A 234,918-nucleotide genomic window follows, 5' to 3' on the forward strand; every position below is an offset into this window, starting at 1 on the left:
CGATTGTGAAACGTTAACTTTGCATTGTTTAAAACGTGTGGCTTCAGCTGACCTCTGAAGTGCTTACCACTTCTCCAAGGTTTAAACAATATCATCCAATTAACTTCGCATCAGTCAGTAATTAAAACCTAGAAGTATTTGGATGAAAGTTATGGTTTGGCAATTGCGAATATTTTTCATTTGGAAAAATGACATTAGAAATAATCAAAACTCTCAATTTTTCCACATGTATCACTTAATAGTAAAAACGCATACCAAACTTTTCCAGACTGTGTAAGAGCCCCACAAAATGTGTGGCAACCAGCTCCACTAAGTAAATAAGTCTTAACTGTTGGGGCAGGACACTTAATACATAAACAAATAGGGAACGTCAGTTATACTTAAATCAGATGCCAGTAATAAGACCTCATTAAAGTCAGAAATAAAATGCATGTAGAAAAATCCACAAAAACACATCCAATCCCCTGAGTGAATCCAGATGTATGATTCTGCAACTGAAACATGATGCAAATTTGCAGACACCAAACAATGTGCAAACATGGTGACATCGCTGCCAACATCCTGTTACCTCTACCCATACAAGAATGACTCTGGGTAAACAGAGGCTACGAGCAGCATCACACTTCTAACAGCATACTATGTGACTTCTTTTATCTCAATAGTGTATTGATGTACCCACCTTACATTCAAGTCACAGTTGTGTCTTTACCATCTGTATGGCTCTGGACACAAATATTTTCCTATTTTTGATTGCAAAACAGCTCAAACTTAATGAGAGGATGGAAGGAATCTGCAAATGTCAATTTTTAAGAGCAGGCTTAGTTTTCCAGCAAACACTGCAGTTTGCATGGAGGTCATAAAAGAGAACTGTTGGGTCTTCTTAATGACTCTTCTTTTCGCTCTCCCTTAAAGGTCAGACTTGTTTACCATTGAAACTGTTCCTGTCAACAGAATGTCTATCTGTACTTCTCTGCAGCTCCTCCAGTGTTACTGCTGATTTACTGGCTGCTTCTGAATGCTCAGCCTGTAACTTGTGAATCATTTTGCTTGTAATACATCCAGTAAAGATGTATTGCACTACTACAAGCAAAACAATAAACAAGATTACATTTTGTAGTTTCAAAGTCAGAATTATGATAGTTTGATAATGAAACATTTTGGAAAAGTACTTAAGTGTCGCTTTAAATTTATAATAAAACAAAACAAAGGCGTGGACAAAGCTTGTAAATGATTTATTTTGTTCGAGTAAGTTGCTTTTTACAAAAGGTGGTTGAGAATGTTTTGTCATGAAACAAAAGGGTCCACATCTTCAGTCCGTTTATCCCCTCATTATTCTGTAATGTGTGCAATTTCCACAAGAATGATTGATGATCAAAGCATTATGTAATCACAAAAACTTTCAAAACCAACTTTAATGTGGATGAGCAGACATGTACAGAATACACAAAGCATACAAAGAGAAGAGTCTCTAAAATTAGAAAAGAACTGTAGACAGAAACAAGTATGTCGGGACAAAAGGGAGTTTCATCCAGACTACTTATTCCCAATAGTTAATCCTTTTTTCTTTTTTACTTTTTACAACACTCCTGTGCAAACTGTGGTTGTGTTTTTCTGAATGGCAATGACGCTCAAACAAATATCTTAAGATTAAATAAAATAGGTCAGAAGATGCAGCATAGCTGATGTCTTTCTGATGAAGACGACCCATGGCTCCATGGATTAAAAGGTTTGAGCAATAAAACATCCACTGAGGAAAAGCAGCAGAAACAGCTGTGGACCAATGCAGACAGGAAGTGACTGCTTCCCTTAGAGTTGCCGTTTTAGATCCTGTGGGTGTTTGCCTGAAATAAACTTTTTTTTTCATACAAATCATAATTTATGGCATTTCTTACTGGGTCTTTATAAAAACTGATAATCTGTTCCCGTGTATGAATCAAATATACTTCCTGGATTTTCCATCGTTGACTTCATTCACGTCCTCTAATAGAAAAAAAAAACTTATCGGACTGTTTGATGCCATATAAGGGTAGAAAATGGTCCACAGCAGGTTGTTTTTCCATCAGATTTATTTAACAGTCCTCTTCTTTAAGATGCATGAAGGGAACAAGCTGCAGAGATTCCTAGATGATACGAATCACTTGAGCCTTCATGGCTTCAGGTCGGAATGTGGCGAGAGGACGCGGCTTTTACAAAGAAGAAAATCCTAGATGTCGTTTAGACGAGGAGGCTCCAATTTTTCTGTAGCAACTGTGTAATTAGCCAATAATTACACTAATTACATTGATGCTAATTAGACTGAAAATACAGAAAGTGGGGAGCAGTTATTTTAAACTGTTGTGCAAAGATTTTTTTTTTTTAGAAGACAGAGATGAGTGCAAAGACCCCGTATAGCAAAGCACATGGATAAGCAACCAACGACTGCTGCCCATCCATAGCCAATGCTGATATGAAGATCTTTGAGGCAGAGAAACTGCACCAGCCGATAATTGTTGCTGTTATTATAATCCCCATCATGCCCCTAGAGAGAGCAGGACAGCAGTAAGTTAGAGTCACCAATGCTTGAATAAACTTTCACAAACCTGAACAACAACATGCAGTAGTTTTATTTTGAACTAAAATCCATGACTGCTAATAATTCTGGCATTTTGGATAAATACTGTCCATATTAAGACAGTCTGATCGTGTACTTACTGTAATGAGAACACAACTCCAAAGCTGGAGAGGATGATCATAGGAAGGAGGCAGTATCCCAACACACTGGCCACGCAGCCGAAGGACACGCCCGTCATACTCATGAGGTTGAGGAGGCAGTACATGGCGAGGCAACCGATCGCACTGATGCCGTACACGTAACCAAACTGAATCTTACCCGACTGTAATAGGGAAGTGGGTGGGGGAGTGCCAAACAGACAGAGAATATGGATTTATCGACTGAAGGCTACTCTGACTGTGAAGACTGAAGAACATAATTAAGTCCATTATTTACCAGGAGAAGAGTTGCCCCAAAGGCCAAACAAAAGACCATCGGACCAGCCAGGTCTGTCTCATTCATGATGCTCCCATCTGCTACTTTCAGTGGATGGAGAACTGTGAGAGTCTTCTGCCAGATATGGTCAAAATTGATCCCTAATTCTGTAAACAAAAAGGGACAAAAACTCCTACATTAAGGATGTCTTGGTCAAGTATGATCAAACATATCTAATGTCAAAAATTACTGCATATGAATTCTCCATGGAATAACACCATGAAAGGATCAATATAACCAGTATGTGTGGAACATTATTTAGTTTCTGCACATTTTTTTCTGACTTTTTATTTAGAACTTTATTATGAAACACTTATATAGTTGTTTTTTTAGAGAATTTGTAAGGTGCATTTCCTCTCGACATCTCAATTTAAAGATGTCATTGATCAATATTTGCCTGAACTTGATTTACAGCAACCCAGTAATCAATTTAAGTTGTGACTGTAAAACTAAAACCTTAGTTTTAGTGATACAGTCACTAAAAAAAGTAGAGACAGATCCTTTAGGAAGCTAAAACCTTTGTTTTAATCAATTCTAATAAAAAAAATAAAAAAAGCTAATATCCACTTGAAAATAATTACTAATTAAGAAATGTCAGTGATCATGGTGAAGGTGTATGTAAGCTGTCATAATTTTAAAGTTTCAGAATAAAACTAATCAATATGTTTGGGAAACTCAATTTAGTTTAACTTTTTGGAGAACAAATGTGTGGTCAAGATGAAATGGGGAATTTAGTCACATAATCGCAAAAGATAATCTAAGGATATGTTAGATTATTATTATATTAAAAATAATCTCAACATTTTTATGATGAGATTAATGTCCTTCCCACTTTAATACATGGGTAATGTAGAAGCTAGAGGTGTGCCGATCGATCGGTCACCGATCATAATCGGCCGATTTTCGTGAAAAAGTGCATGATCGGTGATCGTCGATCACGGTCTCTTGTTGCCGATCACACAAACCGATCACCTGCTTCTCATTTCGCAGCCTGCGAAATGCTTCGCAGCCTGTGCAGCTGGTCTCCTCTTTCCTTCACTCTGCAAACGCGTAGCAACAAATCCTAAGCGATGTGGAACTATAACACACTGAGTGAATGGGGAAGTTTGCGTGTTGCGGCGGAAAATTGAAGCACCTCAAAATGCATCAACACAACGAAGCTAATACGGCATAAAAACAATGCCATACTTGACGGAGTTTGGCTACATCGAGGCTCACTGCAATAAAAAAGACATATGGAGGATCAGATAGCAGGTAAAGCAGCGCACAGCTACAAACACACGGATTAGCATGACGGTCAGAAAGCTAAACAAATAACTCGCAAAATTATTCAAGTCTTCGAGCTGCGATGTAAGACGCTGGTTCTGCTCTCGCTGTTGAACCGCTGCTACGCTACAGGTAGTAATATTTCACAGACGGAGCATCGCTTCTGCTCCACCTGGTAATGAACTCTCACACCGAACCTCTGCTTAAAGCTGCAGCATCTAACTTAAAAAAAAATACATTTTACATACATGTTAAAACTTTCGCTGTCCTAACATGAGACAGATAATCTCTAAAAAAAATAATCGATCTGTCCCTGTTCTGCATAATTACTCCACTCAGTCAGAAACAGCCAATCAGAACTAGCAGTAATCAGCTAGCCGCCATGCTATCAGGAAGTTTTCATTCAGTAACTCTGGATTGTTTGTTGTAATGGAACCTGTATTTGCCTTTGAATGCTAAGTTTTATACTTGAATTTTTTTGGCAATGTTGAGGTTTTTGACTTTTTACATTATTTAGCCGCTGCAGAGCCTTCATATGTTTTCAGTCTGTTAAAGATGGTATTACCGATAGCAGTACAATTTGCACAATGCCTGTTTTGTTTAGTTTTCTTCTTGGAAAAAGTTATTAAAAACAAGTTTTTGTCTAAATTAAGGTGAATTCATGGTTCCTTTTTCCACATAATGTAACCGGTAGTGTTTATGATAAAAAAAATTTAAAAAAATTATTATGTGATCGGTATTGGTGATCGGCCCTCATGGGTGATCGGTATCGATGTCGGTATGAAAAAACCTGATCGGCACATCTCTAGTAGAAACAGTACCAAGAAACAACACATCGGTGTGAGAACATCTTTACGTATCAGCAAAATGTCACACTAAGCACAAAAGAAATATGAAAACAAGACTTTAGAAAATTCTTGTTGGTTCAACTTTAGTAGAATTTTAATTGTATCAAATGCCTGTAAAACGGTTATTCTGACTTTTTAATGCAACGTATTTGGAAACAGCTCCTCAGTTGTAGCTTTTAGTCCTGAATAACAAAGCACACCAATCAATACCGTTTTGGGCTTAGAATTCAATTGATGCTTCTGTTCCAAATTTTTAAAAATGAATCAAAAGGGAATTCCAAAAAAATACATTTTATTTTTTACTTTCTGCTATGGTCAGATTGTGGCTCACTTACCTTCTAACAGTGGCGGCTCGTCATCAAAGCTGTTACTGTACATGGACTGTGATGCATTTGGGGTGTAGGTCTGTGTGGGCTGGAAGATCTGTCCTGTATACGGCTGCTGGGGTTGCATCATTCCTGGGGATGGGTAGCCCATCGGCTGCGAGTAATCATACTGACCGTACGGCCTGCGGACAATTTATTAACAATAAACAAAAGTTTGTGAAAGAAATTATCAAAAAAGGAGGTAGTTTGTGATCTTTAACTGAAGCTTAAAAACAAATAAAGGACTAAATGAATGCTGTAGACATGAGCTAGACTGTTCAGGGAAGTTTCAACTTTCATGAGACTTCAGAAGCCAGAAAAATCACAACTGAAGAAAAAAAATAAATTTGTTTCTCTTACTTGTTGTAAGGGTTTTCAGAGTTGCCGTAGCCATATCCGCCCTGGTTTTGGTCGTCTACGCTGTAGCTCGACTGGTAGAAGTCAGTGTTGAAGTTATCAAACCCCGACATTCTTACTCTGCTAAAACCAAAGAGATAAAAATGGTTTTATTTACACACCTGTAATTGTTTGCTTCATGAAATTGTGTCAATATATTATCCTGGGATTATTTGAGAGTGAGGTTTATTAAACCTGTCATTTTAAACACATTTCACGCAACAAACAAAACTATTATACATTCAACACAATCAAGCTGCTAGTGGGTGAGCCAGCAAAAGTAGAAGGGCAGCCAATGGCGCCTCTCCTTGGTGGACACCTGCACCTCACACCTTCACATTTTTGTGAATTTAAAATGAAGCTGTATCCTCCATGAGGTTAATTTGTACTCCGTTTCAAAATGTTGTTATAAGCTACTTGTAGTCTACTACTGAGAAAAGGTGGTTATATGTCTCCAATAAATTATATTCACGCAGCAGGGAAGGTCAGAGTTATGTTGTTATTTTATCGGGTCTGCAACCTGTCAAATTATGTAAAAATCAAAAGGATAAAAATATAAATATATACGGACAAAATAAATAAAAATTTGGTTTAACATAGAGATATAAATAATGAGTGACAATCAAACATCTATACATCTATAATCAGTTCTCCCTAATTCATGAAAATAATCAACTACAACAGAGAAATGAAATACACTGATATGGAATTGGTTGAGTATGTAGGACTGAAATGATTTGTTTATGTGTGTTAAACTGCATAACAAATTAGGGAAGGGATTAATTGATCCAGGGATAAAAGAGATATAAGACAATATCACTAATAAAGTAAAAATAAAGTATGCCATTCATCAGTAAACACCATACCTACAATTACGTTGGCTGTCTCTTCATTTTACAGGTCGGCTTGTTTTTTTCTGAGCTCCCTAATGTTTTACATAATCTAATTTTGCCATTAGTAACATAGTCACTTGTCAATATATTAGTCCCTATTGAAATTATTTCATTTCTAAGATTTCCAGTACCATTTTGGTCATGCAAGCTTAATGGTTTAAACTAATTTATTTTACTCCACAATCAAAGTTAAGCGTTAAAAACGCCTGTAAATTTTAACAGACTGAAAGGCTGAGATTAACTTTAAGAAGGAAAGCTATTGCGTTTAAAAAATGGGAACTTCTACAAATGACAGAAATATTTAGCAACCTTTTAATTTTATATCAATAAAGACACAAGGCAAAATACACACATAAGTCTATAGAGGATTTGATTTCAAAGTAAAAAATAATGACTGCTTCCTTTTACAAAGAATGGACAAATGCATGTTTACGTGTATTCTGGTAACAACTACGTTGATTAGCTTAATTTAACAAACCGTTAGCATTCCCAAAATGCTAACCACGCTTCTTTAAACAGAATAAAAAATACACTTAAAACACGTTCTTTCACAACACAATACACAACAATATGCAATTAAGTACATAGAACATCAGACGACTTCAAAATGAAAGGAAAACATTAGAAAAACTGCAAATATAGCCTTTCTTCTTTATCAGGCTAACCTTCCCGTTTACTCTGTGGCTAGTTTGTTAGCTTCTGCTAACTCTAACAGATGCTGAAATATTTGTTAGAATCCGTACAAGTAAAGCCAAAATCAACTTACGTTCCCTATTTAATTAAACAGACATAATTATGATATTAACAGCAATAAAAATGATTCTTACCTGTGGTGTCAGCTGGACAACACTTAGTTGAACCCTGCCAACTCCACTGTGGTTGCTACGTGTCAGGAGAAAGACGGAAAGCCGTTAGGGACATAGCATATTACTCGCTAAAGAAAAAAAGTTGCCTCCTGCTGGCATATTTTGGTATTTCAACTGTGTTTAAAGTCAGGATGAGACGTGTACAGCCTTAGGTTTTGTTAGTATGAGATGAATGCACACTAACAGACACAATAAGGATTGCGGAAGACGGCGATCCAACTGGGTTTATCATGAAACTATAGATTTGTGAGAAAGCACTCCTTGCCCACTATTAAGGATGATGGAAGATCTATGATGGTTTGAGATTTGTTGTTCTTCTAAGGCAGTGAGAGAATAGTAAGAGTGAATTCTGTAATTTTTGAAATAGCAGGAGTTTTTGTAGGGAATTATATTAAAAAAATAAAACGGATTACCTTTAGCAGCATAATGATCCAACACATATTCATAAATTATTCCAGTCGCAAAATTTTTGAAAACAGTGGTCACTCTGGAACCTTGTGAAATGTCATAGAAGTCATAACCTATTGTCAAAATTAGATTTTACACAAAGCATTGAAAGCAATGCTGGTAATATTAGGGAAAAATTATTTTTTAAATGTGATGTTCCCTCATGCATATTAAAAGTTAGACTTTAAGTCTTTTTTTACAGCTGGATTATGCTGCTTTGAACAAACATTAATTCATTAGGTGTCCTTTAATACATCTTTACCAGGGTCCAAACATTGTGGCCATCATTCTGCAAGCTTTTGACTGAAGATGAAAGTTTGCTGCAACTGACCAAAAATATATTTCATTAAATTTTAAAACGTAAGCACCAACAATCACTAAAAGATCAGAGAAAAACCTTTCCTTTGAAAAAGGGTACTATTTTTTTTATAGCATAATGAAGTGTACTAAAAAGAGACTATAGAAATACATCCCATACAATTTATCTGTGCTTTAATAAATAATAACAATAATAAAAAAAAACACTTTCTGCTTTGCCCCCTATGACACCACATCAGCTGATTGATATATAGCTAGAGAAACCACAGGTCTAACAACTGTAAATAAATACACAGGGTAGATGATAACAACGATAATGCAGGAGGACATGTACTGGGCTCCTGGAAAGAACAAAGGTACTCTCTTTCAACAGGAAGCAGGGGAGGAGATCAATCACCCGGCATGAGCAGGAGAACTGCACCACTTCCATAATGCAGGCGGATACTGGCTCTTTGATGATGTGCATTATGCAAAATAATGGGGCTCATGACCTATGCTGAGAGGAAGGTGGGACAGCAGGAAATGAGAATAACAGATGTCATTTTGAACTGTGAGATAGGAAATAGGCAAACGTGAGTGAAAGACACAAATATAAGGACTCATTTCATTGCTTTTGAAGGGCAAGAGAATAAAGAGAGAAGTAAACAAGAAAAACAGATTAATTTAGGTGACAGTTCACATTAGCAGCAGACCTTCAAAATATCTGTAACACCCACTGACTGGATCTCTTACCCAGAACTTATTAAATTTAAATATTTCCTGTCTCAGAGGTGAAACAGCCATCATGACAGAAAAATACATTAGACATAAATAAATTTCAACGGTGTGGAAGGGAAATAAATTATACAGTGATTGCTCTGTCCTGGCCTCAAGACACAGAGAATTTATTTCAAAATGACGGGTGAGAAAATAACACATTCAGAAAGAGTACCCACTTTTCACCTGAGACATACTGAGTTTGTTCAAAATGCGTATTCATTTTCTGTTTAGGGGAAATAATACACAGCACTCAGCTTTTTTAAAAGTTGGATGATCAAAAACTATTTGGCTGATTTCTGAAGCGTCTTGGAAAAAACAAATGATTAACTACTGTATTGCTTTAAAGATAAAAGTATTTTTTGCACATTTCAACTGTTATAAAAGGAGTTGTAAGCTGCTTTGGAAAAACAATCAAATTAAAAGACCCATCATGCACTGTCTTATGCCAAGGTAAAACTGTAAATCTGGCACTTTTTGAATGATTTAATAATAGTTCCCATTTCAGACTGTTTGGTTTTAACCTTGATGAATCTATTTTTAGAGATTTTTCTACATAAGAGCTGATTTAATTATATTAATTAGTTTTTTAACAATGCTTCTGAAAATTCAATTTCTAAATTTATTTGAACTAATTCAATGTTTTATCTACAGCAACATTAATTATGATTTTAGTTACTGATTCTTCTCACTTCTACAGAGCACAACCAGTTTATCTATGCACCTTCTGCTCCATTTCGCTATCACCTGAACTATCCGATTCAACTAGACAGTGAAAAACTCCAGTAACTCCTGAAAAATAAAGATGTGGTCCATTTTTCCACAGCCAGGAAGAAAGCCAAACTCTTCTTGTCTCCAAGGTTTGATCATTGATCAGAACCATCATTTAAATACCCTGCAGAAGGTACATCTGTACCAAAAAACCAAAGACATCTGTAAGACTCTCAGCTGGATCAACAAATTGATTCTTTAACAAAATTGCTTTGACACATGAAACAAAAATACTTAAATGAAAGAGTCTGTGACTAATCAGGAGTTGAAATGGGTCATTTTCCATTCATTGCTTTCCATCACTGCGACACACTGGCGACCTGTCCAGGATGACCCCACCTCTCGCCCGGAACGTTAGCTGGAGATTAGCACCAGCAACCCTCCCAACCCCACTAAGGGACAAGGGTGTTAGAAAATGGATGGATGGATGGATGGATGGATGCTTTCCATCATATTTAGACTCTTAATCACTCTGGTTTATGAAGAACATGTCTTTCTACCTAATCCACTTAATTAAAGAAAATTAAAACATGCCAGGAAGGGTAATTGAATTTAGGGCAGTGTATTGCCACATACTGTCATAATTGCCTTCTTTAATATAGCCTCTGCTGTAATCCTGCTATCGCTGTCTGGGTGAATGAGAGGATTAAAAGCAGTGAATTTTGTCTGTTAAAGCAAACCCTCGTTGACAGCAACCTACCGTCTCCTCCATCAGGATTTCTCACCCTGCCCCCACAAGCATTAAGGAGACAGGAACATCAAAATTCCTGCTTTGTTGCAAAAATACAGAAAGTAACAGGCAACTTAATAAAATAGATATGAGTGAACATTATGTAAGCGATACTTGTAGATTTATTTATAGCTTAATTAATTGGGAACAGATTTTTAAAACCTTTACCAGATTAACCTTTCTGATAAATCGTCATCAAATTCAATTTTCACCCTCCATAATGAGCACAAATTAGAAGATGTCTGGTATGGATAAGAGGACAGGCTTTTTAAATGATTTACTAATACATTTACATTGCTACATTGCAAGTATGGGAAGAATCTCTTTATATTTTCTGGCATCTCTTTGTTGTCTTTTTTATAATGTCTGAATGGTGACTTGGTAAGAATACTTTTGCTGTGCCTCCTGATATGAGTCTATTCTATTCTGTGGAAGTCTCCTTTATCGAAAACAGATATGAATGGCTTACACAAAGCTCTGAAAATAACGCTAAGATTTTATGGCAACATGAGATACCCATCAATGGAAGTAGTCAACAAGGTAATATGACTCCGATATCTATAAACTGATAGCATGCAGTTTATATCTGACCAATACATAATCTTCTTCTTTCCACACACAGTGATCAATATGATGAGCAGCTTTTTAAAAGCCTTTTTCTTTTGTGTAAATGTTCCACATAAGCTATTTCAGTGAACCACAATTGCAAATATATTGCAATGTTGCCTACTATGTATTGCTTCTGTAGTGAGTTTTATTTGTTGTCACTCAGCAGAGTGAACTCAGAGAAGTGTTTTATTCTATTAATTATCCAACCGTCTTCTCATTTGGACGAGAACACCGTTTATTTTATCTTAAAATTATCTTAAGTTGAACTGATTGCTTTTGCACAAATGCTGATATTATGTGAGACATCTAAAAGATAATCAAAGGTAAAAACCCATCCAGTTGCCAAAACCCGTCCACTTGCCAAAAATGAAATACAATCTATGAAAAAGAATCATAACACAAAGAAATGGCTACTACAGTTTTGAAGCTGTATTAAGTAGGTTTTTATGTTTCAAGGATCATGCAGTTAGTCTCTGACATCAGTAATCATTTCAGAGCTGTTGGACAGTGGTGATAGAAATGAAGGAGAATAGGGAGTTGACATCTTGAGAATTTCTATAAGTGAAAAACTCTTAATACAAAAAAGTATATCACAAACACAACATAGCACAGTAATACATGAGACTAAATATTTTCTGGTGAGATGTTGATACACATTTCCTCAGTTTGTGACTGAGCTACACAAACAACACAGTTCAATTGGAGTATTTGTCAGTTGATCCTTAACTGTCACTAAAAAAAACAAACTCTCTCAACTTTTTGCAGATGGACTGTCCTGGATTTTGTAATGCTTTGGTTCTGACTTGTTTCTGTTTGGCATCAGGGACAGCTGTAGCCAACCCACCAGTGTCCCACATGTCAAAACAGATTTAGAAACTCCTAAAATAAGTCTCTTATCACAAAAAGTTACACTGCTCTCCTGCTTCCCATTCTTCCTGGGCTACTGGAAGGTTTCATTGTTTCTTTATTTTTTTTTCACCAAGTGACAAAAGAGATCCCATTTTTTGTGACATGTGTCACACGGATTAAAACTTCAGCAAAAGTTTGTCAAGCTTTGTCAAGTCCAACATTACTTAATTTAGGCAAAAATAGGCCTCAGTGATGAGACTCACAACATCAATTTGTTTGACTGCTAGCAGGGCACAGTGCCTTGAAAAGGTATTTGTCTTTTTGGGATTTGTTCTTTACTTCTATTTGAATGTTTCAGATCGTCAATCAAACTTTACGATCAGAAAAAGACAAGGGAAGTAAATAAAAAAGAAGTTTTCAAATTATTATTTCAGTTATTAAAGATAAAAAGCTCTCCAAGCAAACTTGAACAATGACCAAAAGTAATTGCCCCCTTTAAATTATCTTTGACTAACCACATCTTTTCAATTCATTTTTATTATCCTCACCCAGGTGTGATTACTGTGTAAATGTAAAATAAAGAAATCACATAAACAGATCCTGACTGTCTAACTAAGGAGAAATACTTCAAAAGCAACACATCATGCTCTGATCTGAAATAAATAAGGAACTAATTAGACATAAATGTATTCATCTGCCAAGGTTACAAAATTATTTCTCATGCTTTGAGAGTTAATTCTCAGCAAAAGAAATTATTCACAAATGGAAAATAAGTGGAGCAGTGGTGAACCTTTCCTGGAGTAGCCAGGAGTGGGAGGTTGATGTGATGTGCTACAGGCAGACTAAAGAGTAAAAGCTTCTTAAAGAGACAGAGGCCAGTTTCAAGGCCTGTAATTGTGAAGTCATATTTCATTTAAGTTATGTTTGATAATATATACTGTATAGCAACTCAAGTAGCTCCTTGATTGTGCTACAAAACGCCACATTGTGTCTAGAAAATGCATAGCACCACCCATTAAAAATTTGAAGACTCTTTTCAAATATTTTTACAGTGCATACTAATAAATGTGAAGGGTGATGCATATTTATAGAACATCTATGGAGGGTTCTACTTCTGAGTTTACACACCCACGCACACGCACGCACGCACGCACGCACGCACGCACCTGAAATCTAAACAGTGTCATGTTTGTTTTTTCATTCAGTTGCATCTGCCAACATCTGCAAAATGTGTACTTCCTGTCAACTGAGCTTCTTGGTGTGCAGTAATTTCCCAATGGATGCTCAGCTTTCCTGAGGAAATCAGTGATGGCAGGAGCGAACAGAGACCTGCTGCATGTTCAGTTTTTCATCGTCTCCTCACCAACTGTCACATTCTCTTTCTCACTCTACTAGATGCTGCATACTCAGAGGGAGGCAACTACAGTGAAAATGAAAAGTCATACCCTTTTTAAAAGGTCAGGCTTCTGGGTTGTAAATCATCAAGCCAAGAAAAATACTTTCCACAATTAAGATGCAATTTGTTCTATTCAAATCAATTGTCTTTGTGGGATTTTCTTAACATATGTATCTTTTAGCTATAGGATACAAATATAGGCAAATATCAGCTGCTATTAGCTACAGAAAAAAGCTATTGTGTAATAAACAATTCATGTGTTGAGGTGGAGTTGGACCTAAAAACAGATTGGTATGGCACTCTGATAAGAACAGCGATTAATTGAAGAACAACTCTAGAAAAAAAGATGGAACAACATGAGCGATGCAGCAAAGGGAAGACGTGGCAGCAGGTGGATCTGACAAGGCGTAACTAAAATTGGTAAGCTCAGAAATGCAGGGGAGGTGATTAGTGAAACCAGTGCTAAGGTCACTAATCAGCAGAATGCAATGAAGCTAAAGGGGAGCAAACTCTGAATGAAACTGACTGATGACAGAAGTTTAGAGGCAATACAATGAAACATGAGGGAATAGCTGATAAATGTGGAATAACAACTCCAACTTAACACCAATGAACAGACCTAAAACAGAGGTAAATATCAAAAGCACATGCATAACTCAAAATAAATACCTGGCATATGGAACAGACAAATCCAAACTCAAAGTCAATTGAATCACAGTATACGTACACAATAACATATTGTTACTGTCATAAGAGTCTGACAGTAATGTCTTAGGAGCTGCAGGTTCTGTTCTGAATGTGAAAACAATACTCTGAATTCTGTCATAATTGATGGGCAAATGGCAAAGACAGAAGCCATCTATTTGAAAGAATGGATTCGGGGCTGGGTAAACTCTCCCATGACCTTGTGGAAAAATGTGTTATGGTCTAAAGCAGCCAGACAGAGCTTTTGGCTTCAATTCCAAAGGGTGAATTTGGCACAAAAAGTACACTTCACATTACCAAAAGAATGTCATACCCACAGGGAAACATGGCTTCAGTTGATCACAATCCAATGGATCTGGAGAGCTTTGGCAAGAGAGAGCAGGCAAATATTACCAAGTCAGAATGTTGCACACCGATAGACTCCTACTCCTATAAATGCTGAGATTGAATCAAAAGGTAGTTTAACAACATATTAGTTTGAGGTTGTGCAACCTCAAACTAATATGTTAATATCAATCAATCAATCAATCAATCAATCAATCAATCAATCAATCAATCAATCAATCAATCAATCAATCAATCAATCAATCAATCAATCAATCAATCAATCAATCAATCAATCAATCAATCAAATTTTATTTGTATAGCACATTTCAGCAGGAAGGCATTTCAAAGTGCTTTACACAATTAAAATAAAAATAAAAACAGAATAAACACTGAGAAAGAGATTTTGAAAAAGATTTAAAAAGATAAAAACATTCTTAAAAGTAAAAATAAAAACATTAATAAAAACATCGATCCACGTGAGGACTTGCCCTTATGGAGTCTCCTAACAGAGTTTTAGCAGAGCGACATCATACAAGGATTCTCAAACCTCAGACATTAAAACCCGCAATTTAGCCATAAGCAACTCTAAACAGGTGGGTTTTAAGTTGAGATTTAAAGGCACTCAGTGTTTCAGCTGTTTTACAGTTTTCTGGAAGTTTGTTCCAAATTTGTGGTGCTAGAAGCTGAATGCTGCTTCTCCTCGTTTGGTTCTGGTTCTGGGGATGCAGAGCAGAACCAGAACCAGACGATCTGAGGGGTCTAGACGGTTGGTACAGTAATAATAGATCTTTAATGTATTGTGGTGCCAAACCGTTCAGTGATTTATAAACTAACATCAGTATTTTAAAGTCTATTCTCTGAGCTACAGGGAGCCAGTGTAGGGACTTTAAAATTGGTGTTATGTCTCTATCTTCCTGGTTTTAGTGAGAACACGAGCAGCAGCATCTGGATCAGCTGCAGCTGTTTGATTGATTTATCATGCAACCAGCTTCATTCTGTTTTTATTTTTCACATATTTCTCTCAAACAAATTTGTGTGTGTTGAGTTGAGGCAGAAAAAAGTTTGGAAACTATTTGTAATGGTTTCATTTCTTACATCACAAAAACTTAACTTTTTAACAGGAATGTCTAAACCTTTAAGACACTAGTATTTCACCACTCATTTTTTTCTTACTCTGCATTGTAAATATGTCTGAAAATCTTAAAGCAGGTGGATTAATGCACTATATTTAGTTACACACAACACTCAAAAATATAGTTTACTGAACATCTTTTCAGAATTTGCCAAATAGATTTTACTGGTATTAGATGAAAAGTAAAATTGGATGCTATGCCTTTAAAATGGCTTTACAGTTTAAAATACTTCTAGAGATTTGGTTCCATCAAGTGATTTGTCACACTGAGGACCTGCGGAAACTATTCTTAAATCCCAAGAGTCTGTGGGAACTCCACAGGAAAACCTGGCAAGAAAGAGATATGTTGTACTGTGACAAGGACACACTCCTACACATGGACAGAAACTACACACTGCAGGGAAGCTGACTGTGAAAGTAAACGAGCACGGCTATCTGCTCCTTTGCAGAGTTCCCTTGTGAACCGTAAGCCGAGGCCGAGGGGCCGAGGGAGAGTGGATGCTTAGCAACATCTAGTCTACATAGTTCTCCATGTCAACAGGGTGAGCATCCCTTTAGGCTCCATGATCTCTGCTTGGGCCTGGACCACAGATGCAAATACTTTGAGAAATAGAAGTCCACCGACAACAAAGACAGTTTATCTATCAAGCTCTTGGAACAATAATGTTTGGATATGGGGGATGAGGAGGAATTTTAAAAACTTTAATAAATCAAACATATCTCCATTTAAATGAATAACATTTTAAAATGTAATTTTATCATCATAAATAAACATTGGTTTAACGTATGTTTCTACCAGTTTTGCACCTTAGAGGCAAAATATTTGGTTTTACATGATATCTCAAATTAGGTCCAATTAGATGTTTTGAATCTGAATATCAACCATCAAGTCTTGCCACATTGCTGTCTAGATGAGTTCTTGTCTTTGACTGGACCAGAACCTCTAGTCTGCTTCTCTGATAAGTCCTCTCTTTGCCTGGCTAGTCAGTTTGAGTTAATGGCCAGATTTAGGTTAAATTACATAAAGTTGGACTATATTTGCTCATCGGGCATGCTTTTCTTGTTGTAAAACATTTTTATTATCTTTCCACTTCACTTTTACTCAGTATATTCTCCTGATTTGTCACATTAAATACCAGTAGGTTACATGGAACTGTTGCTGTCGTGACAAAAAGGCGCTGGATATATCATTTGCAAGAGTTCATCATTCAGAATCTGAGTATGTTGAACTTGGCTTGAATCCGATTCCATCCTGGGTGTTATGTACATCTCATCGCAGCTCATCTGCGTCTCTGCATAAAACAATGAATCAGGACTGGCACTCAGTCTGAATCATTGGATGCTTCCTTTTTTTTTACACGAAGAAATGAATAATAATTTCTTCCTTCTCTCCGGAGCTATCACATCCTGCCATCCTTTCACAACACCCACAACTTCATTGTGGCCAACTGCTCTCCGAGTGCCACATGGTGCAGACTGAATCAATCTCCCACTATTGTAAGGCTGAAGCAAGATGTTGCCTTTAAGTTTGACATCCACAATCATGATTTTGTTCTTGTTTGTATATAGCAGACATAGATAATGCCTTCCATTAGAAACATTAGTAATTGGTCCAAACCTGTTGTGCAAAAATTCTAAAGATCAACACATTACTTCTCAGAACATTTTTATGCAACAGGTATCTTGTCTATTGGTTAAATAGACTAATATTAATCAGTCAATCATCAATTGGTTAAATTGTCCTTAAGATCAATGTAAAGTATAATTTTGTGCATTTGTGGATCAGGCACATTTGGCATTTTCTGTGTAAGTGAAAGTCAGTTTATAAATCAATTTGCTGGAAATAAAAATGCATCCAGTAGATGAACCAACAGTCAGTATAAATCCTTCACAGTAAAACAGTACTTAAAGTTGGAATTGTCTAGATGTAAATGTAATTAGAATTTTTTGGGAATTCACACAAATTCATGTCTTCATTCTTCATCCAGTCTGACTGAACCTGACCTATTAAAGCCAGGTGTAATAGCAACAAGGCATGTCTTTTCAAGGTATTAAGTAATAAGGCTATACATACTTGCTAGACTTTTAAGAATTTTATTTGTGTCAATCTTTCATTTAAAAAAGGCCTGATAAAATACATTGACTGCATTGGTTGTCTGACCACATGTTATTGGCTGGATTAACAAATTATGTCCAATCTCCATAATCAAGTATGCAAACAACCTTGCATTGCATCCATATGAACTACAACTCAGGTAGTTGAATCTAAAGTAGATTTGAAATCACTGTTTAGTCCCATGTTTAACTGCAGAGTGGGTCAGTTAGTGAGGTAACAGCTGCTGCAGCCAAGAGAAGAGATTTTCAACTTTTCTGCTCCAAGAGCTGTGTTTGAGCAGAAAAGCTTTCCACTTATCGTGCCTCTGGTCAACCTGCTCTGCTCCGGCTGCCAAAACTCCTGTAATGTTCAGTGGACTTACGGTTAAAAAAACTGGTCTCCTGGGAGAACAGTGTAGAGAAAACTGCAGAGGCTTGTGCACGAACTGGATAAAGAGAGGTCTAAAGAGCAATGTCTTAGTGTCACAAGAAACCGAAATTTCTTCTTGAACAAATAAAAATACTGAGACAAGTTCACTTAATTGCTTTGTTGTAAACGTTACACAGCTAAGAAAACGGAGAAATGTGTCTTAATTTCACAGCATCTTGGGCCAGTTTAGGCTCTGCTCTCTGGTAAAACATGTTTGTCCTTTTAACTTTTAAATCTTCAAGTGCATATTTGTTGATTATTTTGTGCTTCTAAAACTATCAGTTCTCTTAGATGTGATCAGCTAAAAATAGTTTATTTGATGAAGAAAAAGAAATCTGGGGCACTTGGGTTTGTTGCTGATTCCCACGACGACTTCATGGAGTTTACGTTTGAAGATCAATGCTGCACGGAGCAAACATGCCATAATGAGGTTTGTTCACGTATCGCTACCAAAAGCTGTAAAGCCTGGTGAATTTCAACAGCAGTAACTTCCCCTCACTGCTGCTTTATGATCCATAGAGATGTTTTTTTGGCAGTAATAAATAAGTAAATATAGAATTGTGGTTGAAAACAGTTTTCCTTTTTTCAAAGGGATGGCAATGTTTCATTTCTTAGCAGCACTCTGATCATGGTTGCAGGTGCAGCAGGGAGTGAAGACATTTTTCCTCAGAGGTTGGTTCCTCTTTTTCTTTTAGACAGTTCAAATTATTTATTCAGCTGCATTTTTTTCAACATAGTGTGTTTGTATCAGTATGTGCCAAGCTACACACATACAGAATCAGTCAAAGGAAAGCATGACCTCTTAATGAGCAATTAAAAAAAATATTTATTTAATTTGAGTGTATTTATTCAGTCAAATCATATGTAAAAAAGATAAAATAATGCTTTTTTCAATCTTTTTCTTTTTTAAGGATTTTTGGCTCTAGTGATCTTTATTTGACAGTGAATTGACTGGAAGGTGGGTCTTTTGAATGGGGGAAGACATTTGGCAAAGGTTAACAGGCTGGGAAGTAGCATTAAGTCAAGAAAGAGCAACAAGAAAACAGCTACTCACCCAGACATCTTTGACGAGAGCAAAACACCTGAGATGACAATGGACCAAGTTTATCTGGCCTTATTTCACATTCAGATGGCTGAAGAGAGAAAGAATAATGTTTTTTATAGCAATAGTTGCATTGCTATAAAAAAAAAACCTCATATTTGAACTTTAGCAAGGCTGTTCCAAAACTTTTGTATTATGCATATAGCAGCTTTTTATGTTTGTAAAAGTTTGCAGAATTGAACAACTCCAACTATAAATAGTTCTTTCTATAATCAACATGTACTGCTCCATGTTTCTTTAATAATGGTGTTCTTAGTGTTCCCCAATTACACAACCTAAAACATTTGCATAATGTCTTTCTAATGGTTAATGAGGTGCCTCTTAGGTTAAAAAGGAGAGCTGCTTTCGTTTGTTTCGCACGTCCAGCTTTTCCTGAATGAGAGCAAGACTTCCAGGAGCGGTATGGACAAACAACTTATCTACCATCAAGCTTTTAACTCATAGACTGTTTACAACTAACATCATTTCCATTCTCAGGCAATGCAAATGTTCATTATCTGGACCTGAGAAATGAATGAATAAATAAATAATCATCCCTTTCTGAGAGCACAGGGAGTCACTTTAGTAAATTCCCGCCCTCTCCCATAGAAGGGGATTTATGCATTGAATGTCCGCTTGCTGTACTTGTAGATTTCTCATCGCCTGGCATCATTCAGTGAGCAGCGGTAATGAGAGATGGAAGTGGGAGAAGTATGCTGTTTATTTCAACCATCTGTGACTGGACTGAAACTTCCCTTTAATAGATTTTTTCGTGCAACGCGCAGGAAGAAAGTGACTGTGCTCGCAAGCAGATCTGTGTCAAGGAAGAGAAGCACCCATGAATTAGTTGTAAGAGCAATAAGTCGATTTCTTTTTCATGTGAAAAATTAAAAATATCTCTATGATGGTGGCCCTCATGGAAAAATAATAAATTATGAATGTCACTGCTGTGCTTGGGGACTGAATATTTTATCATACATTTTGTAGGAGCGAATGCAAAACTGATTAAACGAATTTTGAGATGTAAAAAAAAATGTCAGAGGGAAACTGTAGTGGGTGTGAAAACCTGTGAATGAGGTTTTACCAAGACGTTTGGAGATACAGTGCATTGAATAAGATTTTCATGTGCTTTGTACTTTTTCACATTTCTTCACATCACAATCACAAACGTCCATTATTTGTTTGGGACTTCATGAGATAGACCAACTCAAAGTAGAATGTAACTGTTAAGTAGAAGAAAACCCATATGTGGTTCTGAAAATGTCTTTATACAGAATCTGGCTCAGAAAAAGTCCTGACATAAATCCAGTTGAGAATCTGAAGTCAGATCTGGAAACTGATGTTCACTCCTGCTGCCTGTCTAATCTGACTTCATTTGAGTTAAGTGGGTGCACAAAGTAATCACTCAAGGAGGCTAGCTTCAAATATCCAATACTATATTATTATAAAAAAGATAAACAATATATAATTTCCTTTCATTTCTCAATGATGTGCTGCTTTGTGTTGGTCCAACGCATACAAAGAATTTTTTGTTATTGAAAAATGAGAAAAAAGTTAAAGGGGTAGAAATTCTTTTGCAAGGCAGTATTTTTATTATTTCACTGTATGTTTGTATAAGTTATCATGCATCAAACGGTAAAGCTCTGTTGTCTTTGTGGTTGTCGTTTTAAATGATCAGATATTTTGGAAGAGAGAAGAGGAAACAGGTTTAACTCCTAACAGATGGTCAATCATCTGCTCTTTAAATAGTAGCGCAGCAGGGAGCCTGTAATGTGCATATGTATTTAAGATGAAGCTGCTAACGTGGCCTAATTCTGGTTGACTGCTCAGGTCCCAGCTTAGCGCACCTCTCCAGCTTCTCTCTGCCTCTGTGTCATTTTTATTTTAATGTGTTAGATCTTCATCACTGGTTGTATTGTCTTCTCTCTTTTCCATTTTTTCCCCATCTTATTAATTGATTTGGGGAGATAAATAGTAAATTATATGATATTTAATGATGAATGAGTATACATTCTTCTGGGTTTTAGTTACTTGACAGCTATGCTAAAAATAGATTTAAAATATAATTAATTTACCATGCTGTCTTGATGGATGTAAGCTGACATTTTCTTTTTCTAGGTATATAATTGTACTTCCTGAACAAATGATTACAGATTGAACTTATGTTAATGCTACTTTAACAATGCAGAAAAATAAATCACTTTAATGTTGCAGATAGCAACATTAAAGTTGCAATATGCAAGAATATTAATAGGACTTATCTTGGAGTCCAATAAAATCTAATCTGATTATTTTATTGCACATCATTTAAATTCAGCATTTATTACCATAGTATTTAATCTATTTTTGTTGAATCTACATGAGCTTGTTTTCATTAAATGACGAGTTAATATTGTTCAGAACAATCAGTTAAAAGCCATTTTGAAAACTATGTATACTTTTCATTCCAATTCATAATTATGCACCACTGGTCTTTGATCCATCAACTGTCTCACAAGATATCTTTAAAATATTTTGAAGTTTGTGGTTGTTACCTGAGAAAATGTGAAATGATTCAAGGGTTGTTTTTAATTTTTTCTACACATTAATAAATACATTCAAAAGATATTTGGATTTTTTTTTTATCTCTACAGTACTTATACTTACATCTTGCTTTGAATAGTATCTGTAATTTCTGCAATAAAGTGTTTTGTTTTCACTTCAATGCCTTGTTTGTTTATATGTCTTTTGGTGTGAGGGTTGTATGTGCAGATACAGAAAAAACACTTGTGTAGAAAGTTTTTTGAAAATTAATAGTTTGAATGTCTGAACAATTTAAGTGTTTAGTTTATTTGAATTTTATCCAACCAGAAAAGGAACCTAGAATCTCAATTACAAGAGCACTAAAATAGAGCAAAGCATTAGATTCACACATAGTAAACATTGAAGGTCACCAAAAACATATTCACAAATACATACAAAACTGAAATTAGTCCAATTACATATGACAACAGTTTAATCAAGCAAAATTATCAATCAAAGTATTGTTTAAAATTTTGATGAGGTTTATCTTTCACGTTAACTTAACAGCTGTAACGGTGTGGGGTCCCTCCACAGTCTGGGAAGGAGTAAACAGAAGAGGGCGCTGTTGGGCGTATTTTGAACCGAGGAGAGAAACCCCACACGTTGTTCCCACTCAGTTACACTGAGAATCGCTCATCTGGGCTGTAAATATTTTATCTCTAGGAAAGTAAATATCCAAATACATTTCCGGAAAAGGCAAATCTGGTAATATTTAAATTGGAAAATCCATATTTGATTTATTGAAAGAAGCGTATAGCAAATCGAATCAAGCTGCAGACCATATTTATGTGGAAATAATGGCACAAAGATGGATGCAGTACTGGCTGTGAAATCCCGAAAACTTTACATTTGACACATAAACAAGTTTGCTCATTTTATTGCAACGGCACGGCCTTCATGCATTATACATATAGGAATACAAGTGTGACAAATATCGGAGAAAATGCAAAATTGTTTTTTTTTTTTTGTTTTTTTACAGAACGTGCATGTGTGTTAGCATGAGTGTGTGAACCAGAGGAAGAGGAGGGGGGACAGCACAGCAGAGGAGAGAAAAGAAGACACCACCCAACTCTGTCGGGAAAGGGAGGTGGTGCGCGCAGAGGAGGCTGAGGAGGAGAGCAGCACCACGGACAGCTCCCTGTAGCAGCAGCAGCAGAGGCGGCGCGGACTTTTCTGCTCTGAAAGAAAAAAAAAAAAAAAACACATGGATTTCGATTTTTATACAATTTAAGAAGAGCAAAGAATATTTTATTTTTATGACTGTAAAGACAGAACACAGAATCAGCAGTGAAGTTTCTCATCACTCCAAGGCGTTTTCTCTTCCCCCTGTTTGGACTATATCCTAAAAATAAGTTGATCCACTTTCTTCGTATGGAAAGCTCTTATTTTTTTCTTTGTTGGAAAATACTACCAGGAAGAAAAAATACGCATGCAAGGCAAGTTTTCTTCACTCAATGCATGAAGGTTTCTTTCAGCCTACATATAATGCTGTTTTCCCCAGAGGCAGTAGAGTCCTACAGCCACTAATGTGAGCCTCTAATTCAGTTTTCCACTCTCGCGCAGCACTGATTCTTTTCTTCCTCCACCAAAGTCACCCACGAGGCGCGCTGCATGCCCAGCAACGGATGAATAAACCTACACTAGTGGGTTTTAATGTCACTGAATTAACGTCGATGGAGGGAAAACGTAAAAGGGGATGGTTTTGAGATGAAGTTGGAGACTCTGTCACCAAATACAGGAGGACGCACCTTTTGACAGCCTTTATTTCTATTTTTCCTTATTTTGAGAGCTCCTGCAGGGAGAGGAAAAGAATGGCGCTGAGTGGAAACTGCAGAACTATTCCCAAAGACCTGCAGGCTTCAGTTCAGAACAGTTTCCCAGATGTTGTTGAGTTAAACGTAGGGGGGCAGGTTTATTACACCCGCCACTCAACTTTGGTGGGGACCCCGAATTCGTTGCTCGGTAAGCTGTTCTCCTCCAAAAAAGACGCATCTAACGATTTGGCGAGAGACCCCAAGGGCCGGTACTTCATCGACAGGGACGGGTTTTTATTCCGATATGTTCTGGACTACCTCCGGGACAAGCAAGTCGTCCTCCCGGACCACTTCCCCGAGAAAGGGAGGCTCCGGAAAGAGGCAGAGTACTTCCAGCTGCCCGACCTGGTGAAGCTTTTGACCCCAGAGGACATCAAGCACAGTCCGGACGACTTCTTTCACAGCGACCACGAAGATGGCTCTCAGGGTAGCGACCACCGACAGTGCCCACCGCCCTCTCTGGTCCCCGCGGACAGGAAGAGCGGTTTCATCACGGTGGGATACCGGGGGTCGTGCACCATGGGCCGGGAGAGCCAGAGCGACGCCAAGTTCAGGAGAGTACCTCGGATACTGATCTGCGGCAGGGTGGCTCTGGCTAAAGAGGTGTTCGGGGAGACTCTGAACGAGAGCCGGGATCCGGACAGGACCCCGGAGCGATACACCTCCCGGTTTTATCTCAAGTTCAAGCATCTGGAGAGAGCGTTTGATATGTTGTCGGAGTGCGGCTTCCAGATGGTGGCCTGCAACTCCTCAGTCACAGCCTCGTTTGTCAACCAGCACACAGAGGACAAGATTTGGTCCAGCTACACTGAATACGTCTTCTACCGTAAGTGTGAATGTCTTTGTTATCGTGTTCTGCAGAGGGCAGTGGCGGTGCACGGTTGGATGGTATCCTGGGACTTTGGTTGTGGGGTTGGTACTCCCAGTTAAGTCCAGAACCAGACCGCTCAAGTCTTAACTAAACTCCTTCTTAATCAACCGGTCACACAGAAACTTGTGAAATTCACTTTTTAATGAATGGCAAATACACAAATAGTTATTTTATAGTTTATAGTGTACCTTTATAGCATTTTATGAAACTTTTTTTATGGTTTAAAATGAATAATGGATTCATCATTCAGGAAACATGCACAGTTTGACAGTTATGTTAAATGTATCTGATCAATCATTTCTTCTCCATGTACTGGGATCCCACTTCCTGTACACCGTGATTGGGAATTATTCACTCCCTAAATGACAAAGTTCTATGTGTGCTCATTTCTTAAACCAATTAAATTGGATGCCTCTTCCCTCCATACTTACCATACTGCCTTTATGACACGACTGCTATAACCAAAAGAGTCAGAAAAATAAACATCAGTTTGTTTTCTATACCCAGTTAATCCTTACAGTTTCACTACAGTTTGGTGCTGATACACACACACAGTCATGGCGAAGTAACATTTGAACTTACCAGTTAACCAACATGCACGTCTTTGTGCTGAGGGAGGATGCCAAAGAACTCAAAGAGGAACCATGACTCGACAGGAAGACCATGAAAACCCACACAGGAAGGTCCTGAGAAGGGTATGAACCAAGACCCAAACTGTACCACAGTTCATCCAGTAGCAGTATTTGCTTACTGTAATAAAACACATTTAATGTTTGCTGGTGGGACTCAATTGGAATTATGGACTTCATGCATCCTTTGGCCAGCTCAACAAATGACCACTAGGAGGCGCACCTGATTTGCCTGGCGACTATATAAAAACATCTAAAAAATCTGGTAAAAAGCAATTTTTTTGTATCAAAGTGCTAAAACTCATAGATTTGGTCTAATTTCCTTTGACACAATGCAACACATTTTTAATCAAGAGCTTGCTGATTTTATGAGAGACTTGGGTAAATGAATGTCTCACGTTTATCTCTCTGGAACCTCAGGGTACGTCTTCTAGGCTGCAGGGATGCACAAAATATTTCCACGCTTGGTTGGAGTCTGAAGGCTTTTTCTGAACCGTGTGGAACAAAACCAATTAGAGATCACCTCTCATAATTGGGGTTAAGTCAAGGCGATGTTATCACTCAGTGGAAGCAACAAACACTTAACTGACAAGCTAATTTGTGTTTTAATCTCACTGTGCTCAAACCTATTACAGCATGTTGCAGCATTTGGCTGGATCTCCTGCAAGAGTTTATATTTCAGAAGATTTAACCAGATTTTAATCATTTCCCCTCAGCGCTGTGGAAGCTGTCAGAGCAACGATCTGTCAGGGGGTCTGCCATTTCTCATCACGGTGCAATTTGCTTCTCCACCTCCTCTCTCTTTCATCCAGCCAGCACTTTCTTTCAACTTCTTGCACTTCCTTCTGGCTTTGCTATTGCTATCCTTCCAATTCTCCATCTGTGTGGCTCGCTAGCTGCTATTTAGGATTCCTGAGGGGGAGGGTGTAGGAAAAAGCTCATCATGTGTTTTATAGTGGCTGTTGTAAGATTTTATGAAGCCACAAAATTATCCATATTCTTTCACATAACAGTGCATGATTTGTCTCAAACCTGTGTCTGGATTCTTTGCACAATTACCAAAAACAAAGAAAGTTTTCTCTTTAATACAAAGAACTTTTAGCACTGAGCAGGCTTGAGAGGATACAAAAGAGAAAGAGAAAAAAATAAATAAAATAATGCTGCGGTGCTGAAAACGACATCAAAAAGAATTGGTGTCATAAAATGGGCAAGTGGGTGATTATTTTATCCTGAAGATAATTAAATGCTGAAAATATTCATTTTTTTTCCAAATCACTTAAAAAACACCCTGCACTGAACACATACACACACACAAGTGCAGCTTTCATGGTGCCATTTGTGAACTCATATTCTCAAATAAATCTTTGAGGCCTTCACAGGAGCATTGTATTTAAACAGAGTTAACATTACATGCCATGTGTCATTTTCATTCTATTTCTTAATTATGCACAATTTTGTGTTGGTTGGTGGCATAAAATTCAAATAAAATATGTTAAAGTTTATTTTCTTAATGTGACAAATGCAATCTTTCACATCTCAGTCCTCAGTGTGTGGTGAATTTGTCCACACACAAATATAATAAGTATATTTTTCACATGTATTGTTATGTAGAATTTATTGCAGACAGTATTAATCCTTGAATTTGTTCTGAATTGAAGAAAAAAAGCTTTTCTTCATGTTTACATGATAGCATTAGGAATAGCAAGTAACACATCTCCTCAAGCATATTGTTACCCCACATCTTCTTGTAACAGATTTCGGTCGTTTTCCTCTATAAAATTGATCCATGCATTCTGTATCAAGGACAAGTTGGAACAACAGTCCTACACTAAGCGAGTGCTGAGAAGCCTTTCTGTTGTGCCGTGTATTTCTACTGTTAGGTGGTATATCAGTGATTCTCCTGAGCTTAAAGTCCCTCCTTCCTGTGGGAGAAACCTCCCTTGATGATCTTATCTCACCCACTAATATGTAAATGTTGGTTACAATCTGGTAATAAATTAGTTCCTGCAATGGTTAAATAATTCAAAGAAAATTTATGAACCTCAGACTTAACTGAACTGAGGATCTGAGTGTCTCAATTATATTGAGGGAGACAATTTTGCTTTTTCTGTCTCAGTCCATTTGCTTCCTTTGGGAAAGAGTCAGAGTAAACAGTTTTCTCCTGATTTGAGTGTGTACTCAGGGAAGAAAATGTTTCCTTTTTCGAGTCACAGGAGGTCACTGGCAGTTTCAGTTAAACAGTATCAGACAGCTTGCTAAGCTGCCATCATCAATACACAGAGTGAGAATTTGTTGGAAGTGGGACACATAAATCCTGGAGTTTTTCAAGATCGATATTAAAAGTGCACAGAAGCTATTTTAGTTGTGGTTTTCTAATGGCTTACACTGAAAATATCAAAATATTTTAAAGTATTTTGGGGGTTTGACTTTAGCCTGGTAAAAACCAACCCCTTGTTCCAAGTTTTGCTTCATGAAGAGGATCTAGACACTCAACTAATGAGAAACAATTGCTTCCTGAAATGGCAGACTCTGTTGAAGTTTTAAGTTTTACCCAATCACTAATGTTTGGTTGCAACATATGTAATGCGGCAGCTTAATGAACCGGAAATTGCGTGGACTGTAAACGACTCCAGGGGGAGTAGCGCCATCTTTGCCAGCAGTAAAATGTCTCCTTGTCCTCCAAATTTAATTGCTCAATACTTGGAAGTGTGGCCAACACATACTGAATGGCTTTGTTTACTTCCTCAGCTGCCATTGCTAAGCTTCATTTTAAAAATGGGTGAATGCCTGAATGTAGTGTAAAGTGCTTTGTGGTCGTTTGGACTTGATAAAGTGCTAAACAAGTAAAGGCCATTTAACTGGTTACTAATGGGTTGGACCACTTTCTTGTCTTCAAAACTGACATAATGAAGACAGTGATGTGATGTTTACGCAATGCTCAAATCATATTGACAGACTCGAAGTGTTCAATCAAAATGTCCCTCACACCATTGCCCCTTCACCATCACCTGCCCAAACAGGTGATGCAAGACAGTATTAATTTATGCTTTTATAATAGTCACTCCAAATTTGGACCCTATCATCTAGATTTCAAAGCTGAATTGACCCTCCAATGCTTATCCAGTATATATTTAGCAAGTTTTGGTGAGCCTAAGAATACATAATATACTCAATTTGCAGTTTTTAGTTAACAGAGCTGCACCATCTTCTACTGCTATAACCCATCTGTTAAAGGTTTGACATGTGATGTCATGGCTGCACGGTGGAGCAGTTACTAGTACTGTTGTCTTGCAGCATGAGCCTCCTGGTTATAAATGCCAGCCTGGTGTCTCTCTGCATGTACTTTTAATGTTCTTCCAGTGCATGCGTAGGTTCTCACTGGGTACTCCAGCTTCCTCCTAAACTCAAACTAATCTACCCATTTTCCTCTGATCTCTAATAACAACAAGGCATTTTCATCCACACAGCTGCTGCTCTGTGGGTGTTCTCTCTTTTTGGAAACATTCTATGAAATCCTGAAAGACGGTTGATGTTGAAAATCCCAAAAGATTAGCAGTTTCTATAATACATGTCTATAAGTTAATAAGCAATTTAATTGGTGTGCCAAACACATTAGGCAGTAAGTTTATTTAGTAGTTACCACTGGTTTGTAAATTCTCCTCATGCATCCATAGGTTCTCTGTGGGTACTCAGGCTTTCTCCCACAGTAAAAAAAGACATGCATTATTCTGGCAGGGTAAATTGCCTTTAGGTGCCCTTAGGTGTTAGGTGTATACCAGCCTTCTCTCACAACCCTGCAAGTATTCAGAAAGTATGGACAATGATTGGATGGATGATGCTTTGTAAAAACTTTAGACTTACAATATTAAAAAAAAAGAAGAGAAAAAACATACAAACCCTTCAGGCGGCTGACAATAAAAACAAGCGAGAAGGCAATTTTCTTGCATGTGGCAAAACTAAGAAAATGTGGTAGTTTATTAAACATTTTAAAACATGTTGCAAAGTACCTCATAAAAATACAATTAGCTCATTTTTCATTTTCCTAGCCGTAGGTTTAATGTCTGCCTACTTTTGATTCGATTTTCTTTCAGTTAATTGATTGTAATGTGTATTTATTTATGTATTTATTAATCTAGTAAAGAGAATGCTGACTTCCATACTTCCAAGTCACAGTTTTGATATGATCACATGTCCACACAGCTACCAGTTGCTAAGGAAGCACAGCAGAATAATCTAGTGGGGTGGATTCAGGGTAACTGAGCTCTGCATTGAAAGACAGTGACAATGACTCCTGGCTCTCATAACTCCCAAAAGTAGCTCTAACAAGGTAAATCAAGTAGTGGTGAGAGCTGCTAACAGGAGAAGCAAACACAGCTTGTTAATGCAATACCTGGCAGCATATCTGTGGGCTGCTGCTGCATCTTCTTGCTTACTGACAAAAGTAACAGCTTCTGGATTTTGCCAACAGTTGCTCATTAGGAGCAACTCACTTGGAGGTGAGGGTCTTTACTTCAATGCAAACTGTACACACAATAAGAGGCACACTCATCAATAATGCAGGACACACAAAAGCAACCAAGTAGTTATGTGAAAGCATACATGCTCCCTGAGAAGCATGCAGGGAGCTTGTTTAATGCTGTAGTCACACGGTGAATTAAATGCATCATCTGACAGACTCTTGTTTATTTGACTAGCTCTTCTCTTCTCTACCCCACCCCATCCTCCGTTTTTGTCCTCTTCCTTCTCTTTTCCCCTTGTCTTCTCCTTTCATGTATTGTCATTTTGCTCCAGTCAATCACAGCTGTCTTTTCTCTCCCGTCTTGGTTCCCACCTTCCCCTCTCCCCACTCTTCATTTTGCTGCGCTGCAGGGGCAGGGAGCACAGTGGCGGCACCAGTTGCCTTTACATGCCTGACTGCACCGTCACGCCTCCTGTCTCACTTCTTATTCATATCTCTGTCTGTCTGCCCACCGCCACCAATTTTGCATCAAGCATCAACTTCATTTCAGATTTGTGTGACATCGGGTCTGATTTTTACATTTTGACCAGGCTTTACTCAACTGTGTGCTTTTAAAATTAAAATACAATTGTTGAGGGGTCTTCCATTTGACTTCTACACAATGAAGCACATTTCTCAGCTCAGAGTAGAAGAATCTGACTACCCGGCACAGTTCTGCCCTTAACCTTATCGATCAGCTACGGGATAAATTGCAGCATCAGCTCCGATCTAGATCTTCCTAATTTCACCTCAGACATGCTGATGCTGCTGAATGGCTGCAAACCCTCACAGCTGGACTCTTGTCAGGACAGAGGAGTCGTTTATATTATAATTTATTATATCTGTAATAAAAACATGGTTTGTATGATCCATGTTCACATACAGTAGATGTGCTTATATTGTTAAATATGATGCCTTAACACTGGAAGTGATAGTTGAATGCCATCTACTGTTATTTTAAACTGTAACTGATTAGTACTGATACCCACTTGACAGCTGAGTAGCTTCTAGCAATTAAGATTAGACAATTAAGTCAGAAGTTTACATACATGTATAATGTACATTTTCATTTAATTCTGGGCTTTTAGTTATATTTTTTAACTGTATTGTGGACTCATTGCATGATACACAATTTTGATTTGACTAATTGGTGAAATGTGCCTCAGTATTTTGGACATGAACCTCAGCTATCAACCAGCTTCCTGGGTAATTCTGACCGGACCACTCTTCTGATCAGAAATAGAAATAGAGGAGTTCATTTTAATTAGATGGCTTCCTGGCACTGACTCGGCTTTTAAGCCACGTCCATACATTTTCATTAGGGCTGAGGTCAGAGTCATTCCCGAAGCCTAATGTCAGCCTCCAATATCCGTTCTAGTTCTGACTAGACTAGTTTTGATGTAGGTCTCACTGGAACACACAATTGTGTCCAGGTTTCCCTCATCTTACTCAGAACACCAGATGAAAAGAAATTGGTCACAGTGATCATAATAACACTTCAACACCACTGGAATTACACACGCCCACTTCGCTGCAAGAAACCAATTTAAGTGAGCTTCCCCAGTTCTGAAATCATTGGACAAATACTCATACAGCGCAGTGTTGATGACTATGAAAAATGTTTGACTACTTTCCAGCTTAGCAAGGGACAAACATCCGAATGTTATTGTTTAACTAGTATGAATAATTCGGATCCCATTAAGTAGACAGATAAACCACAATTCATTCAAAATTTTGCAGTTTTTGTGTTTGAAATGTGTTTAGCTTGTTTGTTGCAATGTCAGTCCACTGCTAAAAGCAAATGGTTTGAATACAACAATAAAAGCTCCAAATTTGCATTTGTATTTCTAGAACGGATGAAACGGCTCTTAGAGAGAAGCAGGACCTCTGTGTTTGAAATAGTTTTGTTTGAGGACAATGTGATCGGAAGATAAACAATACATTATTTAGCATGAAACACAAACTCATTTGTCTTTTGCTGACTAAATAGTGGAGATGCTAGTTCATCAAAGCAATAACATTTTATGTTTTGATGCTGAAATTATTGTTGAATGAATAGGAGGAAGCTGCCCAAGTAAAAACATGGACGCTGATCTCAGTCAATATGCTCATCGGCAGTTTATGATGTAGTTCTGCCCTTATAATAATTATGCAGCACAAAGACACATTTTGTCATTTCTACAGCATGGATATTAAAAACAAACTTTTCTTCTCTAAACGTTATTATAAAAACTTTTTAAATTATATCAGATCAAATCTTAAATCAAATCTCTTCCTGAGGCACTCTGGACTAATTACTTAAAAACTATGCAGCTTATCATTTCTCGCCAATGATGATTAATTTGAAATATAGGAGATATTTTTGAATTACTCTCTAAAAGCATCCACAACACTTTGATGAGATTACTTACTTAATGACAGATCTGTGAGGAAGATAAATGCAGAGTACGCTCTCTTTACGCTGTGAAAATGGGGTGTTTTTTCTAATTTTGTCTGCAAAACCCATCAAATGAAATCTGTGTCCTTGAATTTAGTGTTCAGTCTACTGCTGCTCAAAGCTAATCAAGCTGTAGTAAAAATACATTTTTGGAGTTTTATTTGTAAAAAATGTTTAAAACTGCTTATCATCTGCCTTCCATTTCACAATTATGTTTATAAAATCTCAACAAAAGACCTAAAAGTTTGTGGACATTCGGACAGATTCAACAGGTGCAAACACCTTTATATGACTCTGTATCTCGTATTTTTTATCCTGGTTGTTTGTGTTCAGTAGCTGACATTTAATTTCCAGGTTCACCGAAAGAACTCTGAAATTGCCCACTTGAAAGATCCAATTTTTTCATGCCAAAAGCCTCAGCCTCTTAGGTCAGTTTCAACTTGTTATTCAATACCCAGATTCACTCCACTGACTGCAGATATCAGCCTCTTTCTTTCTTTCTATGTATTTTTGTTTGTTTTGTTTTTGCTTTTGACTACTCAAATTCTGGATCATGTCTGGGGGCGTAAAAGGCTAAATGTATTTACCAATTTGCTGCATGTCTGCAGTGAATGATAATTAATCATCTCTGCTGACAGCACTTTATTGAATCCACTTGAGGGTCTAACAGCGAAGCTCTCAACAGGATCATTTAAAGATAAACATGAAATAGTGGACATGGCATCATGGAAACATTCTTAAAATTTGGTATGTAGATAGAAAAATCTATTTTTCTGGCTTAGGATGTATTTTTCCCCAGCTTTTGCTTTAACACAACAAAATGCCATCAGGTGAAATGAGTGTCATCACAAAGGGGGCTTTTATGTACGCCACTGTGTGCCACTCTGCACCATTAGCTTGTTACACACAGATGAGTAACTCGTCGTGGGGCAAATGCGCTTTGGCAGGTGGAAGCGGTTATGGGCGAGTGCTTGCTTTAATGCATGACCCGTGCTGCGCTACTTGAGGCATTCGCACACCCGTTGAGCCATCAGCAAAACACACCTGGACTCCACCAGCTGCAGACATGCGGTTATACTCGCACACAGCCGACAAACCTCACTCATCAGCAACTTAAGCTGCATGGTGTTCATCCCTGTGAGATTTTCCTAGACCTGTCAGTGATGACATTAGGTGCAAGAGCTCCATTCTGCAAGCGTGTGGAAAGCGATTAGTCGAGGCCAAGGCAGGCCTTCACAGCGCAATGGAGAGTCTTGATGGGAACAGCTGCTGAAACAGCCTCAGCAAGAGAGAGCATCAGAGAGAGAGCATCAGCCTATATGCCTCAAATCTGCAATGGTTGGACTGGGAAAGAATGAAGATGGGAGGAAAACACGGTTTGATCTTTAGCAAAGACAGCTGTTATTATGTGGTTTGACTGCTCTGGAGCTTTGTCTAATGCACTGAGCTGGCTCAAGATCACGTCAGGCCCAAAGCAGAATTTAATTTGGGGGCCCTCTTCCAGTTAAGCTCATCCCCCTCCTGGCACCAACACGCCAAAGTCAGCAATTAAACTGACCATGTTCCACAGTCTTTCATGGCTTCAAGATAAGCAATATTATGTCCTTCATGAAATTAATAGCCGTAAATAAAATGTGGAAATATGCTCATTTCTCTAACTCGCTCATTTGGTGTGGCAGTCATGTTTGGTGTGAAGCTTTTCAATCCAAACTCAGCAGAGATTGGAAGGAGGAGCAACGTTTATTTGCATTTGCTTATAAAGAGATTGCATATAAGTTGGACAAGATGTAAGTCAAGCAGCAGAAATGAGTAACATAGCAGAATTAAATTACATAGCTCAACTAGATTTTCAATTAAAGTTTTTTTTAATTGCATATTTAGAAATCTTCAGAATAGGTAGTCATATTTGTTATAAATCAAATCTGAATCTGTTGTAGTCTGTGTTGACATTAAGGGCCCTAAGCAGTGATTTAGTTTGGTTTATGACTTGGGCTGGCTCTGCCAGCACCATCGGTGTTACACCTGTGTGATGACTTATAGTGTAGTAAGACTGCATGGTGAAGCAGTTGGTCGCAGCCTGGTTGTTAATGTCAGACTGTTAAATTTTACTTTATAAAACGGCTTGAGATCCTTTCAAGTTTCCCATTAGACTCTTAGGCTTAGAAATGTAAGGGTTGAAAAACAGCCTTTCATACTCCACACAGTCAAATCTGTTATTATACGTTTGTCATTAGTTTACAGAAACATAAAATGTCAGCATTTTATTATAATAACTGTGCTGCAGCAATAATGGGTAAGAGAAGAAGGTGAAAAGACAAATGATCTGTAAAGAAATAGCAAAGGAAGCAAAGAAATATTGAGGATTAAAAGAAAAGTGAATTCAATATTTACTTTCCAAATCGAGTTTACTTGAACCTTAATGTTATAAAGAGTACCCAAGAGTTTAGAATGACGAATGTCACCTGATTGGAACAATGTTTTCTACTTATTTTTTTGTGAGACACCACAGAGAGACGTGGGACCCGGGTTGCAATAAAGAGACAACAGCTGAGACAAAAGAACAGAAAAAGTGGGTCAGACATGGAGAAATTACAGACTTTCTTGTTTGTCTCGCCTCCCCTTGACCTTCTCCTATGCAGGCTTAGCGTAGCTGCGTAGCGTAGACTCCTATAATCCCAACCCCTGGAGACTCTGCAGGACTACAGCGCTCTGACAGAAAGAGACCGAGCCAGGAAGAAATGAAAAGGAAAACAAAGTGAGCAAAACACAAAAAAACAAGTTTCCCACAGTCCTGTAGGACAGCCTCCCCTCGCTGCCATCTATCAGTCCATTTTCTCCTCCTCTGTGACTCTTGACTTTCTGTTCTCTCCCAGTTGGTGCTCACAGCTGACACAATGCCGATGCTCTTCCCCTGTTGTGTTGGAATAAGTGTTCCATGGTGCGATGAGGTGTGGAGCATTGCTATAATGACAGAAGCTGCAGCTGGAGAGACTCTTCACAGGCCCAGCTCAGCGGCTGGCTGCTGCAATGCATCAATGCTTTAATGGCCCTGTATTTTCGCACGTCCTGATTGGCTGGAAATGCCACAGACACAATGTGAATGGCTCACAGAAGTTCCGCTGGATTTGAAGTTGCCCTGCTTAATTACAGCAGCATCTGTTTTCTCTCTGGGATTGCTTGTTGCAGTTCTCCTGCCGTTTGGATCTGCGTCCACGGTGAGCAGATATAGATAACAAACAAGGTTCAATAAATTCTCTTTAATTTGTTATGTAACATGGCTCTGTGAGAGTGGGTTTAAGTTTAAAATGTGAGTCGCTGAGAAGGTCACTTGAAGTCTGTTATTGTTTAAAACTGGGAAATGTGAGACAAATTGAATGTTTTCTTACAATGAATAGAAATTATCCTGGTTGGAGTTGATCTACTGTAGATCAAAAACTGTGAAAATTATTAGATTTGACACATTTATTGAGTAAGAAAAATAAAACATCTATTTGAAATGGAAATCAGTAAAACTTGTCTGGTTCTAGTCTGTCTGATTGACCATTGCATCTCTAGCAACAGTGTTACTTTAAGGCTTTCTGGGCTTCCAGCTTGTAAATGAATATATAATATAAATCAAATATTTTATTGCATATTTGAGCTCTTTTCTTTTTCTTCTAAACTGTCTCTGTAAACCTAACTCATAGCAACCATGGCTCCTTATAATTACATGGCTCTCCTCATGCATATCTAACTCCCAAGCCTAAATCCCCAGTGTGCCTTAGACAGAGGAGTTTCACTGTCCTGCATGGAAAATTTCAACCAGGCTTTTTCCCCAAGCATGCTGAGTTCACTGGTTTATAACAGCAAAGAGATGCAGGATAAGAAGAAGAGGGACTTCTGACTCAGTGGGTAACTGACCTGGCCAATTTAAAAACTCTCCAGATTTAGGAAAAATAAAGCAGGAATGAAGACAGTGGGGTGAAAAAAAGAGAGAATAAATGATATGGCCTGGAAGGAACATATCACATCTGTGAATAGTTTTAAGCACTTTCTGAATGAAATGTAAAGGGGACAGGAGGAGACGGTTGGGTGTTACTAGGAAGAACCAGAGAAAAACAAATTCACAGTGACCAGGTTACAGTTCATGCAACATACACATTTTCAAACAAAACACTTTAGGTGCATTCGTCTCTTTTACAGAAACAAAACCTGTTATACTTCAAGTTTAATCTATTCTGTCATGAAATCAACTTTAATAAAAGTGGTTGTCGTGGCAAAGACGTTTAAGGATATTTTTCTTATAAATTATCCATTGACTAAACTTGATTATGTACTCACTACAACTTAGGAAGAGTCTCACTAAGTATCGTGTAAAAAAAGTCCATGTTTTCAAAATAATTTGTACACAAAAATTAGAAAATAAATATTGAGGAAAAAGAGTAAGAAGGCATTTATTCTACATTTGTCCACCTTTATTCAAGCCTGGGTAAAAAAATAAATAAATATAAATGTAAAAAAAATACTTCAGTTTGAGTTGTTTTTTAAATCAAATCTTTTGTTTCACAAAGGCCTTTTCAAACTAAAAAAACTATCGTTCAATCAAAAAACAAAGAAAAAAAAAGAAAGCTGATTAAGCGTTTTAGTTTCCATGATGAATTGCCACTTAACCCACCATGCCACATCACATAAAATGTGATGTCAAATGAACATTTAAAGCCCAAATTAAGTGTGGCAGTCAGTGGCAGGCTGATTTTTTTAGTTACTGACCTTTAGTAAATTAAGTGTAATAATACGTAGTAAAGGGGAGTAACAAAGATCATAACTGGACCCAAGAGTTCTTTCAAATTAACACCCAAACCTGCTGATCTGATCACCTGCTGGATGGAAAATCTGGGGCAGTTCAGCCTTTTTATTATTATTTCTGATACACTCTGCCCCTGGCATATTAATATATAGAGCTATTCCCTGTACAGTGGTACCTTTTTATTGGCCGGGTATACTGTATCTTGAGATATTTCTACCATGATTCTGCTTATCTTTGCTTTTCGATGTTGGGGAAATGCCAACAGTAAGTCAAAATGTCTCTGCATCAAACTTTGTCTGCAAAATTAACATTTAATGATACAATTTTAATGTGGACTACAGTGATTTTTGTTAACATTATATTTAATGATTTGTCTGAAGGAGCCATCATCAACTTCTTGTTTTACCCTTTTCATGCAGGTCCCATGCTGTTTCACAATCTGCTGACAAACTTCTCTCCCCTCGAGCAAATTATTTCAGGGCATCGTGTTAAACAGCTTGGGGTGAGCAAAAGCCGTTTTCTGCTGCTAAGCTGGTTTTAGTTTTTGAATAAATTACGTTTTTGATCTTGTCCCCCTCACATTGGGATCAAAGACTAATTTCACATGATGCCCTGTTTTTATCAGTGTGACAGTTTTTAACGAACATTTTCCTCACCATGACTTTGTGGGTGCTGTTGTGAAACTATCTCATCAATGACTTCTTATTTAAAGTCACTTTTCAGGTTGAGCCAATTGAATTTGAAAATGAATGCTAATGGCAGGCTGCACAGTGGCACAGTTGGTAGAGCTGTTGCCTTGCAGCAAGAAGGTTCTGGGTTCGATTCCCGGCCCTGGTCTTTCTGCATGGAGTTTGCATGTTCTCCCTGTGCGTGCATGGGTTTTCTCCGGGTACTCCGGTTTCCTCCCACAGTCCAAAAACATGACTGTCAGGTTAATTGGCCTCTCCAAATTGCCCCTAGGTGTGAGTGTGTGTGTGCATGATTGTGTGTCTCTGTGCTGCCCTGTGACAGACTGGCGACCTGTCCTGGGTGTACCCCACCTCTCGCCCGAAACGTTGGCTGGAGATGGGCACCAGCACCCCTCCCGACCCCACTGAGGGAAAAAGGGTGCAAGAAAATGGATGGATGCTAATGGCAGACTTTGGATTTTTTTTTTTTTTTTTTGGAAAACCCTATGAAACCATATCCTTTTCCTTCTACCCAAGTATCTGCTCTGCATTCTAATGTGACAAAGGTTCAACAGATTTTTCTGATGCTCGCAAAGCCCTGCAGGTTCAACTTATCTCCTCATGTACTTGCATTTGTGATCTTATTTTCCAAAGATAAGTGTCTGATTAAACAGATACTAATTCCTCAGAGACAGGTCCTTAAAACTTCAGAGCAAAACTTCACAGTTTGATTGTTTTCGGATCATTTCTTGCTTCTTTGTGCCTCATTAGAGTCACACGTTGTCACTTTCCCAGCAGAGGTCCACAGCTTGATGGAGCATATGGTCATACTGCTTTAATTCCATTCCACGGTGTCTTGTAGCTTCCTAGGGCAGAATGTCAGTGGCATTTCATTTGGAAGCGGCAGTGAAGTCTTAATGTCCATTAAGAAAGCCAGTGGCACTAATGCAGAAACTCCAGGGAAATTAACTCAGACAGAAATTACAATACTAGCTTGTGATACATGCCCACTGTGTCCTTTCTGGTTCTGAAAGCAGAATATTGAGCCTGATGACGTAAATAACATTTGTTTCAAATCTGTTTTTATCATTACTGTGAGAAAACCTGTGATATGTTCAAACAAAGAGAGGAAAATGCTAAGGCATCTGCTTCTTAAATAGATTTTTAAAAACTAATAAACAGTGGCAGTTTCCGACATGAGTTCTATAGCTCTTTGTCCAGGTGCCTTTGGGTGAGCTGTGCTAACAAAAAGCTAAAATGTAATTTGAAGAAACTTTCTACTGCTTGTTAGCATGTCTAAGCTAAAAAAGGGGCATGAAAGGTGGGGGTATGGGTACTCTCTGGTGTTGCACATAGCAGAACTGATTATGGGCGCAAAACATGAGTGACAAAAAATAGAAGGTGAAGGTCTGTGCCACCCAGAATGAAACCCAACACACAGGATGCAAGAGCAATGGCTGCAATGATGGCAAATTTTAAACATTTTTCAACTTTATTGTGAAACATCGCAATAAAGTTGCGGTTTCACAACTTTATTGCGAAACATCGCAATAAAGTTGTGCACAGTTTATTGCGTTGTTCTGCACATGTGTGGGCCTGCACACACACACCTGTGTGGGCTCATTCACCCACACATGTGCGGGTGTGAGTGAATGAGCTCAAAAATGTTCCATGCACAAAGTCTGGAGGTTGCTTGACTGAAGGAAGGCAAACGATTGACACCTTAATGCACATGAGAAATTAATTAAGAGAGCGATGGCACCTCCAGTGTGTCTATTGCTTACATCCAAAGTGGAACTGAAAGTTGGTATCTGAGTCAAGTTTCTACATCAGTGCTTAATTGTTTTTTAAAAGCCTCTGGGCTGAATTTGAAAATGAACTTACAATTAGAACCGTATCACTGCAAAGTAACTATTCATAACACCATTTTAGATTTATTTATATTTCTGTTTTTCTTTTTGCTAAAAACAAAAGGAGAAATATTTTTGCTGCTGTTCAGGGTTCAGGATAACTTCAGACTGAGAGAAGCAGGAAAACCACATTATAAACATTCACTGAATTATTATGCATTGATCACAGATTGTTCAAAAACATTGCAAAAATTTGCAGTTTTCACAAAAAAAAGTTAAACTGTGTTTTAAATTAACACTTAAAAGTTTACTGCCTGTAAATTGCATAAATTAAGGATTAATCTTAAGAGCTCTGCAGTATTAAAACAGCAATTAACTTATGAGGGGACAATACTTTAAAGTTATGAGACAGCAGAAGTCATAACTCTAAATTTTAATTCTGTGTCTCATTAGTAATCCCTCCGAGTCATCTTAGTCTACTCAGCTGCTTGCAATAGCACTCTGTTATTGCTTCTTCAACCCTAAGTAACTGTGAAGCACACTGTTCATTAAAAATACTCTCATATGTATATGATGGGCTTATGTTCACACCATGCATGCATAACCCCTCTCTTACCCAAATGTACACATAGAGGTTGCCTTACACAAACAGCTCACAGATGAAAAATGGTTCTCATTAGAGGGATGATTATAATTCACACTGCTCACTTGAACACACTTCACTGTTCGGTTGTGTCCCCTCTGTTGATTTATGCGAAGCAGGGTTGATTTTGATTAATGCCCCAGGATTCATTACAAAAGACACAAAATGTTACCCACACAATGACCCATATTGAGCAGGGCCACAAGCGCCCCTGATGGCCTAAAATTTCGGCTTCAGTATGTTTCCTTGGCTTTCATCTCAAGCGGCTTAAAAGACAAAGCTGGATTTACAAATCAAAGCCCCCACCTGAACCAGTGAGTTCAGTTCTCTGGTCTCTAGAAAGCTTTGAATGCACCTGGCTGAAGTATATATGTTCCGTAGTCTAATGCCCAACTCAAGAGTGCAGAGTGGAGTTTTAGTGGAATTTGATTATTAAATGAGTCGAGAGCAACCACACCCTATATAATTGCAAAAATTTCACAAAAATCCAAAGATAAATGAGACAGAACACTTTCAAATAGATTTGAACATTTTCCATGTAGTTTGCAGTTTTACATATTAACTCACTTTAGACATGACATTAAACAAAATGTGACAAATATTGTGTTATCTACAGTCACTCAGATAATCAGTCAGTCAGTCAACCAATCAATGACTCACAGGCAAAGTTAAACAAAATGCTTTCATGTGAAGACGTAGCCAATCTTTGTAAAATATACAGCCATAAATGACAGGGTCAATCATTTCCAGGTACACAGAATTGATTGACCCCAAGTGGCAAAATCATTTGTCGTTGAATTTATCAGAAACTAAAGCCATTTCCTCCGTTCCTGTAAGGCATTTTAAACATGTAACTTGGAAAACATCAAGTAGATCTCTGTCCGAAATCCTGCCTATGAGAAGGATGAGATGAAATCATTTTGGAAGAATCATTGCAATGTTGTCATGAATAGTGCTACATTACACCACTGGTTCGACCAAAGAAAGCTACTATTAAACGGTTTTTATTAAACACAGTTTGGTTTCTTTTAACAAAGGGCCACTCCAAAGACAACTCGTAAAGGACTCATTCACTTTAGTTGTGGCTTTGCTTGGTTAACATTTGGTGGATTTTAAGAGTTTAAGATTTTCTATATTTTCTGTCTCAACAGCAAAAACGAACAATACCAAAACAATCAAACAAAAGATTTCAGTATCACACCAAGCCTGCGCCGCTGTTTATTATTCACACTGAAATAAATTATTGAGTGATGCTCACAGAGGACTGCATCATCTGTGGCAGCCCAAAAGATGCCATGGCTGTTGGCGAAAATAATGGGTTGCAAAGTTTGACCCTATGCATCCATACCACTTCTACAATGATCCCCAAAGCATCCACAATATTATTTGCAGAGTGTGGATAATGATTCGCCAGCTGTGACCATGTGTGATTATGGTCTCCTGTTTGTAAATTTGTTTTGCAGGACAACAGCGAGTTTATCAGGGTGTAAACATCTGATAACACAAATGCACACAGGTACACACTCGCACACATTATACAGATAAGATCAGACTGCAGTCCAGCTTAGAGACACATTGTTTACTGCAAGATTAACCTGGCTGGAGCTTTAGAGGGATTAGTAAACAGCACGTGTCCTCCTAAATCAACACACCAGCGCAGACCAACAGTCGATTCTGTAAACTCCAGCCATACCATAGATTGAAAGTCTAGATCTGATCTCTGGAGCGTGGTAATGCTCATTTGGCCGTGAACATACTCGGGTGTGCTGGGGTGGGAAACAGGAAAATAGAGCAAAGCAATTACGCACATCCATCGGATCAGAAACTTGTTTAGCGAATTAAAATCATTACTGGCTGACATTTAGATACAGTGATCCCCTGTAATCACTAAAAATCTCCCATCACTGGTAAAATGGTGGGATTAGAACTGTAATGTAACTGTGACAGAGAATAATGACACCTACTCAATGAAGAGCAAATCTCATTCAACCCGGTTCACTCTTTGTGCTTTCTGTGTGCTCCTGTGAGCGCTGGATCGGTGGCCTTTTCAGATTTAATTCTGATGTTTTCATGCAACACGGAAGAAAAAACAGCCCTCTCGGAGATCGCTCTTCCCCCAGTTCCTCCTCGTAACTTCGCCCAGCCTCGCCTCTCAGTCACGCTTGGTTACACTAATGGCTCAGCTTTGTTTTTCTTTTTTTTTTTCAGCAGACAATTTTACAATTGGAGAGATGTGTCAGATTGCACAAACAATGTGAAAAAATAGGTTTAAAATAAACAAAGCAAAAGCAAATGGGGGTTAGTCAACCAATGACTCAATAAATATTCAAGATGTTTCTCAGATGCAGATTACTTCAAAAATAAAATCAATTTAGAATACAAATCTTTTGGTCCTCTAGATGACTAGAGGTTATTTTATTTTTATTTTGTGTTTGTACTACTAATATATTGTTATTATTATTGGTAGCTACCTTAACGAATCTTAATAATGTAGAGTCCAATATTAAGTAAGTTTAACATTATCTTACATATTTATGTACCACAAGAGGTCAAAGAACATTAGAGCAGAAATAAAGGAATAACAGTAAGAGTGAGCAAGATGAACAATTTGCTTCCCTAAAATGTAATGCGTGAATATTCCTGTACAAAATTATTTTTTTGCTGTCAAATATTCTGACATTACTGTAAATTAAGTTTTCATTTGTACCTTTGCTGCTTATTACATTTTTTTCCATTTGATACCTGACCATATTCAGAGAATAGTTTCTGAGTCCAACACTGAATGAACCCTGTGCGGTTTGCTTTTACCATCCTTAAAACCGACAAACAGCTCTACAAAAATATCACCATACACCCAGATTGAGTCATAGCACACTGAGTTTTTTTGGGGCTGAAATATATAAGTGGGCGTTGAATAAAAAAATTGCCAAAAGCAATTTTTTGTTTCCATTTGTTTGTTTTTTCTTTCTTTCAGGGTCACGCCTTTCTGTTCGGTATCTGCTGCTTTAAGCATTTGATTCTCAGCCAGATGAGCAGATCAGATAGTTTCCTCTGGAGCGTTTGAAGCACAAAAGCATTATAATAAGAGCCCAAGCCTTTGTTTTCCATGAAAAATACCTGGCTGGTGGTTTACTGAGTCAGACATTACATTTCAAGGAGCAAAGCTTATAGCGTGCTACATTTTTTATTGCTGTTTCTCTTACTGGGCTTACAGTGCTGAGATTTTCTGGTAACATAGTTAAGTCTCTTAACAATCCTTTTCTACCTTCCCGTTTCCTGTTACTGTGTCCTTGACTGTCAGCTGGAATTAGTTTGTGTCTTTATTGCTCACTCTTTTATCTCTTCCTGACTTTCCTTCTCCCTCAGTTTTTGCCTCATTTGACCATTCTTTGTCCTGCAAGAGTCTGGTTTAGCTGTTATTTGGCTATAGTTTTTTGTGAGGGCGTTTGATTTTGAAGCTTTGTATTTGTCCAAGTTTCTCTTTTCTTTTCTATCCAAAGGCCCCAGGACTAAATCAGTCACAGCCAAAGTATTTTCATTCTTTTCTTTTGTTTTCCAATCACCTCCTCGCTCACTGTCAAGGTACACTCATGCACAAAAGAGGCATTTTTTGGCCATCTGCCGCTTCTAAATTAAAGCTACTGGATCTAATCAACAAAACGTGGTCATCTAAGAACATTCTGGATAAAACATGTCAAATAATACAAACTAATAATAATGTTAAAGTCTAAAAATACTGTATTACAGCATAAATAACTAATACCCAAGTAATTTTGGTTGTCAGCATTTTAAATTAGAAATCAAAAAGTTATTTCAGATTTTATAATGCTAAGTAAGTCTCCTTATAACAAGGTAAAAAAGAGAAAAGATCCAAATTAATATCGCTCCCTTAATGGTAATTTCTTTAGAGCCTGCCTGACCTTCGGTTAATTCTGCCTGCTGCTTCTCGTGCAGCACCTCCAACAACTTCCTGATCAGTACCAAGTTTCAAATAGTTTAGATTTTCTTGCAGGATTGAACAAGATAATCCAAGAAATTACATTTTAAAAAGTCTGATTTATCCATGTTGTCCAGCTAAAACAAAGCTCTAGGCTTGATGCCCTTTTGTCAAACTCAAATCCTTTAGCGATCTTCTGGCAGATTCTGGGGTATTTCCAGGCCAGATGAAATATTTAATCCTTCCATCATGTTTTGAGTCCGCCTCAGGGTCTTCTATTAGGTTTACGTGCTCAGAATACCTTGATAGCTATGGCATCCTTGTAATGCAAAAGACCAGTAAATCTTCTTATCTTGGTCAGAAATCTACTCAGTCCGTCTTAGAAAGGCAAAACCAGTCACCCTGTAAAATATGCAGGCTTGTTACTGCAATCATCTATCGAGTTCCTTCACAAAATCATGCAACACAGAAGGATGAATTACATCAATAACTTTGAGTTATATAAGCAGGTTATTTTCAATATTCTACAGACAGATTGAAGAGCTTGAAATTCATAATGTTCAAACCTGCCTAATATAAAACCTACAATAATAAACAAACTATCAAATTACAGTACAACACTCTCACAAGATGGAATTTAGAATTAATTTTATATGGTCTTCATCAAAACCACGATGTTAGCACCAACAAGAAAGTTTGACAAATTTACAGACCGATGTCTATTAAGGGGATATTTTCACTTGAGTTTCTGTTGTGAATCTAATTTAAAAATAAACTGAAATCGACAGTAGATGGGCTTTTGACTCCAGGGTGAAGCTTGGATATGGTGTCCAACTCTGTTGCATTGGCATATAGTCTACTAACTGACTATATGCTTTTTGACAGTCTGGTTGAATTTGTTTCATACATGAAAAGTTTGTCTGAAAGAACAAACTTTCAGACAAAGTCAGTACCAAGTTTCAAATAGTTCAGAAACTTATTTTAAATGTTTAAAATAGTATTTCTTGTCTTATGTTTATTATTGGCTGAATTGACCTTTAAACTTACTATTGTGTATTGACAATAATGACTTTCTGATTTCAGAAATATGTGAACAAAACACGCATATAAAAAGGTAACCTTGCTTCGTCCTCCTCTGGATATGCTTGTATTGGCATAACAAGAGCAAGGACATGAGTTATACAAGAATATCTAACTCTCTATATTTCATTTTTATTCTTCTTTCTTTTAGTTTAAAATGTCAGTTGCTTTCAAGTATTCATATTTCTATGCATCCTTGTATGTAGATTGATAAAATAATAAATATGTGACGTACTGAAATACTTTTAAAAGCTGAAAACAGAAAACAGTTTCGGTAAAAATGATTATAAACCAAAGATACATTTTGTGCATAAGAAGCAACGTAGACACAACTTATCAATTCTCTCCTTTTAAATTTGCATTTCCGGTTCATTCTTCCCATCTTCCTACTCTGATAAGCTTCCCACTAGTTGCCTAAAAAAAACCCATGTTGCACAGCAGAGACAGCATGTTCAGTGATGTGCAAGGTTATCTTTCCACAACACGAATTTGCACTCCCTTTAGGCAAAAAAGGTTCAGTTTTGCTCTCATCCGACAAGAACAGCTTCTTTCCTGGTTTAAGTTTCTCCACAACTTTATCCTTAATCTGTCAGGTGTATCTGGTGTGTTTCTTGACTTTCATGATGCTATTTGTTCATTAATATTCTCCAACAAACTTGTGAGGCTTTCACACATAGATGGTCTCTATATGATAATCAGGTGGCCTTTAAAGGGAGCTCAGATTTATTTAGAATCAGTACAATAACTTGGGCTGAATACAAATGCATGCCAAATGTTTCATACTTATATTTGTAAAGATATTAAAACCATATATCTATCTGTGCATCTTTTCCTTCTATTTCACAGTTATGCAAAACTTGGTGTTGGTCTATCCATTAAAATTCTTATATAATACATCCCGGCTTGTTTTATTTTTATTTTATTTTTTTGTGAGTTATTATGAAATGCATTTTTTGCTCATTTGGATTTTGAGCATCTGAATTGCTCCTCTTGCGTGTCTGTCCCATTCGCGTTTTTCCAAATGCTATTTAAATGCCTTTATTGTATCTCTTCATTTTATGTCACATTAAGTGAAAGCAGACTGCTTCGGTTATGTTTCACTTTTTTATATTTTTTCCTTATGTAGTATTCTGATCGCATCTGTTGATCATTGCAATCATGTGGGAGTTCATTTGTATTTGATGAAAATGTCATAAGTATCAATTAAAGGATGACTAATTCTAAATTTTAAAGCAATAACTTTAAATACACTCCCTTATTATACATGCATTCACAGATGCACTCTGAGGAAAGTCAGGAATCCACTGGAGTAGTAGAAAAAGCGAGGGATGTCATATCAGTGGGTGGGATGCTAATATGAATGGATGCCTCTCATATATTTCATGCAGCTACCAGTCAGCTGAAGTGATGACTTTGTGCATTCACATTGAACGGAGGACTTCTTGTGATCAACTTTGTTAGGGTGTGATGAATGTGAGCCACAACGACTTCATTTTGGGGAGACTAGGTGCGCATAGATGTGATGAGTTGGTTTCTGAATTTAGTTGAGAGCAGCTCTCAGACTGATGGAGTGGCTGCAGGTTCTCATGTAGGTAAAGGATTGGTTTCAGCTCTCTGTATTTCAGACAGTTCCTTAACGTTGGTGAACATTCCTTCTCAAATGTCTTGGAGATTTTATGACCTTGATGATCCAAATATTAAAGTAAATCTGAGTGAAATCAAGAAAACCTATCATGTCGGAATTGAATTATGCCGCTGTACCTGTCTGTAAATATGATAATTCACACTGAACAAAATTTTAGGAAAGGAAAGGTTTTTATGATTAGACTGACTTTGCACATGGGAAATAGTGGAAGAATCTCCTCAATGTAAACATTTAAATATTAAAAATCAAAAGTTTCACATACAGTATACTGCATATGTGTTCAGTTTGTTATTTAGATTGCAGGATGGTGTTAGCCATTGGTACTAAAATTGTAGAAATGTACAACTATTCAATGCTAGTCTCTCTAAGGTGCTAGGATTATCTTTGCTCTTCAACTCGTGTTGTCTCATGTGACAAACTTTCATCAGAATTAATTTTTCTCCACTTTACGTTGTTTCAGTTATCTTCTGCTTTCATAGACCTGCAGTTTTTAGCTTGGATTAATTAGAAAACCATCACCTGGATGCTGCTTGTACGGATGTGTGACACCTGACCTCTCCCACATTTTGCTTCCTCAGACAGAAAAGTCCAAACATCCTCCACAATAAGAGTGCAATGCAGGCAGCACACAGTTTTCTGTGCTGGTAAAGCAGAACGGTCTGACTGAAAGATCAGGCTGAGACGAGGCGACCTGCGTTTCCAAATCAGACTGTGGCACAGGAAGCGAGGTGGAGGGTGGAACCAAAATTTTGCAATCATTTCTCTCTTTTTAATTTAATTTAAAAAGTACAGCACATAATTCCTTAATTCAGACTTCATATTTGTCTGGAAGTAGTTCACTTCATTTTTGTACAATAACGTTTATTCACATATACTGTGACACCTGCATTTAATCAGAGCTTTTCCCACATTTTGGTTTCAGTCATCTAATGTATTATTTTAAGTATGTTAGTATCATTTAGATACCCCTTTACATTGCCTGCCAAGCTGTTGAAACTACATGATAGAATAGATGATGTGACTAACATTTTTACCTAGAGTTGCTCAGAATGGCATTTGTTTAAGATAATATAAATTCATGTGGTGGCTCCATGGTATCTTATCCTGTTTCTGCTGAGATAATATTTTTTTCTGGATTGCTTCACATATGGCCTCTTGGGAGTAAACAATCTTCTGCCGTTTGCATCTAAACAACTCCATTAGGACAATTACTATTTAGTTTCAGTATTTCTCAAAGGCACCTCAACTGTGGCAGGAAGAATTACACATTCACTCCTACCCCTTCATTTGCTTTTATAGCTGGCAGCAAAGCAAGGCTATAATCTTTGTCTGACTAGGACGTTTCTCAGGTGCATCCCATGCATTTTCTGCACCATAAATTGTAAGGTCACGTCTGATAGAATAGGGGGTCTGATCCGTTATTATCAAGTGATATTTCTACTCAGTGGGCTGACTTTCAGCGCTGCTTCACTTGCTCCTGGATCATCAGATAAAGCAGCGGTCTGACAGGGAAGATATTGGTTGGCAGAGCCTTCAGAGCCTCCCCTCAGTTCGGGATGGCAGCAGTAATGGTGTGCATGTTTTTAAAAATCCATCAAACAGTGCAACGCCACACTTAAAGATGCTAAAACACAAATTCACATGAAACAGACACAACATGCACAGTTTTTGACACACAGCACAACCTTTAAATCAATGTAGTACACCATTGGGAAGGTTCTTCATATGCTCCACTCTGTATTTTTATCCAAAACTGGTCACCTTCTTCTCCAGTCCGAGTCATATTAGCTGCTCTGTTCCAACCATCCTCACATCTGTTGTCAGGATGTTTATCTGACAACAGATGTAATTGGATTTGCTCAGGTAAACCTAAGGATTATTTCCCTGTAAGCATAAAAAATGTGGATAGTCATCGTTTAATGAGATTTCAGATGAGTTAAACATTGGTAAAGTTGATGTTTGAATCTTTTTGATAAGGCAAATTCAAAGAGCAATTTTGTTCCTGATTGACTTTAACTTCAGTTAATATAAAGTAGTTAAATTATTAATTAATCTGGATGATTTTATTTTAAAATGCATTCACAACTTAATGATTTTGACATTTCGAAATATGTAGACAGTAAACTGACACATTGGATGAATTGTGAATTATTGTGAAAAATTGTCTAGTTTGCAGCAGTGAAGGGAAACATGGGCAAGTTTTGGTAGATGGTAAGAAGACTGGCATAACCTTTCTGAACTTTTTCTCCAATCTTTTTTGAAAGCATCAGGTTTATGTAAGGAAGGGAAGCTCTTTAATGTTTAAACCGACTGCTTTATCTAACACACCATCTACTGCCCATGAAGGCATCTTTGAAATCTAAAGTTTATTTTGTGACTCTTAAGATGATGCACCACATGATTCAAAATCTGGCGGGACATCATGGAAAGACAAGATGAAAGAGAAATTGTTTAATCTCACTGCAACAAGTCTTCAATTTATGGCTGTGCAAGAAAAATACAAAGAAAACGGTTTGGTGCTGAACCTTTCAGAGAGACGCTGCTTTGAGGTCTGCCTGAAAATGATTTTTCACAGTAATTTCCAGGGTTGAGGTCTTTGAGGTTTTGATTGTTTGGACTGAAACGTACTTGGTGCCTTTTTGTATATTACAATTCTGGTGCTGATGGCTTCAGGAAATGTCTGATCCCAAATTGAATTCACTATTGAATTCAATTTCTATGTGTCTGAGTGTGCTCTGGGGACTTCTAGCTTCATAGCATGCAGTGAAAAATAAAATATTCACTGAGGTGCCATCCTTATTTCACAAATGTTAATCGTGGAGCTCAGGAAATGAGGTACATGGTGGTAGTTAGTTATCACACTGTAAGAAAAGGAGTTGAGAGATTAGTTTTTCTAAATACCATGTATTTATCTTTGATGATGAACAGTGGCAGTTTCAGCATCATTAGTGTTTTGTCTTTGCGCCATGACAGCTTAATGCAATACTTCTGTCTTTGCTGAGAGGGTATTTTATTCACATTATCAGAAATACTGCCTTGTTTAAAATAAATCAACATAAAACCAACTACTCTACTTTAAACTCTCAAACTTACAAATTATCCAATAAAAACTGACTGTGAAACTGTAATAAAATGTTTTAGACATACGCTGTAAATAAACTGCAGGTGTATACACCTTAAACTTTTGGTCATTTTGTCTCATTTCAGCCACAAACCTAATGCATTTAAACTTCATTTTATGTGTCACCCCACTTCACTCTGTTGCACCTAATTTAAAAAATGTCCAGTTCATAAATAATATTACTAAATCATAAAATTCCTGCACAAATGAAACTTTAACTTTAACTTGCTGGTTGGTCTGCTGAACACAGTGCAGCTGCTTGCCTGTGGTCCACCACTTCCCCAGCTGTTCTGTAAATCTTTTTTGTCGGTACATTTCACAGAAGAGACTTTTGAAGCCGACAAACACCAATAAAAACGGCTTCTTGACAGATGAGATAAGAATAGGCAACATCTGCTACAGACATCAAAGTGTTGCAAAATCAAAGTGGGTGCAGGTTCGTAGCTGTCCAATTCCTAGGCTTAGACTGATGTTAATGTGTTAAGAAAAAATCTGCTGCAGGAGTTTAACAGCTGGGTTTCCAGCTGGGAGTTGATAAATCATGTGTGTGTCTGTTTTTTAAGACGATGACTTTAAACCATTTAAACAACAGCAGAGATAATGAGTGGTTCTCTCACAAACTGCACTTATTGTTGGCTAAATAATAATTTTTTTTTTTTTAAACGGAAAATATCAGTGTTAAAATTTGCATAAGGGTTGGTATTTTTCAGTTCCGCAAAACATTTCAGCAACCAGTCTAAATGCACCGTTTATGTCATTCCAGGATGCTCATCATTTATTAGTTCAGGAAAGACTGCACTGTTTCCATTAATAAATTAAAGTGTTTTGACCTGCAGTTTTGTTTGATCAAATCTCTGCAGGGAAGGTTGCTCTGTAAGGGAAGTTAGAAGAAAAGGAAGATATTGAACAAGGAGAGGATAATGAATTGAAGCTTCCAATAGAAGAAATGCAACTTTATCCAGGAAGGCTAAAGCAGTAAGTCTAAATAGATACATTTTATGACTCAGTATTTTCTATATTTCTTTAAAACAGAATAAGTAGACAATTATTGTAGAAGATTTTCACAAATTTAAAAACTGTTCTTAACTGTATTAAACAATGTATACCCCCATCTGTTGTAAGCAATAATAAAAATAAACAATCAAATAATAAAACCATGTAGCATAAAAAAGATTTTGTTTCACTTTGGGACATCTATGCAAATGGGTTTGTATACATAGATCCAAAGACTACTGCCATTCAAATGCAAATTAACTTAAACATAAGTCAACAAATCACAACTGCAACTGCAGAAAAATGCAGCTCCACATTTTTTATATTTATTATTAATAAAACCTTGACAATTCATGATTACTTTACAGTTGGTTCATCACAAAAAAAAAAATCTATGATGCCGACAAACACAGCAGGGAAGGTTGCAGGTGCAGGTTTTTCCTCCCATGCAGGTTTTTCAACCATGTATACCAAAATTATAAAGAATGACCAAAGTTTTCAGGGAAACTATAAAGCCATCTTTATTGAGGTGAATCAAGATGTTTTAGCAACACCCAGAAAAGGAGGATTTAAGCTGAGGGCATCTCTCAAATTGCTGCCTGTCTAAGTGTCACTGTGATTCTGGAAAAAGAGTGACAGCAACCTCTCAAACTCTGACAAACATACACTCTGTCAGTTGGATTTTGAGTTTGTGTTTTATGCTATTTTGTCCACTTTTGTCTTCCTTTCCTTTCATTTATTTTCCTTTTCTTAACAATTAACATAAATCAGTTATTTTAACTGTCTTTAAGAAAAAACTAAAATACTACCACAACCCAAGGAACCATTTCAGGCACAAATCTTCCTTTCTAAAGTACTAAATATTTGTTTCCTAAAAATCTGCAGCTGGATCAGTGAATGAGCCGATTTCAAAGCTGAGCTCCTCTGGGAACAGATGCCCCACTAATAGAAAGAGGGCAGAGATGGGAAAAAACAACACCTGAACATAGCAGTGCAGTCAGTATTTGAACAACTACACATTCTTTTTATGTCATATTCTCATAAAATGATATATATATTTTTCATCCTTCCCATGAAAAAGAATAATCAAGACCTAATAAATAAAAAAAAGCCTACCCTGTCATAGTTAATTTTTTTATGCTACTTGTGGTAAAATGATAAGTCGACCCCATTATGACTTTAGGATTTAATTTCTTTTGTACTTGTGCCATGAAGATGCTGCCACAAACTTGAAGAAACAAATAGTTATATAATGGGATCTGCTTTGTGTGTTTTTCTCACATAAAGGCAGAATAAATTAATTGTAGAGTTTAGTAATATATTTGTGGAGTAAAGAGAAGACAGCACAAAATTGCATTAATAAAAATGATAACTTCTGGTATAGATCTTAGATTGCTATGGCCACTTTTTGTTTACCCTCAATGTTGACAGATGTGCAAAATCCTTCGATTAAGCAATTTGTTTTGGAAATATCTGGTGGCTAAGAGCCAAAGGTCACCTAGTTATCATAAGATTACAACCATCAGTCATAATTTATGGGCAATTCCTTGTAACAATGTCCTGAAATCATCTATAAGACGTTTAATCAATAGGTGTCTCCTTATTTAGAGACCAACCATCCATCCATCATTGTCTATTCCAGCTTATCCTTGCAGAGGGGCTGGTGTCTCTCTTCAGAGGCCATGGAGACAGAGGCAGGTTACACAGTGGGCAGGTCGCCAGTCCATCCAAGGGCAACAGAGGCACACAGGACAAACAATCTTACACACACACACTCACACCCAGGAGCTTATGTATGTAGATACCTAATACACAAAAGTACTGCGTAAGAGAAGAGAGGATCCAGCCATCTATTATCTATACCTGCTTATCTGTGCAGGGCCATGGGGGCGGGGCGGATGGAGTTTTGCCACGGTGATCAAACGGACGTTTTGATACAGAGAGAAGATCTTCATTTTCCAGACCGTCTTGCATTTTAGATGATAATAAAGAGATTTCACTTCAAAAATAGTTTCTGTACAGTGACATAAACCAGCGTTTCCCAACCCTGGTCCTCAAGGCACACTGACCTGCATGTTTTAGATGTTGCCCTGTTTCAGCACACATGATTTCAATTAATGGCTGATTAACAGGGTTTTGATGAATTGCAATCATCTGAATGGGGTGTTGAAGCAGGGGAATATCTAAAACATGCAGGTCAGTGTGTCTTGAGGACCAGGGTTTTGAAACACTGACACAAACAAAGACATGTTAATACAGCCACTGTGTTTAGAATAAATGTGCTAACATGCAAGTCTGCCAATCAGAGAATCCTGTCTCTTGTGCTCCACAACAGCGAACTCATACTGTACGAAGCTTTGCAGGAAAAAGTTTGAGATTTTTTTTTGTTGTCCAACAGCAAACTGAACAATCTGCTATTTTAGTTGATTAAGAATGTTTATTGAAGGCTTCAGTACTACTTTATACTTCAGCTCCACACAACTATGAGATGTTCAGAGCACAATGTTAATAAAAGCAAAAAAAACGTGTGTTTGAGTAAGACCTTTTTCCAAGAATAAAGTCAATAGTGCATTCATTTACCTTCAAAAGATTTTAAATTGATATTTTAATCAGCAGTGTCATTACTTTGTAACCTACCAACCTGTGAACAGACTGGCAACTATTCTGTCTTTGTTAGTTTAAAATAATATGGTGTAACATGTTTTATGTTTGGGTTTTTTTTTACCTAAAGTTTATCTTTACTAAAATTTAAGTCCTGCTAAGAATTAAGTGATTTATTATCTCTGATTGGTAAAACAGAATAATCGAAAAAGGATGTACTCCTTGGTCCTGTGACTATATCTGTCAGCTTGACATAACGCTTTCCTGCTCACAGACAAACTATTTTGGTGCAGCTTTCTGCATCAATAAGTGATCTTAGGACTCCCATTCATTTCTAAGACCTGAGCATGTGGCAAGGTGAGACTGCAATAGCTGATCAATCAATTTAGGCATTTTTTTAATCAAGATGAAATCTTGATATGAAGCTTAAATACAGGCAGATTGATTTCAGACATCAACAACAGTCTCCATGTTGTAAACACTTTTTAAAAAAATGGTTGGAATTTGTATTATACAAAGTGATAACTAAAAGAAATTTCTACAGTGCTTGGAACAAATAACTTGTTCCAAGTTAATATTTTAAAACAAGATTTCTTGACTTACTACTCCCGGTATAAACCCGATGACTTTTTCTATCTTAAGAACTACAGTTGCTGGTGGGACATTCCAATACTTTATTTTTCCTGACCATTGTGTTATAAACTGAGGCCTGAGGTTGGTGTTCTTCATGTAAGGGCGTCAATCTTTTGCTCAACTTCTCTCATCTGTTGTACATATTTTCTAACTTCGGACAACAAGGCATCTAAAAAGAGCCTTTTTTTTTTACTTGCCTACTGTAAAGAGAATGCAAACATCTGAAAGAGACTTACTTACGTCTATGAAAACACCAGAATATTCCCTTAACTTTGTAGGTATTATGGTTCTCTAAATTCAGGCAATTTTACAGCTGCATACTGTTAATTAATTAGACAGAGCAGAAGACAAACACATAGTGACAAAGAGTCTGTGAATCTTGTTTTTTAAAGAAATATTTTACTAACAGATTTGGTGACTGGGGATAAAATCTCTCCACAAGTGAGGTTGGCAGCCATCTATAATCAGTAACCGGCATTTGTCCAGTAAATTTATCTTAATTTTTCTCCTCAAGCATGCTCTTTAAAGAAACCCGATTTATATTCATGTCACCACCTGGGGGAGGTTTTCCACACAACAAATCACTCCTGAGCAGCTTCAGCCGGAACAATCACAAGCTCTGGGTTGCACTCAAGAGCACAGCACTTATAGCCATCCATCTAACCTTTGGGATAAACCTGCAGGTCAAGGAAATTGTTTTATAAATGCCACTTGGATGAGTGTCAGTGTGGTCATGGAGAAGGTTAAACAAAATTACAATATGTTAAGAAGCTAAGGACGAATTTCACGGAATAGATGTTTTAATCAACGAGTTTGCATCCTGCAGACTATGAGCAAGAACTTATATATTTTACAAGGATGGCACAAAATATTTTTAGTTCAGCTTTACAACATCACAAACTCTGAGTTATGAATCTTCAGAGGCACAGACATAAAAGACAGTCTGATGCTTTGAACTTTAATTTGATACTAAAAATTTTTAATGTTTGCTCTGCACTTAGTCTGATTTTTATATTAGACTGAATGAATGAAGTTGTACAACATTTCTTTGCTGTTTTTTCTGAGAATTTCTTGTGTCAACAACAGACAGGGAATGATGCTTTGAGAAGCTGCACCTACAAAATGTGCTTCAATAAGTGGCGAGAGACGTACTTGTGAAAAAATCATTTCCACATCGTTCCAGTGTACTACACAACAGTTCATCATAAAAGGATTCCTTCTCATTCATTGACAAAAACTTGAACTGACAGCTTGTACTACAGTGGTGTTTGCTACATTAATTACCCCATGTTTTTCAGGGTAATTGATTATGTCACTTTTTCACATCGACAAAAGGAGTCAGTTGAGGTGTTTTGGGCATTTGGTCAGGTTGCCAACTATTCGCATCTGTTTGGAGGACAAGCCAAGCATGTCCTGCCGATGGGACAAGGAGACCCAAGGGAAGATCCAGAACTCGCTGGAGGAAATATATATCTCATCTGACTTTGGAATGCCTTGAGATTCCCAAAATTGAGCTGGAGGATTGTCTGGGATTCCCTTCTGGACCTGTTTCCCCTTTGACTCAAGCTCATATAAGCAGAATAAAAGCAAATAATGGATGGGTAGTTTTTGGTTGAGGCTCTCTACATATTCACATGACAGAGAGGAACGTGCCTGGAACACCTCACCACGAGGACGTCCAGTAGATATTCTAATAATTAACAGTTCTAATTTTAAGTTGGAAACAAAATGACTACTTCCTGTATATGAAAACCTGGAAACCTGGAAAACTGAGATGCTTTGTTTGAAACAGTAAAATATGCCTTAAGCTTTTTCTGAAACTGTGCATTTTTGTATTTTAAGCTTACAAAGTTAAGCACATCAATTAATCCTAAACTCTAGAGTGTAATTAATCTGATTTAACATTTTAATCGATTGACAGCACTAATAACAACCAACTTCATGTAATTTGATGTTTTAATTTGCTCCACATCATCAACTTTCCTTCACTCTATGCAACATCTTTGCAGTCCCTTTTTGAGTGGTTTTCTTCACTGAACAACTAAACATTCCTTTGAAGGTTCTCTGTAATGCTCAGTGTGTTACGCCTATGGATCTTATGTCACTCTGATGTTGATAGATTTCAGTCTGTCTTGGGCCCAATTTAGTTTCCGGAGTAAGTTGCCATGGAGAGTTGCTGGGAGGGATTTTAGTGGCTACGAGTTTCAGAGGTTTAGAGCCTCATGTTGATCGACATGGATGCAAATTATGCAAAGCATTCCACTGTGATAGCTCAGTGCATTCTTGGATGCTGCCTCTAAGCAGAAGTCTGTAAATGAATAGAGGACTAGACGATGACACAAAGTACAGAGCTGACCCAAACAAGAAGACAGTCCATCCATTCCCCAAAGGGACAAAATAAACACATGCATAGAGTGAAGGATAATTAAAGACATGTATCATCCTAAGTAAATAAAGAAGACTGCTCAGCACTGATAAATTGGAAAGTGGATGTGGTCACTCCTTTGAAAAGAATGTACTCAGAGTGAGTGGCTTTACCATGACACATTCTGTATATTTATTTCTCTTTTTAGTACCAAATAAGCACAGCAGTGCAAAAACTACATAGAGCTTCAGTAACTCATTGAATGACTAATAATGTTATGATTAATTTTGCTGAAGTAGAACAAAAGTCTGTGTTTTAACAGTTCTAAGAACATCAATTATACGCCCATGTTTTGTTGACTTTCAGTTTACTTGGCTTATAATATTCAGTCATTGTTACTATGAATTATAATCATAAGTTATGATTATAATCATCTATAAAAGCTCATGTCATGCTCTGTTTTAGTGGAGTATACATTGATGTGTATGTAAAATATCTGCAAGTTTCATAACATTTATTTTTGTACCTGCATTTGTATTTTAATTTAGTGGCATCACCATTTACCAGATTAAAGAGTCAAAACTGGCATGACAAAGAAAAGCTATACTAATATGGTTACAAAAATAAGGATTCCATTCACAGATGTGCCTTTTTTATAACATAGAAATATGTTGGCTCCATCCCTCCATCCCTCGAGACCTCTACCCATCCATTCATCCATTATTTTGATGATCTGAATCAATGGTCTTTAAATCTGGTCATTGGGGCCTACTGAACATCTTAGGCAATTCCCTGCTGTCACATACCTCAGTAAAATGATTAGGTGATTAATACGTTTTTGCAGCACTTCATAGAATGTTGCAGAGGTGCTGCAATCTTTTTAACCTGGTGTACTTGGAGCAGGGACACAACCAAAACATCTAGGACATTTAGCCCTGAGGTCTAGCATTGGGGAACACTTATCCAAATCATACGAGTGTGATTTTCCGATAAACTAAAGTGAGCTTTTTATTTTCTAACAGAAACCTTATTACTGTGACTTAAAGATTAATACATTTCACCTTTCATCTCACTGTTCTGATCATATCCTCACATGGTGTGGATGTTGTTGCTTGAAAGCTCATTAAATACATGAGCGGATAGATTTTCCTTGATGTTATGATATTAGCCCTCATTATCCATTAACTAAGCAGGTAGTTCTCAGCCCTATTATCACTCTAACCGGAGCTAAATTTGTAAAACTTCAATGAATTGATTTAGCTAAATCCATTCTCTATTTTCCCTTGTTCAGTTTCTGTGATTCTAAAATTGTTTCTCTGTGACTCTGCTAGAAAGTGGGTTACGATCCGATGACGTAACATCCATGACTACATTGTTTTCCTGAGTGAACACAGATCCTAAAACTTCTTTTGAAATTACTCTGGAATTGGGACACAGCTCCTTCATCTCTGCTTATGCGTTTCTCTGCGGTGCTGAAATATTTAAGCACCTCGTCTCAGAGCCACTGAAACATTTAAATGCTGCCTCTTTTTCACACATGCAGATTTCAAACTGGTGAGTTATTCTATGTTTTGGAGACTCAAAATATGCATGTGATTTGTACATACACAGATGTACTATATGTTGTTGTGAAAACTTTTGTTTTCACGATAAAAACTTTTTGAAATGAGCTGTATGATATCATCACAGATTTTGTTGTGTTTATTTTATAGAATAAAACTGTGCTTTCTGCCCACCCACACACAATTAGACTGGATTGCATTATATCTTCAAACATTTCTTCCTCTGTTTGAGGCCTTGGGAGGGAACATAAGTCTTTCTTCCTCAAAGTCTTATCCACATCAAAGTAGTCTGGTTACACAGAGATAGAACCAGACTAAGAGAAAGGGATCGCAGTGATGGAAAGAAAGTGAGGGCTCGCAAGTTTGCAGGCACATCGATTTCTGCTTTGACTTTCTTTCATATTGTGAGGCACGACACACCGCCTCGTCATTCCACACCATTCACTCCTCCGTGCACATGTCCATGCAGAATAGTACAATTGCATAGAAGAATGCCAGTTAAACAGCAGGACTGTGTACAGATTGCAGAGTCTCTGAGTGGAGATGACTTCAATGGCTTAAAGGATATTGGGCTAACAAGTCGATCCTGCAGACAAGACTCAGTGGAGCTATATGATCACTTGTGGATATGTTTATTTTCACTGTGTTCTCTCTCTTTTTGCCCTCTATCCTCCTATATCTGATCCAACTCAGTTTTCTTATTTTTTGTCTACCTTCCAATGTGTTTCATCCATCCATCTACTTCTGTCCGTCCCTCTGCATCCCCTTTCTCATTAAACTTTCCCATGCTCCATCACCTATGATACTTGAGTTCTTCCCACTGCACCAATTTACCCGGACAGAAAATCGTGTTGAAAAGTTTTCCCTTTGCCAAGCAACCTATTCTGGACATTCAGGCTGATAGGACATGATGAGAAAGGTTTTAAGCCCAGAAATTGTGCAGTCATTGGAAATCATCGAGGAGGTAGAAGAAGGTCCAGCAAAACAATTACAAATAGGAAGCTGACAGTGTTGTGTTGGAAGGCAAAAACACCTTGGTTATTTTAGTTAAGAATGAAGTAAAGTAAGAGAGTGGGAAAATGTTTTATCTGTTGATTTTTTAAAAGAAAACTCTGAGTCCTGACCTAATTTATTTGATTATTCTTCAAAACTTTAAGAATAACGTCTGACTGTAGGGTAACTCCAGTCTGACATGCTCCATGTCAGAATTACATGAATGTACATCATAATGAGTGGACTTTCCTAGAAATACGTGCATAATATTGTAAAACGTATTTTGTGATGCTATATTAGGATTTCTTCCTTTTGGTCTCAGTCACAGAATTTGAAGGACAAACAACCTCAGGTGTGCACACATTTAGCACCTGTAAACAGTTTAATGCATTTTCTTGAAACTGGGATTTGCATTTTGAAGGTAAGAACACTCAACAGGTGGGTAATTAAGTTTAGTTGCAAGCCAAATGCTTTTTTTTGTTTGTTTTGCAAAACAAAAATGCTCCACAGCTCTCAGTGTTTGTTAATGACGTGAATCAGCGGGAGGAATTGTGAGGCTCACATTCATCATAAAAAACAGCAGAGCTAATTAGAATACAGTAAAATGGACAATGACTCAGAACACATAACAAAAGGAGCTCAAGATTTTGCTCAGGAAACAGGAATGAGATTAGTCTGTAACAAGTTAATCAGCTTATTTCGAACCGATGAAGGGGCTTTTGAAAGGGAAAGAAGATGGACCAGCAAAGAGAGATAAAAGACAGCTTCAAAGGCGGACACTCATCATTTGATGTTTGTCGTGTCTTTCAGGTATCAGTCATTTTTAATAAAAAATCTGGAAAATGTAAGTATGCCTAACAAATTTACCCTAAAATAAATGTCATCAAATATGCAAATCAAAATTTGACACTTTTTGCAAAGGTTTGTTAAACCTTCAAGGAGTTTCCAGTGAGCCAGACTTTCTTCTAAATATTTTGCATAATTTTCATCTCTAGTACTCTGGACTTTATAATTGTCTTTTCTTCAGGCTTTTTCTGGCTGCCTTTTCACGTTTGGTTGCATCCCTGTACCTGACCATGACAACACATGGGATATTGTGAGCTTCAGAAAATAAGATGAAGAAAATTAAAGCGAAAAGGAAGACGTGTCGACGTGAATTTAATTCCATCTGAAAATTAGTCTTTAAAAAGTGATGAAAAGATCTAAGAAAGATCTTCCAGAACCTTAGAGTTGTATCATAATCTTTTTAAACTCTGCACCAAGTACTAAAAGATTGTGGCCATCTATCTTGTTAAGGCTAAACGGCGTTTTATTTTTAAATAACACAGTTATTCTAGGCAGATTTACTGAAGTTCACTTACTAAAGTGAATAAAAAGTGTATCTTTGTGAAAAAGCTAGATGCAACAAAGAGTCAAAGCATCCATTGTTAAACTGTTGCTTTATGATGCCTTACATAAGTATTTATCGTCCTTGAATTTTTCACCTTTTGTAACAGTGAGACCACAAACTTCAACATATTTTATTCTCTTATGATAAACTTAGAGAACATACTGCTTAATTGTGAGCTTAACAGAAAAAAAGCATTGTTTCTTTTAAAAGAAAATTTAAATTAAGTAATCTTCAAAGTGAAACTCTATAGATCTACCTTTTGCAGGAATTCAGCTGCTTTCCCTGAACGCTGTTTTCAGAAGGAATGCGATATTTATAGCATGAATTAAAACTAATAAATTTGGTCCCATGATATTATAGTTTTTCACTGTATATCCATGAATTGTATAACCAACACACAGCATCTTGTATTTTTCCCAAACTCAGCTGTATATTCTAGTTCACTAGTCTCCATAACAACTCCGTAATCTCGTAACACAGAGCACAAAACATTAAGGGGACGCACAGAAAAAAAGATTAAAAATACTCTTCTGTTCTTTGTCAGTGGCTTGTATAACTGACAAAGGCCCAACTGCCCTGGATGCTGAGTGTCTTGTTGTTGCCCAGCCTGCTTTAGGGCCATAGTATAATTCCTTCACATTCAATAGCAATCTGATTAGAGCACTAAATTGCCTTTCCGCTGAACCTCTTAGTGCTTTAGCAGTTTCTCTCTCCCAGCACCATATTTTGTTCCTTTCACCATCTTTCTTTTTCCCCTGTCTGTCTCATTCGTTTTCTATCTTTATAATTACTGCATGCCTTTCTATCTTCTTCACTTCCTCCGCTTATCCATCTTACTCCTAACTACAGCCGTAATTTCTTTAAAACTGCTCTACGTCTCTCTTTATTTTGTGCTTTCAATTTAGTGTCACTTCATCTGATTCTCACTGTCTCTTTCTTTCACATTTTCCCCCATCCATTTTCTTTACTTTTTGTCATCGCCACTTGTGTCTAGTTATTTTCTTTATCCACAACAGCCAGAGTGAAAGCTGTTCTCCTGTTCTTTTCCACGCTCACCCCATTAGCCCATTAGAAGCTGCAGCTAGATGTACATTATTCTGCTCCCAGGGGACATCCTATCACTTTCACACAGTCGGAGAGCCACAGAAGAAGGCGCGTATGAAGGCGAGTGCTCCAGCACGCTTTGTTAGGTGTGTCTCAGGCTTGAACGATTAGCAATTACCCTGTCTGGCTAAACTTTAGGAGGACTTGATGGAGTCAGCACTCTCTTCCAATCAGACAGGAGAATGAAGATGTTTTCCTCTCAGAATAAATAAATATTTGATGTCATTGTGTTGTACAATTTAAATGGTATGCACACGATTAGATTTTGCAGTTTGCCGTTTATGAAAATTTTGAGTTTCTGAATAAGGATTAAAAGTAGGGAAGAGCAATCTGCTCGTAACAAGAAGTACAATGAAAATCATATTTAGACAACAGCCTATTAAACTTTTTTAATAATTAGGTCCAGCCAGTGGTACAAGAATATGCATTGTATATAGTAAAATTTTGGAAAAATTTAAATATAAAACATGACGCATTATCATTATTCATTAAGGTAAAGTTGTCTGACTGCGGCCTATGGAAGACAATGCATTTTTACAAAAAGATCAGTGTAAGATGTGATCTTGAAGTGTTTGGCAGATTGGGGATCAGATGGAATTATGATCATATGGACTAGAGGCTGAATCTCCCTCTTTTTTGACCCCCAGCTTTAATCATCATGAGTCCACTCCCATCTGTGACCAGCTAACCATTGCTAAGAATAATCCCTCCACAAGAGAAGCATAACTCCTGATGATTCCCATCCATCTTTCCATCTACCTCTATGGCTCTGCTGTTACCCTGTCTCCTCCTCAGCTCCCCTGGTCTGTTACCTGAGCAGCAAAATGATGGATTTGTTTTCATCAGACCTTGTGACCTCCCCTCTAGCCGTGAACTGCGTTGGCCAGACTGAAAATGACATTTAGCCCACAGCTCCCCACCCTGTCTCTGTGAGGTCCATGCTGGACCTTTAAACTCTGAGTCCAACTGGCATATTTACTCTGCTGATACAACATATAGAGAGACAAAGACAGAGGAGAGAGCAGAAATGAACAGAACATGAACTGGCAGTGGTTTGTAACTGAGTGGAATAAAACACTGTGTGAACCTATTACTGATACTAGATTGCAATATGACAGAGGAATTGTCTTCTATGCATGAAGAAGAATAAACCCAAGCTGCATAAAAATACTTCTAGATAACTTTATTCACTGATGTCATAGTAAAATGTGTGCATGTAATCTGAATCTCATTTCTTAGGGTTATCCATATTCCCAACTCTCCACCCTATGATAGTGGTTAAAATATTCATCTTTGAAGTGAAGCGCTCCTTCAGGAAGCAGATGCACCTCCCACTGACTCATTCTACATAAATATAGATGACTTAATATGCTTGTATGCTTCATGTAAATAGTTATCAGTCATGCAGCAGACATCAGTATACATTACTGTTATGTGTTTCAAACAGGAATATGACATACTACCAAAATAAAGTCATTTATATACCTGAACTACACTTTTTCATATTTATGTTCTGGTAACAATATATCTACAACAAATGATTATATTTAAGTTATACATTAAAAAGCTTATTTGTGATATTAAAATATGTTTATTTAGAAATGATTTCCATTTACAGACTGTGACAGACTGGCGACCTGTCCAGGGTGAACCCGCCTCTCACCCGGAACGTTAGCTGGAGATTAGCACCAGCAACCCTCCTGACCCCACTAAGGGACAAGGGTGTAAAGAAAATGGATGGATGGATGGATTTCCATTTATGAGTGTATTTGGAAGCTCAGCCTCTATTCTCTTTTCAACTGAAAAGTAGAAGCTTTTATGGGCTAGCCGGCATTGTCCAACAGTCCAGCCACTAAACTACTGAAGCAGCTGGAAAAGTCATGCCGCTTAAGAAATGAAAGCTTATGTGGAGAGAACACACAGCAAGGAGCAAAACGGGGTTCAGAACAGTATTGATGGCATTTCAATTAGGCATTTGCAGCGGTGTCATATTTCAACAAATCCTACACCGCGTACTTATAAATCAATAACTCACCCAGAAGAAAACATTTCAATTTACAATTTGATTTAGATTTTATCATTTACAAGCAATGTGTCTAAATCTGTGAACAATTTAATAAAACAGCTGTTACGTACCTATGTGAATTTACAAGATTTTATTATTTTTGTATCTCATATGTAGACAACTTTTACATCTTTAATGTTATTACTAGTTGAAAAAAACCCACTGTGAATAAAAAAAACTATCATATATTTTTTTGAGATATTGATATTGATATGATTGATATTGATACATCTCAATATCTCAAAAATTTTATTGAGAGGTTCAAAACATCTTCCAATGAAAATGTCCACAAATCAACATACAAAATGCACAAACCATAGTTCATTTTGATGAAGAGGGATCCAGTGACATTACTTTGAGCTTTTACAAAGAGGTATATTAAAAACTCCAAGTGCTTCACCCCTCCCTCTCACAGATAAAGCTCATCTCAGCTACTTGCATTCAAAATCTGATTCTTTCATCATTTCCTATAGCTAGAGGCAAGAGCTGGAGTTTGAATCAACTGGCAAAATTTTACCTTCATCCTGGCTGAGCTTCATGATCACCACAGCAGCATCTGCAGCACTGCAGGAGTTCCAGTATCACAAAGACTTGTTTGCTAGTAATTATGATTCACACTGCAAATAATACAAAATAAAGCGCAAATCAAGCATTTTAAGAGGTGTTCCATTCGCTTGTCAAAAAATCATTAACTTTAAAAAAATATATTTTTCTGTATTAAGTGGGTTATTAAAGAGGGATTGGTGCTTTTGCAAAGCACTATTTAACCCAGTGCCAAACCACAAGACGACAAAAAGCAAGTGTACCATCAGATTAAGCATGCTGTTTGTTTTCCAGTTGCGGTATGATCACATATTTGGTATGTTTGGGTGTAAAACTTGCAGTAAAACTACAAAGTTCGCAAACAAACAGGCAATCTGCATTCTAAAAGCATAGAGGCACATCTCTGGCTCTTGTGTAAAAGCTCTAGGGGCTTGTAGTAGCACAATGTACTGTGATACTATCTACCAATGTTAGATGCATTTAACAGCTTCACAATGACACAAAAATGTCATTTTTTCTATCAAGTCCTTGAACCTTTGAACATATTCTCCCATCACTTTTTCTGTATTTTGCATTGTCTGTGGTTTTCCGAGTAACTTTATGACAAATTTTCAACCCCTACAAGCTATATTGGTGCAGACAGTCAGTGCAAACATAACCCAAACAAATGTTGAAGAACGATGGTAGGCTTCTTCAATTCCACTCCCTCTAGGTCTCACGCAGCAAAATACCAGCACTGGAAATGTCAGACACACTCGCTGCTCTCCTCTTCTATGTTTATCTCGTTCTCTGAAGAAGCAAATATCCAATTCTCCTTTTTTATGCATCTCCCACTGGCTGTGAATTTGATGTTTGCCCAGCTTGCTTATGCCTTTGACAGGAAAGATTGTCACTCATGTGTGATCTCAACGTGTACAAAATGGAGACATACCATGGTGACTGAGCTTTTTCTTATTGTTTTATTCTAGGTTGACTTTTAAAGACTGGGAGAAAATAAGTTAGGGGATTTTGTGCTGATGGCACTTTTTGCAGCTTAGGTCAATAGTGTAAACTGTAACAACTACAGGTCCACAGTTTATCAAACTATACAGGCGCTTCTCAAAAAATTTGCATATTGTGATGAAGTTCATTATTTTCCATAATGTAAAGATAAAAATTAAACTGTCGTATATTTTAGATTCATTGGACACCAACTGAAATATTTCAGGTCTTTTATTGTTTTAATACTGATGATTTTGGCATACAGCTCATGAAAACCCAAAATCCCTGTCTCAAAAAATTTGCATATTTCATCCGACCAATAAAGGAAATATGTTTTAATATCAAAAAAAGTCAACCTTCAAATAATTATGTTCAGTTATTCACTCAATACTTGGTCAGGAACCCTTTTGCAGCCTTCAATGCGGCATGGAGGCAATCAGCCTGTGGCTTTGCTGAGGTGTTATAGAGGCCCAGGATGCTTCGATAGCGGCCTTAAGCTAATTCAGAGTTTTCTTGCGTCTCTCAACTTTCTCTTCACAATATCCCACAGATTCTCTATGGGCTTCAGGTCAGGAGAGTTGGCAGGCCAGTTGAGCACAGCAATACCATGGTCAGTGGTTTTGGCACTGTGAGCAGGTGCCAGGTTGTGCTGAAAAATGAAATCTTCATAAAGCTTTTGAGCAGATGGAAGCATGAAGTGCTTCAAAACCTCCTGATAGCTGCTGCATTGACCCTGCCCTTGATAAAACACAGTGGACCAACACCAGCAGCTGACATGGCTCCCCAGACCATCACTGACTGTGGGTACTTGACACTGGACTTCTGGCCTTTTGGCATTTCCTTCTCTCCGGTCTTCCTCCAGACTCTGGAACCTTGATTTCCGAATGACATGCAAAATTTGCTTTCATCCGAAAAAAGTACTTTGGACCACTGAGCAACAGTCCAGTGCTGCTTCTCTGTAGCCCATCAGGTCAGGCGTTTCTGCCGCTGTTTCTAGTTCAAAAGTGGCTTGACCTTTGACCTGGGGAATGCGGCACCTGTAGCCCCTTTCCTGCACACGCCTGTGCACGGTGGCTCTGGATGTTTCTACTCCAGACTCAGTCCACTGCTTCCCCGAAGGTCTGGAAACAGCCCTTCTCCACCATCTTCCTCAGGGTCCGGTCACCTCTTCTCGTTGTGCAGCGTTTTCTGCCACATTTGTCCTTCCCACTGAGGTGCCTTGATGCAGCACTCTGGGAACAGCCTATTTGTTCAGAAATGTCTTTCTGTGTCTCACCCTCTTGCTTGAGGGTGTCAGTGATGCCTTCTGGACAGCAGTCAGGTCAGCAGTCTTAACTGTGATTGCAGTTTTGAGTAATGAACCAGGCTGGGAGTTTTTAAAAGCCTCAGGAATCTTTTGCAGGTGTTTAGAGTTACTTTGTTGATTCAGATGATGAGGTTAACGGCTCGTTCAGAGAATCTTTTCATGATATGCTAATTTTTTGAGACAGGAATTTTGGGTTTTCATGAGCTGTGTGCCAAAATCATCAGCATTAAAACAATAAAAGACCTGAAACATTTCAGTTGGTGTGCAATGAATCTAAAATATATGACAGTTTAATTTGTATCATTACATTATGGAAAATAATGAACTTTATCACAATATGCTAATTTTTTGAGAAGGACCTGTACATGCCACCGCAGTGTCAGTTTGTCCCATATTACAGTTACACAAAATTTTTAATTGCTCGTCAATTATATATTTCACTACTTGGAATGCACTTCCTGGTGTTGGCAAAGGAATATGAAGATTATCATCGCCTTAATTCTTGGCTGATAAGGCAAAAATGCATCACCAAATGTGTCAGGTAAGGTTTTAGGTTTCAGTGTTACTGTTTGTCAGAGGTTAGCTTTTCTAACGTTTTCAGTTGTTCGAACCTTTGCTTAAATCTGAATCATTTTGACTTTGTTTGCATTGTTTTGTTTTGTGTTGTATGAAAAATCTCCACTAACAACAGGTTTTTCATTGTGAATTCTTAGGCATAGTTGCATAGTGAAAAATACAGTGAAAACACTCCAGAATGTGGGGGACAGTTTACTCTGTAAAGGTCAAAAAGTCAGAAGTGGACTGGCAGCAGGAATAGGATGTCAATAGTGCCTCAGAAAAACGTTGTCACTCAAGAGTGTCACTTCATATGGAAATGCAACCTTACGCTGTGTTACACAACAAGGACCAATATCTGAGCCAAGTTTTCATAATCTCATCCTAACCAGACAAGAAAACAGTTGGATTTGTTTGATGGATGAATGAGTATGTATTTTTGTAAGACTTTAAAAAAAGCAGGAATACAATTCTACCTAGAAAAGACAACGATAAAGCGTTGGTTAATATTTATGAAGGCTGTAAAAGTACAGCATCCGTAGTAAGGGGGTGCATCAGTATTCATGAAATGGGTAACTTCAATGTGCTTGAAGGAGTCATCTATGAAGAAGTGCATATTGCTTCCAGAATTTTTTTTTTTACTTCCCATAGGGCAAAGTCTTTTTCTGTGAGATGTGAGGGAATGACCATAGCAGGACACATTGTGGAGAACTTGCCTCTATATATATATATATATATATATATATATATATATATATATATATATATATATATATATATATATATATATATATAAGAATCACAACTGACTGCATGAAGTCACAGACTTTGCAGCAATCCCTCCTCCTGAACAACATGTTGCCAGAGCGAACATTCAGTTGCACTGAGTCATTAAATTTGTAACAGTCTTGTAAACTCAGATTTGCTCCCCAGTAGATATGGAAAACCTCATATCCAAGTTTATACTATTAACACTCACACCTATAAAGGAAAACAGTTTTTCACTGCAGTGACCACTAATGTGTGAAAGTGGTACATAACAGAATTACTGTCATGAAGACAATGAACTAACTGAATATGTGCAGATACCAAACCACAATGAAACAATTGGTAGATCTCTCTTTTCAATCCCTAAACTGTAAATTATCCATATTTTCCATTAATATGACACATAGAGAAAAATCAATTTGTTTCCTAGAGCATAAAAATGGAAAAAAATATATAAATAATCTGATCACTTTCTAATTATTTTATGTCACATTTTTCCCATTACATGAAAAATTTAGAAAAAAGTAAGCCAATTACAAAGAAGTGCAACTCCAATTACATAAACCCTGGTATCTAGCTTGGCAGTGTCAACTAGCTGAATTGGACCCTTGCTGTGCTTAGACATGGCCTAATTTGTTTTCCCACTAATTGCATCTAAAGAAAGCTTAAAATTAAGGGGGTCAAGTGCCTCCTAAAATTAATCTTACGGTTCAGTCTTCCACACTGGTAATTTATTAGCAGGGAACTATGTTCATTCAAGACTAAGAGGAAAAGAAACATAAAAAAAAGTCAATGATACCAATTGAAGAAATAATTGAGGTAAACATAAGGAATGAAGAAAACAACAGTAAAGCCATGGAATGAAAAAATGGAGAACAATAAAGAAAAAACAGAGGGAATCACAATGAGGCTATTCAATGAGGCGCACAGCCTCATTGAATAGCCAGAAGCACACCTGCAGGTGAGACATCTAAAGACTCGCTATTATCGCTGCAACTTGCTTCCCTAAGCCCCGCTGATATCTTCTTGCGGCTAGCATATTGAGGTCAAGGCGAGCGTTGTGCTGGCAGTGGAGGCTGCATTTCTGGCCACACTCCAGATCCTCCGAGTTACAGATGAGCTCAGGGCCCAACGCCTGGCATGGAGAGAGGAGAGGTAAGGAAGAAAGACAAACTCACAGTGGCAGTCTTAAACAGTGGCCTTGCTCTATCTCACACACACATACACCTAAATGCAGACAAACAAAGAGAGAGGTGCCGAGTTTCTTTGGGTAAAGCACTTTAACCAGCAGAGCTGCCTCAAGAAAATGCATTTCTATAATGAGGAGTAAGAATAAATATTTCTCAGTGTTCTAAACATTTAAATAATGTATTCTTTACTTTTGATAAATGGTCCATGTCTGAATTATTTTGCAGGACAATATATTAAGAAGAAATATAATCATAAAATAGCAATGCCATAAAATCATACTTTTATCCTGAATCCTAACGAGCAAAGTTCATCCTCAACCAACTTTCAGCAAATTGGATCTGAACTATCCTGCTGATACTAGCAGCTAAATAGAAAAGGTTTGATGACTTGCTAAGTTCACCAACCAAATACTCAAACATCATCATAGGTAAACTTAAGACCGGAGGTGTCTGTATCTAGACACAGACACCGCAGGTGTCTGAGCATAAAGAGGACTGAATGAGCTTAATGACTATCTAGACACTGTGTCTAGATACAGTTGAGGTGAATACTCCATGTAGTACTGCTTGGAGTTTCCAGGAAGAGAATGCATGAAACATTGGAACCACTGTAAACTGCATTCAATGTCCAGACAGTGTTTCCTAACTAAGCAGAGCGGTGTGATTACAGAGACACGGGTCAGGCCTGGCACAAAGCAAAGGCCTGAAGCAAATCCATGGCAGTTGCACTGCATTTTTTAAAATGCATTTGGAGCTTAGATCTGAGAATTATGTCATATTCAAGTTATTCTAGTTCTAAACTGAAGAAAAAACAGTAGACCTTTCTAACTGATGTCAAACTATAATTTGCCAAATAACTAAATGATAATGGAATTTGTTCATTAATATAGAATAAACAGCACTACGACTAGATTAATAGGAAACAAGCCATTAGTGCTGATAAATAAAAATGTCTATTGTAATGCATGTGACAGCTATGTTAGATTCATTTGTATTTTTGCTTGGGAACTAAGAAAATTAGATTTTCTTACTTCGAAAAAATTTAGCTTTATTACCGATTCTGTTGTGTGAGAAACCAATTTTCATATAATATGGTTTTTATTTTTAAGTATACAACTTGCTTGTCAGTAAATATTTAATTTGTAGTTTGGCCCCAAAAGCTAATGAACACAACATAAAACATCAGATTAATTCTTTTAAACAGCAGCATTTTGGCATATTCTGATTTATTAAGTGCAACTCGATAAAAAAAAAAAAAACTAATTAGAGACAATTCCAGCAGCTTTTTCTGGTGTTACTGGAGATACTTGGAAGCAGGTATTGTTCTTACTCATTTTCTGTGAATAGCAGCTGTTGCCATGGGCCCTTTGCCCATCCTGGCTGGAACCAGATCAATTCCCCCTCATTCCTTCTCCAAATAAATGGCGCAAACACAAAGCCACCACTTACTGATCCTCCCATGGTCAGGGTGGGAAATATAGAAATGTTTTTGTCTTAATCCTTTACTTCATATTCTGATTGTTGATGTAGCTAAATTAAAAACAAAAATGTAGATTATACATAAACATTGTAAAGAATGGTTTACTTTAACTTTACAAAGGTTTAAAAATCAAACCAAGAGCTGGCTGTAGGTATGTTTTATGGTATTTGTTTTTCCAAGTGCAATAGATACGTTGTTTTCCATCCATCCATCATTTTAAGCACTAATGATTTTACTATTTCAAATAACAGTCAGAACAAAGTAAAGACTATTCAACGTGGGGCTACTTGTGCATTTCTAAAATCATCTCAAGTTGTTCATGGAAACTTTTCCAAATTTCTCTGAACAGATTATTCAAACTGTAATCTACTACTGATCTGAAAGGGATTTCTAATAACTGTAGAACTCCACTCAAAAATAATAATAAAAAAAAACTAAAAAGATGAATGCTACTTATGCAAGAGACAAAAATGCCTCACGTACACTAAATCAGAGTTCCTTAAAGACATGCACTTAAATACAAAAGAAGTATGACATTTTTAAAAAGTAAACACAAAGCAAATCCATGGACCTTTTAAGAATCCTATACTTTCCTCTCTACTTGCCATGTGCCATCAAAGATCTTTAATATTTCCCTTGTCACGTCAGTCGGCCCCTGAGCATAAAGAGGACTGAATGAGAGCTTAATGACTATCGCCCAGCACTACATCTCTCTCTGTTGTCATAAAGTGCTTTCAGCATAAAATCTTGGCCTACAATGCATCTCCATTAACCACCACACTATTCCATTATAGCTAGGCTGCAGACCAGTCTCACTCATTTTGCTTTGGAAATAAATTACAAGGACTGAGAAATGTGAAGTGCACAACCATATAAGAAAATACTGTAGGGCACAAAGAGCACAGCAGTGTGTTCAGCGTTGAATCGGAACTTAAAGCAGCTGAAATTATTAATTTGAATTTAGATCTTTACCTCCACCCGCAACAAAGATTAAAATACAATTCCCTCATTGGTCAATTTTTAATTAAAATCTTACTTATAATATTTAAAATTTGTATGCCACTTTGTTGAATGAAACTATCATGTACAGTTAAACATCACGAGCAGCCAATTCAGATGATTTACTAAACAGCAGATGAACTGCAAGGTCAGCAAAAATGCCATACCTACTTATCCAAGAATCTGTTTGAAAAATAGCTTTCATCTTTTCTTTCCACTCTTGAGTCAGCAGTTCAAATATATCTACATGTAAATCCATCAAAATGGATCTCAGAGATTGATAGACCTTATTTAAAGCAAAGAAAGCAACAATATAACTGTGAAGTTGAATGCAGCACTCAGTTAAAAGTCCAGACAAGACAAAAAAGAAAGCAATAATAATTCCTTATTGTCAATAAAATGACAATGTCTTTTAGAATGCATGTGGTAAATCTGGTAATCATGTTCTCAGACTCATGTGTACACACTATGAATTAAAGCAGATGCAACAGTTTATACTAGCCAGTTGCTGTCAACATGACTTCATCTGATGATGCCCAGATAATTACTCTTAAATCGTTTGAACTACTCTTTAATCATCTGTTTGTCGGCATTTAGGTTCCTAGTAGTGATAAATGAGTGAAAGATGATACTTGAACAACATGTAAGAATGGAAGAGGTAAAAAGCTTTGCAGATGGCTAAATATTTAGAGATGTGTTGAACTACATCATAGTCGCAGCACACACTTTCAATAGAAACAGGTAAATGTTGTACTTTGAACAATAAATAGTTGAAGTGAAGAGATAAAAAGGAATCACAAAAAGAGATATTAGCTTGCTGAAAAGCCAATAAAAATGCAGAACGAGGGCATTTTGTAGCACAAATTTGAAATTTAAAGTTTTCTTGAAGCTAATATTTTAATATTAATGAGGTAAGCAGCATCATGTTCAGAGTGTGTTTCACTGCCTTTGGAAATGGTGCATTCAACACATATTTGATTTTTTTAACAAATACCACCCTAAAAAAGTCCCATTGAAATTCATCCTAAAAACCCAAAATGAAAATATCAATGAGTGAATGTATTCTTCTGACTGACCCTGCATGAACTACTGAAATTATTCTGCTGTCTTTGTGAATTTGAGCCATGCAACTGTTTATTCATCGCATTATAAGACAGAATGACTAGTATTAGATAATCATTTGAAGAGAATAAATTAGCAATATAAGTAAAAGAAATGAATCTTGCATAAAAATTTCAGAGTGGACAACTGCTTTACAAAATAATGAAAATACAATCTATATAGAGTTAGTATGAATTCAAATATTGAAAAGTTGACTTATTTTAGTAACTAGTAAAAGTATTGTGTAGATTAACTACAGTAGCTTATGTTTTCAAGACTTTATTTTTTAATTATGAATTTCCACACAAAAACATTGCATCTAAGATAACAAGATGAGAGTAACCATTAAAAAACATTTTCATGCAGAAATGTGGGCTAAAAATACATTTAATACCTGCTTATGGATTGACGTTCTAAAAAGTAATTTAATCTGAACAACAAGCATCAGCAGAACCACTATTCTAAATTATTGAAAATTACTGTAGAAATTATGACAGCAGTGCAATAAAACAACTGAACTTTTACCTTCAGGCTAATTGTCTTTTAAGTAAACAGTAAAGTCCATTTGCAATATCCAACTCTGAACATTTTCACTTCAACTCTGTGGTTCAGTCTCTTGAAGCACCATATGTTCTGTCTGACGTCAATAACAGAACTTCTCCTTCCTCACTCTGTTTTTAGGACTTGAATTCTGCTAAAATGAGTCTAACAGCATTTGCATTCCTTATAAGTGCTCCTTAAAAGGCACTCTGTAGCTAGTGCAGTTTCAGTTCATAAAAATATAATCTAAACAAAAACATTCTTGGTCTGTTATTTTTAAAGAATCCATCTGGAATGGCTTAGTGAGTTGTTGGATAGAAGAGCGCCTTTAAGTTGTTTATTTTCAATTAATAATTCAAATCCTTTTTGAAAATTTGCATTTAATTTAAGAAATTTTTTTTTCTTTTTGCATAACCTGTCAGAATTGCAGCAAATGTCTCACATAAAAACAAAATCTTTCTTTTGGAGCTATGAAAAAAGAAGTTATAAGATACAATTTGAAAAATATTCACTGTCCTGAGGAAAACCCCCCGCAAAGACAACCGTATGAGTCATATGCAACCACTGAGTGGTAAACAACACTCTGAAAGGTCAGTTTAGCTCATCTTAAAAATATCAATGAATATGAATAAAGTCTTTAATGTACATTTTTATGCTCATCATATATAGAAATGTTAGAAAACAAAATGGTCATAACATCATTATATTCATTTAATGCTCAACTATAATGGATCTGCTGAAGCTAATGGATCCAAAATAAACAAACACCCCTTTGGCATCTCCTATAAGCCCAGGTCAATGTATTTAGTGCCAGTTTTTAATGCATCAGCATATATAGATATAGTTTATGGATGTATTATCATGCTTTATCTGATCACTTCAGTAGTTGCATGTAAAATGGAAGTTTAGCAGCTGCACTTGTGATGTGATTTATATTAAAATAGACCATTGATCCAGTCTGTTACAGCTCTCCAGTTTGCTGAAGCCAACTACATACGGAATGAAATAATACTTTATGTACAGCAGCAAAATGCACGAGCAGAAACACTTCCCAGGTCATTTCATGCTAATTCAATCTGATATAAATGAAAATTTGAGTATCTACTTGTACTATCGGAAAAAGGCAGCTTAAATAGTCACCTATTCTTGAACTTGCCAAGAGCAAGGTTGATGAACAGAGCCTATATGAGATCTTAATGTGAATAATAGAGGTTTCGTGCAGGATAATGTTCAGAATGGACATTTTTGATTAGAAAAAACTAATAAAGGCTTTTGAGGTCCAGTTTTTTGCCACTGACCATATGCCTCACAGCCCAGGGCGGCACACACAGAAGTCGCACATCAAAGGCAGTTTTCCAGTTGAAAGGACAAGATCCAACTGAGTTTATTTGTTTGCTTTTCCAGTCAATGGTGATTAGGTGCCCCACTGTGTTTTGGAATTTATAAGCAAATGTGGGAAGAAAATGTTAGTGTAATAAATGAAAATGGTATTTGATTAGCTACTTCTAATTAAAAGCTGCATCCCGTTTTTCACCCCATTCTGGCCCTTTGAGGTGCAAAAGGAGGGGATCACCCAAGGCCTCTCTGGTGTCTGAGAATCCACTGCATAAACCATAGTAATAACTCAAAAAGCTGCCTTGTTTGCTGATATAAAGCAACTATTAAGAAGGAGCACATATTTCACAACACAAGCAGTCACTTAGCTTTGGGAAATTACTTTTGGTCATTTGGTTTCTGTGGTTAAAAGTTTTTTTAATGAGATGCCATGGAAAGTTTGGGCTGAGAGAGCGATGCTTTGCACAGTAATAATGCAGCTCTGACCCTCCCCCACCTGTTGCCACACACCAATTAAATAATTAGCTAATATCAAGTTTTTATACTGTCAAGGTTTTTACATAAAGAACTAAAAGACAAAAGGGATTATATTTGTAAGCATTTGTTGAAAGCTACTAAGAAATGTATTGTGTGTTTACAATTACATATAAAAAAAATCCAAGATAACTGTAAAATGTCATAGTTGTCATTATTTTAACTGTTGTAATAAATCCTCCCACATATTTTAATCAAAATTACACATCTTTCACAAAATAATATAAAAAAGAGCATGTTGATGTTGTCTTATTATCTCCACATGAACTCCCTTTTTCCATTTTTTTTCTTTTCCTATATTCCTCTGATAAGTCTGCTTAGCCTTTAGCACATCTGTCATTACAGGTTCTTTGTCATATCATCTCTGCTAAATGATGTATATCCACTTTGGACTCTGTCATCTCAGTTATGATCATCTCGTGACAGCTGGAGTTACTTTGACACAGCTCACCTCCTCACTGACTGATAGATTTTATCTACCAGTCCTAAACATAAAAGATGTATTGTGCAAATGCTCCAGATGTTCATGTTTTGAAATAAGAACTCTAGAAAAGTCTAATCATTTTAAAGACTACAGTATACAATATGTTAAAAATAGACTGTAAAAACAACCTGAAATCTTGTGTGTTCACTGAATAAATTGATTAGATTTTTTTTATTTAGATGAGTGTTAGAGAACATCCAATTCATACTAAAACATTTCTTCCTAACTCAACCGGAGTAAAAATGTAAATTTTTCTCATCTTCTCGTTCTCCCTTTTTAATTGTTCCATTTATTACAGCAGAGATATCACATCTTTACACATATATTAACCTTATACACTCTTTACTGTTCATAAGAGTATAAATGTGCCACATTTCAGACTAATTTCATTCGCATGTACTCTGCAGACAGTAGATCTTTAATGTTGGTCTTCTTGTTTTATTCAGCATTTCAACACCATAAAACTAAGCTAATATCAGATGTGTCTGTTCTAGGGAGGTGGATTTTCACATAGCTTGTACCACCATATTATGCTTGTTATTTGGAGGCACAGAGTTGCTTGATTGAAGTTATTTACAATTTTTCAACTGAGTAACTAATAAGTTGATTTATAGGACGATGGGCAAGATAGAAATAATTTAGAAACAGAAAATGGTCATCATGAAAAGACAACTTTTTTTTTAACAATTATCAGGTTTCACAATCTTTCACGGTCTTAATCTTCTGGTGTTTATCAAGTTCTTCAACCAACACACCAGCAAAACAACACCCCAAGAAAAAAGCTATGTACCAAAAACATTATAATGCAATTTAAAATTTATTTTTGAAACTTTGTCAGTAATGTCCAGACTATAAAATAAGGTTCTAGAGAAAAGCATTGGTATTTAAACTGGCCTGGCAGCAGCAATCTTAAAAAAAAGGTACTATCGTGCTTCTCTATGGATTTCTTTTTCATCCACATGCAAGACATACTGTCCTACACAGTTAAAATTAGTAGAACTAATTCTCTTAATCCTTAAGCTCAGATGGTTTAGGGTTATGCCTGAAACGTCTTCAGGAGGCCTCCAGAGTGATCCGTTTTTAACTCAGAAGAGAGATCAAGAGTGTCTGTTACTACCCAATAGTAAGTCCCGCCCACTCCTCACAACTCTTTGGACTCACTACTGCCCAGTTCTCTGTCTAACAGGTCCGGAAAATCCCCAGAAACTCGGGTCTTACCCTAGCAATAGTTTATGGTGAATTATCTGTTTAAACTGGGGTCGGAAAGGACTCGTCTAGCTCTGACTACCTTCGATCCAGAAGTTATGACCTTTTACAGTTGGGGGGCAATCCGCTGAGTAGCCCTCACAGCGACATAACCCCTACAACCACTCCTGTTAACGGTAGCTCCTTTCCTAAAATAACGGCACTTGTTAACGGCTAGATTAAATTTAGTGACTTAGAGTTAAGTCCCAAGGTCATTATTTTAGTTTTGGCTAAAAGCAACCTATAAAACATTTCTACTTTTTCCTCCCAGAATCAAACTTCATAGCTATTTCACAACCATCAAAGAACTTTAAGGTGACTCATTAATTGAATGTCCACAACATCTTTTAGATTTTCTTAAATGCTAATTATTTTATTAGTAAGGCAATTTTGCAAGGGTCAGTACAGCTTAATTCAGTAGCAGAAATAATCAAATAAGTAAAATCAATAATCTAGCCTATCTTTCCCTAATGCTGACACTGAGAACTAAAAAAGGGAAACTTTGAGAGAGACGGACAGAGTTTGGCATTTTGAACCCCAGAACTGGCCTGATGATGAAGAAGGTGTTGCAGCAGCAGGAGGTTCCCAGTACAGGAAGAGTACTGACTTAGAGCGGCAGGTCTCGGGCATCAGGGTGACTTCCTCATGCGCGTAGCGGTCCTCAGCTTCTTGTCTTGCAGCTCTGTAGCTCCCTTCTCCTCGTCTCACGATCTTTCTGGTCCCACGGAAGGAACACACCAGTTCTTCCTCTTTGCCTTTGTTCTTTGCCTTTGTCTTTATCTTCATCTTTGCCTTGGTCTTTGTCTTTGGGGGTCTAAACCCAGCTGTTGAGAGAAGTGCGATTTGAAGCCACATGTTGCGGGGCTAACGGGTTGGTCCCCATGTGCAGAACAGTCTTCGGTTCTGTGGCCCCGGCTCTTCTTCAGCTGCAGAGTTCTTTGTCCATCTCCGTCTTGGCTCGAAGCTGCCTGAAGGATCCAACCAAAGATTCCTCTGTTGCACCCACCTTATAAAGGGTTTATCCACCTTTTGGTGCGTTTGCATTGGCTAGCTTTGTTGCTGTGCCTGTCTCATTGGCTGACTGCTTGGACAGATGATCTCATATCCATCACCCTGGAGACCTTATGACCGGATCTCTGTTCTAATGTCCCCAAGTTGCTCAACAGTTCCTCCTACCTCTGTTTCCTGCCCAACCTTTTCTTAGGCAAGTTGAAGTTTAGCAATAAGGCTTTATCTTCTCCACTCTCCTATCAGTTCCCCTTTTTGCCCTGTCCTTCCACCTACCATCTACCTCCTACACAACATCAGTGACCTTTAATTACAGTTACAACATTTTACACCTTTTCAAGTTCAATGTCAAAATCACATTTATAACCTTTTAGTTTATCTGATTCAACATTCATTTATAATGTTATAATAACCATAACTTATTAGTTACTCTTATTATAATCATAAGGTGAGTTATTACAGACATTTCTGAAAAGAACCCAATAATAATCCATTATTGTAATTATCTGATACCAAATTACAGTTACTTGTTTCACCTTTAAGTACTTCCACAAGTGTAAGAGTAAGTGTAAATATTCTTATAATCAAATCAACATCAACCACTGGTTAAACCAATATTAATTATTGGCATAATGATAAGTCATTATTTTAAGTATTTTACTGTGGGTTTTATCCAATCTCTCAAAATGTTTAGATTTTATTCTTTAAAAACCTTTAATGCTTTAAAATAAGGAACGGTCTGAACTATTTTTAGCCTGATGCAAGACAGAAACTTCCTCTTTATTAAGGAAATCAGCTTTTCCTGTTTCATGACTTTCTTTCTGCCTGACTATGATTTTTTATGATTAAATAGAAAAAAGTAGAATTAAAGCAAAGTTTGCAGGACACAATAACAACACACACAACCAGATTCATTTTATTACAGTCTGACTCTATTGTTGGGTCTTGATGTCACCTATGTCATTAATTTTACGGTAATTTTATTTATTATTACTATTAAACTAAAATCTCCAGCATGGGGAAGTGGGATGAGCTCGACTTTTCTCGACACCCCCTCCGCGAGGTCAGACCTTTCACATGCTGGGAACCCAACACCCTCTTGCAGGTCTGCGTCCTCATCCCCTGGAAAGAGAAGATGGCAGTCTGGGATGTGAAGATCCTCCATCGTCACCAAGGCCTCAGCAGTCTGGGATGTGAAGATGCAGATCCTCAGTCGTCACCAAGGCCTCAGCAGTCTGGGATGTGAAGATGCAGATCCTCAGTCGTCACCAAGGCCTCAGCAGCCTGGGATGTGAAGATGCAGATTCTCAGTTGTCACCAAGGCCTCAGCAGTCTTCAAACTCCACTGCTCTTTGACACCCCCTCCTTGGAGTTTTGATGTCTCTCAGGAAGTGACGAATGTTGAAGAGAACCCAGGTCGCTCTGATCCTTTAATAGTGACAAAAAATCCTCAGCTGAATGAAGCGTTGGTTCTTCAGGATGTGGAAGATTCCTTAGGGACAGGTTGATGGGCAAAAAGCCTCAATAAAAAAAAAAACAAAACTCTGGGTGTTCAGTAGAGTAAAACAAAAAGCATAAGCAGCATGACGCTTTATCCATAATCATAATCCTTTTCCATCGCTGGGGTCGTTAAAGGGTTACTGGAGTTGTCGGAGGCAACAGGACTCTGTCAGGCAGGACTCTGTGAAGTCCACAGGTTGCTTCCAGGTGTTGGGTGTGATTTCAACACTTTGTTGCAGGATTGATCTTGGTGGTTGTCTATGACGCCACTCCTTCCTCACGACTTCAGTCCCTTTTCCTGTTTAATCCATCCTTTTGTGACAGGAGTTCTTCTTTAGCATAATCCAATTTCTTCAGGGCCCTCCTAGTCCTAAGCCTTGAAGTTGTTCTTTGAATGGCAATCATCCTGTAATAGTAGCCAGTCTAACACAGGACGGCATGATGCTTGATTCTTGCAATGTTCTGGTTCGCTTTAGCTAAGAACTGGCTTGAACACTGACCTCGTGGACCCCTTTCTTCATAAGTAATACTTTTTTACAGTGCAGTACTTGCTTCACAAAATCCATTCCATTGAATTTCAACTTGATCACCGTGACTACAGGCCGATCTTGATCTTTAATCCAAACTTTCTGTCCTGTTTTCAATGACACTGTAAACTGCAACTTCCCCTTTCCCTCTCTGGGCAAAAAGGAGAAGTGCCTTCGCCTTCCGGCTTTCTGTGACGTGAACGGAGTTCCTCTGCAGGGGAAGACCTGCTCTTTTTCAGCTGTCACTGTTACACCATGTCCATCAGCACCAAGAGGTACTCCTCACCTCTCTTTTCTGTAATCCATGGGGCCTCCCGTCCTCTGGGAGTACTGTCCCACTTCTCGGCTCCGACAAGGACAATTTTCCTCTGCTGGACATAGCAGTCCACTTCATCATTTCCACGCCAATGAGCTCCCTCATGCGTGCTCTCAGATGCTCGACCTTGAGCTCCAGATGCATTTCACCACTTCCTTGTGAAATTGCTTACATCTTCTGGACGTACGACCTCGCGTCGTCCTCCTTGTCTCCGAGTTGCCTATCCCCCAAAGCCTCTCTTAAGCCATCGAGCAGGAATGGGTCTAGGCTATCTTGGCTACTAGCGTCACTGATGGACATGGTCAACTGTCCTCAGTGAAACTCCCCTCACCCACACGCCGTGTAGTTACTGCGAGATCCAGAACTATCCTCCTGTTTTACACGCTTAGACTTCTATGACGTTGGGCTCCACCTTGTTGTGGTTACGCAACGCCCCACGTTGGGCGCCACTTTGTTGTTGCGCAACACCTCCCCCCCCTTCTCTCTCACTCTACTTCCTCTTCTCAGAGGAGGGAGATGTGCAGCCAGCTCTCCATCTAACGGGTAATTTGAGTTTTCTAAATCTGATGGGATTTTACCCTGTTCAGAACTGAGTAAACTCTGTTTAAGCTGGCATCGAGAAAGACTAGCCTGGTTTCTAACGACCTCCATCCAGATGTCCCACCCTTTTTCACCCTGTGAATTAGCCAGATTGAGTAGCTTGCAACCAACTAGCTTCACAGAGCACACCTGTTAACGGTCGCTCTTTCTCTTTTTTACAACGTGCACTTGTTACTGAACCAGGTTGGTTTTAGTGACTCGGGCGAGTCCCAAGGGTGTTGTTTTAGTTTTGGCTAAAAGCAACCTATAAAACATTTCTACTTTTTCCTCCCAGAATCAAACTTCATAGCTATTTCACAACCATCAAAGAACTTTAAGGTGACTCATTAATTGAATGTCCACAACATCTTTTAGATTTTCTTAAATGCTAATTATTTTATTAGTAAGGCAATTTTGCAAGGGTCAGTACAGCTTAATTCAGTAGCAGAAATAATCAAATAAGTAAAATCAATAATCTAGCCTATCTTTCCCTAATGCTGACACTGAGAACTAAAAAAGGGAAACTTTGAGAGAGACGGACAGAGTTTGGCATTTTGAACCCCAGAACTGGCCTGATGATGAAGAAGGTGTTGCAGCAGCAGGAGGTTCCCAGTACAGGAAGAGTACTGACTTAGAGCGGCAGGTCTCGGGCATCAGGGTGACTTCCTCATGCGCGTAGCGGTCCTCAGCTTCTTGTCTTGCAGCTCTGTAGCTCCCTTCTCCTCGTCTCACGATCTTTCTGGTCCCACGGAAGGAACACACCAGTTCTTCCTCTTTGCCTTTGTTCTTTGCCTTTGTCTTTATCTTCATCTTTGCCTTGGTCTTTGTCTTTGGGGGTCTAAACCCAGCTGTTGAGAGAAGTGCGATTTGAAGCCACATGTTGCGGGGCTAACGGGTTGGTCCCCATGTGCAGAACAGTCTTCGGTTCTGTGGCCCCGGCTCTTCTTCAGCTGCAGAGTTCTTTGTCCATCTCCGTCTTGGCTCGAAGCTGCCTGAAGGATCCAACCAAAGATTCCTCTGTTGCACCCACCTTATAAAGGGTTTATCCACCTTTTGGTGCGTTTGCATTGGCTAGCTTTGTTGCTGTGCCTGTCTCATTGGCTGACTGCTTGGACAGATGATCTCATATCCATCACCCTGGAGACCTTATGACCGGATCTCTGTTCTAATGTCCCCAAGTTGCTCAACAGTTCCTCCTACCTCTGTTTCCTGCCCAACCTTTTCTTAGGCAAGTTGAAGTTTAGCAATAAGGCTTTATCTTCTCCACTCTCCTATCAGTTCCCCTTTTTGCCCTGTCCTTCCACCTACCATCTACCTCCTACACAACATCAGTGACCTTTAATTACAGTTACAACATTTTACACCTTTTCAAGTTCAATGTCAAAATCACATTTATAACCTTTTAGTTTATCTGATTCAACATTCATTTATAATGTTATAATAACCATAACTTATTAGTTACTCTTATTATAATCATAAGGTGAGTTATTACAGACATTTCTGAAAAGAACCCAATAATAATCCATTATTGTAATTATCTGATACCAAATTACAGTTACTTGTTTCACCTTTAAGTACTTCCACAAGTGTAAGAGTAAGTGTAAATATTCTTATAATCAAATCAACATCAACCACTGGTTAAACCAATATTAATTATTGGCATAATGATAAGTCATTATTTTAAGTATTTTACTGTGGGTTTTATCCAATCTCTCAAAATGTTTAGATTTTATTCTTTAAAAACCTTTAATGCTTTAAAATAAGGAACGGTCTGAACTATTTTTAGCCTGATGCAAGACAGAAACTTCCTCTTTATTAAGGAAATCAGCTTTTCCTGTTTCATGACTTTCTTTCTGCCTGACTATGATTTTTTATGATTAAATAGAAAAAAGTAGAATTAAAGCAAAGTTTGCAGGACACAATAACAACACACACAACCAGATTCATTTTATTACAGTCTGACTCTATTGTTGGGTCTTGATGTCACCTATGTCATTAATTTTACGGTAATTTTATTTATTATTACTATTAAACTAAAATCTCCAGCATGGGGAAGTGGGATGAGCTCGACTTTTCTCGACAAGAGGAAAGAAGGGAAGATTCAGCATTTCAAGCAGAGATCGGTGAACAAAATCATTAGATGGATAGAGTAATGAATTAAACAAGAATTGTGAAAGAGCTTTAAAGTGTCTCTTTAAATATGCACACAATTAGTTCATGTTTTTATGCTCAAATTAAATTCTGAGCAATGAGGGCATATTTAGGGCACTAACCATAGCTACAATTGGAAGTCTGTGAACAACTACAGAGCATGCAGAAAAAAAATCCAAGTTTCAGATTATTAAGCTTTAACTTTGTGTTTATAATTGCTGAACAGATGAGGCACTATTAATTAGAAAACTCAAAGCACAGAAACTTATCTGAATCATAACATTTTGATTTGGTATTTTTTTCTAATTTTTCAAAGCTAATGACCGACTAAACACAGGGACAAATAAAAATAGTGGTTTAATAATAGTGGTACAAATCATTATGTGCCTGTTCTGGGCCAAACATTGAAAAAAAAAAATCACAATACAATAAAACATGTATTAAAATAATCTTTCACATGAATTGGAGAATGCTGATTATTTTTACTGTGCCATGCTGGTTAGTGCTTGGATTATCATTAAAATTGATGCAAAACCTAACCCAGATAGCCTTCCATATTTTTTGGCCAGACTAAAACAAAGGCAATAATATGTGATGGAACAATAGTGAATATAAGCTACAAGAAAATAAGGATATTTGTTATTCCTGATGCTAACCGTTTAGTTAATAGATATTACAGAGTGGTGTATTGCTCATTCATCTTGCTCTTGCCTTTGATGTCAGATTTAGCTCTTGAACTTTGAAGTAATCTGCATTGCAAATAAATTAAACATTATGAAAAAAGAAGAAAGCATTTTATATTGTAATGAGTCCAAGATTGAACAGAATATTGCAGTGTGGTGTTAAATGCTTGTGCAAATTAAACAATAATAATGACTTTGTTCAAAATGTAACACATATATATATATATATATATATATATAACAATTCTAAAAAAAAACATGTTAAAATAAGGCTAAAAACAATGTTTTGAAATACAACATAATTATGAAATACTACAAATAAATATTGACATGCCCATCTCCCATCTTTAATTTTGACTTAGCTTATTATCTGACCATTTTCTTGTCTTGTATAGAATTAATTCCAAAAGTATTCATACCCCTTATAATGTTAGATGTAAAATTATTCAATAAGAAGCTTATTTCAGATCGGGAGTAAGAGTCCTTCAAAAGCTAATTCAGCATTGAAAATGAGTATTAATTTTTAAAAATGAATAACTTATCTGTGCATCAACATTTTATTTAAAACAAATGTCTTGGTTCTCTTCACAAGTTTTCTCTTAAGTTCAAGTCAGGACTCAATAGTTGGGACACTTCAAATTGTTAATATTAGCTCCAGTCAAAAAAAAACACGTTCGAAATATTTAAATATTACTTTAGATTTAAACATCTGATGAGGTTATTAAACATTTTCAGCTGAACTGTTCTGTATAGTGGTGGTAGATTGAGGGTCAATGGAAAAGAAAGAAAGAATGAAACCTTGCCTACAGTTCTTTTGACAAAGTAAATTCCCTGGGCATCACCAGCTTGGAAAAATACAGTGGCGGGTTTAATATTTTTTTTAAAGTTAATGATCACTTAAACAAGGGTTGTTCACCTCCAGTCCTTGAAGGTCACTTTGTCATGTTGATTAGGCAATTCATCCATTTGATTCAGGTGTCCCTCCCCATTTAAAGAACAAAAAGCCTTAAATCTGACCTGAGTAGCTAAACTATTCAGAGGTCTATCCAGTCTGGTCTTCGGTGTCAAAAACTTTGCTCAGAATCAGCAGCAATAAAACAGTAACTGACGCAGAGTCTACTACCAAGAATACATCATTCAACATCTTTCTGAACATCTTTCTGTAGAATGATTTACTCAAAAAAAGACTAATTTGACTGCTGAGTTATAAACTTCTGGCCTTGGTGCTTGAAACTTCTTTATGGTAGAAAATGTTTTGTTACAAGCCAACTTTTGACTCTATTGCAATTTTATTAAAAGCACTAGACATCAGCGAGGAAACTGAGCTTCTTTTTTAAATTATCTGCTTCTTATCATTTTAGTATTTGCATTAAGTCTGAACTTATAGTATTATGAGTTGTTGTCTTTTAAAGGTCACCTTAGTGATTTATTACAGACTGAATATGTTGTTTTCAGTCCAAGTGTTTGACTTTAAAACCTAATCTCTTCCCTTGCCAGCAACTATATCGCTCTCAGAAGTCGCACAGAATTCATGCCAGCGTTTGACTGTCAAGTCACAAAACGCACCAGAGCTTCAAAACTCTGAATGTTTCTGTGTTGCCTCCCAGTGCTTTAGGGAGACCAGTCAGAAAATTGAGTCTGTCTGATAAACTCAAGCTACAGTAATGAAAGTGTGGAGGCATCTGTCTGTCTCTGGGTCTTTGGGTTTCTATGGCTTTTTTCAAATTGACTTGCAACGCGTCTCTCTTTAAAAACTCGGATTGCATCATTACATCCCCAAAGTCATTCTGTTGAATGAGAGCATTTAAAACGGGATCAGTAGACTTACTTCCATATGACTCAACAGACATCAGAGGATGAGGTTCTAAATAGATTTTTGTAATATTCGAGATGAAATGTGACCCATTAGCTGGACTTTGCAACTCCTAGTGTTATATAATATTATAATGTTGTCTGATATTATATTCTGAGACCATACAAAGCATGACTGTTAAACAAAACAACTAACATTTCACTGCTCCATCCCTCAAATAAAGTGCCATACTGGTCTTCAGCTCTGACCCGTGCACCACACATCTTATTGGAGTAGAACAGTAATGCATTACAGGTAATCACAGGTATGTCAACAGAGATTTGACATTCATAGAGCTATGAATGTCAAATCAAATCTTCCTTTTGACTGACCTGTGAAAAGCATACACTGCAAAAAGTCTGGGGAACAGATTGGGGCTTTTGCTGGAATCTGATGCAATGTTGTCTTCTTTACTTCATACAAGTACAAGAGAAAGGTGGAGTGTGTTGAAGAGTCTTCTGAGGTTGTCTATTTTGCTTAGTCACAATAGCCTCCTGTCAACACGTGGACGCACGCACTCCCTCCTCCTCTCTTTATCTCTCGATTGATTGCTCTAATCAGTGGGATGCAGTCAAGCTCTGTGAGAGTGCCACGCTATTTTCCACTTTACTAACCCATGAAGGGTAGGAATACTCCCAATTTCAGCTCAACCAGGTCAGATGGAAAACAAGTCACAGGTAAAAAAAAAAAAAGAAAGAAAGAAAGGAAAAAGGAAGCATCTTCATGGAAAAAAAGACTGGTCTATAAAGAAACAGTGAGATGCATAATTTGAGTTTATGTGGGTGGCAGACAAAATTGACAATTATTTCATCTCAGTAGATTCAATTGAGTGTTACATATTTTCAGAAAGAACGAAAATCTTTTTATTTTCTTGCATAAGAGGAGTTCTGCTGAAGAGCAAACAGGTTAATCTGCTGGCAGAGAGAAAAGCTGGCAGGTAAGAAGTCAGGGTGAACAAGCTGCTTTACAGCTGGCATAGACAAATGCTCCAAGTACACCAGAACCCTTTAAGATCAGTTCAAATTTAGGTTTACGCCTGATGAAGTTGTAACATAATCAAGACTCAAAATGTGACCCTACTGGTGTTCCAGCAAAGGAATAAAAAAAAAAAAAAACTAGAAAATGTGCATACAATGCAAAAATTGCGTCCAACAGTTCTTTGCAGAGGTGTACAATAACTAAGTATGAAAATCATGGGGCAGACAATTTTATTAATGTATTTTTTTTTCCTATCGAAAACATTTCACCCTCACTGTTTTTGTTGCTGTCACCAAACATATCTGATCATTCTGTTTAGCAAATGTGGCAGAGCTTATTTAACATTGTTTTGTGTCCTGGCATGAACCCTGCTTCTAAACAATATCCATACATTTTTAATGGAGTTCAGATAGATTAATATTAAGTTCCCAATTCTTCACAAAAGCAGCTACAATGTGTTTTTGGGATGATTTATCACTGGGACACGCAACTGTAAATAAATAGCAAACCTAAGTGTTGAGGTAAAGACAAAAATTTGGAAGTACTCATTCTTAATCATTCAGTTCATATTGTGCAATCGACATACAAATCTTACCGCATGATGGTCAAGTTCTCCTTTACTTTGTGCAGTTTCTCCACTTGAAAAGGCACAGATTCAACACAGATTATTTTATCAACTGGATTTCACTCAAAGGACCAAGTATTTGTCTTCGTTTATCCTCCACGTATTCATCAGTGTCAGGACACTGCTCTTACAGATGGTGCAGAAGCAGGTAAAAACCTTTAAGCAATTCCAAAAGAAGAAAACATAAACATTACTAACCTGTATTTTTTGGCTGTACATAAATTAATTTTGCACAGCCTGCAAAATTAATTTATGTAATTTATGTAATTTGTAGTTACTAAGCAAACTACAAAAATAAACCACTGTGCATCAACCCACAAAGTGCTAAGTGAAGTGAACAAATTAACTAACTGAAGTTATTTAACTTTGGACATTTCAAATCAATATTTACATTTCAAATGTTTACTTTTTGATATTAATCATGAATGTTTATGTATAAATATTGTCAAGTTATTACCCATATGTTTAATAAAGTAGTGGTCAAATCAAAATCCAGCAGTTTAAAAAACAAAACCCAACAATCTTTCCAACCATCTACATCAACCACTAATAATATGCTAGATTTCACAACTACAAAATAATTAAGATCTGATTTGACATAGGTGTGTTAACGAGCCGGTGGCTAGGCTAATGCTAATCCAGAATGTAAACAATCAAGCTTAGTGATCTCACAATAATAATAATACAGTTTCTGCCTTACCGACTGTCTCTCTGCTTGTTTGTAGATGTATCACAAGAGCAAATCAATCTTCAAAGGTGACACCAAACTCCCGTTTTTTTTTTTGTGTTTTTTTTCTGCTTTGCCGCTTCTAATTTTTCCGTCGTTGTCCGTCCCTTTTTATGGTCCGTGTACTACAACCACTGTTCCGCCATGTTTCCTTCTGACTGTCAATTCTTCAGCTAGGGCAAGTCTTTTCTTTACTTTTTGTTCCTTTTTTCTTTTCACTTTATTTCGTTTCTCTTTTCTTCTCTTTTTCCTTCTCACCTCTTCTGATTTGACTTCACAATGATGCAGTTTGATACTTGGTTGTTTTTAAAGTGTTCTCAGGTTTTGTATTTTGATGCCTTCAAACATTTTTTTGCTCAGTCTTTGGTATATTTAGTAAATATGTATCCAAATTGCATCCGGCTTATGTATGAGCCATAGACAAGCATCTATGAGCTTATAGATGCTCATAGATTACAGGTTTTTCTTTCTAGGTTGGCACAATCACAGTTCAAATTGATGTTGACCTTGCTTGACAGAAATAGTGGTGTTTCAACAATTCCCAGGTTATGATCAACTTGATCCCTTGATTTGGTGGCTACCAGGACAATGATTCCCAAATCACACCTATTTTTTTATTTTTTTTAAATGGATAAAGCAGGCTAACACTGAAATTATCCAGACATGGAAAATATGAGGACTACGCTTAAAACCAGACAGTTTAAATTAACTCTACTAATTATGCCAAGAAGACAGGTGAAATGTTCTGCCAGAATTATTAAGCAGAATATGATGGGCTGTCATCATAGCTTTAGGGAAGCTCTTAAATTTCCTTAAATATTCCAGTGGCAAAATGTACTTGACAAAGAAAAGGCTTAAATGAAATACAGTGAAATGAGACATAAAATTCTGCAGAAAATGAAAACACCTGTCTTCAGATTGTGTGTTCCTGGAGTCACTGAAGGAGATTTAGACAACTATGTTTTATTCATGTTCATCTGACTGTTGCTGAATGCCTGTTTTTACCTTGTGCTCTCCACACAAAGTAGTAGTTGTTGCAGTTTTTGTGCATTCGTGTCGACAGAAAGGACAGGGAGTGGAACAACAGTGTGACAGGGACAGAAAGAACAGGAGAGGGTGATGGAGATGCAGTCAGAAAAAAACTCCAGTGAGATGACAGAAAAGGCCAAAGGGACAGGAGAAAATAAGAGAGAAACAATTGAGAGAAAGAGTACCAAGGGAAGAAAAGAGAAATGAAGAAAAGAAGCTCAGACAAAAAGTGTGAGTCACATAGTGAGAGTAAAAAACTGTAAGGAAAGAGTGAAGAATGAAAGTGAAAGAGAAATCAGTGTGCGTGTGAGACAGAGAGACAGAAAGAGAGAGGCTGAGTGGGGGCAAGATTAGGGAGGCGATATCAGACTGCCCATCAGTGTCACAGAGCTTGTGTCCTCTGTAAGTCATTTCATTCATCAGCCTGGAAGCTCAGATTGTGTCTGGATGGCCTGTTTACTTATTCTACATCATAGCAGCAAAACGCGTGTGTGTTTTATCTGCTTTCAGAATAGACCTCTGTTGAATCAAACCTGAATATTGATGTAAAAATGCAGGTACACAATTTTACAACCTGGACCACATGGTAAAACATCAGCAACAAATGGATGTAATATCACTTCAAAACACGCTGGCTTACAGAAAACTATAGTACATTTAATGTGTAATATTCAAATTTGAGTTATTTACTAGCTTCCTCACGTCATTATTAGCTTACTCCCTACTGTTTTAAAGTTTAGTTTCTGTAAAAGTTCATTACTGAAAACATACATCAAGTCATTTCTTTGTAAAAACAATTGTATTCCTAATGTATTACATGGTCCTAAAGACCTTTGGGCACTAACGTTATCATTTTTGTATGCAGCAGAGGAAAACGCTTCACTGAATTGTTTAATCAGCGCATTCTTTTCTCTTTCACTGCTGAGCATATACTTGAGACCAAAAAGAACCACTTAGCAAAAACTCATCCGTGTTCAAATGAGGGTTGTCATCAATCAAGCAACCCTCTGCTCTTATAGTGTCAGTGTGGACAATGTGCAGTGGCTGAGTGACAGGAAACAGTGCATTATGTTTAAAAGTGACACTAATGTACTGGTGTTGGTTAACTGACTGACTAATACTATAAATATAAAATAAATCTACAGCAAATCAAGAAAATAATAGGATAAGCGATAAATGGCAATGTGCAGGAAATAAATTAAATATGCAAAATGTTAAAAATGTGGTAAAAATGCTTTATTATTACACATGATCACCAATATACTACTTTATTGAGCTTTATTGATTTCTGTTATATGTACTCAGAGGTTTGTCCACCGTTATTTTAATGCTACTCCTGACATATTATTGGCTTGTTTTCCAGACTAAATGTGAAGCATCGCCCATCAAATCAAAGGATTTTATGTATTACGCATCAGAAGCTTTAGATCCCAGTGTTTTCTTGTGGACAGATGGCATCGACTGATATAGCTCATGTGATAAAAGTTTCTCAAGACGTCAAATTCCTATTCTGTATTTTTCTTCTTTTCTTGAACTTCTTTTACTGTTTACTCTTTGTGTCATGGGAAAGAACATCCATCACCTCCTCTCCCCACTCTCCTGTTTCCTGTTTTTTTTTTTACTGGCATTTGGTCAGTTGTGACAGAGCGTTATAAAACTCTGCTCTGTGCTAGAAATCAGTGATTGCTACAATTTTCTAGCCCTGTTTTTGGGGATAATCTGGTGCAACCACAGGCTGCAAGCTTCAAATTAGGTTTCAACTCTACATAATTCTCCCAGGGGAATGTACTCATTTGCTGTTTTGCATGAGTGTATGCATATATTCTTGGAGCTCAGAAGTAAAAGGTGCATTTCATTTAAACATTTCGAACGAACATGCATTTATCAAAACGCTGTGTGGGGTTGTCAGAGAACTGCTCACCAACAGTGAAGGTCTACTGTGAGAGGGTTTTTCATATGCTTCCAAATGCATGCCACTAAAGCGTGTGATTATGACAACTGGTGCTCATGACAATGCTCATTTGTTTATACTAAAACAAGAGCAAAGGGGAGGAAGTAGAAGTAAGCACTACTGGAGACATTTAGATTATCTTCCATTTCTTTATTTCTAGTGAGGAAAACAATTAATCCAACTGGCCTCATTTTGCCAAATAGGCAAGATGTGTCTGATGCGCCTCTCATACATTTTCTCATCTATTCCATTCTCAAGCATAATGTTCCCCCCATTTCCATCAGTCATCAAGGTCCATTAAAGAGCCGTTCATCTGAGAGGCCACTCTATGACATTAGGCGAATAATGCATCATTTCGGCCTGATGGGAGCTGGTGGGGGTAAATTAGTGGCACTGATTGAGAACCCCAGTTTACATTGATTACCTCTAAGCCGTTGGAGCGTGGAAAGACATTTTGTAAACCTTGCCTGCTATTTCATATTGAGCTTGTGCAAAATATTGTGAAGGAGAGGGAGAAAAAAAAGACCAACGAAGCAGTAATAAAGACAAATTAAAGCGGCGTTCATTTCACTACTGCTTGAGATTGAATAACTGTTGCCTAGGATACTGTGAATTTAAACACAGAGGAGGGAGGGGGAGAAGCAAAATGGGCTGAGAATGAGAAGGAGTCAAAGAGAGATAGAAACAGCAGGACGTATCGTTTAGCTTTGTGCCTCTTATCGATTCCACCCTGTCATCATTGAGGAGACCACTTAGCTATTAGAAGATTAGGCTTGTAGTAGGTCTATATCTCACAAGGACAGCCAAGTTGATGATGATGAAGTAGTTCATGGAGAGCCTTCAAAATGTAGCGATATATTACAAATTCATACAACAAAAAGAGCAGCAAAACAGAGAAATGTTTTCTTGCTACAGGGATGTAAATCTCACACAACATAATTCTTTAAGGACATGCGAATAAGTTCGCTAATAACTTCAACATTAATGCTATATTTTCTTTTTCTCAAAAAATGTTTGTAAAAACTGTGGAAGAAGTGTTTTTTATTGCAGTGAGAATCCTGTTTCCTTATTTACGATCCTCCTTTCCATACATTTGCCGAGCCTTGCAAAAGTCTTCATACATTCTTTATTTCTTGAGTTAACACACAATTTTCTTAAAAAAAAATCTATGGCATGTTAGTAATTTTATATAATATAATTTTTATTATTATTATTATTTATTTATTTTTTTTTATTTTTGTCATAGTACCCCCAAGAATTTAAATTTACTACTTTCACCCCTGGTCATAAGCTTAACAATGCTTATGACCAGGGGTCATAAGACAGACTCATCAGGTCTGTCTTTAAGACTGTCTTTAAGACATCAGGTCTGTTGACAGACCGGATGTGTGCTAAAGACTGCTAAAGAAAACCAGGAAATCAAGGGAAGAGCAGGCGGCTCAAGGACACATAAAACTTATTTGAGTTGAACAAAGTCTTACATTTTTGTTGAACAGGCTTAATGTGAAGCCTGAAGTCATAAGGAAATGGGACAATGAGTAGCCGGTGTGTGAGATGACTGGAGGAGCAGCAACACTGAGATAAAGTGGTAGATTTACTAGAAATGCTACAGAAACATAACCAAGAAAAAAATAGAGGATGAATATTTGTGCATTTCCAATCTAAATTTAGATCTGTATATTTTAGTTTTAAGTTTATTTAAGTTTTATTTAAGTTTTGTTTATTTTTTTACTTTTCCATACACTCATTTGACCAGGGCACCTTCCCCTACATGACTGTCCCTACATGGGTTGTGGCAAACTTTAAACAGGAAGTCTTATGACTGTCTTTCAACAATGGCTTTTCTCTTACCACTCTTCTATGAAAGTCAGATTCTATGAATGAAAGTTGTCCTACTGACAGATCCTCCCATCGGAGCTGTTCATCTTTACAGTTCCTCCAGAGTTGCAGTGGGCGTTTTGGCTGAATCCCAGGTTAATGTTCTCCTTGTAATTTTTTATTATTATTCCCAAATCGCGGAGGCCTTCACAGTTATTAGTGTGCCAGTAAATTTCCAGGTTGTAAAAGTAAAGGGCTTAATACAGATAGAGGGCACCCTTCTTAGACCTTTGATGAATGAATCCAGAAAATCATGTGTGATTTACCATTAATACATCTATTACATTCATTGGATTGCTTTATCAGAACGTATGACAACTTTCAGTGAGTCATTTCTAAATCTTTTTAAAACAGTTTCAAATTGTTCCCAGGAAGACATTTATTTTCATTTTACAACAGGATGCAGGTTTCCTGTCTGTGGGTTCATGTGTCTGCAAGTCCAAAAGCATAAACCTCACATTGTCATGGTTGTTTATGTGGAAAATAAAAAAGCATTTGGTTATGAATATGCACTTGAGGCTACGTCAGAAGGCTGTGGAAGAGTTAAATGTAGGGTGTCAGAAGACAGCCTGCCTCCAGTATATTCAAGTAGATACATAAGTGCGTTCATGCATGAATAACGAAAAGCACACTCAAATAGAGACCTACATGCACTCCAGAACTCTGAAAAAAAGACAAGTGTCTTAATGACACTTAGCCTTACACCGACTCTTCAGACCAAGTGAAAGTCTGACTATGCCAAAAGCTGTTAAAAGTTAATGACCCAGCAAACCTTGAAATTCATTCACATGATGTAAGCCCATGAATCAACTAACTTCAAAAACAGCAGTAAAACTCTCTGAACACTTTGGCTGAGGTTCACTCCTCCAGCTTTTAGAAATTTAAAGTGACATTCTCTTATTTTTTATTACTTATAATCTGCCCATGGATTTTTTTTTTTTTTGCCAAACGGATGGTCCTTAGTAGACACATTAGCAATGACACATCACTTTACTGCCACTTAGACATTTGTACTCTGTGATAAGGTTCTCTTGCTACTCCTGTCTTTATGTATGAATGTGCATGGAGAGAGATAAACATGCGATATTCCTGTCTCTCTGTGTTTGGTTGCTGTGTCCTACTTCCTCCACCTACCCGTCATACAGAGTCCCTAATGAGGCCCCTGGGAAGCTGTCAAGAGCTTGTGCTTCTCCCAAACAGCTCTGCTTCCAAGTCGATTTCAAAGCTTTTGCCTTTAAGGCTGCACAGCCTATGAACTGCCAGGTTTGGTAACCAGCAGTCCGATTTTGTCACCATTCTTACAAATGCTAACAACCGCAGATTTGGCATGGATGCCAGGATATTTGAAATAACGCTCTACATCCATTTGTTCACACGTGTTTGCACAAACTGACAAACTTCCCAGACAAACAAGCTGACACACACCCATCTGGTTACAAGCCATTGCTGTATGTGAGCTGATTTAATTGAGTCTCTCTTCTCACCAGTTTCTCTGTCTCATCATGAGTGCTCTCGGGGAGATTTAGTGATTACTTAAAACAAAGAGGTCCCATAAAGAGTGAAGCTATTGCTTCACATTCAACAAATACATGCAATTCAGCAATACAATGAGCGCCTTGATGGAGAGAGCACAAACATGCAGAGTTACAGCAATGAAGAATGCCACCTTCCCTGAAGGAAAAGTCGGATTCCTTCCAGTTCACCGACCATGCTTTTCTTCCATATCCCACTTTGAGCTGCTTTCCTGAAATCCTCCCTACTGAGAATACTTCAGGTGAAATGGGACAACAGCAATAAAACATTCTTCACCGGTAATATTCAGACTCATGTTCTTAACATAGAGGAGATACTTGGAGTGAACTGTAAAGAGGAAAAACAACTATCAGCTTCTTTTGTTTCCAGAAAAAGCTCATGGACATGAGATGGTAAATTGTGATTTTAGTTGCAGAATAATGCCAATGAAATTTGTTACCTTCGTCATTCCGGGTTTTTTTTTTTTTGTCGTCTTTATAGTACCATGAGAATGCTTCTTGTTCTAAATTATAGCCTTAAAGCCCATTTTTCATTGTCCAGTCTTAGTCTAACCAATGATATCTGGTTTAGTACCATCCAAGTAGGGAACGTCAACTTGCAGTCTGTTCTTTACTGTTATGGGGGTGAATATGGGCAGGAATGTGGGCAGGAATGTGGGCAGGAATGTGGGCAGGAATGTGGGCAGCCATGAGCCTTGGTCAACAATCCAATGATGCTGTTTGCAGCAACACTCAGTAATGGAGAACCTTGAGGTTGTGGTTTTGATGGACTCATATAAACTCAGAAATGTGTTTCTGCCTTAATGACAAGCAGCCAGAAATGTCACATAGTTCAGATTAAAGGCTAAAATGATGCTACATCTCATCCTCCATTTGTGTGTTATTATGGCAAATAAACCCAATTATTTAATTTTGTCTTATGAAAAGTCGTTGCTGGCCCATAATGAAAACAATTTAAATTAGCTGATTTGTTTGTAAAATTTATACGTAAAAATCAATTTATATTGTGACGATTTATGTTTTAAAACTTGGGTAAATCAGTGAAATAATGTAAACCATTAGCCACACATGAATTAATATATAAAAATAAAAAAAACAAAGAATAAAAGGCACATCACGTCAAACTGATGTTATGTAACTCTGGTGTTTCCTTCTGGCTGGACAAAAATCTGAAACTCCAACAGAACATTGACCAAAGCAACATCTTTTCTCACTTCTTCATTCCTCAGAGAGACGTGTTGCTTGTAGGACTGCAAAATCAGTCATTCCAAAACTTGAAGCATGTGCTGCTGCTCACAATTCTTCTTGACCGAGTAGTTCGCTCATATTAGACATATCAAACCTTAAGTCCTCTAAAATCTGCCAACTGAATAGATTATGTATTGTATCTGGAATATGTCAGTAGTGATTGTTTTTGATAGTTCAACTCTGCAAACAGTCACTTCATCCACATACATACCAACCACAAGACGGACAACACAACTGGTGCACAAGCACTTGAGAACTTTTCACACTCCTCAGGAAATCACTGCATGGACAGTGAATTATTTAAATACAATTGTTCTTGCATGAAAGAGATTGACCATTTTCTTACTCCAAAAAATACATTTTGAAAATATTTTAGGGAAATAAGCTGAAAAGGAACTTGTACAAGTTTAAATCTTTCATTTTAGATATTTCCACAAGGTTCATTAAGATTTTCTGTAGCATCTTGGCACACAACTTGTGCGATTTAATTGACTCAACACTGTGGTGTCATTGCTGATAAAAACAGCCAGTGTTCTGGGATGTTCCTCTAGCAGAGAGCCTAACCTCCTGGGATTCATAGTAAACAGAGACAGCTGCAATCAGTGGCACGCTTGCAGTCTGGTACCATCAGCATGTTTCATTATGTTTGCAAGCATGCTCAGTCCTGGCAGCCACATTTTTAAACTTCTCATTTTACATTTTATTGGGTCAGGCCCCAGTGAAATATGCAAAAAATATTTCAACTTAAAATCCATTAAACTTTTACAATACTGGTTTTCAATCTGAGGGTTAGGTAGTAATGCTTTACAAATTTCCACAATTTTTGCAATAGGTCTTCAAAACCTAGTTTATCATTGTATTGAATGTAAACATTTAGTCCTATATTCTGTGAGAAACCAAATTGCTTTATTTGTACTTCAGGATTGACTAGACTCTCTAAAGACAATTTGTCAAGTCAGTTTTAAATATAGACCTTCATGTTGGACACAAAATAGCACCATAAAACCATTTGACCTCATCACTTCTGACCAGATGCAATTGCAGCCAACTACACTCAAATGCAAATTCAATTAGTGACCACATTTTGATTTCCAAGGTCACTTAGCCCACTTTTTGAAACACTAAATCAAAACTGGTCATGCGACACTGATGTAGAAACAGATCGAGTGTTAAATTGAAGCAATGTAGGTGGCATGGTTGCTTTTACATGGTGTAAAGGAAAAAAATGAAAAGAAAATTGATACCAATCCTAAATCTCATGCAGTATGGAATATAGAGAGGGAATTAAGTCAAACTGTATAGAAGTGAACTATTCTGCAGGTTAACATTGAAAATAAGCCATAGAAAATAAGTTTTGGAATTTTTATTTTGACACGTTGCTGTGGGAGGCGTCGCTTGACACGTTGCTGTGGGAGGCGTCGCTTGACACGTTGCTGTGGGAGGCGTCGCTTGACACGTTGCTGTGGGAGGCGTCGCTTGACACGTTGCTGTGGGAGGCGTCGCTTGACACGTTGCTGTGGGAGGCGTCGCTTGACACGTTGCTGTGGGAGGCGTCGCTTGACACGTTGCTGTGGGAGGCGTCGCTTGACACGTTGCTGTGGGAGGCGTCGCTTGACACGTTGCTGTGGGAGGCGTCGCTTGACACGTTGCTGTGGGAGGCGTCGCTTGACACGTTGCTGTGGGAGGCGTCGCTTGACACGTTGCTGTGGGAGGCGTCGCTTGACACGTTGCTGTGGGAGGCGTCGCTTGACACGTTGCTGTGGGAGGCGTCGCTTGACACGTTGCTGTGGGAGGCGTCGCTTGACACGTTGCTGTGGGAGGCGTCGCTTGACACGTTGCTGTGGGAGGCGTCGCTTGACACGTTGCTGTGGGAGGCGTCGCTTGACACGTTGCTGTGGGAGGCGTCGCTTGACACGTTGCTGTGGGAGGCGTCGCTTGACACGTTGCTGTGGGAGGCGTCGCTTGACACGTTGCTGTGGGAGGCGTCGCTTGACACGTTGCTGTGGGAGGCGTCGCTTGACACGTTGCTGTGGGAGGCGTCGCTTGACACGTGCTGTGGCGTGCCACGTTGCTGTGGGAGGCGTCGCTTGACACGTTGCTGTGGGAGGCGTCGCTTGACACGTTGCTGTGGGAGGCGTCGCTTGACACGTTGCTGTGGGAGGCGTCGCTTGACACGTTGCTGTGGGAGGCGTCGCTTGACACGTTGCTGTGGGAGGCGTCGCTTGACACGTTGCTGTGGGAGGCGTCGCTTGACACGTTGCTGTGGGAGGCGTCGCTTGACACGTTGCTGTGGGAGGCGTCGCTTGACACGTTGCTGTGGGAGGCGTCGCTTGACACGTTGCTGTGGGAGGCGTCGCTTGACACGTTGCTGTGGGAGGCGTCGCTTGACACGTTGCTGTGGGAGGCGTCGCTTGACACGTTGCTGTGGGAGGCGTCGCTTGACACGTTGCTGTGGGAGGCGTCGCTTGACACGTTGCTGTGGGAGGCGTCGCTTGACACGTTGCTGTGGGAGGCGTCGCTTGACACGTTGCTGTGGGAGGCGTCGCTTGACACGTTGCTGTGGGAGGCGTCGCTTGACACGTTGCTGTGGGAGGCGTCGCTTGACACGTGTGGGGGCGGTGCGTGTGGGAGGCGTCGCTTGACACGTTGCTGTGGGAGGCGTCGCTTGACACGTGCTTGCGTGGTGGGAGGCGTCGCTTGACACGTTGCTGTGGGAGGCGTCGCTTGACACGTTGCTGTGGGAGGCGTCGCTTGACACGTTGCTGTGGGAGGCGTCGCTTGACACGTTGCTGTGGGAGGCGTCGCTTGACACGTTGCTGTGGGAGGCGTCGCTTGACACGTTGCTGTGGGAGGCGTCGCTTGACACGTTGCTGTGGGAGGCGTCGCTTGACACGTTGCTGTGGGAGGCGTCGCTTGACACGTTGCTGTGGGAGGCGTCGCTTGACACGTTGCTGTGGGAGGCGTCGCTTGACACGTTGCTGTGGGAGGCGTCGCTTGACACGTTGCTGTGGGAGGCGTCGCTTGACACGTTGCTGTGGGAGGCGTCGCTTGACACGTTGCTGTGGGAGGCGTCGCTTGACACGTTGCTGTGGGAGGCGTCGCTTGACACGTTGCTGTGGGAGGCGTCGCTTGACACGTTGCTGTGGGAGGCGTCGCTTGACACGTTGCTGTGGGAGGCGTCGCTTGACACGTTGCTGTGGGAGGCGTCGCTTGACACGTTGCTGTGGGAGGCGTCGCTTGACACGTTGCTGTGGGAGGCGTCGCTTGACACGTTGCTGTGGGAGGCGTCGCTTGACACGTTGCTGTGGGAGGCGTCGCTTGACACGTTGCTGTGGGAGGCGTCGCTTGACACGTTGCTGTGGGAGGCGTCGCTTGACACGTTGCTGTGGGAGGCGTCGCTTGACACGTTGCTGTGGGAGGCGTCGCTTGACACGTTGCTGTGGGAGGCGTCGCTTGACACGTTGCTGTGGGAGGCGTCGCTTGACACGTTGCTGTGGGAGGCGTCGCTTGACACGTTGCTGTGGGAGGCGTCGCTTGACACGTTGCTGTGGGAGGCGTCGCTTGACACGTTGCTGTGGGAGGCGTCGCTTGACACGTTGCTGTGGGAGGCGTCGCTTGACACGTTGCTGTGGGAGGCGTCGCTTGACACGTTGCTGTGGGAGGCGTCGCTTGACACGTTGCTGTGGGAGGCGTCGCTTGACACGTTGCTGTGGGAGGCGTCGCTTGACACGTTGCTGTGGGAGGCGTCGCTTGACACGTTGCTGTGGGAGGCGTCGCTTGACACGTTGCTGTGGGAGGCGTCGCTTGACACGTTGCTGTGGGAGGCGTCGCTTGACACGTTGCTGTGGGAGGCGTCGCTTGACACGTTGCTGTGGGAGGCGTCGCTTGACACGTTGCTGTGGGAGGCGTCGCTTGACACGTTGCTGTGGGAGGCGTCGCTTGACACGTTGCTGTGGGAGGCGTCGCTTGACACGTTGCTGTGGGAGGCGTCGCTTGACACGTTGCTGTGGGAGGCGTCGCTTGACACGTTGCTGTGGGAGGCGTCGCTTGACACGTTGCTGTGGGAGGCGTCGCTTGACACGTTGCTGTGGGAGGCGTCGCTTGACACGTTGCTGTGGGAGGCGTCGCTTGACACGTTGCTGTGGGAGGCGTCGCTTGACACGTTGCTGTGGGAGGCGTCGCTTGACACGTTGCTGTGGGAGGCGTCGCTTGACACGTTGCTGTGGGAGGCGTCGCTTGACACGTTGCTGTGGGAGGCGTCGCTTGACACGTTGCTGTGGGAGGCGTCGCTTGACACGTTGCTGTGGGAGGCGTCGCTTGACACGTTGCTGTGGGAGGCGTCGCTTGACACGTTGCTGTGGGAGGCGTCGCTTGACACGTTGCTGTGGGAGGCGTCGCTTGACACGTTGCTGTGGGAGGCGTCGCTTGACACGTTGCTGTGGGAGGCGTCGCTTGACACGTTGCTGTGGGAGGCGTCGCTTGACACGTTGCTGTGGGAGGCGTCGCTTGACACGTTGCTGTGGGAGGCGTCGCTTGACACGTTGCTGTGGGAGGCGTCGCTTGACACGTTGCTGTGGGAGGCGTCGCTTGACACGTTGCTGTGGGAGGCGTCGCTTGACACGTTGCTGTGGGAGGCGTCGCTTGACACGTTGCTGTGGGAGGCGTCGCTTGACACGTTGCTGTGGGAGGCGTCGCTTGACACGTTGCTGTGGGAGGCGTCGCTTGACACGTTGCTGTGGGAGGCGTCGCTTGACACGTTGCTGTGGGAGGCGTCGCTTGACACGTTGCTGTGGGAGGCGTCGCTTGACACGTTGCTGTGGGAGGCGTCGCTTGACACGTTGCTGTGGGAGGCGTCGCTTGACACGTTGCTGTGGGAGGCGTCGCTTGACACGTTGCTGTGGGAGGCGTCGCTTGACACGTTGCTGTGGGAGGCGTCGCTTGACACGTTGCTGTGGGAGGCGTCGCTTGACACGTTGCTGTGGGAGGCGTCGCTTGACACGTTGCTGTGGGAGGCGTCGCTTGACACGTTGCTGTGGGAGGCGTCGCTTGACACGTTGCTGTGGGAGGCGTCGCTTGACACGTTGCTGTGGGAGGCGTCGCTTGACACGTTGCTGTGGGAGGCGTCGCTTGACACGTTGCTGTGGGAGGCGTCGCTTGACACGTTGCTGTGGGAGGCGTCGCTTGACACGTTGCTGTGGGAGGCGTCGCTTGACACGTTGCTGTGGGAGGCGTCGCTTGACACGTTGCTGTGGGAGGCGTCGCTTGACACGTTGCTGTGGGAGGCGTCGCTTGACACGTTGCTGTGGGAGGCGTCGCTTGACACGTTGCTGTGGGAGGCGTCGCTTGACACGTTGCTGTGGGAGGCGTCGCTTGACACGTTGCTGTGGGAGGCGTCGCTTGACACGTTGCTGTGGGAGGCGTCGCTTGACACGTTGCTGTGGGAGGCGTCGCTTGACACGTTGCTGTGGGAGGCGTCGCTTGACACGTTGCTGTGGGAGGCGTCGCTTGACACGTTGCTGTGGGAGGCGTCGCTTGACACGTTGCTGTGGGAGGCGTCGCTTGACACGTTGCTGTGGGAGGCGTCGCTTGACACGTTGCTGTGGGAGGCGTCGCTTGACACGTTGCTGTGGGAGGCGTCGCTTGACACGTTGCTGTGGGAGGCGTCGCTTGACACGTTGCTGTGGGAGGCGTCGCTTGACACGTTGCTGTGGGAGGCGTCGCTTGACACGTTGCTGTGGGAGGCGTCGCTTGACACGTTGCTGTGGGAGGCGTCGCTTGACACGTTGCTGTGGGAGGCGTCGCTTGACACGTTGCTGTGGGAGGCGTCGCTTGACACGTTGCTGTGGGAGGCGTCGCTTGACACGTTGCTGTGGGAGGCGTCGCTTGACACGTTGCTGTGGGAGGCGTCGCTTGACACGTTGCTGTGGGAGGCGTCGCTTGACACGTTGCTGTGGGAGGCGTCGCTTGACACGTTGCTGTGGGAGGCGTCGCTTGACACGTTGCTGTGGGAGGCGTCGCTTGACACGTTGCTGTGGGAGGCGTCGCTTGACACGTTGCTGTGGGAGGCGTCGCTTGACACGTTGCTGTGGGAGGCGTCGCTTGACACGTTGCTGTGGGAGGCGTCGCTTGACACGTTGCTGTGGGAGGGGGGGGGGGCGTCGCTTGACACGTTGCTGTGGGAGGCGTCGCTTGACACGTTGCTGTGGGAGGCGTCGCTTGACACGTTGCTGTGGGAGGCGTCGCTTGACACGTTGCTGTGGGAGGCGTCGCTTGACACGTTGCTGTGGGAGGCGTCGCTTGACACGTTGCTGTGGGAGGCGTCGCTTGACACGTTGCTGTGGGAGGCGTCGCTTGACACGTTGCTGTGGGAGGCGTCGCTTGACACGTTGCTGTGGGAGGCGTCGCTTGACACGTTGCTGTGGGAGGCGTCGCTTGACACGTTGCTGTGGGAGGCGTCCATCAAATCCACCGCATCGATTTCCATTTGCACTGATTGAGTCAATTTACATACAATTGTCAAAAATATGCATGCTGTACATCCTTTAAATGGCGTAGGTTGCCACACCACCACCATATTCTTTGAGATCGTTTAAAAATATTTAGCAGTCCTTACCTTCTTTAACTTGTTGCTTCAACATAAAATCCTTCATTTGTAGAATGGCAATGCTCCTCCTCAGAGAAAAGTTTTCTGACAATTCTGCAAATCAGACCACATTGTCATCTTTTCTGTCCCTTCAAATATGGCTTCACTTGTCAACTTACCATCTTGAATCTTTAGCACAGCATTTTGAGCGAGCGGCCAACTTGATCCTATGGACAAGACTTACAATTACATTGTACATTTGAAATGGTTGTTCCAATCTTTTTAAGAGATTAAAGAACCACCATTTCTTTGGTTCTTTAATCAACCACAATTGCTTTGGTCTCAATTCCTCGGTTTTTCTTAACTCCTCATTTACCTGTTCTGAGCAGAAACCAAAGGCCATGTGTACATCATGTCTCTACTCAGCTTTGCCGTCAGTTTAGCTTCATTTAGAGCCAACGGCTTTGCTGCCTTCCCCCATCTCAGAAGTAAAAAGGAACCGACCTCATAGAAAGTTTTTTTTAAATCCCTCGATACAGAAAGTGAAGCAGTGGGCCGCAAGTGTACCAAAAAACAAACTCAACCCATGTGGCCTCACTCTCCTAGAATAGATGGAGATTCACCAGATCTGAACCTTTTGACTCGTCTACATGCAACTTCATCACAACTGAAGTTGAATTTTTTTAGCCATTTACCGTTAAACTTTTTAGCAGCTGCACAGCAAATGCAGTGGCATCATAGACAAGTCAGAGAACAAAGAGATAAACTGAAAAATCTAAACCAAAAGAGCTACACAATGCCAGGTAAAAAAGTTAAAAAACAAAAAGTGGCTTCATCCTATGTGATTTTAAAAAATGGTTTTGATTTTTTTTAAAGCACCAGTAAGCCACATTGCATTAACAATTACATACAAAACTTGAAAAGAGAAACAGGGCAGACAAACCTTTGTGAAGGCACACAGCCACCAGACAAGTGAACAGGATTCCAACAGACCTCATGGCTCCTGCTGCTACCTGAGAATGCAATCACCATGTGATGCTTAAAAACGTTTTCATGCGTAGGCAGCACAGCTGAAGTTGATCAACTGTAATTGGGTTTCTCTCCTGAAATGTCTTTGTTCTCAATGAGAGCAAGGATTTCCTGTGACAGTCATGTTATGTAACTTGAGCTCACATGAGAACATTTTCATAAACAAGCACAAATTCAGCTACATTTAAAAAAAATGGGTTTAGGGTCTGAAGCTAGTCATGTTTTATATCATTGTCTACATATAATAAACAAAGATGAAGATTAATGATAAAACTAAATCTAGAACAATATTTATTATTTCTTTAAAAAAAACATTTTTCCTGTTCAGGCCTTATTGAAAGCCTTGATGTTAGATCGCTCTGAATGTTTTTTACACCATGGACAGAAACTTTTTCTTAAAATTATTTTTGCAAGTTTCTTATTTCATCCTGTATTTTTTAAATTTTCACTTCAACGAGACAAACTGAGAGTCGTCATTTTGAATAATTTGTCAAACAGCAAATTTATGTAATATTGTTTTTCAAATCTTAAGTATAAGTAATCACTTTTCTGTTTCTGTTGTCATTCACCAGATTTTGCAAACTATTCACAATATCAAGCTTGATGCACCAAAGTGAAAAAGGTTGCAGTTTGTGAAAACCTTGCTGACCAATAAGATATTTTCTCCTGAGGTTCTGCGGTGGCGCACAAGGAGCCTAAGGAACCTGCGTGTCTGTCGCAGGTTCGATTCCCAGCCTGGTGACCTTTGCTGCATGTCTTCCCCCTACTTTACTGTCTAACTATTCTCAAGTAAAAAAAAAACTTACAAAAAGATATTTTCTCTTCCTAACTGTGTTTTTGGGGTTTAAATTTTAGTAATTCTGTTAACTTTACATTCTTTTGTTAAAAAGATCCTCGACCCTGGATTGGATGTTTAACAGAGCTTGTGTTGATAAATTCTGGAATTTGTTTATAAATCTAATTTAGATTATGACAACATTTAAAACATAGATTTTTGAATCCTGCAACAAATATGTACATACTGATTTCTGCTGTTTTTAACTATAAACAGATTGAGCAGCGTGGCTTGACAATCTGAGTGGCGTGTTGCCAGAATGGATTGTTTGATCTTACAGAAAAATCGTTACCAAGTGTTCATGTTTCTGTGACAGTTGGTGAATTTGCAAAGTAAAGGTGCAATCAGTGATTGTACAAATGCAGAAACATAAAGCTTTAATTGATGAAGGAGTTTGCTGATGTTCTAAAGCACAGATTGACAGGAGGAAGTGATATTCAGAGGGAAGGATAGAAACGAAAAAAGGAAAAAAATTATCTATGTAAGGTATTTTTCTAATGTAGTGTTGATCTGAAACAATGTGATACAACCATGAAAAACACTACAAAAACATGCAGAAGAGAGAAAATGCTGGCAGATAAGAACAGATTGTTTTATGAAGCTCAACACACAAATGCATCATTTCACAGCGCTGTGCAAGAGACTAATAATTTAGCAATGCAAGAAAGACAGGCGAGAAGAAAAATGAGTGTGAAGGAGGTGGAGTAATTCTTCGTTCTTGTTATCTATTATGCCAAGCTTGCAAATATTGTTCCAACCAAAAAGATGCCTATAAGAAGAAACATTTTGAAAAAGGAGCATTTTTATGTGGAAACCGACATCTTTGTCCAGAACTCCATTTCAGGAACAGACAGTTTAATCAATAGCTGACCAACCAAGCTAATCTTCTCAAAGCTAAATAGTAGACAGGAGAGATGTAAAGCAGACACATGATTTGACCAGCATCTGTCATGGAGAAGTGTCCTTGGACAAGACACTGAATCACTGCCAGATTTAATTAATGCTCTCTTGACCTCTTCTGGAAGCAAATAAATGTAGACAGAAATCTCTTCATTGATGTGATTCAACCAGATTTCAAGCATAGACACGTCATTTGAGAGTAAAAATTTGTCAAAAACTTTGTGCAAATTATGTGACTTAGTAGCAGGGAAATGTGAGAGGAAATCAAACGTAGATGAGATTCCTCTTTTTGTTTCTCCGTGAAAAACTAGAGCTGACACGTACCTTAGATCTTCCCTGTGCCCTCGGTCTGTTTTTGAGTTTCTGAGCTAAAATAGAATCCATTTTGTTATGCTCTTACAGATCCTGACCCAGAAAGTTGATTTTTTTCTATTAGGAAATCAGAGTACAGGAAAAGTGTCATTTTCCTATTTTACCAAGAATTTTGTGACAGAACGACGTGACACTGGGAGGACCATACTGTCACTGTCATCTTAAAGATTACAACATATACATTTCAAATAAAAAAATTGTTAATTTAACACTGTACAGCTGTGCAAAGTAACTACAGATTGAGCATGCTGATCACCTCACTGTAAGAAACTGACAGGAAAACCCAAAATGTTTAGCCCGTCTCACATTTTAGCTACCATAAACCAAGTTTTATAGATCCATTTTTTCTTAAATATCATAGATTTTAATTCAGCAACCTCACAGGCGTAGGTGTGCTTTAAAAATGTGCAGCCGTTGTTGCAATAGCAACGGTGGATGGCATACAGTGGAGCTGAATTGACATGAGCACTTTCATAAAATCTGTTAAAAAAATTCCCCAATATTATTTTGCTGAAACTTATTCAACACAAGAACGTTTGTTGTGAATCGTTAGACATTGATGCATAATACAGAAAGGCTGTTTATAAATGATCCGTATGTGACTGTTACGACCCGGCTCGGCCAGGGGAAAGGGAAGTAACATTAAAGAAACCTAGGTGGTAAGGTTCAACAATTTACAGGTTTATTGTTTGGGTTTTGACAAAAAATAAAAAGGAAAAAATTAACAATAATCAAAAAGTAGGGACTTACAACAGAAGTGTACTAAATAAAACAAAATCCACAAAACAGAGTTGCAAACCAAAAATCTTTAACCAAACAAAAATGGAGGTTCAGTACAGGTTAAACGAAAATCTCTAACAGAGATTCAAAGATCCCTCACAGGAACAAGACAAGCTAGCAAGAGCTGGCAAAAACTAACAAAAGCTATCAGGACTATCAGAGCTTACAAAGCCCATTTACAGCAGTCAACCAAACACCCAGCAAAGTGGCAAGCTGTCTGAACAAAGGATCAACCACACCTTCTCCCAGGAAGTCCTTGGTTTTTAAAGGGGAGGCCTCTTCAGGGATTGGTGGAGCTGGCAATTGGTGAGCCAATCGCTGTAGGCCTCAGGGAGTGGCACAGGAAGACAGGGCTGCATCCACTTCCAAGTGGAGTTAACTTGATTAGAAGCTGCAGATACACAAAAAAAGGAAAAGAAAACATACACAAGGCCACTGGCCGTAACAGTGGCTATTCTGTTCAGGCAGCACTAGTTTAATTTCTGGTGTTTATATAAAACTGGAAAATTATTTTATTTATTTATGTGTAGTTGTAGTCCAATTAGATTTATTTTTAATTCAATCCACTTTGTCACATAATTGTTAATAGTCAAATTAAAAATCCACACAGTCTGATTAAGTGTTGTAAAATACATATAGGGTCAAACATATTTTGCATCAGAACAGAACAGATTGATAAGACTGATTAGCAGTTAGCTGAATCCTACATCTGATGTCAAAAGTGTAGATGAATTTGAATTGTGGAGCGATTTGTAAACACTTTGGTGGAATAACTCCAGGTGATTTAGATAATTAACATTCAAAAATAATTCAACAGCAGTGGCTTGGGGCTGTCTTAGAATCTGAAATACACATTTAATTAAACACATTTTCTTTGAATTTTTTTATATGAAAGAATGAAAAAACATCAAGTTCCAGCTTATGCTGTTCTCACAAACAAAAGCTTTTCAAAAAGAACTCATTGAAACGTGTATGTGCATCTTTATGGGATTCTTATACATTTATACTTTTTATGAGTCTGTATGGGGTGTTGGTGTGGGAAGCATTCCTAGACATCTGACAGTCATGATATTTACCCATTCATAGGTAAATATGAGGTTTTATTTTTAATAACCAACCTGGTTTTAAAATCCTCAGTAGACATTACATTATGACTTTGGACAACCATTGGTCCTCTGAGGCTACAGAAACATTTAAAATAGAAATCTCTTGGAAGAAAAAAAATACAGAAAAAAAGATGTAGGAAACAGAGAAGGGACACAGACTCAGACGGCGGAGTTGAGATTTTGTTGTGCCAAGATCATTTATCTCCACTGAACAGCCTCCGAGTGCAGAAAGGCTGTATGACAGAAATCAATCAGAGGGCAATCGTCCATACAGAGGCACTAATGTTCCAACCTATCAATACAGGCAGAGCAGAGAGGAGAAGCACTGCAGGAGGAAGAGAAAGGTGAAAAAAAGCAGACGAGGTTTTCTGAGCTTTTCCTTAAGTAAGAAAACATTTCCAGTGGATCCCTTATTTCCCCTGCAGCTCAATGTAAGAAGGAAACAAAAACATTTTCCCAGAACAAACCAACATAATAAAGTTAACATCTGAGTCTGTTTTGATTTACCATTCAGTATTCTGGGTCAAGCAAAGTTGAATGATCCCACTTGAGTTAGCGAAGGCATTTTAAAGTAGCCTTTATCCATCAGCTCATACATTGTTGATATCTAACATTTAAATGTTCATGTTTCCCACAGCTTCAATGAGTAACTTCATAGTTCCCAGTCTGGTCAACTGCGCTTGAGGGTCCTTCAGAACCTTTTGAAGAATATAAGCAGCCTAGATTTATTATTTGATTTTGCCTTGGTGTCTATAGGCCGATCAATGCAGGGCTGATAATAAAAGCCGTGCCAAGCACAAATCAGATAAACAGGTTTGTGAGTCAAGCCACAAGTTGTGGAAGAAAAGTAGCTGGCTCAAAAATAGCATAAATTCTTGTAGTTGTTGTTGCTGACATCTAAACAGAGGCTGCGCTCAGACAGGGAGAAGCCTGTCAAACCCTTTAGTTCCTGTCAGCTGCTGCATCTGTTGCATTAATTTGTCAAACTTTCTGGCTTTTACGAATGGAAATGAGAAAATCTTCTCCAGATGTTTACCGTGTCTTACAAAATGATGAAACAATGTGGAATGATGTTGCTCAATACTTTTCAAATATTTATCATGGCTTCATTTTTACAGCTAACAATTTAACAGGTTTAGGAAATCCAGCTAATGCACAATGGAGTGTAGAATAAACAAACAGACATTCTGACATAAACTATTCTGTCTCACACAAAGGAAGAAGAGAAAAGGACACAGACGGGATTGTTTTTGGTAAATTATGTATCAGAGGTTTTTCTGTGAACCTTATTGAAGAAGCAGCCTGACAGACCAAAGGATACATTGGTCAGGTCAGAGACAAAGTGGTACAACCTGTTTGATGTTTGTCCCAAGTCATATAGGAGGAGAAAGTGACAAAATGCAAGAAAGATATGGATACTTTTTTATTGTACTGCAAACTTTATTTTTGATTATGCAGTGTTTGTATAATTGCTGCACTGCTTTCATTCATTCAAAATAAATACGCTGTTCAAAGGACATGTTTTATGCTGTGCAGCTGCTCCTTTTAGAAAACAAGCAGACCAACTAATTCCTAATGAGAGAGCATGATAAATTCATTACAGTACATATGATTAGCTTTGACTTTGTGTGTTGTTGAGTTTATTTATTTCATTATCTTGAGAGTGTGGTGTGGATTAGCTTTGCTGTCCAGAGCTGACAAGAGTAGTAGAGGTTCCTGCTGAGATCAATACATCAGTGCCTGTAGCTGCTGTCGGGAGCTGTGGTGGGTTTATGTGTGTGTCTAATAGCATGTGACACTCATTAGACTTCAATCAGACCTTCTGCCCACCTGCCTGAAAAAGACAAGTCAGAGACCACACAACTCCACTTCTGCACATGTCACGCGTCTCGGATAGAAACGGTCAGAGGAAGAACGGTCAGAGGAAGAACGTGCACGCTGAATGATGCATACCAGAGGCATGGCCGACAGTCTGGCACCTCTGATGACACGAATGGAGACGCCACCTGACACCAGAATTCCTCTTTCTGCACAACATAACAGATAATAGTTCCAAACCTCGGTGTCACTTGCTCTGGGATGCAGAACAAAAGGCGTGCAGAATCTGCTTTCAAACGCATCTGCACACAGACACACTGATAATGCACAAAATATGTGGAAAGAGGCAGACTTACAGAAAAGCACAAACCGACTCATACCACTCTACCACTTGGCATGTGTCTGCATGCACATACAAATATTATCATCCATGATTAAACAAACACTCACACATGCATGTATTCAACCCTGAAGTCAAGCTTGATCATGTTCTCACATTAGAGCATGCCAACAACACATTGACATGACCTGTGGCAGATCTATAAGTAGAAATCCACAAACCCAAAGGCTCTAATGATGTAGGCTGCATAATTCACCTTCTTGTTTTAGAAAAATATTCTGTTACCAAATGTGTAGCAACAGTTGCTTAGAAATGACCCGTTTTTATCCAAGCCACCATTCAGTTTGAGGGGCAAAAGGGACATTTTCTCCACTTTCAGTATTGTTCAAACAATCCCAAAGCAAGCCCCTTTTGTACAATAAACGGTTTACTTTCCTATTCTTTTTATTGGTCCCTTCTGCACATTGGATGATTAAGCACTCTGTTAAAGGCTCATAACAAATGTCTTTGCTTCACTTCCATTCTAACTTTTATCCAGAGGGTTCTACTTTAACTGAATAACAACTAAAGATTCTCCTGTCAGATCTTGTTTTTCCCTTATTCACAGAAAAAAAATAGAAACATCTAGTTTAACGCTGCACATAGGTGCAGTTGTTAGAACAGTTGCTTTACAACAAAAAGGTCCACAACCCAGGGCCTTTTTATATATGGTTTGCATGTTTTCCCAGAGCATTTGTGGGTTATTTACAGGGACTCTGGGTTCCTTCACAGTCCAGAAACATCACTGTTAGATTGATTGATCTCTCTGAATTGCCCATGTAGGAGTAATTTTGTTCAGATGCCTCTGTGTTTGATAATTTAACTAAAACACAAGAATTCTATACATCTATTAGCTTTACACAGTTACTAATAATTCATTTTGACGTGGTTTACCTGTAAAATTACTGTTAACTATGAACATACATTTTGTCTTTTAGCATAGCTTAATGCTGAGAACAGATGAATGTAATTTGTAATGGGAAATCTCACTACAAATTACTGCCCCGGTTTTCAAGGAGCCATTGAAACCTGAGCAAAAGTAAAGCCAGTAAAACTTGGACTGTGGAAATGTAAAGTACTCTGTTCTGATGCAGCAGGACAAAGTAGGTTTTCCACTCCGGAACCAGACGCTCACTATTCAAAACAGGAGCACATCAAAATTCATATGCTCACTTCAAAGACTTCCTGTTCTATAAAGTACATTATATTTCCTCAGGTTTCTGACCTGCATAACCTATTTTTTCTCAGTTCTTCAGTATGACAACATAAACAATAGGGAGGCACTGCATACGGTCGTTGCAAACTGTATAAATAGTGTGAATAACGAGGTACGGACTTGCTGCAATTTAAATGACTAAGTTTAGCAAAACAAGTGACAATTCATACAAATACCTCCAACTTGGATGTGAAATGCACTAGTTTTCTCTGGGATAATTAAATTTGAACCGTTTATGTTGTGTTATAAAATATGAAGCGTTGACCTTTGAAGAAGGAACCTCTAACAAGGTAAATGTTGACACTTTCTAAAGGTGTCTGTGTTTCACAATTCTAGACTGGGGATGTGTGAGCTTTCAAATCTTAAGGTGATGGTGAAAATAATACCTACTGAAAATGTTTACTTTAAAAATGTTATATTTTTACTTCATATATGATTCCAGTATCATTTCACATGAGTCAGTTTCTTTTGTACATAATTTACATAGATAGTCATTTAACTTATAGTTATGCAAGATAATGATAATGTATTTTAAGTAATATGAACATTAAAGAAAGCAACTTTATAGTTTCATCCTCCCTTTCCATTAGCAAGACCACAAAACCATTCAGTGTTAATCCCAATGAGAAAATGCTCATCTGCACATTTACAGTTTCATTCTTCACTTCATTTAGCAAAGAAAAAAAAACACCACTGCCATTACTCGGTGTGCTTTGACTGACTCATCAACACCGCATACTTAACTCTCCTTTTTTGTGAACGTAATTAGGGTATTACTGTGAAATTACGGAGACACCACTCACTTATTTCACAGATCTCAATTATCAGTGCTTAGCTTCTCCATTTGCTTTAAAATGTTTTTTTTCCCCTCCTTTTTTTTTTTTATATATAAGTTAGTCATGGAGTTTAGGATTTTATGGGAATAAAAAGTGGTCAAAATTACAAATTTAACTCCTTCCTAGCAGTCTTTAACACTGGAAACCTGTGAATTAAAATGGAATTGCAAATCAAGAACTAGAAGGAGGTATTTATAATTACCAAATGCCAGAGTGTAATCACAAAATCATATATCAACTGTACAGACACAAGGCTCCGCACACTCATGCTCAGAACAAGGCTCTTTGAGACATTTGTTATAACAGTGTTTGCCACAAGGTCCATTTTATGTGGACAAGCTGATTGTCTTGAAGCTGACTCTCCGGAGACTGGGCCCATTTTTCAAACCACTGGTTATGTGCCTGCATCTCATCGATCAGCGGACTCACTGTCCCCTCAGAGCAACATGAATTAACTCGTGTTCCTAAACACGGCCTTGAAGGAGATTCTCATTGCCATAATTCTGTTTCTTGGACCTGGATGATTGCGTTGTTTCATACAGGTCATGCATTTTTAGAAGAGAGCGGGCTGCAAATTTTACACTAACCGATTGCATTATTGATCTCAGTGGCTTCCAGCGCTCTAAATCCCCTTGTATCCACTTGTTGGTCTCATGATAGAGGGTGAGTGTTTGCTGGGGAGGCAGATTTTGTTCCTGCATTGTATTTATCTGTTCTATGTTGTGCTACTTTGATTATTTACTTGAAATTCCATGAAATACATGTGATAGTTTTTCTTTGACCAATATTAAGGTATTGAAAGTGTTGTGCACAAAAATAGCATTATTGCAGTTTTGTAAAAATGTCTTGAAAATGTCTTGAAAGGGGCTGCACAGTGGTGCAGTTGGTAGAGCTGTTGCCTTGCAGCAAGAAGGTTCTGGGTTCGATTCCTGGCCCCAGTCTTTCTGCATGGAGTTTGCATGTTCTCCCTGTGCATGGTGGGTTTTCTCTGGGTACTCCGGTTTCCTCCCACAGTCCAAAAACATGACTGTCATGTTTGTCACTCACACTCACAGTGAGAGTGTGTGTGTGCATGGTTGTTTGTCCGGTGTGTCTCTGTGTTGCCTTGCGACAGACTGGCGACCTGTCCAGGGTGACCCTGCCTCTCGTTCGGTATGCTAGCTGGAGATAGGCACCAGCACCCCTCCCGACCCCAGTGAGGGACAAGGGTGTAAGAAAATGGATGGATGGATGGATGGGTCTTGAAAATATTCCAAAAATATGATTGGGAGATTAAATTATTTCACCAAGGTGAGGACCCAGGAGAATTGCGCAGACACAGGAAATTAGTGGTATCAGTAGCCGTCGTCATAGTTGTAGTGTTAGTGTTCATATTTACATTCATTTCAGCCACTCACATAATACTTCTAACATATTCACACCAAATATCTTTTGCATCAAACTCTATATGATGTTGAGAAATGTTTGGTCTTGATAAATGAACTATTGCCAAAGTGAGATTGTATCTTTTACAGTGGTAAAAGTAATACATAATTAAACATACATTAAAATAATATTTAACAAACATGTGGAAAAGTAATCCCAGGGAAGTGAGAGTGGGACCATTGCAAAACTAGTTTGTGCAAAGATTTTTACAGGTTAAAGTATTGTTAATTTGACAACTGCTGTACATATAATTTTATGAAACTGTGTAATTGCTGTTTGTCAAAAATCCCTCATGTCATTACAAAGATTTACGTTGTTTTTAGAGTTTCTAACAGTCATTATAACTCTCCTTACATGCTGTAGTTCTAACACATAGTTGCAGGCAACTGTTCACACTGTTGTATTTTACCAGCAGAACCCCAGGTTTTTATATGCTTTATAGTTTGCTGTTTGAAGTACAGAAGACAGAAAATGTTCCTTCAGGCTTTAAATAAATACAGTTTTTTCTCAGTTCTGCATTGACTCATTTAGAAAGACTCAAACAGTAAAAAATAACCAAACTGGTTACTGGTGAAGCCACACAAAAGATAAGTTAACGAATGATAAGAGATTCACATTGATCAAAATATGTACAAAATCATTATTTTCTGAGATTAAGTAGCTGCTCAAAATTGACAAGTAGTTCATGAGCAGCTCAACGTCTTTATTTGTTATGTTTTGCACAGTTTACTTGTGAAGTTGGTTTTATATATCAGCTTCTGTTCAGACTGTGTAAAGAGTGTAATCAGAAGGTGATGGCTGGTTCTGTTGTCTTTAAAGTTTTTAGGTATTTTATGAATAATTACAGAAATACTTAATTATATTAAAATTTAAATGAGTCAAACTTAAGCTAAACATCTCTGGAAAAGATTTTCTTATTTGGAGCAAGATTTATCTTAGCAAATTGAGGTGGTGAGAAAAAAGCTTGTAAATCACACAAGAAGAGTGAACGTTGTTAACGTTACACAGATTTCTACAGTCTTTCCAAACTACATTTAACACTGTGTGTTTTTTTGCTAACTTCATTTTCTCTCATTCCCATTTGTATTTGCAGGGAAGAGTCTGTGACAGCGTTTGAAACTTGTGTTGTTATTGGTGTGGTTTCAAAATATGTTTAGAATTTTAGCTATAAATTGTAATACTTGTAAGTTTATTTGGGAGTCATTATCAGTCTCTACTTTGCTAAAATTAGCTTTTTATCCTTATAAAAACTAATATTAAATCACCAAATATTTTATAAGAGGTTTTAATTATAATATTGAAATTTCACTGTGACGTTTTAACCTCAGGACTATCAAAGCTTCATGCGCCCCCTGTGATCAGCGATGCCCCCCTAAGGGGAGGGCACGGACCCCAGACTGGGAAGCACCACTCTCTCTGTGTGAATGGATGCACACTAATGTGTGTTTGTGTCTGCAGGAGCTGAGATGTGTAAATGCCAATGGTAATTAAGGAGATCCAGAGCTGGTATGGTTGGAAAAGGGGGTTGAGTTCTATTTCTGTCAGTAGCTTTGATGGGTGAGGTTTACTTTGAACACAGAAGGCACAGTGTGTAAGAATGTGTGTGTGCATATGGGATCTGGACCCAGTGTCAAGCTGTCCACAAAATCCACCTATTTATACTCATAAATGTAGCTATAGTGGCTGTTGATGAGTAAGACTCTGAGGAGCAAATATTTGTCTATTATGCAGGCGCCACAGCTATTAACAATCCAAATATGCTTCAGAGAATAAAGAAAATTAAAAGCAGGCAGAGTTTTATTTTGCATGCTTAGCATAGAGGGAAAACAAAAATGAGCCAATATTGTACCCAATGAGTAGAAGATGCATGGCAGCCAGAATCTGTCAGACCATAAATGTGTGGAAATAAAGATGAAGTGAAGCAGCTCCTACAATCATCGGTTAGGGTGGGGCATGGAGGGTGTTTGCCTCCAGGGTTTTGATCTACCCTCACTAAACAGCAAAGAGTCCATCAGCAACAGATACATTCTCAATTATTCAGGAGGTTAGCATGAAAAATGAATGGCTGCTTCCTGTAGTGAGAGGTGTGGTGCTGCACTGGTGCCTGAATGTTTCAGGCAGACCAGAGCGTTTACAGCAGGTCTTAGTAAAGGCGACGGTTTCCTCTTGGTGATATGTGGATGGATGCTTTTGTTTCATTACTGACAGACCACAGCTGCTGGACGGATGCCTCGATCTCATCAACACAGAGGAACTCAAATGTTTTCTTGCTTGGCACTCTGACTTGCTGTTAGGATGTTTTCTGGGGTCATTGGGTGCTTTAGGTCTCTAAAAAGATAAGAAATGTTTGGATGACCCAGCCAGGGCTGTGAAGACCCCGGCTTATTTCTGATTAACACTATTCCAGTGTAAAATTCCCCTAACTACAGCCAATGTGGGCTTGGCTGTTGCCTCCCTCACATGAACTTATACCTTTACTAGAGACTTGTGCTGGTCACAAGATCCTAATCTGTGTACAAATCCCATGAAATCAGATGTGTAAATGAACATCAGTGAATTCCTTACATACCACAAGTAAAATCAGGCTGCATTTGTTCAAAAGGTAAAATCTTTGCTAGGAAAGCAACGAGGACAAATAAACTGTTCCCATGTTGAAGACTGTGACTGAAATCACAAATGTATCAACTGAATTGGTTCACCAGCCACAAAGATCAACACAAGGACTATTTACAGTAGCTTCTGTCTGTCTGTCTGTTTCTGAACTGCTGAGTTGTGTTTTTGGAAGATGTGATGGGATGTACAACATTAATCCACCAAATATGTTTTAAAAAGTCTTGAGTCTGATAAAGATGTTTAGTTTTTTCTTGCTGATAATTCATGAAGCGGTCTTTAACTGAGGCAGGTGAGGCCTGGTTTGCTTCAGAGGAGTCCTGGACTCTGTTGGGACCTCACAGATGGAAGGCGGTAATCTAAACCGCTTCTGAAACGGTTCATCACTTTTCCATGTTTCCGTGTTTGTGGAAATGACTTTGTAACCCTTTTTAGGCTTATTGATACAAATTAAATATTCACATTGAGCCAACCTGGTTTTGTCTGGGTTGTAAACCAGGGGCTCCATCACTAATAAATGATTATTGATATCATGTTGTGTTTAGTTTATTTACAGATTAAATGTTTCCTGTTTCAGTTCTTTGTTTCAGTTGCTTTGTGACATTTGGTTGAACGTTCTTTCAGGTAGGGAGACTGGCCATCTTTCCTGTTCAGGGAGATCGTGGGGAAAATGTCAGTTTGTTTCTGACTTCTTTGGGTTTAATTTGAGTTTGCTAATTGAGTGTTTAGCTTTCCTGGTGTGTCTCCTCAGCAGGGAGGAGCGGCAAAGGGAGACAAATGCTTCAGGTGCTGCTGAAAAGCTCCTGGAGCATGACCATGTCAATTAAGAGGAGTAATGCTCTGAAGAGTTATATTAAGTTACATTTATTCTTTGATTGACCTTAGATTAGTTTAGTTCTAATGATTTGCATGCATGTAAATATTTGCGGTACCGTTTATTGTTTTGTGTTAGGTTCGTGTGAATTATGTTTTCTTGTTTTGTTTTTGAAAACCCTTTTACTTGGTAAGCGTGGTGAAATTGCCCAAGCTATAAAAGCCAGCTTCTTTGTCTCGCTGTGTAATGGGTGCCGGTGCAGCATGCAGCTCTGAATAAATCCACCTTGACTGCATTTTGCTGAGCCACTGCCGGTCAAAGTAACATTTTCTATTTGAAAACCAATTTTTGCATTTATTCTGGTTATATGTGTCTCATATTAAAGTGATGAAATTATCTTAAACATCCATGTGAAACAAGCAAGCAAAAACAGAAGAAATATTTCAGGGAGCAGATTCTTTTCCACAGTACTCTACAAGTACATATATCAGTTTTGAACTTCTGTTTTCAATTTTAAAAAGGTTTTTAGCTCTTTGTGGATGTAAATGGGTTGTGCAATGCAGGATTAACAATGCAGAAATGTCACAGGTTTGGCCTCTTCACTTTTAGAATTGGAGCGGTGGAAAGCCAGTTGTTCCTGATGCCATGTCACTTTGTTCTAGGTGATAACTATTTGGCACCGGCTGACTGCTCATCTTTGTCTTCCCTATGGCTTCTTACTTTGTCTTTCTTTTCCTTTCTGAATAATTTGTGTCTTCCTTTGTCCTATTGTCAAGTTTTTCCTCTTCAAGCAGATTGATCTACAAAGAAAGGAAAAAGTGGGGGAAAAAAGAAGCTCTCCATGGAATCTAATATTAGCTCCTGCTCTGCTTGTCTTGTCTCCACAGGTGGTCCATCACGCTGGTCTTCTCCTCCATGTGACTGCTGCTGCAAGAACCACAAGGGTGATGGCGAAGGCGAGAGTGGCACTTCTTTCAACGAGCTTTCAACCTCCAGCTCGGAGAGCCAGTCGGAGACCAGCTCTCCCCAGGGAACAGTCATCCGAGGTCCAGTCAGCCGTCAGTCGCACCCTCATGCCAAGGTCCAGACCCTCGACAGGCCACCTAAGAAAGGCCCAGTTAGCATGATTCAGCAGTCTGACCAGCGACGAAAGAGTGACTTGCTGCGCACTCTTACAGCCAGCTCGCGAGACACCAGTGGCTGCAAGAAACGGCCTGTAAAAGAAAAGCCAACGGTTCAGGAGGAGCTGCAAAAATGCATTCAAGACTTCCACAAGATCAAGATCCCAGAGAGGTTTCCTGGAAGGCAGTACGTGTGGCAGACCGACCTGCTGAGAAAGTACCGCCTTTGAGCCTAAATTTTGGAGGGAAGCATGGAGGGAGCAAGCAAGCACACGGCCAAGGATCAGTTTACGTGTTTTTCCATCATGGATTTTTTTTCAAGCAAAATCAACTTTGAGGAGGACACTTCCTGACAGGATGTTGAAAGTCAAAAGAAAGAAAAAAATAATCTAAAAAGGCAGTTGCAAAAAGGCTCTTGGTAAATGTAGTATGTACAGTATGTGTTTATATGTAGTTTAGACCAAGTATATACTGTATGTATGTGCAGTAACTTGCAGACTGCATCAGCATTGGACCAAAACAGCAGAGCTAACTGATCAAACAGCTGAAATCATTACTGGTTGCACCTGGTGTTACTGATGGCTCATGAATTGCATGGACTGTAATCAGCCATCCTTTTGACTGAAAAAATTACAAAGCAACATTTCTGATCCAACAAAGACAAACACTGATTTACTGCGTGATCGTATGAGTGCGGTGGTGTGTACGTGTGTGTTTGTACCCAGGTGGCCTGGAGGTCAAAGATAAATCTGCATCGGGACTCATCAATAATTCATGCAGTTCCAACAGAGCTCTCACCATAAATACTCCCTGAGATCTCTGCTGCCACAGTGGCACAAACAGCTGGGCTGATTGCTTTACTTTTAGGTAACATTTGGAGACTCTTGAGCCAGAAGGAGGCACAATTTCATCAGCATATAAATTAATTCCCCTTCTTAGAGGCAGGTTATGTTGCAAATGTGCCCCAAGAGCACCAAGCAGCAGCACATTGCTCTAATTTTTACAAAGCTGCCTGGATGTAGATCAACAGTCAGTTGTGAGGGAAAGAGAAAAAGCAAAGGTTTGGTAGAATTGAGTAAAACTGCAACATTTAGATCACAGTCATCACAGTATATTCACATAAACAAAAATAAATAAAAAAATCAAATTTTTTTCCGCCTTACTCATACTGAACAATAAATCATGGTATAATTAAAGCCTCACTTGGTTTGACAGTACCGTACAGACAGAAAAGGCTGTACTAGTGGTGTTTTCTAACTCTGCCAACATGGTTCGAGGCTTTTCACATTTACTGTTGACAAGCTAATCAATAGTTATTGATGATCGGTCTGATGAAAGAGCTGATATATGTAGTTCTTGTTTACAGTTACTAATGAAGTCTTTGGGTTTCTAACAAAAAGATACAACTAAAGGTTAGCCGTTACTCTTGTATTTAAGTTAGTAGAAGCGAGGGAATGTATTGCAAAGCAGCAGAAATTAGGACAGCAGTGATCTTTAAAAAAAACTGCTACCATACTAGATAAGTAAAGTTACTTCACCTATGTATTGGAATTATAATGGAAAACACTAAAGTCCAATTTGAATTATGTGGTTTAAAATGGATGACAATCAGTTGGTAAAAGTTTTTGCATTTATTAAATAAAAAGTCTTTTTCAAACTAATTATTTTCTTTTTGCCAGAGTACATTTCACTTGCTGGGTCATCTGAAGAGACGTTTCATCTAATAAAATAGAAGGTATGCCCCAATATTCTGATTTTTTTAATGATTGCATTAAAGTAATTGGCTGCAGTTAACTCTTGATTTGTTATATTCTCAAAAGTATTTTCCCTTTCACACACATGAACTTAATGATATTTAGAAACATCTTGCACAGGATGACGTAGTAAGAGAAGCTACTGAGAGGAGGATAGTTTGTCCTTTAAAAGACGTCAGACAGCTGTAGGACTCCAGAGGAATTGGTCAATCAGGTTATATTAACATTAAACATTACTACACTGAGAGTAAGTGTGGAAATTTATGCTTTATAGAAAATGCAGAAATCCGCAAATACTTAATGTGAAATAAATTGAATTGAAATATGTGACTGAAAAATGTCAATCAAGAAATCCCTAAACAAAAGCAATACACTAAATATGAAACAATGAGAACAACAATGAGAACAACAATGAAATGAAATACTGTTGGTCCCCAGCTAACTGTGCAGGGCAAAAGAATGAAGCACTCAGAGAAAGGCTCCTATACTGACGTATAAATGGATTAAATGTAGTGTCTGTGGGAGGATATTCAGGGAGTCCTTAAGGTATCTGTCTTGTGTGTAAGTGAAAAGAAAATCTCTTCAAAGAACAGCAATATATTTGGAAAAGAACTAATAGAAATCTGACATAAATGATTTTATTTGAACTTTAATATTCTTAAAGTTGAAATGATTTGGGTTTTGAAATGATTAAAAATTTTAGTTATTCTTTTATCCTATCAAAGCACACATTATTAAAACAAATATAACAAACTTACTAAATACTTATATAGTGGTTTATATATAGGTTTATTTAAAAAATGCCCCTACAAATGCTTTATTACTATAGTTATTTTTATATCCAAAGGACTTTTATTTCAATACAATTACTGAAATGTTCTCATACTGGCCACAAAATGAATTTAATGTGAGAGTTTACAGAGAGCTATTATTCACAGATGCCCATTTATCAGCTCAGATTTATAGTAATTTATAGCAGGGCTCAGGAAACATGTTGCAGTAGGTTCCAAATGAGAAACAGCCACTTTCCTCATGTTAAATGTGAGGTATAATAGGGCTTATTTTTCTATGTTTCCAGAATATTTCAGTTTTACTTTAATGTATTTTATCATTTTTGTTTTGAGACCAATTCTTTTCATCTGGGCTACATATCATATGTAAATAAGCACAATAAATCATATTCAAGTAGAACAATGTAATATAGTCTGTATATAAGACATGTAGATCCGTGAGGCGCTGCTGCTCTGTTATCTCAGTGATCCGCTTAAAATGTGTGTGCTGCTCTTTGTTTTGGCATGTAATGCTTGGCCATCACAGGTGAAAGAAAATAAATTACATATCTGTAAATTACAACACATTTTCTGTAATTTCATTTAGGACAACAGTATTAAAGGGAACTGTCAGCATTTTTGCCTCTGAATGCTGCAGAAAAAGTCAAATATCACTAAGATATTTCAACAATCAAATTTTCTGTATCTGAGTTGTTCAAAAAGGATAATTGGCTAAAAGGTTGCACTTAAGTAAGTTTAAAATTGAAACTTGTAAATGCAAGCTGAACAGGAATAGATCAAGAAATTGTATGGTGCTGAATGCGTTTTACAAGGATTTATCAGTAGGTCTTCTATATTTTAGTGTAAAGCATCAGCCATTGACTATGCAGCCATAACTGCATGGAAAAACCTTTTCAGTAAAGTTGGAATGCAATAAAAGTGCATTTTCAGGGAAAAATAATAGTGAAAAACCGTCTGCACAAAAGAATAACAACAACCAAGTCTACTCAAAACCAACAAGGATAAAAGGAGTAATTTTGTTGAGTTCTTGTGACTACTCAATACACTCAATAATCATGTTTCTACTTTCTGCATGAAATGAAACAGTGATGTAAAGCTACAATTCAATACGTTGAGCCTATTTCATGTTGTTAGCATCCACATGTTTGTTCCACCGCAGGGTATATATTATGTAGGGCCTTTTGAGAAAACAGCTTAATTTTTTTGATCAGTATACATGTACTTGCACAAGACAGAAGGGAAGGAAAAAGGATCAAATTTCTTCTCCTAAGGCCCAGAATTGTCAGCAATATTGAATACAGTGTGAAGGAACACTTTTTTTTGACATTGTTCCTCTGAATACCTTTGAAACTCTCTGTAAGCTCATAGAACTATAAAATGAAACATGTGATCAATATGACTCATTTTATGTCACATGCCAGCTGACATTAAATATGCGGTTTCAATAATTCAAAGGGTGAACATAAATTTTAGTTTGTTTGTTCTGAAGCACAACTGAAAAATTATTCAGGATCAATTATTTGATAATGGGATTAAAAACAACTTAATTTTAGTTCAATCTTCCTGTTAGCTGAACTTCAATCAATATTGTTTAATGCTTGAATTCACATTTCTGATAAGCATAAAGGTTCAAACACACATTACATTACAGGGAGAGATTTCTGATTGTCTGGTTTCATAGCTTTTAGCTCATATGGAGTTTTGGAAAAATATTAATACCCCTTATACATTTTTTCAGATTTTTTGCAAGTAAGTACTTATATGTACTTATTTATTTATGTTTGCTTGTACAGAATAGTGTATCATTGTAAAATAATACACTATGACAAATACAAATCTGAAAAGTGTGGTGTGAATATGTATTCAGTACCCTACTCCAATATCTCTGGATAAAACTCCTTCACAAATTATTTAATTAGTGATTAGAGTCTGATATGTTATTTCATCTCAGTATAAATTGAGCATTTTTTTAAAGCCTCAAAGGTTTTTAGCAGGTCGTTAATGCACAAACAACATTATGACGACCAATTGACACATCAGATAGGTCAGGGATAAGCCATAGAGAATTTTAAAGCAAGGTTAGGTTATAAAATTAAAACCCAACCTTTCAACGTGAAGCCAAGTTGAAATTAACATCAAAAAATGGAGAGCATGACAAATCTGGAAACCTATCAAGGCATCCATTTCAACTCAGAGGCCTTGCAAAGAGAGCCTGGATCACAGAAGCAGCAAAGAGGCGCAGAGTAACTCTGGAGGAAGAGCATCACAACCCAGGTGATGCAGACTACCTGCAAGACTTTGGGAAACACTATGTGTGGTGGAAAAACATTATCTGAACACACCATGCTTATTTTGGGATAAATCTAAATGTAAATGAGAATTGTTTGGTAAAACTTTAAAAGTAATGCTCACAAACACTCTCCATTCAATGTCCCTAAACTTTAGCTATGCTGTCAAGAAAACGAATAATTATTTCAGTTTCTAAATGTTTAAAGCTGATTGTGACAAATGTTGAATAAGGAAGGAGTTGGCAGAATTCAGGTGCACACCACACTGTTCAGAGTAAAAAATTAAAGTTTTGAAAGTCATGTACTATGTTCCTTCTCATTCAAAGTTAAACACTACTTTTCTACATACAAATGTATTAATTTTTGCAGTTGTGTCCTGATGGAATGTGGAAAAACATCAAGGTGTTTTGATAGTTTTGCAAGGCTCCATAAAACTGTAAAGTTGCATTTGGTTTTCTTGCACAGTTCATTTTCAGTCCATGTTTAACAGAAAATATAAGCTGCTACCAGGATCTGTGTTCGCTTGACTCTGTCTGCTGCTTCTTCTTCTTTTTTTGTTTTGCTTTGATACATTCTAGAAACAAGGTCATCCATGCAGCTGAAAGTAAAAGTCATTTGTAAACATACGAATGATTGAACATTTAAACAAACGTTTGACACCTGGTGGCCTTCTAGAGTTATCTACAGCTGTTTTTGCACAATGTATAGAATAATCTACAGCACACAAACAGGGAAGTATTTGAAAGCAAAGAGTTGCATCCATGTCCAGCACATCAGCACAGACCCAACTCATATCTATCTTCTAACATTTTGAGCGCATGAGTTAATACGAGGTTCTTTCTGCTTCAAATTATACTGATTAATGTAAATTAGTAAATCACATGTGCAATTTATGTCTTAGGACAAATGTGATGTTTGAAAATGAGGAGAGCCTGGACCAATGTAAAGTTTGCCAGTTTGTGTTATTTTGCAGTACTTTTTTATGTCTCAAACTGATTTCCTCCCCTAAAGTTATGGCCATGGCCTTTAAATGAAACCCAAGCACATGACTGAACCCCTTGCTTTTTTTTAATGCTGCCTTCAACGACCCTGCCAGCCACAAAAACAAGTCATAATATTCCAACATCACAATGGCAGACCTGGAGTCGTGTGTTTGAAGCAAAAGGGCGTGTTTTGATGTATGTTGATGTGACACACATTACAAAAAGAAAAAAAAAGCAACAAAACATTGTGAGCATGTTGGTATAAACTTATGACAGATTTAAATTAGTCTGTTCTTGTGAAATGAGTATGTGACAAACGAATATCTGACAGAAAAGAGAACATTTTAAAAAAAGATAAGCACAAATGTGTCGATTGTTGCTGTTCCTCCACTGGTGTATAAAGTTCTTAATAAAACAACTCTGCAACATGACTGAACTCCTGCGAAACAAAGCAACTCTCATGGCAAACGATGTTAATAGAAACGTGTTACACTACAAATCATCAGAACTTCTAAACATTATTTGCTAACTGTAGCATTTCATAACCCTGTCTTTAAAAATCTTTATTTTTCCTTTGAACTGTGGATAAAAGTAATTCACCACAGTAAAATTGAATTTCTCTGCACAGAGTCTGACATCTGTGCAGAGAGTTGCTCTGTATTTAAGGTGTTATGTTGTGTTTCTATGTCTGCCTTTATAGACAGTACAATTCATTTGAAAGTCTTTAGATAAAAAGCTGTCATTTTGAAAATGTATGAGTACAACCAATAAACAAGATGAACTATACAGCTACTGATAAGTAAAGCTTGTTTTTTTATCATGAATACATATGTACTAATTAAAATCATGTTTATTGTAGTGGAGCAATCATGCAAAAGACAATTTAGAAAAATTAATTAGAGTTTATTTGGAAAGAGGTTTTTTTTATTTTTTAGCAAAGTTACTAGTGCTATAATGTCTATCAACACTAACATTTCAGGTTAAAATATTAAATTCAAGAAATGTTTTATATTTAAATATTTTTAGGTAACAATTATTAAACCAAGACATCCTGTCTTAGAATATTAATATAGAGCAGTGGTTCTTAATGGGTTCGATCGAACCCCAGGGGTTCGGTGAGTCGGTCTCAGGGGTTCGGTGGAGCCTCTGCCGCGGAGGTAAAGACACACTTGTGTGAAGTCGTGATGACGCCCCGCTTTGCCATCACTTGCTGCAGAGGATCACGTTACATTGCTTAGCCAATCAGAGCAGCGGAGGAGCCCTGATTGAAGGAGCTCCACTCAGCATGGATTTGAACTTGTGTTTATTTACTTCAGCAAAGCTCACCGTTTTTACCAAATTCTGTAGCTTTCGGTGTACTTCTAAATCTGCTCTTTTCGGGGTTGCTACTGCCTCTAGTGGTGTGGGGGTGGTAACACAACTAATATAATTACATTACTAAGTCTTTATTATTTATTATTAATTTTTCATTTTCTTAAGAATGTAGAGCTAATTAAATGATCTAAACAAGACCTTAAAGTGGTTCCAGTTTCTCTCGATGACCAACCTGTTGAAACTATGGCAAATTTTAAATACATTGGGTCATTCCTGGACAGTCAGCTCAACTTTGCTGAAAACACTGACTATATTTTGAAGAACTGTTCTCAGAGACTCTACCTTTTAAGAAGACTTAGAGATCTTAGGGTGACCAGTCTAGTTGGGTCACCCCTGTGTCTTGAATTTGGAGGGAAAAAAAATCATATTTTATTTATCACTACAGAAGGGTTCAGTGAATACGCATATGAAACTGGTGGGTCCAGTACCTCAAAAAAAGTTAAGAACCACTGATATAGAGTAACACAGTTTCTCATTTCTCTTGGCCAGTATAAAAATGGGGAGGAGGAATGTTTCACTCAAAAGTGGCACATGTATTTTGATCCTCAGGAAACGGCAACAAGAAAACAAACACTTTTCCAACCTCCTTATATCTATAATCAGAACAATGAAAAACCTACTATAACTGGGCTGGATGAAAACCATCTTGCTGGGGCGTCAGGTGGTGCAGTGATTAGAGCGGGCGCCCAGCATACAGAGCCTACAGGCCATCCCCAGTTCAACTCCCGTGCTCGATTCTTTTGTTGCTTGTCTTTCTCCCCTTCTCTTTCTGCCCACTTCCTGTTTAATATTAAATAAAGGCCACAAAAAATATTTGAAAAACACCCCCAAAACAAAACAAAAAAAACATCTTACCAACATGCAGACGATACAGGAAGCTATAAGATGTAAGAAATCCCACAAATAAGCCTGAAACATACTCCACCATGTAAAAAAAAATGTACAGGACAAATCACACTGTGCAAGTTCAATATGACAATAACTCCTGTCAGAATGCATGATTAACTGCTGCTCCACTGTCATGTCAGAAAGGTACGACAGACTCATTAGTCCATCGACAAAAAGACAGCAATTTATGAGAGCTAATGTGTTTATTTTTAGGATCACATGTTGAAAAATGGAAAGGAGAAAAAAAAACAGTGATAGATATCCTCATTTTTGGGCGAAATAAGTCAAAAATAACATTACTGTTACACTGCACAATTTTCTGAGAAAGCTTTGGACACGATGTGATATTTGTCACATCATCCTTGGTCGAGATACATTTTTCTATCAAACTGAATGACCATGCACCAATTAAATTTTATGACCAGAAATTTTCTTTCATGACAAAATTTGTGTTTTGATGGCTGATATTTGCACAGTGTGACGCCAGCTACAGAAAAGTGCGGTAAGGAGGGGTAACCTGCTGGTCACAAAGTCTTCATAACAACCTAGATGTTTCTGATTATGCTGCAGAGGTTCGTATGATCAGATGTCAAACTACAACTGCTGCTAACAGAATTTGCTCCTTATGCGCCTCTCAATTCACAGATATGACGTCACCGCAGTAATGAAGCACCATGAATTTGCCACAGAAGATTAGACATGCCCACAACAGTCAGGTGAGGAAATATTATGATTTATCATGCAAATAATAATCAATATACTTTTTTAGTATTTTCAATCACTGCAGAATTTTCTCAATGCTATTTACTGTATTTTTCTTTAAAACCAGTAAAGCTGTGTCTCATGTTTTATTGTACCTGTCACTTAGGGTTCAGTAAATTTAGCAACTAATCAGCAGAAGGCCCAGTTTCCCTTTGTAGGATAAATTTCAGTGCTGTGAAAAGACGAAATGTTTCATTTTGTTACATTTCATAATTTTCAACCTGACAAGAGATAACCTGCTTTTTCAAGATCAGAGGTCAAATTCTGCCTGAAGCAGAGGAATTTAGGTAAGTTGGTGTCTTCTCTGTGAGTGATGGTTGGATGAAGGGGCAAATGGATAGGCAGACTGGGACCTTATCTACAACTGGACTCAGTCCAAGAGATATAGTGAGCTGCTTCAACAAATGGTGGAAACCTGGAATAGATATGTTGCCCCTCCTTCTTAAAAGGAATAAGCTGAAGAAGTTGCACCACCTGATCAAGACGTTTCGCTGACATCTCCCTTGAGGGGTTTCCTGGGTTTGTGACAATGGAAAGATCTCAGGACACACTCAGAACTCGCTTATGATTATATGCACCTTCTGTCTTAAGAATGCCTTGGCGATCTCCAGAACTAGTTTGGGTCTCCCTCCTGGAAGACCCAAACTAGTCTTCCAGAAGGGAAGACTAGTTCCCTCCTGGAAGACTAGTTCCAGGAGGGAACTAGTCTTCCCTCCTGGAACTAGTTCCCTCCTAGTTGAAGATATCTGAGTTATCTTCCAACTCAGATAATTGGAAGACCACAGATAAATGTTCTAACTTGTTGCTCCTATCATCAATAATCAGTTTTTCTCCAAACTATCTTAAAAATTGGCCTTGAACAACTTCAGCTATTTCAAAATGTCCCCCTGCCCAAATCGTCATGTGAAAAAAACCCAACAACAACTAATTACCTATTGTTAATGCAGATGATGCCTTACATCTGTACTTTTATTTTTTATTTTTTCAAACATTGCCCACTGGGATTTGAAACAATCTGGAAATGAGAATAGATCAGGAATTAGGTTGACCTTTTCTAAACGATGAATGACATGAGATACAATGTTAATAAATGCATGCCTTTTACCTTTTCCAAGCCCTCAGACCAAATCTTCAAGGCCATTAAATCATCTATTTAGTATCAGCATATGGAGAGCAATCTGCTGCCAGGCTAGCTTATCCCTGGACAATATGGTTAATTATACAGATTTCAAAGTCTCAATCGGGAGGAGAAGAGCTGGTTGTGAGGGAAGAATGTGCGTTTCATGTCTCTCTTTGTGGCTGCCAGTTTTCCATGGTAGGGAAGAGGAGGACGCGTATGCATGACAGGCTTAAAATAGCATCAGTGGGATCAGCTATCTTCTCAAGATCAGGGAAAGAGGGAGTGCATGTGGCTCTCAAAGCTGGCTGGATGAAGAAACTGATAATGTAAGAAAAAGATGGACGAGGGGATAAAAGTGTAAGGAAGATGGCGATAAAGGGTGTAAAAAGAGTGAAAGGTATTGAATTAGGATGAAAGGTGAGAAAGGAGAGAAAATGAAGCCAAAGTGAAGCTAGGAAGGAGTGGGAGATAAGTGGTTGGAAAGAATGACAAGAAGGGTGGTGGAAGGATTTACAGAAAAGAGAAGGAAAATATAAAACAACAAAAGACTGCAGGAAAGAAGTGTGGGGTATCAAGACAGTTGGAGGAAGAAAAAGGGAAAACAAAGAAACAGCAGCAGCAGCGAGAGCAAGGTGTGCTCGACAGCATGCAGGGCCTATGTTGGCTGTCAGGATCCATCTCCAGGATAACAACTCCAGCTACATGATTTTTTTCCCACATTACAGATGAAAGTGTGCGCTCTTGCACTACAATCAGATCATCTGTGAGTATTCCCGTTGTTACCGCAAGTCAGGCAGATTTTTCTCAGCAACACTGCTGAAAGATACACGCACTGCCAGGCATTGTGGAGCAAACAATGGTACAAAGCTTTGTGCATAAATGGCTGATCCAGCTTCAGCTGTGTCCTGGAGCCATAATCACAGTGACAAGATTAGTAAAAGCACATTAAATCCCTTATCTCCTTTTCTCAGTGAATTGAAATGAGCCAAAGATTACTTGAGGTCTTGCTATGCAATAAATCTCACAACTGCTTGTGAACTTAGTCGAACAGGGATATTAATAACGGGCTAAAATCTATCGAGAGCTAAACGTGCTAAGGATATTACGTAAATATTCTTATCTAAAATTTGAAATGCATAGACACTTGACTTGTAAAATGCATTGTTACTTATCCATTCAATTAGTTCATATTCCCAGGCAGAGATAAATTATTAATTATTCTATTGACCTTACTAATCTAGGTTTGTAGGTGGGACAAATATTATTCAAGCTAACATGAATGAGCCGAACTGGTAATGCAGGTTAACCATTCAGATATCAGGGTCTCTTTAAAAAGGACAAAGCGACATTTCATTTATGTTGCAGTCCTAAAGAATACCATTAAATTGAATGTTTTTAATGCATATTAATAATCATATAACATTTCATTTATTTATAGAATTTTGCCATTTTGGCATTCCATAACAGCAGCAATTTATATATTCACATTTTGTGTCTATCTATTGCAGTAGTATCTAGTCTTTAAGGTGATTACTCATAGTGCAGTTAAACAGATTTTCCTGAAAAAATATAAAAATACCTCATGTTGACCTACATCTTTATGTTTGGTTGTAAAAGTTGCTTTGGAGAACTGCATGGAGATGCTGCTAATAACAAATCTTGGCAGTGACCTTTTGTGAGGAGAAGCATGACCTCCTCATGCATGGCCAGATTTCTGTGGATACTAATGTTTCATCTGTCTTGGCATTTTCAAAATTGTTTTGGTTTGGGATTATTGTGTGCATTTTATTTATCCTTGTGAAGGACGGGTAACTTAGTGTTTAACACAGAAACAAAAACTATGGTATTGGGCAATGTTTCATACATTTCTTACAGAATTTTGATAATTTTCTTTATTGTAGAGGTAGTATTATGCCCTCTTTCAGCTTTGGAATTAATGTAAATTTTACAAACACACACAATCCTAGACCTAACCTAAACTCCTTTTACACTTATACCATGACCCAAAAACAGCACTTCTTCTTAAAGGGCCTGGGCTTTGAGCCCCATAAAGAGCAATTTGTCCCCACAGTGTGTTACACACACACACACATCTCCAGTGATACATGCTCCAAACAATTTAAATTTGTACAATTTTAATGCAGATAGACCATGGAGATGAAAAATGAGTCTCTTAAGGCCAGAATCCTTTGATGGAGCATATAAGCAACACAGTATATGACAGGCTGCCAAATCGAGCCCTACAGAGCTCCCCTGCTCCCCTGCTGATCGCTGATTGCGTCACTAGCTGGAAAGTTACCCCTTCTTCAAAAAGCATAAAACTTAGGGAACTGAATGACTTTAAAAACAGCAAATAAGGCAATAAAAATAGAGTTTCATGTTAATCAAATATCCATTTTAATTAAAGTGTTACAATATTACAGTTATAATCAGATGTTTTTAAATTGCTGAGTTTTGTACACAAATAAAGGAAGATTTAAGTATTTACGAACCAAACAACATATGTCCTGTTCTCATGCTAAGGCAGCTCCCCTCTGCTTCCAGTGTCAATTATGGTTTTAGGTCAGAGATGCACCACAAATCTATATTACAAAGATAAATATGATGTGAGCAGACCTAGAGGCATAAACAATGTTATTATTGTTGTCTACCTCTTACCCTTTGGACAAACATGAAATTGAAAGGATAGTTTTCTGGAAGTTTTTTTTTAATGTTATGTTATTCCATTTTATTATTCATCTAATAAGTAGATATGGACAATAATCAAGTAAGAATCATGTTTTGCTTGATTTGTAAACCTAAATCACAAAGTTTCAGAGCATTCTCTAAATACCACCATAGTGGCAGCTTCTCAGTTGGTTTGCACAACTATGTGTCTGCAACTGTAAATAATCAATTACAATTATAATGAAGCCTTTAAACATAAAGCAAGCACAGAGAACACATGTATGCTCAATGCTTTGAAAATGATAATCTTTTCTTAAATATTCCCCACATTACGTAGAATGACATCAGGGCTGCACAGTGGCGCAGCTGGCAGCACTGCTGCCTTGCAGCAAGAAGGTTCCGGGTTTGATTCCTGGCCTGGGGTCCAGGGTGTTAGAAAATGGATTGATGGACTTGCAACATACAGATTTGGGTTTTGTGACTGATCATCTTAAGTGACCTGACAGTATTAATTCCTCTTTATTATTCTCCGTCTCTCATCTTGATTTTATTATAAATTACTGGGAGCATAATTCTTCTCCTTGCCATCTTTTTTGTAGGCAGACATTATGCTACATGCTACTTCGGTGAGTGTTATTTCTTGGTTATTTGGTACATATTTTTTTACAACACAGCTTATGTTTGGAAAACTGCGGCTATATGCAGTGACAGGTTTATAACTAAAAATTACTTTCATCATAATATCACACAAATTGTAAAGTTTTGAGTCCATAATGATTAATTCTCTTTGAAAGCTAATTTTTAGTTGAACAGTTATTTAGGAGAGTTTTTGAGTTGTGACAAATCAAAATTGCTTGTTTAAAAGATCAGTGTAGCTCATCAATGAGGCTTATATCAAAATGTTATTCACTCAGAAAAAGAAAGGAACAAGAAAAAAATCACAAGAGGGCTTTAAAGTGAATTTCTAAATTTCCTGATTCGATTCCCAATACAAGCTAAACACGAGTTGCTATGTCTTTTTTAAAACACTGCAGGCCTCTAATTCTTTGATTTAAAAATAAGTTTTATAGTTTTTTTTAATCAAGTGAAAACGCAGTTCGTCAAATAGTGCTTTTTTCTTTTTTTGGAAGCACAAGAATCAATCAGTGCATCAGTTCTTACATAAAAATGTAAGAAAATATACTCCAAATTCCCTCAATCTGAACTGGCTCCTATTTTCAACTCCCTGTTGCCCTGATAATATTTTTAGATATGTTGACTCACATTATGCGGACGCCTGAGCTGTCGACAGCTTGTGTATCTTTGCAGCTGATCCCAGAACAAGAAAGCCAATCAGCTCATGGCAGCTCAATCAGGAAAACGTGTCATTAGTGATGTTTGAAGGTGTTGGATAGTGGACTGAAATTACATTCCACAAAATTTGTTCCGGAAAGCTCTGTTGTTCAGTCCCAAGACAAAATGCCAAATTTCATAGGTGCCAAAGCTGAATTAAAAAAAGACATGTAAAAATAGAAGCTGCCACCACTTATGTAGCACTTTTAGCAATTTTCTGCAAATATAATTCAAGCTTCTAATATGTTTCTAACATTTAAAAAAAGGATATAAAGGATATAAACCTAAACACATGCTATGCATACCGAAAATGAGTTCTTGGTGTTAATTGGTAAGTTTCTTATTCTGTGTATGAAACATCATTATTATTGCAGCATCTTGTAATATATAATGTCCATCCATCCATTTTCTAACACCCTTGTCCCTAGTGGAGTCAGGAGGGTTGCTGGTGTCCATCTCCAGCTAACGTTCCGAGTGAGAGGCAGGTTCACCCTGGACAGGTCGCCAGTCTGTCCCAGGGCAACACAGAGACAGACAGGACAAACAACCATGCACACACACACACACACACGCACACGCACACGCACACACACACGCACACACACACGCACACACACACGCACACACACGCACACGCACACACGCACACACACACACACACCTAGGGAGAATTTAGAGAAACCAATTAACCTGATAGTCATATTTTTGGACTGTGGGAGGAAACCAGAGTACCCGGAGAGAACCCACCATGCACAGGGAGAACATGCAAACTCCATGCAGAAAGACCCCAGGCCGGGAATCGAACCCAGAACCTTCTTGCTGTAAGGCAACAATGCTACCAACTGTGCAGCCTAAAATATAATGCGTTAATTATAAACCCCCATGGGAGAACAATCAAACATATTTCATAAGCTTGGAGGAAAATCTCCGTCACTTTTCTCACCAATGTCATGTATTCTTAAGTTTCTACAGATCAATAATCAGAATGTTTGTGAAATATTGTATGTATCACATTTGTGTACAAAAATTATTTAAGGCTTTATGAGTTAGGATCACATTGTGTAAGCTCCACTGGAAGGGCTGGACTATTTACCCATGTTACTGTACAGATAAAATACTTAACTTATCATTCTGGCTAATAAACTGTCAGATAAGTTGATTACATTTTTTAATTTTTATTTTTTTACATTGGTAAATGGACTGAACTCATATAGCACTTTTCCAATCATTTTTGACCACTCAAAGCACTTTACACCCATTCTCACTCACAAACGTGCACACATATAATATAATATAATATAATATAATATAATATAATATAATATAATATAATATAATATAATATAATATAATATAATATAATATAATATAATATAATATAATATAATATAATATAATATAATATAATATAATATAAAAGTCCAAAACAGGTTCAGGTATAACAATTTTATCCAAAACTTTGATCATCTTATGTTCAACTCATCTGGAAATGAAAAGTGTATCACAAAATTACTTATGCATTTCGCCAAAAATACAGAGTCACATCAGCTCTTAAGACTTGCTAGATCCTTGAAGCTGCCACTATAACTTGAATGAACAAGTCATACTGCAGTTATGATTAATATATTGTAGGTGCATTGACAAATGTCTAAAATGTGTCTACATCTTTTCAGTTTTGATTTAAAGATGTCAATTGTATAAAAATAGATACCATGCACCATCATAAAATGTGTTTTGTCACCTGAAGTAATTTTGCATTCACACTGTGTAGCTCCCATAGGAGGATGCAAAATGTGGCAAAAGCCTCTAAAATAGCCCATTTTTCTCTCTTCTGGGCAGAACGACAACAACATTATATTTAGGTTTAGGCTACAATTATGAAGTGTGAAACGTAAAAGCCAGCAGGCAACCAAAAAAGCAGTGAAGAGAGTCTGGAAAGGGGCTAGTCTTTATGTGGATGCCTGATAACCGCTGCCAAAGAGGCCACCAGTGATTTTAATTGTGGAGAACAATGGTGCTGGCCAGTATGGCAGCTGAGTTATTATAGTTTATGGAACATGAAGGCTGAGTTTGGCTCTGCGGACAGTCTGAAGGGGCCTGTGTTAGGCTGGCAAGGTGAACGCTGTGGAGAATAAGAGGCACTCGACTCCATATGCATCAAACCAGAGTCAGCAGCTGAGGGCAGACAGGTGCAAGGAGACAAATTAGATACTTTTTCATGCATGGAGCTCATTAGTCAAGTCAGTTCCCTTCCCTGTACTACAGTGATATAAAATCTAAAATAATGTCAGCTCAGATCTTTACAAATTATTTCCACAGCACGTTATTGTTCAAATTGATTTAAACAAAAGTATTTCAAGGCAGTAAAGAAAATGATGTTGGAAATTTTACAATACATCACAAAGTATTCACACCCCTTAAAGTTTTCTATATTTTCTCTATCGTAGCTTGGGCTTCATTAGCAATTTGTGGTGCCTATATAAAGTACTCACTCCTTTAGATATTTTACTGTTTTATTAATCATGATCAACAAAACTGAGCTTTTTTGACAATAAATATCAACAAATCCTTTAATGTCAAAGATAAAATAGATTTTTTCTAAATAATGACAATTAAATAAAAAATATGTATGTTTTGCAAAAGATGAACATGTTATCTAAATTAGATATGTTCTAAAGAAGATGTCCTTTATGTTTTAGTTTTGTTCTAATTAGGGACAATAACATTTTCTTTTGCATCTGCATTAGAGATAGAGATATATGTTGTGACTTTTTTTACACTTATATGTTGTTCAGTATATTTTGCATGATAAGTGACTGATTTACAATTATATGTTAAGCATAATTTACATGATGATTATTATTAATTTAATTGAACATGATTGTATATAATTATATATACTGTGGTTTCCTCCCACAGTCCAAAAACATGTCAGGTTAATTGGCTTCTCCAAATTGCCCCTAGGTGTGAGAGTGTGTGTGCATGGTTGTTTGTCCTGTGTGTCTCTGTGTTGCCCTGCGACAGACTGGCGACCTGTCCAGGGTGACCCCGCCTCTCGCCCGGAACGTTAGCTGGAGATAAGCACCAGCAACCCTCCTGACCCCACTGAGGGACAAGGGTGTAAGAAAATGGATGGATGGATGGATGGATGGATGGATGGATGGATGGATGGATGGATGGATGGATGGATGGATGGATGGATGGATGGATGGATGGATGGATGGATGGATGGATGGATGGATGGATGGATGGATGGATGGATGGATGGATGGATATAATTACAAAGATGAAGAGAAATATATTTAAGTGCAAGACATGATTTATTTGAATAGAGGAAGTCTTTTTTATTTGGAAGAATGCTTAAAGATCTTGTTCTGTTTTGTCACTATCTTGCTTTGTTGACTTTTGGTTGCTATGGTTACGAACAGCTGTTGCCGTTATCAGCTGTCGTTTTTTTTCTCTTCAATAAAAACTGAACAGAAAGGTTCAGTATAAGACGTTTGAAGAAGCTTTACTCCGTAACAATATATACTACTTTGTGTTGGTCTACGGCATAAAATCTTTGTAGAATCTATTACAGTTTGAGGTTATAGCATGTCGTAATGTAAAAAGCAAAGAACAGAAAACACATGAAAAATTTTTAAGGCAACCTACCTTTAAAATGTTTCACTGAATTTTTAGTAGTGAGGCATCATCTTTTTACTACTTATCACTAGAAAGCCTTATATCATATTTCTTATTTTTAGTTCCTGCACTGTTAAACGAAGTGGATACAGCTGCCCTTTGACTCAAATAAACACAAGTTTGTTTCCTCAAATTCTGAATGTCTATTTGCTGCCTTGCAGCCAGTTAACTATTATGTTTTATTCCAATAACATTCAGCCTCACAAGATATTTCAGCCAGGCATCTAAGTTTTTCTTCTGTTCATAAAACATTGAGAAGCAAACACTGAATGTGGAAATCTGGGTCAACTTCCACCTCTCATTTTATGGCCAAGCTTTTATGTGCTCAGAAAGATAAAAGAAAAAGACCATATTTTTAATTATTATTATTCAGTGGTCTAATTTTTATGATTTTGCAACAAAAACAAGGAAACTCCTCTATATCTAGAAAATTCTACTCGTTTTGTTCAGCATGTGGAAAATAAGCAACGAATGGAAGGAGATCATAGAAAAATAGAGATTTTCTACAATATTCTCCCTCTGTAAAATTTCAGTGCCTCCTGAGGAAACAGAACAGAAAAAGACATTATTTAAATTAATTGTTATTATTGTTCCAAATTGTGATTTTGGTAAGAGTTTTATTCTTGAGAAATGTGCTTTTTCTTTGGGAAGTAAATGTGTTTAGATTTGAATGTTGATAGGAACAGACTACTACAGCTCCCTTAAGTAAACCTTCAGACGCACCAATTAGACTTATTCTAGTCGGCCATCATGCTGCCCTCAGTGTGATGGTAGAAGAAAAATGTTTTTTTTTTTACTGTAAAACCTCAGGCGTGCTCAACATGTGATGCTTTATTGCATCCAGTGGGTGACAAATCGGACAAAATGCCCTCAACTGTTAGGATACTGCAGCAAAGCTTTCACTTTCATCCCTCCAATTAAATTGGCTCAGTCTGGAGCGAGAGGTTGGACTCACCCACAAAAAAAAAAAAAAAATAGAAAATTAGGCAATCATGTTTAATATATTCAGTGATTATGTCTGTACCCTAAAGAGATAATAACAAACAAGAAAGGCATTTTGTTAACGTGACCTCATTTTTAAAGCGTACAAAATCTAACAAGGCTGGACCCCATGGTCTCTGAATGCATGGGTCACTTTTGCTTTGACACCGTAGTTGCAGTTCCCATTTGGAGTCGTCATAGAAAAGCCTCACAATCTTTATTTCCCAACAAATAATTTTCTTCTACTGTGAAAGAGCACAGCACCATGTCGAACAGAATAGCTCCCACTAATGCAACATTCTATACTCCTGCTCTAATCTATAAAAAACTCCACTTAAAAAAGTTCCTTTCATCACATCAGTTGTGGGAACAGCTATGAACAGGTGCAGAGGTAGAGTTGTAGTGTGGAACGTTTTGACCATCGCTGCTTGATAATTAAAAAAAATAGCAAATGCAAGGATTAGAAGACCTAAATTCAAATCAAAACCATATGTGATGAATTAATATAAGAAATATTGTACTTATTCATAAGTTTGAGGATGTTAGTAGTCGTAGCACCGCTATAGAGTGTAAAAAAACACTATTTCTTTTTCAAAATTATGTAAATGGTCTCTGGCCAAAACATACAATAGAAAGTTTTGGGACAAAATTAAAAGCATTTTCATGTATTACCAAAGAACAATAGCTTTGTAAATTCTAAGTTAAAATCTATTCATCCATTGCCCGTACTAGTTCTATAACCACTTTAACTTGAAAGGTTTTAGGGGGAATTGGTGCATTTCTCCAATGTTCATGTCCCCAGGTAAGGGTGAACAATCATACATAGGGACAATTTAGAGCAGTGGTTCTTAATGGGTTCGGTCGAACCCCAGGGGTTCGGTGAGTCGGTCTCAGGGGTTCGGCGGAGCCTCTGCCGCGGAGGTAAAGACACACCTGTGTAAAGTCGTGATGACGCCCCGCTTTGCCATCACTTGCTGCAGAGGATCACGTTCACTGATTGAAGGAGCTCCACTCTCAGCATGGATTTGAACTTGTGTCTTTAATCTGCTCCTTAGTTGCATCTTTTCAGGGTTGCTACTGCCTCTAGTGGCGTGGAGGTGGTAACACAACTAATATAATTACATTACTAAATCAGAATACCGCAAAATCTTTATTATTATTCATTTTTCATTTTCTTAAGAATGTAGAGCTAATTAAATGATCTAAACAAGACCTTAAAATGATTCCAGTTTCTCTCGATGACCAACCTGTTGAAATTGTGGCAAATTTTAAATACCTTGGGTCGTTCCTGGACAGTCAGAGCAACTTTGATGAAAACACTGACTATATTTTGAATAACTGTTCTCAGAGACTCTACCTTTTAAGACTTAGTGATCTTGAGGTCACCAATTAGAGTGACCCAACTAGTCACTCTAATATCACTAGAGTGACTAGTGGGTCACTCTAGTGATACTAGATACTATCACTAGATACTCTAGTATCTAGTGGGTCACTCTAGTGATACTAGAGTGACCCACTAGTCACTTTAGTGGGTGACTAGTGGGTCACTGCAGAAGGGTTCAGTGAATGCGCATATGAAACTGGTGGGTTCGGTACCTCAAAAAGGTTAAGAACCACTGATTTAGAGAGACCAGTAAAACTCACAGTCATGTTTTTGGACTGTACCTGGAGAGAACCCAAGCATGCGAGGGGAGAACATGCAAACTCCATGCAGAAACACGTTTGGCAGGATTCAAATCTGGCAACCTTTTGCAGTAAGGCAGCAGTGCCACCAACTGTGCAGCCACTGTGCAGCTGTAAGTTGAAGTACTGTTTTAAATTTTTGTTTCATATTTGAATGATCAAACTAATACAGGTCAGCTGTACATGAACTTATTAGAGTCAGTACATTTTTAATATTAAACTAAATGGATCCATTTCAAAGGATGACGTTAAAGAGCCAAACCGTTTACATTAAAACTGCTGCATAATGGAATGTTCCACATTTAATGACAACATTCTAATTATTACTTAAAAATACAAACTAATTATCTGCTTGTTTGTGGATGCTTAGATCAGTTACTTTTACTTGTCTAACTATTGAGTAGCAATATCAAAATATCAAGCTTAGCTTGAGAAAGAAGCACAAAAGATTTGGTTCCAGTATTATATTTCATTTTGTATTATAGTGCTACAGCTAGGAACACTTATGTTACCGTCTCGGGTTATGAAACAGACACAGTGTTGTTTGCTTCATTTCTGAGTGTAACATATCTAGAAATCTTGTGACTCTTTTGTGAGAACTAAGCAACAAACACAGGAGAAAAAACACTGTTGAGGATCTTATCGTCATGTTGCTCCACCAGTGCTCAGAGTAGCAACACATTTAAATAAAAATGTGTGACACATGATAATAGGTAGCAATCCAAAAGTAACTAATTTTGTCTAGAAAAGGATGAATCTCCACCAGTCTGCCCCGTGTTTCGTTCTATTGTGTTTCAATCTCAAGTTTGTAATTTTCCACTGGATAAGGAGAAATGCACTGAAAATAGTGAATTATTGGTATTTTTTGGGGGGTGGGAGGATCCCAAAGAGCATTTGTGCTTAGAGCACTCAAAAGGCTAGAAATGGCCCTGTTTATAGCAATGAATGAGCCATGAAGTCATTGAAAAAACTTTTTGATGGGCAACTGCATTATGGATCTCACCTTCATAATTTAGCAATCCATTTGTATTTGAATATTATTTCTAACAGCTGCACACTTTCTGGCATTTTTCTGTCCTCAGTGGTTGCTTTTCATTTTTGTACTGCTTTATTTCTTGAAAGAAATCTGCAAGAATTTCTATTTGAATATTTGTGGGACACTCTGAAGCAGTGCTATCTCAACGGACCTGCCTGCCTGAAAACAGTGCATGTAGTTTTTCTGAACTGAGTCTTGCTCAGGGTCGGGAACCCTTGGCTGTTCATTTTGCTATAGTAAGTAGGCCAAGCAAGCCTGTGAATATAAAACACATTACAGTGATTGACTTTGTAGCCTTTTGTATTAAATGACTCTTTGAGTCATGGGACACTTTGAATGGGTTAATTGGTTAGGTCATGTTCATTTTGAATGGAAGATAGTTGCAGGTAACCACATTCCTGGTTCTTTGTGCTGCATCTATGGAAACTTCTTTATCGCTGCAAAAACACAAACTCTTACAACATATATATTATATATATAATATATATTTTTACTTTATTCACGATGAAAGTTTATATTATTGAAGTTAAAGCATGAAAAATGTGCCTTGTTACATAATTATCTATGCCCCATGTGTCCGGACTGAGAGTCGCCATATTGTTGTCCCAAACGTGTCGCATTGAGATCGGTGAGCGTATTCTGTGCCTTTCAGTTGGGTTTTTGTTCTGTTTATCACATTGTTGTTGAATAATAGTGTCTATTTTAATTATTTAATTATTCAAATGTAAACTTTTACTGCTTTTGGGTAAAATGTAATGTTTAATATTGTGTTTGAAAAATGATTTTGGAATTTACAAAAGAAGTGATAATGATGTGAAATACTGCAATGAGAAAAAAGAGAATTGTTTTATTGCAAATTTTAGCAAATTGATGTCAAATATGATGTCTACAGAAACATGATTTCAGGATTAATGCTGGGACAGCTTAATAAAAATTCTATTATTCTGTTGGTCCAGTGTGTTGACAGGTCAGGTTTTTTCCTATGCTGGATTGTTCCTGACGTGGATTCCTCCTGTGATTTTGTTCTTTCCCACCTGGACTTGGAGAAAGAACTGGATTCCTTCTTTTCCATTTGGAGTCCTGCTGCACCCTGCGGTGTGGTAGGCCTGTATCACTCACATCTTCACACACAGTTGGTTATGCGTGAGACCACTGACTGACATTTTTTCACTTTTATTGTTTCATCCTGTGATTTTGGACATTACCTTTTTTACAAGTTTTTATTTGGGACTTTATAACAAACTACTGTGTAGGAAATTCTCATGTAAATTGTGTTGGGTCAAACCTGAATTGGAGCTGAATTTGATTAATCTGTTGTTTATTACCATTTAGAATTCAGATTACCAGGGTGCACCCAAAAGATCGAAAACTGAGAATTAACACTTGACCAAGTATTATTATTGCCTATTGACCCATTAATCTAAAATATATAATACTCTTCTCTACAGTGTTACATTCTTTTGCTGTGGTATGCTTTGAGGCACATGATAGAAAACAACAATCCAGCTTGCCCTGAGCTAATGAGCTGCACTTTTTACACACATTTGTGATTTTACTTTTTGTACCTGCTGTTGGAAAGCAGGGCATATTTTGGTTTTATTGTTCAAAAATGCAACAAAAAGATGAACAGTGGAGTGCATAGCTGTTGGCAGCAGGTGACAAATACATTATTGCTTTCCACGCAGCAGCAAACAATTCGAGTGCTGCTTTAGAGAGAAAGCTGTCACAGCCCTCATACCCAGTCAACACCACACAATAAATATCAATAAAAGAGAGATGTCCACAGGGACAACTGCAGCGGAGTACATGAATTAGAAATGTCAACGATAAGTTTTGGAAAAGAGAAGCAGGTTGCAGCATTCCTCTCACTTCATTTTGGTAAAAAATATATTCTGTCATGAGGGAGTTAATATTGATTCTAGGTGCCTGTCAGCTGTAATGGGAGCAATTGGATAACAATCTATCAGCAGCAGAAAATAAAATGATTAATACATTATTAAAGTAATGCCACTGATGGGAAAAAAAAGACAATGGTTTATTTTTTCAAAAAAGGAAAAAATTATTATAAAAAAAGACAACAGTGCCCTATGTTCTATTAACTATTTGATGTCTATTTTCATAGGTTTTTTTAAATACTTTTTTAAAACAGAAGAAAATAATACTTGTTCGACAGAATTAAAGCAAAAAATAAAAAAATACATTTAAATTGCTTCTATGGTGCAATTACTTTGCTTAATGACATTCTGATTTGTCCCAGAGTAAAGGTACTCACAGGAAGTAGAGGCACTTTGAGAATCTCCTTTAACCATTTACCATTTCTGACAAAGACTCAGGTGAAGGTAATCCCTTTGCCAGAGGTTGCTTTAGCAGTTAAACATGCTCCTGGTAGCAGGCCACAAAGACAGGACAATATTTGTCCTCAGATGCTAAAAACAAAATAAAATGTTTGGGTCATTGTGGTTAACAAACGTATATCTTCAAGGATGCTTCCAGCTTTCAAGAAACGGGACCACTGTATGTATTGTATGTATTCTACGTATTGAGTGATATGACATCTCAGTTTTCCTAGTAGCATTTACTCAATGTAAAAGTTTAATAATATCATTATTAAGCAGAGGATCACTGCTTTTTCACATTATAAGAAACTGTTTGAGGTGGTTTGGACATCTGATCAAGAAGCCTCTGCACTCCTTTATCGTCCCATGGGATGATAGAGAGTAGAGACAATATGACCAGGAGTTGGGACAATATGGCCGTTTTGATCTGAGAATGCCTTAGGCCTCTCAATAATGTGCTTGAGGTTGTAGCTGAAGACAGGAATATCTGGGTTTCCTTTCTAGAGCTAATACTTTTGTGATCCTATCTTGGCAGACGGCATACAGTAGATAGATGGTTTGATGGAATATTTTAAATGTTTTAAATTAGTTGCCTTGTTCTGTGGTTAATTGTGCTTTTTATTCTTCTTCTGATGCCTAAAATGCACTTAAAGTCACACAAAATTCTCAGGGAGATTTAGGGAGGTGTTTAAGCTCAATAACATCAATTAGCTGTGTAATTTTGTTTCAGGCTCCAAATTAAAAAGCATTAGGAGTCACACCTGGTTAGACAGATGTGCGGATGAGGAGTTTCTGGCAGCCTTTGATGCCCCTCTGGTGACTTCACCTCTGTGACAAATTGATAGCTGACACAGAGCGGTGGGTCCACTAGTGATTTGTCAGAGGCTGTTTTCACTGAGAGAGAAAAATAACCCTGAACTTCTTGTACTGGTGTGGTCTGCCTGAAGCTTATTTTAGTAAAGTTTTCTCTACATTGCTTAAAATTAATTGGCTGAAACTAATTTCTGCAAACAGATTTTTTTTTTTTTTATTTGGCCTTTTACATGCATTGATTTATTTTTTTTTTCACCAGGCAACATTATTTTAATCCAGCATCAGGAAATCAGTAAAATTGATGCCTTTTATTTTTTCCTTTACTTTTTCTATGCTAATTTTTTTTTTTTTATTAATTTGAAAAACGCCTGACCTTTGCAATTTTATTGTGATAAACTCCCTGGGTCTTTTTTTTTTTTTTGTCCATGTTGCTGCTTGTTTACTCGAATCCTCAAATGGTTAGTAAAAAAAGCAATTTAATAAAGTCTGAGCAGTCTCTCACGGGACAAAAGACGCATCAAGCATTTGCTTAAGAAAGGCCATGAGCCCATACAGCCATACAGAGTTTTTGGCCAAAGATCAGTGGACATTTATTTGACAATGTGTTTAAGGTTTGAATGAAAATCTCTCTAACCTGTAGCCTGGTGCAGCATTGTATATGTAAAATATTTGGGAACAGTTCAGCTATTGCTCTTGCATGGATATTTATATTGTGAAAATAGCCTCAGACTTCAGTTGTAGAAAGCTATTCTTCAAAGACACTTCCGTTTTTTCTTTTTTTTAGAAGAGTTTCCACAGTTGCATACTGTGTGCATCTTTTCTGCCAAAAGCAATGAGCCATTTTTAATTTGAACCTTTAATCATTCACTTGAAATATTGTCTGACTTGGAACATTCATTTGTGTTCACAGCTGGCTTTAAGCAGGGGGCCATATCCAGCACCTTCCATTATTATTAGCACCATATGAAAGGATGTGATGGAAATACTTAAAGGAAAATGTTGTTGTAAAAGCTTAGAAACTACTAGCAGTACCATCATCACATGGGTAACAATAGTTGTGAAGGTTACAGCATGCTTATGTTTACTTCTGCCTTAAAATCGTAATGGGTTTGTTTTATGCATGCTATTTAGCACCAGTTAATTTCTATTGATTTTATTGACTTTGTCTATTTTTCATTGAATATTATAAATGAGACTTAAGGGAAAGAAAAGTTAGATCTGCACTGAATTATGTGTTTCTTGTCCAGCCTTCACTGTTGACTGATTGGAAAGAAACTTTGCATTTTTCTGACAACATGCTGTCATTTCTAGTACTAGGGAGACGTCTAGATATAAGCAGCTATGTAAAGGAAAAATATTTTGACTAAAGAATGTTAATTTAGTTGGGAGAGGAAAATATTGGATAAATATCTAATATTTCATTTAATAGTTTAATTAATACTATTAATAGTAAAATGAGTACTAACATAGTAAAAGCTTTACAAAAACTGGTGAATTCTGATTGATACATCTTTAGTTAAATGTTTTGTGAGAATACCCAAATTGATGTTGTTGTAACTCAGCATACACATTTACTGTTTTCATTCATTCATACAGTTATTTACTGACATGTAGCAGTCACACTCTCCCACTTGAAAAAAATATGAGGTACAAGCCTCTGGCACAAAGGTATGTAATTATCTGTCTCAGCTGCCCCAGATAGACAAATCAAGACAGCACCAGCACAAGCCATCTGGCTTTGTGGAACACCAAGTCCCTGCTGGCAACAACACAATCGTGTTTCCTCCCTACCTCTTCAAACACCTACTGTAAAAACTTCCTTTCCTCTTGTTTTACAGATTGTACATTTGTCACAGTCACTTGGACTCTGTGCCAGTAATTTCAGGTGCTCATTCATTCCAGCTGCCAGTCAAATGGCCAGCAGAGCTTATTTTACGCTTCCTAGGTTGAAAAGCCTTTGCAGACTGTCGTCGTAATTTTCTGATAATAGCTGATATTTTTTTCTCAAATATTTGCACCGTTCACTGTAAAACCAGGTTATTCAAATGACAGATGAGATATTACATATTTCCTGTGTGCACAGGATTACTCTAAGTCTCAGAAGTTTAATTTAGGATTCTGAAAGAGCCACTTCTTGAATCTGACATTTATTACACATTGCGTTGCTACATTAACTGGTTTTTGCTCATAAGCTTGATAGAAATCCTATTATCATACACAGCTGCTTTACCCACTTATTGTGACCTTCGAACAAAGCTCAGTCCATCGTATTAGTGCATGTAAACAGTCCATTACCAAAATAAAAAATTACTGTTGTGTGTGAGGGGAATAAAACTACATCTTAGGGACATATGCAGATAGGTGATTTCTTTCGTTAGCTTATTCTGAATGCTTATTACAGTAGTCAGAGTGACTCAGTTCAGATGGGGTCTAGCCTTGGTTAATGTCCCAGTTGACATTTATTTTAGCTCTAATTGGCTGTTTTAAGAACCAGCTTTGCTACTTTACCTTGAGTATAAAAACATTGTTGAGTTTTTTTGAGCCAACATTATATTTACAATAACAACAGCTTTTAGTCATAAATAAGCCCATTCTGTAGGACCAAACCTCTTACACGAGGCACGTAAAATTACACCTAGAGGAATTTTAATAAGAGTGATTTATAAATCAGTGACTGAACTTGAATTAAGCAAGAAAACCAGCCATGACAGGAATGCAACTTGACAAGGCAACAAGAAGATTCAACAATTGCAATAAAAATTGTACACATGGAGGGAGTGATTACTGGTACAAGGAGCAAATGAGACTAATTGGCTGATTATGAAGCAGCTGGGGTTGAGCAAGGACTGAGGTACTGAGGGAGAATGTCTAGAAATGACTGAATTATTGTGATAGATAACACAAGAACAAAAAAGCATGGTTAAAACCGAGCAGAAAATATTTTAATAAGTGTACAAAACATAAGGGAAACAAAAGAGCACCAAAGCAACCGGAATAAAAAATACAAAAATACCCTAAAATAAACAAAAGAAAAAACAGTGAATGACAAAAGAGATGCATTATATTTTGTAAAGATCATACAAAATTAAGCTTAATTATGTGTGGATTTGTTTTTTCTGTGTATTAATTCAGGTTTCTATTTAAAAAAAAAAAAATCACATTTATGTATTTGTAAAGAGCATTGAGATGGCTTGTGTTGTGAACTGGACCCAAATAAATCAACTTACTAATAAGTAAAAAAAAAAATCACTCACTACACCATTTTTGAGCCGTATGTCTTTATTTTCTGTTAAGTGAATATGACTCATTCTAAAACTGAACATTTTAAAAACTAAGTTCCTGTTAAGTGCTCTCTTTGCACTTAAGTAGCATAAGTGCAAATTCACAGATTTGCACTTATTTTTAAAATCCAACAAGGCTTTTTAAGTTGTTCAGACTCACTAGATCTACCTGACTAAAGCACAAACTCTTTTAATTAGGAAATATTGATTGCCATTCTACACCTGATGATAAATGGAAGATCTACTAGATTTTAGCCCTCAGTCAGGCAATGCATGACAAGGTAGTCTGTTAGTGTGGAGAAATCCATACAAGCATCGAATCGAACACCTGTCTCCCTCTCTTTCGCTCTCTCAATCAATCATCGCTCTTGCCTTTGTGTTACCTCTACTCCATTTCCCCTCCTGTTCTTTTATGTTCTATTATTCCTCTTTCAATACCTTGTTCTTTAACTCTTAACTATATTTTCCTTTTATCCACATCTTTCTTTTACTTTCTTTGGTTTATTACCATCTTCAGTAGTAGACCAAAGTCGGTAATATGTGGTAGGTGTTTTGTATGAAACGCGTACCACCACAGAGATATGGAGCTAATGGGCTCCACCTCTAGCCTAATGTCATATGTCATTATGTGGGAGTTTAAGTAACAGTGTTATTTATAATGCTCCGCCTACAATAATACCAGTTTATGAGAGCACTCTTGATTTATGATGGTGGGTTTTATAGAAGATAACAAAAGCATCAGATGCAAATCACACTTTTAAAAAAAGATTTTTAAAAAGCGTTATAATAAAGTTATTTGTAGCAGTAATTATAGCATCCTACAGATTTTGTACAATTATTTCTAATAAATTTATTTGGAAACTTTAGTTTTTAAGAATACCATTTCAAAACTTCCAAAACTCGTGTAACATTCAACGATACTTTTAGCATAAAGAGAGAAGGATCTATTACCATTCTACTTTGCACAACCTGTATAGGTCATCAAGAGTCGTGCATCTTTCTTAATATTTTTGAGACCATCAAAAAATGTTGAAATTGTGTCTGGTGAATCCTTTCTATGTTGATTTGTCAATATTTTTGGACGGTTATCATGTTAAAACAACTCATTAAAATGACTCAGCATTTCAAATAGTTAATAAAGTTATGCACCACGTTGTTCCCAGGTTCCTTTGAAGAGAAACACTAATCCTCCTCCGGACTGGGGACGTGAGATTCCATTGCCTGTTTTGTTCCAAGCTAATGCTACTGTCACATTCTCCATTTCTATGTATGGCGTCGTGATGAATAACATGAGCTACATGAGCACATTGTACTGCCTTGTTGCTGAAAATGTGCTATATAACTAAAATTGCCTTACATCAGTTTAAACATGGGGTCATAAAGAGGAATTTTAGACTTTATTTAATTTTTTTCATATTAAAGGATCAACTGATTGAATGAAACTTCAATGCTCTACAAAGTTTCACCAAATAGTCAGAATGTCAATAAGCAAATTATAAGCAAGATTGAGAGTGAAATTGATCAAATTGTCAAACATGTCATGTGAGACTTTGAGGACAGCCATGCAGAATCTTTCAGCATGTCCAAAAAAGTTCTGTTCGGCTGGCTAATATGGTGATCAAATAATGTATGCTACGGTGTTAAAGGCATTGCAAGTGCTGGAGAAGTTTTTCATGCCTTACACCTTTAAAACAAAAGCCAGATTCACAATAACTTGGCAAGGGCATTAATCTCATTGGACTGAAGAACACGGTAAACTGCAGATTTAATAAATTACACACATGAGTGGAAGACAGCGCAAGACGTGTTCTGACATCACTGCTAAACAACCAATTAGCATGTAGATTGCATCTGGATGTTATAGAGATTTTGTGACACTGCATGACAATCTTGGACCTTTTTTTACTTCCTTTACCATCTTTCATCAGTGATTAGTGGCTTTTTGGCCAAGTAATGGGTTGTGTAATGTCATATTTACACACACACAAGGGAAAAAATAACCATAAAATTGTTGATTAGACATGATTAATTTAAAACACTTATATTCAGTCAGAATCGCAATTATTTTATTTGAATTTTTAATGGTGTCCACTGAGTGTTTTTCAAGTAGTCTTGTAAAAAGGAAACCAAAATAATGAATGTTTTAATTTTATTTAAAATGTAGAATTATGCTGCTTGCAGTAAAAGATTAAGTTCTTTTAGGAGTTTTACATGTTTCTGCCATACTAGGGTTGAAGTGATTGATTATGGTATAATTACAAGATAATTATAGATAAAATCTGAAAAGATTATCTTGGCAAAATAAGCAGGAAATCTAGAAAAATGTGATTACAAGTTGGAAGAGAAACTTACTTTTGCAGGATTCTGTAGGAATTCAATACCCATTTTATTCATATAAGCTCAGTTCATGAACTACAGTTCAAATAAAGCAGATTATTTTTCTTTTATGTATAATTGATTCATAACCAATTATAAAATTTAATGTAGATAACAAAATAAACTGTTTATCCAGGTCACTAACATAATACAGTGTGATCCACATAATGGATAAATGACTCAACTTGTAAATTAGAACTTAAAAAAGCAACACATTTTAACATTTCAACCTTTTCTTATTTTATTGTTTTAATAATTGATATCCACATAACAGCTTCCAAGAAACTATCAGAATATTCATATGAAATCTGCCGCAGCACATAAAGAGCAGCCCACTTCAGACACATCAATTCATTTGACTCATTTGAGGCTGTCTCTGTGTTATTTTGCAGCGTGAAATGGCGCAGTGAGTCGTGTCAGTAGGAAAGCCAAATTAGAAAGGAAAAGGTCGCCAACAACACTTTCACAGCCCTTTACTGTCAACACAGTCTGTATTGTGAGTTTATGTTTTCTGGCTTAAAATAAGAAAAATGATGCTGAGGGAGAAAACATATAGAGATGGAAAAAACTATTAATTCTAATGTTCATCTGTGAAAACGCATTACCTCTCAAAGGAACTTCACAAATCCACAATTAAAGCAAATCTTTAAGCTGACACCCTGCAGGTAAAGGACCAGAATTACTCGCTACTCTGGGTGAAAAAATAGTGATTGCCATTCTTTGTTATAAAACTTGTCAAACTATAAGTCTAGAAAGTTTGAACATATTGATATTTACTCCTGGGCTTGCATGACTGAAATCCCCCCTTCAGAGAGGAACATTTTGGGAAGAAAGCATTTCAACATATACGTACAATTTAATACAATCTGTATAGAGCAATTAATAATAAGAGGGAGGTTTTTTTACAAAATAAAAAACTTATGAATTTCATCTCTGATTGCTGTGGCACTTTGGGTGAAAAGGGGTTGTGCGTGCTCAGCGAGTAGAAAGATTCTTTCTTTATGGAAAATTTACCTTACAGGTGATCATATCTTTTGCTTGAACGTCATCCAAAATGTGGTCCTGAGACAAGCTATTCATGAGATTTTCAAGGGTCAAGGGTACAGTAAAGACCTGTTCTGTGTTGCTGGAAGTTATATTTTGTCTTTTAAAAAGTTTCCAAATCCACATATTGATGCATAAAGTGTACATAAACAATAATATATCAGTAGATATACATATAAAGAATTAGAAATCTTAACTAGCTGTTGGAGGACTTACACAAGGTAGGAATGTTTATAATATATAAAACTCTACTAGTTGATAATATAGTTAGCAATGTAATATAGTTAACAACTTTTATCAACTTAATGTGCACACTTTAATTTTTTAAAAGTGCCCCTCTGCAGTGCAGACACAGGAGTTTAAATTCATAGTCACAAATTTGACACTGGAAATAGCTTGAACTGCAGCAGCACTCTTGATCCCTCTTATGAAACCTCTTGAGCAACTTGAACTCGAACTCTGAACCATAATGATTAATATAATTACAGAAGCTGATCTGACCTGACGAAAACAATGCGTCATCACTCTATTGGGGAATAAGCTCTGAATTAAATGCCAATAACAAGGATATGGCACTTAAAATTAATGTGCAATGTTAAGTGTGCACATTAAGCTGATAAAAGTTGTTAATGTAGAGAGTTGTGCTGGTTGAAGTCCATGTTGGAGGACTTAAGACTAAGCTTAAATGAACCATTTCTGGTTTCTGATCACACGATAATTTGTCCTGATGATTAAAAATACCTGTTTCTGTTACCATTGTTACCATTGCAGACTGGGATTTATGAGTCTTTATTCCTTTTGCTCTTCTTGACAAGGACATTGTACTTACCTACGCTTGGATGAATTTTATATGACCCCTTGAATTTTTAGAATTGTAAACAACACTGCAAGCTGCTTATTAAGCATGTGCAACCCTGTTATTGGTGAAAAAAACATAAAATCACATGAAGGTTTACTGTTATTTCAAAGGTTTCGGTCAATCATCATAAGTGATTTTTAAAAAAATAATAATCCTTACAAATGAGTAATAGAATTTAAAAGTGCCCCTCTGCAGTGCAGACACAGGAGTTTAAATTCATAGTCACAAATTTAACACTGCAAATACCTTGAACTGCAGCAGCACTCTTGATCCCTCTTATGAAACCTCTTGAGCAACTTGAACTCACACTCTGAACCATAATGATTAATATAATTACAGAAGCTGATCTGACCTGACGAAAACGGTGCGTCATCGCTCTATTGGGGAGTAAGCTCTGAATTAAATGCCAATAACAAAGATATGGCAAGGGGAATCATTGCAATTATATGAGCCTCTTGTAGCTAACTGGATAGAAATCACCCTCAAAGAACCATCTGTAGCGGTATAGGAGGCATAAATTACAGAAATACCATCTTATTGACTACTTACTATGAAGAATGTTGTAAAACAGTGCTAGATGACTGGGAATCCCCAGGCCATTCCTGCTATATAAGCTCACTTTGTTCACCTTAAGTATTAAATTATCATGAAACTGTATGCAACATCAGTGGCAAAGCCAATCAGTCAAACATGAAAAAGCCCGACTCCGACAAAGACACTGAACGAAAAGACTGCGTACCACCACCCACTGGGCAGATTGGACTGAGGAGTTTAAAAATTAATCGGATTATGCTATTTCCCTTAAGTAGTAGCACTGATTCAAACTTTTATGATGGATATTTTATTAGACATATTATTTTTCTTTCTTTAGTATTTATCATCACGTTTTTCTCACTTTTGCGTTCTGGTCCTCTACAAATTCTCAAAACATGGCAACATCAAGAACATGGCAACATCAAGAACATGGCATACTGTTCTTTGATTTGTGCTTTTTTCAGTGCCTACAAATGATCATTTGAATCAACATTTACCTACATAGCACTTTAATATTTTCCATAGATATAAATGAAGATACTAAAACTAAATGAAATAACAATAGAAACATAAAAATGACAGAATACTACAATTTACTAAATGCAATTCTAAATAAATGTCTTTAGCTCAGCTTTGAACAGAGAATGGTCATAGCGGTTATTAAATAAAAATAACTATAAACCATAAAAAGCTTGAGTTAAGTTTTTTCCACTAATTGTGGTGTGAATGATTACAAATAACATACTGTACTTTCCCCCCCCACTGAATAAATAAATAGTCCAAATAAACCATTTCATCTGAATTCTTTAAAGTTCTGTGACTGCAATGTTTTAAGGCTATTCAAATATCTAAAAGTAGTTCAAATGAATGCAGAGACCTTTTCTGATTATTGTCCAAACCTCTGACAGCTTAGGCAATGGTTACCACAGTCTTGTTGGTAGAAAGCAAGACTTTCCGATGAAAGAACGCCTCAGTCTTGTTGAGGACACGGCTGTGATCTTAGCCAATTATGCAGCTGGAGACATCAACAGGCCACACAGTCCTTTGCACTAAATCTTAAGAGTAAAACTTCACACAACTGTCAGACTCCTGTTGATTTTTGTTAAATCTAGCTGCTATCCCAGTGATTAAGCAAGGCTGCTGTTAGCAATGACATTCAGTTCCTGAGGTTAAGGCTGCTAATGACTCTGGTTCAAAAGGAGCAACTCTTTCATGTCTCCTTTGATTAGTCAGGTTATCTGTGACTCAGAGTTGGAAAACACTTTGGAGATAGAGAGAAAGTATTGGTGCTGTGACCTGTGTTACAATATCCTCTTTTTAAACTAAACTGTCTGCAAAGAGCTTTAAAAGTCGCATTGGATTGGGAGGAGGATGTGTGCCAGAATGAATAGGAATTCATCTTGTAGAAATATTATCTATGTCCTTGTCATTTAAATATTTCCATCCTAAAGATGGATCAGTCTGAATATTCATTCATCCATATCCGACACAATGTTGGTCATTTTATTAAAAGCTATAAAATTAACTAGAATTTATTTTCTAGCAAACATGGTCTGCTGAGTTGAATGCAAGGACGTCGGTGTGGGGGGAGAAGGATCAGAGCAATCAATGTTTTTCAGATTCCCGTTTCTTGGTATAGAACAATGTCTGCACTCACAGCAGGATCCCTCTGCTCAGCAGGTGTTGTTTGTGTGAATTTGCAGATTTTTCTAATAATTGGTATTAAATAAGGAAAGAAACGGCAAAGTAATTAAGGATGCAGATTTTGAGTCGGCGGGGTGCCTAAGGCCAAAAGAGAATTTGAGCAGAAGGTAGGAGGTAGAACTTTTTCAAATTAAACTGTAAATTAGGTTGAACTTTTAATATCGTCATTTGTCCTCCTTTATGACAATACTTGGGGGAGGCAAGTTTCATCTATTCCTCTCTTATGTTCAAATCTTTTTTCTTACTGGATTTATTTCCCTAACTCTGTCTGGAAGTGAAAATTTAATATATTTTCAACTGAAAAAGAAAGATTTAGACAATGTTGGGGTTCTAAGGTGATTGCTGAACTCTGTATTTTGCAATACTAACAGCAAAAGCATAAAGTTTGTCTGACTTCTTCTGGTGAAGTAAGTGCAAGTTAGTATTCTCCCCACATATTTCACTTTTTTTTAGTGAATGTGGACTTAACATTTCTTCTTCAAATTCTAACATATGTAAATGGATCAAATCTAAGCTAGATAATTTAACATGAAGCAATTCATTATTTGTTTAATTTCAACACTGTTTGTGAAAACAAACAAAAAAGAAGATTCATAGTTTTGCCCAAAACATCACACTAAAACCTAATCTTGTCTTGTCAACATACTGTTGTGAATGATCTCTTCCTGTGAAATGAATGTGCCATTATAACATATTGGATTAGTGTTGAAAATGTAGCTACAATAAGCAGAGATTTACTTACAAAGCCATCTTGGACAGTAAGCCATCAACCTTGTGGACAGTAAGTGTCTTTAAGGTTGATGGGTTGAAACAAGAAAATGGGATAAAAATAAGGATTTGAGCAAGGTTGTTTCCACTCTACAGATTGTAGTTTGTTCCAAGAGAGAAACAGCAGAGAACCAAAAACAGGATTGTTGGCAGCCAAGACTAAATGATGCACGTTGCTGGTTATGTGTGTATACTTTGCTCCATGGACCAGTCAGAGTGTCCATACTGGTCAAAATGTTGTTTGATCAGTGTGATAAACTAACAGAAGATACTAGATACGGTGCTGTGTAGTGTTGGAGGCAAAAAGGAAAAATGTGATTCTCTAATATGAGCTGCAAGGACCATATACCAAACAAGACTTGTTAGACTGAAAGAAATATATTCCGAATTCTCAGTATCATTGTCTAGACTTAGCATTATTTTCATATTTGCACTTAGTCTCACATTGAGTGGAAAAACTATGAAACAACAAGCTATTTCATAGCATTTATCAGGAAAAAAAAGTAAAGTGCATCCATCAAGTCAACATCATTCATCATCTCAACATCTATGTTGTTTCTGTACACTTGAGAAATGGAAATCCATCTGACAGCAAATGAAATATGCATGTTTCAATAGAAGGAGCACTTTGATCAATACATAGTGTGGAGTGGCCATCAACAAATTGTTACTGAAATCAGAAAGTGAAGCAATGTCGGAATCTATATAAATCTATATAACTTTTATAGATTTTCTTGTTTGTTAGTGTTATACTATGGTTTATGTAACTGGAGGTCTAACTGAATTAATTTAGCCCATAAAGTTAACTTTTAAAACTTAAATAGTTTTCAAAGTTATAGTCAATGATCTCAGAATATGAAATATCATAAAAAAAATGCCATACTTAGGTCCTTCTTTTAGAAATGAGTGGTAATAGAGACAATAACTTTATTGTGGTTCCTTTTCACCGAAGAATGGGATTTCATGGGGAATAAATTAAGATTGAATTATTCCTTATTACATTATTACATTATATGCTGATATTACTTGAAGTAGCAGAACAAATACAATATTTAATAGTGTCCAATTCATTCTCCTCTGGGCAATGAGATTGCATTGATACTGAAGACTACATAATGTAATAGATTCGTACCACAGCACAATAATTGGTTCCTCTTGAAATGCTCTAGGGATAAAGATAATGTATAACAGAAACACAGACTGTGATTATTTTGTGTATTGTTCCTGCAAATGTGTGTACAACACAGGTCAGTATATGCATGCATTTGCTTTGTTTACCTCTGCAGGCTCTCGCAAATTCTGAACATCAACAAAATCTCTTCATTTCTAAATATGTTGCCTAATAAAGGTTAGAAACTAATTTTTAGAGTAAATAAAAACAACATTACCATTCATGTATCTTATGCAGTATTGCCAATATATGCATATTCAAGACAACAAAATATCTAGTGCACCAACCAAATGTGACCCCTCCCAGACCTTTAAATTTCCATATGGAGAGATTAAGGGAGCCAGAGTGCTGTTTACTTGAACTCTTACTGCTCTCATTAGTCGAATCACTAGAATGGTGTCTATGACCTTCTTATATTGTTTTACTTCTCCTCTGCTGATTTATTGTCCTTGCTCAGATCCCCCATTATTTTTGCTCAAATATCACTCAAACATAATATTAAAATATTGTGTTTGCATAACATTTAATTTGAAGTTCACCTAAAAAAACAATATCACAGATTGTGTAATGTTGCTGGGTACAAATTTACTGCCACTGCTTTGAATGCACTTTCACTTTTTAGCACAGTAATTGTTTTAATCCAGGTTTGGTTGCCCATAAGCTTATGTTACACTAGGTGCATTACTTTCTATTGGTTTATTATTTTTTATTATCTTGGTTGTATTTAAATGCCACTGTAAAAACACATTTCCCTTTAGGGATAATAAAAACTGAGTCTTTGAATCTGAATGCCATATTAAGCATTATTTTGACTGTCATATTTTCCTCACAGTGTGTTAGGGCTTAAAATGGGCTTGAAATGGAAAATTATATTTCAACTTTTAAAAAATACGTACACTTACATAATGCTTTTTTTTTTTGTTCTGCAAAAAATGAACGGGCAATATGTATATTAAATTAAAATATGGTCTGCAGAGGCATTGCATACTGCACTTTTCAGGTCACCCCTACACATTTTTAATTGGATCCAGGTCTTGGTTCTGGGTCACTCTAGAAGGTTAGTTCTCTTTTTTTTGTAAAGTTAACAGTGGGCAGAGTTTTTCTTTTACTTATGTAGCTCTCCAACCAGTGACAAAAGTGCTTAAAAGGAAGAAAAAAGTTGAAAAGAAGCAATTCACAATTTCCTCCATGTTTTAATTGAAATCTTTATCTTTAAAATGAATACTAAAACTCAGAGTATCTCCATGCAACCTTTGGTGTTCTTTTTATTAATGCAAGAAAGGAGTATCCTGTTTTTGTTTTATTGCTACATTTTGCTTCTTTTGTGACTGTTATAAAGTCAACTCAAAAGAAATTGTTTTTGTGAAATCGAAGGCATGCTTTACATTTTTTGGATTTGTGCTTGCTTGTTTCCATCAAAATATACTTAGTCCTGAAGGAAAAGATTACGTGAGCTTTGACAACCCTGTGCTGTAACAGTAGTAATTTCTTTACCTCTTAAACTCAATGTTCCACAGCACAAAGTGTGATTAAGTGGTCATTGCAATACAAGCTCATTATGTGAATAGTTTCCTTTTCCATTTAGTATTTGACTTTAATCCCATCACTCGCACTCAATATGACCTGTCTCCTAAATATTTCTCAGACTTATTGACTTGATATTTACCTCCAAAACCATTGAGCTCTGGGTAATATCGCCCTGCTCTCCATTCTGCAGTCACATTTTATGGCAGAGGGAGATTTGGTCTTTCCATTAGCGAACCCATTTTATGGGAAAGTCTGCCCACAGAGATCAAGCACAGTAAGAATAAAACTATGTTTAAATTAATTCTAAAAGCGTTCTGCTTTGGGAAATCTTTCAGTAGTGTCTGACATAATGGAAAGATTGGAAACCACAGCTGTCAGTAAGCCACACCCACACTTTATTAACCTCAGGTTTTACATGTGTGGTTTGATGGGCACTGCGGGACGAGCCTTTCCTGATCTTTGTGGGATCCATGTTAGCTCAGAAAGTCTGTCTCTGTGGACTGAAAACTAACTGAAGTGAAACAAACTACTGAAAGCACTTGGTGTGCTTCTCAGAGGGAGCTATTGATTTCTGATGACTGTTTTCCCTCAAGGAGAGTCACAAGTGTGGGTCCACCGCCTATATTGTATGCATGGCTTTTCTTACAGATAGATCCCTATGTTCCTTGTTAGTGACTAAATGGAAATAAATATCCAAATGGCCTGTTGAGTTTAACTTTTTAATCTAATTTCAATAGTTGAGTATTCATATTCCTTGACATTTAAAGTTATTTTGTCATGTTGCAAAAATCATTAAACATGGTGGTGGAAGGCTGATGGTTTGGGTCTATTTTTCAATTACATAACCTAATCAGTGCATTTAACTTAAACTCTTAAATATTCCATAGTGGAATGTAAACATCAGAATATTGGATTAATGAGTTACAACAACATTTTATTTTTCTTTGTTGTATTTTTGAGTTAAACACATTTATCAATCCAGACTCCAGCAGCCTAGCGAGAAATAAAACCAATATACAGAAACGAGTATAAAGCTTGTATTATAAAAGGATGGGTTTTGACATCTGCTTTTGCACACATAACTTCTTTATTTTTGAATAGTTTTCTGATTGTATTCATAATATGGTAACAATATAATGTCATACATTCTAAATCCAAGGTTTTATACATAATCATATAATTTTGTCTATAAATCTCTGGAAGGAAAAAATGAGTACCATCTATTCTATTGACAGTTTTTAAGAGTTCTTTTATAAGGGGTACTCAGACTTGCTATTTGCAGGGATGTTCAAACTCTTTTTAAAAGTGTTAGAGTGCTGTCCATTTCAAACCCAAGACGTTTTTCAAATTCACATTTCAGCAATTTTTTCCCCCCCAAATAACCAACCTCAAATGATGGATGTTACACCTAATAGGTTGAAATGAACACTCAGCTGCAAAAAACCAAGTGCAAACCCTTCAAATTATTCTGAGAAAATGACAGAAAGCTTGCATACTGTGCCGTAAATTACCACAGAAATAACATGTGGAAGAGACACCTGTGTGGCTTAATTAATGGCATTATTTATGATCCCAAAATGGTAAATCTTCTTCACGCCTGTGCTGCATTTCCCCCACAGATGACAAAATAGCAGGGCTCTTTTTAGAAATGTGTTGACTTGGCATTTTGCATAATTATCCCAGGTTAAATTCCACCAAATGTTACACCAGCTGATTTCAGTAATTAGCTTCCTTTTGTAAATAGTTTATTTATTTCTTTGTTTTTGCTGCCGGCCTACTGAGCTGAGCTTATGTCAGAGCAGGATTTAGTTTTCATTTCATTTAATATAATTCAATGCATAAATACTACACAAAATACATCCTGGATCTCAAAGATTGACAAAATTAGAAAGAGAAAATAGACCTACATTAGGATCTTATTTGCAAGAAAGACTGGTGTGAGTTTAGATGAAAAGCATTATGAATACAGTGTGGATGCAAAAAGCCATCTTTGTTAACATAACTTGCTTAAGATAAATAATTTCAAAATGTTTTTCATTTTAATGTAGCATATACTCCATACTCTATTTTAAATGGAAACACAAATCTGTAGTTTATAGTTATGCACATTTGTTTACAAATTAGCATAACTATAAACTAATACTATTTTGAATCAACGTTTAATTAAAGTTTGGGACTTAGTCTTCTGGGATGTACATCTGCTATCATTTAAAGAGAATCTGATTAACCATAATAAACTTTAGCTTTCTTAGCAGGTTATTCTTGAATTTGCTCATTTGCATCTTTTATCACTCAAGAGATGATAAAAACAATCATTATAAAAAAAATAGACTGGAAAAAGCTTGCAAAAAATTCTGGAATGACAGTGGCTTTACTAAAACTGAACACATTTCCACAATTGATAAATGACAAGACAGAAACTGGCCAAGACTGTGGCAGTAACAATGAATGAGCCTCAGAAATGTCTGCTTGGCACTAATGCTCTACATGGGAGAGCCTTCTCATTTGTTCTTCAATTGTCTGGATTAATTATTAGGGATGAGGGACCAAAGCTTTTTCTTCCAAGTAAAACATCAAGGTTTAACAAATGTCACATAAAATCAGGCCAGTGAATAAAAGTGGATAATCTTTTTTTGTCTTTTAGTGGAATTGTCCAGAATATGTAGCATGTACCACATCAACGGTGGAAAAGATCTGGAGACTATTTATAATAGTCCCATGTTTTAAATTCACCACAACATGGAAGTTTAAGCCAGGGACGCAACATTTTTAGTTTTACTATAATACTTTACCTAAAGTTTGATCTCACTAAACAAGGTGATTGCAGCTCTGAGTTTCCTTCAGAACCAGACATCAAGTCAGTGACAGGCATTGAAAGGTTACATAAAGAAACTTGTATTGTTTGCTTTAAAAATCATCAGTTTTAAGGGGCGAGGAAAGCTTGTAGTCACATTTATTTAATAGTTCAGAGATTTATTTTGGTTTATATTTGATTTCTTGTCAAAACTTCTTCAGTAAATAACAGCATCTGCATTCATTCTGTTCAGAGAAATTTTGCATAAAAGTGGACAACACTTTTTAACAAATATAAAGCAGTATAGTATGGATGATTACAATATATAAATGCAAATGGAAAACAAGATGAAGCCTTAATAATCCTACAAAGCTCTTGGAGGAGGTGTGACTGTTAAATGTGTTGGTTTGCAACGCACAGCACCTGGGGTGCATTTGTAATTGCTCGTAATTGCAATTACGTAATTGCACCTGCAAGTGCAATTACGAGTCATTGCTCATTGTATTAAGCAGAACTTGGCACTGGCCTTAAATTATGTTCTTTTTATTCATAATGATATTTTACTTTAACATTAAAGTTTGAAAGGTTAATGACAAAAAGCTTATTTTTTAAGTTGTCATAAAGTACCAGGTCGCCAGTCTGTCGCAGAGGGTTTCTGTTAAAGGAAATTATAAATACTCAGTAACTTTCTCCTCATATGGATGATTCATGAAATACAAGTATGATTATTTCTCAGACCTTACACCTTTTTTAAAATACAAGTAATCATATTTACCATGATGATTACTTGCATTGCATTAGATGTGTAGATGCATTGAGTTGCTGCCATGTGATTAATTGATTCTGTTAAAAAGCAATTGACTATGTGACCAAGTGTTAGATAACTGTACATGCTGGTGTGTTTTGTAAAAATAAAGTAAGAGTTAGTTTCATAAATCAAACCTAATTAGTCAGCCTATGTTAATGTAATTTATGGAGGACAGATGATGATTCAGACATACGTACTACCTTGATGCTTCAAATCAAGATGAAAAGTTTTTTATTGTCATTTCATGCGCATTCAAAAATAAAAAATGGAACACTATTGCTGGCTTCTCTGGTCAGGAGCATATCTGTGAAGTAAGATGTTACTTTACTTGATGTGAGTCAAACCTGCACTTTGGAGGGAAGAAGCACCTGTCACAGGTCTTGATGTCTAAGTAATAGAAGGAGAAAACCCCAAAGAAGTCGGTCCATCTCTTTGATCACCAATATGTCAATTCACCAGCTGTTTTACTGCCCTTTGGGTGCTTCCTTTATGGCGTTGGGTTTCAACTCATGTGCATCACGACATCAGGACTGCAGCAAATCTACCTCTTTGTTGTCTGAAGGGAGTTAGCTGAGAGCTCATTATGTCTGCTTCTGATTTTAGAAGAGTTGGTGTGGAGACGATAAAATACAATCCAGATAAATGTGTACAGGATTGTACTCCACCGGGCACTATGAGGTTGAACTTAAGAGGTGCTGCCACTACATGCAGAATTAGAAACTTTTCTTAAGGAAAGTAATGCAAATGATTAGAAAGATGTTCCTTTTTATGCTGCAGAAATTATAGATTTCTATGTCTCTTGTTCGGTTGCTAGTATAGCCAAAGAATGACTAAAACAACAAAAAAACAACAGATCTTTAGAACAATGTTCCTCCACTAAATAAGGAAAGGAAGAACTGCAGCTAAAAGAAATGTTGCATCTTTTAGAGAAATGGGCAAACCTAAGGCAAGACAACCATCTCAACAGTAATAAAGCATTTATACAGTCAAATTCAAGCCATTTATGTTTAAAAAGGCTTGACAGCTGGAATTTGTATAGTCAGAGCATGAATAAAAAATCTAATGTCCCCATCTGAGCAAAACAAAACTCATGGGAAAAAGAATCTAAACGTCATATGTGTTGAGCTATGGCGTGAATAAAAAGAAAATCAGAAAACAAAGACATAACTGGCAAAAGTAAGTACACATAAATAAAATCTATTGGAGAAACATATTTTACTTCAGTCTGCCAGCACGAACATGCAGGAAAGCCTAATTTAAAACTGAAGATATTGTCAGTGTTTTGCTGCAATAAAAGGTGGAAAAGAGTTAACTTATTAAACTAGCCAAGGTAAAGCTATTACTGTAGTTTGTGCCTTGTTAAAGCATTCACATGTCTTCAACACATAGCATTTGTGAAATAAACAGTAAATGACAAATGACAATGACTATAAAATATGGATTTCTTTCCTTCCTTGAAGTTGTTTTGTTTGCTATGGGAAGTATTCAGGCTTCAGTACAAATAATTATGCACATGTTATTGTACTCTAAATGATATGCATGCTGAAAATGGCTCACATTGGAACTTTTATTCAGGACAGGCAATGACAGCAGCCAAAGACTCGCTCACTGTAAATGAGCATGTAAAATATATTCATACGCTTGAAAAATGGAAATTAGTCCTTAATGGTTTTAAATCGATATGGTCTCCATTGCACGTTTGAATTAGGTTTACTTTCCAGTGTATTAGGTAGAAGAAAGAAAACGTGCATTTTTTTTATTTCAAACACAAAAAGGATTTATTTATTTTTTGACATTTAAGCGGCTTATTTCCCATCTTTTGTGTTTGTATTAGCTTCACAGCGGTAGCCTAATTCATTGTTTTTATTTTTATATATTTTGTATGTTTCCACCATGGAGCTCCACGCGCCAGATTCCAGCTGGCATGTGTATCATGAAGAAGAATTGGAACACTTCAGGTTTTATGGTAAGCTGTCAGAAACAAAGTTTTGGGTATAATTGAAAGTCCCTCACACACTGAGGCTGACAGATGTGGAGACCTAACCAAAGTATGGTACCGACTGATTCTGTGCTCTGGCTGTTCTTTGCACAATGCATGCAAGTCAGCATGTTGATGGTTATGTCAATAGCAATTAACCACTAAGAGAAGCTTTCTGCGCCATTACTGTTTACTGGTATATGACTACCAGCGAGATTTACTATATTTAATTTACCTGCAGATAACAGGATGCTTCTCACTGCTATAAACCAAATGAAAGGAGTCCTTATTCCATTCAACAGAAAGTGAGTATTCTGTGCTTTCAGCAGGCAGGTATGATTCAAACCCATCCAGCAGGAGCCATACTTACTGGACTCATTTATTCTGAGAAAATGAGAGTTCTTTTTTTTTTTAGCAAAGTTTAAAGTCTATTTGGCTGATTAATTTTATTAAGCTTAAGGTCAGCATGTGCTTCAAAAATAATTTCCTCCTTACCCAGTGTAATTGTGGAAATTTAATGTCAGAACTAATGACATCAGCCTTAATGCTGCACTCATGTCAATCTCCATAGAGAGCATTATAATCAATCATTATATGTTATTATAGGGGCACAAAGCAGAAAATGTGTCTTCTGAGCACTTTGCTTGTGCTCTTCTTCTGCACACGTTGAAGTTTTTACATTCAGTCCGGAGGCTGATCAAAAGCCACAAATGTGATGGTTTAATGAGATCCTCCGGCTCCAAATTACCCACAATGACCTAATTGCCTGTGAAACATCAGTTGCAAACAAAGACTCTCACACATAGACACACCTTCTTCTGTTTCTTCTCCCTTTTAGTCTGCTGCTTCCTTTTTTACTTGCCATTTAATTTAATCTGTTATCTCATTAGATGATCCACCTCCATGAAACATGTATTTGTTAAAGTGTTGTGCGAAAGTAGTGAACATTTTCATATACATTGATGTTACAAGAAAAGTTACGTTTTTGGCCCACATACAAAAACTTCATGTGTGATGAAAAACTAACACGTCACATTTGATCCTATGGTGAAAGATGGTGGAAGCAGCATCATCCTGTGGGGATGCCTCTGTGAAGCAGGGAGTGGGAAGCAGGTCAGACTTAATAAAAAACATCCTGGGAGTAAATCTGTTAGAGGATGCAAAAGCATGAAAGTCAATTACCCTAAATAGACAAAGTCAGAGATCAATGTAATGGCAGACAGCATTAAAAATGCACAAATACATATTAAATAATTACTTAATATGCATATGAAATGAGTAAATCTGCTATTAAATAACATTTTTGTGTGAAAAGGTATTTTTTAAATTCACATAACTTATGTCCCCAGATTTTGATTGAAATGATTAACACATAATTTAAAAACATTCTACAAATAAAATATTACATTAAGGTTTTTGTACCCCAAACTTTTTTCATAAGTTTATAGATATATAATGTATATAACAAGACTTGTGTAAATTTAAGCAACTGAAAACTGTTTAGCTTGAGGTGTTTTGGCTCTTGAGCTTCTACTGCAGAGTCACACATCATTGTCTCTTACCACAGATAATTACTCCCATTGCTGCCCTTTATTCCAATCTCAGCTTGATGGATGCCTCTGTCCTCCAACAGACAACAGCGTCGTTTCGTTTCCTGTTCTGCAGCATTGCTCTTAAATCTTGCCATAACTCTTAAATCTGGCGAATGCATACCTGAAAAAGAAAAGCTGTTTCTGGAAAAACGCATCAAGAGCTGAAGACAGCATTGAATTCCTGATACATTTCTCAGTATTAAGACATTAGATATGTAAATGACTTACACATGCATGCATATTTTAGTCCCAATATTTGCTTGCAAGGCTTGTGTTCCCATCTTAGCAGTAAGAAGGCATGTAAGTCATATTTCCTGTTACCATCTCCATCTGTGCTAGAAGAATCTGAAGTATCAGGTCTGTCTGGTGTGTACAAATATATGCACTCACTATGTCAAAGGATGTTTGAGATAGATGAGCTTCCTGTTTCTAATTTGTCCTTCCTTTTCCTAATGAACTCAAAATATGCTTTTCTGTTTTTTGCACTCTTGTTTTGGGAGACCATCTCACTGTCAGTCACTCAGATAAGATCAGAAAATAGTATTGATCCCAACTAGGAAAATCCCCTTCCCACAGCGGAGAGCAAATTTAAACAGGGAGCATGCAAAAACCTTTTGCTGGAGAAATATGTAAAACCATAAATTAAATAAACAATGTATAGTGTTGGAAACACTGAAAAGTAAAGTGAAACCTAAAGATATTTACCTTATAATTTATCCATTTGTTTATCTATTTATTGGGCTTTTTTGACACACTTAAATGTGTCAGATCATCAAAAACAAACATCCATCCATCTTCTTGCACCCTTGTCCCTCAGTGGGGTCGGGAGGGTTGCTGGTGCCCATCTCCAGCTAACGTGCTGGGCGGGAGGCGGGGTCACTCTGGACAGGTCATCAGTCTGTCGCAGGGCAACACAGAGACACACAGGACAAACAACCATGCACACACACACACACCTAGGGGCAATTTAGAGAGGCCGATCAACCTGACAGTCATGTTTTTGGACTGTGGGAGGAAACTGGAGTACCTGGAGAAAACCCACCATGCACAGGGAGAACATGCGAACTCCATGCAGAAAGACCAGGGCCGGGAATTGAATCCAGAACCTTCTTGCTGCAAGGCAACAGCTCTACCAACTGTGCCACTGTGCAGCCCCAAAAACAAACATTACCTATGCAAATTAAAAATCAGTTTTCAAATTATGAGTTTTAGGAAAACAGGGCTAAGCAGAGCCACTGGATAAGATGTTAAAAAGTGACTGTCCTCTACACCACATTACTGGTTGGGTTACCATATGAATCATGCAGGCTTTTTTTTTTGTTTGATTCTCTAGTTTTGGATATGAAGTGTAACCAAGATAATTAATTTGGTAAACTGTGTACTTTTTCATGGGCAGATAGTAAGAAATACATTTACAAGCTTTAGGCAAAATAATCTTACTGCCTGACTGAGCCAGCATGATGTCAAAAGGGATTTCACTGCTGTAAAAGATGGAGATATTAAAACGGAAAGTAAACTTCCATATCCAGGTCTGCAAATAGAGAAAATTTACATAAAAGCTGTTCATCATAACAATAGCTTAGTATGAACAAAAATTACAAATTAAACAAGTTTTTCAAGTTGAAGATTATGCTGTAATGTAATTTATATACATGCATTACAAAATATAGGTCAGAATATTTTGTATTTCCTGATGTTTTCACAAAAATCACAAATAGATTGAAGAAGCTGAGTTTGTGTAAATGGAGGAAGAAAAAAAAACGCCTGGCAGCTGTGTGCACAGTTTTAAGGTTTGCAAATAAATAATGTACACTGCTACTGCCCTCTCTGTACAAGTCAAGATTCACTTTTTAGATTTTGGACAAGAAGCCTGCTGCATGTCCCAGAGCAACACCAACAACTGCCAAAAGGAGAACTCTCACTTCTCTGCTGGGCAAATACTTGACAATTTTAAAGGTTTTGCAAAATTTCAGAGGCAGATTGGTCAATATTTAACTGAGAATAACATGCCAGTGGCCTAATCCAGGTTAGGCATGAAATAATCTTTCAAGCTGCTGTTGCACTCTGGAACTTTGGTTTAACTGCCACTTTTGTTCGGACTTTTGGGTTTAATCTCAGTGCATTTTTGTAATTTGAGACTTTTTAGTTCTACATTTTGTCTTACATATTGTTTCACTTCTCCCAGTGTCATTTTCCCTCAGTTCCTTGTTCCCCTCCCAGCTGTTTTCAATCAGTCCAATGACTCATCCATTTTCAGATCAGTAATCACTTTTCTCAGTATTTATGCTCCTCAGCCAACCATTGTTGGATCCTCCTGTGGTCTACTTACTATTCTCCATGCAGTTATTTCTGCTCTTTATCAGTGGTTTATCCCCTTTTTCATGCTTTGTTTGCCTCGTCTGTTAGGATATTGGTTTTCTGCTCAAGTCTATGCTTTTTTTCATTTTTTCTTATTAAACATTTACTTTACTACAATCCTTGGAGTCTCTTGTTTGCTTTGGGTCATTCTTCATAACCAAACATGATAACTAAACATCAATGCAATTCTTATAACCATCATAAGTTTGTGATAAATAAAACCTATTAGAATATTATACAAAATATTTTGAAAGGTGATTTTTGAATTATGTTGCTGTATGTTTTAGTGACATATAAAGATGGCTGTGAATCATGTTTAAGAAGTAATTTGTTTTACATTTCCTATTGAATATACATAAACAATCCCCCACTTCCCTGCCGTCTGACCGCTCTTACTGAATGCTGTAAATGTCCCTCCCTTTTTATTAAAACTTTGGTTTTAAATGTAATTTGTAGATGTTGCATGTATGCACAATTTTTAACCATTTGGTAATTAATCTAGTGGATATAACTGAGCAATTAAACAATTCTCTGCATTTAGAACTACACTGCAATTGGTAAATGTGTCTCAGCAGTTTTGATTAGCCATGCAGGCAGACTCTCAGCAGGACGTCTGCATAGACAGAAAGACTCTGCTCTCTTCAAACAGCTACTTTTGCACTAATTAAGCAATGCTTCCATTAATTGTATACTAATTCTGTCTGCTCAGCTATAAACATATTGCTGAGTGTCAAAAGCCTTGTTTTCAGCTTGCCCTCGGTAAAATTTACATATTAAAAGGAAATGCAGGATTAGGTTGTTCTCTGTGTTCTGATAGCAGTAGCTACACCCTAGAGAATCATGTTCAACTCATTCAAAGGCATACAGAACCACCATGTCAAACATATTCACAGGGTTCATTCACAACTTTTTAATCATTTTAATCTCAGTCTTGTGTTGGTACATCTAGATGGTTTGCCATCTAGGGTAAACATTCAGAATTTATGTTTAGTCAGGTCTTAAACACAAAAACAACAAACTGAAACATGGATGGATGGATAGACAGGCAATAAATGTTTTTTTATACTCATTTTTTCCCCATAAATATCCACACATGGAAGACGCTTTATTTTCTAGACTCTATAAATCCTTATTTTCAGAGTTGAAAGTGAGTCATACCAAATGGGAACTTTTATTTTTGGGTAACTTTGCTTGCAGTTAATGTCACATATCAAACTACTCATAAAAACAGTGTTATGGCAGAATGTTCAAAGATTGAATAATTGGTCATTTAAAAGGAACAAAAGGCAACTGAGCAAAGAAAAAGAAAACTATTTGAAAAATGGAAAATAAATCAAATCAAAGACCAACACTTTTATAAAAGTGGGGCTGTGTGCTGAGGAAAAGTCTGCTTTCTGAGACTAAACATGTTCTCTGACTCCACAGTCCTGCCTACCCACTGTGTCATCCCACACAAAGAGTGTCTGCTCTTCCGTAGCATTCTTTGTCGGAGCACACAAACACACACCAAGTTCACATGTACTGAAAGACTTGACTGCTCCTCTGACTTACAAGTTACCTCCAGCTTCCAGCATGATGAAAACAAGTGCAGGTTTTGTTCAGGGCCAGAAGAACTGCTGTTCTCCTTCATCCTTCTTCTCAGTATTTTTTGTACTTAAATAAAATGTGTAAAGTTTCTCCAGTTCTTCTTGATTGATCACTTCCTTAGTCTGGGTCCCTCTCAACATCTTATTCCATCGCGTCATCAACTACTTATTCTTGATTGATCCTTGCACAATTGTCCTGCAAATCACAACACAAAAAAGTAAATGCGGCAGTAAATTATTAGACTAAGCTGTAATCAGAAGATTATGTCCCCAATTATTCCTGCTTAAAAACAGGAAGCCCTGTTTGAGAGTGGAGACCACCTGGAGCACCTGTGATGGAAAAAAAATAATCATGATTGATTGATTGATTAATTAATAAACGTATTAAAACGTATTATCACTTTAAATATTTTTGTTAGTGATTCTTTCTTTAGTACTGTTCTTGGAGGAAGTCTCAGGTCAGAGACACTTGCATTCATAGGACACTCTGCTAATCATGACCACATTTTGACTTTAAATTCAGCTTAATGTAGGATGTAAATCTTTACATTATGTATAGTTACATTATTTTGAACCTGTAATGCCAACAACTGTATCTTTCTTGATTCTGGGGAGTAATGATACAACATGTATCCTTACATGTTGAACAATTTGAAAAGGGCAGAGCATATTAGCATTTTTGTAAATAACTTTCTTAGTGGAGTCCACAATTACACACATCTGCCTCAATCAGCAGAGATAATCATCACAACAGGATGTCAATTTTCTGTCAGCCTGAAAATTATAACTATATATAAATAATTACAAACTTATTGATGATTTCATCAGAGATTTAAGCATTCATGCACCTAAAAAGGATGTGGCTAAATCAGGACTTTGTAAGATGTATGATTTAGTTCATGAATGTTAGTGAATGAATATTTTCTATGTGACATATGTAGATTGTTTAGAGTGTTTGGTATAAAACATTATGGCAGTAAACAGAGAAAATAAACTGAACTTTTCTGAAAACAGAGAGAAGTATTTTTGCAGAATTTCGCTGAAATGATTCATCATTCACTGGAATCCGTGCTGAGCATCTTTAACTGTTTGGAGCAATAGATTGAGGTTTAATTTTCTGGATCAAAATATGCAGTATATTAAAACTTGTTGTCAACTCTAAAAAGCATACATGTTACCTGTTAACCTCCCCTAAAAATGATAAATTAAAGAATGATGTGTGTTGAGATTTGTAATTTATTGTTTTGTCTACATGTCAACTATTAAGGTTATGTTTGATCTTAGGCTTGCTCAAGGACTTCTGTCCTTGGTACAGATCAGAATCATTAAAAATGGGCAACTCCCAACACCAAGTCCTACTCCAATAATTAAAATTAGTGCAGCAAAATAACACGAGTGTTAGAACATAGCCCCAACAAGTTCATCTAGGTTTTGATCTATGATATTAACTTATCACAAAAACATTTTTTATTCTACATCTGCATGTGTGTGTACCAGAGTCTTTATAATTTTAATATCTTTTGTCTGTTACTAATGTACTTCTCTCTTTCTTAGCTACTTGCTTTTTTAGCTTGCAAAGCTGTTTTTCTCTGTTCACATGTGGGCAAATAGGTGTAAGGTCATTTTACCTTTTAGATTGTTGAAGTTGTTTTGTTGCCAGTAATTTCATCAAAGAAACAGCAAATCTCTCCTCAGTCCAGCTGTTTGCGAGAAAACAGTCCAACTCCCTGTAAAAGATAACAAGATTGTGAGATATAAATAATTTATCTTAATATTTGCCACCTGTCCAAACTGAAAGCAAGGACGTTAATGTCCTCAGTCTGAGGACATTAACGTCCGCCTGATGCCACAGCTGCCTAATTAAGTCAAAGACTAGAAAGTAGCGCTTTCCATTTGTTTAAGAGTGAGACACCAGATTTCAAAGTCCACATATGAAATTATGATGCTGTAAAACCCAAAGAGCTTTTTGACCAGCTTCAGCTTCAAAGCAGAGGAAGAGTTGAATAAATGTTTGAATCAGAATTGCTGAAAGAAAGTGTATGCCAACTTGCAAAAGGCTTTCTTCTGTGAGCCAACATTGCAGTTCTAGCACAAAAAATATTCAATAAAGCCACCTTAAAGTGACAAAAGGAAAAAATAGCTTGGATTTGCACTGTGACCCTGCTTTTAAGCTGAAACCGTAACTCTTTAAATGGGAACATGTATCATTGCCTAGTAAACAATTGTTTTTCACGCCTTTAACTTGGCGTTTGCCATTTTTAAGGCCTAATTTTATGTTATTTGTGTTCTTAGTGTTTTGGTCACTAGATTTATGAATGATTTCCTAGTGAGGTGTAGGTTTGACAGACTAGAATATTAGTGTGATAGTAATAACCTCTTGATCACCATTAAGAGGTCCTCTCCTCCTCAGTGACTGAACTGACTCATGTCTCCAGAAAACTCCTCAGATCAGGAGTTTTATATTATTTAGCATCATTTTCAATAAACCTTTTAAGACTTCCTTCTGGCCTCCTCTGAGTTATCATGCATGTGGGTCAGGCATTTAAATGAAACCATGTTAGAAATGGCCTACAACATGACAATTAATTGAAAAATTATGTTGGAAGAAATCAAACGTATTGCTTTTTAATTTAACTTAATTTATTTTGCTTCTGTCACTTAGTAATAGGGTAATTGAGGATATTAGCAGAATAAAATGAGCATCCACTGTTTTCATGATTTTATTACATCCCCATACAATTGCATGGGGTTTTAATTTTCATGTTAATGTTAGGTGGATGTTTTTCAGTTTCTCTTTCTCATCTTAGCATGCTGCATTTTTGGATTGCCGTTTCTCAGCATGGATGTCATGCAACGCCCAATGGATGGGGCTTTGGTATTTCAGAGGTTGTGGGATTTAAAAGCTAGAGCGAACTTACACACGACAGAAAAAAACTGTTATGTTCAACCTGATACTTTTGGAAAATACATTGCTTTTGGCTCTCAGACCACTTTTATGTAGATCTATGATAACTGTGCTGTCTGCAGAAGGTCATTTGACAGGTGTGTACTCTAATTCTGGCCAGCAGCACTTTGGGGTATAGTTCACTTGGATATATTGCAAAGTATGGGAAACAAACAGGTAATGCATAACTTGAGTAGTTTCTGGAGTCAACCAACTAAAGTTCTTCCAAATAAAAACCACAGGAGGTAGAGCAAAAAATAAGTAAAAAAAAATGATGGTCTATAATAAAAGAAAATACTGGGAGGAAACTAAGACTCAGGGACGGTACAGAGACTGCAAGAATCAATGCAGAGGAGTAAAACCACATGAGGGTACGGGGAAGCAGATGGACTAACAAAGCACAGAAGGTGAGACAAGACTATACACACACTGAGAACAAATAGAAGAATGGATGAAACAAAGAGGGAGGGAAGGCAAGCAGGAAAGGAAAGCAGAAGCCATCTCCAAAATAGGACAACATGTGATGATAAAGACATGACAACAGAGGAGTTTGAACAGATGGTGAACAAGAAGATGGAAAAAAAAAACAAAAAAGGTATTCTAAAATAAAATGGAGAACAGTTCAATACACAGAAAATTAACAAAATGCAAACCTAGAAATGTTGGCTGTAAACCTGTTTAGTTATTTGTTTTATTTGTAAGCCGTTTCTAGCTCAGTAGTGTAGCAATCTTGATTTTATCAAGATAAGTGAATAACTGATTTGTTTGTCTAGTTTTGGCTGAATCCTATAACACTAAGTAGTAAGTACATCTTTGATCCCAGATTACGTTTACAATTTACCTAGTTCTGTAACCATGGTAACATATGCTGGAGCTACAGATTCAAGAAAGAGAGCAACACATGTAAAAGTTTCACTACACATGCAGTTAATATCTTAAAACAGGGGCTGTAAAGCTCTGTACAAAAAGTACCTCCTTAGTAAAAACTAAGATACTTCTAAGTATATTCAACAATAATCTGTCACCACATTTAAACTCTTATCATCTGAGTTTAGGTGGAGAGCTGAGCATCTTTCTGCTCACCTGCTGTGTCCATCATCGTTGATCTGTTGCTCTTTCCTGTTACACCACATAACCTTTGTACTTCCCTTAAACTGTAGTCCATATTTATTCTTTTCACTTTCTTTTGCCATCATATCATATATATTCAAAATATCATGCTGCTTCAACCCCTCTATCCAGATGTGCCTCATCTGCTGCCATGCTCTCCCTCTTTGTAATCTTATAATGAAAGCTAAATTAGCCATGGCACTTACCATCAGAACGTGCAGCAGTCATTGGTCTCGCCTCATGACTACTCGGTCATCTAGCTGAATATCAGGTCTACTGGGAAAGCTCTTCATAGCTGACAAACTCTCCATGGACATGATGGTGGACCCAGTTGAACTTATGCAAGAAATTGTATGCAGATGCAGTTTCATTACCTTTCCAGTCCTCTTGGCAGATTAAAGTAAAGAAAGATGGCTTTGAAAACAAATATATGCAGATTCGTTCTATAAATTAGCATTTTATTGAAAAGTCCATTTGTTTTAGGAAATGTACCACTAAGTGAAACACATTATGCATTGTAGATTAATTACAGTGAAACCATTTGTATCTTTTAATTATGATATTTCCACTTACAGCTAATGAAAACATTACATTTAAAATTAGAGCCAAAAACAAATGAATAAAAACTGGAATATGGGCTTGATGAAAAGTATTTTGAACACCTGCTCAATGGTAGTTATTTTCAAAAGGTACTTTTAATATGACAAACAATCCTCATTGAGACTTATACTAATTTACTGAATATTACAATATACACAAAGGCTTAGGAAGCAAAATGTTTCTTTACTCTTTGCTTATAATTCCACTGAATCCAGTGATTATGAAAAGTAGAAATCTTCATCTTTGTGTGTAAGTCTGACTGAATCAATGACACAACCTACCAACAAACATCACGGTTCTCTTTTTAGTGGCAAATCTTAAATGCCAAGCTGACAACCTAATCCTCTCAGGCATTGTTCTTTTCTTCCTGGCTGCACAGTATTTGGGAGTTTGAAAACACAATTGCTGGCTAAAAATATTGATTAAATATTAAACATCTTTATGCTTGAGTGCATCATTCGTAGGGCGTTAAAGAAAACTACCTGTGTGGAGATTTTCATTTAATCTCTCCCTCAGTGTTGATGTTATAGTATCACAAAATCCAATCTGTTTTCCAATTTAAACATAATTTATTTAATAAGACCACCACATCTTCCCCAAACTCCTTGAAGTGTTAAATTGGCGCTGTGTGTTGCCCCCTATGTTTAGCTCCCTGCACTACAGTCTGCACAGTCAGCTGTGGTGTAATTATTTTCTCATTAGTGCAGACAATAATGACAATTTTGTAATCTTGCTTGCCCAATCTCTTACTCCTCCTCTTGCTGCATATGTATTTCACTTTCCCTCTCTACCAGACCCAACCAGTGCCCCGCTGGAGGGAAGAATTCACAGCCATTTAAAAAAAGAGAAAGCAAACAAACAACAATTAGTTTCCTGTTGACACAGAGAATTGTAGACTCATCTCCTGCAAATTACCCCTCACTGAGGCATGAGCAACAGAGGCTTTCATTTTAGGTGTTTTTAATGAACCATTTATGGCGAAGGTAATCAAGAAACCAGAAAGATAAACATGCATGAATAAGTAACATCAAAGAATTGGAGGTGTGTGTACAACTGTTCAGTGCGAGGAAAATCATTGTGATAAGACGTATGTGGTGAAATTCATTCATGAAATTATTCAGTTATTTTCTCATTCTTTTTCTTCCTCTTGAGAAGCAAGCAAGCATTTATGTAACAAAAAGAGAGTTTATTGGAGTGTTGTTGTTGCTGTATCTTCTTTTATTATATTTGAGCCATGCAAAGGAGCCCGACATAAAATGTACTTAAAGCATTAGATTTATCACATTTTTTAAATTACAGTTTTTCTTGAAATACATTGAAAAAATAAAAAATAAATGTTTATATTTATGCAAAATGTAAATATTTTTTTTGACAGGAATTATTTTCACATAGAGGTAAAGCTGTAATTGTAATATTGCTGGGATTATTCATATCGAACAGCTGTGAAGGTAATGGTTGAATCAGAAAATGTTGCTACTGCTAACATTAATCGCTGAATCAGGGCAGGAGAAACATGACAGAACCCAGGTTTTTTTTATTTTATTTTAATCAACAGTGTGTTATAGAAATCCTACGAACGCACAAATTACTCAGTTCTCCTTAAGCAAATTGTTTAAAGTTTAAATATTCTGATTCTGAGGCACTATTTGGCGTTTTAAGCTAAATACAACATCAGAGGATCTAACAGAAAGAATTGGAGCACCAAGTTATAAAATTCTGTTCTGTGTTCTATGAGTTAATGTGCAACTCATTCTCTGACTGCAGATCATCTATCTTCTGCATATTTAATCTGTTTTTCCGCTTCACTCAATCTTCTTCAGGGCTTCTACTCATCCTTACTGTTGTAAGCCATTCTGTCCCTTGCTCAAATTGCAGTAACGTGTCAGATAAAAGTTACCCTTTGATCAGTCTTCGACTCGGAGCGCAGCTATACTCCTCACTTTTCATCTGATGGATTCATCATAGGCTCAGATACAGAGCAATTTTGAACCGGCACAGAGCTTCTGTTAAACTTGTTTCGTTATGAATCACTGCAAGTTAACGACCTTTGATCCTACTGTGGATTACTGTGAATCATAACAAGGCATCTAATTGTATATAAGTTTTAAACATTTGCATGAATTCATGTGTTCTACCTATCAAACAACAAGTAGTTCAGCTAGTTAAAGTTAAGCTCACTTAGGTTAAAATATTTTTTTAGGAGAAAAGTTCTCCACTTCAATATTCTGAAACAAAATCTCAGCTCTTATGATAAATAGTTCTCTGTTCCATTACACTGTCTCAAATAAATTCTAAAACAGATTCAACACAAAACCTTGTCTACAAATGGTTTAAATCCATCACTTAGCCTGTTGTCCAGGCAACAAAAAATGTCATTATATGTTTCAATAACCAATAAACCTCTCCTCGGGCTGCCACCTTATCGTGTTGGAGGGGTTTGAGTGTCCCAATGATCCTAGGAGCTACGCTGTCTGGGGCTTTATGCCCCTGGTGGTCACCCAAGGCAGACAGGTCCTAGGAGAGGAACCAGACAAAACGCAGCTCGAAGACCCCTTATGATGGACACAAACTTTAGACTTGGTTTTCCCTCGCCCGGACGCGGGTCACCTGGGCCCCACTCTGGAGCCAGGCCTGGAGGTGGGGCACGATGGCGAGTGCCTGGTGGCTGGGCTTTTACCCATGGAGCCCGGCCGGGCTCAGCCCGAAGAGGAGACGTGGGTCCCCCTTCCGATGGGCTCACCACCTGTCGGAGGGGCCAAAGGGGTCGGGTGCATTGTGCTATGGGCGGCAGCCGAGGGAGGGGACCCTGGCGGTCTGATCCTCGGCTGCAGAAGCTGGCTCTTGGGACGTGGAACGTCACCTCTCTGGTGGGGAAGGAACCGGAGCTAGTGTGCGAGGCTGAGAGGTTCCGGCTAGAAATAGTCGGCCTCACCTCGACGCATGGCTCTGGTTCTGGAACCAGCCAGTTGAGGTGGCTCGGGCATCTGGTCAGGATGCCTCCTGGATGCCTCCCTGGTGAGGTGTTCCGGGCACGTCCCACAGGGAGGAGGCCTCGGGGAAGACCCAGGACACGCTGGAGGGACTATGTCTCTCGGCTGGCCTGGGAACGCCTTGGGATTCCTCCGGAGGAGCTGGAAGAAGTGGCTGGGGAGAAGGAAGTCTGGGCCTCCCTTCTGAAGCTGCTGCCCCCGCGACCCGACCCCGGATGGATGGATGGATAACCAATAAAATGTATGATTTATTGGTGGTTTTACCAATAATTCTAATGATGTTTAAATATTACAAGAAAGCTTTTCAAGAGCAGATTCTGATGTAATTGATAATGGCAACAGTTTTACAAAACAGTTTAACTTAATTTATATCAGTCCAAATGTCGTTCTTAAGGTATATTACGGCAAAAAAAATTTTGAACTTTTTAATGAGAAGCTTTTTTCTGATCTTCATAAAATAACATTTAGAGTTAAGTAGCTGACTCTAACAATTTTACAATTTAGATCTCTATTTATTAGGTTTACAGAACTTGTATGTGTGGCATTTGAAAATCATAAAAGTTTTGCCATTATAGCAAGCATTAGATTCCATGACGTAACTTTGCTACATATTTCCATATGTATTTTTTTTCCTATGCACAGGGATGAGGGTGTGTTGCAGGGTATGATATTAATTTGACCATTTTAATATTAGATCCAATTGTTGATTATCCTAATTTAGTTTGATTCGGTGTGTGCAAGAAATATAGTCCTTTGCCATTGGCGCAATAGTCAAGAGTCCACTAGGGGACTCGTGCGCTCTTTACAAATAATACAAGAACAAGTAAAGGCGCACTGGTTCCGTCTGATCATTTCTCTTGTATTTCTCCCCTTTTTATAAGGTAAGAGATTAATCTTTGGAGAATGAGATGGATGAATGCCCTGTGTGTGTGAGTTTGCATGTATTTAGTTAGTTTTGTGTCGCATGTTAGTTGTGCTTTAATGTGTTGGGCGCGAAGAGTGTTTTGCTAGCTAGTTAGCTCTGTTTCTGTTTCTGCCGTTAGCAATGTGTTCTGTTCGGCATCTAGCAGCCTGATTGTTTAATGAGAATAATTGTAATTTTATGTGTTCTGCTCTTTACAAATAATACAAGAACAAGTAAAGGCGCACTGGTTCCGTCTGATCATTTCTCTTGTATTTCTCCCCTTTTTATAAGGGATAACATTTTGGAGGCACCGCTGGGATCGTTTGGCGAGAGGATCATTCCCAAGATTCCTGTGGAACCCTCCCGCTAATCATCCCAAAACAACCCAAATTTACAGAAAACAACGTGGAGGTCTTCAGCCAGCAGTTGACAGTTTGTATCCTGTAGTGTGCACTGACCACTAGAGATCAATATCAATCAACTGAAGGCGGTTAGGCTTCATTCCATTGTTTCTGAAATTCGGAATATAAAGATGGAGTCGGAATTGGAAAATCTTCAGCTGGAGATAAAAGGAGCATTGTATAACTTGACATTTGAACAGCTGATTGAAGTATGCATTACACTGCAGCTCTCAGCACCTGGAAGAGAACCTTTGACTAGTAAAACCCGCAGTCATCTAATTTCATATGTCATCAAATATCTTGAGCGGGAGGAACTGACTAGCCTTGAAGATGAAGGCATGTCAGAATATCTCAGCCTCTGGGACACAATAAATAAAGTGAAGTCTGTTGAAGAGTCACCCAGAGTAGAAACTCAATCTGATGACCAGGAAAGGCTTCAAAAAGAAATAGAGGCACTCAGATTGTCACTACAACAGAAAGAAAAAGAGGCCCAGGGTGCAATGGACAGAAAAACACTCTCTTGCCCACAGATTTCACAGATAAATGTGACTCCAACATTTTCAGAAAACGCAATGTGGCGCAAAGATTTCAAGATTCTTGGACAGATAGGAGAACCAGGCCAGAAGGACCGACTGACATTCTCTAGCCTGGCAAGACAGATTGAGAGTGGGCTTACCAAAGGCTATTCAGAGACAGATGTTATTGATGCTGTAATCCGTGCTATAACACCCGGCCTACAATTACGGAGCTATTTGGAGGGGAAAGAGACCCTTACCTTACCTGCACTGCGTAGAATCTTAAGGTCCCATTACCAGGAGAGGGGCGCCACAGATTTATACAAGCAGCTAACTTCTGAGGTTCAGGGCAGCAAAGAGTCTCCTCAGAATTTTTTAATCAGGGCGATGGACCTGAGGCAGAAAGTTCTGTTTGCCTCTCAGGAAGCAGAGTCGGCTTTAAAATATGACCCTGCTCTTGTCCAAAATCTGTTTATGCATACCGTCTTGACAGGTTTACAGAACGACAACATCAAGAGTGATCTTCAGCCTTACCTTACAAAGCCTGACACACCCGATGAACTGCTGCTGGAGAAAGTGAATATTGCTTGTACAAACGAAAAGGAGAGGCAGGACAAAAAGAGGCACGCTGCCCCACAAAGAGCAATCAGTGTAAGTACTGTCCACTCTGATGAGCCACCTAGAGAAACAAAAACTTCAAACCAGCAAAGCCGATCTCAAATATCCCCTGATGTGTTATCTGAGATCAAAGAAATGCGCTCTGACATGGTGTTGTTAAAGGACCTGAGAGCTGAAGTGTCCCAAATCAGGGAAACGATACAAAAAAACACTAATGCACAGCCACAGCAACCTCCACAAAGTTCAGGACAAGTGTATACCGCAAGTCCAGTGTTCTTACCTACAGAACAGTCTTTCAGGTCCATGTCACCGATGATGCCAGGTTACCCTCAACAGCACCAAGAATTGCTGCAGGAGTACAGGCCTCTGTATGGTCCAGGACGGATGAGAGGGACTGCACAGTTTCAACAAAGGTTTGCTCCACAACGGTATTACCAAAGACCACGGCCACAACCCAGATGCTTTGCTTGTGTCCAAGCTAATGAGGAACATTGTCAGCATTGCTTCAGATGTGGAAGTACTGAGCACTTCAGGGCAGGATGTAGAGCAGACAGAGCAGCTCATTCAACATATAGGGGACCTTTAAACTAAGTCGGGTTGCCTCCGTGGGGCGTGGGGCAGCCAAAGGTAACTATGAGTCCCATTTTTGTGTAAACTGTGAAAAAAGAAAGTGAAGAGGAAATTGAAACGCTGCTCGAGTTGTAAAACTGCACTTTATTGCTCAAAAACATGTCAGAAAATTCATTGGCCTGTTCACAAAATTGACTGCAAGTCACACGCATGTTTAGGTGTTAAACAACTTAGGCAGCCACGTGAACAATCTGAACCCAAAACTATCAGAGCTGTTAAAGACCAAACTGTAAGAGAGCTAGTAGGAAAAAAATGTATTATCAAGTGCTTCCTGAACGGACTGAACACTCAAGCACTCTGGGACACAGGTTCACAAATATGTGCCATAGATGAGGCCTGGAAAGAAAATTACCTACCTGACCTGCAGCTAAGGGATGTTACTGAGCTACAGGACCCACTAGACCCATTACGTATTGAAGCAGCTAATGGCACTGACATGCCATATTCTGGCTGGCTGGAAGTCCCTTTCAAGTTGACTACCATGGATGATGAGCTGCTAATACCTGTGCTTGTGTTGAAAGGCAACCAGCAGCAATGTCCCATCATTGGGTTCAATGTAATCGAACATCTTGTGCAGAACAACCAGGAAGGCCAATCAATATATGACGATATGGACAAACTTGTAAATGCAGTAAGAATCGCATTCCCTCATCTAAAAAATAATAAGGTGAAAGCCTTTATTTCTGCTGTCGGCCTTGGTCAGACATGTGAACACAATGTGAGGACAGTAAATGAAAGAGTCAATGTGCCGAAACACACCACCATCCAGATTGAGTGTCGCATCCAGGCCTCAAAGTTTAGGGAGGCTAAAACTCTGCTTTTTGAGCCTCTTGTGAACCCACAGTGGCCTGAAGGATTGGAATTCTGTGATACCCTTGTATCAGTTGAGGCAGAAACAGCCCCAAAGGTTGTTTTAAGTGTTCAAAACCCCACAAACCATGATATCACACTTCCAGGCCGGATGGTTGTTGGAGCTGTGCAGTCTGTAAAGTCTGTGTATCCAGCTGACTTATTCAGCACAACCCAACAACCAACAAGTAAATCAGTCAATCACATACAGGTCCAGGGCACCAGTGAAGGTGCACCTGCAGATGGACAGTGGGACCCACCTGTTGACTTAACCCACCTGGATGAGGACCAGAGACAAATAGTAAGCCATATGTTAAGAGAAGAATCCGAGTCTTTCTCCAAAACTGATGAGGATATTGGCTGCATACACCAGTTGCAAATGAACATCTCATTGAAGGATGATGAACCTGTGTCAAAAACATACCGGTCTGTGCCGAAACCTCTGTACAGGGAAATGAAAGACTACCTGCAGGATCTCATAGCACAAGGGTGGGTTGAAAGATCCACATCTTCGTACTCCTCACCAATTGTCTGTGTAAGGAAAAAAGATGGCACCCTGCGTTTATGTATAGATTACAGAGAGCTCAACAAAAAGACACATCCTGACCGCCACCCGATTCCCAGGGTTCAAGATATAATGGATAACCTGGGGGAAACACCTACTTTTCATTGCTGGACCAAGGAAAAGCATATCATCAGGGATTCATGGACAGAGACAGCAGGCATTTAACTGCTTTTGTGACCCCCTGGGGTCTATATGAGTGGATACGAATTCCATTCGGCCTGATGAATGCACCCGCAGCTTTTCAGCGCTGCATGGAGCAATGTTTAGCAGATTTGAGGGATGAAATGTGTGTACCATATCTTGATGATGTTCTGGTGTTCAGCAGGACATTTGAAGATCACGTCAACCATGTCAGAGCAGTGTTACAGCGTTTGAGGCAGCATGGAATCAAGCTAAAACCTAAAAAGTGTGATCTGTTTAAAGCTGAGGTGCGGTACCTGGGCAGGATCGTGTCTGCTGAGGGCAACAGAATGGATCCAGCTGACACTGATGCAGTAAGAGCCCTAAAGCATAAACATCCTGTGAATGTTGGTGAGTTGAGAGCAATTCTTGGACTCTTGAGCTATTATAGACAATATATAAAGGACTTTTCACGTATTGCTAGTCCTTTATATGACCTGTTAAAAGCACCTACCAAGCATGAGTCATTAACGAACAAAAAGAAAAAGTGGCCAACAAAAACGGGCAGCAGAGCTGTCCCATCCAGCACAATCATTCAGTGGACTGAAAAACACCAGTTAATTCTGGAACAACTCATTGACTGCCTTGTCAACCCCCCTATTCTTGGCTTCCCAGATTTCTCACAGCCATTTGTTCTTCACACAGATGCGTCCAATCTGGGTCTAGGTGCCGTGCTATACCAAAAGCAGAGTGGAAAGCTTCGTGTGATTGCCTATGGATCGCGCACCCTAACAGCGGCAGAGAAAAATTATCATTTACATTCGGGGAAGTTGGAGTTTCTCGCCCTCAAATGGGCTGTAACAGAGAAGTTCAGAGACTATTTATATTATGCCCAGTTTTTCACTGTCTATAGTGACAATAATCCACTGACATATGTGTTGTCGACTGCCAAACTAAATGCAACAGGATGCCGATGGGTTGCAGAGCTGGCAGATTTTCATTTCTCTGTGAAATATAGGCCAGGAAAGGAAAATGTGGACGCAGATAGTCTATCCCGAATGCCTCTAGATGTGGAGTCTTTTATGAAGGAGTGTTCAGAAGAAATGTCATCTGATGTCATTGGGGCAACTACAGAAGCTGTGAAAAATCAAGATGAGTCCAGTGTGTTGTGGTCCATGTGTGTCTCAGTAGCATCTGCAGGTTTGACTCCTGACACACCCATCATCCCAATAACACCAGAACAGATGCAGAATGACCAAAGAAATGATCCAGTTCTGGGACCAGTAATCCAGTTCAAACTAACCACAAGTAAACCGTCAGGTGCACAACTCAAGCGACTTAGTCCACAAGTGGGGTGCTTGCTAAGAGAGTGGGACAAGTTGGAAATTGATGGAAGTGGGGTGTTGCACAGAAAGACAACAAGCAAAAAACAACTTGTACTCCCAGAAAAACATAAAAATACAGTGTTGAGGGAACTTCATGACGAAATGGGCCATCAGGGTGTCGACAGAACATCATCCCTAATACGGGACAGGTTTTATTGGCCATATATGCAGCGTGACATAGAGAGCTATGTCATGAGAAAATGCGAATGCCTCAAACATAAGAAACCCAGTCGGGAAACAAGGGCCCCACTCACAAACATCGTAACAACCCAACCGTTTCAGCTTGTCTCTGTTGATTTCCTGCATCTCGAGAAATGCTTAGGGGGTTATGAATACATCCTGGTGATCATTGATCATTTTACCCGCTTTGCCCAGGCCTATGCCACCACTTCCAAATCAGCTAAAACGGCAGCAGACAAGATCTTTAATGATTACGCCATGAGATTTGGCTTTCCCACCCGTATTCACCACGACCAAGGTGCTGAGTTTGAGAATCAACTGTTCACACAACTGAAAAAATACTGTGGAGTTGCTGGGTCCAGAACCACTCCCTACCACCCACAAGGGAATGGACAAGTTGAACGATTCAACCGGACATTACTCCAGATGCTTAGGACACTCACAGACAAACAGAAACACAACTGGAAGGATTCATTAAACAAAATGATCTATGCATACAACTGTACTCGGAGTGAGGTAACAGGCTTCTCCCCCTTTCAGTTGTTGTATGGGCGTTCTCCCCGATTGCCAGTCGACATGCTGTTTAACCTGACTCCAGAACAAGCAGGCCATAATCATCATAGCTACATGGAAAAGTGGAAGCAAGGCATGGAGGAGGCGTATGGAATCGCCAGAGAAAATGCCCAGAAAGCTGGCCTGAGGAGTAAGAAGTTGTACAGCAGCAAAGTGAAAAGTTCAGTACTGCAACCAGGTGATCGTGTTTTAGTACGCAACTTGACACCTCGTGGGGGCCCAGGAAAACTGAGGAATCACTGGGAGGACATTGTCCATGTTGTTGTACGCCAAGTGAATGAAAACGTCCCAGTTTATGAACTCAAACCTGAAAAAGGTCAAAGGAGGTCAAGGGTCCTTCATCGCAATTTGCTCCTCCCATGCGACTCTTTACCCCTTGAGATCCCAGCACAGGCTGGAAAGAAAAAGAGGAAAGTGTTAGATAACAAAGGAGAAGAGCAAATGGAGGAGGAAGATGATGATGATGCTGACGAATACTTTCCTGTGCTATTTCACCAGCCAGCCCAGCCTGAGAAAGTTAACCCTATGCCTGCAAGCACGACCCGAGAGCTAGGAGATATCCGGTTTGAACAGAGCACAGTTCCCGAGTTGGATCACAAACAAGGAGAAGCAACTGTGATGGAGTATGAAGACTCTGGCTCTGGTAATGAGGAACAAACGATGGATGATGTTACTGAACAACCTGCTTCACCTGGGATTGTCAGAGAGGGAGTTCAGGCTCCTGAAGAAGCTCAACGACCTCAACGGCTTCACAGGAAGCCCAAAGTTTTTACATATGAGAGACTTGGATCTCCAGTCTGCTACAATCTAGGGACTCCACCACAGCTCACATACTTCACAATGCCATGGATGGACATTGTTCACCCATACTACGTCTCATATGACTATCAGAGATGAGAGCACAGGACAAGGTGCTGTGCTGTGAACTGAAAGAATGGACACACATTGGGTTCATAATATAATGGACTGTTTATTATAACATTCACAATGAGGGACTATTCTCTATGTGAACTGACATATTGGCATCCAAGCCACAATGTACTTTTCAATGAACTCTTGTTATGGAGTCACAGGATGGCCACGAAGATGGTGGACAGGTAGTGACTTTCATGTTTAAAACATGGACACTGGGTGTTTACCCTCAAAATGAGAATGTATGAAAAGAATTTCAGTCTGTAAGTAGATTTAGTGACTTGAGGAATATTTTTACGACTGATGTGTTGCTTCTCATGTTTTTGCTGCTTTCCCAACATTGCATGAGTTGAGATGTTAGGGACAACATCTATTTCATGGGGGAGTGTGTTGCAGGGTATGATATTAATTTGACCATTTTAATATTAGATCCAATTGTTGATTATCCTAATTTAGTTTGATTCGGTGTGTGCAAGAAATATAGTCCTTTGCCATTGGCGCAATAGTCAAGAGTCCACTAGGGGGACTCGTGCGCTCTTTACAAATAATACAAGAACAAGTAAAGGCGCACTGGTTCCGTCTGATCATTTCTCTTGTATTTCTCCCCTTTTTATAAGGTAAGAGATTAATCTTTGGAGAATGAGATGGATGAATGCCCTGTGTGTGTGAGTTTGCATGTATTTAGTTAGTTTTGTGTCGCATGTTAGTTGTGCTTTAATGTGTTGGGCGCGAAGAGTGTTTTGCTAGCTAGTTAGCTCTGTTTCTGTTTCTGCCGTTAGCAATGTGTTCTGTTCGGCATCTAGCAGCCTGATTGTTTAATGAGAATAATTGTAATTTTATGTGTTCTGCTCTTTACAAATAATACAAGAACAAGTAAAGGCGCACTGGTTCCGTCTGATCATTTCTCTTGTATTTCTCCCCTTTTTATAAGGGATAACAGGTGCAGCTTGAAGCCTTCCAGCCCAGCCAAGTCTGAATGATGTATGATACAATTAAAAACAGGACCAGCATGCAACCATGCCTAACAGATTTACAATCTAAATAGCAAAACACTTACTATTAATCGCTTATTGACTAAATGCAGAATCATCCCCTATTACATAATGGACCTTTGAGATTACAAAAAGAAAGTTTCTTTCGCTGTGAGCTTTCTCTAGTTAGTTGCAGTGGTACTTCTGCAAGATCAAATTATTAGAAAGACAATGATCTTGTCCATGTGTTTAGTCAAAACACAAATCAAAACCATAAAATCATTCATAAAATATGTGGCTATATTATTGCTACAACATGAGCATTTATGAAAGTCAAATGAAATAAAAAGTAAAAATGTAAGCAATGTTCAGAAAACAACAGGTGTTGGCCAAAGTGCTACAAATGAAAAAGATGAAGTTTATACAGTTAAACACCATACGATAGAAGTCATTAATAAAATCAAGCAAAAATTACATTAAATACATAAAATTAACAATCTACAAAAAATCCAAAAATTTTGCACATAGGCAAAATTGGATAAATTGCTTTTGATTAATATTCAATTATTCAAAGCTATTATAAAGAATAGAAGAATATCCATGATGTGTGTCTTAAGAGCAATAAACTATGTTCACATTTGTAACAATGCAATTAAAATTGTGTGTTTGTCAAAAATAAATTTTGTCAAAGCCTCTATCACAGGAGAAACCATCAACTCTGGTACCATAAAATGTCAGATTTTTGTTTCATGTGTTGCTGCAGTCCTGGCAACGCTCCGCCCCACGTGTGAAAATGGGAACACAGATCTACATCCGCCCACATGAGCAAAACGACATTAAAACCTGCTCATGAATACGAATTCATTCATTTATGTACCAACACTTGTACAGCGTTCCAAGATAAATGGAGCTCTTAATGTACAAGTCAGTCTGAAATTGTGAGTGATAGAAGCAATTGATTACTACACATACTAAATAGTAACTACTGGTACTTTATCTCACATTGCTTGACATTTTATCCAAGGCTCTGACACAATTAATGTAAGTAAACCAGTAAAAATTTATGCAACTACAGTCTTCATTGTCCCTGTAAAAGGGCAGATCTTACAGAAAAGTATGTGAAGTGCTCCTCCTAAGGTGAATTTGCTGATATCAGTGATTATACTATAAGCTGATAACTGAGGTCTTCTCTTCCAATAACAGCCATTTCTCTGCAGTTCTGGGGTGGATAATGTCACAAATAAATTATGCATTCCAGAGCTTTTTGGGTAAAGTCATAGAGAGAGGACATACTGAGGAAATATAAGAGAACAGAAAGACATCAAGTACGTGTAGTGTCCAGCATATGTGATCAGCATGGGACAAAAATCAGGATACAGTGGGAGAAAATGGTACGAAGAATAACTGATCGATAGCAGATTCATCTCCAGAAACAAGAAAAAGTCTTAGAACACATTCTGCTGACAATTCACTGTGCAGAGTTCTTCTCTCTCTCTAATACAAAAATAAAAAAGCCAAGGTATCCTGAAGTTTCTTTCCGAACTTCGAAGGTCTCAAATTATCTATTACATGCAGTATACCATTTATACGTGGCAATAATGTTTTATTTTTGTTTGATATTTTCCTAATCCAACAGTTTTATTATGGTATAAATGTCCTCAAGAGGACATACAGCAAGATCACTAAACTAAACAGGTTAATCTCAATCTCAACCAAAATGTATGCACTATAAAATTAATACAGACAAAGTGATATACCTCAGTCATTTATTTTGGTTCATTTTTATGCTCTGGTTCCCAGAACTTTTGAATATTACACAAGACTTTTGCTGTTGTCTTTTTGCCACATGCCTCCAAGGGGCTGCCACAGCACAATATCATCCCCCCACTCCACAGCTGCATGCAGTGCATAGACTGGGCAAACATTTTGCAGGATGCATTTCCAGACACATTCAAACTGGGGACCTCTAATTTTTATGCAGTTGTTTATAATATCTATAGTTCGCCGTGGCATCCATAGTACACTCAAATATACCCAAGTAATTAACTTGTTTATAATATTATTTGGTAACCAGTTACACCTTTCACAATGTGTACACAGTAATTATTCTCCATGTTTATACATTACTTTGGTTTAGCTTTATTGATACACATTCACAGCTTTTATTTTCACACATAAACACATCAGAGCTACTGCAACCAACACGAACTCCATTGTGCTACTGGTCAAAGTGATTCCTTGATCACCTATGCTTTCATTTGCTTCAAGCAGAGGTTTGCATTAAAGAGAAGCGACAAGCAGGAAGGATCTGTTCTGCAAAGGTATTGGAAAATTACAGCCTGATGCATCCAGGCAGAGAGTGGATAATGTGCTCATTTCTCAGAATGAGATTCTAAATGAAATAGATAGGATAAAGAACACTAAAATAGGAAAGAGATCAAAATCAGACAGACCATTCTATTTACTATGAATCAATTGAAATGTGATTTAGTTCCCAAATAGAAAGCATTTGAGAACTTCCTGACTTTGTTCTGTAGCTTTAAAAATACTTCTTGTATGCTCCTTTCTTTTTTTTTTTTGCAGTTTATATATAGGATATATAAACTAAGATCAATTCTTGGAGTCAATATGGATATTGACTCCAATATGTATTAGTTATGTAAAAGGTTGTGAATCTAAAGATCATATCTGCAAGTATCATATCTGCATTGAATTTAATGTTTATTGCTTGTTTCATAATTAGTTTCTGGATTGTGTTTTTATGGTCTAAAGCACTTTGAACTGCGTTATGGCTGAAATGTGCTGAACAGATAAAATTTACTTCACTTCACTGCATTAACTGAACTACACAATCTTCTTTTAACGAGATTTCATGCTGGTTAATTTCACCTTTAATAGTAGCTGTTTATTTTTTATTGTATGGATATATTTTAATGTAAAAAAAAACTTACATTTAGACAAATCTTATAAACCTTTTTGGCAAAGATATTCTCACATAGAAAATCGGCAATTCCCTTTGCTTAGCAGCAAATCGAAAAATACTTTGGAGCATTTATCTGATCATAAACCTAGAAATAAGTGAATCAGCAAAAGTATTTATTGCTTATAAATAAGTTATTCACATAGGATAGGATATTTAAGTGTGATCTATTTAATGAATAGACTGACATTCAGTTATAATGCAAATTCACTTCTTAGAAACGGCACGAAAGTTATTTTTACTTTTAAAGATTTTAATTCTAATTTTATTGAAAAGTCTGAAAAGAGACTGATGGCATATTAAACAATGACAGTGGACAAAATGGACAAATTTACAACTCAGGTCACAAAATGATTTTTGTCTTTTTAAGATATAAAATTGACTCCAAGAAAAAAATGGGTCCTGTAATTTTCATTTAGGATGAAGGTCCATTGGGCAATCGGGGAGTAATGACTGATACAGGGACAGTTTCAGCAACAGGGTTAAACCTCAATACAAAGTCTCAAGGGCAACGAGAATCTGGGCTGTCTTACAAACTGATTCTGTACCGGAAATGGCCAGAGTTTACTAACAAAACCCAAAACCTTTCCGAAGAAATTAAAAGGACTGGCCTATGCATCAAACGTCAGCAGCACAGGCCCTTATATTTGTAATTCCTTGTAGTCATAAATAAAAAAAAAAATTAAGGTTTTCAAGGCACTGGTGTGTAAAAAAGCATCCTACTAAGTATGAAAATAATTTAAATTAAGCTGATTGAACAGGCTCACAGTGTTGTTTCCAGTGATTCGTTAGAGCTGAGATAATGGTCCATCATTTTCTTCCCTTTAATGATCAGGACTTGGAGCTCTAGCCTCAAACACTACTAGGTCTAACGGATGGACAATTCAAGTCTAATAGGAACTACTTGGACTAATTCATCTCAGTAACTGTAACTGTGTAAGGAAGGTTTACATTTTTGATTCTGTGCCAACATTAGGATCTTATTACATACTAAAATAGTGACCTGCACTGAGTCACTGATACAAATTAAGGATCCCCTATGGATTCCATTTAGCTAACACTCGCTCATATTTCTCCATCTGATTCAGAAGCATTTGAGTTGTTTTAGACACACTATAGGCTTTACACTAACTCAGCTTGATGGCTCCACATCATTATCATTATGATCTGAGACTCTGCACCATTTGCTCTGCTTATTAAACAGTGGGTGTGTAAACTTCCCTGCTCAGTTTAGGCAGCAGAAGAAGTGTGTATCCCTTCCTCAACTAACTCTAACACTGAGTTGTCTTGATGACCAATTACTACTAGTTCTACGTCACAATTCTAAGCTCTGAGCCTTCAACCTATATCAGCTAAAAAAAATCTTGAAATTGAGTTGAGAATAAGTGGAAATCTCTAGTTAAGCTCCAGGTTTTATGTTCTAGAGAACAAAATCTAGGAAATCACCAGACAGGAACATAGCAAGGTGCAGATGGCAATATGACCTTGTGGGGTTATACTGCTACTTTTGAACTGTGGCTTGATGAACCTGTTAGCAGTAGCATTAGAATTACAATTGGACGGAAAAGATGGGGAGAGAAGATTTTATTTTCATTTTATTTATAATTTTCTTTTAATAGCTGGAAGGGAATATTTTAAACCCATTTAAGTAACTTCACAAAGTTTTATAGCCACCCAAATAAAATCATCATGCTATTGAAAGACACTGTAGTAAGAAACCTGAGGAAGGACAAAAGAATTACAGCTGTTGTTTACAAATTTTAAACCATGGTACCAGCAGTTTCTATCTAATTTAAGCTCAATTACACTGAACAAAAAAATGCATCGAACTACAGCTAAACACAGACGCTTGCATTATCATTGATTCTGGGCTTGGCTGTCTGTCAGTTATCTTCCATGCAATTGTGTGTTTGGGCCACATATGGATTTTGAATTTCAGGTTTGATGCAAATGCAGTGTGCCTGGGATCAGAGGGATTGTTGAGGGGAACCCCAAGGTGGAATAGGTGCAATCAGGTAAAAGCAGTTTGACACAGCATGTGACTCTAAAATGGGTCTCAAATGTGTACTAAGAAAAGAGTTTCTAACTATCCAAATGGTTCCCACGTTCCTCCTACATCTGTCCAGCATCCAGCCTACATAAACTGGCTAAATGTTAGAAGATTAATTATGACACTCTAAACTACTGTCTCCATAAAATAGGAGCTTTCATTTTAGAAACCTACAGGTATTTGAACCTTTTGCTTGTTTGCATATCTAAAATATCACCTATAGGTAGTCATAGAAAATAAAAAGAGTGTAGCTCTGCATACATATTGAGCTATTGGCAAGTCTAAAATTGCAAACATTCCTGGTTTAGTATAACCAGGAATAGATTAATAAAAAAAAATAAGTAAGTAGTCAAAACAATAATATAATCAGAAAACGAAAGCTGATTGAACCATTTTTGATGTGTCCCCTTTCTGTGTCTATGAAGGCAGATTTGGTCTTCAAGAGTAGAGCAGAGGTTTCTCTCACACATATCATGATTCACAACCCATTTCATTACCTTCCAAATGAGTTGTTCGATAATAAAGTCTGCAGTGTCAAGGATAACTAGTGGTTCTTCTGTGTAAACAAGTCACTGTCACTTATGCTTTAGAAAGCTCTTTGTTCGATTAAGGATGCCCACCAAGGAAGTCTCGAGGCTATAAAGTCAGAAAGCTGGAGCAGCTTGAAAATTCACTTCAGTTAAATTTAATTGACAGGAGAAACAAGGAAGCAAAGAAAGAATATCCACTTCAAAGAAACAAAGGCTGCATGGAGAAAATCGTAGGAGTCTTTCTGTGTAGTTTTGCTGTATTTTAGGACATAAAAGGATAACATATGGTTCCTCCAACAATTATCTGGGAAAGCGACACACTATATTGCCTTAAGTTGTATGGAAACTTCCATATGTGATTTAAAACATCCCACTTTTTAATTTTGTTTAAATCGTACAAAGTGTCATCTTGTGCAGCAGAGGGCATTTTAAGAGCAATTTTGATTAGATCTCTGTATTAACATGCTGAATCAGGGATGTTGAGGGGTTACTACAACATTTAGACTAAGATTTGCAAAGTACGAAAAGTTATAATGGCTTGATATGTATGATGCGAACAGCTGTCTTGACTTGTATAATTCAGGATTCCCTGTTGAATCAGTCCTTGACTGGAAAGCAAAGTATTCCTAACCTTCAAAATGACCATGTCTTATAGATCAAAAAGAGTTTGTTATTGCAAAATATTATATTGGACAGCAGGATTGATTAATGCCAAGCAGAGAACTTGGCCTAGATGGTCATTTTGCATAAAAGAATAGAATACCTCAGGGGCTGTGACAGACTGGCGACCTGTCCAGGGTGTACCCCGCCTCTCGCCCGAAACGATAGCTGGAGATAGGCACCAGCAACCCTCCCGACCCCACTAAGGGACAAGGGTGCAAGAAAATGGATGGATGGATGGAATACCTCAGGGGTTGAAGTCTGAAAGGAAACACATTTCAACAGCTATTCATTTAATTTTCTGTTGCTGAATGTTAGAAAGAGGCAGAAAATGTTCCACCCTTGTCTGTTTGAAATACTTTAGCAAACTATCTAAAAGGTGATGAATTGAGCTAAAAGATTACATTTACAAAACCTAGAAGACTTGTTTTAATATACATTTAGCACAGCTTTTTTCATGAAAATGAGCCTTTATTTGCCTAAATTAATTGTCTGTTCTCTTTTCTGGACCAATTTTATGCAACCAGAAATTATAGCTTATAACTGCACATCATACCAACAGGAAGTTGATTGTTATAAAAAGCGGGAGAAAAACTCAGGATGTTTCTGAGCTGTTTACCAGTAAGGCTGAAAGCATTACACACATATTCAACTGACAGTCATATACAAACAAATCATAGCTATTTCACAAGCAGTTTTCGGGTTCTGAAGAAACGTTGCCCTGCAAGTGATTTGTTGTAGCTGCGTGCACAGTCTTGCTTGGGTTGATGAATTTCTCCCTCCACTACTGCAACATCTCACGTTCCTATTACCGAACCACACTTTGTGATCATATCTCTCGCTTTATACACATTTGTATTCAGTATGACAGCGTTATGTGTGTTTTGAGGTATTTTCTATACCGAATAGTGCAAATTGCCACACTCCCAGCTGAATCACAAAATGGTAAACTTATATGCACAAGAGAGCAGCTGCAGAAGCTGGGTCTATTCTGCAAAATTACAATGTAACAATTTCAGTTGAATGCCCCTCCTGCCTGTGATAAATCTCTGATAATACAAATATGCAAGGAAATGTCATATTTTCTCTCATTAAGCCAGAGATAGCATAGAGGACAACTCAGTAGAATTCAATCTCCAAGTCATTATCAACCCCGGTGTCCAGAGAAATGTTCTTCTCTTGAGACGTCAGAGTTTAATTGGTGAATTTGAAACAGAGACAGAGAAAATAGAGCGCCATACATTTTATATCAAACATTGTTTACATGCAGAAAAATATGTTATCTCCAGTTTCTTGTTGTAAGTAAAATATATGGACAGGATTTTCTTTGGCTGCATGTTTTTTATTTTATTTTATTTTTTATATATTTTATGAATATTGTGACATATGGAGTAGAAAACAACTTTTTTTAGAACTACAAGAAAAGTCACGAGACAGCAGCAACTTTGAAAAAACTTCATACTCAATATTCTGATTGCCACTTTCAATCAGAGGTAACAAAAGAGGATGGAGGAAACTCAACATTTGGACATGTAAGACGAAACGTTCTTCAAATACTGAAATGTGCATCTAGAAAACAAAATGTTAACTTGGTTTGCAATTACAATGTAGGCTAAAATATGTAAACTTTCAGTTCATGGTAACAGCAGGAACTCAAATGAAACAAGATACTATACTTAGCATACTTTTATTTAAAAAGAATAGTTTAATTACCAGAATATGGTAATTAATCAGACCTGACATTCAGTTAGTTTTATTTTAAACAAACTTTACATGCAATAAAAACAATACATGTGCAGGCAGCGTAACATTCTGTTCTAGAGAAATGTCTGTGACTATTCATTTGCTGTTAGCAGAAAATGGCAGAACACGGCTGGATGGCAGAGCAGCCACACGCATCCAAATGCAATATTTACAACTTCGTGGATGAGAGTCAGGAATTGTTCTTTTCTATTGCATGGGGTTGACAATTCAGCATGTAATGTCATGTTTGCAGAAGTGGAATACCAAGATATGTGTAAATAACATATCGATATTTACACTGTATAAATAGGAATGTGTTGCTTGGGATCACATTACAGCCAGGCTCTAGGAGTCCTCGAAAACACTTTGTTTTTGGGATTTTGCTTAGGCGTGTGTCTATATGTCTTCTGGCTGAGTCACAGTCAAAGAAGACATATGTTGACTCTTGCAGTGTCCCAGGGTTCCTGGTGCCTATCTCACTGGGCAAGACGTTAGCAGGGTCTCCTTTCGTACACCCATAGCAGCATTTGGGATTAAAGGACATGCACACACCCATATCTAATCCAGTTAACCTGTGATAAATGTTTTTAGACTGTGTGAGGAACCCACAGTACCAGATCAGGATTCAAACCCAGGACTTTCTTTCAACCGAGCAATAGTGCCACCAAATACATCACAGTGCAGCTCTGAGCATTCTGCACAAGAATCCTCACCATAAAGTTGGACATTTTACAAATTACATGAGCTCTCTTTCAATTTTTCACTTCTTATTAAAACATTGGCCTTACTACTTTACTTAGTCCTTCATTTTATCTCCTCTGAAGTTTAGAAATCTACATTTATTGTGTGTGTCTGTGAGCAACTAAAACTATTGAACTTTTGAAATTAGGCAAAATTGATCAGATTTGCATGAGATCAGAGGAATAGAAAACGAAAATAGAACTGAGAAAAATATAAAATAATCACATTTATTTACGTGTGCATCTAAAATGTGAACTTAGACTTTAAAACCTAATTGTAACACTGACCACAATATGTTATTAAAGAATAACAGATTTTAACACTATACACTTGTATAGACATAAAGTATTCAACACTATTTTATTGTGCCTACTTGTGTCTATAAACAGCTACACACAGTTATAAGCATGCAATACATTAATCACATCCTGTAGCAGGAGCAAAAAGGGACGATTTCAGAAGCATCAGTTAATGTTAGTCTGTGTAATCAAAGCTTTTTTCGTGGTTCTGGTGCCTGACTGACTACTCTGAGCATTTGTGAAACTGCTCATCTCTGGGGATTCTGATGCACGTCATTTCTTAGATTGTACTCAGGATTGTGTGAAAAGCATTGAAGAAGCTGTTCTGTGGATTGACACACCTTGTTGAGGTCATGTGAGGGTGGCCGGATAATTCAGCACCAGCAGAAAAACTCTCACGACACAGAAAAGCTCTCAGAAAGTGGAAGGAAGCTCCTCTCTCTCAAAAGGACAGACATCTAAGGCTGGAACAAAAGCAGAATACACAAGATATTATGAATAAAGAATACAAAACAGTCACCATCACAAATTAACAATATTGCATTGACGATCCCACTTCTACTTAGTGTAAGCTGCCTATCCAGATAACCTTCAAGTGGTTTCACCAGGAAGGCTCAGAATAAAAATGTTCTACTAAGTTACAGGCCATTTTAGATGAACACAGGAAAAATTATTACATATAAAACTGAGCAAACATATTTTTTTTATGAAAAATAATTTTGCTGTTGCTGGAGGTTGCAAGAAATGGTGGAGAACTGATCTTTTTGCTAAATGTTAATTTAGCAGCATCAATGTTGAGGAGGTTTTAACAGACTCTACTGCTCACTCTAATTGCCAGAAAATCCTTACACTTCCTGCTATAAAGAACAGAAAAAGGCAAAGTGTGACATTTTATTATATGCTAAAAAAAATTGCTTATTGGTAAAATTTCCCAACTCTTGTTTAACTCTAATTGAGTACGAGTGAGAAAATAAAGAGCTGAAATAAATACTCAAGGACCCTTTGGTAAATGCAGTCTCAGCTGAAAAACTGTCTTCTGATTAAATGACTTGGTGCAACGCTGGGCACCTGAAGAAAAGTTTATGATTACTTTAAGTTCTCTACGCCTACAAACAAGATTTACTTATATAGTATAAGAAACAGTGATGCTGTAATTTGCAAGAATGTTTCCTGTATTAATTCACACCTTTTCTACCCAGCTTTCTGTATTTGCTACTAGTCCTATTGCTCAGGATGATATTTAAGACAAGGCTGAAAATAAATTGAAAAAGCTTTCATACAAACAGACAATGTATTTTTAAAAAGATTGTGTTCACCCACCAATTAATATCTGAGGTTTGTAATAAGTTTTGTTAATTATTTTTGGAGAACAATAAGATGGATCTGTTTTTAGGTCTGTGCTTGGCAAATTACTGTAACACACTTTAGGTTAACAGCATAATGCTTCCTCTTAATGTATTGTTTTTATTATGCAAAAACAAAGTTGACTGATCGTATCTACTGTCAGCAGTACTTGTACAGCTGACAGGCATGTGGTTCATCACTTTTTGTGAGCCACTCAGCTGTGTGAGCACAAATCCAGCCTGCGACACATCACAAGCAGCACTTTTCAGGGAAATTCTTTTTGTGCTTTCATAAACAACCCAAACTTATTTCTCTTTCAATAAAATAATGCAACATTAAAGTTGCAGTCACACTGTTTGTTATCTCGCCTCATACGGAGGAGGAGTGTATAGTGATGGGTTTCAAATGTTAAGAAATAAATGCTGACATTAAGTTTATATTCTGAAACATCATTCTGCCGCTTATGAAAAGTATGTGTGTTGATGCATTCCCATTTTGCCTAGTGCCTGTGTACTTGGATGAAGGTGTGCTGATTGCTGAAATCACGTAGCTGCTGTTACGCATCTGAGACATGGAGCAAACCGACTCACAAACCAACTCAGGGGTGTTGTGTGGCGATTATAGACAGTTTGCTCCAACAAGGTGGGTGGCAGACTCAAAGCAAAAAACTGCTGGGACAGATCAAATTTGAAAATGTATTTGCCCATCGCATGTGTAGTGATCTACAGGTCCATTTAAAAACATTTGAATATCATGAAGCTCTACAGTAATTTGTCTCATTTCAGAAAATTAACTATAGAGTCCCTTTATTTTTAGTAACTTTGATAATGGTTTACAGAGAGTAAAAACTCATAATTCACAATAAAACAGTGGGAGTTTTATACTTTAATAAAAACTCTTATATTGTTCTCATATTGTCATGTGTTTGAACCTGTGCTTAATGGGCTCTGAGGGTATTTAATGCATTTTCCTCGACTTGCTTTCTAAAGCATGATTCCATATATTGCTGGTCAGCAATAAACAAAAGGAAAAAAATATTGAAATGAATGAATGCAGGTCTGCATTACTCTGTTCTAATTAAAGAAAAGAACACACGGAGTTATGTATGCCTTATTCTTAGAGTGACAGAATTCAATACACTTAAAACATGTTGTGTAGTTTAGGTTCCAGTTTCTAAGTATAGCAAACATGGTGTATTTGGTTTGACATTGGAGTGTCTTTTACCTTTCCCCCTTTTCCCTTTGGGCCAACACAGAACTTGAGAGGCCAAGAACAGTTTTGTGACCCAATTCTCTACCATACTGGTTGCCCAGTGGAATAAAGAGTGAGAATGGTGGTTAAAAAGTTCAAAAGCACAGCCTTAATGTCCATATTGGTAGCAGACTTCTGAGCAGAGAGGTCAAAGAAAAGAAAACAAAGGTCTGCTGTAATTTGATTCGTGTTTGAGCTCTTGGCCAGACATGTCCTCGGCCATATAGCTAGCTCCATATCAGAATGTGGGTTTGGTGACACAATAAAAGTAAAAATGGAAATTACCTGTGCAAGGAAAGGTCCATCAGTAATGTGAGGATAATGGGTTTAAAAACCCTCCAGCTGGTTGGTCAGGTGAGGGTTGTGACATGGAAGCCTTGAGGAGTTCATTGAATAATTATTTGGGCACAGTTTTTGATTGCTTATCTTTTATCTTGATGCAGAAAAGGGAAAAAAAATGCTCATTTCAGCTCAGTGCAGTTCATATGTTGTTTACATACTGAAAATTAAAAATTTTAGCCCTGACTTGTTTGTGTAACTTTAAAGAAAATAGCCTCTGGCTAAAAAAATAAGTCCGCTGTGACTAATAACATCAACTGATGTTTAAATCGTATTTTTTCCGGTTTATGATGGCTCCTGGCAGGTTAACATAACATTCACCACAGAGAAAACATATAACTGCCTCACAGATATTGAGGTACGAAAACATAGTAAGAACATAAAATATTTTTTCTAATAAGTATCCCAGACTACAATAGAAACATGATTGACTGCCTCTAATTTTAGCAGGAATGGGTAAGGTGTAATTAGATGTAATTATGCAGTGATGCATTTGTGGTTGTGTGCCATTTATAGTAAAAGCTATTAGCATATTCATACAATGTTTGTCATAAAAAAAGAAACATTGCAGAATTACATATTGAGCATTATCATTAAACTTTATTTGTTATCTTCATGGTGCATCTCACTGCTGAATACAGATTAGAGAGAGAAACTGACATTTCTGACTCAAAGGAGGCCTTGAGAAAATCTAATGTATAAAGGTCAACAATAAATCTGAACCTATTGCTTATTGTTTGATACAAATTTGATCATGATGCCAGAGCATAACAGAGGTATCAAGTATGTTAAAAAAAATAGTAAAGATTTCAAAAGTTTTATATTAAGCTCTGAAACAAGTTGAAAAGCAGTAATCCATGAATTAACAGCACATGGTTGTAATTATTGGCCAGTAATCCCTTTACTATCTTTAGGCAATTTGTAATTTAAGTGTGTAAGAAAACTAACTCTTAATTATATTTAAATGCTTTTGAAAACATTCAGAAGCATTGCCAGTGATGGAAATGTGATGTTCTCTGTCCTAAATCTCACGGTTTTAGGAATTTGGTTACCAAGGTGGAAAATCTTCTTCAAAGGTGGTGTAATATCACACGGGAACTAAAAGACTGAACGGTCAGCAATCTGGAGGACGTGGCTGAATATTTGTGAGCATTGAAGTTGTGTTGTAACAGTGTTAATTTTGCTATAGATTAAAGCCCTATCCGTGAACATCGAAAAGCTTCTTTGAATTTGTAAAACCTACTGTCAGTGTGAGAGCAAAAATGGAGAAAGGCTATCAGCATTTTCATCAGGATATTAACAGCGTGAGGGTTTCCTGTGCAGATGAAGCTCAGCAGACCTTGTTATTTTCCACAATTTGCATTATGGCCTACGTGTATCTTTCAGGAATTGTAGTTATTGGGAAGTTATGAACTTTATGAGTTGCTACTCATTCTTTTTCCTCCTCATTCGGCTTCTGTTCTTTTTGACATTGCATTTGACCTGCAGCCTAAAAAAAACAACTTGTTTTTGTCCATCCATGTGCAGTTTAGAGGTGTGTAGAGCTCTTTACTATGCGCAGTACCAGTGATCACCAATCTGCATATACAAGGGACTTAAGCATAGTCAAAGTTTTTCTGTTTGATTTGAAAATGTATGTTAAAGCTGCTGGGCGAACTCACTGATGTTGCATCTAGTGGGTTCTAGAGCCAAAATGCATTGCAATTACGGTGCATTTCAATAAATCAGTTTTGCTGTAAAACAGTATAGGTGTAATTAGGTTGTAGTCTTGGATGATCTGCCTCCCAATTCTCTGATGTCAGAGTAACACAGGTGCATGCAAACCATACATTAATGATAAGCTTCTACTGCTTCCAGGTAGGCTCCTCCATGCAGCCCTTGACCCACTTATTCTGTCACCAAAGAGCCACAGTAGTCTCACTTCTAAAGTATTAGGTTGGAAACAGCTGCAAGACTCTGGTTCAATCATTTCTAATGGTTTGTGCTTTGCTTACTCTATGCACCCCCAGATCTCACCAACAGAAGAGAACATCCACATTATTTTCCATTTTTAGAATCCCAATAACATCTGAAGAGTTGAGCAATATCGACTGACAAAGATCGATTTGTGTCTTTAATACAAATTTTCTTTATTGTGCTGAAGTTTGATGCATAAGAACATATTACTGGACTTTGGACATGGGTGGAAAGCTTCATCAGGACCCTACTCAGTGCAGGATTTGTGTTACTGGTAATAATACCAGCAATAATTAGTGTTTATTGAATGTTGATAAGGATAGGCAGAGGTACAGGATGAATAAAAATCCTCAGTTTGGTAAAGGAGCAATACTTTATACAATAATTCACTTATATGAAACTGTTTGTCTACAGGTTCAAATCCAAGACAGAATTGTTACATTATAGAAGATATATTAGTTTTTCCCCATTTTCTACCCACTCCATCTTCAACCTGATAAAATAGCAACAATCCAGAATCCTCCTGGACTGGTTCATAGTATTTCTTGTTCAGAGCAGGCTCAAGTTGTTTTGAGGATTGAACGCAGCGTTAGATTTGGGGCCCATCACTCACCAACCTCTACAACAACTCCAATTTCTCTCTTTTATTGCCCGTGCATAATTGTTTATATATTGTACATTGTGAAATCCCTAGTGATATTGTTTACTAATCTGTTAGCTAGATTGTACATTAAAAATAGTGCTTTGCTTGACATAATACAACATTCACTTCATATACTTTAATAAAAAATGTGATTTTTTTTTAGGGTGTGATCAAGAAAGATTACAAATAAGGAGTGCTAAATTGCATGAGCAAAAGAAAATTGCATGTGTAGTAAATGGGCATGTTGGACTTAATGTATGAAACAGTACTATTATAGTATAAAAACAGCATTTTGAACATAGAACATGACCCATGTGTACTGTTAGCTTGATGAACTAGAACATTTTCTTTTTTAAAAGTAGTTGATCTTAAATACCTTAATTAGAAAACATTTTTCTTTCACACTATCATTTTTTTCACACTACGTCCTTATTTTCAGTGTTATGTGTTTTCTCCCGTTTAAAAAAAATAAACAGTAATTAGCTTTGAAGAATACATCATTTTGACATGATAAAGGTTACATTCTCTCTGATTAATAAACTTGGAAAAAGAGCATTCAATCTCAACATTTTTCATATTAATTAAAATTATATCAAGGTTGTTGAACCAGGTTCTACAGAGAACAGGCACACAGATGCAAAAAAGTGACGGCAAAAAGAGGGATTATGCTTTTGTGTTATCTCATGCAACATTCACTGCACACAGTAACTGTTATTTTGTGATTTTTGTGTCTGCAGAACAGACATTATTCCCTTGTCTTCTCATGGCTTATGGTTCCTTGTAGAGCTCTGAAACATCCCACCAATAACATTTTGGGATTAAAGCAATATTGCGGCTGAGGCAGTTCTGACAAGGCGATAGCGCATCGGTCACACACTCAGCACTGCACTTTCATCGCCAGACATGGGTACTGGCCAAATGGTGCTATTTACTGGAGCAGGACTGGCACCTCTCCAGACCATCGGGGTAGCAGGCTTGGCATCGCAGATCACTGATGGACTCATTGAAGCGGTTCGCTAGCATGGACAGCTTGCTGCCATGACACAGGGAGCACGGAGCGCAGCCTGAACCGCCACAATGCTGGCAGCTGTCGGCCTCCTGGAGACAGAGCAAACACATTAGGGGAGAAAATAGGAGGTGGGAGAGAGAAACTGTGAGGTAAGGCAAAGGGTGAATAAGGAGTAGAAGAGGCTGGATGGATGGGGAAATAAAATAAGAGGCAGGTAAACAATGCAGAAGCAAAATATGGGGGATTCTTGAAAGGTCAAGGACAGGGCAATGCCGTATGATTGGCTTTTAATACAGAACTCGGTGTGGTGGTCCTGCTTTTTAGTTATTAGAATTCAGTCTGTGGTTTAGTGCTTTTCAATGATCTACATCTGTCCTCCATTCCATGAACTGACGCAGTTATAGTTTTACATTGTACAGATTGTTTTACAGCTGTTTCAAAATGGATTAATCCCAACCCCAGGCCAGTTCATAATTAACAAATGTTAATACAGCTGGCCAGTCTGAGTGGCCCGCCTTCAGGGAAACTCAAGGAAATTTAATGACTTAATGAGATTTTTTTCCAAAGACATTTTTAATCAGTCTGTCTTAAATAGGTACGTGTTAGGAAAATGCACAAGTATATAGCAATTATCTTACTTACAACTTCACTGTCAGTAAATATTGAACAAATGAAAAGTATCCATGTAGATTAACAGACAAAACAAAGAGATTATAAAATACTCTCCGCTATTGTTATCCAGCACAATAAAGTCAATGAAATGCATTCAAAACTTGCTGGGATAAGCGACATCGTCTGTGAACATTTATGACACAAGTCACGTGTTTTCAATCTCCATACCTTTAACCTGCATGTTACTCATAAATATTATGAGCTCAAAGTCTGAGACACCAGTTCTCAACTGGGGAATGAGTGGTTTGCTTCCTCAGAGAGTCGGGGATTAATATCTTCCTCAAGCGGAGGGGTTCAAGGATCTTGGTTTGTTGTTTACAAATTATTCTAGAACCAAGTGGGAGATGGGTGGATTATTGTGGCCTCATTTGCAGAGGTCATGCTTCCTGTCTGAAAGACTTTTACAATTCTGAATTTGGGTTGTAAGTAACAGGCTTTTAAGTTGTAGTCGTAACAACCACATTAATGCGATGATTGAAGTCATTTTAGGGGCCATTCAGGTCACTTGAGTCACAGGCGCTACCCTCTGTTTGGTTAATGTTTGAGTCATCATCCAAACATGTCACATAACATGTTAGACAACAATTATTCTAATTACATGACGTAACATTTCTCTTTATAAATTAACTATTAACAGCTTCCAAACTTGGGCAAACATAAAAATGATAAAAGATTATCTTGTGTCTATGAAACAAATAAAGCACAACATGAACTTTCTTTCTGCTGCAGCAAAAATGTGGCAATAACAAAAGCAATGAGCAAAAGATGGAGCAAGACGGTGGGGAAAGAGCAGTAATCATCCAAGAGAGGGAGGAAGTAATAGCAAGTTGGGTCTCCTTGCTGGCTTGTAAGTGGCAAGCAGATGCTGCAAGGGCAGAAGAAAACTGTGGACTCATCACTATCTGTTCACAGTAGACAGATAACAGCGGGACAATTGGTTAACAGTTATTGCAGCAGGAAGGTCAGCATAAAAGAGGGAAAAATGGAATACAACTAATATTCTTTTTATAAGGTAATAATGTGACATCGACAGATAAACTTGCTGACATTTTGTAGGTAAACATTTAAAGTAAGATTACTGAAAACCTAGAATAAAGTGAGAATTGATAAGAAGAGAGAGTACAAGTGAGACTGAAAATAAAATGACTCAAAAATGTGGTGATAAAAACCCGACCACACTATTGAGAATGACTTGGCCATGCTTCATTACCTTGGTATCTTTATTTTCGATCCCATTCTCCTCTTTTTCTACATCCTCTTGTGCCTTAAGAGCTTTAGCCCTCTTCCGACTTTCCCTATCCCTGACCTTTGGACATCCCTCCAAGTCCAGTGGAGGGACGGAGTGCTGCCGCGTCATTTCAGGCTTCTTCGGCGGTGCTCTTATTATGCGGAGATTGCTGGTGTAGATGATTATTTTGCCAAAGTCCAAAACTGAGGACTGAAGAAATGTCAACTTGTTACTGGATAATTACAAAAGTTGCATAAAATCACAAAAGTATTTTTTCTAAAATTCTGACATAAAATCAGAGTAAACCTTTCCTTTTGTAAATCAGTAAGGTTTAACAAATTTGGTTCTACTAGAAAAATGAAAAAAAAAAAGTTTCTATTGATTTTTAAAAAGTTTAGGTCAATTTGAAACTAATTTGTCAGTGTGTTCAGATTGTCCATTTGGAAAACCCATTTGTGTCAACTCCTTCACTTCTGTTAAAGAAGTTAACAGAAGAACACATTGCAGTGTTTTTGCAGAACACTGCAATTGCAGAACACATTGCAGAACACATACAGTGGAACACATTGCTTTAACTTCTGTTAAAGAAGTTAAAGAGGTTTGTGAAGTGCATAGGCCCACTCTAAAGCAAACCATCCACACAGGAGTCTGTCACCACCATATTTCCCTTTTCTTTAAAATAAAAAAGTGCTAATTACAGTGGAACACTTTAGTTTTATTAAACCTCATTTGTGCAGCTGAAAATGTCAACTTTTGTCCCAGAGTGATTTTACACACCGTAATTTGGCTATTTTATGTTCCGACTAGTGGCTTCTTCCTTGCTGAGCGGCTTTTCAGCCCATGTCTGTAAAGGACTCATTGTTGCTATTTTGCTGTATATGGCTGATCACTAAGATTCATCACTGAGAAAAAATATTTACAAAACTGAATCCTTCTTGAACAAGATGGTGCATGTAAAATCATTGCATGCATAAAATTGTTAGAACAAATAAGCATGTTCCAGCACCTGCGTATTGTTCTATAGTTTGCCTCATTCATTTTAATTTATCTTTAATGTGTCACACGAATGCAGTGTGTCATCTCTCTTTTATTCAGCTGTGTTTACATGTGGTTTCAATTGTGCATGTCAGACAATAAAACACAATTTTATCAGATTTTCAAAATAAAAATTGCATTTAGCATCAATGATGTGAACCTTTTGTGTCAGAGGAGGATTAAAAGTTCTAAGAGACTGAAGAGTCACACCCTTGTCAAAAACAAAACAAGCTTTGTTACTGCCGCTCTGCTAATGAGGCTTTTGGTAAATCGAAAAGCAAGTAATCCTCTATTAGGAAGCCTTACTGCAGTATAATTAGATTTTAGAGGAAACCTTTGATCCTTAATACTGACAACAATGCTGGATCCTTACATCTTTAAAATTGTTTATTTATTCTATATGCTGCACACATATTATGTTGTCACGTGGAATGAGCAATCAGAGATAAGAGGGAACCGTCTGTGTTGCATGCAAGGTTTTATGGCTGCTTGTCAACAACGGCTCAGTAATTACAAATCATTTAAGGTTCTTACATTATCTTCTCTAAATCTCATTATGGAACAACAACTAAAGCATTTAAAAAATATTGCCATACAGTCATTACATGCCAGTTCAGTAATGCTCTAAACTAATAACATCAGTTTAGAGCATTAAGAGTTCCTATAAGAGTTCTGCCTTCCAATTTTAGATCAGTTCTGATGCGGTCAGTTGGACTCTGTGTGTATCTGTGTGTGAATGTGTTTGGAAGATGAAACAATGAAAGTGACATGAATCCAGCAGGCAATGCACCGTGGCTGACCTCTGTTTCGGACTGTTGCACTAATGAAGCTGCTTCCCTCAGCAGCTCAGTAAAACTGGTCCGATTGAAAAATAGAAATAAAAAATGAACGAAAGAGAAAGAAAACCCTGTTTTAATATTACTTACAGTCCAAAGAATCATGTTGGTGAAACTGCCAAATATATGAATAATGTTGACTCTATTCATCTATAACTGTACAATGAAATGGTTCAAAAGATATCGATGTTCTTGGAGTGGACCATACAAAGTTCAGTTCTAAATCTATTGAAGAACGTGTTTGGTGTGACCATCGCCACAGATGCTCTCGCTCCTATTTTACAGAGAATACTGGGCAAAAGTGTCAGTCTCTATATTTACAAAGCTGATGGAAGCACCACTTTATATCACACAAAATCCCAATAAAATGAGGTGTGTCATTGTACTATAGTAAGAGTGTAAAAGTTGAAGGTGCGTTAGAAGTTTGTTTTTTTACAGCACTGCACAATAGTCAGATTTTTACAAATATTAAATTTTTTTCGATTCCTCCCAGCTGTTTATCTTTCATCATCTTCATACATATTTTTTTTTATCAATATAACACTTTCTAAAAAGGTTTCATGTCACAATTCTTCTACTTTGTTGGTTTGTTTGTTGATTTTCTAGTGCAACTAAAATCTTATTTCATTGAACGTTGATTAAAATGCCTAAAACCACTTAAGAAACTTTTCTAAATTCCAACCAAAGGTAAATTTGCAGTGACAAATTCCATGCAAGGAAAAATAAATCAAGAAAGTGCTTTAAACCTTAGACTTTCAGGCAAATAAGAAATGTATCTTCCATTTTCTCATCCCAAACAACAAGCTTTATTACCTTGCTGTCACCCTCCGTTTCCACAGTCTGACCACCTGCAGGCTTGTAGTTTCTCAGCCCTCTGTATACATTTATTCTTTGGGCAATGAGTCCTGTTGTTGGATAGAAACCTGAGTGAAGCAAACAAAACAAAGGGAAGTCTTAGCACAGCTTGACAACTTGCATCAGAAGTTTAAAAAATACAGCTTCCCCCTCACAAATCCTGATTTGCCTCTTGCTATTTAGCCTTTAAAAATATCTGATTTAATTTTATCAGCCTCGACTCAACTAATGGAGTATTTTACGGCCATCTTGTTCATTTAAGTAGATGAAGCTGTATTTAATAAACTGTGTGTGGCATTCTGGTTTGGAATAAAGTAATAGGGAACACGAAGATCAACAATTGCAAATCAGAGAGTAATTATTCAATTCTCAGTCTGCTGCTCTGTTCTTATGATCACCTTTTGTGTGTGTGTGTGTGTGTGTTTCCTATTTAAATGTAAGGAGCCAATCTTGACTGTTAGTATAATTTACATGTAAAGCTAAATAAATTGACAACTCAAATATAATTGAGAAGTCATATTTCGCTTATTTTTAGATTTTCATTGGCTCAATCGAATCAATTTGAAGAGGAGAATTTACCTATAACTATATCATGTTTTTCATACTTTACAATATTTTACAAGTTCAGAGCTTATCTGATTAATCATCTGGAAGAGATAAATTTGGTTTATATGTTCTTGAACATAGAGAGTTCGAACCCAGAGTTAGTCACAGCAGATGGTTGTGACTTGGCCCATCTCAGCCAAAGGTTAAAGGTCATCTTTCCTTTTGACTTTCGCCATATGCATTCCTGTGTATGAGGGAAGCCTGCAGATTTAATGACATGGTGCTATCAGCTCTCCCCACGTTTGTTCAAGGGAATAACTCAATGCATTCAGTTTTTCAGAAAAGTTTAATACAAGGTATAAAGTGCTCTTTTTAGATAAAAGCACATTTTGCATTTCATTTGGAAATGAAGATCCCACATTAAGAAAGAAGAGAAGCACAGAATTGAAGTTGCTGAAGTCGAGAGTAAAAGTCCAACCATCAGTCAGGATTCCACTGATCTGCTGTCTAACTAGAAACCATAGGACTCTTCATGCTTCCCTTTTCCGACTGATTTTCTTTTCCAGGCAGACTTGGCACCTTCCCAAACTGTAAAAAGTATCAATACTTGCACTGTGCTTGATTGGCTAGCAAACTCATCTGACCCAAAACCCACAGAAAATCTATTGGGTGTTCTCAAGAGGAAGATTAGAGACACCAGACCCAATAATGCAGACAAGTTGAAGGAGGCTATTAAAGTAACTCTCAACTAACACCTTAACACCTCTGCAGTACCACAGGATGATCGCCTCAATGCCACTCTGCAATGACGCAGTAATACATTCAAAATCCAAGTATTAAGTGTACAATACATGGAGATACTTTGAATTAGGTTGACATGTCCGCATTAAAGCGCAAATATTTTTCACTTTTCAAATTGAATCACTCAACAAAATTATTCTGTCAAAATCTGACACATTAAAACACATCTGTGTTACGGTGATCACATAGTTTTAGTGTTAGAAACCTGAGAGTCGGGTTAAAACAGACAGATTATCATTTTTTTCATTGTGAAATCAATCCTGCATGTATTGTCTATGCGGAGCTGCAAGGGAGCAGGTTTCTCTCTCTCTCATGTTCCTTCAGTAAAACATAATTGTCCTAAGTGATGACAGTTTGGTTAGCATATTCTCATTGACTGTCACGGTTTGCGATTCAGCGAATTTGATTAACTATTGCCATTGATTCATTTTAATTACTTTTTTTCCAACGGAAGTAAAAATTAATTTATTAGGTCTTAAGTTTTGCTGCACTTAATGTGCAGATTAAGCAAAACATAGAAAGTGTAAAATTACTGCCAGAAGTCTTTTGACCAGAGAGCTAGGAGCATTTAGCTTCCCAAATGACTTATGGGATGCTTGCTCAGAATGTGAGATTGGTGCAATGTCAGCAATTTATGCCAGCATAAATATATATATATGGAAAAGATAGATACATTATTTCAAAGTTTACATCTCAATAAGCCGACTCTGTTTCTCCACAGATAATTCCAATTCTGGTCAAAGCAAAACTCTGTTCACATAAGTAGAATTGTGAGTTAGATCCCTGTTTTGTTTTGATCAAATGTAATTTGTCTTCCATCCTCTTCGCATCTTATTTTAATAATTTTAAATGCCAAAAACTTTTTTAAAACTCCTTAATTGACATACCTATAAATATTCATTGTAAATTAGTCAAACTTTTAATGCAGATGCTGAGTTTTTATACTTATTTTCTTTTCTTTTATTGATTTTTATTTATTGTATTGAGATTGTTCAATAAAAATATCAATCACTGATCCTTCTGATCACTTTTGATGCATTACGAGTCTGATGGATCTTCAATAGATTGAGACTAATTGGTTTATTGGCATAGTTAAAAGTATCATTATGAGGCAATAATTAGTATTTTAAGATCAACTGAATCTGACTTTTTTGTTGTTGTTGTTATTTACTACAACAGGATTTAATTAGACCATGCAATTGAATTTAAATTGGTCTGAATACATTTTAGCTGGACTCTACACAATTTGATGACAGATTCATGGAAATATTCTTGAATTGGCAAAGTGTAGATGAACAAAACTCAGCTGGCAAATTCTGATGCAAACATAATGTTCATATTGCTCTAAAAGTGTATGCATCAAACCCAAGCCTGCACGCCAAATGTGGCCTGCACAATAATAATATTTGGCCTGTGAGGTACTTCCAAATGTCTGTATTGGCACAATGTAGGATAGATACATGATGTAACTCTTTTCAATCTGTTTCCAATGAGCCTGTGTTGCTGTGTAGCCTCAGTTTCTCGTTCTTCACTGAAAGGTTTTAACCCAGACGTTTTCCTTCCTTCCCTGTGGTAATTTTAACTACTGTTCCTTCATGTCATCTTGAACCAGCATGTCAAATATCCTCTGACATCTGACATGCATTTTATCTATTTATTTTTTTGCTTTTAAATAATGTTGTTTGGCAGTAGTGGCCTTTATTCAACAGTAATCTGACAAGGAAGAGGCTGAGAGAAGGGAAGAAAGACATGTAGTAAAGGTACCAAGTACGGGTCTCCCACTCGAGATGGACGCATCGGTCTGCAGCCTCTGTAGACGCAGCGTCCACTCTGCCCACTGCTCCATGCGGTGCCCCCTGACATGCATTTTGATCTACACAACAACTCACTGAATATCTTCTCTTTTTTAGAACAAGCTTTATAAATCCAACAGAGGGTTTTGTGTAAAAATCCCAGCAGATCAGAACAGTCAGTCAACAAGAACTATGCCATGTTCAAAGTCACTTAAATCCTGTTTCTTTTCCATTCAGCTCAGCGTGAAATTTAGAAAATTGCCTTTACCACATCTAGATGTCTAAATACATCGAAGAGCAGCCATTTAATTTAATAAATCATTGTTTATGTTAGCAAGCAGTTGAACAAATGTGCTTTAAGTGGGGAGTGAATATTTTCTTTATAGGTCAAATATAAAGTGAATGTACATAATCCAAAAGGTCAATAAATGAAAATCAAACTGCAAGTACTGCATGTGCTCCCATATGCAAAACATTTTTGACTAAACAGTATATCTGTGGTTTACAAGCAGACTAAAATAGTTATAAAACCCACCTTGTCCATCCCTATTAGTCTCCTCAAAGCTGCAAAACTGCTCCATCTCAAGGTGGCTGGGTGGGATTTTACGGTGGATAAAGCTGTGAGGATATTTTTCCTCTGGACTTTCCAGCTCCTGACCGTCCTCATACACGTGTTTCAGCACCCGACCACTGTAGGATGACGCCAGCTTGAACCTCACCTACAGTTTCAGGGAGTAAAAGGTGTGATTATGCTCCTCTGCTCAGCAGCTTTTTGACATTAAAAAGATGCAGCATTAGCAAGAGGCAGCCTTAAAATAGAAGAAGATATGCGAGTGAAAACAAAAAGCTGTTTGGTCTCTGAAGGAGGAGTGGGGGTCTGGGCTTGCACACGAGGCTGAGCTTCATTCCTCTGTTCCAATTAGCTTTTTGTCAAAATCAGATACAAACAGAAATTAATTCTTAGTTATAATATCAAGTATTTTTTCAGATATTTTAGATCTGTTAAATAATTTGTCAGAAAAAATAACAATCGGTTGAGCTTTTGTTTTACTCTGACAGATTCAGCACTTCAAACCCATAAAGCTGGAAGAAAGTAGTTCCATAAATAACTTGCCTTTCTGGGCTTGGTGCCTTCATAGCGCTGGTTCAGCTTCCTTTGAAACTCCTCCATGGCAGATGACTGAGGACGAGGTGCAGAGAAAGCGTCAGTCCATCTACGAAACCCTTCTTGAGCAGAATGGCACTAGTTTGACTCGATGTTGCCTTGGGCTGAGGTGACTGTGTGCACTGATGGATTAAAATATTGGACTGATTTCCAGCTTGGTGGAAGAGAGTCTGGCTGAAAAGCCGTGTGTACGGAGTGGGTGGATGTAAAGTTGGGATGAAAAAGGCTCTGTGTCCTGCCCCCAGAGTTTGAGTGTACCTGCTGTTTTAAGGGACCCACCTTTTTAGCTCCTCATGCTAAATTATTCACAGCTAGATCGTGTGTACAAAGGGGTGGTTGAGAAACTAGAAGCTCCACCATCAAATAATTATGATCACTAAAATAGAAAGTATCTAGGACCTGTGTATCCAGTTCTGTGGTCTTATGGGTGTAAGAAAGAGAAATAGTGAGAAAGTCTGTGAATTTGTGCGTGTGTGTGTGGGAGTTAAGTACTTGCAGCACTGTCACTGGATAAGAGCCAAGTGCATTAGTACTGAAAAATAAACATGACATTTGAAACTAGCTGCTGTTTTATATGAAACATTTGAATTAAAGAAAACATGTATGTCTGTCAAGACCCAGATGCCACTAAATTAAAATATCAGTCTTGTAAGATTTTTTTCTTGTTCAGGTTTTGCATGTACAAAAGTAAATACACACCATGTTAGAATGTGTATTGCTCATTTTAGTCCTAATTGTTGGTCTGTAAAAAGGTTTTTCATTATTGAGGTATTCTGAAAAACAGATTGATTTAAAAAATCATGATGAATTAAGACAACGAGCTATGTCTAGACCTTTGCCGCCATGTTGTTTCACAACATACTTACAGTATTGGTTATATGTGTATTTCTAAACCTCTTTAATTCCCATTTGGTCCATAATTTGGAAATAGAAGCAACATAATTTCACCACGAGCCAGCAAAGTATGATTTATTTCTGTGGAGTCAAGTTTTTTATGCATTAATTTATGAACACAGTGTGCTTTCCCCTGCCTGTGTAGATTACTTGGTTTGTGACTGACATTTGCAGTAAATTTTATGTCACTACATCCTTTATTCATTGTTGACCAATAAAAAGCATTATTTTCTTATAAGGTCCTGTGGTTTTTCTACTTCAAATATTTATTTACAAACACCCAAAAGTGACGTTGGGTATGTTTGAGATCAAGCCAATTTCTATGATATAAGGTCTATGAAGATCATTCATGAGATTCTCTGACAAATATTAAAACAACTGAAATCAAATTTAGAATAAGCAATATTAAAATGTATGTTTCAGCAATTTTCATCTTAGCTGCTTTGCAAGAATTTTGACTTTTATTGCCATAATATATACCTTACTAGAGCCCTTGCAAGGTTTATGCCATTCCTTTTCCTTCAGTAAATGCAGGACACTTGAGAAAGATCAGCAATGTAGAAAATACCAAAAACAATGTACAAAATTGGAATACCAAGGCACATTCTAAAAAAATCAAGAAATGGACTGGAGTCAAAATATAAAACCAGAGTAGATGTAATTTAATCTGTTGGCTACATTAAGGCTCCAATAATAAACCTGGAAACCATACATTTTTCAAGTGGACTTATCTTTCTTTGCTAGGGATATGATGTCTCTTTTTCTAGTGAGACATTTTTACTTGTCGCTATAATAAAGACACATGTGTTACCTAGAATTAATGAGGCCTCAGTTCAGTTCATGTGGCCTACTGATCCATGACAGTGTAATAAAGAGCACATTATATGCAATGTACAGCCTCAGACACTGAAGAAGGTAAAATAGACGGATTCATTATTATGTATCATTTGGTATGAGAGCCAAAAAAACACTGACCTGTAATTCAACTACACACAAAAGTAATATAAGCCATTTATAGTAAGAGTGTTTTTATAACACCCTGTTGAATACTTGTTTCAGTTCTGTGACACATGTTGCAATATGTAATTTCTTGGAAATACAGAGTCTCTCAAGGGTAAGTAATCACCTTTGAACAGACCATCAGCTGAAGAGTGATGGCAGGTAGTGTGTGGAGTCAAGTCTCTCACTGCACCACCTAAAGTCACCTGAAGACAGAAGAGCTCTACAGATCATCTATATAATCAAGCTCTTGCACTGAGGCTGGGTTTACTTTAAAAGCACATTACATTCAGCTGTTTGCCTGTGATGATACAGTTTATCTGCCTGTAAATGCTGGCAGCAGTGCTTCTCTATAGTTTGAGATACAATTTCTTACTGTAAATCCAAAAACCTGATCACAGATGGTTATAATAGTCTCATTTGCTCATTACATTGTTAAACTCTCCTATTTGTTTAAAAGTCTTTGACTCATTTTTGAGTCAGTTATTCCCTCCTGAATAAAGTTTCTTTATGAAAAAATATTAAACTAGTAACAGATTTTTGATGGACTTTCAAAGAAAGCAATTAGTATCTTTATCCTGCAGGCCATTCTAAAACAACAGTTCCCTTTAAGTGGTTTAATTACATTCTGTAACTTCAGATTGCCACTTCCAGAATTGCCTCGAGGCACAACAGGTCTGACTTTTGCACTGGGAAGTGTTGCAAGTGGGGGTCAACTATTTAGACATTCATGTTAGGTTTTAGCCTACCTTTTAATTCCTAGTGGTGAAAGCTTTTAGAGTTAGATCAAATGAGATCTGTTTAGATTAGAGTCAATGCATTCCTATTCACTGTATACTACTGCATGCTGCATGCACACAAAGCTCCTTCAAACATTCATGCATTATTCAATTAAAAATGGTTTGCAAATATCTTTTGCCATTAATATCAGTTTTTAAAAAAGCAGAAACGGTAGTAGTTTTCATGCATTTCTAATAGCCAGTTTTTCAGAAAAAAAGTGCATTGACTACATGCATGGAGAATTAAATTGCAGAGTTATTGTTTTAGATGACAGTTATTAAAATTAGTGGGAATAGGAAGTTTGACAGAAACAAGGGAAGGGAGAGGAAGTGTACTGAGAGCAGGCAGATACCATCTCCTGTCTCTTTCCTGACCGAGAGTCATCTTAATCAGATTGCCGAACAAGCACGTATGGCTACTCAGGCAAGAAATTGTTTTGGATGCATCACAGAGAAGGAACTGTTTAATGTGCCGGATTCGTGCCGCTTTCGGTTTAATAATTGCCACTAAATCTGGTTCTCAGTCTCTCCACATTAGCAGTTCATGTATATTCTATTATCTCCATTATTCCCCCCCTCCCACCTCAGCAGAAATTGTAATATAATTTTCAGCACCCACTTAAAGTAGATTTTTCACACCAGGTATTATCCAGTCATTCCCTTTTTTTTCTTCCGTGCTCAGATAGTGCAGATGGACATATTGTTTTCAGTTATTAAAGAGTTTCAATAACGAGGGACAAAATTGCTTTATTATATAAGACAAATTAACTCTAAAGAAATCTATTTTCCATGTGGGTTGATGTAATTTCTCTGTTCCCTGTTGCAGTCATCGATCCAAACTCTTGGATGTTTGTTCAGTTTTTAAATAAAGTGAAAGAGCTTTTCATAAAAATCAGTGTGACTTAGCTTCTGCAGTTTAAACATAAGCTGGAAACAGTTTGAATTCCTTGGGATATTTTGTGGGAATACAGAAAGTAGTGTTTCCATACCGAGCACTGAGCCAGACCTGTTTGGCATTGATGCCAGACTCATGAAAAGCCCCACCGTCTTTCTTGTCCTGGTTGTTGTTTTCATAAATGAGAATTCAATGCACAGCTCAGCGAGGGAGGCTTCCTCCATGGGGCTCTGCAGGTCACATCAGTTCAGGTGGCTTAGAAACCTGATAAGGATTCACTATGTTCTCTGTTCTTGAGATGTATGCAAGGCACAACCAGCTGGGAAGAAGGCTTGGAGGCTGATGTTTGTGGGAAGAAAGCTGCTCAAGATTCACAAACTTGGGTGGCTCACCTCTGCTTCTGTTAACTCATGGCTTCTTTCCATTTCCAAATTTCCACATTGGCAAAATTTCCTAAAACACTTTAATGATGACAAAACTGAAACCCTTAACATTTAATTAAATTAGACTGCTGCCCCAAAACATTCTTAGTATCAGTGTTTTAAATAGAACTGCTAACACATTCAAATTTCATTATCTTAATTATGGTGTCTATCAAATGATGGATCCTGCAAGTCACAGTCAAGTTAATATTTGATATTTCAGTGGGACTGGTTTTCTATCTCATTTTAATTAGCTCTGTGCTAATGACAGTGGGTGTACAGCTCCCATGAAAACTTAAACGGTATGCAGAACTAATGTCTGAAGTGTGACCGAAGCCTGCTCTGGTGACCACTTCAATCCCCTTTAATTTCACCTCTAAAAATAAATCCCTTCTCAGAAATGATGCTTAATTGTCTCGGCAAACCACTAAAATGAGGTTCAAGATACAAACACAGGCAGTTAGGCCATGATATTCTTGACATGAACTGTAACTTCATGCAAACTCTGTTTTTAATACAGTTTCTAAAGTGACCACAGCTGTACTAGAGAATTTACTGGGTTAAAAACAACCCAGTTTGATTATTTTGCTGATCTAATCCTGGACTGAACTGACCACAACCTGAGCAGATTTATGTATTTAAATCAAATATTTTTTTACAGCTTTTGTTATTGTGTTTGGTCTTGATCCTTACAGTCATTATATTAATTTCCATATCTAAAATCAGGAAATATGTGAGAGAGAATCATTAGCAGGTATCATTCTACATGTTTTTAAGTCTGGTTGGAAATTAAATAACATAGAAGCAAGTTTACAAATATTTTTGTTAGTGAAATAATTAAGATGTTGCATTATTATGCATATTTTCTGTTTTAAAAAAGCTCTTAGATCATGTTTTACATTTTAGTTTTGGTGGCTCGAGGTTTTTGTGAAATTCTCACAGCAGCCCAAGCGAGCTAACATCATAATGGAGCTGTTTCTCACTGGTGAGAGAAAATACTTAAATCACCAACAGTGAATATTTTCTGTTAGGACTGTGCATCACTTATTAATGTGAATATGATATTGATGATATTGCTTATAATTACCCCCATCTCCCCAGTTTCATCATAGTAATGTCCTCTCTAAGCTTTCTGTGCTTTATGACAATGATATTTATACAGCAGTTGGTAAAAAGGGCAGCAAAGGTCCATCTAAGTGGCAAAAAACATTGAAGGGAGACACAGTTTTATTGCATGACAATATATTGCATCCAGACCTAGCAATATATGCTGTTGCAAATACTGCAGACATTATTAATGTGATGACAACAGTGATTCAATTTATTGCACGGCTCTTCTTCTAGCACAATAACAAGAACTCTTGAGACTTAGACTGAAGTCACATGTCAAGAGCATTTTTCCAACATCTCCAGCTTTAAAATCTCAAAATAACTATAAATAAAACTCCACTGCTCCTACATTTGAGTTTTCAAGAGTGAAAGCTATTTTTTTATATTTTATTCCTCATGCACTTGATGTAATGAATCAGGCAAAGAGGGAATATATAAATCTTTCCTGTTACCATAATAAAGGATGGCACATACAAATGCACAGCTCAGGGTAAATATTGGAATTAAAATTTCTCAAGCTGGGAATGGCTTTGAATGTAATAGACTGGGAACCTGAGCAATGAAGTAGGCTGTGAGGTATGCCACAATGTACAAGACCTTCACAGAAAGAGAAAATTGGATCAGGCAGCAAATAGAAAAAGAAATCAAAACTTATTCAAATCATATCTCAAGCAGCTGAGCTTGGAGAGGAATTTCACAGTTAGCACTTATTTAGTAGCACATGCATGTGCAGGTGGGAAGGTGAACACTAGAAGTAAAATCCTAGAGCAACAGTGATCCATTTATTATGTTTAAAAAATTGGTAGAATTGCCTTGGTTTATGTTACAGCCATTTGGCTGCCTGTGTTCCCATCTGATGGTTTTTCTAAGCCTTCAAGGAGCATTTCATTTCAAGAGTGTCTGGCTGCATCGCAAAGAAAGGGTGGCAGATGTCACTCGAGTGGAGAGAGTTTATTCGGCTCCACAGACGATCCTTTATCCAATACAAACACAGCAGTGGCACGAAACAAGCTACAAACCAAAGGGTGTCAAGCAGTGGGAAATAAAGAAATTATAAACACCAGAACCGGTTAGTCTGCGTGTATGCATCTTATAAAATTATCTAAATCAATCTTACTGTTATATATACATACAAAAAAAGATTGTGATTCTAAAAAATCCACACCATCCTTATCCAGCTTTGTCATAAAATAACCAAACACAAAACGGGTGAAAAGAAAAGATCAAAACAATTAATCTCCTGATTAAAAAGATCCCATTTTAGATTAGCGCTTGTTACTGTCAGTAATGTTGGTGCTCTAAATATTACTTTTCCCTTGAAATCCAAACATCTTTATGTGTATTTATGTATTTAAAATTAGGAGTTGCACCCACACCCTCCACCTTCATTAGCACCCCCAATGCAATTATATAAAAAGCTTTCAAATGCAACCTTCTTATACTGCAGTAGTATAATTAAAACCTTTAATTTCAGTACATGCATTTAGTTGTTCTCACAAAACCATTATGGCCACACACATTGGTATCTCTTTCACTTTCCTTAAGAAAAATGTAATTTTATCATTTCTACTCTTCTCTCTATTTCTGTTTTGAACAGAACCGTTGGAAACTTTTTATTGGGCATCAGTGGCTTCTATATTGTTTATTTAAACTGACACTCGGTGGGAAAACTCTGGTTTTATCATTGAGTGACAGAGATATTCAGAGAGAAGAACAGGGACATAGACTTAATATACAAATAATGTTAAAACCATACCTGACTTTTAATTTTAATATAAAAGAAAAATGAATCCACATAACAATAGCTGATTTTTTGGAAAGCATAGAATTCAGGAAAAGCTAAATTAACACAACAAAATGTTTCTATGAAGGTCAAAATTTGAACATATGCTTCAATTGTGGGTATTTAGATAAATTCCCCAAAGCACAGCAGGAAATCCCTGCCAACTTAAAAGAGCCATTATCTTTCACTTTAGTATAAAAGCTAAAATAAAGATTTTTAATGCAAATTGGTGTTATGTGCAGGGTTTAATGTCAAAGAAACTCCTACCTGAACCAAATACTAAAAAAATAAGAATTATTTAACACAAATAAAAATTCCTTCACATCTTTCACAGACTTCTCTCCCTGCTGCCAACTATTTTCTCCCATATGAGGCTGAAGAAAGAAAATCTACTTCATGATTTTGGCAATATTTTTTGTAAATGAATTCCCTGAGGTGTCACTTTTGCTGTTCAGTCTTGCTGTCGTGCTGAGTCTGTGTGCCCTGTTCCCATCTAGCACAGTAATTGGGCTAATAATGGTGTTCAGTGCCTAGAGTCATTCACAGTGCTTCAGTCTGTCAAAAGTTTTAGATTCAGATAAGGAGGACTTACTGTGTGCTTTACTCAAGGCCTACATTTAGTATTATTTTGTTTCTTTGTCCTGCTTGATTTTTTCTTTGTAAAAACATCATCAATGAAAGTCATGCAATAACGAATTCCTACATTTACAACCACGACTGACTGAGGGCAATTGAGAAGAAAATGCAATTTCTGCTATGTCACAGATCGCATGCCTTTGGCTGTAATGGACCACAAATAAATCCGCTGATGATGTTTAAAGGGACATCGTAGTACTTGCACAGCACACATGATCAAGCACAGCCAGAATAAGTTAGAGAAATAACCAGATAAAGAGCATTCCCTCAAATTTAGAGGCTGTTGAATCCTACAGCTCCAGGTTTTGATTAGAAAAAAACTCTCAGTACCTTCATCATCTACAATACAGGCAATGGATTAGTTCAGAGGTATTTATTTAAAGAGGTAGGAAGTTAAAGTTTTGGATATGCTGGGTTTATTATCATCCCAGTGCTGAAAAGAAAGAAAAAGTATTTCAGCAAACCAAATGCAGTACCAATTTGTCTGCCGTAAAAAAGAAGCAGAAGCAGTAACTATGAGGCAAGAGCATGGAGATATGAGGCAAGCTATATGCTTTTTGCAATTTTGTAACTCACTAGTTCTTTTTCTTGTTGTACCCTCAATTTTTCTTTTCTCTACAGTAAAACAAAAAGCAGCTTACCATCTCTCAGCCTGCTATGTTGTCTGCCCGCACATTTTGCATCTTTAGCCTCTCCATCGCTTCCTGAATCCAGTGCGATAAGCTGAGAACAAGACGCCGAAGCCCCTTACACACAAAAAAACAAATGTACAAAAACAAAACAAGAGGGGCAAAATGATGTGTTGTGGGAGTAACATGAGGATTTAACAAGCTCGGCAGTAGAAGGCAGAAATAAGACGAAGGAATCATGAAATATCTTATTTGGAAAACATGTAAAGAAGGTCTAATGCAGAAAGTTAATCCCGGTGTAAAATAAACACAGATAATTAAAAAATGTAGGGCTTGCAAAATCTGTGTAAAACAATAGAAAACTCCAGCATGTTGAAGGGGGAAGGGTGTGACACAGATGTGTTGCCATTTTCAAGATCTGCTAAACCACAGATGCCTGCTTGAACATGTTTATTTATTTTAATGTCTGTGCTGATGTTTGTGGGAATGTTTGCGCTTCAGGCAAATTTTAAACATGTTACACTTTAACTATCAGTGTGGTTAGACTGTAGCACCTCGGGTTTGTTTGCCCACAACATTTTCACACAAGAAAGCAGGAAAATGTGGAAGTTAGTGAGTGAAATAATTTCAACAGCACAGACAAAACTATTGGCACTGTATGCAAAGTGTAGTGATTGGTATTGTTAATCTTGTTGCACAAGACGGTCAAATCTTGGCAGCAAGATCGGCTGCATTGGCTGATTCAGTAGATCTCATGAAACATAAGCCTCTAGGTGGCAGGAAGAAAAACATACTAATACGTTCAATCTGCTGTTACGCTAAATGTTGGGTTAAGTGAGACTTGTGTTATATGACAATATCCTGCTTTAGCTTCAAGAAATATTTTGGACAACAAACAGGGAAACTGAGTTTCAGGATGATACTGACGTTTTATCATAAATAAGACCCTTAAGTTTTCAATTTCTCAGATTTTTTTCTCCACTATTTCAAGCCCTTTCTAGAATCATTCTAAATGAAGTGATTTAGTTTGGCCAAGCGCAGACCACCACAGCATGTGTGTCAACGTTTAGGCTGTTCCTCGATGTAGGGGGACTCTGTGCTGCAGATGACCTCCACCATATCAGCTTCCTGAGAGTTTAAACTCTGGTTAAATGAAATTCAGTTCACATTCCCAAAAGGTGATGTGATTTCTTTTAAATAGACTAAATTACAGTCTATTAAAAATTACGAGTGCTATAACATTACAATGTTATTTCCTTGAAGTTTCAAATTCTCACATGACATAGAAACATCAGGGAGATTTGCAATATTGTGACTCCTGGAAAGAATAAGCCTTGATTTCTTTAATAACTGTTGTGATTTAATACAACCAGTCCCAACCTATACGGTCCCTTTGTAATAGAGAATAATCAATAATCATGAATACTAAATGCTGTTGTTGTGACACAAAGAAGTACCTCAGACTTGCTGTTTGTGGAGAGTACTGTTAAAAACCCCAACAATGGATGTGTTTTATAAACTCAGAACTTGGAGTGCCAACTAATGGCAAAAAGCAAACTGCTGCTGTAAAAAGTTTTAACTAAACACTTAGTCTAAATGATGAATTGATTAGAAAAAAAAACATTTTGATTACCTCTGGCAATTTATGTTATTTATATTCACTTTAAGTGTATGAGGGAAAGCTTCAAATTCAACTTTTAATGGATTAAACTTCAGGGGTTTAATCAATTTTTTGTGTTTAATGTTGCATTACGTCTAAGAGACTGTAAGCCTGGGTAATAAATACCACAAAACTGGATAAAGTGGGTAATATTTTCTTGCTCTTGAGTCACTAATGATAAATATTTTTGCAACTTTTACAAAAACATGTTTTTTCCATATTTGTTAAAGGTGTCGCCACTGTTTATCCGCCATCATTGGTTAGCCATGCTAACTAGCATTAGCCATCGTTGTAGGCTATGTCATAGTGAACCAGCTGTAGAAAGCAGGACAGGGTCTTTGACCGAACGTGATTAACCTCGCTAAGACTCTCCTCCTTGCTCTCAATTGTTTATTTCAGAGGAGCTCAATTTTTTCACGTTTCATCTGTCTTATATTATAATGTCATGACATAAGGATAACTTTAACATATATGTAAAAACTATTTTTTATTTTGATTTTTTTTAGAAAAGTGACATACTGCAGCTTGAAGCAGTTAGGGACATCTATCTCCACAGAAAACACAGCTGAGTTTCTTTTGGCCAGTTTGCCCAGAAGTTTGTGTTGTTGCAAAGGCAATGCTCCTCCACAAAAAACTGTCAAAACATTGATCTGCTCCTGTCTGGTATGGGATCTGCCAGCTATCCATCAGATAGTACCCAGACTATAAGCATCAGCCATAATACTTACTGTATATATATTGCTGCTTCGGACGCCGACTTGTCAATTCTCTGAAGACACAATGAAAAATCCTGCTGTTTTCTTTGCTGCTGACTGATAAATCTTGACAGCATTGAGCTAAACAGACTCCTGTAACATCATGAAGGAAGATAATGACTTCCAACTCCTTTGACACTCACCTTCTCCATCACCCTAACCTCCTTTTTTTCCTCTCCTCCTATGTTCAGTCCTTGATCCTGTATCCTCTCCTCCCCCTCTAAGCCTGATTTGCCCGACACACCTTTGTATCCCTCAGGTTTTGCTTTCTCCCTCCTTCTGTTTACTCTGTTCCATCTATTTAGCGACACACAACCACAGAGCTTTCCTTGAATGTATACTCCTTAATCTCGTTTCTTGTCCACAGAGCAATCTCTTCTTGATTATTAAATCAACTTCTCTTCTTCAGAAGTGCCTTTGATTACACTTGCTTGTTTGCATGATGACAGAGCTCAGATACACTATGATACTTTGCCAAAAGATTGTAGTGCTGTTGAAGATGCAGTGAAGAAAAAACTAAGCAATAATTAAGAAATAAAATATTGAAATATCACTATCCTTTTCTGGCTTTAATAGGTTAAAAGCAAAAATAATCTATGTTTTATGCAATTACAGGTGTATTTCTAAAACTTTCTTGACAATTTGTTGAAAGATTAGATTATTTTTCTGTCTCTTGCTGTCTTATAGTCAGTCTCACTGGACAATATACATTTTTAGAAACACAAATATCTAAAAGTTATAAAAACACAATCCTACAGTGGTTACTTCATTCACCACTGCAAAAACAAAGTGTATACATGAGATGGGAACACTTTTACCCTACGATTAGACATCCTCCGACTCAAATCTAAAGGTTCTGATACTATACGATACCTAAATTTTAAAATTTGCCTTTTCACTTAAACATTGTGTTGTTTTTATCCTTGTTATATACGAGAACATTGAGAACATACTGTATTTATACTGAAAATAAAATTGCATAACAGCCTTCCAAATAATCCTTTGATACTTTTTTCACCACTGCAGAGGTGCTGTGTTTAGAGACTGCTGAGATGAAGTGACACAGGGGATCACAAAAGATTTCAAAGCTAAAAGTAGGTTTTTCTTCTGCCGTCTGCTCTGTTTTACTGGGGTGTAAAATGTTGCAAAGTGCCCCTATTGCCTGCCATTATGTAGCATTTTATTATTTTTTTTACATTTTATAACTCTAATCATTTTTGTAGATTAGAGTTTTCATGTTGTTACAAATTATTCAATTTATTTTGTTTTTTTTTTATGTACTGTTTTCTCTGTTCAACATCCCCAATAAGTGTTTTATTTCAGAGAACACACCATGTAAAGCACTTTGAATTGCCTTGTTGCTGAAAATGTGCTATATAAATAAAATTACCTTACCTTACTCTGGACCGCACACTTCCACCTCAGCCCCGAGCTCTCAGGGGAAAAAGACAGGAGGTGGAATCTGCTTCTACATAAACAAAGGTTGGTGCACTGATGTCGTCTACAACACATGTAGTCTTCACCTGGAGTACTTTAATAGACTGTAACCTTTTTTATTAAGAGTTTTTCTGGTCTTTTTTGTCTTTTGACCAGTCTGTACATCTCACCACAAGCCTGAATATCAGAAACTGAACAACAGCTTGCTGAGTCTAAACCTGACGTGGAGGGAAAACACCCAGACTCTCTCTTTTTTGTTCATGAGAAATACAAACAGCACCCCATGGGCACTTTGGGACATTCTGATCTGTTCATTTAACTGTGGACTCTTGTTTGCATGAAAAGTTTTGTTCAAGTAGGTTTTTGTTCAAAATGTCATTTTTTGATTCAACAATTACCAATGTTCAGGCTGCAGGCAGTCAGAAACAGTTAAAACTCAGCTACAGTGTTTGTTGCTGTAAATGCTGCTAATGCTAGTGCTAATGGTAGCTCCGGTTCATTGTGTGATTCCATTCAGATTAGCAAAGACGAAGAGGAGCATAGACTTACAAAAAAAAACAAAGAATCTGGTCAGTGTGGAGAGCATCTGATATAAAATCAGGGTTACAACTGATATGAGACTGTTGTGAACCTGCCCTACAGGGAAATATGCCCCGTGTCAAAGTGAAAACAATTATTGAAATAGGGGCTCATCTAAAGCAGAGAAGTGCCATGGGAGTAGTATATTCCTCATCAAATGGAAACGTTCTTCTGCTTGTCTTATAAACATCTTTGTGAAAAACAATGTTTGTGTGGATGACTTTTCTGAAGACAACAGGGGTACATATGCACTTGATGTAGAGTAGGGTACTTTAGGTCAGATAGCATCACTGCTGGTCTGTTTAGTTCCTTCTGGTAGAGTGTCGTAGGAGAACTGATGCACAATCTGCATGTAAAAACTGTTCTACTCAAAACTTTTCTGTAATTTTCTTCTATTAAGTAAGACAGAAAAATATTGTTCACCGGAAATACTTTTATTTCTCTGTTTCTGAGACCTTTCTGCAGAAGTTGAAGTAAAGTAAAATAAAATGTCTGGCACTTCAGAAGCAACCAAATCACCAAATTAATGAGCCCTTTGATATGGCAGCCCAAGATATTTACCTTTTTAAATTATTAATCATCTCTACCTTCTATTGAGTAAATTGTTGACAATTTATTTTTACTTTAATCAAATGTATGACACAGAATATCTGGGTGAAAGACCCAAATGGATGCTTCAAAAGCAGGAGGCAGGTGGATGAGATACTTTGGGCTTTTTTAAGAGGGAGAACAAAGATGCTGCTGTAAGAGAAAAAATCAAAGAGAAAAAAAGTTGAAGGTACAAATAAATTTGACAGAATGACAACCAGAAGAGGCACACCAATCTCACAGTGAACAAAGGCAGAACATGAAATATAACAAACAGAGGAAGAATGACAGCTGACTAGTTGCAGGTGGTGTGAACCAAACCTGCAGCAGGTGTGAACATAAGTAGCTGAAACCAGTATGGCAAAAACTGTGTTAGCTAAAAAAAAATAACACTTAAAATCACCAAAAGAAGCAAAATGTTTACTAAAAAAAATAAAACTCAAAAATCTTGAATATAAACTTTGACAAAAATGTTCAATATTTGACCAATTAGCTAAAAATTAATACAAAGTAGCAAACCAGACTCGGCTAACAAAAAAATACATAACGACGGCATCTCTGAATTTAATGCTTTCGTAATTGTTTGATGTGTTACATGCTACACAATGCAACCTCTTATCTATGCTTGCTTTGTCAAGTCTATTTCTGGGGCCTGATCCAATTAATGGGAGAGAGTGAAAGAGAGGAAGAGAGAGCTAGAGAAAAAGATAGAGAGAGGGAGAGAGAGAGCAAAGGTGATGGATTATTCCATTATCTGCAAAGAGATTTCAGCAGCTAAATTTTTCATTTTCCCAACCTTGGCTGCTGAAGTAAATTGTACCATCATCCTGCCATCTCACCAAAACAAATGTTTTTTTTTTCCTTCTACAACATTATCTGCATTGTTAAGCAATATAAGGGAAGAAAATTCACTTAAGTGATCATTTGTGTTAAGTAAGAGTTGGGAAGTTTGTGAAACAAAGCAATGTAACCTCCTGGAGAGAAAGGATGAATTAAGATTTAATTTATAATTAACAAGAAGGCTGCTATGTGGTTAAGCAAAATATAAAGTATCTGATCTTGAATAGTTTTTTTGTTGACAGTTGTGTTTGTCTACTTAACCTTTAACAAACAGAACAACACAGGTCGTTGCTGCATGATTGGAAGTACTGATCTCACTACTTGCTGTTAGGATTCAATAAAAAACATCCTTGGATGTTTTTACTGAAGGCACTAATATACAAGTCAATGGACAGATTGAAGGGACTGTTTGGACATTTTCTAAAGTTCATGTTAACCAACACCAGCAGCAGTTGATATAATTTTACCATTTCTGATTTCTAGATAAGGTCAAAGGTCAGAACAACTACAAATGAGAAAATACCGTTTTGAAATGTGCTTTTAACTCATAAACAAAATAAATGGCTCTTTATACCTACAACTGTTTGTGATTGTAACAGAATCTAATTTTCAGCATTTTCATACTAAAAACGCAGCACACATATCATGTTATAATGTGTGCCTTTTTTTTTTAAACGATCCCTATTAATCTATTTTTAACCTAATATGGTATCATTTTTTTACTAATTTTATATAAGCTAAGTGAATGCAAGTTGGTACATGAGCATCCTACGTAAGTTATTTTTTTCTTTAATAAATGACAACATAACAGCTTTGAAAGCATAATTCTAAACTTTCTTTATGTGGCAGAGAAATAAAATCTTTATTTCCGATGTGGTTATTTAGCTGGAACCCCATGATAGCACAGCTTTTCCATTTAGCTACATTTGTCACAGACAGTGAACCAAGTTCTGCTGTCTGACAGAACCAGATATATCAATATGTATTCAACACAGTAATTACTCACAACACTAAAACCACTGACAGGTTTAAGAATAACGCTGCATATGTTTCTGGCACTGCTCTGCTGCTAAATGCTGGCTCAAAAGTTGCAGTAACTTTTATCAAGAATCATTTTTTACACATTTATTCAAACCGTCACCATGTCGGGACAGTGTGTTATGAGACAGATCTCCTCCACCTGGGTTTTCCTCCACTTGAAGTGACAAAAGAGACAAATAAAGTGAAAGTCTTGGTGCCTTATTGTGTCCAGGAAGCCTCGTGATCAGATGCTCGATCCCTGGTGATGCAGAATTGCAGCTCTACTCCAAGCCCAGATGACTTTATCTCTAAACCTGGCAGCTCGTAAGAGAAAGCTCATTCCAGCTGCCTGTATCTGGAATCTCATTCTATCATCATAATCTATATTTCATGGTCAAAGTTGAAGGCCAGAACATGGACTGACCCATAAGTCAGAAAGATCCACTTTTATGGCTGAGCTGTTTCTTCACCACACAGAGTGGAGCAGCAGCTCCAGGCCATCTACCCATCTGTCACCATGGGTAGATGAGTGGGAGTCAGAACCAAGATGCTTGAAGTAAAGACCACTGCTTTCCATTGGCACAAGACTTTTACCACTTTTCCCATGAATAGGGACTTGTAGTGACTTATAATATCCCAAAGCCTTAAATATTCAGATCAAATCATTACCAGACTGGTATCAGTGACTCTCCTTGCCCATCTTTTATTTTTTTATATCGCGGCATGATGATGTTTTCTGAGATCTGTCAGATTACTTCATGCAGTCAAACAGGTTCTGTCTAAGTGATTTCATGGTTGTACAAGTCTGGCGAACTCAGCTTTCCAAAAGTGGGGCAATTCTTCTCCCTAACATTTCATTGTTACTATTATTACGGTATTATGAATGAAGGGAAAAACTCAAGTGAACAAAGACCAAGGATAACATAGGGTCTGAGACATCTCACCAGAGTGAAGAGTTTGAAGTGGGATTTTGGTGTATCATCATAATTTCAACTTGATTATCCCTACCACCCTCACGTCTTATTTCTTTATCCTTTCTGTCAGTCGTCTTTGTCTCTGTCTGTCTTTGTCATCCTATTTTTAAGCTTGCATCTATTCTTGTGCCCTGTCCTGTCACTTTTTAGTCTTTGACTTCATTCACTGTCTTTTCACAGCTCTCGGTTGAGCTAATGAAAGCTTGACTGATGTAGGTGTTCGCCGTGAGATGGAGCCTGTCATTTATTCCCCCATTTCTGCGGGGCTTGCCTCAGGCCAGGCTCACCTCGGATACTGACTAAGTTAACGTGAGAGATTTTAGTCTCCCACCGACACACACCTTTATGTCCACTTCCATTTGTAAACTGCAAACGCACACACACATGCACACACGCACATTTTTCCCACCCTGCTGTTGACAGGCTGATGTTTGCTGGTATTCCCGGGAGTGGGAGTCAGAACAATAGTCTGTAATTGAATACCTGGTGTCAGTGTGCAACTCACTTCCTCTTTTTCACTGCGGCAACAGTTACTTACTGTCGATCTGTCTCTCAAGCGAAGGGATTTTTGTCACCCTTAAATATCACCCAGCTTTGTCTCTTTTCAGCCTCTACCCTCCATTTTAAATTTATGCTGCTTTCCACATTCTGGTAGCTTCCACCACTGTGAACATGCATGAATGCCACATATGTAAACCAAGTCATTATAGATGCAGTTCTGAATATGAAAACACATTGCTATGTAAGCAAACGTCTTGCTTATATGTGTCATATTTGTACATTGACCGACACCCCACTGGTCAGCATTCCTTTGTGACTCATTGCTCCTCGTTGTTTTCATGTTCAACTTGCATATTATCCTCCAAAAGATTTTTGGAGGTCTGGATTGGACATGCTCGCTCGATCGCAGCCAGGGCTCTGTGTTTCAAAACAGACAGGCAGTTTGATTCTGGTTTATTTATAGTCTCCCATACTTGTTCACACTCTGCAGACTATGGTTTGATTGGACGTCTCACGCAGCTAGAAAGCTTGGCTCCAGTAGTCTAATACTGTATTTACGGCTTACAGTGTTCACTCATTGGTGGTGGTAATCAAATCAGAGCAATTCAGGACAATTGTTGTAAGTATGTGCAACAAGAGCAGCACATCAGTCTTCTTATTATAGTAAATTTTGCATGAAGCCAAATTATGAGCTGTTGTCATTTTGTCTATTCATTTTCTCCTTCTGTCAAAAAGCAAACAGTCTCCAGTATGTTGACCTTGCTATGAAGTTTCTAAGTAATATAAATACTTTTACCCCCTCACACTATTCAATGTCTGTCTTACATTTAAATGCAACACCTTGAGTAAATTACAATCTATCCATCTGACAGTGTAATATGTAAAATATTTACACCAAATAAACTATGATACCACAATGCATAGTTGACACACTCACACGCACACACACATCCCCCACCCCCACACACACACACCCACCACTGAGACAGAAAATACACAGATTCTTACCTAATGTTACTCTAATGATCTGATAATTACATCCTCTAATCTGCTCTTATGCTATGCAGACAGTCTGTCTGCACTCATGAAGGTTCATTCTCTTTTGCATACCAGAAAGAGAATAAACGATTTCAGTGCAGTGTGACCTACCGTTCGATTAACCTAACAATTATTCAAACACTTGGTGGCATTAATAGACTATCATGTGAACTTCCATCCCTGGATGTTCAGATGATAATTAAGTTTTTGGGAAAAAAGAAACTAGTACATCACAGCAAACATGATTTATTATGTCCTGACTTCTACAGATTTAGACACACCTAATGAAATAAAAATCCCATCAAAAGCAACACACATGCACTGCATAGATATGACAGGTCTTGATTAATATATATTAAAAAATGCTTCATTTATTTCAGATTTTGTAACCATGCAAACCTGATTATTATCTATTCCGTCTTGCAAAATATATTTAAAAAATGTAGCAACAGCTTTAGGAAGAATCTGTGGTAGATGGACCACAAAGATTTCCTGGAACATTAAACTCTTTCAGTGTCAGAAGTTTTTTCTTAATCTGCCTGCCTATTACCGTTATGATTCAACACAAAGACATTGATCTGGGGGCTCATTCAGTGCATCATGATTAATGGGAAGCTTTTTGTACGTTCATGGCTGAATGTGCAAGCATGGCGATCAGGATGTTAGATTGATCCACTCACATTTATTTTCAGATGAACAGTGAACTTAAAAAATAACTCTACCCAGGGATTTATGTTTATACTGCATTTAGAAATCTTTTTCTTTTTTGACAAAATGTTGCTGTGACTGTTTGAGTGATTTCTGCGCATAGCTTTGAACCTGGAGGCTGCAGTTCTTTGATCTTTGAGGTGGGAAGGTTTTCTCTTGTTTTTGGTTCCCTCTACTGTGTCTGCAGGAAAATCAGCTCCAGTTCTGTCCTGTCAAGTTAAAATTTATTTGGTTGTATATTTTCTTTTTGTAATGCTTTAAGGTCGAGTGATGCTCACAGTCAAGACTTTCCTTTTACTTCTTATGTTTTATTTAGCCAGTTCTATTTTTCTCATGATGCAGCAGGTGCATGGTGCAATGACTGGAAAATCTATGTTCTTAGTATTAAAGCATTTTTCTTTCCCAGTCTTTGTGTTGCCTTTTGTCCAGGATGTGCTTAGAACAGTGGAGTAACTGTTCTATCATTTTTAAAAGTGGAGCAAACCCTACTTTCTTTCTAAAAACCCTCTGCAGTCTGATTCTTAAAGATTTCTTTCATTATCATAGCTGTTTTAAATTAAAAAATTCATATTTAGAAATATTTGCCTTGTTTTATTTCACCTATGATTTGATTCATTTTAGTTAGTCATATTTTGTCCCTACTTTGCTCCTCTTTTGGACTAATTGTATAAAGGTGCAGGGAAATACATATAAAGCCAACACCAAACCTTTGCTTGTTGTATAAAATTAACATTTTATTTGTATAGCACATTCCAACATTAAGGCATTTAAGTGCTTTACATCATAGAAACACAAAAATCAACAATTGTAATATTTTTCCAAGTCATCATTACACATCAAAAATAAATGCTAGAGAACAAGCAAATAAATAGTTTCTGCAAATATCTTGAAGCTAAATGATTTGATTAAATTAAAAATCCTTAGTTATGATTAAAGTTAGAAAGAGATTATTCCCAATTAATTTGCAAAAGTTTGTGTCTTAAGCTCAAGTGACAAAAATGACAGAAGGAAGTGTGACCCCAAAAGTAAAACTGTGTATAAAACAGTTTGGATGAGTGAAAAAATGCTCTACTTTAAACCAATTCAAAATATTTTATAAGAAAATGATTAAGTCCTGCACACTTTTGAGTTAAGAATGAGGAGAATGATACATCATTTGAAACTTATATTGTTAAGTTAATGTATGCTGTCAAGAAAAACTGATTTTGTAATTACTGAGAAAGGGGCAGGTTTCTACTACATTTTTCTTCTTCCTCCTGTAAGAGAATGTGTTTGTAAATTAATGATGACATTTGTTAAATTGAGTGAATAAATTGATTGATTGATTGATTGATTGATTGATTGATTGATTGATTGATTGATTGATTGATTGATTGATTGATTGGAGCAATAATCAATCCATCACATATGGGTATTTCTGAAGGATTCTAATAATGACTCTTGCAGACTCTATTAGTTCATCAGCATAAGAGTTTTAAATGCAAATAACCATGTTATAATTAAGGGGGTTAAAAATTAGAAAGAAGGAAACTTGCATGAACTGTAAAATGAATGTATTTGCAGTTAAAATGACCTATTGATATGCAATGTAATGTCTCACATGATCAAAGTTCACCTAATTTCATCACAGTGGTGTGCATGTAAGGTCAAAATAGAACTTCAAAAGGCATCTGTTTGACAAGTAGCTTGATTTCATGGACCTGTGTAGCTGCATAACCTTTTATGCATACAGCCTAAGCTAACGAAGTGAAGGAAACTCCCTCGGCTGCAGCCCCTATTCCTGTGGCTCAGAGAAATGTCAACCTAACTTAAAACCAGCTCATTACAGCAGCACCAATGAACATATATTTTTTTAAAGCAGCGAATAGAAACTTCCTACAAAACCCCCTCATACACTCCAGCAGACATTGGTTTATAGGATGAATGGTCCCTGGCAATAAATGCATCAGAAGCTGTCCTTCTGCTACAAGTCTATGGTCATCATTCAGTATTTCTCCCTACAGACTTACAGCACCCACACTGAGTTGTGCCAATACAGAGCACCAGTCTTTAACATCCACTGGAAAACCTTAAGGGGGGGAAACCCACCTCCTTTGAAGGTGTCATGATGGCTTCTTGCTTGTGAAAACTTCAAAGTGAATGTTTAGGTCGTTCTTTCAATTTGCCAGAAGGGCTTGTTGCCATTTCACTTTGCAATAGGATTTCTGTACAGCAGCCATTTCAACCCCCCCCCCCACACACACACACACCCCACACACACACACCTCCAAGGTCTCTGTGTTTGGTGTTTTCATAGACATACAGCACCACCTCTGATGAAAATTTGCTGCCGATCACTGAGCCGATTAGATTTTTTTTCCTAAACCTGGATCTTAATCCGAATGCTAGGATGAAGATTAAGATTCAGAGTTGATAGTAAAATATGGGAAATATGGGATTGAATTTCCTGAACTTCTCTTATTTTATCATGGACATTGTTTTGGCCTTTTAGTTTCTACCAACAAAATGCATTCATAAATATAGTAGATCCTAAATAAATAAAGCTTTCTGAAAGAATTTGCGTCATCTACCATGTTTATGGCTGGTTGATGTGACATTTGACAGTAGATAAGAAGCAACTCTGACTCATTTAAGCTCTTGGGCTTTTGTTCGGTAGATGTTTTAGAACGGTCAATGAGCAAGAGTATCATCAGTCTGTCAACCTTTGTTCAGTCAGCAGCTTTTAAACACATCAAGTCCATTTCAAACGGCTTTCTGAGTGACTGACAAAAGCTATAATGTATGACAAACAAAACAACGAAAACAAGTTTTGATATCAACCAACCACTATGTTGTGACTTAGGGAGCGGAGAAAAAAGAACAGAAAGTATTCATTTAAATTCCCTCTTTCAGCTTGTTGGAATAACTAAGATGAAATATTCAGACTGTCTTGATTTTGTAACCCAAAGCTTCAGTAAACTCATCTGGTGAGAGTCTATATCACTGAATGACAAAAGAAAGAAGAGTAAAACAATACATGAAGTAACTAATGCCAATTGTAAATATTTTAAATCTCACACTGTCTTTGTCTCTGTCATCACTTATGAACCAGGAAGGTCCCTTTGGTCTGGCTAGTAAATTTAAAATGCTCTGTTACAAAGTTTTACTTCAGACTATTTTTTCAGATATAAATCTTTTCTGATGTCTTAGCTTTGCAGGTCCTCCATTCAGGCGGTTCACGGCTGATGAAAGGGCTTTCATTGTGGTATTTCTATTATTTCTGCTGCATTTTGTCTGTGCTGGTGTTTCTACAGCTGTGTGATATGAAAAGCTTGCTGAATAAATAAATAAAAATACTTACAAAATCTCTTATTGCAGTAGCTTAACCTTGCACAGAAAATGTTTGAAATTCCAACATTAAATCTAAATTTAATGTTATTTTATGGTGTGAGGGAAAAGACCTCACATTTCAAAGAATGTTGGGTATAGGGAGTTTTACCCCCATAGCTCAGTCTGATGCCTTGAATGTGGCCTTTGTCTCTTTAAGAACTTTATACCGTTTCTGGCACACTCAGTGTCTTATCACAACAATGCTTCTCCATGTCTTCCATTGATGCCATTGAGGAGTGTTGTTGGTTGTATGATAAGCTCAGAAGACCTGCGGTTCCACCAGGTAATTGCTGCTGCTGCTAGTCTGGAGGAGCTGTGTGTGCGCGCGTGTGCGTGTGTGTGTGTGTGTGAAGGGCAGTGCTCTGTGGGTCAGGAGATTGGCTGGGGACTGAAGCTCCATTGTGGAGATTTGTATCAATACGGGGTTCATTGCATGAGCAAGTGTTAGAGATTGTTAGAGTGGGAAACTCAAGGACTCCTTAAATGTTCACTGAATGAATCAAAGACACTCTGAGAATGTGTTTGATGAAGGAATAATATTATAACATAATATATAGACAGTATTTAACTATTATTTTGTTCCTATTGGATAAATGTACACAAATGAAATTAAAGAATGGATTTTTCTTCAAAAAAAAAAAGCATAAACTAGAAAACAACAAAATTCAGGCTGAGGCTGTGTAGTATATTTTTAAAAAGTAATTTCTAACAGTTTAGAAATTATCAGCCGGTCCATCACAGCACAACCTTCTAAACAAACTCCCACCACAACATATATTAAAAAATTTTTTGTGTGTTTATAGTCTTATCATGATGCTCTCTTGTTCAGATTTAATTTTCTTCCACCCTGCATGAATCTCTCAAAGACGAGCCCCCGCTTTGCTGTCGCCTATCATCATCCTTTGGGCTGTGAAAGTTCCTGCAGGCCATTTTCAGTCTGTCAGTCTGTCACATCAGTTTCACTTGCTCTGTGTCTCCCATGTTTCTCCACACAGATGGACCTAATCTTCGAACCCAAACTTAAGCTGTAAATATAACTGATATTATATGAAACGATTTTTAAAAGCTGGCATGTGTTACATAATGTTTTAGTGTCTACGTTTGCACAAGTTTCTCGAGGTTCTAGTGTTGATGTGGGTGCTGTTCGCATCTGCTGTTCAACTCACATGCGTGCGCGTGTTTGTGTGCATGTGATTACGACGTGTCAAAAGGCCGCAGTGCAGAAAAATGTGTAGGTGGGTTCTGTGAAGCCAGTTGCAATGGTGCAGTGAGGGAAAGGAGAGTGTGAATGAATTAAAGTCTTTGGAATTCATCCCCTGCATCCTTCCCTGAGCTTGTTCAGCCCTCCCTCATTCCTACCATTCAAGACTTTGATGTAGTTTTTTATCATAACTATAAACAGCAGTTGAATACTAATAGTTAAAGAAGAAAAGCATCCGACTGATTCAGTATCTGCAGCTGCTGATGTGATGATTCCATTAGAGTAAAAAAATAATCTTTGCTGCATTAGCTTGATATCTACATCTTTATTCAGATAAGTACGTATGGAAACACAAAAGGGAATCTATTGGTTAAAAAATTAATTCTACACTCAAACATCTCACTACATGACATATGCATGTAAAACAACTAAGTTTGACTACAATATGTGGGAGTGTTATTTGAATTACAAATACCTAAATGTATGATGCATTCCAGGCATCGTCTGACGCTTGTCACTTAAATGGCACATCCATCACAACTCTGTGTCAGAGTAACATCGTCCTCCATCACTTGGTTACAAAATGAAAAATATGTCCCTTATACAACTGATACACTTCTCAATAATCACTTAGGTTACAGCTACGTCTGTTTGAATGAGATGACAGCTGTCAATATACTCTATGCATGTCCTGAAATTTGATCGATAATGCAATGAAGCAAATCTGAATATCTTTTTCAACATTTTAGGCTATAATAAGGACATAACCTGTCCATCATGAGCTTCTGTTTTACATTGTGTTATTTTGATAAAATTGTGGTCTGGGTAAAAATATCTCGTATATGAAACACGTGCTCAAACATTTTTTTTTTTAACCTGCTGTAGGAAACAGTGACTGATGTTTGTCAATAGATCTTGACTTTTATATACTTTAAATAAAACTTGTTGCAATTCTAACATTTTTAAGACAAAATTTACTCGCCAACTTAGATTCTGGGACAATGTTTAGTTTAACCAACTGTTAAGACTTCACATGTTTAATGGTTTACCCATCATAACCTTATATTTTATCTTCCCTCTCCCTCATCCATTCATCCTTACCTCACTCATGCAGCACACTTGGATCCAAATGACAGTCAGTTCAGCATCTAGCCATTTTCATTACAGTCAATTAAATCAACTTAGCTTAGTTTAATTATACGAAGTCATAATGTCCAATTAAAAAACAGCAGTCAAAACAGGTTCAATGTAAATCTAGGTGCATATGGTGCAATTACATCCAATTTATTTTACTACAGTCCAGTTTGATTTTGTGCCAGATCACTCACACTGCTGCTCATCATGCATCTCAATGGTATGCAAAGGAGAATGGCTGCAAGTTAACAACTTTCCACTATATGTTTTCTGCTGATCTGATAGTTTGTCATATGTAGTTTGATCTCCAGTTAAGCTGGCAGTAACATTGTTTTTGAACTCAAATATTATGTGACTACATCACAACTTTGAGACATCACATAGACACCACAAAGTTTTAAGTTCTGTTTTTAAAAGTTTTTGTGGTCTGTTGAGCAGAAGGCTTGGTCATCTATAGATGACAGTTTCGTCCTATGGATGACAATATTTGCCAAAAAACAATTGTAAAACATTTAATGTCTTACAATTGTTAATAATTAAGATCTCCAAGGCTTTTGAGAAGATATTCTGTGGCCTGGTGACACAGAATAGCTTGGAAGTTTACAACATTTCAGAAAAAGAACATTGTGCCAATAGTCAAACATGGTGGTAGTAGCTTGGTGATTTGAGCTGCTTCAGGACATATAGACCTTGCTAAGTGATCAAACAAAAACTCCTGCAAACTAGCCAAAAATCCTGAATCCATCCAGTAAGATAGCATGACTGAAGTGTCCAGTGGTGTAATTCATGTGGAAAACAAAAACGTCTGAGACATGAACACAGTTAAAAACATATTAAGTTAATTTCCTGTCTTACAATTGTTAATAAATAATGATACTATACAATGGACAAATACAAATGTTCCAGAAGCTCAAGATCCTTCAAAAATATGTTTCACAAAGTGCAGTTTAAGTTTAATGAAGCATTTATCTGTATAAATTAAAAAGTACACATCAGTCTAACTTATTCATGTTTTTAATTTCCTTTCTCTTGTTTTCCTCCTCAGTGTTAATATCTAGTATTCCAGCCCATTTAGCCACTTTTTGATGTTTTTCAAACTGTCTGACTTGTTTGGTTTTTTTTGCATATTAAATATTCATACAATATGACAGCATCAGATTTACTTCTTCACTGAGATCAAGCTGCAGCCCGCCTTTTCTGTTGCGCATTTGGAAATTGTGTGGGATAGTAAAAATGGAAGATTAGTCAATTAGTTTCACAATTCAAACACAGATACATCTTAATTAGTAACAAATAAAGTGGCACTGTATGTTTATGTTTGCATGTAAACAGACCGGGCATTAAAGAAGGCAGGGTACATGCTGCCAGCCGTTCTAGTTTTCAAAGAGAAAAAAAAAGAGAATAAAATATCAAAACAACACGTAACTCTGTGGAGCTCATTAAGACACACAACATGTACACAGTTCAAAAACTGTTACAATAAAATAAATATCAGTTCTTCTGAGATGGATGTGGTTGTGGGCTTACTGTTCCATGTGATGCAGCATCACTTTTATTTAGTTCTTCAGGTTAAAACTGATCTTTACAGTTTTATGATGTAGACCAGCATACTGCATGTGCATTAGTTTGCTCTATTTGTAAGATGTATTTTACTGAATTATATATATATAGGCCCCAAACCTGAGAGTAGTGATGGACTCTGACCTGAACCTTCAGAGCCACATTAAGACAGTCACAAAGTCGGCCTTCTATCACCTGAAGAATATCTCCAGGATTAGAGGACTTATGTCTAAGCGAGATCTAGAGAAACTCATCCATGCGTTTATCTTTAGCCGCATTGATTACTGCAACAGCGTCTTCACAGGTCTGACTAACAAATCAATCAAACAGCTGCAGCTGATCCAGAAGCTGCTGCTCGGGTTCTCACTAAAACCAGGAAGATAGAGACATAAGACCAGTTTTAAAGTCCCTACACTGGCTCCCTGTAGCTCAGAGAATAGACTTTAAAATACTGTTAGTTTATAAATCACTGAACGGTTTAGCACCACAATACATTAAAGATCTGTTATTGCTGTACCAACCGTCTAGACCCCTCAGATCTTCTGGTTCTGGTTCTGCTCTGCATCCCCAGAACCAGAACCAAACGAGGAGAAGCAGCATTCAGCTTCTACGCACCACAGATTTGGAACAAACTTCCAGAAAACTGTAAAACAGCTGAAACACTGAGTGCCTTTAAATCTCAACTTAAAACCCACCTGTTTAGAGTTGCTTATGGCTAAATTAGGGTCAGAGTGCAGGTTTTGATGTCTTTGATTTGTTTTTAGCTTTACTTTTTATCTATTTATTAATTTCTTTTTAGTTCTCTTTCTCACCGTTTACGTTTTAATGATGTAAAGCCCCCCAGAAAACATCCCAATTAAATGACGTTTAACTTAAGTCCTAAAAGGGGTGCAGGTTTAATGTTTTCATCTTTTTTTTTTTTATCTTTTTCAAAATCTCTTTCTCACTGTTTATTCAATGTCACATGCTGTTTTTATTTCAATTATATAAAGCACTTTGAAATGCCTTGCTACTGAAATGTGCTATGCAAATACAATTTGATTGATTGATATGTTTTGCATAGAACAAGCAAAAACATTTAAAAGCCTTTGCAAAACTTGTCTTCTGAAATTAGACCTGAGCTTTGACAATGCCATTTTAACACATAAATATGCTTTTATCAAATTTTTTCCATTATAGCCTTAATTGTCAACTGTGAACAGTTCCCAACTTCTTTAATAATGGTGCATTCAGGGTAACGTACAATTTTAAATGTTCTTAACAAATGGCATTTGTTGGCTAAGCATTTCAATGCAGGTCATGAATTCATTAATATTCTTATTAAATCTCTGGTCAGTTGAGGTAGATTACCATGTTTTGGTAGGTTTACTGTTGTGCCATACTCCATCCACTTTCAGATGATTCACTGAATGATGCTCTATGAGATCAATAAATCTTATGACTTATTGGTTTACAACCTAACCCTGCTTTGAGCCTCTCTTTACCTTTTCCCCTCACCTCTCTACTGTGTTTCTTGCTAGTTATGCACTAATGTTCTCTGGTAAATTACTGAGGACTTCAGAGAACAACTAAATTAATACTCAGATCAAATTATACCAGAAATTTTGTGAAAGTGCAGAAACTGTATTTACTTTCTACTTTCACGATGCCCTATCTAAAAAAAAAAAATCTTTGCAAAATTATTTAGGTTGTGATTATATTGTGACAAAATCAACTGATTATTAGTTTTGGAGATCAGTGGAGTTTCTGGTAAAGAGAAAATTGAATGATGAAAGTTGGTTTCCAGTTACGTCAAGATGCATCTTAACAAGCAACGTACATTATCACAAATCTCTTCATGAGGTGCGACAATAAAATCTTCCAAGAAGATTGGTCAGGTTTTGTTTAAGCCTCATCTCTTCCACCTGTCCACATGTTGCAATTATTTCTCTCCCTCAGTTAAAACCATTAGCCTTAAAATGTTCTATAAACTCCAAGACGGTGTTCTTTGAGATGTAATTACAGAGATTTTCTTTTGAAAAAGGGATTGATTTTAGCAGTTCCCATAGAGACCATTTATTTTTTAGACACAATGAAAAGTGCTCACAGTGAAGTCTATGGGTCTTTGTAGCGACTGTGCAGAGATATAGCCAGAGTACTTGGTGCTTTTTCCTGTTTTGTAACAGAAATTTCAGGCAAGTGCATTAATAATTTATGTCACAGACAGATGGGAGGATAAATCTGAAATAAATGAACAGCTCATTAAGTTTACAAGAAAATAACTTTGTGATAAAAAGTAATTGGGCAATTTTTCTCCAATTATAGACTAACAAAACCAGTTAAAATTATGCTTTGAATTTAGATTTGGAAATTACAAAATTGTTTAATTGTATTTTAGATTTATTCAAACGTTGCAGTTAATTGGCCTCATTCAAAAGAAAAAATAGTGACCAAAAAAAAGAAACATTAAATATTTTCTGGCAGCAATTTCAATAAATGTGTGTTGTTTGCTAAGAAACCCTGTATTAAGGTCCTGTTGTAATGTGTAAATAAATGTTAAATATAAAGTGTTTGTTTTCTTTAATACAGGGTATCATTATGAGACTATTACTTTAAAATGTGTCACTACATGAACCGGGAGTTGACAGGGAGTTGAATTTATCTTGTTTGGATCTCAAAGATCCATTTCAACAAATGCAACAATGCACCATTTGCAGTATTTACTAATTTTGTCATAGTACCATAGCATTGAAAATGATCAAATTAACTCACTAAAGTATAACAATATGTAAG

At 37.5% G+C, this 234,918-nt stretch overlaps 4 protein-coding genes and 2 long non-coding RNA genes across 8 annotated transcripts; 1 reads left to right on the top strand and 5 right to left on the bottom strand.

Moving 5' to 3' along the window:
• Window positions 1-1,215: 1,215 nt before the first annotated feature.
• On the bottom strand, window positions 1,216-7,737 carry yipf5 (Yip1 domain family, member 5). Of its 2 annotated transcripts, none has more exons than XM_008426941.3 (6): window positions 7,621-7,737; window positions 5,865-5,984; window positions 5,475-5,647; window positions 2,987-3,132; window positions 2,692-2,873; window positions 1,216-2,518 (listed from the first exon to the last, which is right to left on the bottom strand). In XM_008426941.3, exons 2-6 carry the CDS (start codon window positions 5,972-5,974, stop codon window positions 2,356-2,358), a joined length of 774 nt encoding a protein of 257 aa, XP_008425163.2. In that variant the 5' UTR covers window positions 5,975-5,984; window positions 7,621-7,737; the 3' UTR covers window positions 1,216-2,355. The 2 variants fall into 2 exon arrangements, with proteins under 2 accessions (XP_008425163.2, XP_008425164.2); XM_008426942.2 differs by having other exon boundaries at window positions 5,865-5,981; window positions 7,621-7,733.
• A 14,989-nt stretch (window positions 7,738-22,726) lies between these two features.
• Window positions 22,727-23,704, bottom strand: LOC145554792 (uncharacterized). The gene is made up of 2 exons (XR_014090795.1): window positions 23,615-23,704; window positions 22,727-23,044 (listed from the first exon to the last, which is right to left on the bottom strand). It is a non-coding gene; the product is annotated as an uncharacterized LOC145554792 (long non-coding RNA).
• kctd16b (potassium channel tetramerization domain containing 16b) lies at window positions 23,036-123,622 on the top strand. Of its 2 annotated transcripts, none has more exons than XM_008426943.3 (2): window positions 23,036-24,506; window positions 116,787-123,622. In XM_008426943.3, exons 1-2 carry the CDS (start codon window positions 23,678-23,680, stop codon window positions 117,248-117,250), a joined length of 1,293 nt encoding a protein of 430 aa, XP_008425165.1. In that variant the 5' UTR covers window positions 23,036-23,677; the 3' UTR covers window positions 117,251-123,622. The 2 variants fall into 2 exon arrangements, with proteins under 2 accessions (XP_008425165.1, XP_081471392.1); XM_081615266.1 differs by lacking the exon at window positions 116,787-123,622 and adding an exon at window positions 50,706-50,828.
• Window positions 68,414-89,223, bottom strand: LOC103475372 (uncharacterized). The gene is made up of 3 exons (XR_535327.3): window positions 87,532-89,223; window positions 86,802-86,987; window positions 68,414-68,839 (listed from the first exon to the last, which is right to left on the bottom strand). It is a non-coding gene; the product is annotated as an uncharacterized LOC103475372 (long non-coding RNA).
• On the bottom strand, window positions 94,497-102,869 carry LOC145554934 (uncharacterized). The gene is made up of 5 exons (XM_081615878.1): window positions 102,723-102,869; window positions 101,959-102,006; window positions 101,810-101,893; window positions 101,440-101,685; window positions 94,497-94,642 (listed from the first exon to the last, which is right to left on the bottom strand). The coding sequence occupies exons 1-5, from the start codon at window positions 102,775-102,777 to the stop codon at window positions 94,497-94,499; spliced, it is 579 nt and encodes a 192-aa protein (XP_081472004.1). The 5' UTR covers window positions 102,778-102,869.
• Window positions 123,623-196,200: 72,578 nt separating the features above from the next.
• grxcr2 (glutaredoxin and cysteine rich domain containing 2) lies at window positions 196,201-206,913 on the bottom strand. Its single transcript, XM_008426944.3, has 5 exons — window positions 206,585-206,913; window positions 206,006-206,189; window positions 202,289-202,398; window positions 199,587-199,814; window positions 196,201-197,793 (listed from the first exon to the last, which is right to left on the bottom strand). Exons 1-5 carry the CDS (start codon window positions 206,639-206,641, stop codon window positions 197,620-197,622), a joined length of 753 nt encoding a protein of 250 aa, XP_008425166.1. The 5' UTR covers window positions 206,642-206,913; the 3' UTR covers window positions 196,201-197,619.
• Between the last annotated feature and the right edge of the window lie 28,005 nt (window positions 206,914-234,918).

The sequence above is a fragment of the Poecilia reticulata genome, chromosome 14 (genome assembly GCF_904066995.2).
Source record: "Poecilia reticulata chromosome 14, P_reticulata-male-v2, whole genome shotgun sequence".
NCBI classification, from domain to species: domain Eukaryota; kingdom Metazoa; phylum Chordata; class Actinopteri; order Cyprinodontiformes; family Poeciliidae; genus Poecilia; species Poecilia reticulata.

Coding starts and splice junctions, on each gene's coding strand:
- grxcr2 (XM_008426944.3), bottom strand. CDS start 206,641: ATGGAGGAGTTTCAAAGGAAGCTGAACCAGCGCTATGAAGGCACCAAG. Junction 202,399..206,005: donor GACTAATAGGGATGGACAAG/GTGGGTTTTATA, acceptor TGCTTCACTCAG/GTTTCTATCCAACAACAGGA. Junction 197,794..199,586: donor TCGAAAATAAAGATACCAAG/GTAATGAAGCAT, acceptor CTCTGTCTCCAG/GAGGCCGACAGCTGCCAGCA.
- kctd16b (XM_008426943.3), top strand. CDS start 23,678: ATGGCGCTGAGTGGAAACTGCAGAACTATTCCCAAAGACCTGCAGGCT. Junction 24,507..116,786: donor CACTGAATACGTCTTCTACC/GTAAGTGTGAAT, acceptor TTGTCTCCACAG/GTGGTCCATCACGCTGGTCT.
- LOC145554934 (XM_081615878.1), bottom strand. CDS start 102,777: ATGAGGTCTGTTGGAATCCTGTTCACTTGTCTGGTGGCTGTGTGCCTT. Junction 102,007..102,722: donor GGCTGTGTGCCTTCACAAAG/GTTTGTCTGCCC, acceptor TCTTGTCCATAG/GATCAAGTTGGCCGCTCGCT. Junction 101,894..101,958: donor TGTGCTAAAGATTCAAGATG/GTAAGTTGACAA, acceptor TCTGATTTGCAG/AATTGTCAGAAAACTTTTCT.
- yipf5 (XM_008426941.3), bottom strand. CDS start 5,974: ATGTCGGGGTTTGATAACTTCAACACTGACTTCTACCAGTCGAGCTAC. Junction 2,874..2,986: donor TTGGGGCAACTCTTCTCCTG/GTAAATAATGGA, acceptor TCCCTATTACAG/TCGGGTAAGATTCAGTTTGG. Junction 2,519..2,691: donor GGAGTTGTGTTCTCATTACA/GTAAGTACACGA, acceptor TGCTCTCTCTAG/GGGCATGATGGGGATTATAA.